The sequence below is a fragment of the Chiloscyllium plagiosum genome, unplaced genomic scaffold, assembly GCF_037043375.1.
Source record: "Chiloscyllium plagiosum isolate Xiang-an unplaced genomic scaffold, Cpla_swu_hap1 HiC_scaffold_34, whole genome shotgun sequence".
In the NCBI taxonomy this organism is placed as follows: domain Eukaryota; kingdom Metazoa; phylum Chordata; class Chondrichthyes; order Orectolobiformes; family Hemiscylliidae; genus Chiloscyllium; species Chiloscyllium plagiosum.
Genome location: NW_028270172.1, coordinates 5,565,487 through 5,818,074, shown reverse-complemented (window position 1 = coordinate 5,818,074; position 252,588 = coordinate 5,565,487). Strand labels below are relative to the sequence as shown.

General features: G+C 41.0%; 1 long non-coding RNA gene across 1 annotated transcript; it reads right to left on the bottom strand.

The window, feature by feature from the left end:
• Positions 1-17,267: 17,267 nt before the first annotated feature.
• Positions 17,268-168,347, bottom strand: LOC148141113 (uncharacterized). The gene is made up of 2 exons (XR_015752770.1): positions 168,308-168,347; positions 17,268-17,427 (listed from the first exon to the last, which is right to left on the bottom strand). It is a non-coding gene; the product is annotated as an uncharacterized LOC148141113 (long non-coding RNA).
• Between the last annotated feature and the right edge of the window lie 84,241 nt (positions 168,348-252,588).

The following is a 252,588-nucleotide window of genomic DNA, read 5'->3' as shown; positions in this document are numbered from 1 at the left end:
GGGCAGAGCTGAGACCGCAATCTCGGTGTTTGATTGGGATTATAGTGTTGAAGGTGGAGCTTTAGTCGATAATAGGAGTCTGATGTTGATATCCTTATTATCCAGATGTTCCAGAGATGAGTGTGGGGCCAGGGAAATAGCATCCACTGTGGACCTGTTTTGCCATTTTATTAATTATTAATAACATTTATTAATAATACATTAATAATAGCAGACATAGGATACAAGAGTACTGTGACACTATTTTGACCTCAACAGGAATATTGTGTCTACTTCTGGGCACCACACCTCAGGAAAGTCATAAGTCATTGGAGATAGTTTAAAAAGCTTTGGTAAAGAAGTGAGGAATATTTCCTTTTGAGACCAGAAAGACGAGAAGAGATTTGATTCAACGTCATACAGGATCTGATCAGAGTGAGTCGGAAGAAACCGGATACGCTTTTGTGGAGGCAGGTTGAATTGAAACATTCAAAAGGGTATTAGCCAGTTATCGATGAAGGAAATGTGCAGGGTTATGGAGGAAAAGCATGAGTATGGCACATTCAGAACCCAATGAGGGCACAATGGGCTGAATGGCCTCTTCTGTGCTGTAACAATTCTGTGATTCTGTTTGAGATGGGAGGCCATGTATTTTGGTCATGAAGTGGAAATTGTTATTGATCCTCACGAACATTAATTTTTCAAAGTTTGCCCATTATATTGCCTGTTTGGTATGGATAGGAATGGTATGCTTACTCACTGGTTCAACATCTCATTAAAGTGCACTGAGTGCAAGAACAAACAGAAGCAAATGATCCAATCATCAATTACTTCTTGCATATTTAAGCATTTCTAATCTCCTCTAAATAGTGACTGTGTCACTAGTTCTAAAAATGATGCAGTAGTTTGGATAAAGTTGCAATTCTTAATGAAGCTGGAAATAATTGGTGAAGGTATCACAGGTAATCCTCAAAAGGTTACAATACAGTTAATAGTGTGAATAAATTATTGGGGTGGCATGGTGCTAGCACTGCTGCCTCACAGCGCAAGAGACCTGGGTTTGATTCCAGCCTCAGGCGACTGTCTGTGTGAAGTTTGCATATTCTCACCATATCCGTATGGGTTTCCTTGAGGTGCTCTGTTTTCCTCCCACAGACCAAAGATGTGCAGGTCAGGTGAATTGGCCATGCTAAATTGCCGATAGTGTTAGGTACATTAGTCAGGATTAAATAGAGGGGAATGGGTCTGGGTGGGTTACTCTTCAATGGGTCAGTGTAGATTTGTTGGGTTGAAGGGCCTGTTTCCATACTGTAGAGAATCTAAACTAATTATATTGGCCAATGTGAACAAACCTCAACAGTGTATAAGCACCAGCTGTAGGTAATGTAAATGGACACAGAAATGCAGGGCTGAAAATGTGTTGCTGGAAAAGCGCAGCAGGTCAGGCAGCACCCAAGAAACAGGAGAATCGATGTTTCGGGCATAAGCCCTTCTTCAGAAATGAGGAAAGTGTGTCCAGCAGGCTAAGATAAAAGGTAGGGAGGAGGGACTTGGGGGAGGGACGTTGGAAATAGCAACACGACGGTTGGAGGAAGAGCGCCTCATCTTCCGCCTAGGAACCCTCCAATCACAAGGGATGAACTCAGATTTCTCCAGTTTCCTCATTTCCCCTCCCCCCACCTTGTCTCAGTCAAATCCCTCGAACTCAGCACCGCCTTCCTAACCTGCAATCTTCTTCCTGACCTCTCCGCCCCCACACCACTCCGGCCTATCACCCTCACCTTGACCTCCTTCCACCTATCGCATTTCCAACGCCCATCCCCCAAGTCCCTCCTCCCTACCTTTTATCTTAACCTGCTGGACACACTTTCCTCATTCCTGAAGAAGGGCTCATGCCCGAAACGTCGATTCTCCTGTTCCTTGGATGCTGCCTGACCTGCTGCGCTTTTCCAGCAACATATTTTCAGCTCTGATCTCCAGCATCTGCAGTCCTCACTTTCTCATAGAAATGCAGGATCAACAGGAAATCTGTTCAGAAACCACCAAAAAGGCTTTATGAGAGAATATTATACAAATTGTGACTGCTGTAAGACTGTGAACAGCCTATTCCTGCTCTTATTTCTTATAACTTCATAACACTGTTAATTTCTGAGGTACTGTGTTGGTTTAAAGTAATGTTTTATGATTTTGCTTTAGATAGCCTTTTAAATATTTTAGTGTGAATTTCTGTTACTGAAATAATTAACAGGGCAGCTGGTTCGAAAATCCAGTTTAAATTGATCTAAAAGTTGCAGAAGAGTTTGGGGTTATGTCCGCTTTAATGTCACCAGGTTCAACTTCAGATTTGTTTGTTAGCTTTGAAGAAATAAGTGACACTTTTAAATCTCACAGTCTGAACTGAGAATGGTAACTATCTTTAAAAGGGGTCTTGTACTTTGAGAAGGACTTTACATTGAAAACTGATCAATTGATAACATCTGTAGAAGATTTGAAAAATGTGTCCTGAAAACATTTGTTCTTAAGTGCTTAGTATTACAGCAAAAGTTAAGGTGAAGGGTTTTCATATAGTTGTCATCAGAGGAGGTAACATTGGTTGTACAACTTTTTTTTTAGATTAGATTACTTACAGTGTGGAAACAGGCCCTTCGGCCCAACGAGTCCACACCGACCCTGTGAAGAGCAATCCACTCAGACCCATTCCCCTACATTTACCCCTTCACCTAACATTACGGGCAATTTAGCATGGCCAGTTCACCTAACCTGCACATCTTTCGTCTGAGGGAGGAAAACAGAGCACCCAGAGGAAACCGGGAGGAAACTATAAGGATGCAGCATCTTTTACTATCAATAGATGTTAGTTTCCATGGCATAGGGAATGAGATAGGGTTAGGCATTTATTTAGTCTTTTTTAGCAAGAGGGAGGTGCAATACCTGGTGACTCTCATTTTACACTAATGAAAAGAGCTATTTTGGAAAAAAATATCATTTCGGTGAACAATTTTTGAGAAGCTTTTGGAAAATGTGTCTTGGTAATGTCCAATGCAATGAGTTGATTCAAACCACTTCCTTATTTGAATGAGAAGCTCACTGGATTAAGAACAAAAGTTGGAAATTCAGAGAATTTTGAGACACAGTTTTGCATTTGCTGCTGTAACATCGTTCCTCTGAGACACAGTTCAACACCATTTCAACATCAAAGAAAGAAAGCATTGCCAGTGTAGGCAACAAATGAGGAATCTTGGGCTTGGAAGGAAAATATCATGTTGTTTTCACTGATTGTTAAAAAATGATTTATTAAATCTTTCTTAATAAATTATACTTGATTCATGAGGACTGGCTATCCATACTTTATTAGGTCAATCACAACTGACAATTCAATTTTCATAAATTATGCACAAGTCAGGAGTGTGAAAGAATACTCCTCACTTGTCTAGATCAGGGCAGCTTCAATAATACTCAAAACCCCCCACCCAGGACAAAGCAGCCTGTTTGATTGGCACCGCATTCACCCCCTCCACCACCAATGCTCGATAGCAGCAGTGTGTAAAATCCACAAGATACAGAAATTCACTCAGGCTCCTTCCAAAACCATGTGCACTACCATTGAGAAGGACAAGGGCAGCAGTTACATGGAAACCTCATCACTGGAAAGTTTCCCCCCAAGCCACTCAACATCCTGGCTTGGAAATATATCACTGTTCCTTCAGTGTCACTGGGTCAAAATCCTAGAATTCCCTCCCTGATAGCGTTGTGGGTCTACCTACAGCAGGAGGATTGCAGTGGTTCAGGAAGAAAGCTCACTACCACCTTCCCAATGGGTCAATAAATGGCTTGTCAAGCAAATCGTGCCAACATCCTATAAAAGAACAAAAAAAAAGCCCCAAACCACAGGACATAACAAAGAAGGCTCAAAAATTGTTCCATTGTTCATAAGTGATCAGAAAATGAACAAAAATCAAAACCAACATGAACAGTGACACTTCAAAAATACAGTTAAATCTCTGAAGTACTTTAATTTAAGGAGATACAATAGAACTCCAGAGAAATCAGGAAGGTACCTAATACTGAGATTTTTCTTCATCGGAAATCAATGAGAAAATCAAAAGACAATTTTTCAAATCTGACTGAAAAGGAATTCAGGAAGATAACATGTAATACAGTAAGTTCTCACATCCCTATAGATGCTGACTAAAACTAGAGTTCCACCCACGTTGAAGAAATAGTGATTATGGTGTCGAGGTATAGAAGATATCATCTGTTCACCAGGACAGAGCATCAGTTTGGCAACGTGACCAGAAATCATTTAAGAGCATTATGGAAAAGTATAGACAACCTTGCAACAACAAAAAAATTGTCTTGTAGATAAAGCCAAGTGGCTGCACTCTCTACATTTCGGAACAGAAGTGATGTCAACATGAACTGACTATAGAAAATGATATTGAGCTCAGCTGTGAAAACATCATTATCCTGCTCAAAATGCACGCAGAGTATCTCAGCATGGTGGTATTCAAAGGAAAGGCCAGAGATTTAATAGCTGAGCAGGAACGCAGACATTCAGGAGGTTGGTACACCAGAACAAGGAGAAACACTGCTGTGATCAAACAGCTGAACCTCTGAAGCATTTGAACAAGTGTAATATAGCGAATTCCTAACACTCTCAGTTATTACTGGACAAATAAGCTCTTTCTACAAGAACAGATAATAGAGTTGCACATCCTTTTTGACCAGAATCCTTTTTATCGATGACACAAAGGTTGGTGGAGTGGTGGATAGTGTGGAGGGCTGTTGTAGGTTGCTATGGGACATTGACAGGATATGGAGCTGGGTTGATAAGTGGCTGATGGAGTTCAACCAAATGATTTACGTTGGTAGATCTAATTTAAATGCAGAATACAGAGTTAAAGGCAGGATTCTGGGCAGTGTGGAGGAACAGAGGGATCTTGGGGTCCATGTCCGTAGATCCCTCTAAGTTGCCACCCAAGTTGATAGAGTTTAGATTAGATTAGATTACTTACAGTGCGGAAACAGGCCCTTCGGCCCAACAAGTCCACTCCGCCCCGCCGAAGCACAACCCACCCATACCCCTACGTTTACACCTTACCTAACATCACGAGCAATTTAGCACGGCCAATTCACCTGACCTGCACATCTTTGGACTGTGGGAGGAAACCGGAGCACCCAGAGGAAACCCACGCAGACAGCGTGCAAACTCCACACAGTTAGTCGCCTGAGGCGGGAATTGAACCCGGGTCTCTGGCGCTGTGAGGCAGCAGTGCTAACCACTGTGCCACCGTGCCGCCCACACCCACGACCTTGGCGCTATCAGCACCAAATTGTTAAGAAGGCATATGATGTGTTGGCTTTCATTAGCAGGGAGATAGAGTTTAAGAGCCATGAGGTTATGCTGCAGCTCTATAGAACCCTGGTTAGATCACACTTGGAATATTGTGTTCAGTTCTGGTTGCCTCATTAGAGGAAAGATGTAGGAGCTTCAGAGAGAGAGTGCAGAGGAGATTTACCAGGATGCTACCTAGACTGGAGGGCATGTCTTAAGAAGAAAGGTTGAGGGAGGGGCTTTACTCATTGGAGCGAAGAAGGATGAGCGGTGACTTGATAGAGGTATACAAGATAGATAGAGTGGTTAGCCAGAGACTTTTTCCCAGGGCGGAAATGGCTATCACGAGGGGGCATAATTTTAAGGAGATTGCTGGAAGGTTTCAGGGAGATGTCAGAGGTAGGTTCTTTACACAGAGAGCAGTGGGTGTGTGGAAAGCACTGCCAGCAGTGGTAGTAGAGTCAGATACATTAGGGATGTTTAAGTGACTCTTGGATAGGCACAGCGGAGTTAGTACAATGAAGGGTATTTAGGTTAGTCTGATCTTGGTGTAGGATAAAAGATCAGCACAACAGTGAGGGATGAAGGGCCTGAACTGTGCTGTACTGATGTTCTATGTTCTAGAAAAGTTTCTGCAAAGATAATGTCCAGACAATTGAAAGATAATTGGTAAAATACCGAGACCACATGGAACCGAGAGGTGAAACTGAAGGCCAAGGAGGAATTAGGAAAACTGACACGTTGCAAATGACAACTGTCAGAGTGCAATACTAAAGGAAGAAATGAAGACACCAGTGACTATAATTTAAAACCTTTAAATGATCAGAGCAGCCAGAGAGATCCTAAATATGGATACATGTTAAAAACCAAATATCAGATTATCCATTTAATATTCTATTTTGCACTACATCTAAACGTACACATATCTTGCTTTGATGTCAAACATCCTTTTATTGAATTCTTGAATTTCTTTTAATTCATTCACAAGATGAGGGTGTCGCTGGCTAGGCCAGCATTTATTACCCAGCCTTAATTGCCCCAGAGAGCAGTTAAGAGACAAACACATTGCTATGGGCCTGGAATCACAAGTAGACCAGACCAGGTGAATAATGGCTATTTTCTTCCCTCAAGGACACTTGTGAAGCAAATATGTTTTTCCAACAATTGACAATAAATTCATAGTCATCATTCAACACTTAATTCCAAGGGTTTTTATTAAATTCTAATCCCAGCTGCCATTTGAACCTGGGTCCCCAGAATATTACACAAGCCTCTCAAATATCAATATACCACCAGGTATATTAATTAACAAAGGTATAGCATTTAACAAAAATACCACCAGGCCATCTCCTGCCCATTACTGATTAATGTATTTAAAGATGTTGTGTTTGCAACTATTTATAGGTAAAATATTCCAGACATTATATGTTTAACATGTGTTCCTGAAAGGAATGCTGAGGTGGCATTCCATTGTTACTGGAATTGTTCTACACCTCCTCCCATCCTGCCCCCTGTAATAACACCATCCCATATTCCCAATTCCTTTGCCTCTGCCGCATCTGCTCCCAGGAGGACCAATTCCAATACTGAACAACCCAGATGGCTTCCTTCTTCAAAGACCGCAATTTCCCCTCAGATGTGGTTGACAATGCTATCCACCGCATCTCCTCCACTTCCCTCTCCTCCGCCCTTGAACCCCGCCCCTCCAATCGCCACCAGGACAGAAACCCACTGGTCCTCACCTTCCACCCCACCAACCTCCAGATACATCGTATCATCCTTCGTCATTTCCGGCATCTCCAAACAGACCCCACCACCAGGGATATATTTCCCTCCCCTCCCCTATCAGCGTTCCGGAAAGACCACTCCCTCCGCGACTCCCTCGTCAGGTCCACACCCCCCACCAACCCAACCTTCACTCCCGGCACCTTCCCCTGCAACCACAAGAAATGCAAAACTTGCGCCCAGACCTCCCCCCTCACTTCCCTACAAGGCCACAAGGGATCCTTCCATATCCGTCACAAATTCACCTGCACCTTCACACACATTATTTACTGCATCCGGTGCACCCAATGTGGCCTCCTCTACATTGGGGAGACAGGCCGCCTACTTGCAGAATGTTTCAGAGAACACCTCTGGGACACCCGCACCAACCAACCCAACCGCCCCATGGCTGAACACTTTAACTCTCCCTCCCACTCCGCCAACGACACGCCTTGGCCTCCTCCATCGCCAGACCATGGCAACACGATGCCTGGAGGAAGAGCGCCTCATCGTCCGCCAAGGAACCCTCCAACCACAAGGGATGAATGCAGATTTTTCCACCTTCCTCATTTCCCCTCCTCCCACCTTTACTCAGTTCCAACCCTCGGACTTAGCACCGCTTTCTTGACCTGCAATCTTCTTCCCGACCTGTCTGCCCCCACCCCCTCTCCGGCCTATCACCCTCACCTTAACCTCCTTCCACCTATCGCATTCCCAACGCCCCTCCCCCAAGTCCCTCCTCCCTTCTTATCTTAGCCTGCTTGGCACACTTTCCTCATTCTTGAAGAAGGGCTTATGCCCGAAACCTCGATTCTCCTGCTCCTTTGATGCTACCTGACCTGCTGCGCTTTTCCAGCAACACATTTTTCAGCTCTGATCTCCAGCATCTGCAGTCCTCACTTTCTCCTTGTTCTAGTCAAACACAAGAAGAAAGATATAATGAATCTATCTGTCTGCCGTTGTGTTACATTACAAGATACAATACCATACAATATATTCTCAATAATAAACTGGTTCATTCTGTCTCTCTGAGCAATAACGTACCATAAAATTTAAAGTGAGAAATTTCCCTTGACCAGGTGCCACAAGCCTTTGTTTGCAAATTGCTGAAACCTTCAACCTTACAATTAGAGACGGGAAAGGCTTTGTGATATTACCATTGGACTAGTAATTTAGAGACCAAGGAATTGTCCTGGGTTTAAATCCAGATGGTGAAATGTGAATTCATATTTTTAAAAACCTGGAATTAAGGATTTAGTGATGAATGTGTCACCATGTTGATTGCTGTGAACAACCCACCTGGTTCACTAATGTCCTTTAGGGAAGGAAACTGCCATCCTTATCCCGTCTGGCCAACATGTGACTCTAGACCCATAGCAAAGTTTCGATTAGATTACTTACAGTGTGGAAACAGGCCCTTAAGCCCAACAAGTCCACACCGACCCTCCGAAGAGCCACCCACCCAGACCCCTACATTTACCCCTGCCCCTAACACTACGGGCAATTTAGCATGGCCAATTCACCTAACCTGCACATTTTTGGACTGTGGGAGGAAACCAGAGCACCCGGAGGAAACCCACACAGACACGGGGAGAATGTAGAAACTCCACACAGACAGATGCCTGAGGCGGGAATTGAACCCAGGTTCTCTGGCGCTGTGAGGCAGCAGTGCTAACCACTATGCCCCTGTGAGTTGTTGGCTCTTTACAGCCCCCTGGGAAATTAGGGAGAGCAGTAAGTACCGGCCTTGCCCATGATGTCCACATCCTGTGAATGAATAAAAGAAAAACATTTTTCTGGGTAGCATGCATATTTGTAAAAGAAAATGATGAGTGTGTTCAGATATAGGACTTTGCATTCGGTTTTCACACCATGCTGTTTTTCAATATGATCATACTTCAGAGAACATTCAAATCAGAAAATATTTAGATTCTAATGATTAAACCCTTGTGACATTTGGACACCGATGTTAAATCTCTCATCATGCTCCTCTCCATATTTAATCAACATCTGGCACCATCCCAGGAATCCCAAGAGATATGCTGCAGAACACAGGACAAGAACAAAAACTGAAGATGCTGTAAATCACAAACAAAAACATAAATTGCTGGAAAAGCTCAGCAGGTCGAGCAGCATCTGAAGAGAGAAATCAGAGTTAACATTTCAGATCGAGTGATGCTTCCTTCAGACAAACGATCATGGGTTCAAAACTTACCCTAAAAAATTGAACAGTGGAGGTGATCCAGGTAATATTTCAAAGGTATTCAAAGAATGCTCTTGTAGCAGAGAAGCAGTGTCCATACTTCTGAGCCAGGAGGCTTAGGGTTAAAGTCCCAGCTGCTTCAGAGGTGTGTAATAATGAAACAGGCTGATTAGAAAATATAACATGGGGGGAATGCATTATTTGATGAAAAAACAGCCACATTCAATATCAATGTTGCTGAAATGGGCTATAGTTTTTTTAAAACTGTTGTGCATGAAAATTGACTACTGCTTCTTACAGACCGAAAGTGGAGAAATCAATGACTGTAGAAAAATAGCAGACATGTTGAGTAATTACTTAGTCTCAGTTTTTACTCCAGCAAAGGAGGATAGCTTGCTGGAAGTCCCAAGGAAATTAATAATGAATTGGGGACTGGGATGGAATAAAATCCATTTATGCAAAACATTGATAATGAAGAAATTAATGGAACGAAAGAGTGACAAATCTCCAGGACCTAAAGATTTCCATCCAAAGGTATGAAAGCAATTAGTGGAGCACCTTATAGATGCCCGAATTATTATCTTTCAGAGTTCCCTAAATACAAGAGTCGACCCTCTGAACTGGAAAACTGCATCTCTCTCTGCTTTATAAGGGTGAAAGAAGAAAACCAGGGATTTACAGATTAGTTAGCCTAATATCTGTAGTGAGAAATTGTTGGAGTCTATCACCAAGAATGGGTTAACTGAATACCACAAAAACATTTCAGTTAATCAGTGAGAGCAAGCATGGATTCATGGCGGTTTCAAGTAGGTCAGACAGGTAGTTCTGCTATAACCCTATGGTTTAGTTCCAGTGAAACCTTGCTTAAAAGAAAATTGCTTTATATAAATAACAGGGCCTATGGGAAAAGTAGGGTTCGAGGCAGACCAACAGAAAGCATCCCTCATGATTGTTCAAAAATCACCCAAATGTCAAATGCAAAATATAGCGCAGCCTGAATGAAGGTTGAAATCATACTTATTAATGAAATAAAAGTTAATTTTACACGGTATATTTTAAACATGTAAGAAAGCTGTTCTCTGTACAATACCACTGACAGAAAGCTGCTCTGTCAGCAGCGGACATTGGTGCAAGCAGAGAGAAGCTCGTGGGTCAATCCCTGCTGGATTCGCGCTATGGCCAACAGAGGGAAGCCTTCTTAAAAATACTGTTCCCTAATTCTTGAGTGACATTCTAGTCAAATCACACTGTTGCAACATGCTTTATCCCAGAACTATCTGTACCTGATAAATCTCACTGAATTTTTTGAAGGGTGTGACTAAGTTAGTGGACAGGGGAATGTTTCTGGATGATATTTATGTGGACTTCTAGAATCATTTGTCAAAGTCCCTCATAAAGACTGTTAATTAAGGTAGAAACCCACCAAACTGAGGGCAAATTATTGATATGTCTGGGAAATTGATTGAGTGGCAGACAACAGAAAGTAGGGGTACTCAGAAAGTAGCTGAAAATGTGTTGCTGGAAAAGCGCAGCAGGTCAGGCAGCATCCAAGGAGCAGGAGAATCGACGTTTCGGGCATGAACCCTTCTTCAGGAATGAGGAAAGTGTGTCCAGCAGGCTAAGATAAAAGGTAGGGAGGAGGAACTTGGGGGAGGGGCATTGGAAATGCGATAGGTGGAAGGAGGTCAAGGTGAGGGTGATAGGCCGGAGTGGGGGTGGGGGCGGAGAGGTCAGGAAGAAGATTGTAGATTAGGAAGGCGGTGCTGAGTTCGAGGGATTTGACTGAGACAAGGTGGGGGGAGGGGAAATGAGGAAACTGGAGAAATCCGAGTTCATTCCTTGTGGTTGGAGGGTTCCTAGGCAGAAGATGAGGCGTTCTTCCTCCAACCGTCATGTTGCTATACTCAGAAAGTACTCAAATTGACAGGATGTGACCAATGGTGTCCCACAAGGATCTGTGTTAGGGACTCAATTATTCACATTATTTATTAACACCTTGGATAATGGCATAGAATGTCATATTTTCAAATGTGCTGTTGGCACATAGTCCGGTGGCATTGTAGACAGTGTAGTTTCTAGCATAAAATTCCAGAGAGATGATCATGCGTTAAGTGAATGGGAAAAACTGTGGCAGATGGAATTCAATGTAAATGAGTATGAGGTTATGTACTTTGCACCAAGAAAGATAGTTCAGGGTACCTTCTAGATGATATGAAGCTAACTACGATGCAAATCCAAACAGACCTGTTTTCTTCCAAACCCAATTAGACCCCACTTGAAGTACAGTAGCGGATCTGGGCACCAAACCTTAGGAGCAATAGATTGGCCTTAGAAGAATTACAATGTAGGTTTACGAGAATGATACCTGCACTTCAGGGGTATGAGGTGAAGTGATACAATTTAGGCCAGTTTTCTCTAGAATTTAGAAGGTTAAGGAGTGATCTAATCAAAGTTGTCAAAATGTTAACAAGAAAAGTCCTGGTAGATGAAGATAAATTATTTCCACTGGTTGCGGATTCTAGAACTTGGAAGAACTAAGAAGCCATTGTTTAAAAAACTGGGGCCAGACCATTCGAGAGAGATGTTTGGAGATTTCTATAAACACCAATTGAAACTTATCAGTTGTTAAATTAAAAACTGAAATAGATAAAGTTTTGTTGAACAAAGTTTTTTAAGTGATATGAGCAAAAGAAATGTATATGGAGTTAGACCACTGATCAGCCATAATCTCATTGAATGGTGGAAAAGGCTCAAGGAGCTGAATGGCCTACTCCTGTTCCTGTGTCGTATAAGCCCTTATCAAGAGTGTTTCTGTCTTTGCCTCTAGTATTGAAAAAAAACAGAAATAAGTAGCAGGTGATTACCAAGCTGTACAGGCAATTGAGAATAGAAGTGAATGTTGGAGTTGTGCTGACTTGTCAGACCCAGGAGATTGTGAGATGAGTTGATTCAAATCCTCGTAAGATATTTGAATGAACCTGTTCAGATGTGTCATGACACCTCTGGAGCAGGTGAAACTTAAACTCAGACCTTCTGCTCTTATAGGTAGGAACAATACCAGTACACCACAAGACCCACATTGAGCTCCTTGTAAAAGTTGTACTAGAGACATTCACAAGAGCATGCCAGTGTTTGGTTCACAACCAAGTCAAACAAAACAAAATTACACTCAATGATTTAAATCCTGTTAGATACAAATAGTCTTGCACAGTGTGCATTCATTAGCTAATGAAATGTGGAGGTGATTCTCATTTCTGATGCTAGTGGGTAGTCACAAGAATTGCGATTCATCATAAGGCCTGGATCTAATGTTTCACAGTCCAAATATCAAGTGTTTTTTAAAATAGAATTTTATTGCCTGACCTGTAATAACATTGCTTCAGAGTAGCTGATGTAAAGATGGGTACTTTGGTCGTTTGAGATGTGGTTTTTATAATATGCCATTTCTACGCTGCTTTGCTTTAATGGACAAATGCATTTGCCCTCTGTTCCAATGTCACCAGTACAATTAAATTGACTAAAGAGAATTTGTTGGCTTTTTGTACAGTGTTAATGCAGAATGCAGAGTAGCAATGTAACAAATAATACCTGTCATTTTTTGTTTGTTTGTGTTTTTGGCTGTTAGTTTGCAATATTCTTCAGTTCAGAAAAAACTTGGTTTGATATTTGAGGTGATGTTGAATGATTTGGAGATGCATGAATGTGGATGTAAAGTTTTGTTGACAAGTGCTCAGTATCACAGATGAAATGATTTCTAGGATTCATGATTTGGAGATGCCGGTGTTGGACTGGGGTGTACAAAGTTAAAAATCACACAACACCAGGTTATAGTCCAACAGGTTTAATTGGAAGCACATCAGCTTTCGAGTGACGCTCCTTCATCAGGTGGTTGTGGAGGGCTCAATCCTAACACAGAATTTATAGCAAAAATTTACAGTGTGATGTAACTGAAATTATACATTGAAAAATTGATTGTCTGTTAAGCCTTTCATCTGTTAGAATACAGTGATAGTTTCACTTCTTTCATGTGTAAATCACAAAAACTTTTTTTGAAGTTGCATTCTCGGGTTAGCTGTTAACAATGGTGATAGCTAGACAATATGTTGAAGGTGTTAGCCCCCTGTGTTCTCTGTCTATGACCTGATGTTTAGATTGATTCTAATCTAAAAAGTGAGATAACGGAGTTTTACATAAATTCATGCAGTTTTTGAGCTCAGAGTTCTACATGAATGCATGCAGTTTTTGAGCAAAGTGCAATGTAACTCTGAAAGTACAAATTCACCCCACAAAATATATGTGTGCATGTGGATCTTTGTCTGTCTGTGTGTGTATGCCTGTCTGGGTTGGGGGTTATGAGTGTGAGAAAGTGTATGTGTGTGTGTGTAGTGAGTGTAGAGTGTCTTAAGTCGGTGAGGGGGTGCATGTGTGAGTGTGGGAGTGTATGTGTCTGTAAGGGTGTGTGTGGGTGTCTGTGTGTGCATCTGTGTGTATGTGTGTCCATGTGTATGTGTGTACAGGAGTGCCTATGTGTGTGTGTGTGTGTGAGAGTGTGTGTGTGTAGGAGTTTCTGTGTGTGTGTGTATAGTGCAATGGTGGTCACCTGTAATGAGACATGAACCCAAGGTCCCGGTTGAGGCCCTCCCTATGGGTATCGAACTTAGCTATTAGCCTCTGCTCGACCACTTTTCTCTGCTGCCTGAACCAAAGTCCACCCTAGAGGATGGTCACCCGAAGGTCCGAGGCTGAATGTCCTGGACCATTGAAGTGTTCCCCAACTGGGAGGGAACCCTCCTGTCTGTTGATTGTTGTGCGGTGCTCATTCATCTGTTGTCGTAGCCTTTGCTCAGTTTCCCCAATGTGGGAGGTGTCCCCACGCGTAATGGTGGTATCTATGTCCACACTCTGACATGTCTTGCAGCGTCTACTGTGACAGGGTTGTATGGAGTTGTCCTGAGAGCCGGGCAGCTTGCTACGAACAACGATCTGTTTGAGGTTTGGCGGTTGTTTAAAGGCAAGTAGTGGAGGTGTGGGGAAGGTCTTGGTGAGATGTTCATCCTCATTGATAATGTGTTGCAGCTCACGAAGAACATGGTGTAATTTTTCAGCTCCTGGGAAATACTGAACAACGAAGGGTACCCCATCAGTTGCAGCACGTGTCTGTATGCATAGGGCTTGTCCATAGGGGATGGCTGTTTTAATATTGTGAGGTTGTCTGTGGGTTTGCGGTAGAGTGTGGTGCTGAGGTGTCCGTCCTTGATGGAGACGCATGTGTCCAAGAATGAGACAGATAGTCGAGATTAGTCCTTGGTGGTTTGATGGTGGGATGAAACTTGTTGATGTCACTGTGTAGTTTTATCCAGTTCATCAGTGGGCTCATTGGGATCACTGCTGGCACCTTGAAAGAATTCCTGGAACTGGAACAGTCATCACAGGGATCTGTAGAGGAGCGACCAAAGAAGGTGTCACCTTGGACCCCACCGGAGGGCTGCTGCCCTGGGCTTGACATGTATGCTCAAACCGTCAGGAAGTATATAAATACCAGATTCATCAGCCATAGCCACAAGGTAGAGCAAAACATCACCCGTTCACAGCACAATGCCATCCAGGCTCTCAAAACCAATCACAACATTGTCATCAAACCAGCGGATAAAGGAGGAGCCGTTGTCATTCAGAATAGAACAGATTACTGCAAGGAAGTGTACCGACAACCGAACAACCAGGAACACTACAGGCAACTACCAGCTGATCTGACCAAAGAACACACCTGAGAATTAAACACACTGATCAGAACTTTGGATCTAGTCCTTCAGAGCTCCCTACGCGCCCTCATCACATGTACTTCTCGTGTAGGCGACTTCTACTGCCTTCCAAAGGTACACAAAGCCACCAGACCGGGACGTCCCATCGTGTCTGGCAATGGGACCCTATTTGAGAATCTCTCTGGCTATGTGGAAGGCATCTTGAAACCTATTGTACAGGGGATCTCCAGCTTCTGTCGTGACACTACGGATTTCTTACAGAAACTCAGCACCCACGGACCAGTCGAACCGGGAACATTCCTCGTCACAATGGACGTTTCCGCACTCTACACCAGCATCCCCCACAATGATGGCATCGCAGCAACAGCCTCAGTACTCAACACCAACAACTGCCAGTCTCCAAACACCATCCTACAACTCATCCAATTTATCCTTGATCACAATGTCTTCACCTTTGACAACCAGTTCTTAATCCAGACACATGGAACAGCCATGGGGACCAAATGTGCACCCCAATATGCCAACATTTTTATGCACAGGTTTGAACAAGACTTCTTCTCTATGCAGGATCTCCAACCAACATTGTACATCAGGTACATTGATGACATTTTCTTCCTCTGGACCCATGGCGAGGAGTCACTGATAAAACTACACAGTGATATCAACAAGTTTCATCCCACCATCAAACCCACCATGGACTACTCTTGACTATCTGTCTCATTCTTGGACACGTGCGTCTCCATCAAGGATGGACACCTCAGCACCACACTCTACCGCAAACCCACAGGCAACCTCACAATGCTACACTTCTCCAGCTCCCACCCAAAACATATTAAAACAGCCATTCCCTATGGACAAGCCCTATGCATACACCGGATCTGCTCAGATGAGGAGAAACGTGACGGACACCTGGAAGTACTCAAGGATGCCCTCACAAGAACGGGGTACGATGCTCAACTCATCGACCACCAGTTCCAACGTGCCACAGTAAGGAACCGTAATTACCTCCTCAGGAGACAGACACGTGCTGCAACTGACAGGGTACCCTTTGTTGTTCAGTATTTCCCAGGAGCTGAAAAATTACGCCATGTTCTTCGTGACCTACAACACATTATCAATGAGGATGAGCACCTCACCAAGACCTTCCCCACACCTCCACTACTTGCCTTTAAACCTCAAACCTCAAACAGATCGTTGTTCGTAGCAAGCTGCCCGGCTCTCAGGACAACTCCATACAACCCTGTCACGGTAGACACTGCAAGACATGTCAGAGTGTGGACATAGATACCACCATTACGCGTGGGGACACCTCCCACCTTGTACATGGCAGGTACTCATGTGACTCAGCCAACGTTGTCTATCTTATACGTTGCAGGCAAGGATGCCCTGAGGCATGGTACATTGGGGAAACTGAGCAAAGGCTACGACAACAGATGAATGGGCACCGCATAACAATCAACAAACAGTGGGGTTCCCTCCCAGTTGGGGAACATTTCAATGGTCTAGGACATTCAGCCTCGGACCTTCGGGTGACCATCCTCTAGGGTGGACTTTGGTTCAGGCAGCAGAGAAAATGGTCGAGCAGAGGCTGATAGCTAAGTTCGGTACCATAGGGAGGGCCTCAACCGGGACCTTGGGTTCATGTCTCATTAGAGGTGACCACCATTGCACTATACACACACACAGATATTCCTACACACACACATACACGCACACACACACAGGCACTCCTATACAAACATACACACGGACACACATACACACAGACACGCACACAGACACCCACACACACCCTTACAGACACACACACTCCCACATGCACCCCCTCACAGACTTAAGACACTCTACACTCACTACACACACACACATACACTTTCTCACACTCATAACCCCCAACCCAGAAGGTACACGCACACAGACAGACAGACAAACACCCACATGCACACATATATTTTGTGGGGTGAATTTGTACTTTTAGGGTTACATTGTACTTTGCTCAAAAACTGCATGAATTTATGTAAAACTCCGTTATCTCACTTTTTAGATTAGAATCAATCTAAACATCATGGCATAGACAGAGAACACAGGGGGCCAACACCTTCAACATATTGTCTAGCTATCACCATTGTTAACAGCTAACCCGAGAATGCAACTTTTTTAAAAAAAGGTTTTGTGATTTACACATGAAAGAAGTGAAACTATCACTGTATTCTAACAGATGAAAGGCTTAACAGACAATCAGTTTTTTAATGTATAATTTCAGTTACATCACACTGTAAATTTTTGCTATAAATTCTGTGTTACAATCGAGCCCTCCACTATCACCTGATGAAGGAGCGTCGCTCCGAAAGCTAGTGTGCTTCCAATTAAACCTGTTGGACTATAACCTGGTGTTGTGTGATTTTTAACTTTGATTTCTAGGAGAAAGTGAGTACTGCAGATGCTGGAGATCAGAATCAAGAGTGTGGTGCTGGAAATGCCCTGCAGCTCATGCAGCATCCGAGGAGCAGGAGAATCGACGTGTCGGGCATAAGCCCTAATGAAATGATTTCTGTCAATCTCAGCCAGGTCTGGTGCTACACCAAAGTACACAATTGTAAACTCCGATGGTGACGTATGAATGAACTTTATCAATAGTATATCAGATAAGAAGCATATGGGACTTGCCTGCAAGACACACACACTATGAAGGAAATTTTTTGCTCTCTGGTGATGATATTGGAGGTGGGCAATGCTGGAGGTGGACAAAGTATGACTGTCCTTTGATAGGTAAAATCTTTCCGTGTTTTGTTTCTGGGGAAGGTGTACTGGTGGCCTTGCCATCGCCCAATTAGCTTGGGTTGCCCTACCTTTTGAAAAGAGGCATTATGGATCATTGGAGAAAATGAGGTCTGCAGATGCTGGAGATCAGAGCTGAAAATGTGTTGCTGGAAAAGTGCAGCAGGTCAGGCAGCATCCAAGGAGCAGAAGAATCGACGTTTCGGGCATGAGCCCTTCTTCAGGCCCCACAATAAGATTCCACACATCATATCCATCAAGTGAAACATAAGTCATTGTTGTAGCCTGTGTGTTTTTTTAAACATGAATTGTTTGCAACCAGTAAGTCTATAAAATAAGAAATCCTGGTGCACGAATTACCCAGTTTGCTGAAAATTAAGTTAAATCATCCTCACTTAGATGCAAGAAAGCTCATTGTGAAAGACACTTGAATGGGGGTGGGCGGGGTGCACTGTCCATGACTAAGAATTTTAATTGCAAATATTATTGATGGATGAAGTGAGTGGGCAAAGATTTAGCAAATGCAGAACAGTATGGGAAAATGTGAAACAAGACAGAAATTGGTGGAGAAACCCAGTGGGAGTGGCAACATCCATGGAAAGAGAAACTGAAACAAGAGCAGAAATTTCTGGTAAAGATCAACAGGTCTGGCAGCATCTGTGACAAGAAATCAGAGATAATGTTTTGGGTCAGGTGACCTTTCCTCTTGACCCAAAATGTGAACCCTGCTTTCTTTCCACAGATGCTGCCAGATCTGCTGAGCTTTTCCAGTAATTTCTGATTTTATTTCTGATTTACAGCATCCACAGGTCTTTTGGTTTTTATGAGATGTAAACAGGGTTGTCAGTTCGAATCCAGTGACACATCTTCAGAAGTTGGAGGTTTGGATTAGGAGTTGGCTGGCTGGAAGAAGACAGAGGGTAGTAGTTGATGGTAAAGGTTCATCTTGGAGTGCCGTCACTAGCGGTGTTCCGCAAGGATCTGTTTTGGGACCATTGCTGTTTGTCATTTTTATAAATGACCTGGAGGAGGGGCTAGAAGGTTGGGTGAGCAAGTTTGCGGATGATGCGAAAGTCGGAGGAGTTATAGACAGTGAGGAAGGATGTGGCAGGTTACAGCGGGATATAGATAAGCTGCAGAACTGGGCAGAAAGGTGGCAAATGGAGTTCAATGTAGCTAAGTGTGAGGTGATTCACTTTGGTAAGAGTAATAAAAAGATGGGGTACTGGGCTAACGGTCGGATACTTGGTAGTGTGGGTGAGCAGAGGGATCTTGGTGTCCATGTACACAAATCTTTGAAAGTTGCCACCCAGGTAAATAGTGCGGTGAAGAAGGCATATGGCGTACTGGCTTTTATTGGTAGAGGAATTGAGTTCCGGAGTACTGAGGTCATGTTGCAGTTGTATAAGACTCTGGTGCGGCCGCATCTGGAGTATTGTGTGCAGTTTTGGTCGCCATACTATAGGAAGGATGTGGAGGCACTGGAACGGGTGCAGAGGAGGTTTACCAGGATGTTGCCTGGTATGGAAGGAAGATCGTATGAGGAAAGGCTGAGGCACTTGTGGTTGTTTTCATTGGAGAAAAGAAGGTTTAGGGGTGACTTAATTGAGGTGTATAAGATGATTAGGGGTTTAGATAGGGTCGACAGTGAGAATCTTTTTCCACGTATGGAGTCAGCTATTACAAGGGGGCATAGCTTTAAATTAAGGGGGGGGTAGGTAAAGGACAGATGTTAGGGGTAGGTTCTTTACTCAGCGAGTCGTGAGTTCATGGAATGCCCTGCCAGTAGCAGTGGTGGACTCTCCCTCATTATGGGCATTTAAGCGGGCATTGGATAGGCATATGGAGGATAGTGGGCTAGTGTAGGTTAGGTGGGCTTGGATCGGTGCAACATCGAGGGCCGAAGGGCCTGTATGCGCTGTATTCTTCTATGTTCTATGTTCTAGAACTGATACTGGCGAGGAAAAGGTGGCATTGATGACTGGTGTGGGGTTGGGGGTGAGGGGTGTATTGATAAGTGGAGACGGACCTCAGAAAGAGAGAGAGAGAGACAGATAGAGACAGAGATAGAGAATGATACTCATGGAGACAAAGGAATAGCCGACGGTAAGCCAGGGAAGGAGAAAAGCTGATAATGGGGTAATGAATAGGTATAAATGGATTGGGCAGTAGTGAAAGCAGTCCATATTATGACCAGGTCTGGGGTGTGGAGGTGGATAAAGGACAGGAAGAAGATATTCAGACACTAAAGTTATTGAACTCAGTATTAAGGTGCAGAGTCCTTGGGGAACGATGAAGCATTCAGGAATTTGAGATCAAGGATTTAGAATATTAAACAACTTCATAGAAGCATTTTTTCTTAATTTTCTTCAAGAATTCTACATAAAGTTTACTTTTACTTTCTTTTCTCCTTATTTATGACTTCTGTCATTAATTAAGGTGCCATGGATATGGCGACTTATTAAACGTTTCACTGTATTTTTTGTAAATACTCATGACAATAAATTGCTAGTCTATTCTGAAATGAGAACATATCTTTCTCAATTCAGTGCTGACTCACCTGCTATGAATATGCAACCTTTTCTGTTTCCATTTCCCATTTCCAGAGGTTGTGATTTTCCTCTTGTGTGTCTATAATTTGGTAAATATACAGGCTGGAGAGTAAGCTTACAATGTAAGATAATTGGCTTATTGGCGTGGCCGCTTTCCTACAGGTGTAATCCATCCCATTAACACAGGAATAGAAACTAAATAGTGACTCTTTCTATCCAATTATAGAAGTGTGTTGGAGGCAATTACTGTATAGTCAGCAGCCTAGACCCCTCTGTGTGAATACAGAAATTTCTCTCAATAAGCAGCAGGTCTCTAAAGAAAACAAGAATTACCAGACTCTAGGGGATATGGATCATTAAATGAGGAGGTACAAGACAAGGAAGAGAGAGGAGGAGACTAACAGTTTGGAATTGGGATCTACCAACGAGGACACCTTTTATCATGAGGCATTGTACTGAAGACTGATTTTCTTTGAAAGTTTTACAGAGTGAAAACTGGCTCACACTATATGTGGATCACATCAGGCAGGCAGCTCCAAGAATTGAATAGTGGGAATAGACCCAAGGTAGTGGAAGGGTTGGACCTGCTTCAGTAGCTTTGACAAAGGAGTAACAATACTGGCTTTGTCTGCTGGGTGGGTTCCTACATGACCAGAGAATATCACAAAATATACCCATTCCCAGATCAGCCACTTCAAAATCTAAACAAGAAGGTGCTGGTGCTGTTGGAAATGTCACTGGAACAGTAGCCCGGAGTCCCAAATCAGTGTTCTGGAAATTGATTCCTGATGAAGGGCTTTTGCCCGAAATATCGATTTTACTGCTCCTCGGATGCTACCTGAACTGCTGTGCTTTTCCAGTACCACTAATCCAGAATCTGGTTTCCAGCGTCTGCAGTCATTGTTTTTACCTTGGAAATTGGTGTGTCTACTAACTGTGTGGTTGCTTATAATTTTTGCCTATGCTGTCTTACATGCTGATACATAGACTTCCAGTTTCAATTGGGGTGGCACGATGGCTCAGTGGTTAGCACTGCAGCCTCACAGCACCAGAGTCCTAGGTTCGATTCCAGCCTTGGGTGACTGTCTGTGTGAAGTTTGCACGTTCTCCCCGTGTCTGCGTGGGTTTCCTCCGGGTGCTCCAGTTTCCTCCCACAGTCCAAAGATGTGCAGGTCAGGTGAATTGGCCATGCTAAATTGTGCATAGTGTTAGGTGCATTAGTCAGAGGGAAATGAGTCTGGGTGGGTAACTCTTCAGAGGGTCAGTGTGGATTTGTTGGGCCGAAAGGCCTGTTTCCACACAGTAGGGAATCTAACCTAATCTAAATAGATGCCATTGTGCATGGACCAAGGCTCCTGAGGAAGAATTGCTGGAGACATTGGTTCAAATCCCCCCGTGGCAGATGGTGGAATGTAAATTCAATGAAAAATTTAAAAATAAAAGTTTGTTTAAAGCTGACCATGTGCTGTTTGTCATAAATATCTATATTGTTACACTGAAGTCCTTTTAAAGAAGGGAATCCCCTGTCATTATCTGATCTGACCTGTATATAACTCTAGACCCACAGCAATGTAGGTTGACTTTTAACAGGATATGGAGGTGCCGGTGTTGGACTGGGGTGGACAAAGTCAGAAGTCACATGACACCAGGTTATAGTCCAACAGATTTGTTTGAAATCACAAGCTTTCGGAGCATTGCCCCTTCGTCAGGTGTAGTGAGAGAGAAGTGCAGAGGTGCAGAATGTATAGACAGAGAGATCAGTGGGTAACAAGATCAAAAGATTACACAAATGGTATGAGTGGCGTGTTAACAGGCTGAATAATAAGACACTGCAGGTGATCAAAAGTGTGAATAAAGTGTGAACAGCTGAATAGCGACTGAAGGGGATGACCTTGGAAAATGGTTACCTGACGATCAGAGGCTGAATATCCTTGACAGCTGAGATGTTCCCAGACTAGGAGGGAACACTCCTGTCTTGTTCAGGTAAGCGTCCGACAAGGCAGCCACCATGATAAACAACAACACAGAATCGCCGAGCAGAAACTGATAGCCAAGTTCCTTACATATGGAGACGGCCTCAACCATAATCTTGGGTTCATGTCGTGTTACATGTGATCCCACCACACTCTAAAATCTTCCTTACTGTCATGTTTTGTCACCATCACCTTGATAACTTGTCATGATCTCTCTACTTTAATTAATTTGCACAGTTTGGGATTAGTTGTTACTTTGGTTAGACCCTTGGCATGCAACTTTTATACCTATCATGTTATTCCAGCCATTTGCTTTGTCTTCAGCATCACCTTATTTTAATTTTTTTGTAATTATTTCTCTGCCGCAATTAATTGGATGATAGGTCATTCCCTTCACTTCCTATCATCGATCTCTCTGCCTGAAACCTGCACACTTTCCTTCACTTCCCTTGACGAAGGGGCAGCGCTCCAAAAGCTTGTGATTTGAAATAAACCCATTGGACTATAACATTGTGTCGTGTGACTTCTGACCTTGATTTTAACAGGCCTCTGTAATGGCCTAGACAATCACTCAGTTCAACCTCAATTCAAGATGGTCAATAAATAGTGGCCTAGTCACTGAGGCCTGTATTCCAAAGAAAAATCCTCATCTGTGCGATCCAACTTTGAAAACTTTTACATATTAATTCTAAAATAATATCCGCAATTTATGAAAACAGGACTTTTGAATAAAACAGCATTGTTTGGAATGTGGACATTGCAAAGATGAAAAAAGACAAAAGTTCATTCTGCTCCCCTTTACTATCTTGGTAGTTACACTAAACAACAGCAATTAAATTGTTAACCAATTATACCAACTGATCTTTACAATAATGTTTACAAAGAGCTACGTTTCAGTGGGAAAATAGATAAAAGGCATTGCCAGATAACAGATACAATTTTAAAAATGGGTGAGAATTGAGACCACTAGGGATGAATGTACACACGCCTTTAAAGACTTCAGGACAATTTGAGACTGCTCTTTTAAACAAAAAAAGCATTTAACTTTCTGAATAAAGACAGAGTAGAAAAGCAAGAAGTTTTATAAAACACTGGCAAAGTCTTCAGCTAGAGTAGAGTGTTCAAATCTGAGCACTACACCTTTGGTAAGATGCCAAGGTTTTGAACAAAGTATAGAAGGGTAGCTGGGGTAAGGGACTCCAGGTGGAGAGATGGCAGACGCTTGGACTGGTCTCTTTAGAGCAGGGAAGGCAAAGAGGAAATTTGGTAGAGGTACTCAGAATCTAAACATTGTTGCTGAACAAAGAGACTTTGGAGTGCAGGTTCATAGCTCCTTGAAAGTGGAGTCGCAGGTAGATAGGATAGTGAAGAAGGCGTTTGGTATGTTTTCTTTTATTGGTCAGAATATTGAGTACAGGAGTTGGGAGGTCATGTTGCGGCTGTACAGGACATTGGTGAGACCAGTGTTGGAATATTGCGTGCAATTCTGGTCTCCTTCCTATTGGAAAGTTGTAAATAAACTTGAAAGGGTTCAGAAAAGATTTACAAGGATGTTGCCAGGGTTGGAGGATTTGAACTATAGGGATAGATTGAATAGGCAAGGGTTGTTTTCCCTGGAGTGTCGGAGGCTGAGAGGTGACCTTATAGAGGTTTATAAAATTATGAGGGACATTGACAGGATTAATAGACAAAGTCTTTTCCCTGGGGTCAGGGAGTCCAGAGCTAGAGGGCATTGTTTAGGGTGAGGGGGAAAGCTATAAATGAGACCAAAGGGGCAACGTTTTCACGCAGAGGGTGGTACATGTATGCAATGAGCTGCCAGAGAAAGTGGTGGAGGCTGGTATAATTGCAACATTTAAAAGGCATCTGGATGGGTATATGAACAGGAAGAGTTTGGAGGGATATGGGCCGGGTGCTGGCAGGTGTGACTAGATTGGGTTGGAATATCTGGTCGACATGGACAAGTTGGACTGAAGGGTCTGTTTCTGTGCTGGACATCTCTATGACTCTATGACTCTAATAAGTGGAGAATGGTTGATTTATTTCGTGGGAGGGTTAGTTGGATGGGAACACAGATTTAAGGTGAATGGCAGTAGAATCAGAGATTTGAGAAACCTATTTTACACTAGGCATTATTGACCAGTAAAGTACTATATGAAATCGTAATTGCAAAAAAAATGATTGAGCTAATACCTGGATGGAGAAATAAATATTGGGTGAGAGATAAGAACAGGAGAGTGGGATGATTGGAAAGCTTGACCAAGAGCTAGCACCACTATGCTGTGCACCTTTTCACACTTTATCTTCTAGAAGTCTGTAAGTAGACCGAGCCGAGGTGAGGAAAGTCCCCAGGGTAGGGCAGCTTTGAGAAACCATCAATTCAAATCTACCTATTCCTCCCAAACTTGATCCACTCCTCACAGGCCATGTCTTAAATTACTCTAACACAATATATTATTTTCTGAAATAAATTTAATCTGTTTTTGAATGAATCAATTTTAAACACATTTCATTATTCCTTCAAAGGCATAGAGTCAAAGCGCTATGCAGTATGGAAACAGACCTGTTGGTCCAACTTGTCCATGTCGACCAGATATCAATCAAGTCCTATTTGCCAGCACTTGGCCCGAATCTGTCTAAACCCTTCCTATTCATATACCTATCCAGATACTTTTTAAATGTTGTAATTGTACCATCCTCTACCACTTCCTCTGGCAGCTCGTTCCATGCACGCACCACCTTCTGTGTGAAAAAGTTGCCTCTTAGGTCTCTTTTAAGTCTTTCTACTCTCACCCTAAACCTATGCCGTCTAGTTTTGGACTCCCCCACTCCAGGGAAAAGACCTTGCCTATTTGCCATATCCATGCCCCTCATGATTTTATAAATCTCTATAACGTCATTCCTCAACCTCCAACACTTTATTGAGGACTTGTTTAATTTCATATTGCTTTAACTACTCCACGTTCTGTCATTAATTTTTTTTTTAGATGAGCTGTGGATGTAGAACATAATGTTTAAGACTTCTGTTATTGACTGAACTTGCTCTGATGTGTTTCAAATTTGCACTAACAATGACAGTGGCATTGGGTCACAACCACATGTGCCAAGATTCAGGGAGTGTGGAAATCCAGTCTGTGCTTTCGGCCTATTCTTTCTTTCTACCCTTTTAAGAGTTCCTACAGTGGCCAAAGACCTTGGTGACAATACAAGAAATTGGTGAGACCACACCTGGAGTATTGTGTGCAGCTTTGCTCTCTCTACTTAAGGTCGGATAGACCAGCCATAGAACAGAGATGGACCAGGCCCGTACTGGGGATGGCAGGATTGTCCGAATTCAAATAGATTGGTTCAACTGGATCTGTATTCACTAGGATTTAGAAGGATGAGAGGGGATCTGATTGAATTGTATAATGGTTGAACAGGATTGAATAGACTAGACACAAGCAGGTTATTTACCTGGGGAGTCCAGAACCACGGGAAACACTCTCAGGTTCTGGGCTAGTTCAACATAAGTCTGAACTGAGGAATTAGAATCCCTATTGTGTAGAAACAGGCCCTAACAACTCCACACCAACCCTCTGAAGAGTACCCTACCCAGACCCATTCCCCTACATTTACCCCTATCTCATGCACCTAACCTATACATCCCTGAACACTATGGGCAATTTAACATGGCCCATTCATCTAACCTGCACATCTTTCGATTGTGGGAAGCAACCCACACAGACACAGGGAGAACATGCAACCTTCACACAGACAGTCACCTGAGGTTGGAATTGAACCTGGGTCCCTGGTGCTGGGAGGCAGCAGTGCTAACCACAGAGCCATCGTGCCGCCCCCAAATTCTTTTCTTTGAACAGAAGGTGGTCAACCTGTGCATTCCCTACCAAGACCAAGTCTGTGAGTATATTCAAAAATGTGCTAGATCTTGTTTAGGTGATAAAGTTTGAAGGTCTATAGGGAAGAAACAGGGGTATGGAACATTGAGATAGAGGATCAGCCAAGAATTTAGTAAATAGTGGAGTAGGTTTGAAGAGATGAATGGACTGCTTGGTTTCTCTCTTTTCACTAACAATGGTGGAATTACCCAGTCGGTCAATCATCATTAATGAAGTCTTTGCAATGCTCTTCAGATTTAATCTAGTGTTCTGTGGAAGGATCCCAACAGAAACATCAACGTCTTTTCCTGCAGGTATGGACTCAGAAAAGATGCATTGCCTTCCACCATGAGAAAAGTTGGTAACAATCCAAGCCCAAACTGAACCAACAACAGTACATCTTGACTGATATTCATGGTAAACATTTTCTCCCAATCTCTTTCACAGCTCCATTGGCTTCCCCTCAGGACTCTCACGGCCTTTTAAATCCCTGAGAGAGAATGTACTTTGCTCTTGGATTTGCTGTTAATCATTTATTCTAGGACTTGCCACCCCACCCCATTAATTTTGTAATCTAATTATCTCTCAACAGTCAATGAAATCACTTTGAAATTAACTCTATTGTGCAGTCCCTGTAGAAATTAAAGATGAACAAAACAATGACATTTTCCTGATGTATCGAGAAGACAGTTCAATTATTGCTTAAGATTTACAAGAAGAATTATTTCATTTCAGTTTGTCTGATTGGTTTGAAGGTGTGTATTAACAAAGAGCTCCACCTTGTGGGAATATGAAATTATTACGCTAGAAAGATAAGCTGCTGTTTTGAATCGGCGAAAGTGTTTTGCTGCTTACACCATTTTACAGCCAATACCAACCCCGGGCTGTCTTTGAAAATGATTCTCACATCACAGTTTTTGATTGGAGCTGCAGTTTGCCCAACGCAGAGGCTTAGTCTCTCTCACATCTACTCAATGTGTACAGTGAGAAGTTTATCCATCGCCAGTTACAGCACTTACTTAGATACAAAGTTTCTAGGCACAACTTGGGCGGCACGGTGGCACAGTGGTCAGCACTGCTGCCTCACAACGCCAGAGACCCGGGTTCAATTCCCGACTCAGGCGACTGACTGTGTGGAGTTTGCACATTCTCCCCGTGTCTGCGTGGGTTTCCTCCGGGTGCTCCGGTTTCCTCCCACAGTCCAAAAAATATGCGGGTCAGGTGAATTGGCCATGCTAAATTGCCCGTAGTGTTAGGTTAAAGGGATAAATGTAGGGGTATGGGTGGGTTGCGCTTCGGCGGGTCGGTGTGGACTTGTTGGGCCGAAGGGCCTGTTTCCACACTGGAAGTAATCTAATAATCTAATCTAAAAAACTTCTTTAGTTACAAGAGTTTAGACAGTATAGAAGTGAACAAGAAATGCCAGCATCATGCTGTGGGGTCTGTTGTACATTTTCCAGAGACTTGGACTGTATTCTCTTCACATTAACTTTAAGCAAATGGTAGAAATTGAGCAAGTGACACCAATAGGATACCCTGACATATTTAACTTTGACCCAAAAATGTTACTCACAGAGTAACATGCATTAGTAAATGATGACCATAAAAAGTTCTATTTTATGATATTACATGAAGCAATGGTTGTGAAAAGGTTGATGTTGAAGACTGCATGAAGCTCCACCCAATCTGACAATGTGACAGTCTTCAATAAAAAAATGGGGAATCCAGCTGTCGATCCCAAGGGAGGTGGAGGACATTTCATTGCTGATACATAATTGCCTTTGTAATTATTCTAGTTAGCTAATGTAACTTGTACCAATTGCTGTCAGGAATAATTTGCATCTTGTGATTAAAACAAGTGCCTCTTCTTGCTCAGGTTCACTAGTGGATTATCCTTTACCACTTACAACTACACAGGCCTTTGGAGTCAAGATAACAATGAAAATTGGAAATCACACAACACCAAGTTATAGTCCAACAGGTTTAATTGGAAGCACACTTGCTTTCGGAGCAACGCTCCTTCATCAGGTGATTGTGGAGGGCTCGATCATAACAGATCGAGCCCTCCACAATCACCTGATGAAGGAGCGTCGCTCCGAAAGCTAATGCGCTTCCAATTAAACCTGTTGGACTATAAGCTGGTGTTGTGTGATTTTTAACTTTGTACACCCCAGTCCAACACCGGCATCTCCAAATAATGAAAATTGGGGTAGTCATTACCTAGTAGTGCTTGATTATGGTTTTGCGTTTGCTTCCAGCAAGATGTTTTACCTGATGAGGCAGTTCTTAGGTTATTCCTCATAACTTAAGAAACGTGGAAAGGATATTATAGGAATGCAAAAGCTAATAGACATTTATTACCATAAACTATTAGATAATAATATTAAAACCTCCAGATACAGATGTCCCTGCAACAGCCATTCACCAATACCGATCCAAACTAGAGACTCAGACAGACACCCGAAGACCATGGCAAGGACTGAATGACTTTACAGGTTCTACAAAGAGACAGTGCAAGATAGCAGACAATGACACATCCCACCCAGATCATTTCAACGCCTTCTATGCTCACTTTGGGCAGAATTTCGGCGGAGAGGTAACACCTATTACGACAAGTCCTGACGAACCTATCCCAACAGTCACTGCATCAGAGTCAGATCAGTTTTCCTTTGTGTGAATCCAAGGAAAGCAATGGTACCAGACGGAGTACCAGGTCGTGCGCTCAGAGCACGCGCAGATCAACTGACAGAGTCTTCTCAGGCATCCTCAACCTCTCCCTGTACTAGTCCACTGTCCCTGCCTGTTTAAAGAGGGCCAACATCATCCCTGTGCCTAAGAAGGCTCATGCAGCATGTCTCAATGACTACCGCCCAGTGGCTCTAACCTCAGTGGTCATGAAGAGCTTTGAAAAGCTGGTCAAGACATTAACCAACTGCAGCCTCCCCACTACTCTTGACCCACTCCAATTTGCCTATCGGACCAACAGATTCATGTCAGATGCCAGATCACTTGCCCTTCACTCTGCCCTAGTACAGCTTGACACCAAGAACAGCTACGTAAGAATCCTACTCATTGACTACAGTTCAGCCTTCAACACTAATATCCCCTCGAGACTGATTACTAAAGTTAGTGATCTCGGACTAAGCCCCACTCCCTGCAACTGGATCCTTAGTTTTCTCACCCACAGGCCACAATCAGTGAAGATTGAGGACAATGTTTCATCCTCACTTACACTTAACGTGGAGCCCCTGTGCATAATCAGCCCCCTACTGTACTCACTGTAAACCCATGACTGCGTCACCAAATACCAGACTAATGCCATTTACAAGTTCGCTGATCACACCACCATAGTTGGTTGAATCTCAGATGGTGACGAAACAGACTACAGACAGGAGGTGGAAGACATGGAAAAATGATGCACTGAGAACAACCTAGCTCTCAATGCCGGCAAAACCAAGGAACTCATTATTGACTTTTGGCAGGATGTTACTCATGACCCCCTGCACATTAACAGCACAGAGGTTGAAAGAGTGGAGAGTGTCAACTCATGGGAGTGGTCATCCATAACAGGCTTTCTTGGACTCTTCGTGTGGACACACTGGTTACAAAGGCCCAACAATGCCTCTTCTTCCTCAGGCAGCTGAGGAAATTTGGCATGACGGCGAATCCCGTTGCCAACTTTTATAGGTGCGCCATCGAGAGCATTCTGTTTGGATGTATCACTACCTGGTATGGCAACTGTACCATTCAAGATCGGAGACGGTTACAGAGAGTGGTGAACTCAGCCCGGACAATCACAAAGGCCAACCTCCCATCTACAGAATCCATCTACCAGGCCCGCCGTCAAGGAAAGGCCGCCAGCATTCTCAAAGATCCATCCCACACCGGCAATGTCTTTCTACAACCTCTACCATCGGGGAGAAGGTACAGAAGCCTGAACACATGCACCAGCCTGTATCGCAACAGTTTCTACCCTACTGTTGTTAGAATACTGAATGGACTCACAAAATCTTAACATTCGCCTGTACCTGTATTTTTGTTTTTGCTGCTGTTTACCTATTGCTTAGTATTTATGCTACTTAACTCTGTGATCTATCTGTGTTGCTTGCAAGACAAAGTTTTTCACTGTGCCCCGGTACACATGACAATAAATTCAATTCAATTCATTAAATAAGCTACAAGGTTACGAAAGAGTTAGGCTTCCAGTAGAGTGTCATGCTTCAAGATAAGATGAAGTGCGAGATCTTTCTGTCTTCACATACGTGCTATGATACAATCACAATATCATGACCATATCTGTTAAAGGCAACCTGGCAAAATGCCAATGAGATATAACTTGACAAGGCCTGTAAGCATGTGATGAGACTGTAATAGCTTCATGCAAGGTTACTCACAAGCTGTAAATAAGAATATCAGGAACAGAGGGAGCAGGAGTAAAGCAGACAGCCCCTTATGCTTGCACCGCCATTCAAAGTAGTCATGGCTGATCAGGAATCTGAGCTCCAATTCCTCACCCAATCCCATATCCCTGCATTCCCTTACAAATCAAAATAAACTATTGATCTTTGTCTTGAACGATAAAAGGTAAAGGCAGAGAGTTCCAAAGATTTGCAATTCTGAGTATGTAATTTCTCTTCATCTCAACCCTATCCTCTCATCTAAGACTGCACACCTGTGTTATGTAGATTCTCCAACCAAGAGAAGCCACCTTTTAAAATCCAACCTTTCCAAGGTTCTCAAAACTCATAAAGTTCACTGCAATGATCTCTCATTCTTCTGCTTTCCAGAGAGTTTATCCTCATTCTATTACAATTCTCCAAATAACATATACCGTCCATTCTGCAAATCAATCCAATGAAGGTTTGTAGCATGGTAATTTTGTCCTTCCTAAAGTAGTGACTGAATCTTTGCACAGTACATCAGATATGGTCTTACTAAAGTTCTACACATTTACAGCAGGACTGAAATAAGTGAGTGTCAAAAATTGTGGTACTGGAAAAGCACAACAGGTCGGGCAGCATCCAGGAGCAGGAATAATTCCTGATGAAGGGCTTAGGCCCGAAACATTAACTCTCCTGTTCCTCAGATTTGGAGGTGCCGGTGTTGGACTGGGGTGCACAAAGTTAAAAATCACACAACACCAGGTTATAGTCCAACAGGTTTAATTGGAAGCACTAGCTTTCGGAGCGACGCTCCTTCATCACCTCAACCACCTGATGAAGGAGCGGCGCTCCAAAACCTAGTGCTTCCAATTAAACCTGCTGGACTATAACCTAGTATTGTGTGATTTTTAACTCTGCTTCTCGGATACTGCCTGATCTGCTGTGCTTTTCCACTGTCACACTTTTCGATTCTGATCTCCAGCATTTGCAGTCCTCACTTTCTCTGAAATAAATGAGCATTTAATTGGGGAACTGCATACTCTCGCTGCTCTATATGTTTCACTACCTTTCAGGACTTACAGCCAATTAAGTTTTATTGTAAAGATTTATTTTAGCTAGTAGTTATAGTTGAAAAAAAAAATCCAAATACAACACTGCCCAATGAAAACACGGGAATGTACAAGGTAACATGTTTAGAACATTAAAGTAAATTAATTTGATGTCAATATTTTATTAGGTAGGCGATGCAGTATTTATATGTTCAACCGATTGTAAACATTCACTTATAGTTTGAGGCAGATGCAGAATTGAATAATTTAGTCCGTATAGTCAGCATAGACTGAAGTTACACATCGGGACCCTGCAGAATCCCTCACTGCAGCTGAAACCATGGGAATTACTCAGGAAATTGATACTGCCCCATAACTTGAGGCCTTGCTAAGTGACCTGGCGCCTTCACCCTTCTTATCTTGCTGACAACTGCACCCCCACCTACACCCTCCTGGCACAATGAGTGCACATTTGACCTTATACAGGAGCTACCAGATTGAGTATCTAGTTCTGTTGTTGGACATTTAAAATCACAGAACATAACAACTAGTGCCATAATAAAACAAAGAACAGCAGAGATCTGATATAAACACAGAAATTGCTGGAGAAACTCAGCAAGCACTATCTGTGAGAAGAAAGCAGAGGTAACATTTTGAGTCTAAAATATTAAAAGGGGAGTTGGGGCGGGAGTGACAAAGTCAGTGGATTAGTAAAAATCGAAAGAACTGCGAATGCTGTAAATCAGAGACACAAACAGACATTTTTGGAACCGCTCAGTAGGTTTGGCAGTACCTGGGGAGAGAAATCAGAGTTAACGTTTCAGGTCGAGTGAGCATTCCTCAGAACTGATGGTAATCGGTAGTTGGTAACTAATAGTAACCATCAGTTCTGAGGGAGGCTCACTCGACCCAAAACGTTAACTCTGATTTCTCTCCACAGGTACTGCCAGATATGCTGAGCTTTTCCAGCAATTTCTGTTTTTTGTCAGTGGGTTGGTAATCTGGAGTTCCAGTCCTTCTGCAGGTTTTGGGACATGAGCTCAAATGGCGAAATGTAGTTGCAAAAATGACTTGCGATTAAAAGCTATTCTAACAGCACCTATGTTGATTCTTGTAAAAACCCATCTGGTTCACTAATATTCATCAGGGAAGAAAATCTGCCATCCTTACCTAGCCTGGCCTACATGTGACACCAGATCCACAGTAATGTGGTTGATACTTGCTGCTTTCTGCAGCGATCCTAGCAATCCCTCAATGGGCAATTGGGAATGGGGGTTAAATGCTGGCCCAACCAGAGACATCCGCATCCCATGAATATATGATAACCTAAATGGGACTTGATTTTGATGTGACCTCTGGGTTTGAGGATTGCTGGACAGGTTCACAACAGATGGTCCCTGTCCAGGAATCTTCAGCACAGAAAAAGACAACTGAAGGTAGGTGGATAATTTTTAATCTGATCTAAGTCATAAATAGATCTGATCAAAGAATGGTTTGTTTGAGTCAAATGTCACAGAATCTTTAAAGTTCTTTTTAACATATTTATTGTTTCCTGGCATGTAGGACATCATTGGCTGTTTGTTGACCATCTCCAATTGCCCTTTGACAAGGGAGTGGTGAGCCACCTTCTTCAACCACTACAATGGATGTGGTGGAAGTCCACCTGTGGAATAAGGGAAGCTCAGTATTTCTTATATGTTAGTTCCCAGTGACCACAACTTCTCAAAGCATTGTAGTTCAAACTTGAAAACATTTAATGATTTATCTTGGAGTTAGTATCTTGGCATAAAACATGAAGGAAATAGATGGTGCAAACAAACTTCCCAAAAGAATTTGAAGTTACAACCATAAACTAATGTAAAACAGCTGTTTTTGCCTTCTCCCATTGTGTTCAAATATATTGCGGAGACCACACCTAGCACATGGTGTGCAGTTCTGGTCTCCTGAGTTGAGGAAGGATGTTTTAGAAGTGTAACAATAGTTTACCAGATTGATTCCTAAGATGGAGGAGAAAGTGAGGTCTGCAGATGCTGGAGATTAGAGCTGGAAATGTGTTGCTGGAAAAGCGCAGCAGGTCAGGCAGCATCCAGGGAACAGGAGAATCGACGTTTCGGGCATAAGCCCTTCTTCAGGAATGAGCCCTCATTCCTGAAGAAGGGCTTATGCCCGAAACGTCGATTCTCCTGTTCCCTGGATGCTGCCTGACCTGCTGCGCTTTTCCAGCAACACATTTCCAGCTGATTCCTAAGATGCCAGGACTGATATACAAGGAGGAGCTCAAAAGAATGAAAAGGGATATCACGGAGTTGCAAACATTTGTAAAGGACTAGACAGGATAGGTGCAGAAAATTTGATCCCAATAACCAGGAAGTCCAGAACTAGGGGGCACAGTCTAAGGATGTGTGTTAAACTATTTGGGACTGAGTAAAGGACAAATTTCTTCACCCAGAGAATCACGAGTCTGTGGAATTCTCTGATACAGAAAGTTGTTGAGGCCAAAATATTGTATGATTCAAGAAGGATTTGGATATAGCAAATGGGACTAAAGAGAGCAAAACATAAAGAGGAAAAGCAGGAACAGGCTATTGAGTTGAATAATCAGCCATGATCATAATGAATTGCAGAGCAGGCTCTTATTTTCTATGTTTCTATCCAAAGAGTTGTTTTCAGTAAACAAGTGTCAGTGTCACTCTGCAACAATCAGCAAGCCTTGTCCCATAACCAGACAGTCCTACATTGTTTGAGCCCCATTGTGCATCTCTCAGCTAGGCTTCCTCCTGTCACAGCAGTAGAGATCTCTTCCACAAGTAAGTGGAACACAAGTAACAAGAGAAAAGAACAGTAGGTTTGATCCATCTGACCCTCTATTAGAGAGCTAGTGTTTAGAAGTGAATGGGTAAGTCACACTCTTTCCTGAAAGACTTTGATTGGTGTTTGGCCAATCTCACTTAGTGATACCTTTATTTAAATTGCTGGTTATTGAACAGCCCTGTGGGGTTAGAGTTAGATTTGTTGGTTTGTGATTAAACTTCTTGGTTTGGAGTTAGATATGCTGATTGCACATTAGACATGTTAATTCTGATGAGACCTATTAGTTTATAATTAGACTTGCAGGTTAAACTTGTTGGCTTATAGTTAGACAAGCAGATTACAAATTAGATCTGTTAATTACAATTAGACTTGTTGGTTTATAATTCTTGTTGTTGGAATTATACAGACCATACAGATTAAATATTACACATGTCAATTATGATGAGGCTTGCTGGTTTATAATTGGATTTGCTGGTTAAACTTGTTGGTTTATAGTCAGATCCCCGATAGAAGAGGATAGTTTTTTATATATACACGGTACCAGGCAGGAATACTGAATGTTTTGAAAATTGAAGAGAATTTTGAAGCTAAACACAGCAACGTCATTCATTATCCAATGAAACGTACAGTACATTGACTGGTTATTCTGGTTAGCACCATGATAGCACAAACTGCCGTTCTCAGTTATGGGATCATTCACAAATACAGGCCACAAAACCTACAATATTCCAGCTAAAGAGTTCAGCAATGTTTCTGTCTGAATAATGAGTGAAGGCTAATTAGATTTTGCTTCAAATTGATTCTACCCTCTTTGCTGATTGCACAAAACTGACAGTTAGAATTTAGATTTATAAAAGCTGCATATTTTAAAACAAGTTTTCCATTTTGCTTTATAGAATGCTAGATAGGTGTCACTGATACTGGACAATTACTTGAATTGTTCTTCCGAACATCCACTAAAGCACATTTTAATACAGGCATCAGCTTCCTTGTTCACTGTCAGCTTTCAGCTCATTGAAAGGTTTGCGGGAGCTCATAAAACTCCCCTGTTGTGTAGATTAACCACCTTATGAACTGCTGTTGGACAGTTATAGCCATCTCCTGCAGACTCTTAATCAGACTGCAAATTCTTCAACTACTTCACGCTGACCTTCAAGACAGAAGCATAAAATCATGGAAACAAGAAGAATCCATTGCTTCTAAATTAATTAATGGTGTCATTGATATAATCCTGCAGGAAAAATGTTGCACAAACAGTAAACTTATCAAATTATAATTGGAATAAAGACTCTAAATCTCTGAAGGGATTTCCTCTGGTTTCCTGTACAGAGAGTTATAGAGGCCCCGCCAGAGTGCTTTTACTTATTCTTCAGTGGGATGTGGGCATTGCTGGCTGGGCCAGCATTAAGTTGGTGATGTGTTGCCTTCTTTAACAGTGTTGTCAGTAGACCATAATAGTTAGTGAGGGAGATACAGTATTTTGACCCTGAGACACTGAAAGAAATGCTTGTTGGTCCGATTACGAAAGAACTTGACCAAACAAAACAAAGAAATGCTTGCATTTGTGTAGCACCTTCCACAACTTTGCAACATCCCAAAAGCACTTTACAGGGAATGAAATATTGAAACAGTGTAAGCACTGTGGAAATGTAGGACACAATGGTCTTGATGGGCTGAATAGCCTAATGTTTGCTGCTATGTCCTATGGTCTTAACAAGGTAGCCAACATGTACATAGCAAGATCCCACAAACAGCAATGTTGGCTGAGAGACAAACGTTGGTCAGGACATTGGAAATAACACCTTTCCTATTCTTCAAGATAGTGACAGGGAATCTTTTTACATGAACCTGAGATGGCAGCCAGGAACTCATTTTGACATTTCATCCAACAAAAAGCCCCTCTGACTCAGCTGCATTCCCTTAGTGCTGCTCTGGAGAGTAGGCCCAGATTTATCCTGCTCACCGGCATCATTTTGACAATGTCTGACCCAATGAGAATTCCACAGGGTGATGGTGTTTAGTGGATGTGGGTGAGACAGGAAACTGCCTGGCCCAGGGGTGTTGGCTCTGTGTCATAGGAAAGGTCAGCACTGAGGAGAAAGAGCCAGTTGTTTTGCTAAATTCAGATTATGGAGGCTGAGGAGAGAAGCTGAGGCTCCTGAAAACTTTATTGCTTGTACACAACGTTTTTTTTCAAATTTTCAGATCACCTATCACCTGGGGCAGCAACACTTGTAGGTGCCAGGGCCAGCCAGAGGTAGGGTCTGCTAATGTTGGCACTGATGGAAAACATGATTCTTGATCACGTAGTCTCCTACAACCTTGCAGAGATTCCAGACACGGTAGATCGCACAATGCAGTTCCCTCTACCCAAATGATTCCCTCAAAATTTCACCAAGAACTCCTGGCTTTGGGGGTGAGGGTTTATTGGATGTGAAGTTGGATGACAGTATAAACCCATCCAGAGATTGATGCCCTGCTTACCCAGTCTTCCTCTCACTGTCCCCAAACATACCCAGTGCAAAGCATCAACAGCTGAAACAATACATGTCAGTGGAGCCTAGTCTTCAATTGTTGTGTCCTTGTTAATTAGCAAGAGGGGCACAATCCTAATGGGAGGAGTTGGGGCAGGAGCAAAGAGTCTTGGGCACATAGTGTGCATAGATCATTGAAGGTGGCAGGACAAGTGGAGAGAGCAGTGAATGAAACATACAGATCTTTTCAGTTGGACAGAGAGTCCAAGATGATGTTAAACTTGAAGAAGATGCTTACGAGACTTCAGTTGAAGCTTCAGTTCCATTAAGCCATGGATGGAAGATCAGATGGAGTCAAAGTCAGAGTTCCTGTCCAGGTTGTATCAGAGAGGTTGTGACAGGAAACAAACAGGTGTAGGCCATTTAGCCATCTGAGCTTGCTCTGCCTTCAGTATGATTGTGGCTGATCATCCAACTTCATACCCTGTTCTGAGGAAGGGTCTCTCAACCTAAAATGTTAACTCTGATTTCTTTCCATAGCAATTTCCATTTTTGTATGTGATTTACAGTTCTTGTGGTTTTGTACCCCGTTCTCACAACCCCCCACATTCTTTGGTCCCTTTAGCCCTGAGTACCAGACCTTTAGCCCTCTTGAAAATATTCAATGCTTTTTTGGAGTCAACTGATTTCTGTGTTAGTGAATTCCATTAATTCACCACTCACTGGCTGAAAATATTTCTCCTTATCTCAATCCCAAATGATCCCAAGACGGTAACCCCTGGTTCTGAAATCACCAGACTTTGGGAACATCTTTCCTGAATTTACTCTGTCTAGGCCTATGTGAACTTGGTAGGTTTCTATTAAATCCTCCCTTATTCTTCCAAATTCTAGTAAATATTGTTGTAACTAATGACCAGTCCTACTATCCCAGACATCAAACTAGTAAACCTTCCTTCAACTTCCACAATAGCAAGAACATCCTTCCCCAGATAAGGAGAGTAAAGCTGCACACAATATTTCTAGGTGTAGTCTCACTACCTTCGCTATTAGCACGTCAAATAACCAAAGCAGACGCTTAGGTTGAGGACAATGATTGATACTTGTATAAAACAATAAAACAACCAAAATACATGACAGGAGGATAAGCAAAACAATGGACACTGTGCCACAGAAGTCACATGACTGGATGAGGTTGGTTAAGGAGGAAAAAGTGTTAAAGATTTGAAAGTGAAATCTTTACTTCCCACTTGAAGAAAAGTACTTTTGTCACAATCCCCAGAAAATAGAAAGTAAATATTCTCCAAGCAGGGATTTATTTTTTGTTTTCTCTTTATTCGAGAATATCTGTCCTCGCTTCCCTGTAAATTGCCAATAAGATAATGTGACATTGAAATTTCCTCTGGTGTATTTCTGCCCTGGGGAAGTGATAGTAATCAGTAGTGGGAGGTCTGGCTTAGTGCATCCTCTTGGGAACACTGTGACGAATCACAGTGCTCAGATTCACTGTCCTTAATAACAACCTCAACCCGTTAATATAGTACAGACGAATTGAGATTTTCTTACTACAGCATCAGTCAGTCAGTCAGAGATTTGTGTCTGTGTGTGTGTGTGTGTAAAACTTGAGTCTTCAGAGCAAGAAAAGGCCATTTGGCCCTTCAATCCTGCTAAACATTCACTGACATCATGGTTGATCTGATGGTGAGCTCAACCCCAATTTCCCATCTTTTCCTTGACTCCCTTGTCTACTAACAATCAATGTCACAGCTGACACTTCCTTTGAGGCAAAATAATTAATTCCAGAGGATAAAGGGGCAGTGAGAGCTGAGATGTGTTTCTATTGAGTTTGTGCAGTCTGGCCTCTTCATGTCATATATCATTTTACAAAGCTGTTGTGGTTTTGTTAGCCGAGCTGGGAATTTGTGTTGCAGATGTTTCGTTCCCTGTCTAGGCGATATCCTCAGTGCTTGGGAGCCTCCTGTGAAGCGCTTCTGTGATCTTTCCTCCGGCATTTGTAGTGGTTTGAATCTGCCGCTTCCGGTTGTCAGTTCCAGCTGTCCATTGCAGTGGCCGGTATATTGGGTCCAGGTCGATGTGCTTGTTGATTGAATCAGTGGATGAGTGCCTGCCTCTAGGAATTTCCTGGCTGTTCTCTGTTTGGCTTGTCCTATAATAGTAGTGTTGTCCCAGTCAAATTCATGTTGCTCGTCATCTGCGTGTGTGGCTACTAAGGATAGCTGGTCATGTCGTTTCGTGGCTAGTTGGTGTTCATGGATGCAGATCGTTAGCTGTCTTCCTGTTTGTCCTATGTAGTGTTTTGTGCAGTCCTTGCATGGGATTTTGTACACTACATTAGTTTTGCTCATGCTGGGTATCGGGTCCTTTGTCCTGGTGAGTTGTTGTCTGAGAGTGGCTGTTAGTTTGTGTGCTGTTATGAGTCCTAGTGGTCACAGTAGTCTGGCTGTCAGTTCGGAAATGCTCTTGATGCTCTTGATTCAACCCAAACTCTGGGTCAGATATGTGGATGACACCTTTGTAATCATTAAAAACACAGAATTAGAGAACACACACTGGATCATCAACGCCACACTCACAGGAATCCGATTCACTAGAGAGGAAGAAAAGGACAACCAACTCCCATTCCTAGACGTGATAGTACAGAGAACACCGAACGGAGAAATCACCACAAAGGTATACAGGAAAGGCACTCACACAGACCAAGTCCTAAACTACGAAAGCAACCACCCCAACACACTAAAGAAGTTGCATCAAGACACTACTCAAAAGGGCCACAACACACTGCAGTACATCAGAACTGCAAAAAGAGGAAGAAGAACACCTCTACAATGTATTCGCCAAAAACGGATACCCGCGCAATTTCATCAACAGATGTCTAAGGGAAAGACAACAGAACGAGGACATGCCACAGCCCAAAGGACTAGCCACACTACCATACATCAAGAGCATTTCCGAACTGACAGCCAGACTACTGCGACCACTAGGACTCATAACAGCACACAAACCAACAGCCACTCTCAGACAACAACTCACCAAAACGAAGGACCCAGCATGAGCAAAACCAATGTAGTGTACAAAATCCCATGCAAGGACTGCACAAAACACTACATAGGACAAACAGGAAGACAGCTAATGATCCGCATCCATGAACACCAACTAGCCACGAAACGACATGACCAGCTATCCTTAGTAGCCACACACGCAGATGACAAGCAACATGAATTCGACTGGGACAACACTACTATTATAGGACAAGCCAAACAGAGAACAGCCAGGAAATTCCTAGAGGCAGGCACTCATCCACTGATTCAATCAACAAGCACATCGACCTGGACCCAATATACCGACCACTGCAATGGACAGTGGAACTGACAACCAGAAGTGGCAGGTACAAACCACTATAAATGCCGGAGGAAACACCATAGAAGTGCTTCACAGGAGGCTCCCAAGCACTGAGAATGTCACCTAGACAGGGGACGAAACTCTGCAACACAAATTCCCAGCTCGGCGAACAGAACCACAACAACGAGCACCCGAGCTACAAATCTTTTCACAAATTTTACAAAGCATTTGAGTCCCTAGATTACCCTTTTGTGTATAATATGTCACTTCCCTGCCAACCTCAATAGGTTGCCTCATTAAAACTATTGAATAATGTCTCTTAGAAAATAAACACATGGTTATCTTTTCATCTTACTGATCGAATAAATGCAAAGCAAATTTGCTTTGCCTGTCTTTTCAACAACTGTTTTTTTAAAAGCTTGCCAATTTGGTTCACATACAGTCTTTGTCATAGAGTCATGAAGTCATAGAGATGTACAGCACAGAAACAGTTCGGTTCAACTCGTCTCTGCCGACCAGATATCCTAAACTAACCCAATCCCTTTTGCCAGCACTTGGTCTATATCCCTCTAAACCCTTCCTATTCATATATCCATCCAGGTAACTCTTAAATGTTGTAATTGTACCAGCCTCCACCATGTGATCTGGGACCTCATTCCCCATACATGCACCACCCGCTGTGTGAAAAAGTTGGCCCTGAGGTAATCAAGGGACAGATCTCAATAAAACATATAATCAAAAAATAATCCACTCTACTCACTATTGTAGATTTACAACAATGTAACGTTTAAAATCTATGCACTTAGCTGCACTTAGTACAAGACTGGATGGTACTTGAGGTTACAACATTTTGCACCCTTCATTTGAGGAAGAATTTTCTCATCTGTATCATAACTTCACTTTTTTCTGGTTCAAAACTGCTTCTGTCCCCACAGTTTAAAGTAAAATTTATTGTTTGAGATTTGCCAACCTCAGAAATCTTGCCTAGCTCAGAATAATTATGTCACAATTACTTCCTGTAAAGAACTTTTAATATTTCCTCTTCCCCAATGTTTTCTGTAGCAGATTCTGGGGTATGGTAGAGTTGGGGTAAGGGGATAAAAGGGGCATGAACTGACTGCAGTGAGCCTAAATAGCCTTGAATAGATGGACCTAGAGATGTCTCTCTTTATGCATGATCCCAGAGATAGTGGGCACTATTTCATTTAGGGGCTGCATTTTCAGGACAGAGAAGAAGTTTTTTTGAAGATGGTGTGACTTTAGAACATTCTGCTACAGAATGCAGTGTAAGGAGAATCATTACATTTTTTAGTGTCAAAAGTAGATAGATTTTTATTAGGCAGGGAATTGAAGTGTATCAGGGAAGGTGGGAATGTGATATTTAAATCACTAACAGACCAGCCAAGATCTCATTGAATGGCAGAGCAGACTTCAAGGCTAAATAGTGTACTTCTGCTTCTATTTCAAATGTTTCTATTGCAATTTGTGTGATATATGTAAGTTTCATCATTCATTTTGGATTTTTGAATTCAGTCTGTCTACATATGAAGGAACTTAATGATTAACTTGTAAGTATTGCTGTAGCCATGGTGATGTCTTTGGAGAAGCAGTCCAAGAGAGGGAATTCATGTAGAGGTGAACAAGAACTCATTTACTTTGGAAGATATTACGTGTGAACAAAGTCAGCAGTACTCCATTTGGCTTTCAGGCAAATGAGTCTAATATTTTTTGGGAGGATGGTTCTTAGGATAACACCCATACCTTGTAAATGAAAAAAGCTTTCAGCCTGGGCAGCTTTGTAGATGTCTGGGCTAAAGTTGTATCTGTCAAACAGTGACAATTCTCCCCACACCCTGTGATATTTTGGAAGAGCCTACTCCTGAGAGCAGAGAGTGTTGACTGCCCTTGGATCATCTTCTCCAAACTGAGCAGTTTTAGTCCCACTCATAACTTGAAGGAGCACACAAATCATTGGATGGTCCCATCACAAGTTTAACACAAGAAACAGACAGAATCACAACCTCAACTCTGTCGAGGGAAAGTGAAGAGGTTCATCTGCATTTTATTAAATAAAAGAAGAATATTTCACCTACTTCAGGAATAAATCTTTTCGTAATTTGTTTTTTTTATATTGCAAACACAGTAAAGAATCAGGAAATCTATAAATTATGCAGTGTAAATAGCAGATCTGACTTCTCTTATTGCAGTGAACTGTACTTGTACTAGTTAATCTTACTTGGTATTACATTCTTCATGAATAATGCAAGTAAGGCTTTTTTGTCACCTGCTACCACTGGATCAGGAGTTTGAAGTGTTTATTCCATCTACACTCAATCGACTTTCATGGACTTTCCTTAGTAGGACTGAACGGACAAGTGACTAGCTTTAGACAAACTCAATGTAGACAATTAGGTAAAAACAATGACTGCAGATGCTGGAAACCAGATTCTGGATTAGTGGTGCTGGAAGAGCACAGCAGTTCAGGCAGCATCCGAGGAGCCTGAACTGCTGTGCTCTTCCAGCACCACTAATCCAGAATCAATGTAGACAATTGACAACTCACTGACATGTACAGGAAATAAAGATGGGCATGGATTTAAAAGGATTGGTGGAAAGGTTAGAGGGCCATGGAGGAATGATCTCTTCATCCAAAGGGAGGAAGGGAGGAGCCTGGAATTCACTGCCTGAAAGGGCAGGAAGAGTAACCCTCGACTCATTCATACATTGTCTGGAAATGCATCTCCAGTATCCTAATCCATAGGGTGATAGATTGAATGCTGGAAAATGGGAATAGGTTGTTTTAGTAAGTGTAGACACAGCATTCCTTCTGTGCTAAAAAACATTCTGTGTTTCTACTCCCTGAGTTTTGAATAGTTTGCAAAAATGGTTGCAGGAATGAGGAACTTCAGTTCTGAGGATTGATTGAACAAGTTGGGGCTTGTAGAGAAAAAGGCTGAGAGGAGATCTGATAATGGTTCTCAAGATCATGAATGGGATGAATAGAGTTGATAGCGAAGAAGTTGTTCCCACTCCTTAAAGGAATAAGAACAAGCCGACATAGATTTAAAGTGATCTGCAGGAAAGGCAAGAGTAAAATGAGGAAATCATTTTCACACATTGAGTAATTTGGGAATGAAATGTATTGCCTGCACAGGTTCAGTTAATTGAGCATTCAAGAGAGCATTGGGTGATTATTTAAGCAAAATAAAATCTGCAGGTTATGGGGATAAACCAGGAGATTAGGACTTGATAATGATGCCCACTTGAAGAACCGGCGCAGACATGATGCACTGAATAGCCTCCTGCAGTGTAACACTATCTATAATTCTGTGGTTTCTTAAATGAGGCTGGCATCATCACAGATAACAAACAGCATCAGAGAAATCTAAACTGCACAGCAAGATCTTGAGAATATGAAGTTCAAGACTCAGCAAAAATTGAAGGAAACTTGAGAACCAAGTTTCCCTCACCATGGAAAATATTCCTTTTATATATACTGGAAAGGACCACAATGACAGGAGCTGTTTTTGTACAGAATGCAATAGCAGAGCTGATAAATATTGAAACACTGTTGGGGACTACCTGAGTTGAAATAAATACAAAAGTTTCTGGAGAAACTCAGCAGGTCTGGCAGCAGCTTTGGAAAGAGAAACTAGTGTAATGTTTTGTGTCCAGTGACCCTTCTATTGAACATGAAGTCACTGCCACCTTCCAATTCGAACGTTGGATAGCCCAATCACTCATTCCTCCAATTATTACACGAGGACTGTCCTATTTACAAAAAAGATGGATCCCTTGAAGTGTTCATAAGATTGATTCTCTGCGATTGCATTTCAGATAAGGAGTATAATCCCAATGCACACTGGAAAACGTAAAGGTACAGCGACAATGAATTATAATTTTTATTGATTTTAACTGTTGAAAAGGTATGCATCAAAATCTATAATATTCGGGTGGGGAAGGCTCATCATGTTGGGACTAGATTAATTTAGGACAGCTGGTCGGCATGGACAAGTTGGGCCGAAGGGTCTCTGTCTGTGTTGTACATCTCTATATTGTATCATTGACTCAGAAAATCACCCTTTATATTTCACATGTAATCTCTTATTTTCTTAAATAGATTCCTATCTTCACCTATAGTCTTCTCTGCTTGACATTCCATTTTTCTGTCTTCCCAGGCAATCCGATAATCGCCAAACATTAGTATAGGAAAATGCTTAGGGAGCTGGGAGAGGAAATTTTCCAAGTTAAGGTTCATACTTGCCATGTGGAGAAGACAAAATTCATTTTATTCACTTGTCTTTGATCCTTGATCCATGAATCTGTGTTTCAGATCCTTGACAAACTTAACATTTAGAAAATCCTAATTTAATTCAACCATTTGAGTGGGAGCAGCGGCCGAGTTGAGGTGAACCCGGGAGACTACAGCTAAGGTAAGAGTTTTTTTCAAAATTACTTACCTGTAGCGGGCATCGGTGTTTTGTTTTCTCTCTCCTTCACAGAAAGAGCGGGAGCAGCAGAGGAAGTGACGGCAAGCAGAGGGGCAGCCGAGACCCGGAAGCAGTTAGTGTAAGCTTAGCTGGGTTAGTTTTTTCCCCCTTTAAAAGCGCGAAGGAGAGGAGTTATAGGGAAGTAGTAACTCCAAAGATGGCAGATAGATGGGTTACAGTGAGGGGGACTGGGAGGAAGCAGCCAGTGCAGGGACCCCCTGCGGCCATTCCCCTCAAGAACAAGTATACCGTTTTGGATACTTGTGGGGGGGATGACTTACCAGGGGTAAGTAACGGGGCTCAGGTCTCTGGCACGGAGCCTGTCCCCGTTACTCAGAAGGGAAGGGTGAAGAAGAGCAGAGCAGTAGTAATTGGGGACTCGATAGTTCGTGGCACAGATAGGCGGTTTTGTGGGAACGAGAGAGACTCACGTTTGGTATGTTGCCTCCCAGGTGCAAGGGTACGTGATGTCTCTGATCGTGTTTTCCGGGTCCTGGAGGGGGAGGGGGAGCAACCCGAAGTCGTGGTCCACATTGGCACCAACGACATAGGTAGGAGGAGTGCTGAGGATGTTAGACAGGCTTTCAGGGAGCTAGGTTGGAAGCTTGGAGTTAGAACAAACAGAGTTGTTGTCTCTGGTTTGTTACCCGTGCCACGTGATAGAGATTCGAGGAATAGGGAGAGAGAACAATTAAATGCGTGGCTTCAGGGATGGTGCAGGAGGGAGGGGTTCCAGTTTTTGGATAACTGGGGTTCTTTCTGGGGACGGTGGGACCTCTATAAACAGGATGGTCTACACCTGAACCTGAGGGGAACCAGTATCCTTGGGGGGAGGTTTGCTAGTGCTCTTGGGGGGGGTTTAAACTAACTCGGCAGGGGCATGGGAACCCAGATTGTAGCTTCAGGGTGCAGGGCCTGGAGTGTAGGGAGGTGAGGAACATGGCATCAATTTCCAAGGAGGGTGCCTGTAAACAGGGAAGTTGTTTGAAGTGTGTATACTTCAATGCAAGAAGTATACGAAATAAGGTAGGTGAACTTGCAGCGTGGGTTGGTACCTGGGACTTCGATGTTGTGGCTATTACGGAGACATGGCTAGAACAGGGACAGGATTGGCTGTTGCAGGTTCCGGGATTTAAATGTTTTAGTAGGTTTAGAGGTGGGGGTAAAAGAGGGGGAGGTGTGGCATTGCTTGTCAAAGACAGTATTACAGCGGTGGAAAGGACGATGGATGAGGACTTGCCATCTGAGGTAGTTTGGGCTGAGGTTAGGAATAGGAAAGGTGAGGTCACCCTGTTAGGAGTCTTTTACAGGCCTCCTAATAGTCCTAGAATCATTGAAGAAAGGATTGGGAAGGTGATTCAGGAGATGAGTGACAGTAATAGGGTGGTTGTTATGGGGGACTTTAACTTTCCTGATATTGATTGGGAAAGCTATAGCTCAAGTTCGTTAGATGGGTCAGTGTTTGTTCAATGTGTGCAGGAGAGTTTCCTGACACAATATGTAGACAGGCCAACAAGAGGTGAGGCCATACTGGATTTGGTTCTGGGTAACGAACCAGGCCAGGTGTTAGAATTAGAGGTAGGTGAGCACTTTGGGGATAGTGACCATAATTCGGTGATTTTTACACTCGTGATGGAGAGGGATAAGTGTGTACTACAGGGCAAGAATTATAGCTGGGGTAAGGGAAATTATGATGCGGTGAGGCATGACTTAGGATGTGTGGCTTGGAAAAGTAGACTCCAAGGCAAGAGTGTAAATGATATGTGGAACTTGTTCAAGGGGCAACTATTGAGTGTCCTTGATAATTATGTACCTGTCAGGCAGGTAGGAAAGGGTCGTGCGAGGGAGCCGTGGTTTAATAAGGAATTGGAATCCCTTGTTAAATGGAAGAGGGCGGCCTATCTCAAGATGAGACGTGAAGGTTCAATTGGGGCGATTGAGAGTTATAGGGTAGCCAGGAAGGACCTGAAGAGAGAGCTAAAAGCAGCAAGGAGGGGACACGAAAGGTCCTTAGTAGATAGGATTAGGGAAAACCCTAAGGCTTTCTATAGGTATGTTAGGAATAAAAGAATGACTAGGGTAGGAATAGGTCCAGTCAAGGATAGTAGGGGGAAGTTGCGTGTGGAGGCGGAAGAGATTGGGGAGACACTGAATGAATACTTTTCTTCAGTATTCACTCAGGAACAGGGCATTGTTGTCGATGAGAATACTGAGGCACAAATAAGTAGAATGGATGGCTTTGAGGTATGTAGAGAAGAGGTGTTGGAAATCCTGGAAAAGGTGAAAATAGATAAGTCCCCTGGGCCTGATGGCATTTATCCTAGGATTCTCTGGGAAGCAAGGGAGGAGATTGCAGAGCCATTGGCCTTGATTTTTATGTCCTCTTTGTCTACAGGAGTAGTCCCAGAAGACTGGAGGATAGCAAATGTGGTTCCCTTGTTCAAAAAGGGGAGTAGGGATAGCCCTAGTAACTATAGGCCGGTGAGTCTCACTTCTGTTGTGGGCAAAGTCTTAGAGAGAATTGTAAGGGATAGGATTTATGCACATCTAGATAGGAATAATGTGATCAAGGATAGTCAGCATGGTTTTGTGAAGGGCAAGTCGTGCCTCACAAACCTTATTGAATTCTTTGAAAAGGTGACGAAGGAGGTTGATGAGGGGAAAGCGGTAGATGTGGTATATATGGATTTTAGTAAGGCGTTCGATAAGGTTCCCCATGGTAGGCTACTGCAGAAAATACGGAGATATGGCATTGAGGGTGAGTTGGAGGTTTGGATTAGGAATTGGCTGGATGGAAGAAGACAGAGGGTAGTAGTTGATGGCAAAGTTTCTTCATGGAGTGCCGTCACTAGCGGTGTTCCGCAAGGATCTGTTTTGGGACCATTGCTGTTTGTCATTTTTATAAATGACCTGGAAGAGGGGTTAGAAGGTTGGGTGAGCAAGTTTGCGGATGACACGAAAGTCGGAGGAGTTGTTGACAGTGAGGAAGCATGTGGCAGGTTACAGCAGGATATAGAGAAGCTGCAGAGCTGGGCAGAAAGGTGGCAGATGGAATTCAATGTAGCTAAGTGCGAGGTGATTCACTTTGGGAAGAATAACAAAAAGATGGGGTACTGAGCTAATGGTCGGATACTTGGTAGTGTGGATGAGCAGAGGGATCTTGGTGTCCATGTACACAGATCTCTGAAAGTTGCCACCCAGGTAAATAGTGCGGTGAGGAAGGCATATGGCGTACTGGCTTTTATTGGTAGAGGAATTGAGTTCCGGAGTCCTGAGGTCATGATGCAGTTGTATAAGACTCTGGTACGGCCGCATCTGGAATATTGTGTGCAGTTTTGGTCGCCATACTATAGGAAGGATGTGGAGGCATTGGAACGGGTGCAGAGGAGGTTTACCAGGATGTTGCCTGGTATGAAAGGAAAATCGTATGAGGAAAGACTGAGGCACTTGGGGCTGTTTTCACTAGAGAAAAGAAGGTTTAGGGGTGACTTGATTGAGGTGTACAAGATGATTAGGGGGTTAGATAGGGTCGACAGTATGAACCTTTTCCCGCGTATTGAGTCGGGTATTACAAGGGGGCATAGCTTTAAATTAAGGGGGGGTAGATATAGGACTGATGTTAGGGGTAGGTTCTTCACTCAGCGAGTCGTTAGTTCATGGAATGCCCTGCCAGTAACAGTGGTGGACTCTCCCTCTTTATGGGCATTTAAGAGGGCATTGGATAGGTATATGGAGGATAGTGGGTTAGTGTAGTTTAGGTGGGCTTGGATCGGCGCAACATCGAGGGCCCAAGGGCCTGTACTGCGCTGTATTCTTCTATGTTCTATGTTCTATGTTAAAGCTAACTGCATTGTCACTCTCACAGGTTGGAAAGGATGTTACATCTCTCAATATCAAACTAGCATCAGAGGAAGATTAGAGGCCATTCAGCCCCTCAGTCCCTGTTTGCCATTCCATGACAATTGGTGGATCTCTATTTTAACTCCAACAACCCTATTGTGGATCCACATCCCTGAACATTCTTGTCCAAAGCACATCCATCAACCTTTAAAATGATGAATGGAGCCAGTATCTGTCATTTTGCACAAGGTTGTGTTTGATGACTTGTCTCCTAAAAGACTCTGCAGCTTCAGGTTAGATCTCCTAATCCTAGACTGCCCCATTAGTGACACAACAATTTAACAAATTCCTTTCAAGCATCAAAAAAATCCTCAATCAAATTATTCCACAACTTTCCATGCTCCAGCAAATACAACAGCAGTGTATACCATCTCAGTCAGTCTTCAGAACTCCTTGCCACTGAGAGCTGTGGGGGCAGAGTCCTCATGTGTAATTAAAGCTGACATTCTTGATCACGCTGGGAATCAAAGGGTTGGAAAGTGGATGTGAGGAACATCAGCTCAACCATGATCCTATAAAATGGCAGAACAGGCTTGAGGGGCCGAATGGCCTGTTCCTGCTATCCCTATTTCTTATGGTCTTGCAATTTATCACCTAACCCTTGAAAATGTGACAAGCATCTGTGAATGACTGGATTAGAAAGACAGCACAGAAACATGAAACCAGCATTGAGTACAACTTAATTCTTTGCAAATCCATAAACTTTTGGATAACTTTTCATTCTGTACAATGACGATAGGAACAGCACACAACTGAGTGACAGCAAAGTAATTGAACTATATTTCCACCAGTATGCAGTCCATAAATAATTTTTCATACAACAAGCAGTGTTGTCTTACCTCATTATTCCATATTCAATCGGATTCGATTAAGAAGCTTATTTTACTGAGAGTTGCCTTGCTCCTGCTGAGCTTAATGCTCTCATTCAGGGCCTTAAGTTTGTGTTTTCAGTCATAATCACCAGCAAATCGAATCTTTTGGCAGACTTCAGCATATTTACATAATGGGATTTTGTAATAATTATTAGAACTGGCCAATCTCCAGCCTTATACCGAAGAGGAAAAGAGGACAGGAATGAAGGATATATTAGCACCTAAAGTAAATCATTATTGGACTTAATTTAAACTTTTTTGTTGAAGTGTCCAATCGAATAAATGATAATCCATAGACTCAGAAGATTGACTGCAGCAGGAGGATTCTGAAATTGTTGGGATGGGGTACAATTATCAAAGAGTAAGCTCCGTCAGAATTTGGGAGAGTGGTGACATATTTTCTGATGAACAAAAAAGCAACACAACAATAAAACCATATTACTTTTAATAGGGTTTTTTTTTTAAACAATTGCATATCTCTGTTTCAAGCTCAATGTTTTGTCTTGTTTAATTGTCAAACAAAACTAAATTGTGTCCCAATTCAAGAAAGCTCCAGTTATCTCTGCTCAAATGCCTCCATTTCTAATGGTATCCCAGTTTCTCCAGAAAGGAAAAATGCCATAAAACGAAGCAACATGCCAGTTCAGAATTATTTTGGAGCATGGATCATTGATTAATACCAATGGATAAATATTTAAACTGAGAAGTGAAAAAATAAACTTCTAATGGATTAAATTGTTTCAGAAGATTGAACATCAGTATCAGATCTCCACTTCAAACTTTGCAAGATGCCTAACTATTGTATTAGAATAATTTTCCTGCATGCATCCATATCTATGCATTATAAGTTTATTTCATTGTTGTATTTTTTAACAAAATGGCTTAAGCAAATTTGAATTACATTTGTATTTCAAGCACATACTTTTCATTTCAGTAGTCTGTTGTTTACTTAGTGTCATCAAAGAAAATGAAACAGGAGTGAAACACTGGAGGGCATAGGTTTAAGGTGAGAAGAGAAAGATTAAAAAGGGAACTAAGGGCAACCTTTTTCACACAGAGGGTGATGTGTGTATGGAATGAGCTGCCAGAGGAAGTGATGGAGGCTGGTACAATGACAACATTGAAAAGGCATCTGGATGTGTATATGAATAGGAAGGGTTTAGAGGGATATGGGCCAAATGCTGGCAAATTGGACTAGATTTATTTAGGATATCTGGTCGGCATGGCTAAGTTGGACTGAAGGGCCTGTTTCTGTGCTGTACATTTCTATGACTTTATGACTCTGAGTGGACCTCTCTTTTTTAACAATTGACATGATGTTTTGTGAAATTGGCTGGGCCAACATTTATTGTACAATTCTAATTAACATTAGAAGGTGTTGGTGAGATGCCATGTTAAACTGCTACAGTTTATTTACTGTGGAAGCACCAACAATGCTGTTAAGGAGGGACTTTTAGGAATTTGATCCAGCGAGGCAATGTGTTAGATTTTCAAGGCAGGATGGTGAGTGAATCAGAGGGGAACTTGGAGGTGGCAGTGTTCTCTTGTGCCTGTTGCTCTTATCTTTCTTTGTGGTAAAGGTCATGGTAATAGAGATGCTGTCTAAGCAGAGTTGGTGAATTGTTATTGTGCATCTTATAGATGGGACACACTTATTACTACGCATTGGTGGTGGAGGGAGTGAGGATGTGGTGCTGATCAAGTGGGCTGCTTTGTCCTGGATGATGTCAAACTTCTTGAGAGTGTTGTTGGAGCTGCATCCATCCAGGCAAGAGGGGAGTATTCTGTTACACTCCTGACTTGTGTCTTATAGGTAATGAACAGGCTTTGGGGAGTGAATTATTGCAGGATTCCCGATTGCTGATTTGTACTGGTAGTGACAGTATGCATATGGCCAGTCCAGTTCAGTTTAATGGCTAATGGTGATCCCCAGGATGTAGATAATGGGGGATTCGGTGATGGTGATGCCATTGATTATGAGGGTTAGATTGTTTGATTCTTTCCTATTTGAGATGGCCATTGCCTGACATGTCTGTGGCCTGAATGTCTTTCTTACCACTTAGAGATGAAGCCTGATTATTGTCCAAATCCTGCTGCATGTTGAAAGGGATATTCTTCATATCTGAGGGAAACTGAGCACTACATAATCATCAGAGAATATCTCTACTCCTTATGTTATGAGATGTGTTATCATTGATGGAACAGCTAAAGATTGTTGGATCCTGAATATGACCTGAGCAGGACACTACAGGGACACTACAAGTCCATTTCACTTTTCATTTTGCTGGTGAATTCCAAAGATTCACAACCGTCTGACTGAAAGGGATTCTCTTTAACTTAGTCCTGAATATTCGTATCCAAAAATGACTGTGTCTCTCCAGGCCAGGGCACATAACCACAACATCTCACCACTGCAAAGCCCCCAAAAACCTTGTATATTTCGATGAGATCACAATCATTCTTTGAAATTTTATAGAATAAAAGCATTTATACAGCATTTCTCCACCTTGGGCAAACGACTCGTTCCAGAGTATGTATGTTGCACTACTACTCATGTAAGTACATATCCCTTTTTAATTAAGGAATCTGGCACACCACAAAGAATTCCTGATTTGATCTCACTAAAGTCCTAAATAATTTAAAAAGATCTTTTTAACTCTCAAATTTTAACTCTCGAACGATATCATTTAACTTCTCAAGTACCTGCAGATTTCTCTAATACACAGACGAGGAAATCCTAACATTTACACATCTCTTAATTTTATTAAAATAATTCTACTTTCCTATTCCACTGAATAAAGCGATAATTTCAGATTTTTGTGATATAACGTTAAATTTCACAGGCAGCGCCAATAAAATTTTAAAGTGCAGAGGAATCTCGAATACCTGAATATCACTTGTCCGAATTTCGGATTATCTGAAGAAGATCTCAAGGTCCCAATTGAAATGTTACATCAAAGACGTGTTTCCAACACTAATCACATCTTTTGTTTACGGTGATTAAAAGTGCCTTGGCTGACTGAAATGTTACTGAGAACAGTCCTGGATATCGATGGGAGCGCAGACACCATCTCCAAATGATTGACCGCCTGCCCTCTCTCTCTCCCTCTCTCTCCCCCCACTTTCCCTGGAATTCTACACAGGGGTGTACCCTACACCCCCCTTCCCCAGATAATCTATCCAACATTGTCCTGTTCAGGGCAAAGGTGGAACCTATCAAAACGTTGCAGTAAACAGGTGTGTGTGTGTGTGTGTGTGTGTGTGTGTGTGTGTACTATATTGGGACGTACCCCCCGAAGGCAGCAGCGGTCTTGCTGCTGGTGTCCGGTCCGGCTGCCCCAGGGTACGCAAACCGGGGTGGGGTGGAGGGGTGGGGGATGGTGATGGACAGGGGGTGGGCAGAGTTGGGGAGGCTGAATGGGGGCAGGGTTGGGGACAGACGCCGTCTGGGGGCTTCATCAATGCTGCAGGTCCCTTACACACAGTGTGTGTCTGTTCAGAAACAAACCCTGAGACAGAGAGAGGGAGTAAGGCAGGCAGAGTGAGGAAAAAGGAAACTTCAGAGAACTCCGAGCCCCAGAGGAGAGACATTGAATCAATTAACCAAATAACAATTATCTGAACAAAATACTGCCCGCCCATCTCATTCGGATAATCAAGGTTCCTCTGCATACAGTATCTCAGAGCCCTCAGTACACATTGCTACAAACATTAGAAATCATACAAATGTTTTTGGGAGCAACAAATAACTTTAAGTTCAATTTACATTTTGCATTTTTGCCTGTAAAGAAGAGACTCATAGTTTTCCTTTCATTTCAGATTTTTCTGTGGGATTGGTGTTGAGAAGATTGAACTCATATTTGTTCACATGCATTTTAATGAGGTTTTACAGCACTTAATGTATAAAGATGGAGCTTAGTATGTTAATGTATTTAAAAACAGCTGGGGAAGCTGTGCAGTTGTCTCTTCACAGGGGGCCAGAGACACACAGAAATGCAGATCACTCTGGAGGGGAATCAGTCTGTGAGTGAGTACATGTCAGGGTGTGGAGACAAAGTGTTAAAATCCCTTGTAAGAAATCCTGCAAAAAATTCTAGAAATTGAGCATGGAAAACCTTTGTGCTTGTATTGAAGTTAAAATATTAGTGAGCTTGAAGGATACTGATTGTGCAGTGCAAGGCTGAGCAAGGAGCTTAAAAAGAAGGTATGGGGATGATGGAAATTCATCCTGGATTATGCATATTTCTTGGATGAAAGGAATGGGGGAGTTTGAAAATTCCAACCTTTTCATCTGATGTAATATAGTTTATGGTTTTCTTGTTTGATACATATTTTATTCTTTGTGTTAACAGTACACTTGCGGACTGTTATGAATATATTGAGTGATTGAATTCTATAATTAAAAACGGACATAAGGTAGGGTCCGTGAAGACAGGTTTCACTCTGAAATCTGACTTGTCCAGAGTTATCTTCATTGGGACTTATAATAAATGCTTTCACAAACATTTGGAGGTGAAGTTTGTTTGAACAGGCATGTTGGAGACATAATGGGAATAAGATCTATTTACAAGAGAGTTACTATATTGACGGGTTAATTGATGTTACTGATAAGCTCCATCCTTCAGGGTATAAAGGACTGTTCCTATGAGGAACCCCAATCGTCACATCTCCAGTTGTTCACTTGCCTCAGTGTTGTGTACCTGAATGTTTCAGACTGTGACTTAAAAGAGTTTCTGGGATTTGCATATTAATGAACTGAAACCTGCAATCCATTCTTAAAGATGAAAGACTTAACAGCAATCTAGATTTGTTCAATATATCATTTCAGCTGCATGACACTGTAATCTTTTGCTATAAGTTCTGTGTCTTGTGATCTTCTTCCAAAGCTACTCAATGAAGGATCAGCACTCTAAAAGCTAGTGCTTCCAAATAAACCTGTTGGACTATAAGCTGGTCTTGTGTGATTTTTAACTTTGTTCATCCCAGTCCAATACTGATTCCTTCACATTATATCTTTAAAAAGGCTGCAGTGTATAAAGAAATATTTCATTGTTGAAAGTGATGGACATACAGGATAGGAGTAATTGATCCAGCAGCAGTCTGAACAAGGGAAGCAAGAGGAAAGACTCCCAGATTCTTAGACACATGATGGGAATGCTGCTTGTTCAACTCAGAGATCCACTGTTAAGCATTGAATGTAGGAAACTACATTAAAGGGTGAGGCAACTCCTTGAATTTATGTGTTTAAAGCTATTGCCACATTCTTCACTGTTTCAGTCATTAAATATTGCAAGAAGAGCTCCAATGGCCTTTTCAAGTTCTGCCTTAGAGAGCCCCAGGCTTTGCTGCTAATCTATGTTTACTAAAACAGACAATATTTGTCCCCATAACAGTTTCATCTTTGAATATCATAACTACAAGGCAACCTCTGCAAACATTTAAACCCCATCAAAAAGCTATAATGTGAACTGAAACTTGGAGCTAAACAATAAGGAAAATAGACGTCAAGATGATTTCAAGTGAATGAAATGGACGGCTATTCAACAGGTGAGATGCAGAAAAAGCATGAGGTAACACAGTTTGACAAAAAGAAAAAGAAGAAACAAAAGAAGTCAAATGGCACAAATTATGGCATTGCAAGAAAAAGAAGATCTGGGGTTATTTGAACATAAAGCTTTGAACGTAGTAGGACAGGCTGACAAGTAAACGATAAAGTATGTACGGTTCTGAACTTCATAAGTAGTGGTTTAGGGTACAATATCTAGAAAGGTATTCTGAATCTACATAAATCTGAGACTTGACTCATGCTTTGTGTCTAATTCGGGACACTACCCTTTCGAATATATAAAAGATTTTGCAAATAAGTTGGGGCAGGGTAGTTTGAGATCTAAAGTTGGTGGGAGAGAGTGGAGACTTTGGATTTTCTTAACCTTTTGAAGTGAGCATGTGGGGCTAGAAGGTAAATCATTCATATCATGAAGGGTTTCTAAAGGAAGGAAAACACAGTCAAATTGCTGAATGACTCAGATTGGTCCAAACTGTCATGTAAATAATTTAAAGGACCTGTTCAAACAATGCTGTGGTACAGACCTCTGGGACGGGTGGGATTTAAATCTGAAATAAAACAAAAAAACTGCAGATGCTGGAAATCTGAAACAAAAACAGAAATTGCTGAATAAACTCAGCAAGTAGGATATTATTAAATTGGAGAGGGTGCAGAAAAGATGTTCAAGGATGTTACTCAGACTAGAAAGTTTGAGTTATAACGAAATGCTGTATAGGCTTTGTCTTTTTTTGCTGAAGCGTAAAACGTTGAGGGGTGATCTCAGAGGGTTTATAAAATCATGAGGGGTACAGGTAAGGTGAATAACAAAGGTCATTGTCTTCGGGTTGGGAAGTTCAAAACTAGGGGGTATAATTTTACAGTGAGAGGAGAACGATTTAAAAGTGACCTCAGGGGCAATGTTTTCACATGGAGGGTGGTTCGCATGTGGAATGAACTGCCAGAGGAAGTGGTTATTACACATACAGTTACACATCCAGGAGATATTTGGACAGGTGCATGAATATGAAAGGGACATGGGCCAAGTCCAGGTAAATGGGACTAATTTAGTTTGGGAAACTTGGTTATCAAGTACGAGTTGGATTGAAGGATCTGTTTCCATGCTGTATGACTCTATGACACCATTACTCTAGGTCTGGCAGCATCTGTGGAGACAAAGCAGAGTTAATGTTTTGAGTCCAGTTGCCCTTCACAAATACTTTCCAAAGATTCTGAAGAAAGGTCACTGTACTCGATATGTTAACTCTGCTCTCCCTCCACAGATGTTACCAGACTAGCTGAGTTTCTCCAGCAACTCTGGGATTTGAATCTGGACCTTCTGGCTCAAGGGTAAGGTAATTAGCCCAGCACTACAAGAGCCCTTCTGAATGGTCCCGTACAATTCAAAATGGGACTCTAGTATGACCAATACATTAATTTCCAAATACAATATTTTCTTCTAATTTGCTCTTTTTTGAGTTTGTATGGATTAAATGAGGAGAAATGGTGTTTGAAAGGCTGTCTAAGCAGAGAACACTGATTTATAATAATTGGCGAACAAACACAAGGTGATAAAGTGAGAATACACATATCACACGCAGTTAGCATTTGGAATGTCAAATCTGATGGACTTGTTGAAAGCATAATACAACTTCCAAAAATACATTTGACAAATACTTGAATGTACAATGAATTGCAGGTCTAGTGTCAAGGTGTGAAACTAATCCCATTGGTCTCTGAAAGAGCTGGTGCAGACTTTAAGGGCTGAGTGGTCTTCTTCTGTCTTGTGCTGTTTTGTAGTTTTAAGATTTTCTCAAGCTTGAGAAAGATCTCAACTACCGGTCAGAAAACCAACAGGAAACCCTTTGTGATATGGATCAGGCCAGACCCTAACTTTGCTAGTCATTTTAAACAGGTACAGAGTGAATATTCCGGGACTGATGCAGCTGGTTAAACACTTAGTTTTAAACAAAACAGAATTTATTTACAAGATTAGCAAATTAAACACAAACAAAAGAAAACAAAATATAGAATAACTTGATTTATCCGACAACCCAACAGATTATATCAACTTAATGATGCTGTTCCAAATATTTGCACCAATCCCCATAAACAATCCTTTGCGCAAAAGGTAAAATCAAACACAGGGTCTTACATGAGAGATGTCAGAGAGAAGGAGGATCAGCCTGGAGCTGCTTCTTTGGGTCCAACAGCTTCAAACAATAGATAAGTTGAGCTGGGAGAACTGGCCACCTTCCCCTCCTCCCCCCCGCCCCCCCACCCCCCCCCCCCCCCCCCCCCCCCCCACACACACACACACACACACTTCATTGTACAATTTTATTTTAACTTGAAAGCTTTTTTTTTCTCTGAGGCAGTGTCTGTTAGCTAAAATCAAATTGGCTCTAAAATCCATCCAAGTCAGACTTTTCAGAGTCGCTGCTTTTACAACCTCTCTGAAAGAAAGCCAAGAACAGCGTAATCTTGTCACAGGAGCTCATCATCACACTTTTCAGTTCTGCTTCCAATAGAATCAAGAGGCCCCTCGTCATTGAACCAACTGCTGACCAGAGACCTCAAAGACAGAGGTTCCACCCACTGAGCGCTAACTGCCACTTTACAGCAGCTCATCATTGTGTCCACATCTTCAAAATCTATTTGATAAATGCTCACTTGCTCTTTGGCCTGAATGTTCTGATATTCTGATATTGTCTCTATGACTGTGACTTTTTCTTATAGAACCACAACCTGCTCCTATATATTTTAAACCATCCTTTCATTGTTTTAAATAGTTTCAGAAATGAGAAACTTCAGCCATGATGCTGGATTGGAGATGAGATGAGATGAGATAAGATGTAGGTACTTTGTTCTTGGACAGATGAAGGTTGAGAAGAGATTTGATGGACATGTTCAAAATCGTGATCGGGCTAGATAGAGTAGAGAGGGAGAAACCGTTCCCACACGTAAAAGGAACAAGAACGAGTGGGCAGGGGTTTAAAGTTTTGTGCAAATGAAGCAAGAGTGATGTGAGAGAAAAAAAACATTTTCAGCCAGCAAGTAGGCAGGGTCTGGAATGCACTGATGAGAGCAGGTTCAACTGAGGCCTTCATGAGGGCATTATGAGGATGGCTATTTGGTTTGAAATGCAGGGATATGGGGCAAGATATTGGCATGAGGGAATCGAACAGTACAGGCACAATGGCCGAATGGCCTCTTCCAATGCCATAACGAATCTGTGATTCGCAAGTATTAATTGTATAACCCATTATCTGCTATGTTTTAACAATAAAAATCTCCAAGTCTGTCTTCACATTAATAATTTATCTTCATGTCAAGAAATATCTGACTGAATATGGCCTGTACCCTTTCCACAGACTCAAGTTGGCTAGTCTGGAAACCACATGCATGCATGGTGTTCTTACTGATCTCTCATTAATATATTGTCCAGTATGTTCATCATATTTTTTACTTTTACATTTTAATATCTTATGCTATTCACTTCCTTGAAGAAGCTCTCTGCCTCTTTCTACAAAGATTTCAGTGACGCCCCTCCTCCAAGTCCCTCCTCCCTACCTTTTATCTTCTCCTGCTGAACACTCTCTGCTCATTCCTGAAGAAGGGCCTGTGCCCGAAACGTCGAATCTCCTGTTCCCTGGATGCTGCCTGACCTGCTGTGCTGTTCCAGCAATAAAGTTTCAACTTTGATCTCCAGTATCTGCAGACCTCACTTGCTCCTCGAAGATTTCAACCTACTGCGAATCCTCTTACAAGGATGCCTTCCTTGAAGAAGCTCTCTGCCTCTCTCTACAAAGATTTCAGTGATGCCCCTCCTCCAAGTCCCTCCTCCCTACCTTTTATCTTCTCCTGCTGAACACTCTCTGCTCATTCCTGAAGAAGGGTCTGTGCCCGAAACGTCGAATCTTCTGTTCCCTGGATGCTGCCTGACCTGCTGTGCTGTTCCAGCAATAAAGTTTCAACTTTGATCTCCAGCATCTGCAGACCTCACTTTCTCCTAAAAGAATGAAAATGTCTACCAGCTTGTTTGATAGGTTGACCAACTTTGTTAACTGATAGTCAGACAAGTCCATGTGAGTTAATGAGTAACTCACAATGTTACTCCATTAACAGAAGAGAATTAACAGGCTGAATCAAACCTCAGGTGGTGCCCTAGAGTTCAGCAATGTATATCGCAAAGTATTAAAGCACCATTGGTCATTCAAATAATTCTCCTGTCTGATAGAAAATAATGAATCTAACAGCAAATTGCAGAAAGTTATGTCACATGCAGAAAATTTTAGTCTTTGTTTTATTTTTAGAAGCCTTGTTTGAGTTTAACTGCCAAGTCAGCATGGCTGGAAATTTTGAGAGTATCTGGAGATGCCAAGTATCTGTGTCTAAGAAATTAGTTGAGATGTCTCTGTGTAGGAGCAAGTTGTGGCAGTACTAAAGGTAAAGTCACCATTTGGCTGTCTCTCATTAGAGAAAGAGAGAGTGAGAGATTTGGTTATGGTTTAACCAAAGGGTCACCACACCTCAGATGAGGGGAAAGGTTGGAAGGGGAGTCCTTCATGGTAACCTCAGCTGGTGCGGGACTTGAACCTACACTGTTGGCATCACAAACTGGCTAACTGAGCTAACTGACCCCTTATGGTAACACTACTGTCCAATGAAAAGAGGGAATATACCTACAGCTCCCACCTCCTCCGAATTGGAAAGATATCTACAGCCAGGTCAACTGAAGTGACAGGTGAACTGAAAAAAATGTTCCAATTTAGATTCCAATTCTCTATGATTGCTGGAATTGACCTTATATTCCATATCCCTGAGGTTTCCTTATCCCTTAGCCTTCTATCATTGGTCCATTTAGCATCTATACTCATTGTTTGTGAAATCATGCAACTTCTAGCCCCAATCTTTTAAGGTGTACTCATAATGGTTCAGACATCTACCTGATTTATTTAAGTTACCGGATCTTCCCCAAAACTCAGAACTTTCCTGTTGGAAATATATCAGGTATTTCCATCATGGATCCAAGTTGACTATGTAATCTCTCATGGCTCTTCTCAACTTGCCCTGGAACGGATGATTTCTGATTGAGATTTGTATGGCCTTAACAATAAATAGAGATTTAGGAGTCTGCAATGCTAGTCAATGAGAAACCACTGCTGCAAGGTACAACAGATTTATCATTGATTGCAGAAGTTAATATTTGTGAATTCCCAATATGCTGAAGGTCAGTTATCATTATTTATTTTGTTTCTATGGTGTCGTGAGAGTTAAATGCTTTGCACAATTCAATTGACTTGTGGTTTTCTAGCTCAGAAAAACAGAATTTTTAGGCAGCAAAAATGTTGTGGCCAATTTAAACTTACTTTTTGTTATATTGACAGTTAACGTTTAAACTCAAATCTTCGTTGACAGGCAGTGCGAGAAATTTTGTCATCCCTCATTTAAACAGACACATTAATAAACTCTCAATCCACTGAGGCATGATTGCTCTTACCAAAATATTTAAATGTGTGCCAGTCGAATGTTGTGCATTGCAGAGATTATTGGAGTGTAAATGTGACATTTTGAATTGTCAAGCTGTGTCAGAAAATTTGAATAAATTGATTGACCTTTAGCATTTCCCCAGTGTTTAATGAAAGTGGATGTTGATCTGTTCATAAATTATTGTTGTGTTAATAATATTGAATTCTCTGAAATATGTTTTCATTATAATTCAAAATTATGAACTCAAAGTTGTTTAGAATCATGTCCTGGATATTAGAAGCATCCATGCACTTCAAAAGCTTTGAATCCTATTTTTCCAAAACTTCTTGATGCTGACGTAAATTTGTTCTCAATGGTGATTAGCAAAATTTCATACCATGCCCATATTTTAGCAGTGATGGTTTGTGCTTGATGTATTCCCTTGGATTCTACACATACCCAACTCTTAAAAATTACAATGTGCAATTTCAACTTTAATTGCTAAGGTTTCTTGAAACCTAATAGGACCAATAGTAAAACTGGAATAAATCACTCAGTCCATTGCAACTTTTCAGCCAATTATATGAACATCAGGACGAGGAGCAAGGTTAGATTATTCAGCATCTTGCATCTGCTCTGCCATTCAATAGCTGATCAACTGCCTCAACTACACCTTCCCACTCGGTCTTGGATGTATTCAAGGATGAAGTATACACAGCCCTCTAGGGCAGGCTAGTCCCAAATGTGAAGACATTTCTCACTCAAAAATGGCAAGCTCCTTACCCAGAGACTGGGCCCCCATGTTTTAAATGCCCTTTGTCAGAGGAAACAAGCCCTCAGTGCTAACCCTATCAGAGATCAGGCATGAACTTATTTCAATCCACCCGTCTTAACTCCAAATCCTTTTACAGCATTTTCTAGCAAAAGTCTATTGATCTCAGATTTAATGGGGTTATTCAAATAACAGGATAGAAATGCTGCTCCCATTTTATTTGGCTTCATGGACTTTTGTAGACTAATCATAAAACATAGGTAAAATGATTCTAGTAGATTTCATTCTCTCTGAGACATTAAACAGATAAAATATAAAACACTACAGTACAGGAATAGGCCCTTCAGCACATCATGTCTGTGTGACATGTTGTCATTCTAAGATACTTTCACTTGCCTGCATGTGGTCTGTGTCCCACTCTTCCCTGTCTCCATCTAAATGCCTCTTAAATGTTGCTATCATATCTGTTTCTATCACTTCCCCTGGCAGCAAGTTCTGTGCACCTACTACCCTCTGTGTTAAAAAACTTGCCTCACGCATCTCCTTTAAGCATTCCCCTCTCACCTTAAACTAATGTTCCCCAGTATACCCTGAGAAAAAGACTGTGATTAGCCACCCCATCGAAGATTTTCTAAACTTCTATTGGATCGCCCCTCAGCCTCCAACCATCTAGTGAAAATAATCCAAGTTTGTCCACCCTTTCTTTATAGCTAATGCACTCTGATCTAAGCAATATCCTGGCAAACCTCTTCTGTACCTTCTTCAAAACCTCTGTATTCCTCCTACAGAGTGGTGACCAGAACTGCATACTCCAAACGTGGCCTAACTAAAGTTGTATACAGCAGCAACATGATTTGCCAACTTCTGTACTCAATGCCCCGACTGATGAAGGCAAACATGCTTTACTCCTCCTTTACCACCTTATCCACTTATGTTGCCACTTTCAGGGAGCTATGGACTTGCAACTTCAGATATCTCTGTACATTAATGTTCCTATGGATCTTACCATTTATTGTACACTTTACGCTTGTGTTTGTCCTCCCATAATGCATCACCTCACATTTGTCTGGATTAAACTCCTCAAGAAGTAATCATTAAGAAGTAACATCAACAACAGGTTATACAACATTACAGCAACATACTAAAGTAAAAGTGAAGCACTAGCCACATAAGGAAGTGAAGGGTCAATGGATATGAGATTCGCGAGTTTTGAGAAGATTTGTAGCTCAGGTTGTGGTTCTGACTGTAGGTTTGCTCGCTGAGGTGGAAGATTCTTTTTCAAACATTTCTTCATCATACTAGGTAACATCAACAGTGAGCCACAGTGAAGCACATGTTAGTGACCTGCTTTCTATTTATGTGTTGAAGTTTCCCTCGGTTGGTGATGCCATTTCCTGTGGTGTTGTCATTTCCTGTTCTTTCTCTCAGGGGGTGATAAATGGGGTCCAAGTCAATATGTTTATTGACAGAGATATGGTTAGAATGCCATTCTTCTAGGACTTCTCATGCATGTCTCTGTTTGACTTGTCCTAGGATGAATGTGTTGTCCCAGTCAAAGTGGTGTCCTTCCTCATCCGTATGTAAGGATACTAGTGAGAGAGGGCCATGTCTTTTTGTGGCTAGTTGATGTTCATGTATCCTGGTGGCTAGTTTTCTGCCTGTTTGTCCAATGTAGTATTTTTTGCAGTTCTTTCAAGGCATGATTGCTTCTGTAGTTTAGCATATGGTCCGTAAGTCTTGTTTTGTAGTCCGTAAGTCTTGTAGACGCTGGTTTGAAGTTCCCCATTGGCTGTTCGCTCTACTGTGACATCTAGGAATAGCAGTTTGTTATTGTTTTCCTCCTCTTTAGTGAATTTTATGCCAGTGTGGGTATTATTGATGGTCTTGAAGGTTTCCTCTAATTTGTTTCGTTGAGTGATGACAAAGGTGTCATCCACGTAGCGGACCCAAAGTTTGGGTTGGATGGTTAGCAGAGCTGTTTGTTTGAGTCTCTGTATTACTGCCTCTGCTAAGAACCCTGACATCGGAGATTCCATGAGTGTTCTTTTAGATTGTCTATAGGTTTTGTTGTTGAAGGTGAAGTAGATGGTAAGGCATAGGTCCACTAGCTTGATGATACTGTCCTTGCTGATGAAGTTAGTGGTGTTTGGTGTATGTGTCTTTGGTTCTTCTAATAGTGTAGTCAGTGTTTCCTTGGCCAGGTTGATGTTGATGGATGTGAACTGGGCTGTTACATCAAATGAGACCATGATTTCAAGCTCTTCCATCTTGAAAAGTGTTCAGGAATTTTTGAGTGGATCAAAATAATCAAGATAGAAGAGGATGAAATAACAGTCTCCTTTGATGTAATAGCTCTGCTCATATCCATCAACATCAACCTGGCCAAGGAAACACTAACTACACTATTAGAATAACCTAAGATACATATGTCAAACACCACCAACTTCATCAGCAAGGACAACATTGTTGTCTCACTGTTTCTACACTGTAGGGATTCTAAATTCTAAACATCGATCCTAGGGCAAGCTAAACAGTGACACACATGAGAATTCCATCCAGAATTCTTTCAACAAACACATTGACTTAGACCTCGTTTACCACCCTCTGAGAGAAAGAACAGGAAATGACATCACCAACCCAAGGAAACCAAAACAGATGAAGGAGTATTTGAAATGTAATGATAGCAGTCATCATTGACAGTCATTTGGTAATGCGTATGATTGTACGCTGAGAACATTGACAGCAGTATAGTCCAGGCTAAACTGGCTACATTGACATAATTACTAAGGACATCAGGAGTCAGCCATTGGGATCTTGAGTTAGAATAATCTTTTTCCCTACTAAGAATGTATGACATCATCAGATTGGGAGCAACCTACTTCAGTCTCCAACATTAACCCTTTCAGAACCATTATCTTGTATAGCAGAAGATAAAGTGTTGGGATGTCAATTAGGAGTGTCTTTAAATAGTCAAATCTATAGGTAAGAAAGACTCTAATGTATTAAAAAAAAAGTGAAGGATGATAATGAGATGAGATGTTGGAAAGGGTTTTATCAGCTCTGCAGTTACACCCACTCCCCTGCTTCCCCAACAAGCAGATCCAATGTGCTTGATAATATCAATTAAAAATTGTCAGGCAAAAATGTACAGAAGGAGGAATATATTGATAGTTTAAGAAAGTGGCTGCTGACGCCAATCATCTGATTGCAAATTCCATCTGCATGCTTGCCTCTGATTTGACTTTTGACATGTATGTGCATAATATACAGCCAATTTATTAAAAATAAAATAAATCTTCTTGAATTAATATTTTTTTCTCTTCACTACTTTTTAAATTAATTTTTAAGGGCTTGTTAGGTTATTATCGCTCTTCCTTTTTAATTGAATGTATTTCACAGAGTTCACTGCTGCAACACATGTTTCTGGGCATCAGCAAATCAGAGGCAAGGTTGAAATCTTCCATGACTAAGCATATGCTTGCAATGTACTCATAGAGCTCATGTAAAGGCTAGTAATTTGAAGATGTTAGGTCCTGCTGTGAAAATGATTCAGCAAGCATTCCAATAATTTTCCTGTTCTGCCTACAGTAAATTGTATTTTCTGCAAAATGTGAGCAACCCTATTACTCAGTTCTACTGATAAAGCAGTTTACCATTTATTTGTTTCTTAGCTAAGTAACAGATTTTGCTTGAGATTTCTGCTTTGCTGTCAGTATCAGGTTAAGACATATGCATTTTTGCACAACATGAAAACTGAATGAACTAATGCATTCCTGAAATCTATGGGATCCAATGCTTGCAGTTCCATTATGATAGTTCCTCCTGACTCCCCAGAGCCAAAGCACCATTTATAATGCACTAGTCAGGAGAGTGATGGAATAAGTCCCACTTGCCTGGATGGTGCAGCTCCAACAACACTCAAGAAGCTTAACATCATCTAGGATAAAGCATTCTGCTTGATTGGCACCACATCCAGAAACATGCACTCTCTCTACCACCAACACTCAAAAGCAACAGTATGTACCATCTACAAAGAGCCTCAGAGAGCACCTTCTAAACCCACAACCACTTCCATCTAGAAGCATAAAGGCAGCAAATATTTGGGAAAACCACTATCTGCAGTTTCACCTCCAAGCCAGCCACCATCCTGACTTGGAAATATATTGCTATTCCTTCAGTGTTGTTGGATCAAAATGCTGTAACTCCCTCCCTAGCAACATTTTGGGTCTACCTACAGAACATGGACAACAGTGGTTCAAAAAGACAGCTCACCACCACCTTCTCAAGGGGCAACTAGGGATGGGTAATAAATGCTGGCCATCCAGCGATGGCCTAGCCAGGGGACGAAACGTTTGCAACAAAAACTTCCAGCTCGGCGAACAGAACCACAACAACGAGCACCCGAGCTACAAATCTTCGCACAAACTATGCCCATATCTCATGAAGGGATTTTTAAAAATCAAATTCACTGGAGGTTTTAGAATTTTTGGGGGAATTGGTAAATTGTGTAGAGGGAAACTCTTTTCTGGTCATGGGTTTAGACTGGAACAGTTTGATATAACTTCAAAATTAACAGCAAAACCTTCAGGAAGAAACTTTGGAAATATTTGGTGAAAAGTATGCTAACATACCAGGGTATTTGTGATTTTAAGCGATTCAAAAAAAAATTAAAATTTTGCCCAGTCACACTGGTTGACTGCTGGTTTTTCATTTAGAGATATGCCAATGAGTTTAAGTTGAAATTTCAGGGTGTGGGAGAAAAGGACTATTTTTCAAATGGGTTCCAATTTGCAGCAGAATCTCCAAAGATGTCCAAAGTGGAAACTCACCCCATTATTTCTGACCTTATCTTCCAGCAGGAGACACACTTGAAATAAAAGTAACATCTTGCAAGTGTGAGAAATCTAAAAATAAAAACACAAAGAGCTGGAAATAGTCAGTGGGTCTCACAGTGTTAATTTATGTTAAATATAACCCTTCTTTGTAACTTGGAAATTCTAAAGAAAAATGAAACATTATTCAAGTTTAAGCCTTTTGAGATCATGCCTAGCATTTGTACAACTGGCCTGATAGGACTATCGGGAGGAGACAGTGAGGTCTGCAGATGTTGGAGATCAGAGTTGAGAGTGTGTGGCTGGAAAAGCACAGCAGGTCAGGCAGCATCCAAGGAGCAGGGAAATCAACATTTCAGGTTGGAGTCCTTCATCAGGAAGGGCTCTGGCCCAAAACGTAAATTTTGCTGCTCCTCAGATGCTGCCTGACCTACTGTGCTTTACCAGCAACACACTCTCAACTCTAATAGTCCTATCAGCCAAGACTAGAATACAAAAGCAAGGATGTACTGCTCAGACTGAATAAGGCTTAGTCAGAGCACATTTTGTGAGCAGTTTTGAACTCCATTTCTAGGGAAGGATATGCTGTTCTTGGCAGTGGTCCAAAGGACATTCACTAGAATGATCCTGGAAATGAAAGGCTTATCAAATGAAAAGTGGTTGAGGACTCTGGGTCTATTCTCATTGAATAAAGAAGGATGAGGAGAGATTTCTTTAAAACTTACAGGATACTGCAAAGCCTGGAAAGAGTAGACATGGAGAAGCTATTTCCACCAACAGGAGAGACTAGGACCTGAGGGCACAAGCTCAGAGTGAAGGGACGACCCTTTCAAACTGAGATGAGGTGGAATTTCTTCAGCCAGAGAATGGGGAATCTGTGGGAGTTCCTGCAGATAGCTGTGGAGACCAAGACAAAGATAGATAGATTCTTAATTCATAAGGGGATTATAGGTTATGCAAAGAAGGCAAGAGAATGAAGTAGAGAACGATGTCAGCTATGATTGAATAGCAGAGCATGATAGATGGGCCAAATGGCTTAATTCCGCTCCTAGATCTTGTGATCTTATGGTCAATACATTGAATATTTTCGAGGTTAAGAATATGGGAACAATCAACAGTGAGGGTCCTGATTCTGACCCACCTCAGCTCTTACTGATCAGCCTTCTTTCAAATGGAGGGGTTAGGGGAAACTCTCTACAAATTGCAAATCCTCAGTGTGAGATTGGCGTCTGGTATATCCAGGTTTCAGCTTAACCTGTGGTATTCAGCTGAACTCTTGCCAAATTCTAAATTTCAGGAAATGCATCAGATCTTCACTCTCCAGGTGATGCTGCAGGTTAAGACGGTTGAGAAAGCATGAATCATTGCAGCTTAAATTGAAACCTCCTCAGTCTCGGTAAGAACCTGGAATCCACTTAAGTCCTCTGAAGGAGTAGGAATGGATGAATTATCTGACAACAATGAGACAACTGTTGGTCTGATTTTCTCAATGTTTAAAATTCTTTCACAGAATGTGGGGCTTCACAGAACGTTTATAGCCCATTCCTAATTGCCCTGGAGAAGAAAGCCACCTTTTTGATTCATATGGTATAAGGCACACACTCTCTGTCAGGGAATAATTTCCTGGATTTTGACTCAGTGGCAGTGAAAGAAAGGCGATACATTTTCAAGTCAGTTTACTGATGTGTGCACTTTTTATTGCAGTATACACAATATTTTTGCTTGTTGCATCCTATTAATGTTGCAAATAGTAGATTGTAATTTATTTTGTTGTTGAAGATCACAGAAAATGGTTCATTGAGTCAATTTTACAAAGAGTTGGAAAGACAGGTATTTAATTTGTACAAATTAAGGATGACAATTTTCTTCTGTACTCCATCAGAACTGATGTGTGAAAGGCACAAGTTCACCTGTGAATCATCATGTTACATGGATGACAAGGTGCAATCTGCCATACTCCACTGCTGACTGGTGTAACATCGTGAAAGAGGGTCTGTCTGTGGAGGGCAAAGGCCATGAATAAGTTTTATTCAGCTCGCTTATTACACATGAAAAATGGAAGAGAGCACAGAGCTTGATATTGGCTCGTCCTGGCTTCTCTGTGTTTTTCATTTTAGCATTTCTGTACAATAACGACAAGAAAAACCACTTACCAGTTCACATTCTTAAAGAGAAAAAATAATTGACTTTTATTCCCCAGTGTTAAAACATTCTTAGAACTAGTTCACAGGTTTTTGTCCCATATTTTTGATAACATTAATTTTGAAACAAAGTATTGAAAGGGATTATCATCCTCTTTCACTACACCTTATTTCTAAAGAAAAATGTTCATATACAACAGGAGAGAAATTCTACAATGATATAAACAAATTACAACTGTAGTGGACTTTATTCACTGTATTCATGCATTCCTATACTTGAATACATGTGACAATAAAATCTAATTCTGATTCTAAACAAAACATTCTGTGGTGGTCATTTTATTTTTTCCTTGTCTAATTTTGGTATTTCACAGTTGAGGGGTGTAGTGTTTCAGTGACGTGACATGAACAGAGGAATTCAGCATTGGAATGGAGATTTAATAATTGTTTTAATTATAAAAAGTATGTAGCTGTCATTCAGATTTATCAGATGCATGTAGCTCGCTCAATTCACTGCAGCTTAACCAGCCATTTGCTTGTGCGTGTAATGAAGAATGTATTTATACCAAGCAGAGGACAAAGTACAGCAACATTGCAGCGAAACAAATCCATCTCTCTATTCAAATCTTTTCCACTTTTCTTTCCCCTGCTCCGGAGACACTAATGTTGCAGAAGGATATTCAACAAAGGCGATGGAGACTGAGTGTGGGAGAAAACATGGAGATATTCTATTTCCTCCCTCAAATGTTTTAACCTGTTTGGATAAATGATGATGTACCTCTGAGGAAGGTGGGTTTTGAATCTGAGACATCTGGTCCAGAGGTTGAGACATTACTGCCATGCCACAGGGCCCACTCAAATCATAAACTTCCTAGTTTATCTACAAGCATGTACACCCTGAAGTGATCAATTGATAACGATCCACATGGGGACACGGAGTCTCCTGTTGTGTTCCTTTATCAACCTGAGTTCGCACAGACCTGAAATTAAACCTGAGATCACAGGGACACTTCTTGATGGAGAAAGCCTTTTAATTTATCTGTTCAGCACAATCCTGTATTGGCGTAACTTGTTAAATGATTGCAAGGTTCTTCTTTGAAGATAATTTCAAATATTGACAACTTTCTGTTCAGATAACAACACACCCATTCACATTGGGTTTAATGTTATCAGTTAATCATTTGGATTTATGTACTCTTGTCTGATTTCCATAATTTAATTGTGGGGAGTAATTAGTGTTAACCCTTTATATACCATTTACTCTCCGAGATCAACTCTCAACTGCCTTTTCCAAGGTGGGACGTCACAAGTTCAGATAAAACAAAGAACTGCAGATGCTGGAGATCTGAAACTAAAACAGAAATTACTGGAGAAACTCGGCAGGTCTAGCAGCATCCTGGAGAGAAAAGGTAGTCATTATCTTGGGTTCATATAAGGAGTCACTGGATTAGAAACATAAACTCAACTTTCTTCTCAAAGAAGCTGCCAGACCTATTGAGTTTCATCATCACAAGTTCAAATGGTGGTTTAGGTGAGTTGACAACTGACATTTAATAAGGAAGAGATAAAGACAGCTTAAAATCAGCGATACAATAAAAAATAGAATCTAAAATTGGGAACAACTTGCTCAAGATAAGAACACGTGGTGAATATGTGAACATACGAAACAGAAGCAAAAGAAATCCATTGAGTCAGCTTTGCTATCCAACTAATAGCCGGTTGCAATGCCATTACTTCCACGCTTTTGCATTATATTTCTGCAGAACCATTAGGGTGGCACAGTGGCTCAGTGGTCAGCACCACTGTCACACAGCACCAGGAAACTGGGTTCAATTCCACCCTCAGATGAGTATGTGAGTTTCCTCCCATAGTTCAAACATGTGGATCGGCCATACTAAATGGTGTGTTGTGTCGAGGGATGTGCAGGCTAGGTGGACTGGTCATGGGAAATGCAGGGTTACAGGAATGGGCCTGGATGGGTTGCTCATAGGAATGTTCAGTGTGGACTCGATGGGCCAAATGGCTTGCTTCCATGCTGTACAATTCTATGATTCTTTAACCAATCATGAAAATGCATCTTGCCAGAAAGTTCATTGGATTGATGATGCTGAATACAAGCATCTTATAGTCCAAACTCCCCAATCTGGTGAATCTGTCATTCACTTTGTGACTGAACATTCACTGCAGAAATATGTCTTGTTAGCCAAAGCATGAATCCATAAAAATAAAATGGCATTCTGAATGCCTTCTTTGATGTGAAGGACAAATGCTGATATTGTCTTCTTTTGACATCATTTAGCACATTTAATGCAGCAGAGGACCATAAAATTGATGTCAACTACAATTGGATCAGTAAATAATACCTTCCAGATGGAAAGGAATCAACATTTGGTTCAGTCCCAATTGTGTACTTTAAGAAATGCCAGAAACCTGCTAGAAACAAATAAATACTTTCCTATAATTGACATCTGCCAGTATGAACACAAAGTCATTAGCCCCCCAGGTATGACAGGAAATCCAACTGTTTATGGAGACATAAGTTGACATATCATAATGCTTAAACTAACCTTTTTGTTAAAAAAATCATTGTGAAGTGAATATTTCAGTTAATGTAAGCTGTCAATTGAAGACATCAGCAATGAAAACAAAAACAGAAGTTGCTGGGAAAGCTCAGCAGGTCTGGCAGCACCTGTGGAGAGAAAGAGGGGTCACTGGATGCAAAACATGAACTCTATTTCCCCTCTACATATGCTGCCTGTCTCACTGTGTTTCTCCAGCAACTTGCATTATTCTTCCCTTTTCAGTTGTTCTCCAATTGTCTGACAGTGAATGCTCCATGTGTAGAGGAACAGTTCCCATGTTACTTTGCAAAAAACAACCAGAAGTGGTGAGCAGAATTGCATGATCAGTGAAGGAAAGATCAAATAGGATAGCCGACAGTCAATACTGGAAGGAGGTGAGACTTTATTATTCGAGGAATCCATGAGGAATGGGTTCAATAGACTTTTTTGTTTGCACGGTAAGAACATTTTCTAAGCCGTAATGTTAATCATTTGCAAGTTGTATCAAAATGTAAACCTTTGTCCATCCTGGTTCTGATAATGATGCACCTTGTTCCCTCACTCCAATGATTAACCAGTAAATTTAAATAGCTGTTTTGGCTGAATGACCTGTTTCATATTCAATGGATCATCATTGATACAGACAGAATAACACAAATGCTTAGCAATTATAAAATAGTCACTTGACACTAACAGAGAGATACATACTTGGAGATGAAAGACCTAAATTATAGAATACATATAAGCCCATAAAACCCCTCACAAGAGAAAAATGAAATTGATGTAAAGTATATTGGAATGTTTTAAGTATCCATTAGTATAACATTCAGAGCATCTTATTGCTCATTAAACCAATTTGTCATTTTGAAGAATACTCAAGTACAAGACTATTGATCAGTCCATCACAATTATTTGGAAGAGTACAGTACATTCAGTTATTTCATTAGTTAATATTTAACTGCAGACATTGTTAAGCATTTAAAGAAGAACATGGCTAAAGAAATATTGACAGTAAGAAAATGTGCAGAATATTCAAACAAATGAAACTCATAAAATACTAAACGAATGCCCATTATCAAGTTAATATTTAAAATTCCAATTGAGAACTTGTGAGTCGGTCCAATGAGTGCCACTTTACTGAAGCATAGAGGTTCAGATACAAGATGTGTCTCTTTGGTATCTACTGTCAGGAAAACACATTTCAAAGGCTTTGGCAGCTATCTCCAACATCAGATCTCATTCCCACAATTTGGCATGTGTTTATTGTAGGCAATAAGATATAGGAGCAGAATTGTGCCATTCAGTCTATTGGGTCTGCTCCACCATTTGATCATGATTGATATGTTTTCAATCCCATTCTTCCACTTTCTCCCCTTAACCCTTCATTCTCTTACCAACCAAGAGGCTATCTATCGCTGTCCTAAATACACTCAATGACTCAATAGCCTCTATGGCAATGAGTTCCACAGATTTCTCACTTACTGGCTGAAGAAATTCCTCCTCATCTCAATTCTAAAGGGTGTCCTTTCACTCTGAGGCTGCGGCCTTCAGTTCCTATTCTCTCCTACTAGTGGAAACATCTTCTCCACACTCACTCTATCTAGGCCTTTCAGCATTCTGTCAGTTTCAATCAGATTACTCATCCTCATCCTTCTAAACTCTATCAAGTTACAGACCCAGAGTACTCAACCAATCCTCATATAGCAAACACTTCATCCCTGGGATCATTCTAGTAAACCTCTTCTGGACACCCTCCATGTTTATCACATTCCTCCTTTACACAGGGCCCAAAAATGTTCACAATATTCTAAATGAGGCCACACTACAGTCTCATACAGCTTAAGCAGTACATCTCTACTCTCGCATTCTAGCTCTCTTGAAGTGAATGCTAGCATTGCATTTGACTTCCTAACTGTGAACTGGAGCTGCATGTTAACATTAAGAGAATCCTGAATCAGGACTCCTAAGTCCATTTATGGTTCAGATTTCCAAAACCTTTCCCCATTTAGAGAACAGTCAGTGTCTCTTTTCTTCCTACCAAAGGGCATAACCTCAGACTTTCCCACATTGTATTCCATCTGTTACTTTCATCACTGCTCTCTCAGCCTGTCTAACTCCTTCTGGAGCCTCCCCATTTCCTCAACACTACCTGTCCCTCCACCTATCTTTGTGTCATCTGCAAATTTAGCAACAATGTCTTCAGTGCCTTCATCCAAATTGTTAATAGGTAATGTGATTACTTGTGGTTCCAAGATTGGCCTATGTGGAAATCCACTCATCATCAGTTGCCATCCTGAAAAAAAGACCCCTTTAACCCCACTCTCTTCCTTCTGCCAGTCAGCCAATCCCCCATCCATGCCATTGCCTAGCCCCCAACACAATGGGATATGGTCTTATTGTACAGCCTCCTGTGCAGCATCTTGTCCAAGGCCTTAATGAATTTCAGATAGATCACGTCCACTGGCTCTCCTTTGTCTAAGAGCAAATTATTGCAGGTGCTGGAATCTGTATTGAGAGCAACAAATGCTGGAGATCATAGCGGGTCAGACAGCATCCATGGAGAGAGGCCAAGCTAATGTTTTGAGTCTCGATAAATCTTCATCAGAGCTGAAGTGAAATGTGGAGGGCACAGCATTTATACTCTAGTTACGGTGGGGGTTGGTTCGGGGTAGTGGGCTGTAGAGTGCTGGGGAGAAAGGACACTTACAGTGCAAAGTAAGTGATTGGAATGTGAGAATGGCAGAACAATGGTGTGTCTACCTGCCAGATTGGAAAAAGAAAACAATCCCCCTGGGATTGGGGGAAGGGGAGTGAGGACATGGTGAGAGAGATGTAACAAGTAAAGCTAAAATAAAGGAAAGGAATGGGAGTGAATTCACAATCTGAAGGTGTTGAACTCAATATTGAATCCAGAGGCTGTAAAGTGCCCGGTCTGAAGATGAGGTGTTGTCCCTCCAGTTTGCGCTGGGATTCACTGGAACACTGCAGCATGTTGAGGACAGAAGTAAGGGGCATGTGATCAGGACACTGTGTTAAAATGACCGGCTATGGCAAGTTTGGGGTTATGCTTGCGCACAGACTGGAGAGGTTCTGCAAAGCAGTCACTCAGTCTGCGTTTGGTTTCTCCAATGTAGACTAGGCCACATTGGGCGCAGCAAACACAATACACAAATTTGGAGGAGGTACAGGTGAAATGCTGCTTCACCTGGAAAGACTGTTTAGGCCCTTGGATGGGGAGAAGGGAGGAGGGGAAGGGGTAGGTGTTGCACTTTCTGCGGTTATATGGGAACGTGTCATGGGAAGGGGGCTGTGGTGTTAGTGGTCGATGAATAGACTAGGGTGTCCTCGGGGGAAGAATCCCTGCATAACGCAGATGGGGGAGTGAGGGGAAGATGTGTTTGGTGGTGGCATTCTGCTGAAGTTGTCTGAAATGGTGAAGAATGATCTTTTGAATGAGGAGGCTGTTGGGATGCAAAGAGAGGACAAGAGGAACCCAATCACACTGTTGAGAGTGATGGGAAAGGGAAAGGGTGAAAGCATGGGTGATAGGTCAGATGCTGTTGAGGGCTTTGTCAGCCACAAGAAACCATAGTTAAGGAAGAAGCAAGCCATGTCAGCAATGTTGCTTTGGAAGGTGTCTAACTTGCTCATTAGTTCCTCAAAGAATTCACTTTATTTTCACTTTCTCGTGTATTTTGCAGCATTGTAGCTGGTATCTTCCAAAGTGGCAAATGTGTCTGCCATGAGGCTAAAAGCCCTTTGAGGTAGAGAATACCGAACACCAGATAGGTGCAGGAATGTATCATGTCATGGGATCACTTAGCGACCAATCACCCAGCTGTGAAGGATTCCTCAAAGATAGCTTGTAATGTCAGTGGGCATAGGACAGACGAAAGAGATTTCCCCACCATTAATAACTTCCTCAATGTGTCTTCTGCCACCCAATGTCCAGGACACCAGGAAGAGCCCAGGGAACAAAGTCATTGAGATCAGAAGACTGCAGGAGCTCAGGGATTTTGCTGTCCATCTGCCCTCCCTTTAAGCATTTTGAGTCAAGCAGCAGCTTCCAATATTACTCCCCCATGATATTTCCTACCTGCTCTGCAAAGACCTGCCTTCAAAGGCATGTGTCCCAGACCAATAAAGAGTTGGTCCCAGCTGGACCCAACACTCCAGACCAACAAAGCGGTCCACAGATTGGCATAGATGATTTTTGAGATCTGAGTCCATTGGAAAACATGAACTATCACAGGCTTGAGAGAGAGAGAAGCTAATCAATTTAGTTTCAGTTTGTTATGCATTGAATTGTCATGTGGTGTGTGGGAAATTTTATTGATTTGAAAACATGATCCAATTCCAATTCCTTTCCTAGTTTATCATTGAGTGGGTGACAGTGGATAGAATATTTACTACTCTTCAAATAAGTTGGTGGGATCATTTGATAATCTACACTCTTTACTTGGAGGCAGAATGCTTTCTCGTGTTATCTTATGCAAGGTAGCCTCCTAATGGGCCACTTCCTTCTCAATCAGCCAACTAAGAATAGTGAGTGGATTCCTCAGGTGGTGGGTCCAATCAGAAAAGCTCTGGAAGTAGGGAAGCTCCAGTGACAGAGGATTCCTGGCATGGGATCCTCTAATAGATACCTCTTCCAAAGAGCTTTGCGCTACCAAAAGGAGAAATGAATTGTGTTTATAGCTGCCAGCTAAACACAGTGGGAAGAAAACATCTTGGCAGAAGAAACAGAGGTAAGCTGGATCTGAAAGGATCACAGGAATAGTTTAATTTAAGAAGGATTTTCTACCATGATTGTGGATCTATAACAGACAAGAGTAAGTGCCACTGGTTCCCTAAATTATATGACAGAAAGTAATTGGAATAATTTGAGAACCCAGCCCAGCATTCATAATGAGACAGTCTGGGAGCTGTATGAACAGAAACACATGGCCATACATTTCTTTCTCCTATTGGCCTTGATATGAATGCTTGGCTGATTTCCAAATCTTACTCATAGTTTAGCTCAGCAGGAGCTTGTTTTGACACACTGAGTAGAATGTTTGATTTGATGGATTATATGGGGTTATAATACATTATCCTTACTTTGATATGTTTTTATTCAATTTTATTTCTTTGGTCAAGGTAAAGAGATGTGAAATGAGGAAAAGCTTCTGTTGTTGAGACGATAATAAATCTTTATGATTGACACTGTAATATGGTCATAAGAGCAGCAGACCTTTTTCAGTTTTTTTTTGACTAGGTGTTTCCATTGTAATAACAAGGCTCATTTGTTCTATGTTTAGTTCATACCGTGTCAGTGGACACAAAGCTGGTATGGGAATATAAAGAAGGCACTGCTGGTGGAATTAATGCTGAGGTGAAAGAAAATACTTTTTTTAACGTTGAAATATGCTCCTCAAAAGGTTCCTAAATGGAGATTACCCGGAGCAAAGTCTACAAATCCTCGAGAAACTGCCGGATCCACAAAAAATTGGAAGGTGGGTGGGAAAGTTAGGAGGTGCTGATCTCGCAATGGAATGTGCCAGATTCGGGTGCAGGCTGCACTCTTATCACATTCCAAAAAAACAAAATCCCTGGCATCAATATTGAGGATAGGGCTATTGAAATCAGATCCTGTTTCTAATTTGACAGATATTCAGAGTTGGCCTGTCTCTGAGCAAATCTGGCTCAGTTTGTGTCGGGTGAACTTATAGCATAATACAGAAAAATGCACTCTCTAGCCTCAATAAGCAAAGTGACCTGCATGCCTTTATCTCAGTCTTTTTGATCTGTACATCCTCGCTTACTATGATCTGCCTGTACTACTCATAAACAAAGTTTCTCGCTGTACTTCAGTGCACGTGACAAAAAATCAAGCAATCAATCAAAATGAGGTTTTGTATCACATTGAACCTGTGATACCCACAGGTGATTGGTAAATAAATAGAGGGTTATAGAGATGATAGGATAATATGGAAAGTTGTTATTTTAAAATCTATCTATTCCCTAATTCCATTGAGGGAAGAGTATCTGCTTTTCAAATGCATTTGTGACTGCAGATCCACAGGGATTTAATTGATTCTGAACAAACGGAGAAAACCAGTTTCTCGTGCAAAGAGTGTCAGGTAAGAAAGGCTGACCTTGTCTGGGGTGGCACGTTCTGTGGCTGAATAAAACTGGAAAATCAACTCGAGTATGTATCCTTTCTGCTCCCAAAACCGTTGTGAGCTGTAACTCTAAATAATGACTTTTTTGGACTATTATCATTTTGTAATGATCCTTCAAAGATTCATTGCGAGCTCAATTTCATTAAAATACATTGCATTGACTCACCCATTAGCCAGTCATAGGACAGAGTAAAGAGATGAGTTATTGGTTTATTTCCATAAAATAAACAGTTAACATTATTTCCAAGTTTCTCAATTGCTCCAATGTGAAGATTGAAATGAGCATCTAAAAGATGGTTGTGTATTAGGTCATAATTAACAAATAAAGAAATGCTCCATTGGTTGCTTAATGTTTTATCAGTACAAGACAGCAACAATAATAATGTAATGACAGAAAAAATAAACATCAGTGGCTCATTCCAAATGAATCCACCACTCAATATGATAAGTGGTCCATTCGCACCACACAGATGCCAGGCAATGACTGTCTCCAACCAGAGATAACCTAACCATTCCCCTCAACATTCAATAGCATTACCATCACTGGGTCCACCATTCTGGGGTACAATTGATTAGAAACTGAACTGGACTAATCATATAAGCACAGTGGCAACAGGAGCACGTTAGAGGCTAGGAATGTTGCAATGAGTTATTCACTTCCTGATCCCAAAAACTTGCCACCATCCACAAGGCACAAGTCAGACCTGTGATGGAATAGCCCTGACAAGTGTGGATGAACACAGGTCCAACAATACTTCAGAAGAAGGACAAACAGCCTACTTGATTAACGCCACATTCAGTCCCTACCCTACTGATGTCTAGAGCCTGCAGTGTGCACCATCTACAAGATATATTATAAAAGTTTACCAACGCACTTTAGACCACAACTCTCAAACACACAAACACTTCCATCTAGGAGGGCAAGGGCAGTACAAACATGGGAAACTCACCTCCTGTAAGTTCCCCTCCAAACCACTCACCATCCTCACCTGCAAATATATCACACTTCCTTCAGAGTCACTCGGTCAAAATCCTGAACTTACCTCTCTGTCAATGTTATGGGTCTACTTACAGCACATGGACTGTAGTTTACTACCACCTTCACAAGGGTAAGTAGAGATAGGCAACAAACACTGACCCAGCCTGCAATGCCCACATCCCAGTAAAAAGAGTGAAGTTGGCTCATCTTTTATCTCAATCCACATTCCTAACCTATCCTTCGATTCTCTTCACTTTTCAAAAATCATGCTTATCACACTCTTGAATGGACTGAAGAGCAGAACATCCACAGATTTCTGGAAAAAGGAAGTGCCAAGATTCAAAATTTTCTGGGTCACAGTCCCTTTTTTTTCTTGTGTGCAGGTCTCTAAGATCTTTGAATGGCAGTGATTTCTGGATCTAGAGGTTAACACCATGATCCATTTCAGTACTCCGATGTCCATGCACAGTGACACAAAACGAGTCTTTTTTTTTCTAAAAGCTGTTCCTTGGCTCAAGAATACTCTGTTCTTGAATTTTGCAGAGAAGTAATAAACCAGGCGGAGCTCCGATTAGTCTGGGTTGGGACAGAGATGAAATGGATTTTGAGAGGCCTTTTGTTTATATGTAAACGAATGAAACTTAAGGCCAAAGTGGTCATGTTTTAGAAGTGACCTGTATAAATAAAGGGGAGTGCTCAGCTCTCTAGCTGGGCAGTTTTAGTTCAGTCTTGAACTGGTTGGAAGTTTAACAGAGAGCTGTGTGGTAACTCTCTCTCTCTCTCTCTCTCTCTCTCTTTGCCCTTCAACTTCAACCTGTAAGCATGTGTTCCATTTATATTGGTTTTTAAAGGGAGTTTGCTTATTGGGACTGTTGTGTATATTCAGAACAGCATAATTAAGTATAGCTGGATAGGTTGGGTTCTGTCGGAGTTCTTTATTCTGTCTTTGTGTTTCATTGTGTAATTTTGTGAACAAAGTTTTGTCTGCTTTAAAATATATTAGTCAACTGAGCTAACTTCATCTGGGCAATTTTCACCGCACACTTCCCTAAACAAATTACAAAGTTATGGTCAGAGCTGCCTACTTAATAATGTTTTGCGTAGTCTGGCTTACACCATAACAGACTGGGGGCTGTTTGTAGGATTTTAAACAGTGAGTGGTAGGTGCTAGTCTTTATTTCGGGTGTTGGTTTGATTGGTTAGGCAATACTCAATCAGCTTAAAAGGCTGGGGATAAAAGCTGATGGCAGGCTTAGTGAGGAAGAGAGTGAGGGGGAGCAAGCCCTCGTGGTCAGGAGCCCAGTGAGAAACTGTTTAAGTATGATCAAGCATTGCCTACATTTGATGAGAAGGATGTGGAAGCCTTTTCCATCTCATTTGAAAAGGTGGTTAAACAAATGCAGTGGCCAGTGTCAATATGAATTTTGTTGATCCAAACAAAATTTGGAGGTAGGGCCAGTGAGGTATACACATCCATATCAGAGGAGGTATCTGGGGATTAGGAGGAGGTGAAAAAAGTCATCTTAAGTGAGTATGAGTTTGTACCAGCAGCCTAGAGACAATGCTTCAGGAATCTAAAGAGTGACCCAGGTCAAACCTATATTGAGTTTGAAAGGATCAAACAGAGTAATTTTGACAGATGGGTAAGGGCTTTAAAAATTGAGCAAAGCTATGATGCCCTTAGAGATGTAATTATTTTGGAGGAATTTAAAAATTCACTGCCTGCAGTAATGCAAACCCATGTGGAAGAGCAGAGAGTTAAAATAGCAAGGTTAGCAGCTGAAGGGGCTGATGGTTATGAGCTGGTCCATAAAACACGGTTTGGCTTCTAGAATCAATTTCAGTCCATGGGGGATAGAAACGGGGGCAAAGAGAAATCCTCACGTGGAAAGGGAAAGGTAGATCTCAGTGAAGATTATAAGGATAACTTCCCACAGGGTAAAAAAGAAACCCTTGACGGGGACAAAGAAGGCAAAAAGCTCTGGTGTTTTCATTGTAATAAAGTGGGCCACACAAAATCACAGTGTTAGTGGGCTAGGAGAAAGGCAGATGTCAGAAAACCAGACAAGTCTGGGAGTTTTGGACTAATAACAAAAAGCACAAGGGAAGTTAGACAACTACCTCAGAGTGTACAAGATGTTCAGAGTTTGATGAAGGAGGAACTGCCAGATCTGCTTAAAAAATATACATGCAAGGGTAAAGTTTATTCACATAGGTCAGGAGGTTACAATATTATGGGATACAGAATCCTCTCAGTCAGTAACGTTGAAGGATGAGGAGACATGCACTCCTCAGAGACTATTGCCAGAAAAGTTATTGGTAACAGGAATTCATGGTGAGACAAAAAGTGCTCAATTATGTAAAGTGAGGGTGGAGAGTCCAGAGAAGAATGGAGAATTTGTGGTAGGAGTACGAGACAAACTCACAGCTCCAGGATTACAATTTGTCCTTGCAAATGATATAGCTGATTCACCGGTAGTCGTGCTGCCTACCCTAATCAAAAAGCCAACGGAAACACAGGCAACTGAAGACATGGAGAATGCTTATCCAGGAATTTTCCCTGATTGTGTGATCAAAAGATTACAGAGGCACAAGCTGAAGCAAGAGAGATCAAAAGGCACAGACAAGGAATCTGACATAGTTTTATCTGAAACTTACTTTGATCCAATAAGTGGAACAGAGAAGGAACAATCAGGTAAACATGCCAGTATCTTTAGCTCTGCTAAGCTGATTGAATTACAGCAGAAAGATGGGAACTTAAAACATTCGACGTGACGGCACTGTTCACTTCAATTGACAAAACCCTAGCCAGAGAAACAATAGCCAACCTGCTGGACATACAGAACAGAAAACAGGACGCTGAAACTATCAACAAAGACGGCATACTTAAACTACTGGACTTGTGCCTCACAACACACTTCACATTCAACAACCAGATATACGAACAAATCAACGCATCACCCATGGGATCACCAATCTCGGGACTCATAGCAGAGGCAGTTATGCAAAGGTTAGAACAAACAGTCCTACCACAAATTCAACCCAAACTCTGGGTCAGATATGTCGATGACACGTTTGTAATCATTAAAAACATGGAAATAGAAAAAAAAACACACCGGATCATCAACGCCACACTCACAGGAATCCGATTCACGAGAGAATCCCAGGGTACTGAAGGAGGTGGCTCGGGAAATCGTGGATGCGTTGGTGATTATTTTCCAGAGTTCAATAGATTCGGGGTCGGTTCCTGAGGATTGGAGGGTGGCTAATGTTATACCACTTTTTAAGAAAGGTGGGCGAGAGAAAGCAGGTAATTATAGACCAGTTAGTCTGACCTCAGTGGTGGGAAAGATGCTGGAGTCTATTATAAAGGATGAAATTACTGCACATCTGGATAGTAGTAACAGGATAGGACAGAGTCAGCATGGATTTATGAAGGGGAAATCATGTTTGACTAATCTTCTTGAATTTTTTGAGGATGTAACTATGAAGTTGGACGAGGGAAATCCAGTAGATGTAGTGTACCTGGACTTTCAAAAAGCTTTTGATAAAGTCCCACACAGGAGGTTAGTGAGTAAAATTAAGGTGCATGGTATTGGGGGCAAAGTACTAGATTGGATTGAAAATTGGTTGGCTAATAGGAAACAAAGGGTAGTGATAAACGGCTCCATTTCGGAATGGCAGGCAGTGACCAGTGGGGTATCGCAGGGATCCGTGCTGGGGCCGCAGCTTTTTACAATATATGTTAATGATATAGAAGATGGTATCAGCAATAACATTAGCAAATTTGCTGATGATACAAAGCTGGGTGGCAGGGTGAAAAGTGATGAGGATGTTAAGAGATTACAGGGTGACCTGGACAAGTTAGGGGAGTGGGCAGATGCATGGAAGATGCAGTTTAATGTGGATAAATGTATGGTTATCCACTTTGGTAGCAAGAACAGGAAGGCAGACTACTACCTCAATGGAATCAATTTATGTAAAGGGGCAGTACAGAGAGATCTGGGTGTTCTTGTACACCAGTCAATGAAGGTAAGCATGCAGGTACAGCAGGTAGTGAAGAAGGCTAACAGCATGCTGGCCTTCATAACAAGAGGAATTGAGTATAGAAGCAAAGAGGTGCTTCTGCAGCTGTACAGGGCCCAGGTGAGACCACACCTGGAGTACTGTGTGCAGTTCTGGTCTCCAAATTTGAGAAAAGACATTCTGGCTATTGAGGGAGTGCAGTGTGGGTTCACGAGGTCAATTCCTGGAATGGCAGGATTACCTTATGCCGAAAGACTGGAGCGACTGGGCTTGTATACCCTTGAGTTTCGAAGACTGAGAGGGGATCTGATTGAGACGTACAAGATTATGAAAGGATTGGACACTCTGGCAGTAGGAAACATATCTCCACTGATGGGTGAGTGCCGAACCAGAGGACACAGCTTAAAAATACGGGGTAGACCATTTAGGACAGAGCTCAGCAGAAACTTCTTCACCCAGAGAGTGGTGGCTGTGTGGAATGCTCTGCCACAGGGGGCAGTGGAGGCCCACTCACTGGATTCATTTAAGAAGGAGTTGGATAGAGCTCTCAAAGATAGTGGAATCAAGGTTTATGGAGATAAGGCAGGAACAGGATACTGATTAGGAATGATCAGCCATGATTATATTGAATGGCGGTGCAGGCTTGAAGGGCTGAATGGCCTACTCCTGCATCTATTGTCTATTGTCTATTGTCTAGAAGAAGAAAAGGATAGCCAACTCCCATTCCTAGACATGATGGTACAGAGAACACCGAACGGAGAATTCACTACAAGGGTATACAGGAAAGCCACACACGCAGACCAAGTCCTAAACTATGAAAGTAACCACCCCAACACACACAAACGAAGCTGCATCAGGACACTATTCAAAAGGGCCACAACACACTGCAGTACACCAGAACTGCAAAAAGAAGAAGAGGAACACCTATACAAGGTATTCGCCAAAAACGGATACCCGCGCAACTTCATCAACAGATGCCTAAGAGAAAGACCACGGAACGAGGACATACCACAACCAAAAGGACTAGCCACACTACCATACATCAGGAGCATCTCAGAACTGACAGCCAGATCCCTAGGACTCATAACGGCACACAAACCAACAGCACGCTCAGACAACAACTCACCAGAACGAAGGATCCGATACCCAACATGAGCAAGACGAATGTAGTGTACAAAATACCATGCAAGGACTGCACCAAACACTATATAGGACAAACAGGAAGACAGCTAACAATCCGCATACATGAACATCAACTAGCCACGAAACGACACGACCAGCTATCCTTAGTAGCCACACACGCAGACAACAAGCAACATGAATTCGACTGGGACAACACTACTATCATAGGGCAAGCCAGACAGAGAACAGCCAGGGAATTCCTAGAGGCATGGCATTCATCCACAAACTCCATCAACAAACACATCGACCTGGACCCAATATACCAACCACTACAGCGGACAGCTGAAACTGACAACTGGAAGCGGCAGGGACAGACCACTATAAACACCGGAGGAAACATTAAAGAAGCGCTTCGCAGGAGGCTCCCAAGCACTGATGATATCGCCTAGCCAGGGGACGAAACGTTTGCAACAAACACTTCCAGCTCGGCGAACAGAACCACAGCAACGAGCACCCGAGCTACAAATCTTCGCACAAACTTTGAACTTAAAACAGTTATATCAAAGGGCATTTACTGAGAAGCAGAGTGAAGGTATCCCTGTGTGTTATTACTTAACAAATGATGTCTTAATGAAGAAATGGAGACCATCACATATTCAAGCAGATGAAAAATGGGCAGAGATTCATCAAATTGCTTTCCCAGTACAGTATAGATAAATGGTGCTGCAAGTGGCGCATGAGCTACTACTTGGAGGTCATTTAGGGGTGAGAAAAACACAGGCTAAAATACAAAGACATTTTTACTGGCCTGGACTATACAAAGATGTAGTTAGATTTGCCAGATGTGTCAGAAAACCACAGGCATTACTAAAACCTGAACCTTTAATACCTATTCTAGCATTTAAGGAACCTTTCACAAGAATCTTGATTGATTGCATAGGTCCCCTACCTGAAACAAAATTGGGAATAAGTATTTATTAACAATAATGGATGTGTCAATCCCATTACGCAACACCACAGCTAAGAGGGTTGTAAAAGAATTATTTAATTTTTTAATGAGATATGGACAACCAATAGAGATCCAGTCAGATCAAGGATCAAACTTTACATACTATCTTTTCAAGGTGGTGATGGATAACATGGGAATAAAGCAATTCAAATCTATTACATACCATCCGGAATCGCAGGGAGCACCAGAGAGATGGCATCAAACACAGAAGACCATGTTGAGGGCTTATGGTCAGGATTATCCAGATAGTTTCGAGAAGAGAGTTCCATTTGTAATTTTTGCAATCAGAGACGCATCAAATGAATCAACCAAATTCAGTCGATTTGAATTATTTTTTGGGCATGAAGTAAGAGGACCGTTAAAATGGATTAAGGAGAAATTAATAAGTCAGAATTCAGAGACCACCCATTTGGACTATGTGTCAAATTTTAGAGAATAATTAAATAGAGCTGCAGAGTTGGCTAGACAGCATTTAAATGAATAACAGAATACAATGAAATTGGAAGCGGGTAAGAAATCACAAATATGCAATTTTGCAATTGGGGATAAGGTATTTGTGTTACATCCAGTGACAGGTGAGCCTTTAAAGGCCAGGTTTAGTGGACCTTATTAAATTAAGAAGAAATTGAGTGAGGTAAACTACATGATGAGGACTCCAGACAGGAAACAAAAATTACAAAGTGTGTCATGTGAATATGCTCAGAAGGTTTTTTTGATAGGAAAGGAAAGCAAGAGGAGAAGGTGTTAATGATTACAGCACAGAAGGAAGAACCAAGTTCAGAGGATTCTGAATCGGACATTCCTCAAATCAGATTGGACAATGAGGAAGTTGACAAAAATTGAGCTAAATTATTGAGTTACCTTCCACAAGAAAATCAAAATGACCTGAAAGAGTTATTGTTATCACATGGGGAGATATGTGGAAATAAACTGGGAAGTACTAACCTAATTGTGCATGATGTAGATGTAGGAGATGGTGTTCTGATTAAGCAACATCCTTATAGGCATAACCCACTAAAGCAGGCACAGGTTCAGAAGGAGATAGAGCGCATGCCCCAAGATGGCATAATCAAAGTTAACTACAGTGACTGGAGGTCACCCATTGTCATGGTGCCAAAGCCAGATGGTACCCAACGGTTATGTGTGGACTATTGCAAAGTCAACACCATTACATATCCAATTCCATGGTTGGAGGACTGTGTCAAAAATGTGGGGCAATCATCTTACATTTCTAAGTTGGCCTTGCTCAGAGGCTATTGGCAAGTACCTCTATCAGAGAGAGCAAACGTAATTTCGGCTTTCGTAATGCCAAATGGACTATATTCGTTCAAAGTCATGCCATTTGGCATGAAAAATGCTCCATCCACATTTCAGAGACTGACTAATAAGGTCATTGCCAGATTAGGGGAGAAAGTGAGGTCTGCAGACGCTGGAGATCAAAGCTGAACCTTTATTGCTGGAACAGCACAGCAGGTCAGGCAGCATCTAGGGAACAGAAGATTCGACGTTTCGGGCACATGCCCTTCTTCAGGAATGAGCAGAGAGTGTTCAGCAGGAGAAGATAAAAGGTAGGGAGGAGGGACTTGGAGGAGGGGCGTTGGAAATGTGATAGGTGGAAAGAGGTCAAGGTGAAGGTGATAGGTCGGAGTAGGGTGGAGGCGGAGAGGTCAAGAAGAAGACTGCAGGTCAGGAAGGCGGTGCCGGGCTGGAGGGATTCGGCTGAGACAAGGTGGGGGGAGGGGGGATGAAGAAACTGGTGAAGTCCAAGTTCATCCCCTGTGGTTGGAGGGTTCCCAGTCGGAAGATAAGATGCTCCTCCTCCGACCGTCGCGTTGTTGTGGTTTGGCGGTGGATGAGTCCAATGACCTGCATATCCTCGGTGGAGTGGGAGGGGGAGTTGAAATGCTGTGCTACAGGGTGATTGGGTTGGTTCGTCCGGGTGGCCCAGAGGTGCTCTCTGAATCGCTCCGCAAGTAGGCGGCCTGTCTCCCCAATATAGAGGAGGCCACACCGGCTGCAGCGGGTGCACCTCCACCCACATTATCTACTGCATCCGCTGCAGCCGGTGTGGCCTCCTCGATATTGGGGAGACAGGCCGCCTACTTGCGGAGCGATTCAGAGAGCACCTCTGGGCCACCCGGACGAACCAACCCAATCACCCTGTAGCACAGCATTTCAACTCCCCCTCCCACTCCACCGAGGATATGCAGGTCATTGGACTCATCCACCGCCAAACCACAACAACGCGACGGTCGGAGGAGGAGCGTCTTATCTTCCGACTGGGAACCCTCCAACCACAGGGGATGAACTTGGACTTCACCAGTTTCTTCATCCCCCCTCCCCCCACCTTGTCTCAGCCGAACCCTCCAGCCCGGCACCGCCTTCCTGACCTGCAGTCTTCTTCTTGACCTCTCCGCCTCCACCCTACTCCGACCTATCACCTTCACCTTGACCTCTTTCCACCTATCACATTTCCAACGCCCCTCCTCCAAGTCCCTCCTCCCTACCTTTTATCTTCTCCTGCTGAACACTCTCTGCTCATTCCTGAAGAAGGGCATGTGCCCGAAACGTCGAATCTTCTGTTCCCTAGATGCTGCCTGACCTGCTGTGCTGTTCCAGCAATAAAGTTTCATTGCCAGATTACCCAACTGTGTGATGTATATTGATAATCTGGTGATTTTTAATCACTCGTTTTCAGCATTTATCGGACTTGTTCAATTGAATTCTGAAGGCAGACTTCTGGTGGTAAACAGAGCTAAAAATGACTTTGCCAAAGCTGAAGTAACCTTCTTGGGCCAATGTTATTGGACATGGACAAATGGCCCCATGAGATGCAAAACTGAAAGTAACTGGAGAATTTCCCACACCATCGACAAAAACGCAGTACTACGCTTCCTGGGTTGAGTGGACTTTACCAAAAGATTGTGCCAAACTTTAACAGTATGTCTGCTCTACTCACTGAATTGTTAAAAATTGGCGGTATGGTGGTTCAGAGGCTAGCACTGCTGCCTCACAGCACCAGGACCCGGGTTCATTTCCAGCCTTGGGAGACTGTCTGTATGGAGTCTGCACATTCTCCCTGTGTCTGCGTGGGTTTCCTCCCACAATCAAAGATGTTCAAGCCAGGTGAATTGGCCATGCTAAATTGCCCATAGTGTTAGGCGCAGTAGTCAGGGGTAAATATAGGGTATGAGAATGGGTCTGAGTGGGTTGCTCTTCGGAGGGTCGGTGTGGACTTGTTTCCTGTATCCATACTGTCGAGTATCTAATCTAAAAATGGCAAGAAGTTTCAGTGGTCAACGGTCTATCAAAAGGCATTTTACAGCCTGAGGACTGTGTTCACCACTGCCCCAGTATTAGCCACACCAGATTACACAAAGCCTTTCAAGGTGGCTATCGATGTCAGTGATGTGGGGGTCGGTGTGGTCCCACTGCAGGAGGATGATAAAGGAATAGAAAGACCCATCGGGTATTTTCCCAGGAAGATGAACGTTCATCAATAGAAATATTCAATGGTGGAGAAAGAGACTTTGAGCTTGGTGTTGGCATTGCAATATATCAGTGTCTATATTATCAGCAACACATCTAAGACAATCGTATACACTGATCACACCCATTGACATTTGTATAAAAATTTAAGGACAAAAACACCAGTCTGTTTAGATAGAGCTTGTTGTTGCAGCCATTCAATGTGACAATTGTGCAGGTGGCAGGTCACAGAAACGTGATTGCTGATGTGTTTTTGAGACTCGAATGAGATTTGGAGGCATTCGGTGGTGGATGTACTGTGGCTTGACTTTGCATGCAATTGTGCATGTTTATAGTTAATATAGTGTACATGTGTGTTTAGACTACTAACTGGGTTTTGAAGGGTAAAGAATGAAGCCATCTTTTGGTATTGATTGTTCTTTTTTTTTTAAGGGGGGTGGTGTCACAAAGCTAGTCCCTTTTTTTTCTAAAAGCTGTTCCTTGGCTCAAGAATACTCTGCCCTTGATTTTGTTCAGAGGGGTAATAAACCAGGCCGGGTTCCAGTCAGTCTGGTTTGGTACAGTGATGAACGAGGATGTTGAGAGGCCTTTTGTTTATATGTAAACAGATGAGACTTCAGGCCAAAGTGGTCATGTTTTAGAAGTGACCTGTATAATGAAAGGGGAGTGGTCAGCTCTCTAGCTGGGCAGTTTAGTTCAGTCTTGAACTGGATGGAAGTTCAACAGGGAGCTGTGTGGAAAATCTCTCTCTCTCTCTCTCTCTCTCTCTCTCTCTCTTTCTCTCTCTCTCTCTCTCTCTCTTTCTCTCTCTCTCTCTCTCTCTCTTCTACCCTTCAACTTCAGCCTATAAGCATGCGTTCCATTTATATTGGTTTTTAAAGGGAGTTTGCTTATTGGGACTGTTGTGTATATTCGGAACAGCAAAATTAAATCTAGTTGGATAGGCTGAGTTCTTAGGGGTTCTTTATTCTGTTCTTTATTTTCCATTGTGTAATTTTGTGAATAAACTTTTATCTGCTTTAAAATCCAGCAGTCAACCTAGCTAACTTAATGTGGATAATTTTCACCATACACTTACTGAAACAAATTGCAAACTTATGGTCAGAGCTGCCTACTTAAGAATGTTTTGAGTGATCTGGCATAATCCATAACAACAGAACATCAGAGTGGCTGCATATTGACATGCAGCTGAGGTAAAGAAGAGAGAGAGAGAGAGAGAGAAAGAAAGTGTGTGTGAGAGAGAGAGAGAGAGAGAGAGAGAGATTTTCCACACAGCTCCCTGTTGAACTTCCATCCAGTTCAAGACTGAACTAAACTGCCCAGCTAGAGAGCTGACCACTCCCCTTTCATTATACAGGTCGCTTCTAAAACATGACCACTTTGGCCTGAAGTCTCATCTGTTTACATATAAACAAAAGGCCTCTCAACATCCTCTGAGTAAGGAAATCTTCCCTCATCTCACTGACTGACCCCATATCTTGAGGCAGTCTCTTCGTTCTAGATTCTGCATTATGGGATTTCAGCATCGCTGTATCTACCCTATCAAGTTGTTAAAGAATTCTGTCAGGTTAAATGCAAATATCCCACATCCTTCAAAATGTGCAATTTTGTTGCAAAAGTCTGGCGCTTTGCAGTGGACCCTTACCTAGATTGGCTTAGGATTCTAATCTTGTTTTAAAACAGTTTCATTTTAAAAAATGATTTGTGATTAATTCATTGATAAAACCAAAATGTGTCTCAATAAATCATATATTCATAATCCTACACCTGTACCATCCAGCAGAGACCCCTTGGAGAGTCTCGGGAAGCTCAGTTAAAATCAGAGCACCTTCTCTTGGCCCTGGTTAAATATGGGAGTGATGATGGTGACAGCAAGGATACTTCAGATGGAGAAAAGAAAGATGCACTCATCTAATTGTCCCATTTAAGTTTAATTACTTAAAAAAATCTTAAATATTTGTAACAAATTGGGAATAAATGCAGATAATGATGCTATTACTTGCTATTACTAAATATAATTTTCCATAAAATTGGGATATCATGTTGTACTTAATATACCTTTTGACATAATTTTATAAATTATTGCCGGTGGTATTAGCAGACAAATAATTAACACATTCATAGGATTTTCCTGTTTTCACTATTTTAATGATGGTATTAAGCTGATTATTTGAAAAGAGTTAGCACTGCAATTAAAATAGTGGTTAAAGACATGGCATATGAACCCATTAAGCACTTGTCTGCTGTTACTGTCAATGGTAATTTTTAGCCTCCAGTGATGGAATTTATGCAGCAGTATCAATTATAAATATTTACTAAAACAACACAATAATGTTGGCATGAACTACACATTTAATTCTGCACTCATCCGGCTAACTCCCTTTGTATTTCAATTGCAACACTGGCAAAAATTCAGCCTTTGGGAAGCAACTCCAAATCTGAAAATACATCTCCCTGATATATCCATTAAACTGCAACTGCTCCACTGAAAATATGAATTTGTTCAAAATCTGAGCAATTTTCATTTAATTTAAATTTTTGACTTTCTTTGCAAAATCTATTAGTATTGTTTGAGGCTTTATCTAGCACAGCAGATAATGGAGAACCAGGCGGTACAATATCTTTAGATTCATAAAAGTCATTTGATAAAGTGTCACATGAAAGGTTGGCACACAAGATAAGGGCTCATGAGATTACTGTCTTTGCTAAGGAGAATACAGAAAATTGAATATGTGTTGAGCTGTGGGAAACTATTAAATGCTTTTACTCAGAGATTTATGGGGCCTTGTACAAAAATATAGAAAGGTAATGTTATGGACCAGACCAGACTACCTCAAAATATTTTAAGAAGGTAGCCAGACCCTAACTCTTTTTTGTTTTAAAGATAGATGTGAAGTGCATGTTCCAGATCTGATGCGACTGGTCAAACTACTCAATGTTAAGCAAAACACAATTTATGTAAACAGGACAGTTAAAATGCAAACACAAGAAAAAGCAGTTCCTTTTGATAAAAAACATGAAGACATCATTAGATGTAGAATGGATGCTTTCCTGGCTGAGGAGTATAAAACCAGGGAGCACAATCTCGGAATGAGGGACCACGTTGGGCTGAGAGGAGGAAAACCTTTGTCACTCAAACTGGTGAATATTTGGAATTCTTTACCCTCTCTGTGGAGGTTCAATCATTGAGTTAGTTCAAGACAGAGATTGATAGATTTCTAGTAACGAATGAAATAGAGGATCAGAATGGCAGAACAGGCTCAAGGTGACAACTTCTTAGTCTTCAATTTTAACTGTATGCATGTGCATTCTGGAAGTTATCCATTGCCGCAGCAGTGAGGCCGATAACGTTTTCACAATTCTTCCTGTAAAGTTTTATTCATTCATGGAATGAAGCTGTCACTGGCTGGGCCAACATTTATTGCCCATTCCTAATTGCCGAGAAGGCAGTTTAGAGTCAACCACATTGTTCTGTTTCAGGAGTTACATGTAGGGCCAGACCAGGTAAAGTTGACAGTTTCCTTCCATGAAGGACAAGAGTGAACCAAATTTTTTTTTCAACAATTAACAATGGCTCCATTGTCATCATCAGACATTAATTCCAGGCTTTTCTTTACTGAATTGAAATTCTACCTCTTACCATAGTGGGATTTGAACCCAGGTCCCGGAACATTACCTGGACCTTGCCATTCCCTCTTCAGCACTGAGTTGGGTCTTTGTATCCTTTGAAAGAATGAATATCAAAGGGTGAAGGGGATACAGATGGAGAGCTGAAGGCAACATGGTCAAGCTTGTGGGAGAGATAGTCTTGGAAAAAGAGTCTATGGTCAAAGAGTTTCTGGTCACATGAGGAAGATGGGCAGTTTAGAATTACTTGTAATCTTTGCCCATGTTGACCATCTAACTTCAACCTGACAGCACTTTAGAAATGGGTTTGTTTGTTCACTCTAATTGCTCCTGTGTTGTGTTGGAAATGTAGTGAACTTACAGTGAGAAGTTAAAAAATCACTATTTCCAATTGTCTCGTTAGAGAGAAACAGTTGATGGCAAGTTGAACCTGAGGGTCATACTACCTCAAGCAACGCTGACATGACAGAGACTTCATAGTAACCTTAGCCAGTCCAAATGAGCTGCCTACCTGACTGTGCTAACTGTCCAGTCTGCCTATTTAATGGTTTTTTCCTTACATTTCACATTCAGTCAACAGCAGACATTGCATGGTATATCTTCTATAACATTGAATATTTCTCAACAATTTAGAATGATCTGCTTCTTCTAATCCTCCAAAACAAAATCCAATAGAATGAAGCAGCATTGCTGTTTTTAATCATACTGCATGAGGCTAATCTATATAAAACACTACACAATTGGAATAGCTAATGGGCCCCTGTAGATAACGTAGAGAATAAGAGATTTGGATTTAGCTGTCAATCATTCTCTGAAAATATTCATTCACTGTGAAAACTGTTATCAACAAGACTAATCCAAGCACAATAGCAGGAATAATATCAAAGCCATTTTATTATCACTTGTAACTGATTATTATAATCCTGTATAACTTGTTGATAAAGCTTCATTTGGAACATTGTGTGCAATTATAGCAACCCTACTTTCAAAGTGACATTGATGTATTGGGAGCTGAGAAATGAATAACAAAGGCTGTTGCAGAATTCAAATCGAATTATCAGGAGAAGATGACAAAGGTTAAATTATGATTTTTTTTCTGCAACAAAGATTGAGAGGTGATATAATTCACGTCTTGCAAAATTAAAAAGGCAGCGATAGTGTACATATAAGCAGTTTATTTATGTATATACATTATTATCTAAATAGATGATATGGGTAAAAAGCCAAACTTCAAATGAAAGAATCATTTACAATATTATCTCCCCTGAATAGAATGGTCATGTGAAGTACACTTTCAGAAGAGAATAGTTCTCGTCATTATATGTTTTTAAAGGAAAACCAAATGAATAATTGGAAAACTGCCATTGAAGATTATAAAAGTAAATATCCAAATTAATAAGGAAACACACATAGACAATCTATAGTATATTCATCATTACGGGAATCAAGTCAGTTGCATTGAGTAATTTCAGCTGAGTTGCTGAAACAGATTAGTTGAACTTGATTACAAAGAAAGGTGTTATCTTCTTTGTTGTTTTGCTCACAGTTTTTCAGTACCCTAAGGAGTTTTCATTCGCTTGACTAGGTCTGATGCTCATTAAGGCCATCATCAAATCCATTGAGAAATTCACACTTAGCCAGTTGCCCACATGACACTTTGTGACTTTCCATATTGACCCCAGCTCTGAGAATGTTAATGCAGATGGTTTTATCAAAGGATTAGGATGACCACTGGAGAAACACAGCATCAATGAAGAGAGAAACAGAGTTAACATTTTGAGTTCAGGAAAAGAGTCACATCAAACTTGAAACCTTAACTCTGTTTCTCTCTCTATGGATGCTGCCAGAATGATTGAGTTTCTCCTGCAATTTCTGTGTTTGTTTCAGATTTTCATCATCCACAGTATTTTGCTTTTATTAGGGAATCTGCCTCCCTAACAATTGTGTACCGAGTCACTCTTGGAGTTTAACCATTTCCCTGGCTTGCTGATTGAGCCACTATGATGCAGGGTTTACTGCAAGCCAATTGTACAGTTTGGAGTGAGTGATCCCAGAGTGGCTGGGAGCTAATGGAGCAAAGCCACCGCCTGATCATTCATCATTTTCAATGGCTCAGTGAGGAGATGGGTGAACAATACCTGCCTGAGGAAAGCTTATCCTAGTTTTGGTATTAACTGGAAAGTGAAAGTCAGGGGGCAAAGTGATTGATGTTGAAGGGACCAGTGCTTGTGTACTGTTCACAGAATCAGGTCTGCCAAGGTAAGACTTTGCTAATCTCTCTCTCTGTATTAGTCTGATTACAGCTCTTGCAATACATCACCTTCCTGTACTCTATTCCCCCATATAAAGCACTGTTCTTTCCTTACTGGATTATGCAATTCTTCTCTGGGAAATAACATTATCCGTCACCTCATTCTGCTTGGGCCCATGCACTCTACCAAGGAATATTGATATTGGAGACACAGTGGTGCTGGCCTAGACAAATGCAGGCCAAATATACAGCTGCTGTATATTCCAATCAGTGTACATCTCTGTATTAAACTGCCCGGGTTGGCCTCACAACCCACAACAGGCTGCATACTGATCAGTTCCCACAGTAACCCTGTGAACAACAAGAGGGTGACTGAGAAAACTGGGAGAAGGTGTAGCCATGTTTCAAATTCTAATTAGTATGAATGAATTATAAAATTGCACAGATCCCAGACCAGATGGACAGTATACCTTGAAGACCTTATGGTCTTCATGGTATCTGCTACAAGGGCTGACCTATAAAGAAAACACAGCAATATTATCAGACTGGCAATTGTGTTTTAATTAGAAACATACCAGATGATGACACTTGCTGAAAAGATTGTACAATTTTGGATCTTTAAGTTCCCGTTAGAGTTTGCAGCTAACGTGTAGAATGCACACTTTTAAACACATGCACATACACAAAACTTACTCTTGCTAACACATTTTAACGCTTACCCCTTTACATTTCTTCTGGCTCCATATATCTATGATTGCTGTTAATCATCATGTCAATGCTGTACCTTTATTCATTCTTAACTTCCTGACCATCAACCACAGAGAAAAGCACCCAGGCTGGTTTCAAAAGCAGATTCCTTTCTCTAAAGAGCCTTACTGAATCAGATCCATTTTTATGACAAACACCAGTAGACTAGTTTTTAATTCCAGATTTTTCTTCAATTCAAATTTAACCATTTGTCATCGTAGGATTCAAAACCATGATCCAAGAGCATTAGCCTGGGGCTCTGGTTACTAGTTCAGGAAATTACCAGATTATCACATTCCACTATGTCACCCCTTATTGGTGAATAAGCAATAGCTTCATTGTGATATGTAATTACTGATTTGAATGTTCACATTTAAATAAATAATGCAGTATTTCTGCTCCATATCTGATTAAAAAACAGTCACACTTACAAATGCTGACTTTACTGATTGTTTTCACACCTAAAATGAATGAAATAATTACTGGCCATAAATGAGGACATGACAAAAAAAGAGTATCAAATGCAGTAGTGAAGTCTTTGAATGGTAACATTGCTTTAGGGTGTTAACAGGTCCTGTTTCTTCCAATTTGATTCCTTCTGAACAGATTATATTAAGTCCCATGTACCTAAAATATTATTCAAGAAATTGCTATGAAGACAGAGAGATGTATATCTGATTTAAATATATATCCCCAGCTATAATTGTTATAATTTCAACTTCAAAGCCATAATGAAGCCTTTTGTGAGCTGTAATTCTCAGTGGACCATTTAGTGCCATCTATCTAATTATAGTTGCAACTTAACAAAGGGTTTAAGAGCTCTCAAGTTTGTAGTGAAGGTTACCAGAATGAATCTATCCATTTTGCACTTGGCTTTTAAGGGATTACAAATATGTATTTCCCTCCTGGACATCCTGAAAACTTGAGGCAGTGTGCTGAGCTGATTGGAATTTTCATTTTCACATGTGAAAAAGTTTGACAACAGAAATAAGAAAATACACTGCTCTGGCATCTTCCTTGACTCTGGGATGATTCAAAACATTTCACAGCCAATGGAGCACTTCTGAAGTTTGAGCAAAGCGATAAGACAGGAAATGTATGAAGTAATTTGCATAAAACAAAGTATCACAATCAACATAGTGTTAATTACCAGATAATCTGCAATCATGATTGAGGATAAATATTGGCCAAGACACTGGATAGAATCTCCCTTCTTCTTTATCCGACTAATGATGTTGGGAGGTATACGTCCACCTGAGACAGGAAAGGAGACTGTTCAATTTCAGTCACAAAGTCAGAAGTCAGAAGTCACATGACACCAGGTTATAGTCCGATAGGTTTGTTTGAAATCACAAAATACTGCTTTCGAATCTGGAATGTCAGTTGATGAAGGAACAAGGCTCTGAAAGCTTGTTGGACTATAACCCAGTATCATGTGACTTCTGACTCTGTCCATTCCAGTCCAACACCGGCTCCTCCACATTATGATTTCATTCACATTACTGTACTTATAAACAGCTTTCTGTATGTAAATTTCAGGATCAGTATGGTTGTGGAGTCTCCAGAAATTCTAACAAAGCCTGGCTAAACAAGCATTGCAATAGAGATAGGAAAAAGTGAGGACTGCTCCAGATGCTGGCGATCAGAGTTGAAGAGTGTGGTGCTGGAAAGACACAGCAGGTCAGGCAGCATCCAAGGAGCTGGAGAATCGACGTTCTGGGCATAAGCCCTTTATCAGGAACGAAAAATTCCTGATGAAGGGCTTATGCCCAAAACGTCAATTCTCATGCTCTTCAGATGCTGCCTGATCTGCGATGTCTTTCTAGCACTACACCCTCAACTTCCTATAGAAATGCAAAGTTTCTGCAACTGGATACACAAGGGTTAATTCTTTAAAAAAAAATGTCACTAGCAAAGAGGCAGATGAGACATGATGGAGAGATTTCACTGAGTTCCTAATACTCCCTTGTGCATTAATTCAAATTCCAAAGATATGCAGCTGAAATGATGAGTCAATCTTTCAGAAAACAATGAAGAATATTTTACGAGCAGTGGATGTCACTTGGGGTGTGCTTTTTGGAAATCTGCATTGATAATCCACTAAGGATGACAAGTTAGATGGACAATTCCATTTGAAGCATCATTCACTTTGAACTGGAAAGCTTTTGAGTCCTTTGTTAAACTGCAACTATAATTAGATGAAAGTGCGTAAGTGGTCCACTGAGATTTACAGCTCACAAAGAGGTTTCGTTAGTGCTTTGAAGTTAAAATTATTACCATTATAACAAGGGATTTTATTTTTCAATCAAATATTCATCTTCCTGCCTTTGTGGCAGTTTCCTGAAAAATATTTCAGGTGGATTGCACTTAGTATAATCAGTTCAAATGAAATTACCTCGGAAAAACTGAAACTGTACCCACTAAATAATTTGATCCTCCAAAGAATTACTCTACTTCTGATCTTGGTCTGCAATTTTTTTTAAATTTGGTCTTCATTCATGGAAAGTAATTATTTAATGAATCTAAAGTGTGAACACACATTCTGTTAATGTGCATTTAACATAGGTGTGAATATATCATTGGCACATTTACTTTTTGATAACATGGCAGAAAGTATGGTGTGAATCATAGCTGAGGTCAAAATCTGATATCCTAATTTTTTTTTCTTACTGGTTTAGTGTGAGTAAATCATCTAGGAACATTTTCGTTACTTATAGATAATTTGCTAAGGGGTGCTGTTGTGGTGCAGTGATAATACCCCTTCCTATGAGCTAGGAGGCCCAGGTTCAAGTTCCACCTGCTCCAGAGGTGTGTTATAACACCTCTGAACAGCTTTATGAGAGAACATCTATCAAGTTGATAGGCTAAAATTCTTACATTGTTTTGTTGAATTATTTCTCATCATGCTTTGTCAACTTTGAATTTGGCCTCAGCTAGCATATTGTGTATATTTCTTGTGCTTTTGTTTAAACTGAAGGGAAACACCCACATGCGAAAAAGAGTAACTTTTAGTTTCACTTTTGACTTTGAATAGGACGGTATTGTGAAGTCTTTGTAAACAGATAGCAGTGTAGAAAAGTGCTTCTGATAAGGGAAAGATGTATCCCATGTTAGTGTATCTTTTATTGAGGAGTTCATGCAAGTCCAAGACCAGAAGTGTTAGGACAAAACCATGAATAGATTACTTAAAGATCAATGCGTTTAATCAGGTCCTGTGATAGTTCAGGAAGAAACTATCTGCAGTTCCAATATAAAACCTGAAGTTGCAACTAAATTAAGCCTACTGAGGTGTTAGATAGAGTAACTGCAGAGGAGGATTACACAAGTAATATTTGGATACTGTATGGCAGCTGTTTTGTTTATTTGCAATTTATAAATGAGTGTATTGGGATTAATAGAATTAAACTCCTAGATTAATAGAATGAGGGAGGCAATGGCCCCGTGGTATTATTGCTAGACTGTTAATTCAGAGACACAGGTTACATTCTGTGAACATGGCCTTGAATCCCACCACAGTATTTGAAATCAATATTTTAAAAAAACTGGAAAAGAGAAGCTAACAATGACCATGAATCCATTGTCAGAAAAAAAAAAATCTGATTCACTAATATCCTTTTGGGAAGGAAACTGCTATCCTGACCTGGTCTGGCTTACATGTGACTCTTATCTCAATTAGGGATAGGTAATAAATGCTTGTCTAGCAGTTTCGCCTAAATCCTATGAATGAGTTTTTTAAAAAAAATTGTGTGTTTAACAATCTTTGAATTTATATGAAATGGAGATATTTTGGATTATTCTATTTTCTGCTCATTTCTGTTTTTGTTATTAAATTTCTGTTTTATTGAAAAAAATCAAGATCTGTAGCATTGTCTGCTTAAGTTTCCACAAGATATCAGTTGGTTAAAAACAAAATAAAATGAAATATGATCCAACAAGCCAGGTTTCTGAAATCTGACTTGTCCTGTAATCATATCAACTGGGATCATGTCAATGTTACATCTGCACATTTTTGCCCACTCATTTAAACCTGTCTACATCCCTCTGCAGACTCTTTATGTCATCCTCACCCCTTGTCTTTCCACCTATTTTCTGTGTCAATTCCAAACTTGATGACAGTATATTCACTTCCCTGGTTGACATCTTTATTGTATATTGTAAGTAATTGTGGCCCCAACACTGATCTATGTGGCATTCCACTAATTACAGTGTGCCAATCTGAAAATACCACACGTCCTTGACCCAACATTGCCTTCTTTAGCTATTCAGTCCCGTATCCTTGTCAATATGCTACCCCCAACATCATGGTCTACTATCCTATAAAATAATCTGATCGGTGGTTCCTTATTGAACAACTTTTAAACGCAGATGTTTTACATCAATCTTCGTTATAGTGAATAGAAGTAACGTCCCAGAAATAACTGTAAAGTGGAAAATGGAAGTGAGGGAGGAATTTAACAAACTACAATCACCAGGGAAGTGGTACTGAGAAGTTTGATGCAGTTGTTGGCTGACAATCCCCAAGGTCTGAATGGACATCATCCGAGGATTTTAAAGAAGTGGCTGGGAGATATTTGATGTGTTATTTCAAACATTCCCAAACCCCTTTATTCAGGGAATATTCCAATAGCTTGGTAACTGGCAAATAGAACTCTTTTATTGACAAAGGAACAGAGAGAGAAAATGGGAAACGATAGGCCAGTTATGATTTGGAGATGCCGGTGTTGGACTGGGGTGTACAAAGTTAAAAATCACACAACACCAGGTTATAGTCCAACAGGTTTAATTGGAAGCACACTAGCTTTCGGAGCGATGCTCCTTCATCAGGTGATAGTGGAGGGCTCAATCGTAACACAGAATTTATAGCAAAAATTTACAGTGTGATGTAACTGAAATTATACATTGAAAAATTGATTGTCAATTGATTTTTAACTTTGTACAGGCCAGTTAGTTTGACATCTGTTGCAGGTAGAGTTTTAGAAACTATGATGAAAAATGTCACGGTGGGGCTTATAAAACTTCAAGGTAATCAGGCAGAGTCAAAATGGTTTTGTGAAAAGAATATCATATTTAACCAAGTTATTGGAGTTCTTTGTGTTGTGCTATGTCTCAGAATCAATGTGTCAACATAACTTTAGGAATCATGCAAATGATATGATCACTGTCTCATAATGTATGTAACCTGTAGGCATAAAGGTCTCATATTCCATCTTATTTGGACATTACTTGAAGCATGGCACTCAATTAAAACAATGCTAGTCTTCTGTAATGTGATCATTTAATAGTAGTCAATCACTATGTGGTTCTGAATATCATGTTTGTGTATGGCCAATACACCCACCCATCCACCAAAGATCCCTTCTCCCGCCTCCAACATACCACATCCACCTGGACACCCCGTGCTGGCCTCTTACCTGACCTTGACCTCTTCGTTTTAAACTGCTGCTGTAACACCGACCGCCTCAACCTGTCCACCACCCCCCCCACCCACCCCAACCTCCTGCCCTCACAACACGCAGCCCTCCGCTCTCTTTGCTCCAACCCCAACCTCACCATCAAACCCGCAGACAAGGGGGGCACAGTTGTAGTGTGGTGCACCGACCTCTACACCACTGAAGCCAGGAGCCAACTCACAGACACCTCCTCCTACTGCCCCCTTGATCATGACATCACCTCCCATCACCAAACCATCATCTCCCAGACCACCCACAACCTCATCACCTCTGGGATCTCCCATCCACAGCCTCCAACCTCATTGTCCATGAACCCAGCACTGCCCGATTCTGCCTCCTACTCAAGATTCACAAACCTGACTGCCCCAGTTGACCTGTTGTCTCTGCCAGCACCTGTTCCACCAAACCCATCTCTTCCTACCTCAACACCATCCTGTCCACCTTAGTCCAGGAACTCCCTACCTGCATTCACAACACCACCCACGCCCTTCACCTCCTCCAAGATTTTCATTTCCCCGGCCCCCAAAGCCTCATCTTCAACATGGACATCCAGTTCCTGTACACAGTGATCTGCCATGACGAAGGTCTCCAAGCCCTCCATTTCTTCCTCTCATGGCGTCCCAACTGGTACCCTTCCACCGACGCCCTCATCCGCCTGGCTGAACTGGTCTGCACCCTCAACAACTTCTCCTTCAAACCTCCCATTTCCTCCAAACCAAAGGGGCACCTGCATGGGACCCAGCTATGCCTGTCTCTTTGTCAGATACATGGATCAGTCCATCTTCTACTGCTACACCGGCATCACTCCCCACCTTTTCCTCCCCTACATTGATGACTGTATCGGTGCCGCCTCGTGCTCTCACAAGGAGGTTGAACAATTAATCAACTTTATCAACACCTTCTATCCCAACCTCAAATTCACTTGAATCATCTTGGACACCTCCCTCCCCTTCCTGGATCTCTCCATCACAATCTCTGGTGACTGACTAATCACAGACATCTACTACAAGCCCACCGACTCCCACAGCTACTTAGACTACACCTCCTCCCACCCTGCCTCCTGTAAAAACACTATCCCTTATTCCCAATTTCTCCACCTCCACCGCATCTGTTCCCAGGATGACCAGTTCCACCTCAGAAAGTCCCAGATGGCCTCCTTCTTCCATGATCACAACTTCCCTTCCCATGTGGTTGACGATGCCCTCCAGTGTATCTCCTCCACTTCACACACCACTGCCCTTGAACCCCACCTCTCCCAATGCAACAAGGACAGAACACCCCTGGTCCTCACATTCCACCCCATCAACTTCCACATACATCACATCATCCTCTGCCACTTTCGCCAACTCCAAACGGACACCACCATCAAAGATATATTTCCCTCACCACCCCTATCAGCATTCCAGAAAGACCATTCCCTCCGCGACTCCCTCGTCAGGTCCACACACCTCACCAGCCCATACCCCACTCCTGGCACCTTTCCCTGCCACCACAGGAAGTGCAAAACCTGCGCCCATACCACTCCCCTCATCTCCGTCCAAGCCCTGAGGGATCCTTCCACATCTGTCAGAAATTTACCTGCTCCTCTACCAATGTCATCTACTGCATCCGTTGCACCCGGTGTGGTCTCCTCTACATCGGGGAGACTTCTTGAGGATTGTTTCAGAGAACACCTCTGGGACACCCATACCCACCAACCCCACCGCCCCGTGGCTGAACATTTCAACTTCCCCCTCCCACTCCATCAAGGACATGTAGTTCCTGGGCTTCCTCCATCGCCAAACCATTATCATCTGACGCCTGGAGGAAGAACGCCTCATATTCCACCTTGGGAGTCTACAACCACATGGGATAAATGTGATTTCACTAGCTTCCTCAATTCCCCTCCCCTCCTCTGAAAAGTTGAAAACATCCAGAATGAAGTGTCTGTGAAATATAAAGGGTCATAATGAAGACATGCTCCTCAGGTGCCTTATGAACCATCGACTAGGATTTCTCTAAATGATCTAACAGAGGTTCCGCAAGGCAGCATCCCCAAGACATATTCTATATAAAGCAGTAAGATTACATTTATGTAACACAGAATGCTAGCTGGGGACATAGGAACAGGAGTAGGCAATTCAGCCCCTCAAGTTTGCTCTGCCATTCAATGAGATCATTGCTGATGCATGGCCTAACTCCATATACCTGCCTTTGGCCATCTTCCTTAATACCCTTACTTAAAAAAAATCTGTCTCAGATTTAAAATTAACAAGTGACCCAGCATCCACTGTCATTTGTGGAAGAGAGTTCCAAACCTCTCCCACCCTTTGTGTGTAGAAGTGCTCCCTAACGTCCTTCCTGGATGGTCTGGCCCTATTTTTTGGACAATGTCTCCTTTATCTAGAATCTCCAACTAGTGGACAAGTCTAATTTGTATAGTTTCTCCTCATAACTTAGCCCCGAAGTCCAGTTTTCATTCTTGTAAACCTACTTTGTACTCCTTCCAAGGCCAATGAATCCTCCCTCAGGTGTGATGCCCAGAACTGTTCACATTACTTCAAGTGGGATCTAACTAGGGTTGTAATAATAAATATAGCTTATTATCTAAATTGAGAAAAACATAAATAGTAGATTAGCTTCATTGCAACATTAATGTATGTTGAACATGCAATCTTGTGATTTGGAGTGAGGGGTGCTCTAATTGCACCACATGCTGTAACATTAAGTTGCATGAAGGGTTTCAAATACTTTTTCACAGTGCTGTGCCACTCACATTGTTAGTCACAGGCTAACTGTACTCCTCAGCTAGTTAATTCCATGTAGCCAGATTGGAAACCAGGACTACAGTTTTGTGAAGTAACAATAAATGCAGCAAAGACTGCAGCGTAATTTTGTTATTTTTTTCACATCTTTCACTTGATTGCTAGCTGGGTCAGTGAGAGGTTATATTGTATTATTTTGTTGGCAGCAGTTCCTTTGGGAGATTAAATAAATTGATTAAAAACCATGAGATAGCACAGATTATGGATGGCGTTCGGAAGAGGAAAGCTCAGTAGTGCAAACGACCTTTTCCTATTTCATGGCATTTAATATTGTGTGACAAAAATGACATTGAGGTCATCACCACAACATTAAAGACCTGCATTTATATAGCAACTTGCACAGATCCTAGGCACCCCACAGTGCTTTTTATCGCTATATGTCACATTGTCTGTCACTGAGGATTACCAATTATGTCTTCAAGTCAAATGGAGGAAATTAGTCCTAATAACCATCTCAGCTGTTACAAGGACATTACTGAGCAAACGCACTAATCAATTCAACTAAGAAACCCTCTCAGTGTTTTGTAGCTACTACTATACTGTTGGAGTGTCGTCACTGTTGTTATTATAGGAAACCAGGCAGACAATTTGTTCATGGCTCACTCTGCAAGTGGAAACATGATATTGATCCAGATAATCTGTTTTTAATTACCCTTGTTTATTAATTCATGGGATGTGAGTTTCTCTGGCTGGGCCAGCATTTATTGCCCATTTCTAATTGCAGTTAGGAAGATGTGAGCTGCCTTCATGAATCACTGCAGTCCATGCGCTGCAGATTAACCCACAATACCTTTAGGGAGGGAGTTCCAGGAGTTTTACCCAGTAAATGTGAGGGAATAGCAATATATTTCCAAGTCGGGATAGTGAGTGGCTGGAAGATGACAATAAGTCAGTGTATCTCCTGCAGTTATACTTCTAGATTGGGAGAAATTGCAGGTTTGGAAGTTTTCATTGAAAGTGTTTTGGTAAATCTCTGCAGTGCATCATGTAGATAGCACACACTGCTGTTACTAGGTGTTGGTGGTGGAGGGAGGGGATGTTTATAGATATTATTCCAGGATGATTCAAGCTTGTTGAATATGTTGAAGTTCCACTCAGTTAAGCAAGTCGGGTGTATTCCATCATTCTCTTTATTTGTGACTTGTCAATGGTGGACAGGGTATGGGAGTCAGGAAGATGTGGAATTCCTAGCTTCTGACCCGCTCTGGCAGCCATTGTATAAGCATGGTGAGTACAGTTGAGTTCCTGGTCAATGGTAACTCTAGCATGTTGATAGTTGGGGAATTCAATAATAGTAATGCCATTGTTTTGATGGGCTGAATGGCCTCACCTGTGCTGCATGATTCTACAATTATGAATGTCAAGCAGTGTCACGATTGAAGAATAGTTTTGGGTCAAGACCATCAGGGTGCGGTGGAGTGAGCTCATCCTACCCAAACAGTGACAAATCATCTTTTTAAGCCCAGGGTAGATGAGATTTTATCCAGATAAATATCTCAATCACTCTGCCAGTTCTGCTCTGAAGTGGCAGCCAAAAGTTCACATTAATTTATGAAGAACTAACGTTGCCATGAGTTCTGGCATTCTGGCTATTGAGGGAGTGCAGCGTAGGTTCACGAGGTCAATTCCTGGAATGGCGGGACTACCTTACATGGAAAGACTGAAGCGACTGGGCTTGTATACCCTTGAGTTTAGAAGACTGAGAGGGGATCTGATTGAGACACATAAGATTATGAAAGGATTGGACACTCTGGCAGCAGGAAACATGTTTCCGCTGATGGGTGAGTGCCGAACCAGAGGATACAGCTTAAAAATATGGGGTAGACCATTTAGGACAGAGATGAGGAGAAACTTCTTCACCCAGAGAGTGGTGGCTGTGTGGAATGCTCTGCCCCAGAGGGCAGTGGAGGCCCAGTCTCTGGATTCATTTAAAAAAAGAGTTGGATAGAGCTCTCAAAGATAGTGGAATCAAGGGTTATGGAGATAAGGCAGGAAGAGGATACTGATTAGGAATGATCAGCCATGATCATATTGAATGGTGGTGCAGGCTCGAAGGGCAGAATGACCTCCTCCTGCACCTATTGTCTATTGTCTATTGTCTATTCTGAGTCCCTGCAAGTTTGAATATTGCTTTCATAATTACCTAATGTTTATGTTACGTTGTGAATTGTGTTTTCTTCTGTGTTAAAATGATAAGGAAATAAATATAATATTCCTGAGAGGAAATACATATATTTTACCAATACAGAACAAGAAATGTTTATAAATACGGTTATAAAGGATAATTATCCATAAAGTTTTAGACACTCTGCATTAAATTCTTTTGAAGTCAGAATTTCTCCAGATTAGCATTTGAAACTAAAGTCTTGCTGAATCTTAAGAAGTAAAATCCATGGATGAATTATTACTTTCGATTATACTTAATCCTGAATTATGATCAGCCTGTCAATAAAAAAGTAATTTATCGCGTTGTTCTTATCATCTCTTTCTATTCCACCGCACTAATGTTTGCAATATCTTTCTCTAAAATAGTATTCTCTTTTCGATGTCAGTCACAAATTTAATAAATGATCTAAAATTGGTTTAAGCAAGAATATTTTCAGACATTTGTTCGGCATTTCCATTTTGGTAATAATTATCAGGTCTCTGGCTGGTGATAATGGATTATATTTGTTTGAGCATGAGAAGGTCACTGACTATATTTAACACTGGTTCAGAGGGTAAATTCAGCTTCTGATGATTTAACAGGGACTTAAAGAGGAAGCAAAAACAGAAGTTGCTGGAAAAGCTCAGCAGGTCTGGCAGCATCTGTGAAAAAAAAATTAAAGTTAAAATTTCATGTCCGCTGACCCTTCCACGGGTCACTGAACTCTAAAGATTAGCTTTGCTTTCTCTGCATAGATGCTGCTAGATCTGCTGAGCTTTTCCAGCAACTTCTATTTTTATTTCTGATTTACAGCATCAATTGTTCTTTCACTTTTTGCTTAAAGAGGAAGCCTTGTTTTCTGTCCAAATCAGTCTCTTTTTAAAGATGTAGTTTGAAAGCATCCCCGCGGTAACACACTAACCAAAAAGAGTGTATTAATTAGTCTGAGGGAATCAAGATTGACAGCTAACTCTTCTTGCTGCATCTCCATGTTAATGATAGTCAAGAATGTGGAGCTGGAAAAGCACAGCCAGTCAGGCAGCATCCCAGGAGCAGGAGAATCGATGTTTTTGGCCAAGAACCCTTCATCAGGAATGAGGTTTGTTCCTGATGAAGCCACATTCCTGATGAAGAGCTCTTGCCCAAAATGACAATTCTCCAGCTCCTTGGATGCTGCCAGACCTGCTGTGCTTTCCCAGCATCACACTCACGATTTTGACCTCCAGCATCTGCAGTCCTCACTTTCTCCCAGTCAATCAGCACTACCTTCTTGTTGTGTATAAAGAGTGCCTTTCTTTCAAGCCTGTTTATTTATTAACTCTTAGTTCTGATGATTGCAAGAGAAAAAGTTTTAATTTCTTAGCTTCTTTTAGCAATGTTTAAACATGTGTTTGTTAAAGAAGCTGATAAATTCCACAGTACTACACAAATGTATAAAGGTTAAACTAGGAGTCAGATTTAGTTATACATTTGATGAAACAGAGATATAGTGAGAAACTAAACAATGACAGTAACAAAAAAAAAGACAGAACTAATCCATCAGAATTTAGAAATAGTCTTTTATAAATATGTATTCTCTCTCGCTCCAATAATCTGTGAATATTACATGGACAATTGAGTTTGCTTATTTGCTTAATCCAAATTAGGTAATCTGTTAAGAAATGAACGAAAGATAGAAATTAACTTCCAAATGATATTTTAGAGTCCTCTCACCGGGACTAATCTGTCAATCAACATTAACTGAAGGAGTTTACAAGAGCAACTAGAACTAGAACATCAAGAATATTTTAAGTCATGTAAATTTTGCACTTCGATAAAGGAATGCTCTAATTGTCTAGCTATTCAATCTAATCTGCCACGTTCCCTCCATTGGCATTTTGATGCTTTTCTTTATATCTCCCTTACTGATGGATTGTCTGACTTCTGAAGTTCAGTTGAGAACTTTGTTCACAGATAAGACCTTTTTTAGTCATTTAACAATCAATTGGGGATTAGGATCATAACCAACAACCACAGAAATAACTGTTTAACCTGGCTCCTGGTGAATTGATTGAGGGTTGATTGGCTGCAAAGCGGGAAAGAAGTCTATTTTTCTTCAAACATAGTCAGAGGGTGTTTCAAACATTCACCTGTATGATACTCAGCTCAAGCCCAAGTTACAAGCCCAAGAATAGTGTCTCTAGCAACTTTAGATCCCCTCAGCACTGTACTAAACTTCTAGCCTTATATGCACTGAAGCAGAAATTGAACTCTTCAACTTTCTAACATAGAGAGAAGAGTGATAGTAAATGAAAAAAGCTCATACTTGAACTTGTCAAAATGATGAGTATAATGAAGGAGGGAAACATTGCATTTATACATTACCTTCAAGAAAAAGAGATAATTGTCAACATTTATCTCCTGAACCCTTATAAATAAAATGAAATTATGGTTTTGGTCTTGGAGATATTTGCTTGTGATTAGCAAGTTCTGTTAAAACAAAATACCATGTGTAAAAGATTGGTTCCAGTTGTCTGCTTCAACTTTTGGTGTTCTGTACAAAAACATAGTCAATAAAATATTATTGAAGGGCAATTACTATGGTTGTGTGAAAAACAGAACAGCCAGCTCGTATACAAGAATGCACAGACACAATATGATTTATCTGCAGGTTGATGTTGGTTATGGAATCAGTATTGTTCACATTTCCAATGAGAACACTGAAACAAATCCTTACAAAGCATTATCAATCTGAGAGTAACAGAACCATTGAAGTGCATGAGGTAGAAGGATACCATTCATCTCATTATAATTATGCTCTTTCCTCCCTTGACCAATCCTTCTGTCCTGTTCATTGTTCTTGAAGTTTGAAGATCATGGATAAACTTTATGAGAACATAAAGTGAAGGACTCAGTGTATTTTCTCTCAAAGTGTTTGCCATCCATTATGGCAACGTTAGAATGAGCTTCTCAGCAATATAAATTTCAGCCCAAGAGTGAAAGGAAGCAACAGAACCTTTCCTTGTATCCCACTGAGGTCAGAGGTCTAAAGGTAACACTATAGCTCAGTGGGCAGAATTTAACTCATGATAGAAGATTTTACAAGTCATCAGTTCTTCATAGGATGTGCTTGATTTTCATTGTTTGAGTGGTCTCAGTCCCAATTCTGGTTTTCACATTCTTTTTTCCAAAGTCCCAACATTGTTGGAGCTCCACAGAAATTCACCTTTGTCTATTGGAACACCTTCCAATACTATTTCTTCAAGTATTGAACAACTTAGGCCTGATTTTCTTGGTCCATACATCCAGCCAACTAAATGACTGAATGCAGAAGCAATACTTCAGTAAGAGTCATCCATTCTAGCCTTTTACCTGATTTAATTCTCATGTTTGCGCCTGTTGATTTATATCATGGTGAGATTATTGTAACATTCAACAAGCTTCAACTGGGCAGTGGCTGAGATGTTTGTGACACTTGTTTGATATCCTCACTGTGAGCTCCACATCATCTCAATGGTTACTTCAAGTTATTTCAAAACACATTTGTACAGTATTGATGCACTATGAACAGTGAACCAGCATTTACCAAGAAATTATTAATCTGAGGGACTGATCTACAAACAGAGAAACCAATAAAATTTAAGAAAATTATTGGCAGCTGAGACTTTCATATTAATAAGTCACATTTTAAAACATTCTTCATTTCACAAAAGAATTGATTCATTCAACTAGAATTTGTGTTCAGTGTTACCTTGGTAATAAATCTAACAGAGAACTCAAGAAAACCTTCCTCATTGATAGAATAGTAAGAATGTAGAACTCATGACCGCAGTGAAGAGTCGAAGAAATTAGCATTGTGGGTCTACTGAAGGATATAGACTGCAGCGGTTCAAGAAGCAGCTCACCACCACATTCTCAAGGGCAACTAGGGAGGGACAAAAATGAAAGTGAGAAGTCAGAGGTTGAAGGGATAGGAGTTGGCAATTGCAAGGGAGCTGTTTCTGAAATCAGGAGGAATATTTCACAATTTTGTGGTTTCGCTCCCAAGTGACTAGAATACCGTCAAGAATCATTTCAACATCAGTGGACCCTGAGTTGTATGTTTTATAACCAGACAGCAAGAGTAGGTCATTCAACCCCTAGAGCCTGATCCACCATTAACTAAGGTCATAGTTGATTTGATTCGCACTTCACATTTCTGTCGCTTCCTAATAACCTTTTTGCCCTTTTTATCAAAAACCTAATTTCTTCTGCCTTAAAAATATTCAAGGACTGTGCTTCCAGCATCTTTTCAGGAAGGGAGCTCCAAACACTTGCAACAGTCTGTGAGGTAAACAACTCTTAAATTTTAGACAGTGACACCGACTTCTAGATTGTTCCATAAGAGGAAACATCTTCTCCATATCCTTCTTGTCATGACTCTTCTGGATCCTATATGTTTCATTCAAGCCATCTCCTACACTTATAACCACACGTTCCTCAAAAACGGCTGCTCACTCTGTATTAAGCTGGCAAAGTGTCTCTGAACTGGCTCCAATGTATTTGTATCTTTCATAAGTAACGAGGTTACCAGTCTAAATTGATAGTTGCTTTGTCCAGTTGTTTCTATGACTGCGTTGTAAATCATAGAATCCCTACATTTTGACCAATCGAGTCCACACTGACCCTCTGAAAAGCATCCCACCCAGACCCACCCCATTCCTGTAACCCAGCATTTCCCATGCCAAATCCACCTAACTGCACATTCCAGGATGCTATTAGCGATTTAATATGGCCACTCCAATGAACCTGCACACCTTTGGATGGTGGGAGGAAACCAGAGCTCCCAGTGGAAACCCATGCAGACACGGAGAGAATGTACCAACTCCAAACATACAGTTGCTTGAGGCTGGAATCAAACACAGATCCATGCCCTGTGAGGCAGTGTTGCTGACCAGTGTACCACTATATCAGCAGGTTGTCAGAAGCAGGAAAGGGGAATCAATTTTGAGACTTAATAGCAACACTCATTACTCAAATAATGTTTAAAGACAAATCATTCTCACCTTTATGTTCTATGGAATCTTCTGTCATCACTCTTTATCACACACTCATCCATACATCCCATCTTTCTTCTCTTCCATCTATTTTTGCATTTTCCTCCAATGCACTTGTTAAGATTTTATCTTTGGGATGTGTACATCACTGGCTGAACTAGTAATTATTGACCATCATTTGTTGCTCTTTCGAAGGTAATGGTGAGCTGCGTACTTGAGTCACTGCAGTCCATACGTTTTAGATAGAGAGCCACAACACTAACTGCCACAACTCCTCACTGTGGCTGTGAGTTCTGCATTCTAACTATTCTCTCAATGAGAAAGTTTTTGAGTTTCCTGTTATATTTATTATGGAAGTGACATTGAACCCAAATGCCGGTTGAATGAATCAATGCTTTTATTAAATAGTGAATGTTTTAAAATGTGACTGTTGGGAAGTGTCGAAAGAAAGTTCCAGCTGCCAATAATTTTCCAAGTTATTCTACTGAGCATTTCAAAGAGAGAAAACAAAGATTCATGGGGCAAACAAATCTCAGCTTATCGTGTTCAAGATTCACAAAAGGAATGGAATAGTGTCGTTTTGAAGTCCTTTCCGTATTTTCATAAAAGAAATTGCTAAATGCCCAGCTTATAATAAAAAAGCCTAAAGCAGACAAATATATTTGACTCAAAATGTATGCAGTTTCTTCAGAAGAGTTTGGCCCAGATCATTATATCCTTAAAGGAATCTGGAAAAAATGGTTACTATGGCTACACTTGACTTTAGCTCTGGCTCACAATAACATACATTTTAATGTGCTAAGATTGGAGAGTAGCAGCAACAGTGAAGACCCATCACAAAATGGATAGTGAGATCACCAAAGTAGTGCTCAGCAATGTTACTGAATTATAATTACTCAGCATTATGTGCCTGTCTAATTTATCTTTATTTCATTCGAGTTATGTTACAGGAAGGATTGATTTAAAGTAATATAATTTATGGACTAATGGAAAATGGTCTGGATGAAGATAATGGCTACATATTTCATATTTAAAGAACTGAGGACAGTGAGAGATTTACCCCATAAGCTGCAGACATTAGCCATTTTATTATTGAAGCACAGATGTACTGTCCCCAAAAAACACCTGGATTCCTGGTTTGACATTTTGAACTAAAAAGCACGGATGAGAGGGAGAATTTGAGTAAGTAATTGATATGCAGATGCATGTATAACCTTACTCCAGAGTGACTGCCCCACTTTGAGTAAACTAGCAGCTACTACTTGAGTACTTAAAAAAATAAGAAAATTATTTTGTTTCACATAAAATGTCACAACTTGCTCATTCGACTCACCCTCATTACAACAGGCATGTGTAAAATATGATACAGATAAAGATAAAATGATAATTGTAAGGATGGGATTTAACTCAGTATGTATTACAATGCAGACTTTGAGGTTTCTTAGCTGAGCTGATGCCTTGACCTGAGTGAAGGACATGAAAAATGAGAGATTTGTCAGTCCCCATGAAAGTTCTCACAGTTGATTTGCGAAAAGATTAACCTCTCAGGTTAATTTGAAGTTGGAAGAAGTTAAAGGAAGGAGTCCTTCCTCAGTCTCGTTTGAGTTATTACAAATGGCTATTTCTGGGAATAGTCTGTGGATTTTACTTGCTGATGCTCTCTCTCTAAGATGGAATTCCATTGAGTAGTGGTTTGAATTCGATCTTCTCAATGTTAAATCATTGTCCAAATGAGCTGCTTGGTATATCACTGAGCAGTCTGGGTTATGGTTTTCTATTCACTGTGATGTCAGTCAGCCAAATGGCTTTGTGTTTGAATGCCAAATGAACATGATTAAATTAAAGTGCCAAATGGATTTTATTTGCCTTTTGGCCTAACCCACAATGAATCACATCAGAATGAATATCGACTTTGGTCTCTCTTGAGGCAAGGTAGTTTCTTAATCCAAAAAGGTGTCTGATGACTCTTGGAAACCCAGCTTGATTTTCAATCATTTACGATGTAGATTTTAGAATACATCTTTAAAGCTATGCAATATTGTTTCACTGATATTTTGCATGACATGGAGCATGAAATGTCCTTTGTGTTTTTCTGTTGAAAGTTCGCATTCTCATGTGTTTTTTTTGTGCATTTTCTCTTTATATGTCAAACATGAACACCTCACTAAAATGAAGAAGGAATAAAAGTGCAACCATTGTCCTTCCTCATGAAGCATTGGTACTGTTCAGTGTTGGAATGACACTGTCATCTCAATTGGGAAACTTGATTTGTGTTGACTATAATCACATGTCTAAATTACAGAAGACCTTTGGAAGAAAAGGTTTTGTTAATAATTTAAATTGAGAAATCCTGCAAAATCTACTAAACAAAGGAATTTGTGAATCCTTTTCCATGAATCACAAAAAAGCGAGCATTCAAGTTCGGTGGGTAGTAGAGAAGGCAAATACAATATTGGGCCTTTTATATCAAAGGGAATGGAATATAAAAGTGGAGAGTGGTTATGTGGAATCTATACAAGGCCACTGCTGGAATACTGTAAATGGTTTTGGAGCCCTAAAAGAATATTGGCATTGGAGACAGTCCAGAGAAGATTCATTCAGCTAATATCAGGTAGGGAAAGACTGTCTTATAAGGAGTGATTGAATAGGCCATGCCCGTGCTCATTAGAGTTTAGAAGAATGAGAGATGACTTTATTGAAACATATGACATCCTTAGGGAGTTTCTCAAGGCAGCTGTAAAGAACTTTTTTATCCACATGGGAGAGTCTTGGACCATAGGTCATAATCTCAGAGTAAGACACTGCATATTTCAGACAGAGATAAGAAGAACATTTCTTCTCTCCTATGATCTGTGGAATTCTTTATTGCAGAGGGCTGTCAAGGTTGGGTCTTTATGTACCACGGGTTTATCTTCCCTGGGCAAGAGGCACATTGTGATTCTTACTGTTCTACACAGCGTAAGATTGGCCTTAATAGCAACCCTCTCAAGTAAGGTCTAAGGCATTAGTTTGCTGTTTAAGGGTGATGTGATGCATGCTGCATCTGAACCAAGTTGCCAGATAATAATTACCCTTTTTAAACCACTTTTGTTTTCTTTATTGGGATCTGGGTGTCACCAGCAGGGCCCTAATTTGTTGCCAACTCCAATACCCCTTAAACTGTTGCAAATCTCACAACATAGCATGAAATATTAGTTTAGATTCTGTGATTGAACAGCATTTGCTAAATATTTCTGGCTATGTGAAGAATTAAGCTGACAACAAATGTATGAATCTACGTATATTAATATACAGCGTCCTGTTCTTTCGAGTCAGAGTGAGTGTGTAAACATATTATGTCAACATAACAAAATAGGTGACAATGATTCACTGGTTCATTCCCAGGTAATTCCCTGATGATTCATAATCAACCTGCCTGGTTAATATTTAATCAAAGCTTGGCAGTTAACTGTCAGTCGTCATTCAACTATGCACTCTAAATAGGACACATTGGAGAGAGTGCAGAAAAAAAATTACAAGATTATTCTGGTGATATTAAACTTCAGGTTTGAAAATAGATTGAATGTTGATGCCGGTTGCTTTGAAGGGCAAATCACTAAGAGGAGATTTAATAGAAGTTTTCAAAATAATGAGAAGTCTGAACAGAATAAATAGAGTCATAGAGCCATAGAGTCATAGAAATGTACAGCACACTAACAGACACTTCAGTCCAACTCATCCATGCCAAAAAGATATCTAACAAAATCTAATCCCATTTGCTAGCACTTGGCCCATATCCCTCTAAACCCTTCCTATCCATATATCCATCCAGATGCCTTTTAAATGTTGCAATTGTACTAGCCTCCACTACTTCCACTGGCAGCTGATTCCATATACATACCACCCTCTGCGTGAAAGCATTGCTCCTTAGGTCCATGATCATATTGAATGGTGGTGCAGGCTCAAAGGGCAGCATGGCCTACTCCTGCATCTATTGTCTATTGTCTATTGTCCCTTTTAACTCTTTCCCCTCTCACCCTAAACCTATGCCCTCTAGTTTTGGACTCCCTCAACCCAGAGAAAATAAATTGCCTATTTATCCTGTCCATGCCTCTCATGATTTTATCATATTCTATAAGGTGTCCCCTCAAGCTCCGATGCTCCAGGGAAAACAGCCCCAGCCTTTTCAGCCTCTCCCTGTAGCTCAAATCCTCCAACCCTGGCAATATCCTTGTAAATCTTTTCTGAACCCTTTCAAGTTTCATAGCATCATTCCGATTCCAAAAGTGGGCTAACCAATGTCCTGTACAGCCAAAACATGACCTCCCAACTCCTAAACTCAATGCTTTGAGCAATAAAGGAAAGCATACAACGTACCTTCTTCACTATCCTATCTACCTGCGACTCCACTTTCAAGGAGCTATGAGCCTACAATTCAAGGTCACTCCAAGATAGGGAGAAAGTTTCTTTCTTCTTGTTGTTTTCTCCCCTCACTTGGTTAACACTTCCTAATTTATTTACTCACAGGGTGTGGGCATTGCTGGCGGGGTCAGTATTTATCACCTATCCCTCGCTGCCTTTGAGAAGATGATGAGATCCCTTCTTGCACTGTGGAAATCTATGTTCTGTAGTTACTTAAACTGCTTAAACTCCCCTGATGTTTAACTTTACTTTGTTAAACATGCAATAAAGCATTTTTAACTTAGGTTTATAATCCATCTTTCAAACTTAAAATGTCCGATTAGCATGATCAAATAAAATTTGACATTGAGCCACAGGAAGGGACGTTAGGACAGATGACCGAACAATTGATCAACAAAGAGATTTTTATGAAGCACTTTGAAGAATTAAGGTCCGGAGAGCAAATAGAATTAAGGAGAATCCAAAGGGTTTTTACAAATATTTTAAGGACAAAAGGGTAACTAGGGAGAGAATAGGGCCCCTCAAAGATCAGCAAGGTGGCCTTTGTGTGGAGCTACAGAAAATGGGGGAGATACTAAATGAATATTTTGCATCAGTATTTACTGTGGAAAAGGATATGGAAGATATAGACTGTAAGGAAATATGTTGGTCACATCTTGCAAAATGTCCAGATTACAGAGGAGGAAGTTCTGGATGTCTTGAAACGGTTAAAAGTGGATAAATCCCCAAGACCTGATCAGGTGTACCCGAGAACTCTGTGGGAAGCTAGAGAAGTGATTGCTGAGCCCCTTGCTGAGATATTTGTATTATCGATAGTCACAGGTGAGGTGCCAGAAGACTGGAGGTTGGCAAACGTGGTGCCACTGTTTAAGGTGGGCAGTAAAGATAAGCCAGGGAACTATAGACCGGTGAGCCTGACCTCAGTGGTGGGCAAGTTGTTGGAGGGAATCCTGAGGGACAGGATGTCCATGTATTTGAAAAGACAAGGACTGATTCGGAATAGTCAGCATGGCGTTGTGCGTGGGAAATCATGTCTCACAAACTTGATTGAGTTTTTTGAAGAAGTAACAAAGAAGATTGATGAGGGCAGAGCAGTAGATGTGATCTATATGGACTTCAATAAGGTGTTCGACAAGGTTCCCCATGGGAGACTGATTAGCAAGATTAAATCTCACGGAATACAGGGAGAACTAGCCATTTGGATGCAGAACTAGCTCAAAAATAGAAGACAGAGGGTGGTGGTGGAGGGTTGTTTATCAGACTGGAGGCCTGTGACCAGTGGAGTGCCACAAGGATCGGTGCTGGGCCCTCTACTTTTTGTCATTTACATAAATGATTTGGATGCGAGCATAAGAGATACAGTTAGTAAGTTTACAGATGACATCAAAATTGGAGGTGCAGTGGACAGCAAAGAGGGTTACCTCAGATTACAACAGGATCTGAACCAGATGGGCCAATTGGCTGAGAAGTTGCAGATGGAGTTTAATTCAGATAAATGCGACGTACTGCATTTTGGGAAAGCAAATCTTAGCAGGACTTACACACTTAATGGTAGTGTCCTAGGGAGTGTTGCTGAACAAAGAGACCTTGGAGTGCAGGTTCATAGCTCCTTGAAACTGGAGTCGCAGGTAGATAGGATAGTGAAGAAGGCGTTTAGTATGCGTTCCTTTATTGGTCAGAGTACTGAGTACAAGAGTTGGGAGGTCATGTTGCGGCTGTACAGGACATTGGTTAGGCCACTGTTGAATATTGCGTGCAATTCTGGTCTCCTTCCTATCGGAAAGATATTGTGCAACTTGAAAGGGTTCAGAAAAGATTTACAAGGCTGTTGTCAGGGTTGGAGGAGCTGAGCTACAGGGAGAGGCTGAACAGCCTGGGGCTGTTTTCCCTGGAGCGTAGGAGGCTGAGAGGTGACCTTATAGAGGTTTACAAAATTATGAGGGGCATGGATAGGATAAATAGACAAAGTCTTTTCCCTGGGGTCGGGGAGTCCAGAACTAGAGGGCATAGGTTTAGGGTGAGAGGGGAAAGATATAAAAGAGACCTAAGGGGCAACTTTTTCACACAGAGGATGGTACGTGTATGGAATGAACTGCCAGAGGATGTGGTGGAGGCTGGTACAATTGCCACATTTAAGAGGCATTTGGATGGGTGTATGAATAGGAAGGGGGTAATTAGAATAGGTAATTGCAGGGATATGGGCCAGGTGCTGGCAGGTGGTATTAGATTGGGTTGGGATATCTGGTCGGCATGGACGGGTTGGACCGAAGGGTCTGTTTCCATGCTGTACATCTCTATGACTCTATGAGAGAAGAGGAGAGGTTTAGGAAGTAGATTTGAGAGCTTAGCACTCACACAGCTGAAGGGTAAAATCAGGAATTGCAGACTGATTAAATTCAAAGGTATGCAAGAAAGTAGAATTGGAGGAGCACAGCAGGTTTTCAGATTTGGTGAGGTTACAGAGGTAGAGAAGGGAAAATCTGGATGAGAATTCATTGATGCAAGATGTTATTGTTTGTTGTCAATTTCTCCTGAGGTAGCAACAACGTAGAGAAATAACTGCATCATCTTTTGAAAGAGTACCTGTGACAAACATGGAGCACAGCACTGGCTCAGCTAGCAGCAATAATAGTCAGCTTTGCCCTTAAAGCAAGCATGATACATCACTGCTCTCTAGTGAATGACATTGAGGATCTGCCTCCCAGCAACCCCCAGCAGCACAACTTCAAATTCTTTAAGCAAGGTGTTGGTCTCAATGCTATGATCCATTGTCACTCGTCTGCAACTGAAACTTTGTTTCATTTATACCCATAAGTGACTACTCTTCCAAACTACGTGATTGGTTGTGAAGTGCTTTGGGATTTCTGAATAATCAGTTAAGCTCTGTGACTGGATGTCTCAACTCAAACCCTTGAAGGCAGCAAAATGAAGTTTAAGCTTTCCTAAAGACTTGCTGAATCGTCTCTAATTACCCCCATGCCTTTATAATTCTACTACCATACCATTTCCAAACCCACCATCAGAATGTTGCCAGACCTGGCAATTTTGCATAAATCACTGTTGGAACAAACTCACTGAAGCAAATCAGGGGCTGATGATAAATGTCCATTGGAATGTTTCAGAAGATAATCAACAGCTACTTTAGCATATGTTACACCCCATGAGATCACCCAAATATACTGTAGCACTGATTTGCGCTGTGCATTTAGATATTGCATAAGCCTTGTCAGCATTCCCACTAATTTTTGTTGTGCCCAGCCTATAGATTTCAATGCGTATGATTCATTTACAATTAGCTCAGGACTGTAATAAACTACAGAGAGCTGTGAACACAGCCCAGTCCATTACACTAAGCCAACCTTCCATTCATTGGCTCCATCTTCACTTCCCACTGCTGTTGAAAGGCAGCCAACATCATCAAAGACCAATCCCACCCCAGTTATACTCTCTTCCAAACTTTTCTATTGGGTAGAAGATGCAAAAGCTGAAACACATGTACCAACAGGTTCAAGAACAGTTTCTTCCTCACTGTTATTTGACTTCTGAATGGATCTCTCAAATTTTATATTTAATGTTGATGTAGCTGTCTGTGCACCTTCTCTACAACCATAACATTGTATTCCTCAATCTGTTCTATTACACTTACTTTTTATGGTATGATCGGCCTGCACTGCACACAAAACAAAACTTTTCACTGTACCCAGGTGATGTAACAATAATAAATCAAAAGAAAATCAAATCAATTTTTATTTGCGTGGCTCAATACAGATCATTCTGCTATATTGCATGTTTTGTTAATGTGTATATGCTGTAATGCGATTGATGAATTGGGGACACTGTAGCAAAAGCTATAAAAAAAACACTTCCACATATATTTCAATAAAGCATGTGTTGGCTGTAATGTGATGACATCGCCAACACTTTAAGTATTGTTTCTAAAGTGCAATTTTTCTACAATTCGGGGTTGCACAAGAACGCAATTATCGCTTTATGGAAGAACTACCAGTAGTGCTTTAAACTGTGGTGTCATTTGAAGACTGAGATGAGGAGGAATTTCTTTCCTCAGAGGGTTGAGAGTTTTTGGAACTCCTTGCCACAGAGAGCTGTGTGGGCAGAGTCCTAGCGTATATTTAAAGCTAGCTAGGTAGATTCTTCATCCCTTGGGGAGTCAAGGACTATGGGGAAATGGCAGGAAGGTAAGAAATGTTGGAGCAGCCATGATCCTATTGGATGGTGGAGCAGGCTCGAGGGGCTGAATGGCCTACCCCTGCTCCTATTGCTTATTGTCTCATGGTGTAAAGGAGGAAATCTTGTGATCAACCTGTGTGGTGTTTTGCAGGCTACTTGGGAGCCTGGGAGAATCATTGCTGCTAACATAAACACTGATAGCTCATTAGTTAGTATTGCACCTAAAGGAGAGATATAGTCTGATCAATGGGCCAGCTATTGCCATCTCCAGTGTTGTGTTCTGCACAGCTGTTTTGGGAGCTGAACACACTTTAACTAAGGTAGTTAAAGCACAACAAAGGTGCATGAGAGTCCTTATGTTGATTAATAATTTGTTTGTAAGTAAAGTGCCCAGTAAAGTTAATTTATCACCGTGCAGAGGGAATGGACTGTGTACAAAATCGAGCTGGCAGCTGCTAATTGCCTTCTAATTAGTGACAACTCCAGGAGTGGGAAAATCGACTCAACTGGGCTTCAGAAAGTTGTCACGATAGGAGTCAGCACAAGTTCATTGTAATTGGCCAATAATGTAAAGCTGATTTTTAGTGTATTTCCTAACCACCCTGTTCAGAGATTTTTTTGAGACACCTTTGGAGCAGGTGGTATCCAGTGTCCTGTGTCAGAAGTATGTGTTAATCTGATTGACTATGGAAAAGCAGAAAGCAGTGTGTGTGCAGGTCGTTCTGCTACAACGCACATTTCACTAACAAATTCACTATAACATGATTGACAATTTGGGGACACTGTTTCTAATGCATAAAGTTTTAAAGCATGTATTGGTTATAATGCAATTCTGGTCCCATTAGTTTAAATAGTTCTGCTATTACGCATATTATAAAACGGATTGCACAGGAATGGAACTACTGTGTTACAGCAGAACTGACTGCAATTTCTTAAATGCTAAAGTAATTATGTTATAATGCTAGTCCCTACTACTGGAAAACCAAAAAAAAAGAAACTGAAGATGCTGGAAATCAGAAGCAAAATCAAAAATTGCTGGAAAAACTCAGCATGTCAGGCAGCATCTGTAGAGAGAAAACAGAGTTAATGTTGTGGGTCTAGTGACCCATCTTCAGAACAGAACTTCTCCAGTTCTGTAAAGGGTCACTAGACCTGAAAAATTAATCCTGCTTTGTCTCCACGGATACTGCCCGACTTGCTGAAAGTTTTCAGCGGTTTCTGATTTTGCGTCTGGGCCAGAAACTTTGAGCTCAAGTCCTGTCTGCTCTCTGGTGTGTCATAACCTGTTTGCAATTTAGAACTAAGAAAACGCAATAAAGAACAGCAGACGCTGGGGATCTGAAACAAAAACAGAAATTGTCAGTGAAACTCAGCAAGTCTGTCAGCTTTCATGGGACGAAAGCAGAGATTGTAGTCCTGATGAAGAACCACCAGACTCGAAACATTAATGCTGTTTTCTGTTCAAAGATGCTGCCAAACCTGCTGAGTTTCACTGGCAATTTCTATTATGGATTAGGATAGTATCTGTAACTCCCTAAATAGCACGAGTGGGAAAAAAAAAGTTAAGCAGAGTGTGTTTAACTAAGAACTACTTAACATTCGGGGAACTTCAGACTGAGGGAATGTAAACTTGTGTGGTGTGGTGTTCATCAATAAAGTTACTGTATATAAATTTAAATATTAAAAAAAACTTCCACATATATTTCAATTAAGATGGCATTCATGGCTGAGTGTGAGACACATGAAATGATTCTGAAAATATCCAGATTGAGAATACATGCCCAAGATAGTCAATTAATTGAGTCCCTTGAGAAAATAATGCAGGCTTGGGGACCAATTAGCTGTACTCCGCGCTATATGCAAATACCAAATATATCCTCAACACATCCTCTGTAAAGTTTGCAGCTCCAAGGAGAAAATGATTGTGTAGAAGATGGGGGTTGGGAGGGGTGGTGGTGCTGTGGTGGGAGAATTGGTGGCTTTTAAGACCTGAAGATAAAACTGCCAAATAGCAACAGAATGAATTATTTTAAAACTAGAATTATCCAAGAAATTTTCAATATCAATTGTCAACAGGAAATCGCATCTACAAGTACAAGGGCAAGCGACAACTCAGGAGAAATGATACAGATTGGATGTCAGATTACGCATTCCACAATAACAATGTGATTGTTAATTACCTTTTGCGAACACAGTCAGCAGTGCTGTGCGGTAAATTTCTTGCTGTTTGCCACAATGTCAGTTTTCCACTGAATACGGATAAGATCATTCAATGAAGGGGAGAAAACCAGGCATTCTTACTTACATAGTCATCACAAACAAGCTAAGCAGGCATTGGGTTAATCTCCTTCTAAAGAAATTTCAAGAACTGGTTGAAAATAACATAAAAGTTACTCCAAATTGATAAATAAAACATCTATTGGAGAGAGACAGATGAAGGAACTCACAGTATGGCATATGCACAGTGCAGGAAATAGCTCCTTGATGGATCTTCACTGCTGATACATCCAGGCCATTGCAAGTATTGTAGCCTCAGGCGACTGATTGTGTGGAGTTTGCACGTTCTCCCCGTGTCTGCGTGGGTTTCCTCCAGGTGCTCCGGTTTCCTCCCACCATCCAAAGATGTGCAGGGTCAGGTGAATTGGCCATACTAAATTGTCCGTAGTGTTAGGTAAGGGGTAATTGTAGGGGTATGGGTGGGTTTCGCTTTGGCGGGTCGGTGTGGACTTGTTGGGCCGAAGGGCCTGTTTCCACACTGTAATCTAATCTAATCTAAATCTAATCTAAAAATGATATCCTGGTAAGTTTCTGGAGGAAGAGATACTATCACCTTTGAGCTGACCTTCACCTAATTTGAAGACACATATTTATCTGAGTTAATAGGTGAATAAAATATCTCAGAAGGATTTACCTGATAACACAGTCGAGTCTAGCCCATCAATTAGGAAGGAGCCAGGAAAGAAATAGAAAATCTAAGATGTAGCTGTAAGAAATTAAATGGATAAAACAGTACAAGCAGCAAAGTAGTAGATGAGTGTTCTCAAATCCAAATGTTTAATTCAGGAACACCATGCAATTATAAATGAATAGAGGGATATTTGGTGCAAAGTGAGTTTATCCTTCACACAAAACATTGTACAAATTCTCTGTTCACATATCTTTTCATTAGCTTTTTTTTTCCTTCAGCCTAACTAATGTAGCCTTAAATGAAGACATGGTCCCTTCTTTAATCTCTAATTCAGGAAGCCAATTGCACTGCTGTAGGAAGAGTACCCAGTGAAATGCCTAAAATTAATTTCAGGACTTGCAGTGGAATGTAATAATGTATCTAGTGTTTCCACTTAAAACTGGATGAAAAGCCCACTTAAAATCAAACTTAAAAGCCACTTCACTTTCCTCCCCACCAACAGTCTCTTGTCATTGTTCTCAGATGTCTTTGAGGGTGTACAGGACGGATATGCTGTATTGTCATTTCCTTGGAAACTAAACACATGACTAAATGTAATGGCAGCTTGGGGTAATGGCTTGTTCTTGGGCTACAATACTTGCAATGGCCGGAAGTATCAGCAGTGAAGATCCATCAAGGAGAAACAGATTCAAAAGACAATGATCCAGGATTCAGATGGTCACAGTTTCGTGAAAGCAAAGAGAAGACATTGAAATTCTGACCATCCTTTTACTCTGTGTTCCTGTCTTATTCAGCATCGGAAATCCTGAAGGCAAGGAAGTAAAACAATTCTCCTGACTTCCAGGAGAGGGATTCATCTGCTGCATGTGTGACATCACTTCAACACCTGCTGTCGAGTGAGGTTGCTGGGGGGCAGATCATGATGTCTCAGGGACCCCATAAGATAGAAGAGCTGCATCATTAAAAACAATACAGTGAAGTATCTGAGCAGGATCAATGGAGACCTCTGTGTACGACTGTGGTCTACAAATGTTTTTGAAAGATCATCCTCATTGTGTGGATGATCTGTCTTTTTTTGGAAGGAACAATCATCACTCATTTACTATCGAAAAATATTTTCATTAACTAATCATTCATCGTGATCTTTAAATTCTGAACATTTCTACAACAGAGAGACTTTATTCCACTCCTCCACCATGATACATCTCTGTTGTGCCAACTTCATGAAACCATTGTTTGCCTGTGTACAGGATTCTAGTAAATATTTTAAAAGATGTTTTTGTCAGTACACAACGGTTGATTATGTTATGTGACTGCTGATAGATAGACTTTGAATTCAGTAGCTGGCATTGAGCCAAATAGACTGTGCCAGATCTTGCTGAGTTTGATTTGTTTCTGCACCTTGAGAAGCTCAACACTTTTGGCTTTAGCTAAAAAAAATCTCTCATGTTTCCATGCTCATGGTTTTCCATTGCAGTGTCCTGTTGCCACGTACACAGATTGACAATTTCTGAATGTCCTCTGGAGGTACAACCCAGTTTGAACTAAAGGATTTGGGTGGAACGGTGGCTCCGTGGTTAGTACTGCTGCTTCACAGTGCTAGGGACCCAGGTTCAATTACAGCCTCAGGCATCTTTCTGTGTGGAGTTTGCACATTCTTCCCTGTCTGCATGGGTTTCCTCTGGGTGCTGCAGTTTCCTCCCACAATTCAAAGATGTGTAGGCTAGATTACTTGACCATGCTAAATTGCCTAGAGTATTTAGGGATGTATAGGTTAGGTGCCTTATTCAGGGGTAAATGTAGAGTAATAGGGAATGGGTTTGCGTGCAATATTCTTTGGAGGGTCGGTGTGGACTTGTTGGGCCAAAGGGCCTGTCTCCACATTGTTGAGATTCTATGATCTCTTTTTCTCTGGAGAGCTTTTTCTTTATTATTTACTTGCAATTGTTGCATAGCTTCTTGGTGAACCTTTTCCGAATATTTACATTTTTCTCTAAATGTGTCAATCACATGTTGATGTCCTCTGTGCAAGCTTATTAAGCTATGTTGCATATAGTTGGATTCTGCCAATGCAGCTCTCTCATTATCCAACCTGAATTAAAAGAAAACTTGGAATTAAGAGTTTACTGATGACCATGAATCCATTGTCAATTGTCAAAAAGCTCATTTGGTCACTAGTGACTCCAGACTCACAGCAATATGGTTGACTCTGCATAGCCCTCTGGGCAATTAGGAATGGTTAACAAATGCTGCCTAGCCAGTGATGCCCTCATCCCATTAATGTATATGAAAAAAAATGTTTCATTGATCATGTTGGAGCTCTGAAATTATTTTCCCACATAACTGAAGACTTCCTTCTAATTTGATAATTGGAGTGATGTCAGATTTTGTGGTTACTTTGTCGAAACTTCATCCGCTTTGATGTTGGAATGAGTAAAAGTCTTTATTCTTGCTTCCTAAGTGTGATCTGGCTTTGTACACTGGGAGGAGTTTCTTCATTTGACTGAGCTTGCATTTGGTGTTTGTGCACCTCCGTGGTGTGTTCGGGGAAATAATGCAATAACATTACATCGTCTTTATTTCTTTCAATAGAAAAAACAATTTCCTCAAAAAAGACAGTGTCATGGAATCCAAAGCTACAGGATGGTTCAGAGTCTCAGACTCCACTAAGCAAATTACCTGTATGGTCATGATTTGGAGATGCCAGTGTTGGACGGGGGTGTACAAAGTTAAACCTGTTGGACTATAACCTGGTGTTGTGTGATTTTTAACTTTGTACCTGTATGGTGTTTCCCTTCTCTGTGACCATATGCTGAATGAGCAAAACAATGCCTAGAATGCCCTTTATTGACAGATCACCACTTTCTTGCAATTGAACAAATAATGGGCTTCTTTTAACATAACTGTGCGCAGAGGACTGTCAGTTGGGACATTTTTTTGGAGCTCTCCAGACCCAGGATCCATGTGATCTGATTCCACTATGACCTAATGTCTTTCTCACATGTTCAGTAGCTACCTTTAAGATATAATTCTTTTTACTTGACAGTGCTTAGAGCATTCCAAAATCAAAAAAAAGAGGAAGATTTGATTCTCCAGGGAAGGATGATTTCTCAAGGTTGTGTTATGGGGTGTCGTATCAGGAATGAGAAACAATTAGAATTCCTGTTCTCCTTCCTTATTGTATTTGTTGAAAGAACAATTATGAAGGTGTTTCTTAATCCCTGAGACTGTGGACATGCACACACTGTCACACACGTATATACATCCGCAGACACTTTCACATGCACCTATACGTATATGCACACTCACAGATGCACATATGTGTACGTGCACACTCACAGGCACACAAGAAAAAGTCATTTAAAAGATGGTGTGCTTTTGTAAGTTATAAAAGCTAGCTGATAATTCACATGATTTGACTCATACTGAAGCCAAGATATGCATCTCAGGCCTGGTGAAGAAGACATTTTCAGTCCTAAAATATAGTTTTGTTTGATTCAATAGCGAGATTTATATGTCAGCATTATAGAAGGATTCTTTCAAACAGGTGAATTTTCAGCAGATCACAAAATTCATTGTTTGCATTTTTGTTCTCAGGAGCCAGATACCTGCACTGATGAACTTGCAAAGGAACAAGCTTGGGGTGTTGTAGTGTCTGGTTGTAAGGCAAAGCTGTTGCTGCCTTTATCCCAAATGCTGATGCTTGCTGTGCAGATTGGGCATGATCTGATTGAATGATGGGTAAGATTGGAAGGGCTGAACAGCCTACTACTACTGTTCCGAATTCTTACCTAATATTCACAAGCAGAATGCAGGTGAAGCTTAGAATAAGAGAGGATCACAACAAGGTGGGCTCTTAATGTCCAGCTGACCAAATCGATTTTGTAAGCCATATACAGTTGATCAGTCTTGTAAGTGATTCCAGATGATGGGCTTTTGCCCGAAACGTTGACTTTCCTGCTCCTCGGATGCTGCCTGACCTGCTGTGCTTTTCCAGGACTACTCTAATCTGGACTCTAATCACCAGCATCTGCAGTACCCACTTCCTCCTAGTCTTATAAGTGGTCAGCACATGTTGGAACATCACACAGAGTATATATCTCTCATTTTCTCCTGACAGAGTGGTTGTTCATAACATGTATTCCCTAGGGAAACAATGCAGGAATTCTAAAGGGAAGCAGGAGATTGAACCTGAACTTTGAATTTTAAACTAGTCTCTCAAAATTCTGGATTCACTCACATGAGGAGACATGCTTTCCATGATGCCAAAAACAAGTCCATTTAAGAACTACTTCACTTCAATTATCAGTCCTTACTTTTCTAAATTCGAGTGACAATAACTAATCTTTCCTCATGAAAGCGATTCATTTGTCCTCACCTAAAATATCATTGTAATAGTTGAAACATACTTAATACATTCATTTCTTATCAAATTCATCTCCTTGCGATTTTAATGCCACAGACTTTGAGTTCAATATCTCTAACGCTATTTATAGATGGTCTGTATGTGCCCAAGGATCAGAGAAGCATTTTTACACCCAACTATCCAGACAAATGTTATTTGAAATAGAGGTCATACCAATAAATGTCTGTGCTATGAAGAATGTGGTCCTTTCTATAATCCTTTTACTAACTTTTCAAAGAGTGAATTAGTATTATCTCTCATCTTGCCAATGTACGTCAAAATGCTGGATCAAATTAATCCAGATCCTGGAATGTCAACTGAAAACAATAAATGCTGGAGATCACAATGAGTCAGACAGCATCCATGAGGAGAGGGCAAGCTAATGTTACATCAAAATACTGTGTTTTTTTTATGAGAGACATAGATAGGAATAGAATTTGATTTGCAAAAGCAAACCTTAATTTTGTTTAAATTTGTTTGGAAGATTAAATATAAATTTGCATAATACAAAAGGTCTCCATCCTCCTATTAAAATATTTTATTTACTGTTTGAGGAGAAGCACTGCCGACTCGCTTTTTATGCAGCTCAGGCTGTGGCAGAAAAATGATCAACAAAGCACAACATGTTCACTTAATGGGCATTAGTACATAAAAGTGTTTAATCCTTGCAATTGTAGGAAAATTTAAATGATCAATTCGATATTAAAATGCATTTAGACCCAAACTAAATCAGCAGTAAATTCATTAACGACCATGCAAAGAAAATTTCTCCTGCTTTTATCAATTTACACAGTGTTTCTTGTCAGTATTTTCAAATGAAATAGTCATAAGCCTCCACATCCTAAACATAGAAACATTTTTTAAAAGCGATTGCTGCTGAACATGTCACTGGAGTTGTGTTATGTGTATATCATCACAAATTACTATAATGTTGTAGCTACACAAATCCTTTCAAGTTGTGATTAGTCAAAAAGTCAATTCATTGCAATTTCCTTTGTGACCAAAATACCTTTCCTGCGGTTCAATAGTTACTGTTCACTAATAGGAATGCATTACATCTTAGCTTGCTCACAACACACTTGTACAAGAGTTGACACTGAGATGTACCATAACAGATGTAAGTGAAATGTTTGCCTTTACAGGGCATATACTTTAGATGCTAGCTCAGTAACTGCATGAATAATTGATACCTGGAAATGGATAAGCAGCAAGTTAGCTCAAAACAGCAGGGTGGAAAAAGTTGTATGTTCCCATGCGAACAAATTCTGAGAAGGAAAGAATTTCTGACTCAGTGTTCCAGAACATTTTTTTGATGCAGCTGAAAGCTGAAAATAAAACAGTAATTTTGAAACTTACAATTTATGCCATCACTTTAGGGGGTGTTATATCTGATTAATGTGAAGCTCTTGAAAAATTAGCCTGAAGTCAGCATTATGGTTTGTGGGGTATTTTCTATTCTCCTCCTTCCACGTTCATTCTTTCTATATTTTAGTGATTCTCCTGGGCAAATACCAACACGAAATGACTTTCAGAGTACTGTCATTGGCCTTGATATCTAGGTAAACCAATAGATTAATCTATGCCTTTAAGGGATTCTTCTAAAGTGTTCAATAAGGGGTCAAAGATCACATTGAATCTCATTTTAAGTTTTAAAAAAATCAAGTAAATGTATTGAACTATTAGAGATCAAGGTCATGAGCTAGTAAAATAATCCATTTTATATTAAGCTCTGCTGTCCAAAGCCTTTAACAACCAGTTTGCAGTTTGGATGATTAGTAGTACTTGTACACATTTTAAATAATGTGTATTCATTCATAGGACGTAGGCATTGCTGGCAAGGCCAATACTTGCTGCCCATTCCTAATTGCCCTTGAGAAGGTGATGGGTGGTGAACTGCCTTCTCGAATTGCTGTAGTCCATGTAGAGAAGTTAGTCTCATGCTGGTGTTAGGGAGCAAGTGATGTGGGGCTTAGAGAGGAATTTAGAGCTATTTCCTGTGCTAATCCTATATGTCAGAAGTCATGGATTTGGATGGTGCTGTCAAACACACCACAGATTCTGGCCCCTGGTGGAGGAGGAAGTGAATGGAGTGCCAATCAAGTGATTTACTTTTTTCTGGATAGTCAAGTTAATCCAATATTCTTGGCACAGTACTTATCCAGACAAATTAATGTCTTGAGTTTTAAATAATCAATTGAGAATTGTTTTTTGCAATGATTTTATTTGACTGATGCAAGAGAGATCTGCTTCAGTTATTCGACCAATGCAAGACTTTAAAGATTACCTTCATACTTTTAACATATTATCATCCACATTCCATTCTTTATCCATACACAGCAAATAACATACATGTTATTCTATGTGATAGATTAATCTATTAAGGTCTCCTTCACTCAGCCAGCAAATAAACAATCAATCTCACCCTTGATGTTGCTGTTACTTCCTTTATCATTGTCTGTACCACACTGTCTTCTCCCACAGCCATTATTGGAATGTTTTTATTAACACTTTCTCCTGAATACACAAATAACCATAGCAATCCTCTGATCCTAGTATCTAAATCAAATATGGTTCACTTCATATAAAGCCTTCTACTTCTTATTTGGAAATGACATTTACTTCCTAAGAAACAAAAAATCCAAATCTTCTCCCATAAAGTGGAACATATTCCATCACTTTGTGCCCTGTACATGGTAGACAGGGAGTCCAATATCTGGGGAGGCAGGATATAAGTGACTTACTTCTGAAAATCCAGATTTGACCTGCCTTGGGCCACAGTAGTTACTTGGCTGATGCAGTTATGTTTTGGTCAATGATAACACCCAGAATATTGAAAGTTGAGATTCAAGGATTTTAACGGTGTTATGACGTACGTTACAAACAATCCGCCCTGGAGTTCAGGTTCCACATCATTTATTGTTAGAGGCTAACGTATCTGTAAATTACCATAATCCTACAATCTATAATTTATTAATATTAAATACAGCTTGCCAGCTCTGGGAACATGTAGATTATAAAGGAAGTCTTGGCTGATTTGTTTTTTAGGGAGTATGCAATATCAAGATGAGGATTGGTGTAAGCTGCTTTCATGTGTCTAAGGTTCATAGAGTGCAGGATACAGTAAGATTAATGTGGGTGAAAGGTTGTAAATAGGGTAAAACAAATGCCATTTATTTAAAAAGTTAAAGACAAAGGAGAGAAAACTAAGCTTAACTGACCAAAGTGGAAAAGTGTTAATCTTGATTAGAAATGTGAGGCTATCTTTGATCAACTAATTCTTAACAAATACACCTATTAACATTATGTTTCGAATCTCGCTTATTTCTGTTAAGGATTGCAACCATCTCTATTATTTCATAAACACATTAAAGGACAAACAAAATGAAACTGTAATGAAGTACACAAATATATATTTTAAAACAGAAAATACCAGATATGCTCCTCTAAAAAATGAGTTTTTGGGACCATATTTTTCAGACAAAAGTTGTTGACTTTTAAAAGGTATAACTTTGATGGGTTGAAATCTGTGCTAGGCCTTTGGAAAGGCAGGTAATGAAACTGACAGATATTGCTGGCCATATCCTGAATTCAACAGAAAATGGCTGTTCCAGACGATCCATCTCCTTTTCTTACAAGTAAATGAGAAAACAAAAAATGGTGAAATAGATTAACCAGTCACATTTCAAAAACTAGCTCCAGGTTTATGAAAAAAATGAAAGATTTTGTTTCCAAAGTCAGGGGCCAACTCTTACGAAAGGTGCCACATTATTCAAGTGTGTAGTTTATGCTATTTGCTGACTCCAAACGAAGTCATGAAAGTTATGAATACCTATGTCAAATTAACATTTTCCAAAGTTATTCCTTTGTTCCACAAACTGGCTTAATTTCAACATCATTGCTCTTGTATTGCAACTGTATTGAAATATAGTCACTATTGCATTGTAGAAACATAGCAACCAATCTGCACATACAAGATTCTACAGCACTAATTTGTTGCTTAGTTAATCTGTTTTCTAAGTGCTGCACATTCAGGAATAAAACATGGCCAGGTTGTTGCTGGGACCTTCTCTGTTCTTCTTCAAATTGCACAATGTGGTGTTTGTTTTGTTCCACCTCTGAGGGGAAGTCTTTCCATTCAACATTTCACCTGAAGGGTGACATTTTCACAGTGTAGTTTTTGCTTAGTACAGCACTGTCTATCACCCTGCATTTTGATGCAATCCCTTCATATAGAGTTTGATCCCACCACCTTATGGCTTATGTGGGAGCAAGAGTAAACCACCAATAATGACAGAGAGCAAAATATCTATCCAAGCGTTTTAGAAGAGAAGTGTATTAGCGAAAGGCCGATAACATATTGAGGACAAAACAAAGAGGGAATTTATTGATTTGAGTGAGATTGGGGCAATTGGAAAAACGAAAATAAAATATAACTTCCATTGTATTGCATAAATCATGTAATTAGGTCATCTCAAACAAATGCACAAACAATTCATCATTTTGAAATGCAACAATCTTTGATAGCTAGACACTGGTTTTGCTCAAAGTTTTCTCCTTCTGCATTTTGTGATAGTTGCAATCCTTGTTAATCATCTTTCATATTAAGCATCATTATTTCTTAGGTTTGACTGGTGGTTTTACAGCAAGGTATTGAAATTAGCCACAATAATTAAAGCAGAAATGGATAACTGAGGAAGCTGCAGGGGAGAACAAAGCAACTGGGCAGTTGATGTAAATTAGTTAAGGTGTACTGGAGATTCAGAAAAACATGAATTAAACCAAATCAGAAAAAGCTTGGTACATTGGGTACACAATACAAAATTAAGGTTCACCACCATGACTGAAGTATAGTTCTTCATTGAAAGAGAATAATGTAAAATAATGAAGCAAAAGCACATCAAATTCAAGATACTCTGCCTGACACAATTGTCTTAATTGGGTATCAAAATGTTAGGGTATTAAATGAAGAGACTGATTTTTAAATAACTCTTACAAGCTAAATAATAAACTTACAAATAATAACTGTAATAATTTACATGTGACAAATGGTTAAAGAAATTACTTGTTTTTTCTGAGAAAATTGATGCCAAGATTTCTCCTTTCTCAGCTGGTTCGAATGGTCAGCAAACGTGCATTGACTCAGAGCATGTTTGAACTGAAAAGCAGATTCATTTTAAATGCTTGTTGAGAAAGCTTTTTGATCAGTGTTGAATCAGATTCTATCTGTGATGAACGGTATTTACTTCTGACATGGATTTGCTGTCTGAATTGAGAAAGCATGTCAGCAATGACAGGGAATTATGACTGTCACAATGACATTCTCGGAAGCATACTTGATTTACACAATAGCACATCCATCTGCCAAAGTAATGTGTTTGCAGCATCTGTGACAGAATGTTATCACACTTCTATGGAATATGAAAGGACCCAAAAGAAAACATTGAATTCTTGCTGGAACTTTGCTCTTTAAGAAAAAAGCTACATGTTTGTCAGTGTATCTCCCACAGGTGTTTTGTAAGAGCCAGCACAAACATCTGTCAAACTCTTACATGATGCACATGAACCACTGACTTAGATTGTATCTGACAATTTCCTTACAGAAGGAAACTCAATCAAGGATAGGGGTAAAAGTGTTCTAGGGTAGGATTACTGAGACACATGGTTTAGGTTTTAGAAGACATAATAGTTCACAGATTTCAGAATAATTTGTCTTTTCTGTTCTCTATGAAACAGAACAAAATGCTGATTTTGATGACACTCAATTCCAACTCAATGCCATTGGTCTTGGTGATTTGTCTGATATTAATTACTAAAAGAGTTAAAGTTCCATCCAATAAAATATTGGGGAAGTTCATCTTCAGTTCTCATGAAGGAGTCTGTTTTCCTGCTTCTATTTTCCATCCCTCTCCCCACCAAATGTCGAAGGATGTTTTGGACTGTTCACATTCATAGTGAAACAATTTGATGACCTCAAATAATATTCCAACTGTGTATCTATTCAAAGACTTTCTGAAACATCTGACACACAATATTCCAGAGTGTTAACTGAGTCTCAATCCTGAATTGCTCATTTCCATGTGAACAGAGGACAACTGAGTATGTTTTTTATTTGGACATGGAAAGCGGGTGTCGTTGGTTGGGGTTAGTATTTATTCCCATTTCTAATGGACTTGGTGACGTTGACTGCCTTCTTGAACCTATACATTCCATTGGGCTGCAGAAACACTCACAATGATGTGTGAAGAGGAGTTCTAGGGTTTTTTAGGAGATTTCCAACATACTTTTAGATTAATTAAAGTTAGCTTCAAAATCAAATCTTCTGATTCAGGGGAGCAGCCAGAATACCTTAAGCTTCTAACAAAGTCAGGACAACACATAGGTGGCATGGTGGCTCAGTGGTTAGCACTGCTGCCTCACAGAGCCAGGGACACAGGTTCAATTCCAGCCTCAGGTGACTGTCTGTGTGGAGTTTGCACATTCCACCAGTGTCTGCGTGGGTTTCCTCTGGGTGCTCCGATGTCCTCCTACACTCCAAAGATGTGCAGGTCAGGTGAATTGGCCATGTTAATTGCCCATAGTGTTCGGTGCATTAGTCAGAGGGACATGGGTCTGGATGGGTTACTCTTCGGAGGGTAGGTGCAGATGTTGAACATAGAAAAGTACAGCACAGAACAGGCCCTTCAGTCTATGAAGTTGTGCCAAGGAGTATTCCTAATCTAAAACAAAATAACCTAACCTACACACCCCACAATTCACTGCTATCCATATGCATGTCCAGCAGTTACTTAAATGTCCCTAGTGACTCTACTTCCACCACCATCGCTGGCAACGCATTCCATGCATTCACAACTCTCTGCATAAAGAACCTACCTCTGGCATCTCCTCTATATCTTCCTCCTAATATCTGAAACAGTTGGCCCCTCATACCCATCAATCCTGTCCTGGGGAAAAGTCTCTGGCTATTGACTCTATCCATACCTCTCGTTACCTTGTATACCTCAATCAGGTCACCTCTCTTCCTCCTTCTCTCCAGTGAGAAAAGTCCAAACTTGGTCAATCTCTCTTTATAAGGCAAGTCCTCCAGTCCAGGCAGCATCCAGTAAACCTCCTTTGCATCCTTTCCAAAGCCTCTGTATCTTTCCTATAGCAGGGCGACCAGAACTGGATACAATATTCCAAGTGTGGTCTCACCATGGACTTGTAGAGCTGCAGCAAAACTTCACGGCTCTTAAACTCAATCCCCCTGTTAATGAAGGCCAAAACACCATATTCTTTCTTAACAATCCTATCCAATTGAGTGGCAACTTTGAGGGATCTACCGCTTGAACATCAAGATCCCTCTGTTCCTCCACACTGCCAAGAATCCTGTCTTTAATCCTATATTCAGCCCTTCCAAAATGCATCACTTCACATTTATCCAGGTTGAACTCCATCTGCCATTTCTCAACCCAGCTCTGCATCCTGTCTACTCATGCTGCAGCCTGCAACAGCCCTCGATACTATCAACGATGCCTTCAACCTTTGAGTCATCTGCAAATTTACTAACACACCCCATAACCTCCTCATCCAAGTCATTTATAAAAACTACAAAGAGCAGAGGCCCAAGAACAGAGCCCTATGGGACCCCACTCAACACTGACCTCCTGGCAGAATACTTGCCATCTACAACCACTCTCTGCCTTCTGTCAGTCAACCAATTCTGAATCCAGATAGCCAAATCTCCCTGTATCCCATACCTCCTGACTTTATGAATGAGCCTACTATGGGGAACCTTATCAAATGCCTTGCTGAAGTCCATATACACCACATCCACTGCTTGACCTTCGTTGCCCTGTCTCGTCACCTCCTCAAAGAACTCAATAAGATTTGTGAGGCACAACCTGCCCATCACAAAGCCATGCTGACTGCCTTTAATCACTCTATGCTTTTCCAAATACTCATCAATCCTATCTCTCAGAATTCTTTCCAAAGCCTTCCTGACCACAGACGTAAGACTGACTGGTCTGTAATTGCCAGGGATTTCCCTATTCCGCTTCTTGAAAAGAGGAACAACATTCACCTCCCTCCAATCCTCCGGTAGGACTCCCGTGGAGAGTGAGGAAGCAAAGATCCTCGTCAACGGCTTAGCAGCCTCCTTTCTCGCTTCCTTGAACAACCCAGGATTAATCTGGTCCACTCCTGGGGACTTAACAATCTTAATTTTTGCTAATGTTTGACTTGTTGGGCTGAATGGCCTGTTTTCCTTCAATAGTCCTTGGTTTGTGCCACTCTCCCACCGAACGCCACGAAGCCCCAGGTACCTTCCCCAATAATGGGAAAAGATACATAATGTGCTGGTACACCACTCCACCTCACCTCCATCCAGGGCCCCAAACAGGCCTTCCAGGTGAGACAGAGGTCAACCTGCTTCTCTTCCAACCTAGTTTACTGCATCAGGTGCTCCCGATGTGGTCTTCTCTGCACCAGGGAGACCGAATGTAAACTTAGGAAACGGCTCACTGAGCATCTCAGCTGGGCCCGCAGGAGCCGATCCGACCTCCCAGTCACTGCCCATTTTAATTCCGCTTCCCACTCCCCTTCCGACATGACCATCCTTGGCCTCCTCCATTGCCACAATGAAACACAGCGCATATTGGAGGAACAGCACCTAATCTTCCACCTGGTTAACCTGCAGCCTGGAGGACTCAATATTGAGGAGAAAGTGAGGTCTGCAGATGCTGGAGATCAGAGCTGGAAATGTGTTGCTGGAAAAGCGCAGCAGGTCAGGCAGCATCCAGGGAACAGGAGAATCGACGTTTCGGGCATAAGCCTGAAGAAGGGCTTATGCCCGAAACGTCGATTCTCCTGTTCCCTGGATGCTGCCTGACCTGCTGCGCTTTTCCAGCAACACATTTCCAGGACTCAATATTGAGTTCTCCAATTTCAAATAGCCTATTTTCCCATCCTTTGACTTCCTTCCCAGCCCCTCGCCCTCCTTTCCACTCATCCCAGCCACCAACCGGAATCATTCCTCCCTTTGACCAAACAGGGGAAGGTACCTGGGGGCTCATGGGATTCGGTGGGGAGAGTAGTAGAATTAGCAAGCAATTAAGGAAGTTAATCAAAAGTCATGGGGACAATGCAGGAAAGTAGAGATGAATATTACTAAGTGATCCCTGATCCATGACCATCAGTTGAAGGTCTCCTTCTGCTCCGATGTCTTTTGGTCTTACGGTTATCATTTACTGAAAGGAGAATGGAATACAAAATTGGCAGATTCTCCTTCAGTTTTGGTGACATGATGGCCTGGTGCTGTTACGATTGGATTGTTAATCCAGAAATCTAGGTAATGTTCTGGGAACTTGGGTTAAAATCCCAGCATGGCAAATGGTAGAATTTGAGTTTTAAAAACAAAATTGGAATTTAGTGTCTAATGATAACCATGAATCTATCTTCTATAGTCAGAGAAACCAATCAGGTTTACTGAAATCATGTTGAGGTTGTACAGGACATTGGTGAGGCCTCTTCTGGAATATTGTGTCCAGCTCTTGTCACCCTGTTATACAAATATTATTATTAAGCTGGAGAGGGTTCAAAGAGATTTACCAGGATGGTTCCGGTAGAGAAGGTTAGAGTTGTAAAGAAATGCGGGATAGGCTTGGACTTTTTTCACGGGAGCATAGGAGGTTGAGAGGCAACCTAATAGAGGTTTGTAAAATAATGAGAGGTATAGATAAGGCTAATGGTAGTTTCTTTTTTCTCTCTAGGATTGGGGATTTGAAGACGAGAGGGCATATTTTTAAGGTGAGAGGACAGAGGCTTGAAAAAGACCTAAGAGGCAATTTTTTTACATAGAGGTAGTTCGTATGTGGAATGAAACTTCTGAGGAAGTGGTGGATGAAGGTACAATTACAGCATTTAAAATACATTTGGATAGGTACTTGAATGGGAAAGGTTTGGAGGGATATGGGCCAGGACCAGGCAGATAGGGCTAGTTTCGTTTGGGATTATGTTCAGGATGGACTGATTGGAATGGAGGGGTTTGTTTCCATGCTGTATGATTATATGACTCTGTAACATTCTGTAGGGAAGGAAATTTCCATCCTTACCTGGTCTGGCCTACACGTGCCTCCAGACCCACAGCAATGTGATTGGCTCTTACCTGTACACTGGGCATTAAGGGATTGGCAATGAATGCTGGCCTAACCAGTGATGCCCTCAGCCCTTGAAAAAGTTTTTTTTAAAATTATATAAAGTGCTAGTGAGGACACATCTGGGGTATTGTGTACCGTACTGGTCTCCCTATTTAAGAAAGAATGTAAATTTGTTGGAAGCAGTTAAGAGGTTTACTAGACTAATATCCGAAATGTGTGGCACTGGAAAAGCATAGCAGGTCAGGCAGCATTCCTGATGAAGGGCTTATACTCGAAATATCAACTCTCCTGCTCCTCAGATGCTGCCTAATCCGCTGCGCTTTTCCAGCTCCACACTTTTCGACTCTGACTCTCCAGTATCTGCAGTTCTCACTTTCTCCTAATACCTGGAATGAATGGTTACCTTATGAGGGAAAGTTGAACAGGGTAGGCTTGTATCTCTGGAATTTAAAAAAGTAAGACCCAACTTGGTTGAAACAAGTAAAAACCCAAAAAGGTTAGGTGTGGAGAGAGGATGTTTGCTCTTGATGGAAAAAGTAGAACTAAGGATCACTGTTTAAGACAGAGAAGAAGCAACTTTTTTTCGCACAGAGGTTTGTGAGTTGATTAAACCCTCTTCAGGAAATGACTGAGGGAACAGAGTTACTGAATATTTTCAAGGCAAATACTGAGAGATTCTAGCAGCAAGGGGGATGAAAGATTATCGGTTATGGGTGAAAATGGAGTTTCATGGGGTTTCATGACCTCACTGAATCAGGGAGTATGCTTGAGCAGCTGTTGGTCTCTTCCTGTCCCCATGGATGTAACTTTTATAATGTGTTTTTTTTTAATTCAACAATGCTGCGGTATTAATGATTATAATATCAACTAATCAGCAGTGGCAATTAATTTACAGCTAACTCAATGAAAAATAGCCAGTCAGCATTACTTTGTCCATAAATGATAATGATTCTAAAAACCCTCCTCACTCTCTCCCAACATCTAATAATATAATATAATAGTAGATTATAAGTGATATATATCCCCAGAAAGCACCTTCAAAGCCCACAACCATTTCCATCTACTAGAGCAAGAGCAGAAGAGACATAGGAACACCACACTCGGTAAGAACCCCACCAATCATTCCTGACTTGGAAACATATCATCGTTCCTTCACTGTCACTGCGTCAAAATCCTGAATTCCCACTCTGTGGACATAGTGGGTCAACCTACTGCACATTGACTGCAACAGTTTGAAAAGGAAGCTCATCTCCGTCTCCTTAAGGGTAACTAGGGATGGCAATAGATGCTGGAAAGCCAGTGATGTCCATGTTCCACAAGTGAATAAAAATAGTGCAGATTTGATAGGATAAGTAGCTTTAACTAACCACCCAGTTTATGTTCATGTGCAATTTTCATTCTTCTTCCTTCCCCTCCTCCAGATATGAAAACAATATGAGCACTATACTTTGGAAGGTAAAACCATTTTGATACCCATAATCTGTTTCTACTTTCAATAAAAAGAAACACTACAGGGTTTGAGTTTCAGCAGAGATTCTCCAGGTCATCAACTGTAATTTCAGCAGAAGATCCACTGAAATCCCAGAGAGGTTTAATAAGCTTCGGACAATTGAGAGCACGCCCTTTGGAAATTACTGATGGATGGTTCCAAATTGGTGGCATCTATATAATACAGCAGTCACAGCTGAGTGACAGTCAGGAATTGTTGTTTAATTGCAATTGTGAAGAAATCTTTCCTTTTCTGTAAAGTTTAACTCTTGCTATTAATCGCCCTTGGAAAATAAATTGCATTATTTAATAGCTTGTGACAGCACAGAATGTACATGATCTGTTAGGATTAAACTAAGTGCTTTATTCTAAAATGCTCGCGACTCAGTTACAGTCTGTCCAGTTTGTGGCAGCTTTAATCACATTTTATGAATTAATTGATTAAGCACCTCAGTTTAATGCTGCAGTCTGAAACCGTTAGCTGCTCCAACTAAGTTTAACTAGGGAATAGAACACTCAAAATAAAAGCAGGATGCTGCAGGTGCTGGGATTCTGAAACAAATGCAAAAAACTTTAGAAACAACCAATCTGGCAGAATCTGTGAATCAATGTCTTAGTCTCAGTTGATGTTTAAATGTGCAGTTTAATCCCTTCCTGGTCCAACATTACTTTATTTACCAACCAGCTGTGTAATTTCATTTACATCCTCATTACAATAAAGGTTGCTGAAGCTGATCATTCAGTACTGCTTGCCAGTCAGGCACACATCCAGACGAAATACCCTGGACAAAGGGGTTTGACTCATAGAAACCAAACATATCATGGGTACTTTCTAACATTGCCAGTGAAGTGAGGTCACAGAAGCACAGAGTTATTCCAGAATGAGTCCAGTTGATCCATTATGTCTGGAACATCTGCAACCCATTTATATTACATGGGTGGCATGGTGGCTCAATGGTTAACCCTGCAGAATCCCAGTGGCAGGGATCTGGGTTCAATTTCCACCTCTAATGACTGTCTGTGTGGAGTTTGCACATTCTCCCTGTGTCTGCGTGGGTTCCCTCCAGGTGCACTGATTTCCTCCCACAATCCTTAATGTGCAGGTTAGGTGAATTGGCCATGCTAAATTGCCCATAGTGTTAGTTGCATTCGTCAGGGGTATGTGTAGGGGAATGGGTCTGGGTGAGTTACTCTTTGGAGGGTCAGTGTGGACTTGTTGGGCTGATGGGCCTGTTTCCATACTGTAGGGAATCTAACCTAATTACAGTTCTCCAATTCAATGCTGTACTTTGGAGTGCCCTGATACATTTCATCACAATATTGCTGCCCTTTGACATCAGGGAAAGCACCCATCTTTTGGATTAGACCAGGCTGCACCTCAAGGCTCCCCTAATGCTCACTCACTCTGCACCTAACTGGATACTCCCAGCATCTCTGCATTTAATAGAGTAAAGGTTTCAAGTCCGATATGATTCTATTACAGAACTTAAGAGTTCTAAAGTAAAGTCTTTCTTTTAATGACTCATGGGATGTGGCTGGCCAAGAATTTATTGCCTTCCCCAATTACTCTTGAGAAAGATGGTGGTGAGTTAATGTTTTGAACCACTGCAGTCCATCTGCTGTAGACAGAGTTTCCGAATTTTCAGTAACAGTGAGGGAACGGCAATATGTTCCAAGTCAGGATGGTGAGTGGCTTGGAGGGAAAATTGTAAGTGGTGGTATTCTCATGTATTTGCTGCTCTTGTCCTTCTGGATGGAACTGTTTGTGAGTTTGGAAGGTATTAGCGAAGGAGATTGGATTGATTTATGTCATGCATCTTGTAGATGGTACACACTGCTACTATCAAACATCAGTGGTGGAGGGAGTGGATGTTTGTAGATGTGATGCTAGTCAAGCAGGCTGTTTTGTCATACTGGACAAGAGATGTTAACTCAGGTTCTCTCTGCAGATGCTGGCAGGCCTGCTGTGTTTCTCCAGCAATCCCTGTGTGGGTTAAATGCCACCTGATTGGGCCAGTCAATCTGCAGTCCATGGTGACAGAGCTCTCTCTCTCTCTGGATTTGTCTTTCATTTGTTTAGTCTGCAGTAGTTCAGATTCATGCAATTAGGAGTCCAGGTCTCCCGATACTGAAAGCTTTGAAGTTAAGTACAAGTTGTTTGAAAATGCCCAAGTAGCATGTTTGATACTGCTCTGGAATTGTATTCACAGTTTGGATCATAAAGAACGTTTCTGCAGAGTTGTTGGACATTTGGTTTTTACTTCAGTCATATTGCAAAGTGCAATGATGGCAAAATGTTTTTCTACATTTTGCCTTGGAATTCTCTTCTGCTCAAACTGTGTTGATGCTGTTGTACACTTTATATCCTGGGACAATGTGGAGAAGGTTTTGGTTTGGATGTGTGTAATAACTTTTCTTCATATTGCCTTTGTAGTAGTAAAATTAATAAAACTCAAATTTAGAAGCATGTTAATCAAATCTATTAAATCAAAAGCTTTTGGGGGGGGCAGTGTGATTTTTTTAAATTTCAAAAATATACTTTATTCATAAAATTATTTGGATCTCTACACAATTGGTCATGCCATTCTTGTGTACACATTACATTACTTTACATACAGACATCAAAATTTATTTTTCCTATATACAAATCTGTACATTTACTATCCAGCTCTTCTGCTGAGGCGTCAGTGGAGCCCAAATGATTGCGCGGGCCCCCTGTTCTTCTTAGGCAGGCAGATGTTACACGTTGGTCTTTCCCCACCGCGCCTTGGCAGCAGCTGTCCCAAGCTTCAACACGTTGCTCAACACGTAGTCCTGGACCTTGGAATGTGCCAGTCCGCAACACTCAGTTGGGGTCAAGTCCTTCAGCTGGAAGATCAATAGGTTTCAGGCAGACCAAAGAGCGTCCTTCACCGAGTTGATGATCCTCCAGGCACAGTTAGTGTTCGTCTCGGTGTGCGTCCCGGGGAACAGGCCGTAGAGCACAGAGTCCCGCATCACGGCGCTGCTCGGGACGAACCTCGACATACACTATTGCATTCCTCTCCAGACTTCTTCTGCATAGGCACATTCCAGAAGGAGGTGTGTGACAGTCTCGTCCCCCATGCAGCCGCTTCGAGGGCAGTGTGCGGTGCGGCTGAGAGTCCGGGCGTGCATAAAGGATCTCACAGGCAGAGCCCTTCTCACCACCAGCCAAGCCATGTCTTAGTGCTTGTTGGAAGGTTCTGGTGATGAGGCATTCTGTCAAATGGCTTTGACAGTCTGCTCAGGGAACCGCTCGATAGGATCCACCCTCTCCTTTTCCCGAAGGGTCTCAAGGCTGACCACTTCCTGATGGACTTGTGGTCAAAGGTGTTTTTCTTCACAATCTTCTCCATGAAGGACAGGTGATACGGAACGGTCCAACTACTCGGAGCGTTTTGCGGCAGCGAGGCCAGGCCCATCCTTCGCAACACCGGGGACAGGTAGAACCTCGGTATGTAGTGACACTTGGTGTTTGCGTACTGGGGATCCACCTACAGCTTGATGCAGCCACACACAAACGTGGCCATCAGGGTGAGGGTGGCATTGGCTGTGTTTTTTCCCCATTGCACAGATCTTTATACATCGAGTCCCTTCGGATCTGGTCCATCTTTGATCTCCATATAAAATGGAAGATAGCCCGGGTGACTGCAGCGGCACAGGTTCTGGGAATAGGCCAGACCTGTGCCACATATAACAGCAATGACAGTGCCTCACACCTGATGCCCAGGTCTTTTTCCCATGATGGAGAGCGACTGTAGCTTCCATCTGTCCAGTTTCTGCCTCACTTTGCTGATACGCTCCTCCCAAGACTTGGCGCACGCCCCAGCCCCCCCGAACCAAATACCCAGCACCTTCAGGTGGTCAGTTCTGATGGTGAAGGGGATCGAGGATTGGTCGAAAGTGAGGACTGCAGATATTGGGGATCAGAGCTTAAAAATGTGTTGCTGGAAAAGCGCAGCAGGTCAGGCAGCATCAAAGGAGAAGGAGAATCGACGTTTTGGGCATAAGCCCTTCTTTATGAAGAAGGGCTTTTGCCCGAAACGTCGATTCTCCTTCTCCTTTGATGCTGCCTGACCAATCGATGATTGGTCGGCCCAGTTCCCAAAGAGCATGGCCTCACTCTTGCCTTGGTTTACCTTGGCCCCCGAGTCCCATTCGAACTGGTCACTTATGCACATCAGTCTGAGCACGGACAGCGGATCCGAGCAGAAAACGGCGACATCACCCATGTACAGGGAGGCCATAACCTGCATGCCCCGCAGCCTGGAATAGTCACCCCTCTCAGGCTCGCATCCTTCCTGATGGACTTGGCAAATGGCTCTATGCAGCACACAAACAAGGCAGGAGAGAGAGGGCAGCCCTGCCTGACTCCAGATCTGATCGGGAAGCTATCTGATTCCCATCCATTGATTGAGGGGGGAGCAATGTGATTTTGACCCTAACAGTGGGACTTGACCAGGCCATCTCTCCAGAACAACAGTAACAGCAGTTTCTATAGTCTGGATGACGTGTACAAAAAAGCCCACGAAAGACAGTTCCTTGTGTTCTGTGCATGCGCCACAGAGATCACTGTTTCCGAGAATGGTATACCACAACGTTGTGTTCTGCAAGTATTTCTTCTTTACTTAGTTTCTGTTTTCAGCTGAGTAATGTCTGCTCCGTGCTTACAGCTCATTTTCTTTCCAGATTCTACTGATGTTTTAATTTCTTTCCTTCATTCATTCCCAAGCTGAACCAATCAAGCATCGCATCGCGGGTATACAGACACACATAATCAAACACTGAACAATTGAGCAGTATAATTGGTATTCCTGCAGTTACAGAATGCAGCTTCAGGGGCAATTGTAACTCGGCCTGAGAGGTGGGAAGCTCTTGCAGTTGGATAATATGTTGATTTTAGATCAGCTCAATGGCAGTAATTAACATGGAGACATGGAAATTAGGAGCAGGAGTGGACTATTCAGCCCATTGAGCCTGCTCCATCATTCAAGATGATAATGATTAGTCCCCTGTATGCCACATCCTCTGAAGATCTTAGAATCTACAAATCTATATGTTTCTTTCTCAATTATACTCAGTGACATGGCCTCCACAACATTCTCTTGAAGCATATTCAACAGATTTACCACTCTCTGAGTGAAAGAATTTCTTCTCAAATCATGAAATGGTTTTAGTGAGTTTTGAGAAAATTTGTAGCTCAGGTTGAGATTCTTGTTGTAAGATTGTTCGCTGAGCTGGAAAGTCGTTTTTAGATGTTTCGTCATCATACTAAGTAGCATCATCTGTGAGCCTCCAGATGAAGCACTGGTGGCATGGCCTGCTTTCTGTTTATGTTTTTTGGCTTCCTTGGGTAGGTGATGTCATTTCCTGTGCTGATATCATTTCCTGTGGTGATGTCATTTCCTAGTCTTTTTCTCAGGGGGTGGTAAATGGGATCCAAGTCAATGTGTTTGTTGACAGAGTTACGGTTAGGATGCCATGCCTCTCGGAATTCTCACATGAGTCTCTATTTGGCTTGTCTTAGGATGGATGTGTTGCCCCAGTCGAAGTGATGTCCTTCCTCACCTGTATGTGAGGATACTAGTAAGAGTGGGTCATGTCTTTTTGTAGCTAGTTCATGTTCATGTATCCTGATGGCTAGTTTTCTGCCAGTTTGTCCAATGTCGTGTTTGTTACAGTTCTTCCAAGATATTTTGTAAATGACATTAGTTTTGCTTGTTGTCTGTTTAGGGTCGTTCAAGTTCATTAGCTGCTGTTTTAGTGTGTTGGTGGGTTTGTGGGCTACCATGATGCCAAGAGATCTGAGTGGTCTGGTAGTCATTTCCAAGATGTCTTTGATGTAGAGGAGAGTGACTCGGGTTTCAGGATGTGTTTTGTCTGCTTGTTTGGGTTTGTTGTTGAGAAATTGGCGGACTGTGTTCATTGGGTACCCGTTTGTTTTGAATACACTGTATAGGTGATTTTCCTCTGCTCTGCGTAATTCCTCTGTGCTGCTGTGTGTGGTAGCTTGTTGAAATAATGTTCTAATGCGGCTTCATTTGTGGGTGTTGAGTTGATTTCTTCTGTAGTTCAATATTTGGTCCGTATGTGTTGTTTTCCTGTAGATGCTGGTTTGAAGTTCCCCATTGGCTGTTCGCTCTACTGTGACATCTGGGAATGGCAGTTTGTTGTTATTTTCCTCCTCTTATGTGAATTTTATGCCAGTAAGTGTATTATTGATGGTCTTGAAGGTTTCCTCTAATTTGTTTCATTTAGTGATGTTAAAGGTGTCTTCCATGTAGCGGATCCAAAACTTGAGTTGGATGGTTGGAAGATCTGTTTGTTCGAGTCTCTACACTACTGCCTCTGCTAAGAACCCTGATATCGGAGATCCCATTGGTGTTCTGTTGGTTTGTCTGTAGGCTTTGCTGTTGAAGGTGAAGTGGATGGTAAGGCATAACTCCACTAGCTTGATGACATTGTGCTTATTAATGAAGTTGGTGGTGTTTGGTGCTTCAGTGCCTTACTACCCACTTCACCTTCACCAAACCACCAAGCACCACAAACTACAGGTTTCTGGGGAGGGGTGCCCTTCTTTCAAATGCACTTGGTGCCTGAGCAAGGGTCCAGGCATTGGGAATGGTGAGGGTTCTGCTGAGAATCTTCCCCTCTGTCCTATCAGTGAGTCCTTGTAGCTCCCTTCCCTTTGAGCCCAGCGCATGAACCCTGTCCCACCAGCCTTCAGCTTTGCCTGTCTCCAGCTGGGATATGGGCCAAGTGGCAAATGGGACTAGATTAATTTGGGATATCTGGTTGGCATGGACAAATTGGACTGAAGAGTCTGTTTTCATGCTATACATCTCTACGATGCTATGGCTCTATATACAAAGCAAATTTATCTTTTAATTTTTTCCTATCATTTAGAATGCATTGTGCATAACTTAATAACCTGATACAGTGAACATTCCTATGACCTTGTTCAATTTCTGCAGAGACATGATATTGAATCCAAGACAACATCAACAGCAATTACTGTTCCCTTCCCTGCAGCCCAGAGCAGTTAGCTAAACAGGAAGCATGTCACTGCAAGCTATGGATTAGATTTATGAGCACAAAGCACAGATGGTGGTTGAGAATTACTTTCAAGGCAGAGATATACAGCAGATATTTACAAAGCAAGCATCTGACTGATAACTACAGCATACTCAGGGCACTCCAATTGAAATTAATGCCCCACATGAAGTATTGACTGGTTTAAGAGAAAGCAGCAAATTGGTTATAGATGCACAACAGCACTTTCCCTCTGTACAGAGTTACAGCAACTGAGGTTTTGGCCCAGTAGGAAATCTACTGTCAGCAATATGATTGCTTTAATTCTCTTCCAAAGGTGCAAATAGTCTTCCACTCAAGTACATTCAAGTACTCAAATTCTGAAGTCATGCCTTAGGATGATCAGGTGCAGATATTCCATATAGTCATTTAAAATTTCCCATTCTATGATTTCAGTGATCACTTGTTTTTGTTCATATTTGTGTGAGTAACTACATTTTAGAGTGTAGGTTTGCTCGCTGAGCTGTAGGTTTGATATTCAGATGTTTCATTACCTGGCGAGGTAACATCATCAGTGGTGACCTCCAACTGAAGCAAAGCTGTTATCTCCTGCTTTCTATTTATATCTTTCTCTTGGATGGGGTTCTGGGGGTTTGTGGTGATGTCATTTCCTGTTCTTTTTCTGGGGGTTTGATAGATGGTATCTAGATCTATGTGTTTGTTTATGGCATTGTGGTTGGAGTGCCAGGCCTCTAGGAATTTTCTGGCATGTCTTTGCTTAGCCTGTCCCGGGATAGATGTGTTGCCCCAGTCGAAATGGTGGTTTTTTTCATCCGTGTGTAGTGCTGCGAGGGAGAGAGGGTCGTGTCTTTTTGTGGCTAGCTGGTGTTCGTGTATCCTGGTGGCTAACTTTCTTCCTGTTTGTCCTACGTAATGTTTGTGGCTGTCCTTGCATGGAATTTTGTAGATGACATTGGTTTTGTCCATGGGTTAAACTGGGTCTCTTTAGTTTGTTAGTTTTTGTTTGAGAGTGTTGGTGGGTTTGTGTGCTATCAGGATTCCGAGGGGTCTCAGTAGTCTGGCTGTCATTTCTGAAACTTCTTTGATGTATGGTAAGGTGGTTAGGGTTTCTGGCTGTGTTTGGTCTGCTTGTCGTGGTTTGTTCTTGAGGAATCTGTGGACTGTATTTTTTGAGTATCCGTTCTTCTTGAATATGTTGTATATGAGGAGACTCTGTTTTACAAAGTTCATCTGTGCTGCAGTGTGTGGTGGCTCGTTGGAATAGTGTTCTGATACAGCTTCGTTTGTGTGTGTTGGGATGGTTGCTGGTGTAGTTAAGTATTTGGTCAGTGTTTGTCGGTTTTCTGTATACGCAGGTTTGTAGTTCTCCGTTGTCCTTTCTTTCGACTGTGACGTCCAGGAATGTAAGTTTGTTGTCGGTTCCTTCCTCCTTGGTGAACTTTATGCCTGTGAGGGTGTCGTTGATGATGTTAAAGTCTCTTCTATCTTGTTTCCTTTTTTGATGACAAAGGTGTCATCTACGTAGCAGACCCAGATTTTTGGTTTGATGGTTGGTAGGACTGTTTTTTCTAGTCTTTGCATTACCGCTTCTGCTATGAATCCTGATAGTGAAGATCCCATGGGTGTGCCATTGGTTTATTTGTAGATTATGTTGTTGAAGGTGAAATGGGTGGTGAGGCACAGGTCCACTAGCTTCATGATGTTTTTGTTGGTAATGTGATTGATGGTGGTTGGGGTGTGTGTGATGGTCTCTTCTAAAAGTGTGGTAAGTGTTTCCTTTGCCAGGTCGATGTTGATGGAGGTGAACAGTTCTGTTATGTCGAATGAGATCATTGTTTCGTCTTCCTCTATTTTGGTGTTTTTGATGATTTTAGGAATTCCTTGGGGGAGTGGATGGAGTGCTGTGACTCTTCTACTAGGTATTTCAGTCTTGCGTGTAGTTCTTTGGCCAGTCTGTAAGTTGGTGTTCCGGGCAGTGAGACTATGGGTCTGAGGGGGGCTCCTGGTTTATGGATGTTTGGTAGTCCGTAGAATCGTGGGGCGTTGGTCCCGTCGGGTTTCATTTTCTGGAACTCCGTCTTGTTTAATTGTCCGGAATTGTGTAATTTTTTTTCGGAGATATGTAATTTTGTTTCTTAGTTGTGGGGGTGGGTCTAGTGTCAACTTTTGGTAGGTGTTGGTGTCTGCGAGTAGTGCTTTGGCTTTCTCGATGTAGTCCCTTCTGTTCAGGATGACTGTGAGCCGACCTTTGTCTGCAGGTAATAGAACGATGGTTTTGTCTTTTTTGAGGTTTTCTAGGGCTTTCTTTTCTTGTGTGTTCAGTTTGTTTCCTTCCCTCTTTCGGCTCAGAGTAGGTGCAACTGTCTGTCTGATCGTTTGTTGTGTTTCTTCCATGAGATTGTTGTCCTTCAATGTGGTTTCTAATGCCACTAGGAAATCCTTCTTGTCAGCGACTCGGTAATTGAAATTTAATCCTTTTACTAGTACCGCTTCTTCTGTGTCTGATAGGGTCCGGTCTGATAAGTTCTTTATCCATGCCCCTGTGTTATCGCTTTTGTCTTTGTTTGTGAGTTTGTCAAGTTTTTTCTTCAGGTCCCATGTTGCAGTTGTTGGGCATCAGCAATTCCATTTTCCCAGATGGTTCCTGATATAATTTCCAGAAGAGTCATTATGAAGCATTCAAATCCTTACGAAAATATAAGCTGGAAAGACATTATATTGTAGTATATCACACTCAATATCTTTTACTCTGATTGATCCATTACAGATTTGTACTGGTTTGCATTATTTCTGATGAATTGTTGCACAACTTCACCATAACACAAATCTCCTGTGGTCCTTCTGTTGGTTGGTCTATTGTTGGAAGTTTTCAGCTCTTTTTTTCTGTCTTTTGTTTTGGCTTCTTGCTACTTCTTTCCTCAGATTGCTGTCCCCTTGTTAGAGAATGAATTCTCTGGAGGTTTTAACAACTGTTAAATGTATTTGAACCATTAATAATGAAGATTGGAATGTTGCTTGAATACCAGAAGTTCCAACTGAAGCCAGACTCTATTATCACTCAATCTCTAGGACTGATTTTGTTATAAGTAATAAGGGGACAGCACAGCGACAATGTCACTAGGTTAGTAATCCAGAGACACAGGTTAATGCTCTGGGGATCGGATTTCAAAACCCACCATGAAATTTTGAACTCAATAAAAATCTGTAAGCTAAAAAAAGCCTGGCATTAGGTTTGCCAATGTCCTTAGAGAAGGGAATCTGCCATCTTTAGCTGGTCTGGCCTACATGTGATTCCAGCTACACAGCAATGTGGTTGACTCTTAACTGCCCTCTGGGCAATCAGAGATGGGTCATAAATATTGGCTGAGCCACAGTGATGCTGGTATCCTGTGAATGAATAAACAAATTCAAAGCTCGAGCTCCCAGCACATTTATACCTTTCTGTTCATGTGGAAGTGATAACACCAGCTGTAATCCCTCTATTTATAAACCAGCTAAGGCTTTCTCACAGAACAAAGATGTACGATTGACAATCAATCACTCAACAATTGGGAGAGGCACCTTTCACCTAAGGGTTTACTTTGTTTGAACTCAATTCAAAAGCAAACAATTTACCTCAACAACTATAGGAAAGAAACAGGAATAGGAATGGGCCATTTAGCTCCTTGAGCCTGCTCTGCCAATCAGTAGGATTATGGCTGATCCAATATTCTTCATGGCGAAAGTAAGGACTGCAGATGCTAGAGATGAGCATCAAGAGTGTGGTGCTGGAAAAGCACAGCAGGTCAGATAGCATCCAAGGAGCAGGAAAATCGACGTTTCGGGCAAAAACCCTTCATCAGGACATCTGTCTCAGTGACCTCGTCTTAGATAAGTGCATGAGTTCAGTCAGCTGTAAATCAAAGTCAATTGCTGGTTTTTGTGAATTTATCTCATTAAAAGTAATTAGCTAAGTATTTTATTATCTTAGATGTGCCATGCATTTCACAAGCTGTGAACTATGCGTAATGCAAGTTCCTCCTGCAGAAATTTGATTTGTCGTAGTTTAGTCTCAGAATAAAGGGGTATCAATTTAAGACTGAGACAAGGGTGCATTTCTTCTCTCAGAGAGAGTTAAGTCTTTGGAACTTCCTCTTCATGTCCACTTTTCTGCCCTTCCCCACGTAATCCTTGATTACCTGACTGATTAAGAATCTATCCATCTCAGCCTTAAATATACACAAGGTCTCTGTCCCAATAGCTCCCTGTGGCAAGCAGTTCCAAAAACTCGCATCTCTCTGAGAGAGGAAATGCACCCTTGGCTCAGTCTTAAATTGATACCCCTTTATTCTACGACAAAATCGGGAAGAACTTGCATTATGCATAGTTCACTGCTTGTGAAATTCATGGTATATCTAAGATAATAAAATATTTATCTAATTACTTTTAATGAGATAAATTCACGAAAACAGACAATTGACTTTGATTGACAAATGACTGAGCTTGTACACTGATCTAAGACAAGGTCACTGAGGCAAATGGGCTGTAACGTGAGGCCCAACAAGCAGTTTTGTGATAGTTCTTGTGATCAGATGAGTCATTCATGCTGGCAGCAAGATTGAAACAACAACCATTACACTAAACAACTGCATGTACAACAAATCTAGATGATAAGTGACTTTCCAAGTTGGAGTTCAACAACAACTTAAAACGCTGCATGTTAGTACCCTCTTATTTTCATTTTAAGGCTATTGCAGCTTTTGCAATCCTTACACATACTGACCTTAACCTACGTGCACTAAAAGCTTTCTGAGAGCACTAGTGGGTGGGGGGCATAGTCTATTTCTGTGGGATTGACATTCACTTAGCCAAAAGAACGATCAAATAGGATGCCACAGGGAACATGCCCTTTCATCTCATCACTCTACTTAAGTGCCTATGTGGTATATTTCATAATGTCTGCTTCACTAACCTCTAGCAATCATTTAATGTTTTGTAAAACAATGTATTACTTGCACAAGGAAATGGTTTTGAAGGAGTTAATGTTCAAGTTGTATTAGCACCACCTGCTCTGATATAACAGTGAACAATCAGTCAGTCATAAACCACATCCTGATTGAAACAAATGTGTCTTGCCTGGGTCCTCATTCCAGTATTTATGTCTAACTAGTTACTATTAATTGCACTTATTGCTTGCCTGCAGTAAAGTACACCTTGGAAAGAGAATGATTTGGAGATACCGGTGTTGGACTGGGGTGTACAAAGTTAAAAATCACACAACACCAGGTTATAGTCCAACCTGTTGGACTATAACCTGGTGTTGTGTGATTTTTAACTTGGTAAGAGAAGTATTTCTTCTTGTTAAGTGACTCCAGAGTTTTATTTTTTACCATTTATAATGAAGCAGACCTTTCGACTCGTCTGAGAAAGGAGAAAGTGTGACAGTGAACAAACTTAACCACAAGCCCCCAGTGATTTATATCCAATCCAAGAGCACAATATGACATGGTGATTAACAACAGGCATCCTTGCTGAAATTCAGGATGATAACAATCACGGAGAGAATCCATTTGATCCAGAGGGGAAAAAATAAAATGAAGACAAGTGAGTTAACCTCTTTAAAAGCTGTACCAGTTTAAGAAGACACAGATTGACACTCAGCAGTTGAACTTCAAAATCTGACTGTCATAGAAGCAGCAACAATGTGTTTGGAAATGCAGGGGTAACTGTGAAGGCTAGGAAAAGAATAAATGCTATCCTTTCAGAGAAGAGGAAGAGACCTTAAAGGACAATACTCGGTGGATATGGTTCAGAGCCCAAGAAAGAATGTTTTTCCAACTGATTTCATCACCAGGTGATATTTTTGAGAAGGGATAAAACAGGGAGATAGTGAGAAGGAATCTTCCTGGTATGCCATTACCAATCTGCATTTGTCTTGCTCTGCAAAAGCTGGTATCTAAAGATACAGTTCCATTGTGTATTCTTGTGTCTGACTTCATTTTAGATTTATAGTATATATTTCAAACTGAAATAATCTGCAGATGACATCTCATCCAATATGTGAAACTTCCAGAAATGTGCAAATTTTTAAAAAACATGAATCTGAGTCTCAGGTTTCAGTCATTTTGATGACGCGTTAATTTCAATTCACCAAGTTTCTTGTTTCTTGTTCCTTTTCAAGAAGTTGGCTCAATCAGGCTTGGTGATCATTCTGGCCACTTAAAGATAGTATTTGTTCATTTTTAAAATCACAACTTAATTCCATGCAAGGCCCCAGGAATGAAAATGAGTTGAAGGAAATTGAGAATTCATATTCCGATTTTACCATTATCATGTCAAATGTGAAAAGTGAGAAAACGCCAATCTTACTGAAGGTGAAGCAAAAAATAAAACCTCCTGTATTGGCTACAGAAAGAGCAAAAACCCTCCAGAGAGCAGAAACCAGCATTTTCATCACTAAATGTGCGAAAATGTAGGGTGCTGTACTGAGTTACAGTATTGTGGTCAGTCTTGGACTCCTTGTCTAAGAAAATATATTATTTCACTGGAAGTAATTCAGAGAAGTTTCACTAGGATGATCCCTTGTATGGAGAGATTGTCTTGTGAGCAAATATTCAACAGTATGGGACTGTGCTCATTGTTATTTAGAAGAATGAGAGGTAATTTCATTGATACATATCAAATTCTCAAGGGGCTTGATAGGGCAAATGCTGCGAGGATGTTTCCCCTTATCGGAGAGTCTAGGACCAGAGGACACAGTGTCAGATAAGACACCAGGATAAGACTGTGATGAGGAGGAATTTCTTCTCTCAGAGGGTTGTGAGTCTTCAGAACTCCATGCCACAGATGCTTATGGGGAAGAGTCCTTATGTATATTTAAGGCTGAGACAGAGAGATTCTTGATCCGTTGGGGAATCAAGGGATACGGGAAAGAACAGGAAAGTGGATGCGAGGAATGTTGGATCAACCATTTGAATGGTGGAACAGTCTTGAGAGGCCTGTCCCTATTTCTTATGGTCTTGTTGTTATTTAGCAGAATTATTTAGCAACAGAAGACATTACTATTAGTTAACAGATTATAACATTTTCTAGACAGAGTATCATAGCCACATATATATATATAATTGCACAATCTGGATTCAAAATACAAACACTGAACAAAATTTTAAAATACTAACTAATTAAAATAACATTGATTTAATGCTGAAATGAAAGTTTGAAGACAGCTTACACACAGCATTAGGATGCTGAAGATTTAATTCACCTTCAAAAGAACACAAAGATCGGAAATCTTGGGCAAAACAATACTTAAGATTAAACATTTCTTCAATATTAAAGCCTGATTCTGGTGCTGCACAAGTTGAGTTCAATATCCTCCAGCTGAAGTTCTGACAAATTACCAGAATATCAAGGAAGAAACAAATATTTTTGACAACATTTTAAAGAGCCTTCAAAATTTCTTCAATTTAAAAATAATTCAATTTTTTGAATCAGCAAGATGTAAAAAATTAGTTCAATGTTCAGGGAAAACCAACTAATTTCAGAAACAACCCCTGCATCTTTGATAAAGCATAAAATGCTGAATGTTTGTTCAAGTTATTGATGTGTCTTTGTCAGATTTCTTGCAGTCAAAAAAAGAAATCTAACTTTGGAGAAAACTACTTAATAACTTGCTGGAAACAAAAGCTAGAAAGACTCACAAACAGATTCTGGGAGAAGAAGAACAAATTTAATTGAAAAGCAACAAAGACTCCTCAGACAATCACTCCAAATTCACCAAAGATCCCCAGACAGCAACTTCCAAACCCACGACCACTTCCATCTAGAGGACAAGGACAGCAGGTACTTGGAAACACCACCCCCTGCAAGTTCCTCTCAGCACCCTGACTTGGAAATATGCCACTGTCCCTTCACAGTCATTGGGTCAAAATCCTGGAATTCCCTCCCTATCGGCATTGTGAGTCAACCCACAGCAAGTGGACTGCAGTGATTCAAGAAGTCAGCTCGCCACGACCTTCTCATGGGTAAATAGGGATGGGCTATCAATGCTGGCCAGCCAGCGATGCCTAAGTCTCTCAAATGAATAAGAACAGCATGGACAACTGAAAAAGGATCAGACAAGCCAAACCAGAGAGTAAATGAAACAATAGATATGAAGAGTCCGAGTCAGTGTTATGAAACAACAAAACCTCACTGGCACAGGCAATGAGCCACCATAACAAAACAATGAACAGATGCAAAGTTGTAACTCACTTCCAGCAAGTATGCAGAAGCAGGTCACATTATCAAATTAGCAATGAGCCAAATACCTACTCCTACTTATAGATCAGTACAGTCAGAACATTAGACAAACTACCTTCATCAAATGATTGATCTCCATTAGGAAAGCTACATGAGGCATTTGCAGGGGAAATTTGTCATTCCACTGAAAGTAGTATTTCATCTTACTTGAATTTCACAAGCTTTATTTAAATCAATGGACATCCCATTAACCTTAACCAAAAGAGAAAATGCTGGAAAATCTCAGCAGGTCTGGCAGCATCTGTAAAGAGAGAAAAGAGCTGACGTTTCGAGTCTTACTGACCCTTTGTCAAAGCTCAACTTTAACTTTAAGCTTGATACAGAAATCACTATCTTGTCAGATCAGATACCATAGCTGAAGAAATAAAGGTAGAGCTTAAAAGATAAGTGATGGGGGTGTGGGGGTTTCCTGATGAAGGGCTTTTGCCCAAAACATTGATTTTCCGGCTCCTTGGTTGCTCCCGGACCTGCTGTGCTTTCGAGCACCACTGTAATATAGACTCTGATTTCCAGCATCTGCAGTCCTCACTTTTGCCTGAAAAGATAAAGGTCCAGATGGAATAACTCCTCAGATTAAAAGCATGTTACTTGTAACACAGCAACACACACATGAGAGTTGCTGAATCCTTAACGGAAGGAGTTGAACTTGTTTAGAGAGAACGAGTGCTTCCAATACAAACAGTAGTCAAACAATTGGTCAGTGGAACATTTTTATTGAGCTTCCAAGACACATAATCTAATAATATCTGTTTAGAAACATTAGTTTCATTCAGAAGTAAGTATAACTAATTAGGTAGGACATACAGACATTAACAATATTCATGTAAGATTTAGCCATCATCAAAGACAGCTAGCAGAAAAAGCCAGAAAGGTTACTTTGAAATTAGGGTATGAATAGAAAAGAGTGTGAGGGTTCACAGAGACAACACACATCTGCTACTCATTAAGTCAGTACCCAGCACAGAGAGCAAAATGTATAAGTAATAGATTAATTACTGAAAAGGCCAGGAAAGAGGCATGGCAATATTACACATAGGTATGAAAATAAAATGTTAATTACAGGAAAAATCCTAAAGCCATTCAACTGATATGATAAGATCCTTATCACAACAATGTCATTAGACACCAGGATCAAACTACACTTAGATAGACAGAGAAAAAATAAAACATCTTTGATAAATCTTCAATGGAACATTCTTTTAAGATTGAAAGAAGGGAGAGATCAAAGGAAAATCCATGTTAGAGTATAAAACATCACAAACAAATTGACTTGAGACAAAAGCTCACAACTTCACAGCAGAATCTTCACTGAATAATTAAGAAATAATGCTAAATGATACAACATTACATGAAAGTAAAAGGCTAAGTGAAAAGGCAACATTTTTACAAAAAATTCTGATATATTCAGAACTTTCCGATAATACTTTTCAAAGGATATTTTTGGCAACAGGAGAAGATATCTTTCCCTGCTTGGAATTTTAAACTAAAATTTTACTTTAAAAGCTGATGGATTTTCTAGTCTGGGGTATTATTAGATATTCCATTTTTAGCTATCCTGAACTATTCCTAGACACTCTTCGATATTCTTACATAATTACAAATAACATCAAACTGATGTCTATTACATTTGGTAAAATTTAAAAATCACTCAACACCAGGTTATAGTCAAACAGGTTTATTTGGAAGCACTAGCTTTCGGAGCACTGCTCCTTCATCAGGTGGTTGTGGAGCATATGATCGTAAGACAGAGTTTACAGCAAAAGATTACAGTGTCATACATATTGGACAAACTGGGATTGTTAAATCTTTCATCTTTTACAATGCAGGTTTCGGTTCATCAATATGTAAATCCCAGAACTTACTTTAAGTCACATTCTTGAGATAACTTAAGGTTTTATAACAAAAGGTGACATCTCAGCTCAGACAATGCATCAAAGGTGTGAGGTTAGAGTCTGTCTGTAGTCAAACTGGTTCTATTTCCAAAGTAGAATTTACAAAATATTACATGGATTGACTGCCTGCATTGACTTCCTGCAGATTGTGCATTTTTGAACAAAATAGAATGTATCTGCAAATATAATTTTGCAAATACAAATTCACCCCATAGACTTATGTGTGCATGTGTGTGCGTGTGAGTGTGAGTGCACATGAGACAGTATGTGCTTGCACGTGTGAGAGCTTGGTAAAGTGTGTGTGTGGGTGTGATGGAATAGAAGACTGTGAGAGGGTGTGAGTGTGGTGGGGGATGTATGTGTGTGTGTATGAGGGAGAGTGTGTGTGTGTGTGTATATATATCGGGGTCACCTGTAGTGTGACATGAACCCAAAATCCCAGTTAAGGCCATCCTCATGTGTGCCAGACTTGTCTACCAGCCCCTGGTCAGCCACTTCATGTAGTTCCGACCCCAAAGTCTGTCTTGAAGGACGTTCACCTGAAGATCAGAGGCTGAATGTCTCTGACTGCTGAAGTGCTCTCCAACTGGGAGGGAACAGCCCTGTCTGTTTATTGTTGTGTCATGTCCATTGATCTGTTGTCGTAACGTCTGTTTGGTCTTGGGAATGTACAATGCCTCAGGGCATCCTTGTCTGCAGCGTATAAAAGAGACAACATAGACCAAGTCACATGCGTACCTGCCACGTACATGGTGGGTGGTGTCCCCACTTGTAATGGTGGTATTCATGTCGACACTCTGACAGTCTTGCAGTGATTGACATGAAAGGGTTGTATGGAGTTGTGATTTAGTTTTCCTGAAGGCTGGGTAGGTTGCTGCGAACAATCGTCTGTTTAATGTTTGGCAGTTGTTTAAAGGTGAGGAATGGAGGAGTCGGGAAGATCTTGGTGAGATGCTCATCCTCATTGATAATGTGTTGCAGGCTGCGAAGAACATACATAGATTTTCGGTTCCTGGGAAGTACTGGACAACAAAGGGTACCCTATTGGTTGCAACCCATGTCTGTCTCCTGAGGAGATCATTACAGTTTCTCACTGTGGCACATCGGAACTGACGATTGATGAGTTGAGCATCGTACCCTGTTCTTATGAGGACATGCTTGAGCACCTTCCTCCTCATCTGAACACATCCTGTGGATCTGTAGGGCTTGTCCGTAGAGGATGGCTGGTTTAATATGTTTTGAATGGAAGCTCCGAAAGCTCGTGCTTCCAAATAAACCTGTTGGACTATAACCTGGTGTTGTGCGATTTTTAACTTTGTCCACCCCAGTCTAACGCTGGCTCCTTCACATCATTAGATTTGGTGTTACTCCTTTTGAAAGCATTTGGCATAAGAAAATACTTATCTATTCAAAGTTATTGCTTATTAAATTCTATTCATTAATATAAATGTAAAATGAGTAAATCAACTCATTTAAGAGTTTCTGTCACAATTAGAATTAACCCTATTCTCTACATAGTGACAACATATATATGTTCTACAGAGAGAAATCCTCGACCCTTAAAATATGGAAGAAATGTATCACATAGGTATAGCTTATTAAAATTAAGTAAGCTATTTAGAGGAAGGTAACATTCTTGGGTTGTCTGAAACCTGAGGGATGGTTACAGACCTAAACTAAATGGTTGTGGGCTTGATTGGCTAGAATTCAGTGTACAGAAATAATCAGAACCATGCACTTGATATAAAGTAGCTCTAAATAATTGTTAAAAACTATAAATCACTTCAACTTTGGAAACCAAAACGATAAATGACTTTATTGAGATTACTGATGTTGTCATAAGAGAATTGTTTCATGCTGTGAATTGGAAGGAGGTTACACATTTTCCAGGACTGGTGTAAATCTATTTCATGTCCATCATCACAGAGGAATCTTTTGGCCCACTGTTTCCCAAAGCAGAGTTCTAAGTGCAAAAATGGAATTCTGCATCAGCAGCAACCCTCCGGTAACATGAGTGAAGATTTGAAAATGTCTAGTTCATCAGAAAGATATCCAGAGAGGATGAGCAAAGTTGTCGAACCTAACTAATAAGTTGAATTAGAGAGCTTCAACTCAGATGCATTAACAGATTGTGGGTAACAATTTATTTGAACAAAATGTTGCTGAGCTGCGTACCACTCCAGAGAAGCCGAAATGGCTACAGATTTTCATGCACTGTCAAAATAAAGAAATTGCCTAGTCTGAACATCCAGGATATTGCCAAAAAAAGCTCAGAATACCTGCCCCAATCAAAAGACAATTTTGCTGTTCAGAAATTCTCAACACTTCGAGGAAGAACGTGTTGGTTCAAAAAGTGCAGAGGTTTTCCATCATGGGCATTCAAGAAATTAAAGGCATCCCAGATGATGTTATGAAACAATTAATCAGCGAGGATGTGTTCCCTCACTAAAGAAGTTGAGGAGATTCTGTTAAAATGTTGGACCAACTGTTGAGTCTTGCAGCAACGGCATCTTCCTTTGAAGGACATCCAAAAGATAAATGATCTTTCAGCAGAGAACTGACTTACACAAGTTCAGAATCATGGCCAATAATCCCTGAGTCATACAGTTATGAATCTTTGAAGTCAGAAGGAAATATGTACTTGAAAATAATTGTGCAACTCCCAAGCAACTTCAGCTACTTTATCAATGCCCTTACCTCTATCACAAGCTCAGGAATAGGATGTTTGCTAGTAGTGTTCAGCACCATTTGCAACTCCTCATGTACTGAAGCAATCCATGTCTAAGTGTACAAGATATGGATACTATCCAGGGATAACAACTGAAAAGTAACATTCATGGCATACAAGTACCAAACAATTGCTATCTCTAACAAAAGAGAATCGAACCAATGCTCCTTGATAGACAACTATGTTGTTGTAACTGAATCCCCCATTGTCAACAGCCTGCAGGCTAACTTTGATTAGAATTAGTAAGAGGCTGGCCATATAAGTACTGTGGCAGGTCAGAGGCTAAGAATCCTGCAGAAAGTAACTCACCTCTTGACTTGCCAAAGCTTGTCCACCATCTGCAAGGACAAGTCAGGAGTGTGATGGAATACTTCCCATTTGCCTGATGGATGCAGCTCCAACAACACGCAAGAAGATTGACGCCATCCAGACCAAAGCAACCTGTTTAGTTGGCATCACATCCACAAACATCCATTACCTCCACCATTGATTCTCAGGAACAGCAGTGTGTATTATCTACAAAGTGCATTGCAGAAAATTACAAAGGCTCCCAAGAGTAAATTTTTAAAAAACCTCCACATGCCTCTTTTGTGTTGGGTACACATGGAGTTATGGGAAATGATTAAGTATATACATGAATTTATAAAAGTTAACTGTGGGGAAAAGAGCTTCAGGGGAGATGTTGTGTGACGTAATGATTCTAAACAAGTTAACGTTGAAGATTCATTACTTTCACCCAAACTGCTGATGTGACTTAGCCTTTGGGTAGAGAATCAGACAACTTTTCGCAAGATCCCACTGGAGACTGAATGATCGTAACAAAGGCAGCCAGATGGACAGCATAGAGTATGAGTTCCCAGATTAGCAGATATATCAAAAGGGGAATGTCAGAGATACTGATACTCTGGGACCTGACTCTGAATGAGGCAGTACTAAAGTCAAGGACTGGTCATGTGTAAATAAAGATGACTTGATACTGGATACCAGTATCGGTGGAACTATCTCAGTGCTGACAAAAACTCTGGATATTTATACTTATGCCTAACATGTTAATTGTACCTATTGCTATATGGAATAAAGTACACTTTTGTCAGATGAGACATGTGCCTTTTCTTGTTAAGACTCTAGACATTTATTCTCAACAATTGATAATGTGGGGCTTTGGTGGTACAGCAGCAATGCCCCATTGTCTGTGTCAGCAGAACTGGGTTCAAACCCGATCAGCCCCAGAGGTATGTCATAACATCCTTGAGCAAGTTGGTTTGGAAAATATTTGCCAATAACAGTTAGCCAGGGCCTTAAGCTAAAGATGATCAGTCACTGAAGCAGTTCAGAAAAAGCTTACTGGACTAATACCTGGAATTATTGGATTAATGTGGAAAGCTGAGACAGGCTAGTCCTGTAACCTCTGGAGCTTAGAAGAGTCAAAGGTAACTTCATTGAAACATTTAATATCCTGAGGGAGCTTCACTGGGTGAATGTCCAAAGGATGTTCTCACTTGTGAGAGAATGTAGAACTAGGGTTTAAAAGTAAAGGGTCTCCTTATTGCCACTCAACATGCCTATCCCCACAATTACAGCTTTGAGTATGACATCACAGCCATTGGTTTAGGTCTGAATCATATGAGACAGCAAGGTAATTCCCACTGAAACTGCAGTCTTGTGAAATTGCTGAAATAATCAATGTTAGCTTCCTTGACCATGTCAGCTCACTGTCTGATGGCCACTGACTTTTGCGAGAGTTGGTTTGATGAAGCTGTCAGCCAACATAGCACTCACTGAAATCTAAACCTGGAGAGTGAATATGACAAATTCTAATTCCTGTTCAAGGATGTTGTTCAATGCCCTCATGCACTTTCCACTAATGCTATGTGAACAGTCATAACGAGCATGATCTTTCATTGACTTTGTCACTTTTTGAGTTCAGGAGTTTAATCAAATGGCTACCAAAAACAGAAAAGGCAGCAGAACACAGACCCAGCATTGTACCTGAGCGCAGCCTTTCTGACAATGCACTGAATCAGAACCACAGAAATGTCAGTTGAGCCATTGTTCGCATTTATACTTACTGGGAATTCCCTATTTTCAATTCCTTTTCTTAATTTACTTCAGTTTTAACTGGAAATAGATTTAATATGTGTTGAAGACTTACTTATGTTGCCCTCTGTTGTAATAACTGGCTGTTTAAAACCCAAATACTCTCTTCTTGTTTTGTAGAAACCTTACAGACTGTTCAATAGATGCCATGGAATGGGTTGCTTGTTGCTTTTCATTAATCACATGACCATCTACATTGGCCCATTCTGATGTTTGATCTTTAAATGTGATGCAGAGTCAGTACATAAGGTATTCACAGCTAAGATGAGGAATTTTTTTTAACTTTAGTGATAGTGGAATTTTGTATCATAGGAGGCTGTGGAGATGAAGTCACTCAATATAATTCAAGAATGAGATAGATAATTTTCTAGATTTTACAGGTATTAAAGTTATGGGGAGAAAGTGGGAATATAGTGTTGAGATAGAGGAGTCGTCATGATCTTAACAGGATGATGCTGCATCTTTAAGAGGTTATTTTGTCCTTTTTTTTTGAAGAGAGGTTGTAAGACTGAGGAGAAGAGCAATCTACTGAAACTCTTAGAATAAACAGCTTGCGAGGCTTTTTTTTTAAAGTTGGAACAATAGAAGCAGCATGACTGAGTGTGGCCAGCTCTCACAGACCAGGATTTCTAAATTATTTTTTCGCTTTTAGGTTTAGATTTAAGCAGTTTCTGTTGTAGGCTTGAAGAAGTGGAAGCTATTTTCCCCTTTCTTGATTATAGCTGAAAGCTGGGGCTTATCTTCCTTGGCTGTTAGCTTGCATGTGAAGCACATTCTGTTTTTCTGAATTTGCCTTTCTTCCAAAGGGTGTGTTTATGGGAATAGACAATGCATCTATTATTCGAAAGTCCTTTTTCTTTGGCTTCTATTTTAACTGTAGTTTTAATTAAATTGCTTTTTTGCTCAACATTGAATAGTTTGACCAATCACATTGCATCTGAAACATGGCACTTTACATTTGCTTTAAAAATAAGAAAAAGTTTGAATCTAGGCTACCTTCTCAGAACATTTTGAGGGGCTCTGATCTTGTTTATAACAATACTGACTGGTGGAGACAGTGAGGACTGCAGATGCTGCAAGTCAGAGTCAATAGATGTGAAGCTGGAAGAGCCAGCAGATTAGACAGCATCCATCCCAACAAAGGGTTTTCACCCAAACCATTTACTTTCCTGCTCTTCGGATGCTGTCTGACCTGCTGTGCTCTTCCAGTATCACATCTATTGAATGATGGAACAGGTTCAAAGGGCCAAACGATGTACCCCTGCTCCTACACTCTATGTTACTGAATAGTGGTAAACAAAGGGCTATAAATTTGTTGAAGGCATGCCTTTTTCCAGCCATAAAACTGGTTTCTGTGCCCACAACATGTAGCATGCACTGTGCTCTTTCCTGGCAGGAGTGCTCTACCTCTTATCTTGGTAGAGCCTGAGGTCTGTACATAAATCAGGCATCCATTCCTTTGCAAATGCAAAAACATGGTCTGATCCCTGTTTTAGATTATCAAGATCACTAGTCCACACTGGGGATATTCTCCATGTAGTGAAACTAACCATTGCAAACAACTGTACTTAAAGAGTGTTAATGAGTTTAAAAATAAAATCCCTGACTCTAATACCAGGACCAGTCGTCAGCTTCCTCTCAGCTCCACCAAACATTCCAGAAAAGTTCCACACTTACCTCAACCAGCTCCTCCCAGTTCCTCCCAGCTCTGCCCCCTTTCAATCACCTCCTTCCTCATTTCAAGCATCATATTCAATTGCACAGTTGTCCAGTGTTTGATAATATATGCCTGCTGATGCTCCTCTGTTCTGTCTGTGTAACTATTAGTCAAGACTCATGTTACAAAGAAAGAGAAATCAAACTGAAGTGGCAAGTGGAAATAGTTTTGTGTGCTTTTTTATTATCTGTGAGTAAAGTTTTTTTGTATGAATTCAATGTATTTTCTTACGCTCAGGGCTTCTTTTCTCCCCAATTTAAATTTATTCAGCAGCAAGTTCATGTGAATTTAAAAATAAGCATGTCAATTCTTTATTACCAAAATCTTGTGGGAAGAAAGGGATCTTCAAATTTCACAAGTGACTGTCATTGTTCATCCTTCATTTTGGTATTTAATTGACTTTCATTCCTGTGTAGAGCTAAGATTGGCAAAGCAACATGATGTGTCATTAGCTGGCTTAAAATCTGATGTATCCATTTTAAGAATATAGTTTTAAAAACCTGCAGTAATTTTAAAACATGCGACAGCAGATAGTTCAAAAGCATTGTGAATAATATTCTTATTCTATGTGTGTATATCTCAGAGGCACAACATTTGTATTGAAATGGAGAATAGTTTAAATGTCCAACTGCAGCACGTTTCTTGGTTGGTAATCCATTCATAGTATTGAGGGGTCTAAGGGCTTGAAACCTATTTGATATTTACTGGGATGGCTAGATAGATGGAATAGCCATACATGAGAAAGCAACACTCGTCCATTTTCCTCAAGTGGAAATCCAGCTAATATTTAAGCTGCCCATAAAAGACAAATGTGATATTGCACCAAGTTCTCCAAAATACATTTAAAGCCAAAGAGCAGTATAAGGCATTGCTCATTTATAACTGAGGTGGCGAGAAATGATTCCCCTGAAAAGGCTGTGAGTCTGGACAATCAGCATGCTCCACCCAGAGAGCTGTGAATGGTCCTTTGATGCCTAAAGACTGGGAATTGATTGATTTTAGAATACTGAGGTAAATAAAGGATCTGGGGTTCAGAAGGGAATGCAGACTTCAAATCGAAGATCAATCATGGGCTTGTTGAATGATTTGAGCAAATTGTTGCATCAGATTTCCTTCTTCTGCTCTATCCACATGTTTTACGTTCATGAGCAAAACAAAACTTGAAGCGGAAACAAATTTCCTTGAAGTAAAGATGTTAATAGGGAGTTCCCAACCCCTTACTTTACAACTAAATATTTTTGATCATTGTAGTGAATCATTCATTCAGAATGTGGAAGTGACTGACTTGTGGGGAAGATGGTAACATTGTCCAAGGGAGTTTTGACAAAAGCTTGTTCGAACTTTCAACATGATGATTGGACTTTATAATATCTGAAGGTGGCTTACTTTTGTTGTCTTACTCAGCATTCCTCTTTTAACTATTCTGAGAAAAACTAGGCGCCTGTATTTCTAAAAATGGCCTAGAGGAACAAAATTGATTTGAACGAGAAGGAAACATGCAGAAAAAAAAACAGAGCTAAGAGAGAAAAAAAAACATTCTGCCACGCTGAGCATTCATTTTATAACCACTTGAGCAGAAAGAAAGTTTAAAGTGCATACTATGTTTAGAATATAGTACAAGCATTGAGCAGCTGAAACTTGTACCTGCCTGTGTAACTGTGATCAATGCCATCATTTACTGTATATTGCTGCTGCTGGAAATGGAATTTTATCTCTAACAAGGCAATCCTGGGCATGTGGTCATTCTAACATTTCCAAATTGGGCTCAGTTTCAAAATAATCGTGTTTTCTGCGATGTTGCTATGTTATAGATAGATTTATTGCAAAATTCAAAATGTTCATTGTTGAAAAGTGGCTCAAATCAGAACAAAATAAGTTTACTGACATGTAGCTATTTCTTGATGTTCCAGACATGAAAGAAGAAAGAAAGGCAGTAATAACACAACACTTCTGTCTTGAACCTTCTTGATATCTATTGAGATTGCCTGTTCTGGCTGTCAGATGCATTATCTTCCATGCAACTCTTGTGATCAGAGAGTTTGTTATCAAACAAAATGCAAATAATGTTAGTCTGAAATAAAACAAAACATAGAAACATTCTGTCTTGTACAAGCAAGTCAGACAGTATTTATAAAGAGGAAAGATATGTTTCTATATCTGAAGTTCACATGTTTTGATCAGTCACATAATGTATAAATACAACTTCAAACATTTGTAAATACAGAAACCAAAAATAATGGAAATCAGAAACAATCAGATTGCTGGAAAAACTCAGCAGGTCTGGGAGCATCTGTGGAGTAGAAGGGTCACTGAGCCAGAAACATTAACTCAGCTTCATCTCCATAAATGCTACTTAACCTGCTGAGATTTTCCAGCAGTTTCTAATTTTATTTTTAATAATTGTGAACTGTTATCTAGTATTGATTTTCTGACATGCTTGTGGGATAAACAGATTTATTTTTTCCATTCAATAACTTATTGAGAAATGTCATTACATTCCTTTGGATCATGGACTGAGAAGATCTTGGATATTTTAACGGCTTAAAGATGGCCAAACCCCCAGTCTGGATGGGTTGTATACCAAACTGCTATGGAAAGGATGGAGGGAATTCAGAAGCTCCGAACCAATTTTCTAATTCCTCTCTGGCCATACAAGAGGTGTTAGCGGACTACAGACAGTTAACATGGTACCAATTTTCACAAAGAATGGTTAAGATAAGCCAGATAATTTGAGATCAGTGAGTCTTGCATGACTGGTAGGTCTGATCAGGGATAGTCAGCATGACTTTGTCAAAGGGAGGTCATGTCATACAAACTTGATTTAATTTTTTGAGGAGGTGACCAGGTGTGTCAATGAGGGCTGTGCAATTGATAAAGTCTATGTGGATTTCAGCTAAGCCTTTGATAAAGTCCCACATGGGAGACTGAGAAAGAAGAGAAGAGTCATGGGATCCAGTGCAACTTGGCAAATTGGATCAAAACTGGCTTTGGGATAGGAGACAGGGGGCTATGGTAGAAGACTGAATATGTAACTGGAGGCTAATATCCAGTCGTGTGCAACAAGCATGAGTGCTCTGTAAATTATTGTTTGTGATATAGATAAATGTAGATGAGAATATGGGGGGATGATAAGCACGTTTGCAGTTAACACAAAGATTGGCAGGGTAGTTCATGAATGAGGAACAAGGTGTTAGTTTATAGGAGGATATAGATGGGTTGGTCAGATGGACAGATCAGTGGCAGATGGAACTTACCCAGGCAAGTGTGAGGTGATGCACTGTGAAAGAAGAAACAAGACGAGGGAGTACTCAATGAATGGTAAGACACGAGGAAGCTCAGAAGAACAGAGGGATCTTCGGGAGTGTGTCCATACACCCTGGAAGGTGCCAGGATAGTTTAATAGGATAGTTAAAAAGACTTTTGCCTTTATCAGTGGAGGCACAGATTATAAGAGTGGGAAGGTCATGTTGGAGCTGTGCAGTACTTTGGTCAGGCCACAACTGGAGCACTCAAAGGGGTGCAGAAGAGATGTATTTGTTGCCTGGGTGGTATATTTTAGCAATGATGAGGAGCTGAATGCGTTTGGGTAGTTTGCTTTGAAGCAGAGAGGGTGAAGAGGACCTGATCAATATCAACAAGATGATAAGGGACATAGATATGGTGAATAAAAAGCAGCTGTTCCCATTACTTGAAGGGATAAGAAAAAGCAGGAATGATTTTAAAGTGAAAGGCGGATGGTTTAAAGGCTATTTGAAGGAAACCTTTTTCAACCAGAGAGTGATGGGAATCTCTAATGCATTGCACAGATGGGAACCGTTACAACCTTTAAAAAGTTAAAAATCACACAACACCAGGTCATAGTCCAACAGGTTTATTTGGAAGCACTACTTTACAAAACACTGCTCCTTCATCAGGTGGTTGTGAAGCAGGACCATAAGACAGAATTTATAGCAAAAGGTTACCTTAAACCAACCTGTTCCGAGATGTTATTACAGACTTCTGGAGCAGGTGGGATTTGAACCAAGGCCTCTTAGTTCAGGAGTAGCGACATTGCCACTCATCATTGCTAAAATATACCATCCCAGGCAACAAGTAAATCCCTTCTGCACCCCTTTCAGTGCTCCACAGGAACTCTATCAGATAGGGAGAGTTAGTTTCAGGTTTCAATTCAGACCAACTACATTTTGAACACTCCTATCAGAGCCCAAGAACTAATCCAAAAACTCAGATGAATATTTGAGAACAAAATAATTGGAATTCTGAATGAATGTGAAACAAAGACTCTTTTTTTCTTTCACTATTCTATCTCTTTATGCTCTTGATAGCTATTCCAAAAGGTTTTCAGTTCCACCAGCCCCACCTTAAACATTAATTAATGCATATATAATCCTGACTAAATAATTCATCATTCACATTAAATATAAACTGTAGTATCTCAACAGCTATTAGTCCTCATTTTGCAAAGATAAATAAATTAGAAAGATGTAATAATCAAAATTAGACTTTAGATTGATGAAAGAGCAATTATTTTAACATGTCTGATTGGCAATTTTCACTTGAGTATAATTACATAGAACATAGAACTAAGAAGAATACAGCGCAGTACAGGCCCTTCGGCCCTCGATGTTGCGCCGACCCAAGCCCACCTAACCTACACTAGCCCACTATCCTCCATATGCCTATCCAATGCCCGCTTAAATGCCCATAATGAGGGAGAGTCCACCACTGCTACTGGCAGGGCATTCCATGAACTCACGACTCGCTGAGTAAAGAAACTACCCCTAACATCTGTCCTATACCTACCCCCCCTTAATGTAAAGCTATGCCCCCTTGTAATAGCTGACTCCATACGTGGAAAAAGATTCTCACTGTTGACCCTATCTAAACCCCTAATCATCTTGTACACCTCTATCAAGTCACCCCTAAACCTTCTTTTCTCCAATGAAAACAACCCCAAGTGCCTCAGCCTTTCCTCATACGATCTTTCTACCATACCAGGCAACATCCTGGTAAACCTCCTCTGCACCCGTTCCAGTGCCTCCACATCCTTCCTATAGTACGGCGACCAAAACTGCACACAATATTCCAGATGCGGCCGCACCAGAAAAAAATTACAATTCTGGCTGAGATGAACTTGGCACATTATTGACAGAGATAGGGCTTACTGTCTCTACATTACTGATATTGCTTTCTGAATTGTCTTCCTGCATGTAAATTCCAGAGAGTAAAATATACTTCATAAACATTATGGATCAGTTTTCTGTAACCAAAAACCAAAACTATTGAAAACACAAGTACATAGATAGTAAAGGTCTAGAGGGATAAAGGCCAAACAAAGGTAAATGGGACAAGTTCAGTTTAGGAAAGCTGGCCAGCATGGATGAGTTGGGATGAAGGGCCTGTTTCTGTGCTGTATGACTGAGTATTTATTGGGGGGAGATGGGGTCTTTTAAGTTCACAGCTGAATTAACAGCTATAAGTTTTGGATACGGAGTTAAGAATACAGGTGTGTGTTTTTTGTAAAGTATTGTGTAGAAAAATGAAGTGTTTGTTTCCATGAGCAATCAGGCACTTGTTGGAAGTTAAATTAATTCAATGGGTTGGTTTCATTAGGATGTGTTCTTTTAAGCATTAACTCTGCAGTGGTCACTTTGATATTCAATGGATTTGGAGGGCTATCCAGATGAAAAATGGATGGGTTGGCATTGGGAGTGGAAGTCTAGATTAGAGCGGTGCTGGAAAAACACAGCAGGTCAGGCAGCATCCAAGGAGTAGAAAAATAGATGTTTTTCTTTCTAATTCTAGTCCTGATGAAAGGCTTTTGCTCGAAACATTGATTTTCCTACTCCTCGGATGCAGCCTGACCTGCTGTGCTTTTCCAGCACCACTCTAATCTAGACTCTGATTTGCAGCATCTGCAGTCCCCACTTTTGCCATTGGGAGTGGAAGGGTGAAGGTTGGAAAGTGGGTCATAGATTGGTATTGATTGACACTAAGTTGAGATGGGAGCCGTAAAGGCTCTTACAGATTTGCTTAAAGAGCCATGAGTACGAGGTGGTATGGGGCATTAGTTGACATAGAGAATATGAAGGGGCATGGAAGCGAGTGTTGGGCATAGATTGGCATCACAGCGAGTGGGGAGTGGATGATGTCATGAGGCAGTAGGTGTTGGTCCATATGAGGCTATGGGGAGCATGAGTGAGGGGAAGGGTGTTGGTTGCCCATCTAACATCCACCTCTGCAGGTGCCAAACCCTCTGGCTCTCCTCTCACAATTTTCATGAGCAATGCATTCAGCCCATGAGAACAGATGCATAAAGATCAGAAGCACATCCTTCAAACATTGGGCCACACTCCCAGCTTAGAGTGGAAGTTTAACCAATGAGAATAAAAAAGCCCTGACTTCCAAGCGAGTGGCTTGAATGACCTCCAACATCCCAAAGTGCTTTACAACTAATCAGGTACTCTTAAAGTTGTAGTTCCTGTTGACTTGTAGGAAATGAGGCAATAAAATCATGTCCAGAATGCTCCCAGAATTTAGCTGACCCTACCATCTGGGCATAGTAGTGAGGAATTCAGGGAGAATCTGGTTTCCAGTGTCCCCAGTTAAAGTGAGGCATGCAAAAGCCAAACACGGGATCCCAGACAACTGGTGGTAAGTGAAGAATCAGACTCATTAATGAGCCACTTAACATTAATCATTCTTGAGCCCATAGGAATTTAGTGGTGACTCAAGGATAGAATGGTACCTATTCAGCTCTTTCCCAGCCCCTGGGTTTGCCAATGATTTCCCTTGGGTGGTGCTCGGTTGATGCTTGAGATCAAGTACTGAGAAATTGGAGGAGGGGGGAGGGTAGGGGGTCACTCCCTTGCCCTTGCCTCCAAACCCCACCAGGTCCTCTCTACTGACCCTCATCATTTTGAGTGCCACCGAACCTTACTCTCTCATCTCCAGGGAGCCAGTGCATTTCTGTGGTTGGGTATTACAGTATTATCAATAGCAGCTGTCATTCCCAAGAACAGTGAATGTATTGGAGAGATACTGACCACTGATTGAATTTCCACCCCTCGGTGTCCTCAATCCCATTGATGCTTTGGATTAGATCAAAATTGCTCCTGAACCTTTATTGAAATTATGGAGAGATCATGGCAATTGATGTTAAAAATCACACAATACTAGGTTATAGTCCAACAGGTTTAATTGGAAACACTAGCTTTCGGAGCGCTGCTCCTTCATCAGGTAGCAGAGCTCTGAAAGCTAGTGCTTCCAATTAAACCTGTTGGACTATAACCTGGTGTTGTGTGATTTTTAACTTTGTACACCCCAGTCCAACACCGGCATCTCCAAATCATGGCAATTGAAGACATTATTCACATTCTCATCTCAATCAATGTCCAAGCCCTTGCTCATAAACCATAGAAGACTTAGTTTTAAGGATGTCCTAGCCCTGGAGCATGTTCAGAGGAGGTTTGCAAGAATGGTCCCAGGAATGAAAAGCTTAACGTATGAGGAATGTTTGAGGACTCCAGGTTTTTTACTCGATGGAGTTAAGAAGGATTAGTGGGGTTCTAACTAAAACATAAAGAATGCTGAATGGCCTGGATAGAGTAAATATTGGGAAGATGTTTCCATTGGAAAGAGAGATTAGGACTTGAGGGCATATCGTTAGAGTAAAGGGAAGACCTTTTAGAACTTTTCAAGAGACCAAAGGAAAAACTTCTTCAGCTGGACAGTGATGAATCTATTGAATTTATTGCCAAAGAAGGCTGCAGAGGCCACATTATTGAGTATATTTAGGACTGAGATAGATAGGTTCTTGAGTATCAAGGGATCATGAGTTACAGGGAGAAAGCGGAGGAATGGGGTTGAGAAACTTATCAACCATGATTGAATAGTGGAGCAGATTCAATGGGCTGAATGGCCTAATTTCTCTTCCTATGTCTTATGGGCTTATGGTCTTTTGCACACTGTTTACATCGATTCTGTTTGAGATTTATCCATTTGTAATTTTCACAGGTAAATCATAAAATGAATTTCTTAAAGCTTCTAGCTAAAAAGAAAATCTTAATCCCATGTGATAAAAATGAATTTTACTCTGTCAGCCATTGAGTTTGATTATTTTATCTTTTGTTTTCTAAGAATAAAATCCACATGGGTTATTTAAGCAACATATTTTCATAATCTGATCAAGGGTACAGGACATAAAATTACATTAGGGCTTTCCACAATATGGCCACTACCACTGATGATGTCAACTGTAAGTTAAGAATAAATTTTGGAGAAAACTCTAATGAGAAATCTTTGTGGAGAACATGGGCCACTTTCATGTCTGCAAGCGATGGAGGGAGAAGCAAATTTTAGCTTAATCTTTGACTCAAAATAGTACAGTATGAATTTATTCTTGAATGGTTTGCTTGATCAAGTCTGTGCATTTATGATGCCATATGTAGGTATGCTGCCACTTGTGGCTCCCTTGTCTCTGAATCAAAAAGCTAAGGCATCAAATCTCAATTCAGAACTGAAACACAAACTTCTTTACTGCTGCTCTGACATTTTGTTGAGGAAATGCTGCACTAGCCGAGATACAGTGTTTTGAAAGAGACGTTAAACAGATCTTTTAGCCTTCAGGTGAAAGATGATTTTCGGGTGTGCAAGAAAATACTGCTTCTGGAAACAGTGAGGAAACCTTGAGAGACAATGAAATACTTTGAAACAGACTTGCACCCACAGCCTTTGTGTTAAGGAGATTCTGCCTGACATCAGCCCTTTACTTGATTGAGCTCCAGTTGTTACAAAGTTGTTCGTGCCAGGAAAGCTAGACATGCAACATCTGTGAGCTATAAACGTCTCTCTATCCTCATCTCTCTACATCTGGGTGCAAAGGCAATAAAGCAAAAAACGCTTAAGAGAAAGAATTCTAAGTCTCCTGGATCATGTATCCAAGTGAAAAATGGCTAATGCTTTACAGACAATACTGAAATCAAAAGGAACTGTGGGAGATAATTTAACCCAACTCGTGAGATTTGGAATTTTGATCTTTGTAATTGTCTTTCCTCTATTAATATTTTCTTTATCATTACATAATTTGTCAATCTATCCTTCCTTTATCTTTCTTAGTTGGGAATATTTGTGTGCATGCTCACTGATATTAAAGGGACATAGATTAATTTGTTTTGTATCCTTTATTTTCTTTGCAGGTTTTTCAGCTAAATGTGCTTACAATAAATAGGGTAATTTTCTCATTGTGACAAAACCTGGCATATTACTTTGCTGCTTATTATCCTGAATGGCAGTCAGTCAAGAAAATTGATTATTTTAGTGGTCAGATTGGGAGCTTATACAATTTGTGACATTGCAGAGCAGTGGGACACAATTACTGATGCCCTCTTACCAGTTAAAGTTGTGACAAGAATGTGAAGGTCAGGTGAATTGGCCATGCTAAATTGCCCGTAGTGTTAGGTAAGGGGTAAATGTAGGGGCATGGGTGGGTTGCGCTTCGGCGGTTCGGTGTGGACTTGTTGGGCCGAAGGGCCTGTTTCCACGCTGTAATGTAATCTAATCTAAGAAGGATTATCCCCAGTCCCCTGACCCATATCTACCCCCAGTCAATATCACTGTGACAGATTACTGGTCATTATCACATTACTATTGGTAGGAACTTGCTCTATAGAATTTGTCTGCTGCATTTCCTCCAGCAGTGAACACACTTCAAAAGCAGTTCACTGGTTTAACCGCACTTTGGAATAGCCGGTGGTCGTGAAAGATGCTATACAAATGCAAGTGCTCACTTCTGTTAACGTGTGTGATAAAGCCAAAGTTATTAACTGCAGTTTAGGAAAGTTAATAAAAATTAGATTTATTGATTAATACCTGACAATATAACTAGATGGCTTTCATTATTATTTATAAATTTCATCATTGATTATTCATAATTCTAAATATCTCTTCCTTTAAATTATTGATACTTGCAATTTAAAATATTAATAGGAAAGATTTTTATATATTAATATTTAAAAATTTATTATTTTGCTTGAAAATAATTGATCTGGAGCTGTAAGGGATCTCTCGGCTTTGAGGGGATGATCTATAATTTAGTATCAGGTCACAAAAATATTCAATCATCCAATCATTAATCTAGAGACCAGATGATGATGCCTTTTCACCTCGGATACCAGGGAAAGGTTGAAAACATGGGAAAATATGCAGTAGTCAACTTACAACCGAAAGATTAAAACTCATGAGCAAGAGCTTTTCTCATTAGAAATAAATGGTCCTTTGTCTTACAGCATTTTATTGATTTTAAAAAGATAAACCTGAGTTTGAGGTGTCCAGTTGGCAGCAAAACTGTTCTTCAAGTACACAGTGGGTCCTCCAGTCTTGCTTGGAGCTTTAAGAAGTGTGGGCAGCTGAGGATCTGAATTCCCCACTATCACATCCTGGGGGGTTATCATTGACCAGAAACTCAACTGGACTCACCATAAAAACATAACGGCTACACGAGCAGATCAGAAGCTAGGAATAGTGAGGAGTAACTCAACTCCTGACTCCTCAAAGTCTGTCCATCATGGACAAGGCACAAGTTAGGAGTGTGATGGAATACTCCCCGCTTGCCCGGATGGATGCAGCCCCAACAACACTCAAGTAACTTGACACCTCCCAGGACAAAACAGCCCCCTTGATTGGCTACATCCACAAGCATCCACTCTCTTCACCACCAATGCTCAATAGCAGCAGTGTTTACCATCTACACAAGCAAGATAATCAACATTCCGGGCATAAGGCCTCATTGCTGATGAAGAGCTTATGCCTGAAACATGGATTCTGCTGCTCTTTGGCTGCTGCCTGATCTGTTGTGCTTTTCCAGCACCACAGCCTCGACTATGTCAAGATCTTCAGTGGAAAAGAAACATCTAATTCCAAAAGATCAGGACTTCTATGCCAGATGTTTGACCAATGTAACCCAGTAGTTATATTTGCATTGCTGAGCTTAGGATCAAGAAGGTACAGAGTGCTCCAAATGTGAACAAACAAGCAGGACTTGCTAAGAAAGAAGTAGAGTCTGAAGTACCATTGAGCAGTGTACCAGGATAGGGCATTCAGAAAGCATTTGTTACAGACTAGACTAAACCTCCTCAAAATAATCAGCAAGGTAGTCTAGACCGTAACTTTTTAGTTTATTTAAAGACAAATGTAAGGTACTATGCTCCAGATGTGAACTACTTTAAGCAGAACACTTCTTACAGAACAGTTAAAGTAACAAACAAAAAGCAAGAAGAATTAGAATAACTTTAACTCTATTGAACTACTTAAATAAAATAATATATTAGTCAACTACTAATCACTAACTGTATTAATACATCAGCATCTCATAACCACACCCTTGGCAAAGGCACATTCAGCAAAACAGACTTTCCTCATGTGCTATCTCCCTTCCAGTCTGGGAGAAAGGAACACTGAAAGAAACAATCTAGCAGCAGAGAAAGAGCTGGATCTATCAGCTTCAACAGCCAACTCCAAACACCAATTGAAAGCAAAACTAAAACCTTGGGACTGTGTGTGACTGTCTCTTTACCCACTCATGCTTCTTTTATCGGATTTAGTGACAAAACAATCAGGGTTCGGGTTAGGGAACTCCAAGCTGTTTACCCACTGCTACTAAAGCAGATATTCTGGTACCACTGTGGCAACATCTCTCTGCAAGAGAAACAGTACAGAACACATCCCTATTAAAGGAACAGTACCATCGCACATCACAGATGCCTTCCAATTAATGTAAAACAGCATTAAAGAGGTTCATAAGTTCAGAAGACACAGGAATAGAATTAGGCTATTCATCCCATCAAGCCTTCTCCACCATTTGATAATGGCTAATATGCTCCTCACCAGCTCCCCCCCCCCCCCCCCCCCCGCCTTTCCTACCTTCTCTATATATCCCTTCAACCCCCTACCAAGTAAAAATCTGACTCCTCTTTAAATTTACTCACTGCCGCAGCATCCATTGCACTTTGGGGTAGCGAATTCCACAGATTGACAACCCTTTGAGAGTAGTTTCTCCTCAACTCTGTTTTAAATTTGCTACCGCTTATCCCAGAATGCCCCACAAGAGGTAGTAACCTAGTGATACTGTCACCTATATTGCCAAAAGAAAACACCACTTCTTCAAAATTGTTCCTATTGCACTCATAGAGTCATAGAGTCCTACAGCACGGAGACAGACCCTTCAGCCTAAATTGGTCCATGCTGACCAAAATGTCCATCCACCATTTCCCTGCACTTGGCCCTTATCCTTCTAATTCTTTCGGTCCATGTATTTGTCCAAATGCCTTTTAAATTTTGTTAATGTACCCACCTCAACACTGGCAGCTCACTTCATATCCATGCCACCCTCTGCGTAAAAAGGTTGCCCTTCAGGTTCCCTTTTATTCTTTTCCCTCTAAACTGATGCCTTCTAGTCCTCTATTCCCCAACCCTGGGAAAAAGACTGAGTGCATTCACCCCATCCATGCCTCTCATGATCTTATACACTTCTATAAGATCACCCCTCAATCTCCCAAGCTCTAAAGAAAAATGTCCTAACTTGTCCAACCTCTCCTTGTAACTCAGACCATTGAGTCCAGGCAACATCCTTGTAAATTTCTTCTGCACTCTTTCCAGTTTAAGAACACTCATCAGGACAATTTGCAAGGAAGACAATAGTTAAGACAAACCAACATTTCGATTGTACGAGGGGAAGAGGCCTGGTTGGTTGCCAAGTATATTCTGATTGTTGGAGGTTTTGCTGTGGAGAATGCACCAACTAAAAAATGACTAACAGTTAACTGTCAGACTTTGATGGTAGGTTGACTGTAATTGGTTAAGGAATTGTATTTTGAGAATCTTGAATTGGAACAGGTGAAGTATGTGCACATGTTCCTTCTGTCTGCAGGAACTGGATCCTCCATAGTAATAAATGAAACTTCCAGAACATGCAAGTATATCATATTGTGAGCCCAAATGATAATCCCAACTTTTCCTGTTACTCAGCTCATAGAAATATCTTACCCTTCCAGGCAGTCAGAGGTAAACTGGGTACTTTCCACGGCCAAATGGTCATATGACTTTTGCATGATATACATTAATAAATTATAGAATCAGGGCAGTTACTATCTCATGGGAGGCACCCTATTTCAACATCAAGTTCATTTCACAGGACAATGACTTGATGAGTTAGAGCATAGTTTCAAAATTAAATATGACTGGCAATTGCCTGTCAGTCATCACCAAACTGGCTAATACTCTATGGCAATGCCGTACTAGTCCATTTGCCAAACAATCACACTCTCCTCTAATACAGTATAAATTTAGTTTTCCCTTTTACATTTGTATTTCTTGCAAAGTTTCCTAATAAGTGCAAATTGAGAAGTTTTGACAAAATGTTTCTTTTTTTCTAGCCAATACTCAAGTTTGTAAAGCAGTGTGTGATGTGTTTGCCTGAGATACCTCTGAGCTACTCATTGCCAAATATTCATTTCTGATGGTCTCCTTGTTCTAAGCAAGTCTTTGATGAACTCAAATGTCTACGTTGTCCTAATTGTGATGAGAAGCGAGTGAACTGCTCACTATTATAGCTCCTTTATGTTTTAAATGTGAACACTGGCAGATGGGCTGGAGGCAGTACCACTACAGTGCAACAGTGCTACATTGGGAACTGTAGATATGTCTTATTCAATCTGTTGAAAGATGTTATTGCATACCTCTGGAGCAGGTAGGACTTGAGCCCCAGGCCTCCGATCTAGGTAAGGGACATTACCACTGCACCACAGAAGTCCTCAACATTGGGAGCCTCAATGATGTGACAGATATTGACCGTACATGAGCCATCAGAAAGATGCAAGAGAAGCACCTAATTCATTAGCGGGTCCTCCACAGTGGTGACTTTTTTCATGGAATCCCTACAGTGTGGAAACAGATCATTTGGCCTAACACGTCCATACTTACCCTCAGAATAGTAACCCACCCAGACCCATTCTCCTACCCTATTACTCTACACTTAGATAAAAACAATGACTGCCGATGCTGGAAACCAGAGTCTAGATTAGAGTGGTGCTGGAAAAGCACAGCAGTTCAGACAGCATCTGAGGAGCAGTAAAATCGACGTTTTGGGCAAAAGCCCTTCATCAGGAATACAGGCAGAGAGCCTGAAGGATGGAGAGATAAATGAGAGGAGGGTGGGGGTGGGGAGAAAGTAGCATAGAGTACAATAGGTGAGTGGGGGAGGGAATGAAAGTGATAGATCAGGGGGGAGGATGGAGTGGATAGGTGGAAAAGAAGATAGGCAGGTAGGACAAGTCATGGGTACAGTGCTGAGCTGGAAGTTTGGAACTGGGGTGAGGTGGGAGAAGGGGAAATGAGGAAACTGTTGAAGTTCACATTGATGCCCTGAGGTTGAAGTGTTCCAAGGCGGAAGATGAGGCGTTCTTCCTCCAGGCAACTGGTGGTGAGGGAGCGGCGGTGAAGAAGGCCCAGGACCTCCATGTCCTCGGCAGAGTGGGAGGGGGAGTTGAAATGTTGGGCCACGGGGCGGTGTGGTTGATTGGTGCGGGTGTCTCAGAGATGTTCCCTAAAGCACTCTGTGAGGAGGCATCCAGTCTCCCCAATGTAGAGGAGACCGCATCGGGAGCAACGGATACAATAAATGATATTAATGGATGTGCAAGTAAAACTTTGATGGATTTGGAAGGCTCCTTTAGGGCCTTGGATGGAGAAGAGGGAGGAGGTGTGGGCGCAGGTTTTGCAATTCCCTGGTGCCAGGATGGGAGGGTGGGTTGTAGGGGGGGGGCATGGACCTGACCAGGTAGTCATGGAGGGAACGGTCTTTGTGGAAGGTGGAAAGGGGTGGGGAGGGAAATATATCCCTGGTGGTGGGGTCCGTTTGGAGGTGGCGGAAATGTTGGCGGATGATTTGGTTTATGCGAAGGTTGGTAGGGTGGAAGGTGAGCACCAGGGACGTTCTGTCCTTGATGCGGTTGGAGGGGTGGGGTCTGAGGGTGGAGGTGCGGGATGTGGACAAGATGCATTGGAGGGCATCTTTAACCACATGGGAAGGAAAATTGCGGTCTCTAAAGAAGGAGGCCATCTGGTGTGTTCTGTGGTGGAACTGGTCCTCCTGGGAGCAGATACAGTGGAGGCGGAGGAATTGGGAATACGGGATGGCATTTTTGCAGGAGGTAGGGTGGGAAGCGGTGTAATCCAGGTAGCTGTGGGAGTTGGTGGGTTTGTAAAAAATGTGTGTCAAGTCGGTTGTCATTAATGGAGATGGAGAGGTCCAGGAAGGGGAGGGAGGTGTCAGAGATGGTCCAGGTAAATTTAAGATCAGGGTGGAATGTGTTGGTAAAGTTAATGAATGCTCAACCTCCTCGTGGGAGCACGAGGTGGCGCCAATGCAGTCATCAATGTAGCAGAGGAAGAGGTGGGGAGTGGTGCCGGTGTGATGACCTCTGACTAATGCACCTAACCTACACATCCCTGAACACTATGGGTAACTTAGCATAGCCAATTCACTTAACCTGCACATCTTTGGATTGTGGGAGGAAACCCGAGCATCTGGAGTAAATCCACACAGACACAAAGAAAATGTGCAAACACCACACATACTGAGCCACTTGTACCCAAGACTGAAATTGAACCTTGGTCCCTGGTGCGGTGAGGCAGCAGTGCTAACCACTGAGCCACTGTGCCACCTCATTACAATGCTAATTCACACTTGCACGAGTGTGAAGCATTGTGTAGTCAGTGATACATATTCTGGCAAAGCCAAGATCATTTGTCTTCTTGCGACACTGAAGTCTCATGCTCATTGGTCATGATTCTCTACAGTTTCCCCTGTCCAAGCCAGTCTTGCTGTGCCTTTGGGAGGCCTCTTCTTGCCCTCCCTGTAGAAAAGAACTTCCTATCTTTGACTGCCTAAGGACAGCTCTCACGGGAGAAATTGCTAGAGGGCAGTGCAGCCTTTTTGGTAGGTTTCTGATGTCTCTAGAGGTGGCTGGCTGAGAAGAGCCGTGAGTGAGTGATGCTGCTGGGTTGAGGAGACCGAAGGACAGTCTTGTTGTCTTTCAAATGTGGGCATCCAGGTGTTGGAGTCAGGGGGTAGAATTCCTGACCAGAGAATGTGCCATTTGACCCATGTACGCCAACATAGTAAGCCGAGATGAAGGTAATGATACAGAAACGCAAGCCACAGATAAGAGGAAATATCTGCTGTTTCTGAGCTCACTTCCACACTGAATTTTAAAATTTCCACCCAAAATGAACTAAAAGTACTTGTAAATTTAAACAAACTTATTTGCATTACAGAATTTCTGTCCATTTTTAAAAAATGTCATAGATACTTTTAACTAGCTTGTTCAGAGATGTTATGACACACCTTTGGAGCAGTTGGAGCATGAGTGAAGGTGTATCTTTAAAGCAAAGGATCTTTATTTAATACTGAATCTGTGGAGTTCTTTACCTCAGCAGCTTGTAGAGGTTTGGTCATTAAGCATTTTCTAGACAGAGGTAGATTTTTAATCAGTTAGTGACTTGAGAATTATGGGGGGAAGGCAGGAAAGTGGAGTTAAAGGTTATCAGATCAGCCATGATCCCACTGAATAACAAAGCAGACTTGATGGGCTGAATGGCCTACTTCTGCTCCTGTATCCTTTGGTCTTGTTTGAATATTTGGTGCAGATGAGTTTGAAACATTGCTATGGATGAGAGCTTGTATCGGAATAACAATCAACTTCACAAAATGTACTCTTTTACAAAATGAAATGTTCACAAGTATTGGCAGTGCTCAAAGTGAGAAAAGTAATGTGATTTTCAACACTCATCTTCATTTACAGCAAATTGAATATAATGGAAAATGATAATCGTATATCAAACTTTGTAAGTGATACAGTCGAGAAGTTTTCATCTAAGTGTAAAAGATTTTTGTGGTTGTGTCTATAGTGTGAAAGAGAAAGTGCCTTTGTAGCAAGGAGTGTTGGATACCGCAATTACTGGCATTGCCTATCACGTAATCCTACACAGCTTCAGAAGGCTGTGACAGGATGTCTAACACAGTGACAAACATTGCGTGAAATGGCAAGTGTTAAATATTCATTGCATATGCTGCCTATTTAGCTCGATCTTGACAAGCAGGTATGGCATACAAATGACATTACATTTATTATTTACTCAGAGGGTATGGTCATTAACAGATCCTCCAGCTGGCTGTCTTTGTACCTCATGCTGAAAATCCTAAGTAAATTCTCCAAAGCAAAACTACTTACTGTGAAGTGTACGTTTGGGTAAATACATCAAAGAGGCAGAACATTACACTGTGTTTGCTTATAAAAATTATATTTTGTTTTTCTTGTGAGAACAGCTGACATAATTCAATTCTTCCACCTGTGGGTTTTTTTTCACAGCACATTGCAAATATCATTTACCAAAAGCACCTTCAGAGCTTTCCAACAACTCTCCCTTCCTTTTCTTAGCAAAGTCAACTTTGGCAGCTTCGCAGAAGACTTCTAGGTTGAGCCAAAAACACGAATCCTTTAGATGCAATTGGGATGTCTGCATGATCCCACAGAAAGGAATATTTTCATCAAAAGGTAATTCTGTGATTATATCCAATATTAAATATTGTCCCTATAGTGTTTACTGTAATTCCTACCTTCTCTGCATTGATATGTCCTCTATTCCTGTGCTCTTTTCTATTGCCAATATACTTTGCAGTGACATTCTCAATTCATTATCACATCTTAATCATCATTAATTTTCTTTGCTCATTCATGGGATGAAGGCATTGCTGGTTCGGCCAGTATGTATTGTCCTAATTTCCCAGATGTCAGTTAAGAGTCAACCACATTGGTGTGGGTCTGTAGGCAAAACCAGGTAAAGATGGCAGTTTCCTTCCCTAAAGAACATTAATGAATCAGATGGGTTTTCCCCAAAAATCAATAATGGATTTGTGCTGGAATTAGACTCTTCATTCCAGATTTTGTTTTATTGAATTCAAATTTGACCATCTATCATGGCAGGATTCAAACCCGGGTCCCTGGGACATTAGTCTATTAATCTAGAGACCCATATAATGATAGTACCACTAACCCATCATCTTGCCTAAGTCACATTTCTCCAATGTTACCAAACTCCAGTCGTCCTGAGGAATTGCACTACCTGAATCCCTGTGGTCAGATTTCTTCCATTGAGGAACTAGAATCTCACTTGTCTCATTTCTTCCAACACAAAACCTTCACAAATTCAGTCAACAACACCCCAATGCTATAATTTTGCTGTTTAACTTTAACTTCCCATCACTTGTCAACATTCTTGATCTAATTTTTGTTTCTTACATGAATGGAATTCCCACATTTCTTATATTGCTCCTCAGAAGCGTGCCGGGGAGATCCGAGATCTCTTTGTCTGTCAAAAGACAAGCAAAAAAGAAGTTCTAATCAAACATTCCTCTACTTCCCACTGCTCTTCCAGAGTTAGTTCCTTCATGGAGATGCATATTTCATTAATGTGAGCTAATCTCCTCGCGAGAACTCCAAGTGAAATTTTATAGACAATAGGTGCAGGAGTAGGCCATTCTGCCCTTCAAGCCTGCACCACCATTCAATATGATCATGGCTGATCCTCCTTAATCAGTATCCTCATTGAGTCATTTGCCATGTTCAATTAGATTTTGATATTGAAAGGTAAATTTGGCAAAGGTGCTGTTTTCTAGGACTAAGAGCAGCATCTATATTTCTCTGACTTCCAGGATGAGATTCTATTGCTCCATGCCTAGATTTCCCTTTCCATCTGAAACAGGAACCTTGTCAAATGCCTCCTTTGCTCTGCCAAACTCCTGTGATACTCTGTCAAACCTTCTTTCTGCCCTGTCAAACCCTCTCTGTACATAAATCCTTGCTATACATAGTCACCTCCTACCCACTAAAACTCCAATAAAAGGGAGAAAGTGAGGACTGCAGATGCTGGAGAGTCAGACTTCGAAAGTGTGGTTCTGGAAAAGCACAGTGGGTCAGGCAGAATCATTATTCCTGATGAAGGGCTCATGTCCAAAATGTCAACTCTCCTGCTCCTCGGATGCTGCCTGACCTGCTGTTCTTTTCCAGCAATACACTTTTCAACTCAAACTCTAGCAATAACCTTCCAACCACCTCCTATTTCCTTTCAGTTGCTTCCTAAACCTTAACAAACTCCTCTTAAACTCTTTCATTCCCCTCGATTCACTGTCTAATGCCTCTCATCCCCGTCAGTCTCCTACTCAATCTTTTCAAACCTCTGCTTTTCCCTGTCAAGCCCCTCCTATACTCACCAACTGCCCATCCTACTGAGTTGGGACATACCTGAAGCTGACAGGTCAAGCTTTGATCACCAGCGGGTAGCCTGGTCATTTTTCCTCCTCATTCATTTGTGCAACTGACAGTTTGGTGGATTACACTACTCGGGAGGTTTGGTAGCGAGTCTTAAAATTCACAAACAGAAACAGAAGTTGCTGGAAAAGCTCAGCAGGTCTAGCAGAATCTGCATAGAGAAATCAGACTTAACGTTTCGGGTCCATAAGACCATATGACATAGGAGTGGAAGCAAGGCCATTTGGTCTATCGAGTCCAATCTGCCATTTACTCATGGCTGACGGGCATTTCAATTCCACTTGCCCGCAGTCTCCCCATCGCCCTTAGTACCTCACGAGATCAAGAATTTATCAATCTCTGCCTTGAAGACACCCAACGTTCCGGCCTCCGCTCTATGGCAATGAATTCCACAGGCTCATCACTCTCTGGCTGAAAAAATGTCTCCTCATTTCCGTTCTAAATTGACCGCCTCTAATTTTAAGGCTGTGCCCACGGGTCCTAGTCTCCCCGCCTAACGGTAACAACTCCCCAGCATCCATACTTTCTAAGCCATGCATTACCTTGTAAGTTTCTATTAAATCTCCCCTCAATCTTCCAAACTCTAATATAATCCCAGGATCCTCAGCCGATCATAATATGTCATAATATGGGTCAAGTGTTAAGGACCAAGGGTCAAGTGACCGTTCCTTAGAATCATCAAAATTCACATTTTGGTTTCTTTTCAACACATTTTTTCACCTCAAACTTCTGCTAACAATCCACAAGCATGGACTCATTGAATTGAGCATTCCCAGTGGAAGAAAGGCCTGTAATTTCTCTTTCATGGAGTGGTGTATCTGACATCTCAACAGCAAGAACAAAGCCTATTGCAGGCTGAAAGTCAGATATTGAAAAATCTTACATTGCATTGGCTTACAATTTGATTCAAAGGGCCTTTTCCTGTGCTTTCGATCTCTATGACTGTATGACTTTGGTTCACCCTTGGTATCGGCATGTTAACACTTTTGGGTTACTCTATTCTCTGGGATATGTTCACCTGTCCAGGCCATTATTTCTCTAATGTGATTACCTCACCAGGTGTGTGATTCCAAAAGCTGGTGATTAATTAAACATTCTTTTATCCTACCTGTTAACATCAGCCCAACTCTTTCAAAGGTCTCTGCTTTATACATTTTATTTTCACAGATGTTTTCATAGAAATATATTCATTATATCTCTGGGACACCCGGACCAACCAATCCAACCACCCCATGGCTCAATACTTCAACTCCCCCTCCCACTCCACCAAAGAATTGCAGGTCCTTGGACTCCTCCATCGCCAGACCATAGCAACATGATGGCTGGAGGAAGAGCGCCTCATCTTCCGCCTACGAACCCTCCAACCACAAGGGATGAACTCAGGTTTCTCCAGTTTCCTAATTTCCCCTCCCCCCACCTTGTCTCAGTCCCAACCCTCAAACTCAGCACCACCTTCCTAACCTGCAATCTTCTTCCTGACCTCTCCGCCTCCACCCCCACTCCAGCCTATCACCCTCACCTTAACCTCCTTCCACCTATCGCATTTCTAACGCCCCTCCCCCAAGTCCCTCCTCCCTACCTTTTATCTTAGCCTGCTGGACACACTTTCCTCATTCCTGAAGAAGGGCTCATGCCCGAAACGTTGATTCTCCTGCTCCTTGGATGCTGCCTGACCTGCTGCGCTTTTCCAACAAGACATTTTCAGCTCTCCTTCCATTTTCCCATCATTTAGGTTTGCTTAACGGTAGTGGAACCACAACTGCCAATTCCAACTTCTCAGATGTCCATGCATTATTAATTTGAATTATTATTTGTCTTACAGTTTCCACAGGCCTGGTGATGTCTCAGTGTCCTTGTGGGTCATGATTGCATGGCCAATGAATGTTTAGGGATTGTGTAGTTTGAACTTTATTGCTGGAACAGCACAGCAGGTCAGGCAGCATCCAGGGAACAGGAGATTCGACGTTTCGGGCACAGGCCCTTCTTCAGGAATGAGCAGAGAGTGTTCAGCAGGAGAAGATAAAGGGTAGGGAAGAAGGACTTGGAGGAGGGGCGTTGGAAATGTGATAGGTGGAAAGAGGTCAAGGTGAGGGTGATAGGTCGGAGTAGGATGGAGGCGGAGAGGTCAAGAAGAAGACTGCAGGTCAGGAAGGCGGTGCCGGGCTGGAGGGATTCGGCTGAGACAAGGTGGGGGGAGGGGGGATGAAGAAACTGGTGAAGTCCAAGTTCATCCCCTGTGGTTGGAGGGTTCCCAGTCGGAAGATAAGACGCTCCTCCTCCGACCGTCGCGTTGTTGTGGTTTGGCGGTGGATGAGTCCAATGACCTGCATATCCTCGGTGGAGTGGGAGGGGGAGTTGAAATGCTGTGCTACAGGGTGGTTGGGTTGGTTCGTCCGGGTGGCCCAGAGGTGCTCTCTGAATCGCTCCGCAAGTAGGCGGCCTGTCTCCCCAATATAGAGGAGGCCACACCGGCTGCAGCGGATGCAGTAGATGATGTGGGTGGAGGTGCAGGTGAATCTGTGGCGGATATGGAAGTTTCCTTTGGGGCCTTGGAGAGAAGTGAGGGGGGAGGTGTGGGCGCAAGTGTTGCACCTCCTGCGGTTGCAAGGGAAGGTGCCGGGAGTGGAGGTTGGGTCGGTGGGGGGTGTGGATCTGACAAGGGAGTCGCGGAGGGAGTGGTCTCTACGGAAAGCTGATAGGGGAGGGGAGGGAAATATATCCTTGGTGCTGGGGTCTGTTTGGAGGTGGCGGAAGTGACGGCGGATGATGCGCTGTACATGGAGATTGGTGGGGTGGTAGGTGAGGACCAGTGGGGTTCTGTCCTGGTGGCGGTTGGAGGGGCGGGGCTCAAGGGCGGAGGAGCGGGAAGTGGAGGAGATGCGATGGAGGGCACCGTCGACCACGTCGGGGGGGAAATTGCGGTCCTTGAAGAAGGAGGCCATCTGTGTTGTACGTATTTTGAACTGGTCCTCCTGGGAGCAGATGCGGCGGAGACGAAGGAATTGGGAGAATGGGATGGCGTTTTTACAGGGGGCAGGATGGGAGGAGGTGTAGTCCAGGTAGCTGTGGGAGTCGGTTGGTTTGTAGTAGATGTCCGTGTTGATTCGGTCGCCTGAGATAGAAACAGAAAGGTCGGGATTGTGTAGTTTGCCATACAGCAAAATACAGTTTGCCAGAACTTGTTGATCAAAGTCCTGTACAGTACTGATTTTGAGAGGGTTATAATTGTTAAAACTGAAAGAGCTGCAGATGCTGTGAATGAGAAACAAAAGCAGGAATTGCTGGAAAAGCTCAGCAGGTCTGGCATGTCTTATAGATGCTGAGTTTAGATTAGAGTGGTGCTGGAAAAGCACAGCAGGTCAGGCAGCATCCAAGGAGCAGGAAAATCGATGTTTCAGGCAAAAGCCCTTTATCACAGATGCTGCCAGACCAGCTGAGCTTTTCCAGCAATTTCTGGTTTTGTTTATAATTGTTGTTATTGTTAATTCTTTGTTTTCAAAGAGTAGTTTTTCACTTCCAACAATTTCTTGCTGTAGAATCTGATAAATGCTTTATGATTGCTACAGTAACAATCGGAAAGTATAGTTTCCTTCATTATCATGTAACTGGACAACCAACAGACTAGCTGCTAAGAATTCAAGGACAGATCTGCTTTGCACATTAGAAAAACTTCAAGGACAGTCAGAGATAAGCTCTGCTTTTAGATTGACGAAAATAAGATTAGTACGACATTAGAACTCAGATCATTGATGCATTCCCTGCTGAGATAGGCGACATTGATCTCAGCACTTTCAAACAAATTTAATACAAGGTGCCACACTTTCTACTTTTCTGCCATGCTTCTCAAAGGATTTCCAAATGTTTGAAAGGGAGCATGTGTGTGGAGAAAGAAGATTGGCACTCAGTAATGCTGCTCATTTGAACAACCGGTGCAAACATGAGTTAAAAATAACACAACACCAGGTTATAGTCCAACAGGTTTAATTGGAAGCAGACTAGCTTTCGGAGCGTCACTCCTTCATCAGGTGGTTGCAGCGCTCTGAAAGCTAGTGTGCTTTCAATTAAACCTGTCGGACTATAACCTGGTGTTGTGTGATTTTTAACTTTGTACGCCCCAGTCCAACACTGGCATCTCCAAATCAGTGCAAACATGGTGGACTGAATGGACTCTTTTTGCATCATACCACTCTGGTGATTCTGTGGAGGGATATCTTAGAACACCGTTTCATATTGTAAAAACATCAAATTAATATATTATTTCTGGTCACCAGGTTTCATATATTCATGTGATTATGTTATGTTTTCCCTCTCAGAATTTCCGCATTTCAGGTAAGAGACACATTGATAATATCATCACAATATAACCTGATAGCAAAAGGTATCGGACTCCATCTTCACTTGGGACACTTGAAGCATGACACTCTTTTGTAAGTGTTTGGCTAGTTCGGTGAGTTAGATGGCTAGTTTACCTTGCAGAGTGACACCAACAACATTTCAATTTCTATGCAAGCTGAGGTCACTGTAGCCTTCTCACCCTCACCTGGAAAATCATAACGGAGAACCACCAGTTATCTCTCTCTAATGCAAGAACAACCAATGTTCTTCAGGGCCTTTGGCAGCTTTCAATCATCGTACAAGGTAAATATTTCCGGTATAGACTGAACTCAGTGCGGTAGCCTTCCATGAGATTGAAACCAAACCCTCTGTGAGAGAACAGAGCATGCATGACGCCATTGAATCAGTCACCAATCACAAAAAATAAATCTGCACCCAGGCTAATTCAACGTTATAATTATTTTTAAGGCCATTATTGCATCTTAAGATGTAAACCCATTTATTACTCCTTCAAGGAAGATTACTGTGAACATTTAAGAGCAGCTTCAATGAAACCACCACAAACTGGTATAATTCAGAAGATCAAGCTCCATACAGTCTGGTGTGGCTCCAACACTTACATTTCACCGTAACATTGCCGCAGGTTAACAATCCCAATTGGGATCTCACACTCAATGAGTTCTATCTGGCCTTTGTTCCAATCACTACAACTTTGAAATGAGATATGAGCCCTGAAGAAGGGCCTGTGCCCGAAACGTCGAATCTCCTGTTCCCTGGATGCTGCCTGACCTGCTGTGCTGTTCCAGCAATAAAGTTTCAACTATGAGCCCAGGGTGATCTCACTTGTCACACTAAGCGCATTTCCCAACCTATGTAAAGTCTAAGATAATACTCTGGATCTACACATTGATGCTTTTCATCACAAAGATGAAACTGCTCTCAAGGTTGATCTGTTACACTTTGATTATAGCCGATGTGGACAGTTGTGATGTATAACTGTCAACAATGAGAAACCTCAAAAGTTGTGAAAGACCAATATCCAGGCTTGACAGTATGGAAAATGCACCTGAGACAGACAGATACATTTGATCTACCATGTGCTAATGTTAAAAGCAAGATGGCCAGATATTATGTCTATGTTTCAACATGAAAACCTAGATATTGAGAGGTCACCAGGCAAATGAAGTTATGTCACTGGTCAGCCATGATCTTATTGAATAGAGGAAAAGGTTCGGGGCCAAATGGCCTGAATCCTGTTCCTATAATTCTATATTAAACACAAAATGACTATCAGGTGAATCTGTGTCAGGGATGGATCTAGATATTCAATAATTCAAATGCAAAATATATCAACCCAACAGTGGTGCGAGATTTTACATCCCCTCAATGTTCTATCCACTCTTTGAATGAAAGTAGCAACAGCGCCTATAAATAATTTAAAGAGAAGAGGTTAACCAGGGAAAGAGTGGGGCCCATTAGGGACCAAGAGGGTAACCTGTGTGTGTAGCTGCAAGATACTTCAGTCTTCACTTTGGAAAAGAGAACATAGGTACAGAATTCAGGAAAAGGGACTGTGAGGAACTTAAACAATTTGACAACGGAAAGGGGGACATATTGGAGGCTTTGTCAACATCAGGGATCTGTGATTAATTACCCCAAGATCCCTTTGCTCCTATCCAGTGTCCTGCCATTCATTAAATATTCCCTCACCTTGTTATTTTCTCCAAAATGCATCCGCTGGCCTGGATGAATTTTTTCCCAGCCAATGTGGGAGGTGAGGCAGAAAATTACACGGGTCCTGAAAGGGGAATTGCCAGAGGATTGGAGAATGACTAATGTGGCTCCACTTTTCAAGATTTGGAGATACCAGTGTTAGACTGGGGTGTACAAAGTTAAAAATCACACAACACCAGGTTATAGTCCAACAGGTTTAATTATAAAACCTTACATTATTCTATTAAGTTAAAAATCACACAACACCAGGTTATAGTCCAACAGGTTTAATTGGAAGCACACTAGCTTTCGGAGCAACGCTCCTTCATCAGGTGATAGTGGAGGGCTCGATCGTAACACAGAATTTATAGCAAAAATTTGCAGTGTGATGTAACTGAAATTATACATTGAAGAATTGATTGTCTGTTAAGCCTTTCATCTGTTAGAATACAATGATAGTTTCACTTCTTTCATGTGTAAATCACAAAACCCTTTTTTTTAAAGTTGCATTCTCGGGTTAGCTGTTAACAATGGTGATAACTAGACAATATGTTGAAGGTGTTAGCCCCCTGTGTTCTCTGTCTATGACCTGATGTTTAGATTGATTCTAATCTAAAAAGTGAGAAAACAGAGTTTTACATAAATCCATGCAGTTTTTGAGCTCAGAGTTCTACATGAATGTATGCAGCTTTTGAGAAACGTGCAATGTAACTCTGCAAGTACAAATTCACCCCACAAAATATATGTGTGCATGTGGGTCTTTGTCTGTCTGTGTGTCTGTCTGTCTGTCTGGGGTAGGGGTTGTGAGTGTGAGAAAGTGTGTGTGTGTGTGTGTGTAGTGAGTGCAGAGTGTCTTAAGTCTGTGATGGGGTGCATGTGTGGGAGTGTGTGTGTCTATAAGGGTGTGTGTACCTGTGTCCGTGTGTATGTGAGAGTGTGTGTGTGTAGGAATATTTGTGTGTGTGTGTAGTGCAATGGTGATCACCTGTAATGTGACATGAACCCAAGGTCCCGGTTGAGGCCCTCCCCATGGGTACCGAACTTAGCTATCAGCCTGTGCTCGGCCACTTTCCTCTGCTGCCTTACCCGAAGTCCACCTTGGAGGATGGTCACCCAAAGGTTGGAGGCTGAATGTCCTGGACCATTGAAGTGTTCCCCAACTGGGAGGAACCCTCCTGTCTGTTGATTGTTGTGTGGTGCCCATTCATCCATAGTCATAGCCTTTGCTCGGTTTCCCCAATGTACCATGCCTCCAGGTATCCTTGCCTGCAATGTATAAGATAGACAACGTTGGCTGAGTCACATGAGTACCTGTCATGTACAAGGTGGGAGGTGTTCCCACGCTTATGGACAGGGTGAATAGAGAGCAGCTGTTCCATTTTTTTTGAGGGGTCAATAGTTTCAGTGTAAGGGGTAGGATATTCAGGTGGGATTTTCGAAAAATGTTTTCACTCAGCAAGTGGTGGGAATCTGGACTGTACTGCCTGGGAAAGTAGTGGAGGCTGGAAACCTTACAATCTTTAAGAAATATTTGGATAAGCACTTCAAATATCATAACATTCCAGGATTTGGGACAAGTGCAGGAAGTTGGGATGGGCACACTTTTAGTGTGGGTTATTGTCGATGCAGACTCAATGGGCTGAAGGGCCTTTTCTGCACTGTATGAATCTATGACTATTTACAGTGAATGGGACAGATTAGATCCTACTAACAGATCCTACTAGTTCTCCAAATTTCCCTTTGTCTGATGACTTTGCAACACAATGAGAGTGACTGTTGCTGACATGATAACATTTTTATTTTATTTGGTATCTTAGATCAGATTGTGTCTGACAATGAAACACAGTACACTGGCAATTTAAGAAAAAAAGTTCGATAAGTGGGAAGTGACACACCTTCTAATCTTTGGGAAAAGGGGGATGTTATGTTCTGTCTCAAATTATGTCAGTATGCCTTTAAGAAACACACTCAGGAAGTCATCACTGTGTCATAGTATATGAACTGAAGGTTTAAGTTTCTCAAACTGAACTGAAGTCAGGCTATTTAAGGTTGAAATATACTACTCTTTATGAACAAATAATTTAATAACAACCCAGGCAACAATTTGCATATTAATATATTATTTGTAAAAGTTTGCAAATGGTAATAAATATATGTTGGATCTGTCACTACAACTCTATCCACTTCTTAGTTTCCTATATTATGAAGGATAACATAAACATTGCCATATCAGATAAAGATACCATTCAGGAGACAAAATAAACTTCAGTTAGTGATGTAAAAGGCTAAGAAGGTAGATCTATGTCAGCACAATAATCAAACAGGGAAAGAAAGACAACTCCTGGAAAGCAAGACCATCTGATCCATGATACCAAATAAAATAAAATATTCCTCATCATATCAGCAACAGTCACTCTCATTGTGTTGCTAAATCATCAAACAATGAAAACATTGTAGAAATAATCTGTCACAGGGATTTAATCTTCCCCAATAATAAGGGATTGTTCTGACAGCCAATTGCCGCTGCATTACCATGGCAACACCCTGATTAATCAAAGTCTACTTGCCTGATCTGAGACTCAATATTGTCAACTAATTGTCCTTGCTACAGCTTCATGACAATCAGCCCCTTCTTCTCAAACTGTCGAAATTAGTGTTCTTTTTTCTAGTCTATTTATTGCATTCTGGTCCTGATGAATGCAAGATGAAAACCTTTGACTTCCTGATTCCTATTAGAAAGGTGCTACTTTAAAACAATCTTTTTGGCCAAGTTTTTAATCTTAAGGTGTTTTCCAGTTAGGTTGCACTCCAACAAAGAGTCTTGTCACCCACTAACAAACAGAAATTAAGTTTCTCTCATTTGAACCATGGATGACGAGTTCCTGGATTACTTCCATTAATTCATAAATGCTGCAATGGTTTTCAAGCACTTTAAAAGTCAGACATATTTCTAACTGAAAGGGTTATTTAAATGCTTAACATGACACTCTTGAAGACATGATTGGACCAGCAAGAATGCTAGCTCAAAGGGCTGAATGGCCTACTCCTGCTCGCAATTCTCGTAGTCTTATTTTCCTGGCACTGTCGACCAGACAGTACATTATGTTAGCTCTAAATATTAAAGCTGTAAAGCAATGATATATTTGTTAACTTGCTATTTATCCGAAGCACCATTAAACAATGTTTTATTTGGGTTATTTACTAATGCTTGACATCTACATGTGCTGCAACAACAAGACTGAACCATTTGAACCAGAGCTGTTAAACATAAATTAGTACTCGTCATTACAGTGAACAAATTACTCAAATAGCTCCAATGTTAGAAAAAGCCATTTTCTCCAGAACAGCAGAAGAAAGCAATATAAATAAAAGATTATGGTGCCATTAAGACAAAACTCATTGCCCAGCAGAAATTGACAAAACATTTTTAACTTCTATTTATATCTTAATTCTTGCTAGTGCAACACAGTTAGAGAACCTCTGCTGTTGTATAATTTCAGAGATCAGACTAAGATATTCACCTTGCAGTTTCATTGTGGGGGGGGGGTGGGGGGGGGGTAGATCTTTTTGTGATCAGTTCCAGATTAGTCTATGCCAGACCCTGCACAGACTCTGATGGACAGTGATCCTCCTGTTTGTCTACAGTAGAACCATGAAGCTTAAGAGAAGATTAAGTTGGCATCCTGCAATGTGAAAAATGACATTTCTAATTTCACTCATTAGAAATCTTATGATTTCTATCTCTCATTCTTGTCACCCACTTGCATATCCTTCACTCAAAATGAATTTTCCAGGTTTTGAGAAGATAGGCACTAGTAACAAAGTTGTGGAAAGTGGTAAAAAATGTAAAAATTATATTCCAGTTGTTGAGGAAAAGGTTTTCTATTTTTCTTTTATGGTTTAAGCAGCAATTTCTAGATTTTGCTTATGAGTGTTATTTGCACTGTGTTAATTACAAACCTCACCTCATATCTCTTCAGGTCCTCATGTTCCCCTCCTTCACTGGGAAACTAGTTCATGCCAGTTCCCACCAATTGGGGAAACATAGCAGCTTAGTGGTTAGCATTGCTGTGTCACAGCACCAGGGACCCAAGTTGGATTCCACCCTCGAGCGATGTCTGTGTGGAGATTCTTCCTGTTTCTGTGTGAGTTTCCTCTAGGTGCTCTGATTTCATCGCACAGTCCAAAGATGTGCAGATAAGGTGGGTAGCCAGATAAATTGTCCAAGGATTCAGGAATGTGTAGGATAGATGGGTTGGCCATGGATCATGGTGTAGCACCTGCCTTCAATCTTCCTTTAAAGTTGGGAGAATTCAGCCTGAAATATTTTTCTGCTGATCAGAGGGATACATATTTCCTTAAGAGGGTTCTAAGAAGTTGAATCCAAAAGTTACAGAATTGAATATTTTGCTTTCCTGAGGTAATCGTGAATATTTTTTGAGTGGGGGTAAACACAATATAGGAAGTTCAGAATCTTTTTGCATACTGGGAGATGTATTTCCACTTGGTTTATTTCAGGACACATGCTCAAAGCCTTAAGAATGGGATTTCTAATGGGAAACCCATTATTTTGAGATTTAATGTTAGAGACAAAGGATCGAGATGAGTTTGAAGGAGTCAAGGAAGTCAAGTCCATTGGAAAAGGCTAGACCCTGACAGTTGACTTAACACCACATCTTGCACACCAGGTTACTCATTTGCTGACAGCTCTTTACATGGATGTCTTTGGAAGACCTACAAGTGGATCGCTTGATCCTTCCAAATGACTGTCCCAGAAATAAAATAGTTTACAGGATAGGAAAAAGCTGACAACATCACTTTTGTTTTCCCCACAAACTCAATGTGAAAACATACTATTAAATTCCACAGGCAGGTCAATTTTAAGCGCAGTCTTATTTTACAGAGGTTAAAAATAGTTTAAATTTTAAGTTTAAATCTTTTGACTCTGGAACAGGAAGGTGGTTGAGCAAGCAATTAATTTTCACTCAGTTCCATGCTTAATGTCTGCCCAGCAGTGTCAACACTCACCTTTTCATTAACCTAAGGGGTTTCATTGACAGATTTATCAAATGAAAATGGCACAAAGTCCATCTTTTACCATCCTATACTCACACAAGGTTGATTCTGGTCTAATCGCAGAACTCAATTAGATTCACTCAGACTTGGAGACTTTCCTTTGTTGTGCAATACATGGAGCAGACAAAGTCAATGTGTAACTTTATTTCTGTGATTAGTTCATCTTGGAACAGGTCACTGACTTTTTGCCAGAGGCAATAGCTTGACGAGTATCACTTCACACCTTCCTAATTTTACTGCCTGTCTTTAAGTGGATTTTCAGGTTAGTAATTAACATGGTTGGCCATACTAAGGATGTTGCCATCCAGTCCAAAATTACAACTCGAACCTGGAGTTTCCCACCTCATGGTACAGATACTACTCACTGCTTCACAAGATTCCCTCAACACACTCCAGCAAATTAAAAAATAACAGCCCCTCTGTTTCAGCCCTTCTGTTTGTCGCCCTCTGTTTCCTGCCCTCTGTATCAGCTCCTCTATTTCAGCCCCTCTTAGTGATGGCTGATTTGAGTAACATACAAACATATTTTCATTTTTCCTTCTAAATTGTTAAATTTAAAAAATACTGGGTTTCAAATTAGTTCATCTCATTCACATTTGCATGAATCAATGCAGAAACTGTAGCCATTGACTCCCTGTTCCTTAGATTAATAACCTGATTTTTTTTTTGTTTTGCAGATTAGACTTGAATTTAAGCCTTTCATAGGCAAGCTGTATTTTAAAGTTCTACAAGTTGAAATAATTATTTTTTGATGTGCTTTGGAGGTTTCTGTATGTTTATTCACATAACATTTACAACAACTAGTTAGGTTCTTATTGAAACATACGTCATGAAGTTTATTAGTACAAATTATTTACATGGCTACAATATCCGGTTCTGTGCTTAGTAAGGTTACTTTGCATTACATGCACATAGCTGACTGACTGGAGACAATACACTGACTCTATTTTATACACACACACACGAAGGTAATATGTAGGATGTCATATCTTAAAGATATAGTGCTGGTGTCATCTAGTTTTTCTGCTGTGATGTAACAACCATGATCTGCATTATCTAGCTCCTTTAGAATTCCTTGAATGTCCCAACTAATTTGTGATGCCAGTCTCAGCCTCCTTCACTGTCACATCAAGTTTCCTGAAGCTGTCAAAACTCATTTTATCCTGAGACAGTTTGATGTCCTTGCACTCTCTTATGATCATGGCCAATCCCAAATGGTAATGTAGAGAGAAAATGGTCCTAGCTTATGATTTCACAGCACTAGGCCATCAGTACAATTGTTATGAAGTTTATAATGATGCTTGTATCTGCACTAGAACAGACTCATAATGGAGTAAGACTTTCACTTGCTGAAAAGCTGGTTTATTTATCTTGACAGGCCAAGAGGCATCTTGTGGTAAGCACCATGCATGGTGCCCAGGAAAGTGTAAGCCCGCTGCTTGCTCCATTATTTTGATCTGCAAAAGATCTCAAAATAGACATCATGAAAAGCAAGCAGAGGAAGAGGATGGAAACATCATAGATATTAAGTCAGCTCTTGCTGCATGTCACACAGCAGCAGTGGGGAGCCACAGAAACTACTCATTACAGGAAACCTTCCATCCTGACTGCTCAATTCTCTTTCCGTTATGCCTCAAGCATTAAGACACATTGCTTTCCCATTCCTCCAATCATCACTTCGCTCTTGCCCTCCTGCTGGTGAATAGTACAACCCAAAATAAATGGAAACCATCCCAGAACTCTTGAATTTTAAGTTTCAGTGGTTAACAGCTGATATATGTTTAAGCTCTGATAAATAAAACATGGGTGACCTGCTTGGAGCTGTGACCCAGCCTGAATAATGCCAGGATTGTATCCCCTAAAATGCCTCAGGTAGAAAGCTGGAGGTGAAGTTGAAAACTTACAGCCACCTGCTGCTGATTACACAAGCTGGATGGCTCACTGCCAGTCTTTCTGATGAAATGCAGACCCTAATCAGGTGTCCTTGCCATCATACCCGCAAACTGACCATCTGTAGCCCCTGGGGTAGGATCTACATTGAGCAGAATATGGCTCGATTCTGCCTGTCTCTGGTATTTAACTGCTGCTGTTCCTCTTTAGTCAACTGTCCTGCCACCCAAGGCACAAAGCCAAGCATGTCGCCTGAGACAATTTGTGAGGGTTTATTCAAGGTGACACACAAAATATCAGAAAAGCAGCTTTCAAGCTCAACAGATTCTGAAAATCCACAGAGAGCAATGATCCCTATAACCAAAGTGAGCCTCTAAGTAGAACTTCTCATTGAGTGATCAATGTTTGAAGACAGGCAGATGAGATTCGAGCCACATTGGGGTCTCCGAATGACCTACTGCAATCCTGATTTTCCTGCGCAGTCTTGTCTGTGCAAACATCTCCTCGATCTAAACAAGGTCATTTGTTTAAAGGGTGGAAATGGAACAGGAATTCACATGGATCCATTTTAATTGTGTCCTCAGCCTTGCATTCCTGCCTCCTGGAATCAAGCATACATGATTTTCATAAACAGTGGTGGGCAAGGTGTTGATGAATTCCCATGTCCTCATGGTTCAGAAATGAAGCTGCTTTCTTGGATTCCAGGATAAAAATGAGAACTTATCTCCCCGGAGGTGAGAGAGCCCAGCCACAACGAGAAGCTGTGGTGTATGGAAGGACCTGTTGGGATGTGGCTTATGCAATAGATACTGTGAGTGAATGTTCTTGGTCTTGAATAGTACACAACAGGACTGACAGCAGAAACTCACACATGTGAGGTGATGCACTTTGGTAGAAGGAACATGACAAGGGAGCACTCAATGAATGGTAGGACTTTAGGAAGCTCAGAGGAATGAAGAGATTTAGGAGAGCTTATCACAATTCCATGAAGATGGAAGGACAGGTTAATAAAGTGGTTAAGAAGGCCTCATCTCAGTCCTAAATATGCTCCCCTGCTGTAGCCTTCCCCAACTAGGAGGAAGTATCATATGGGATACTTTCCTTCATCAGCCAAGGCATAGATTTGAGAATTAGGAATGTTATGTTGGAGCTGTACAGGACTTTGGTCAGGTTACAACTGGAGTCCTATGTGCAGTTCTGGTCCCCACACTATAGGAAGGATTTGATTGCACTGAAGGGGTGCAGAGGAGATTCACCAGGATGTTGCCTGGGATGGAGCATTTCAGAGATGAAGAAAGGCTAGATAAGCTGGGATTGTTTTCTTTGGAACAGAGAAGGTTGAATGAGGCCCTGATAGAGGTGGAAAGACTATGAACGTCATGGACAGGAAGAGTAGAAAGCAGACATTCCCCTTAGGCAAAGGGTCAATAACAAGGGAGCATAACTTTAAAGTGAAAGGCAAGATTGGAGGGAATTTCAGGAAAACAATGGAGAGGGTAGTAAGCATTTAGAATGCATTGCCTTGATGGAAGCTGAGGCAAGAAATCTCACAATCTTTAAAAAACATTTGGATGAGCAGTCGAAGTGTCGTAATATTCGAGGCTAAGGGCCAAATCGGGAAAAGAGGGGCTAGTGTAAACAGTCGTGTATTTTAGGTGGTATGAAATTGATGGGCCAAAGGGTCTTTTCGTATTGTATAATTCTATGATGCTATGGTAGGAGCTCACCATATCCCATTGAAGAGGTTTGCCTGAAGTAAGTGAAGTGAGGAGATAAAGATTGGGAGAATATAAAGGAACAAGAATGAAAATAATCAACAGGAAAATGTCTCCTTTTTATTAACTTTATAACTTGTGTGTGGAATGAGAAAAAGCATGACACATTAATGGTGTAGTTTTATTGTTTGTTAACTTAGCTGCTTCAGTGTTATACACTTAACTCTCTTTGAAAGATACTGTTGGACATGTTTGAAATATGACAGTTCATTAAGAATTATTAATGAAGAAAATGAGTTGTTTTCTGACAGTTTCATTACAGCCCTTCATTAATATCAAAAATGATAGTCTTCAAGGGAAATCAATTTTTCAGACTGTTCAACATCTGATGAGACTGCAAATGAATGTCATGCTTTTCATTTATAATCAACTAAACATTGACAACATTAGGACAGTTTTCAAATTATCTTTCTCCACCCAGCCTTCAGACAATCAACCAATACAGCTTTCTAATGAAACCAATGTCTCCATATATGGACTCTGATAAGAATCAGATTGATGGATATGCTTCTCACTAAAATAAAAGATTACATTTTGCTCTTTTGTTTGTTGAAGTACATGACTTTCTGTGCAAATTTTTGACACACCATCCAAATCTGCAATTCTGCTCTGCATGGGGCAGATCAAATTTGTGTTCCTGCGTTGTCTCACTATGTAAATATATGTAAATCTCCTGTGAATTGTGTGCTGAAAATTGCAGCTACATTCAGAATCTAATCGAAAGCTGGATGCTGGCACTTGCTGCTCATGCTGTTAATTATGTTCCCATTGAGCGAGCGAGAGGAATTAGATAGCGCCTGCAAAAAGATGGCATTTGTATGATAGGCCAAGTGGCCTCCTTCTATACTGTCCCAAACATAGAAACATAGAAACAAGAAGCAGGAGTTGGTCATTTGGCATTATGAGCCTGTTCTGTTATTTAATATAAACATGGTTGATCTTTTGTCTCTACAATATTTCCACTTACTCTCCATACCTCTTGGTCTTTAAAATCTAAAAAAATGTATCAATGTCCTTCAAGAATATATTCAGTGACTCGGCTTCCATAGCCATCTGTAGAAAATTCCATAGGTTCTTTACCTTCTGCTTGAAGAATTACTTCCTCATCTCAGTCCTAAATATTGTCCCCCTGCTGTAGCCTTCTCCAACTAGGGGGAAGCACTTTCCCTGAAGTATATCTGTCCAGCCCTGTTAGAATTTTGTATGTTTCAATTAGATCCCCTCTCATCCTCCTAAACTAGAGCAAACACAGGCCCAGTTGAACCAATCTCTCCTGTACAGCAATCTTCCCCACTATCAGTCTGCTGAACCTCTGCTGCACTCCCTCTATGGACTGTATATCCTTTCTTAGGCAGGGAGACCAAAACTGCACACAATAATCCAGGTGTGATCTCACAAAGCTCTATAAAGCAGCAGTAGGTATCCCTACTTTTGATATCCAAATACAGCAAGTCTTATTCGATATCTTCTTGGAAAGAACTTTGCTCTCAGCATAAAAGGCGACATGTTCTGCATATTAGAAGAAAGTGAGGACTGCAGATGCTGGAGATCAGAGCTGAAAATGTGTTGCTGAAAAAGCGCAGCAGGTCAGGCAGCATCCAAGGAGCAGGAGAATCGACGTTTCGGGCATGAGCCCTTCTTCAGGAAGGGTATGATGAAGGGCCCATGCCCGAAACGTCGGTTCTCCTGCTCCTTGGATGCTGCCTGACCTGCTGCGCTTTTTCAGCAACACATTTTCATGTTCTGCACATTAGTCAGGATTATAGTAACGTTTTAGTCAGTAATTTGGCACTCATTATCAGTCATGCCTTTTGAAAGAGAGTTGTCTTTCAAATTTTTGTGTTTTTGCAAGTATCCCAGCAACATTGTCAGTGACAGGCTTTTCAATAATTTAAATTTCACGCTGAATACTATGTCACTTACCTTTCCCTTACCTAACTCCGCAAAGCATCACTCACACACTGCTCCTTGTGAGAAGTGTTGGATGAGATTTTAAATGGTTAAGCTTCAATAATAATACACAGATGCATGCTGAGGTTTCTTTTGAGCTGACAGCCATTAAAGTGAACATCCAACATAGTTGAAGAAAATAATTTGCCTTTATGCAGTACTCAGGGGTTTTGTTAGCTCAGTTGGCTGGATGGTTGGTTTGTAATGCAACATAATACCAACAGCAGGGGTTCAGTTCCAGCACTAGCTAAGGTTGTTATGTAAGATTATCCTTCTCAATCTCTCCCCTCACCTAAGCAGTGGTGATCTTGTGAATAAGCAAGTTAATTTCTCTCTTTCTAATGAGAAGGCAGACCAATGGTCTATTAAGATTATGATGACAGTTGACATCATGTTGCTTTACAAGGTCACACAGAGTAATAAAATAATAATCTGAGATTCTATTTCTATCTTGGTACCAGACCACCAACGATTGCTCAGTCCCAAGAAGACTGAAAGCATCAACTCTGTTTCTCTTCCCACAGATGCTGCCAGACCTGCTGAGTTTCACCAGTATTCTTATTTCTTATTTCAGGTTTCCAGCATCTGCAATACTTTGCTTTTATCCCATTGTACAGGAGGCAGTCTGTAGGAGAACACTTGAAACCCCGAGGGAAGTGATCACAGTGTAGGCAGTTACCATCAGAGCTTCACAAAGATGCCATTGATTTCTTCCAAAATAATCATGACGCAAACAATGACAAATTGCAAAAGTATAGCTGCCAATTCTGTCAAATGAATCTATAATGTATTGTAAGGCTGTGAATTATTGTTGATATAGGTAGCAGACAGATGCTTTGTGTGGTCACCTGACAATCCTCTGTCTACTATTTTCCAAGAAAGCATTAATGATAAAGTGATAAGCAAATGCCTCTGTTAAAGCTTGCCTCTAAACATTATCGATAGGGGTTTAGCCAGTGCAATGCAGACACACATGACCTTAAAACTAAACGCTGCGTTGTTCCATGGAGACTTAGTGTCACGACTTAGCTCCCAACATAGAAAGCTGCTCAGTTACAATGTGGTTAACTGTATGTGTTAACTATTCAGCATCCTGTCACACTGGAGCCGAACAGCATCTGTTTATGACTTGTGGAATAAGCACAGCATGATCCAATCTCGAGGCAATTAACTCTGATTGATATCCTCCGGTGAATAGGCATTAGTGAACATTACTACTGTACACAAGTTATTGCAAAATCAGAAATACACACCCTTTAGAAACCGTTTCACAGCTTGTCTATACGTATGATTTATTTATAATCTTTTGCTAGATTTTTTTCAGAGATGCTGCTCAACCGCAATGTTAACAAAACTATGGCAGAATCCTGATTTATGTATGTCCCTTGGAACTAATCAGCTCAGGACTGCATTGGTGAACAGTTCTTGTAGCTCATGGATACCAACCTCTTTATCTGAAGAGATGTGAATGGAACTGAGCACTGTGCCCTCAACAGTGAGCATCCTCACTTCTGGTTAGATGTGTTTCAGTTCAGTGCAGTCTGAAACAGAAACAGAAGATTGTGCATTGAAGACTCCACTCCAGGATAGCATTCAGATGCAACAATCTAGCATGCCATTCTCTCTGCCATAATGAGGTGGTGCTGCAAAGCTGGAGGTGCTATATTTTAGATGACATGTTTGACAGACACACAGGAGTACACAGAAGATTTCACGTCCTCTATTTGATAGACGTTCCCACAATTTCCTGCCAACATGATAGTCATGATCAATTCACTGTTTGTGAGAGCTTGACTTCTGTGTTTCCTACATCACAACAGTGAGGACACTCCACAAGTACTTAATTGCCAGTCAGATCTGTCTAAAATGTTTCCAGTAGTTATACAATACACTATAGAAATGATTTTATGATCAAAGCCAGTTTGTTGATGGAACTGAAAATTATTGGTGGACCTCAGACACTGTCCTAAGGGACTCCTGTCGCATTGTCCTGAGTTGGAGGTAATTATCTTCCAAAGACCACCCTCCTTTGAACCATATCCCAAAGAGTTTTCCCTTGCTCTCCTTTCACCAGTGGATTCCTTGATGCCTCACTAAGAGTATATCAGTGATATCTTTGAGGAGTTTGGAACTGAACTCAAGACTATTGCAAACTTTTAATTTAATCACCAAGAAAATAGATACAGAAACATGGCAGAACAGGGCTTCACTATAGCCTTCTCAGCACTACAACATCACCTCCTCTCTGGATTTCATTTCTTGTCCTTGCTTAGACCAAAGGTTTAATAAAATCTGGACTTGAATCCAACTGGGTGAAATAATTCCACAAAGATTGGTATCCCATCACCGAATCACCCTTTATTTACACATGCAAGTATATGACACTAACCTAGCAAGCACATAGCCAGTTCCTAAAGTGAGCAGAAACTCTGACACTCCTATTTATATCTGTCAGCCAGGGCTCCCTGATCGGAGCAGATTAAAAGCCCCAGTCAGGGAACTCATATCTATGATGACCACCCGGCTGACCTTGTTTCAATGACTATATTGAGCATGAATGATAATATAAAATTGTTAGTGAGTACAAAAGTGCTATTATTTTTATTTAATTAATTTGGGGATGTGGGTGTTGCTGGATAGGCCAGTATTTATTGCCCATTCCTTATTGCCCATTGTTGTTGATCTGGAATCACGTATAGGCCAGACCAGGTGAGGCTGGCAGATTCCCTTCCCTGAAGGTCATCAGTAAACCAAAGAGGCTTTTCTGATGATTGACAACAATTTCATGATCATCATTAAAATCTTTAATCCATATTTGTTTTGAATCCAAATTCCACCATCTATTATGGCAGCATTTGGACCCTGGTCCCAGAATATTACCTGGGTGTCTGGATTAATAATACCAATAGCAATGATACCACTAGCCTAACATCTCCCCATTTAATGGTATCAATTGTGACTGCTTCCAATTTTTTGTTTTCAGGATATGATAATAGTGTCTGAAAGCAATCAGGACTTCCCACTAAAATAGTCAGCCCATCACAGACCAAAATAAGGAAGGAGGAATTCAGTTGAAAGGAATGCATTTGATATTAACATTAACTCAGTGCATGACCTGATAGCCTATTTGCAAAATGTTTTATTCTCAATTGTATAGTAGGCAATTTGCCAAAGGGATAACTCAGTCCACAGACAAAAACCCCTTGGCATTTGCAATTGTGGGAATGCACATGCCATGTACATTTATCATGAAGGAAATGCAAACAATTGAGATTCAAGCTGCATATCTCCCAGAGAGAGACAAATTTCCAGACAACCTGAACCACCTTGGAGAAGGACAAGCACAGGATTGGACTTATCATTACCTAATTATGCATTGTTAAGTCACTTCAAGTTAATTTAATACTTCTCAGAGTATAGGATTATTTTGGTAATTTCTTAGGCAGCCAGTCAAGAATATGTAAAGTCAGATATAAATGTAGGCAAGTAATTCTTCCCTGACTTAGCTTTAATGAGCTGTGTAAAATCATTTCCCAAGAGATGAAATGCTTGATTAATGTCTATGATAGTGTGCAACATACTTAGCCTATGGGGTGAATGGCTATTTTGTCAATGTATTTCAACTGATTCTGTTACTTTTCTTGATTTCAGTTCAGCTCTTGCTTTAATTTGAGTAGATATTTGCATTTATTTAGTTTTCATTCATTGTTTAAAAACATATTGCAATACTTGACCTATAAATAACATGCAATTAAATTTGTATAGCACCTTTCTAGATCTCACGATGTCCTAAAAAGTTTCACTGCCATTTAAGTGTTTTTGAAGTGTAGCCACAATGGTAATGTTGGAAAAGCAGTGTTGTAGGTTTGGGGGATAGTGAGGACAAGTAAACAAACTGCAGGACATGGTTCACAGTAAGCGAGTCTTGAACTCAATGCTGAATCCAGAAATCTGTGAAATGCACATTAGTCTTTATTAGTGCCAACATAGCTCCTGATATGTCTGTCAAGTTTTGGAGTTTGTGAAATCTTCCTTGTTCCACTCCTAATCAGGATCCCCTCCTCCAACTCTTTTTATGACATGTTGATGATTGTATTGCTGTCAAGTGCTGCTTTTGTTCAGAACTGGAATAATTCAATTTTCACCCTTCCCTCATATTAACCTGTTCCATTCCTGACTCTTCCCCTCTATCCTTTGTCAATATTTCCAAGGATAGTTTATCCACCACATTCATTATAAACCCACTGATTCTCACACCTACCTTGACCACACTTCCACACCACTTGCTTCCTGTACAGAATCCAGCTATTCTTTTCGTTTCAGTTTCTTTGTCCCTGGTGCATCTATTCTACCACGATGTTTTTGATATGTCTGTATTTTTCACCAAACCAAGGATTCACCGTCAATGTGGTGGACAGGACCCTTGACAATCTTCCCCACAACCATCACCACTCCCTTTTGTTCTTGCCCTCGAAACTTCCCCGACCTTCTCTTCTGCTCCAATTTCTTCTTCGCACCTTTTCTCTACAATACAGAACCTATTACTTTTCAACTCCCTCTTCAGTTTTGACGAAGAGTCTTATCAAATTCTTATTAACTTGTTATCCTCTTTCTTTCTGTTACTGTTTCAGATTATTATCACCCTCTGTTTTTACGCAGAGTGGTTACAATGCAGAAAATGGTTTGTCAATGTGCACGATGACAAACTGCCATTGTCCTGTCCTTTTCCATAATCCTGAATATTGTTTTGATTCATAGAATCATTTTCAAATCATTAATTGAGCCTCCCTTCACTACATTTCCAGGCAGTGTGTTCCAAGACTTCAATGTGGAAAAAGTTATTTTTTCCCTTATATCACAATTGCTTATTTTGCAAATTACCTTAGGTGTACACCCTCAGATACTTGATTAATGCATTAAAGGGAAATTTATTTCTGTCTGTTCCATCCAGATCTCTCCAGAATTTGAAAACCTCGATCACATCTCCTCATAGTCTTCTCTTAGAGTATCTACTTCTCTAATATTTCCTCAGAACTGAAGTTTCTCATCCGAGGAACCATTCTCATATATCTCTTCCACAATCTTCCTGTAGCATTTTTCTTTATTCATTCCCTTGTCGAATGTGAGGGTCACTGGCTGGTCAGCATTACTGCCCATCCCGAGTTACCCTTGACCTGCTGCCGTCCAGTGCTGCAGGTAGACCCACAATGCCCTTAGGGAGGTAAGCAAACTTTTGATTTAATTGGCAAGTTATGAACTAGCACACTTGATAAACTGACAAAAAAAATGTACCTGAAGCACTGAAAGTTTATTGTATTGTCATGATCTCCACAATGTCCAAGTAGTCAGTTGAGGGTATGAATGAGAAGGCTTTCTGCTGGTCAGTTTTATTTAAGACAAAGTTCATCCTTCTTTGGCCAGAATATTGGTAATAGGAATTGGAACGCCATGTTGCAGCTATACAGGACATTGGTGAGGCCACTTTTAGAATATGGTGTACAATTCTGGTTGTCCTTCTATAGAAAGGATGGTGTTGTGGTTCTGTTCGCCGAGCTGGAAGTTTTTGTTGCAAACGTTTCGTCCCCTGGCTAGGCGACATCATCAGTGCTTGGGAGCCTCCTGCGAAGCGCTTCTTTGATGTTTCCTCCGGTGTTTATAGTGGTCTGTCCCTGCCGCTTCCGGTTGTCAGTTTCAGCTGTCCGCTGTAGTGGTTGGTATATTGGGTCCAGGTCGATGTGTTTGTTGATGGAGTTTGTGGATGAATGCCATGCCTCTAGGAATTCCCTGGCTGTGACTGCACAAAACACTATATAGGACAAACAGGAAGACAGCTAACAATCCGCATACATGAACATCAACTAGCCACGAAACGACACGACCAGCTATTCTTAGTAGCCACACACACAGACAACAAGCAACATGAATTCGACTGGGACAACACTACTATCATAGGGCAAGCCAGCAGAGAACAGCCAGGGAATTCTTAGAGGCATGGCATTCATCCACAAACTCCATCAACAAACACATCGACCTGGACCCAATATACCAACCACTACAGCGGACAGCTGAAACTGACAACCGGAAGCGGCAGGGACAGACCACTATAAACACCGGAGGAAACATCAAACAAGCGCTTCGCAGGAGGCTCCCAAGCACTGATGATATCGCCTAGCCAGGGGACAAAACGTTTGCAACAAAAACTTCCAGCTCGGCGAACAGAACCACAACAACGAGCTACAAATCTTCGCACAAACGTAGAAAGGATGGTGTTAAACTTGAGAAGATGCAGAGCAGATTTATAAAGATGTTGCCAGAACTGGAGGGTTTGAGCTATAGGTAGAGGCTGAATAGGCTGGGGCTTTTTTTCCATGGAGAGTCAGAGGCTAAGGGGTAACTTTATAAATGTTTATAAAATTATGAAGGACATGGGTAGGGTGAATACCCAAGGTCTTTTCCCTCAAGTGATGATGGGTAGGGGGGAAGGGGGAGTGACCAAAACTAGAGGGCATAGGTTTAAGGTGAGAGAGTAAGATTAAAGAAGTACCTGAGGGATAGCTTTTTCACACACCCAACAAAATCCACCTCCCCACCCCAAACCCAAGTTCCTGGACCTAAGCGAGATCTAGTCATCATCATAGAAGAAGTTAAAATCACCTACCATAACAATCATATTGCCTTTACAATTTCCCATAATCTGTCCACATTTCTGTTCCTGCATCACCCTTCAGCTGTTGTACAATCAGGTGTTGCCAGTAGGACAATCCTATTCAAGTGATTGCACCTTTCCTATTCCAGAGCCCTACCCATATGGCCTCACTGGATGAACCCTCCAAGGTTTATTACCTCAGTATGACTCTGATATGCTCCTTGATCAATATCACAACTTCCCTACCTTTTACATTTCTCTCTATCTCACCTGAAACATCTAAATCCTGGAATGTTAAGCTGCCTGTCTTGTCCTTCTCTCAAGCAAGTCTCTGTCATAGCTACAGAATCATGCTTTGGTGTACTATTCCAAGCTCTAAGTTCATCTGCCTGACTTGTCATACTCCTCACATTAAGACAAATATGCCTCAGACTGCCGGCTCTTCTGTGTTCAATAATCTCTCCTTGTCTATTCTTTCTCTTAGCATTACTGGTTTTCATCTCTGACTTCTTCTCGATCATTTTACTTGCTGACCTACTGCTTTGGTTCCCATCCCCCTGCCACACTAGTTTAAACCTACCTGAGTGCCACTATCAAACCTCCCTGCCAGGATATTGGTGCCCCTCCAGTTTAGGTGTAACCTGTCCTTCTTGTTCAGGCCCCACCTCTCCTGGAAGATATCCCAATGATCCACACAGCTGATGCCCTCCCTCCTACACAGGTTCTTTAGCCAGGTAGTTAGCTGCTCTATCTTCCTAATCCTAGTCTCACTGGCAGGTGGGTCAGGAGGTAATCACAACATTATAACCCTTGAAGTCCTGTCTTTCAAATTCCTTCCTAATTCCCAGATTCCTTTTGTTCTCTTTTCCTTTGTTGTTAATTACAACATGGACCATGACCTCTGGCTGCTCACCCTCCCCTTTCACAATATCTTGTAACCACTCAGAGACATCCTTGACCCTGGTTCCAGGGAGGCAACACATCATCCTGGGGTCTCACTCATGGCCACAGAAATATCCCTGACTATAAGAGTTCCCTATCACCACTCCTCACCTACACTTCAACCCTCCCAGCTGTACAACAAAGCCAGTCATAGTGCCACTGATGTAGCTGCAGTTGTAACTTTCTCCTGAGAAGTCATCCTTCCCAAATGTATCCAAATGGTATAGCTGTTAGCCTTAACTGCCCTCGACTCGTTCAGCGTAACCACCTGCTGCTGTGCCCCATGGTTCTCTACAAAGCCTAGAATATTTGACCTGTCCTGCCACTTTTGATGACTTTGGTACATATACACCCAGATCTCTATGCTCTTACCGTTTAGGGTGGCATCTTTTATTTTTATTGTCTCCTCTATGTTGTTTCTACCAAAATGTATGACATCATATTTACTTGTATTCTACATCTGCTGCCACGTACTTGCCCACTCCACTAACTTGTCAATGTCCTTTTGTTGGCCTCTTCCCAGTTCACAATTTATCCACACTTTGAAATTTGGAAACTGTCCCCTATTATACCATTGATAGATATATAAACATATCAGCAAAAGTAATGGTATTGAATCCAACACCTGAGGATCTCAACTACAATCCAAAAATATCCAGTGACTATTACTCCTTAATTAAAGTAAAGCGCTGTGGATGCTGGAAATCTGAAGCAAACACAGAAGCAAAGTTAATGTTTTGTGTTCTCTCGGAATTAAATAAGAGTTACACTGGACTCAAAATGTTAACTGTTTCTCTTGACACTGATGCTGCCAAACCTGCTGTGATTCTCAGCCATTGATCCCTGTTCCCAATCTCAGTCAGTTTTGATTCCAAGTCACTAATTTCTTATTTATTCTACATGCGATACATTTACTTTGTAACAAATGCCTTGTGGAAGTCCGTGTACACCACACCAACAGCATTACCCTCATAAACCCTTTCTGTTCCCTCTTCAATAAACTCCAGCAAGTTAGCAAAACATGACTTTTGCCTAACATAACAGTGCTAATGTTTGTGTTGTCTTTATTAAAGCTGGAAATACTTTTACTACTTTGTAACAATGAGGAAATAAGCTGCTTGCAACTGCTTTGCAGTCGCAAGTTTGTTTTGTAAATGAGGCCTGAACATATAGCTGGAAGGAAGCTTGATGTATAGTTTGAGTTAGACCTTTTGTCTTTCAAATGAAAATGGGTGCCACACTACAAACAAACCTGCTTCTTGTAGAATTCAGGTGATTTTCACTGTAGGCATTTTCTAACCAACCTGTTCAGAGATGTTATGACATGTGTGTGGAGTGGGTGGGACCTGAATGCAGCTCTCCTGGCTCAGAGGTTGGGGCACTAGCTTTTCATTCTATTGAAACAAATAGAATGAAAAGCAAGGGGGTTCTATTAAGTGTCGCTGGGTGATATTATACGTCACTTTTCACGGTGACAGTGCCTCTCATTACTTTCTGGAACTGAGAATCCCTACAGTGTGGAAACAAGTCATTTGGTCCAACAAGTCCACACTATCCCTCCGAAGAGTATCCCACCCAAAACCATTCCCCTACGCTATTACTTTACATTTTTCCTGACTAATGCACCTCAGCTGCACATCTCTGAACATCATGGGCAACTTAGCATGGCCAATTCACCTAACCTGGACATCTTTGGACTGTGGGAGGAAAACGGAGCACCCGGAGGAAACCCACACAGATGCAGGAGAATGTGTAAACTCCGCACAATCAGTCGCTCGAGGCTGGAATCTAACCGAGGGCTCAGGCATTGTGAAGCAGCAGTGCGAACCACTGAGCCACCATGCCACCTCAAGATTTAGATTTAGATTTTATTATCACATGTAGTCAAGTGCAGGAGTCCAGCGAGAAGTGTATAACTTGGTGCCATCTTAGGTATAAAGGTAGCTAGGTACAAAAAACTTCTGTACAAAGTAGTAAAATAAGAAAGTTTAAAAATTAAGTTCGACCTTCAAAGAATAAGTAGAAAAATTTAAAAAAAGCAGCTTTCTGATCTATCTAATCCCTATGCATTTAATTAAGTTGTTTCATGTTATTTCAACCACTCCATTCACTCAGTTAACTTTGTTCCTTTTGCCATTTTCACATTGTGAGCTGATATTCTAAGCACAAACATTAGTTTCTGAACCACTTCACTGGTTGACCACTTCTGCTATGTCATTGCTATTCGTGTTTTCTTTGATTCTGATTAAAAGCTAACCCTTTCTAGATTTTTCCTCGTTTCCCCTGCCCCTCCCCATTCAGCTGATTATTTCCTTCTATACTCAGTTTAATTCAGTCAAGAAGGAAAAAAAATAGTCTTGGAATCAAGAGCTGTTTTGTTTCAAATTAGTTTCATTTTCTTTTGTCGTAGTGTTCTTTTGAGGAAATGATAGTTAATGAAAGTTTTCCTTTGCTGTGATACAAGATGAAGATACAAAGTGAAGATTGTTAGAGTGATGGGATGCAACCTGACTTAAACACAAAGCTGCAGAAAAGATGGGCATGGTTTTGAGAGGTAAGAGTGTATAAATAAGAAATGAATATCGTGACTCGTTATTATTAAACTCCAGAAAATCACAAACTAATCTGTGTTGAAAGCATCTTCATGGTTTGCAAAACACATATGGTTAAGTCACGCAATGTACCTGAGTCATAAAGTTAAAAATCACACAACACCAGGTTATGGTCCAACAGGTCTGATTGGAAGCACTAGCTTTCGGAGCGCTGCTCCTTCATCAGGCGCGGCCCTCTGAAAGCTAGTGCTTCCAATTAAACCTGTTGGACTACAACCTGGTATTGTGTGATGTTTAACATTGTACATCCCAGTCCAACACTGGCATCTCCGAATCATACCTGAGTCATGGCTTTATTTTACAGAAGTGTAATAAATAACGTTTCTAACCATGTATAATATTTAACTACCAGACTGTAAACTATAAAAAGTTTTTTTTTTAACTGATATCTTATTTAAGTTAGTCATATTTTACATACTTGATTCATTTTACAACAATGTTTTTGACTTGCAAAACAGTCAGACCAGGGGTAAGATCAAACATGTTGTTATGTGTTGCTGACTGAACATAGCTTCAAAACAGCAGGTGACCCGCAGGTGGACAGAGGAAACACTTCAGGGATACCCTCAAGACCTCACTGGCATAGGGCAGTATTCCCACAGATACCTGGGAATCCCTGACCAAAGACCATCCAAAGTAGAGGAAAAGCATCCGGGAAGGTGTCAAGCACCCTGCGACTTGCCATTTGGAAAAAGCAGAAGCCGGGGGAACAGCGAAGGGAGAACACTGCCACACCAACGGCCCACCCACCCCCTTCCTATGACCACCTTCTGCCCCAGGTGTAACAGAACCTGTGGTAGTCACATCAGTCTGTACAGCTACCTACAGACTTACCCTGAGAGTGGAAGAGAATCATCCTCATCTGCGAGAGACTGCCGATGAATGAATGAGATCTCCAATTTAACATAATCGTTAATTAATTGTGATTCAATTATAACATTATTCCTGCAGAGATGAGTGAGGAATTATTCATTGCAAAGAGCAGAAAGGTGAGCTTATCTTTAGCTCCCACATGTTTACATTCAAACAAAACAACCCATTCCTTAATGGCTTCAAAATGATTTTGCAAAGTAGACAATCAATTGAATCAAATTGAAATTGGGTATTTTAATCTAAGTTTGAAGTGAAGAATAATTTTTTAGTTATCAAGAAACTTTGAGGTGTTTCTTTCTTGCTTTTATTAAAGATAAATAATAGGATGTAACTGAAGCTATAAATTCATTCTTGACCTTACTATACTCAGCCACAGTAAATTGTGAAGTGTTGTACTCAGAGTTCCTGAGCATTTCAAAATTAAAATGTCATTTGCCCAAAGTTTAGGGAGACCTGTTTCAATTCTATTGCAAAACTCTGCCAGGCGCATGATAAAAGTTCTTTCTGCAGACATAAAAAGTATTTCCATCACACTTTCAGTAATTAAAGCAAGGCCAGGTTTTCTTGTACATGTTTTCATGAAGAAATCATTGGTTGAGCCAAGAGTAGAATGTTGACAGTGGTGATAAAGAAAAGGACGGCTGCTGAGAATGGATGTGATCCCAACAGAAAATACAAAAGTCTGAATGATGCTGCACACTAGGAAACCTGCACACTTTTGTTTCATTAGGTCCTTGACATAAAAGGTAGCCTTAAAATGACTCACTCGGCTGCCAGTCAGACAAGGAGGAGTTTGGACAAGGCTACTGGAACAAGAGAGAAAAATAACCTGCTGTTAATGAGAGCCTGAAGCAGCCTGATGGGGAATTGGGAAGGCAAAGGAACTGGGCTCTGTGATTTGAGAGTGGAGTTCTGTCTCTCACCTAGCAGACATCCCCATCCCAGGAAATGAGAACAGCTATTTCAGACTGAAATGAGGAGAAATTTCTCTGTGCGATCGGGCTATGCGTCTTTGCAATTATGTACTTAATTCTCAATTCCTGTTGCATTTGGCCCAGGACTAATTTGCAAATAAGGAAAGCTTTTTTTAAAAATTTTGTTTACTTTTCCCCAATGTCCTGTCCAATATGTTTTCTTCTACCAACATTTTGGAGAATTCCCCAGTCTATCAAACCCCTATCACATTGCTGTTTGTGAGAGCTCACTGATCTAATTGTTAAAGATTGTTGATGCTGTGATAATAATTGTACGTGCCTGATTTGCAGGTGTTTTTGCCACAAGTGCCTTCATCAGGGGTTAAAGCACCAAAGTCCGATATTAAACACCTTGCAAGTGTTAATGGAAATGAAATAACCATTGAAATAATTCTTGGCGAGAATAGTCAGTGTTAAGTGACATTGCCCAGCAACAAACTGTTTTTCAATGTAATTTATTTTTTAAAGTTTATTTTAATGTGCATCAGCATAACATGCCCGTGGGCTGCTGGATTCCCAAGATTCTCTTCCATGTTTCCCTATTCTCTCTCCAACCAGTTAACTCAGAGCTGCTGCTAAGAAGACAAATGGCCCAAGTTTCATCTGGTCACATGGGTGAGCTCCTGCAGAGTTGCAACATGTTCAGCTCTTGTTATTACTTACAGAGAGACTGCCATCCCTGCACTGACTGTCATTGGGTCAACATCCTTGAACTCCTCACTAACAGCTCTCCTGTTGTATAAATGCCACATATGATCATAGTGATTTAAGAAAGCAGTTCTTCATCAGCTTCTCAAGGGCAATAAAAGCTGTCCTTGGCAGTGACACCCACATCCCATGAATGAATTAAAAGTAAATTTAGTTCATTATATCTGTTATTTGTAATTTGCCATCTTTCTTGTATTTGATCAGCAAACATTCTTTGGCATCGATTCATATCTGTAATGTATATCATTTCAGCTGCTGAGTTCCTGGAATTAAGAGGCAAGGATTCCTTGTCAGTCCCTCTGCCTCCATTGCCCATTTCCCAATACTCTTCCCCCAGCAATGCAAATTCATCAAACTAACATAATTCAGTCGAAGGTATGTTTAGGAACATCAAAACCAAAGAGAACTTTCAGCCTTTTGTGGTTAGCCTGTATCTTCAAGTCCAGCTGCACTCATTCGTTCCAGAAACATTAATCCCTTCTCCCTGAAGAAACTGTAGTTTTGAAATATACAAGTGACTCCCAACCTCAGTGTATTTGTTTGGTGATGATGGTGATGATGATGGTGGTCGGAGGGGGGAAGAGGGGTGGGGGTGGGGACGAGGGTGTGGTTGGAGGTTAATACCTAGTTTCAGTAAGTGCTTCCTAAGCTAACACTGAAAGCCCTCACTGAAACTTTAAGAATAAGCTCTGATGTTCTGGACCCTACTTGCTAGAAGATGTAGTTTCTCTCTATCTACACTATCAATTCCTTTATCTACCTTAACAATGTCACCTTTATCTACCTTAACAATGTCAGTTTGATATGTAGAAAATGAGAGAGTACTTTAACATCTGCAGTTAACAATCTCAATTTCCTCTTACTCAGCAAGAATCACAATTCCTTGAGTGCTTTGCACATGGGAATGTTCTGAGGTGTGAACGGATGCCTTATAAATACAAATCCACTTCATAGCTCCCTAAGTTGTAACTATAACATTCTATTAAGATGGAATACTGAGCAGCAAAGTACAATTCTTTTTGCTTGAAGTGACTGTGCCTAATTGCACATTTTCATTGTGCATGCATTTCTAGGATGGGGGACTGACACACGAAGAGAAACTGGATTGATTGGAACTCTATTCATTGGAGTTTAGAAAGATGAGCAGGTGATCTCATAGAAACCTCTAAAATTTGAACAGGACTTGGCGAGGTAAATGCAGGTAGGATGTTCCTGATAACAAGGGAGTCCAGGACCGTGGATCACCATGTGAGGATAAGGGTTAGGCTATTCAGGACTGAGATGAGGAAAGATGTCTTCATCCAGAGAGTGGGAAGCTTGTGGAATTCTTTGCCACAGAGACCAGTTGAGGCCAAAACATTGAATGTTTTTAAGAAAGAATTAGATATAGTCATTGGTATTGAAAGGGTTTAGTGAGAAAGTGGAAAGAGGATTCTGAGTTGGATGATCAGCCATGATAGATATTGAATGGTGGAGCAGACAAAGTGTTGAATGTTGTACTTTTGCTCCTGTATTTTGTGTCTCTGTATTTATTGATTTTTGAACATTAGTCTTATCTTGCTTCACGCTTTGCACAGTCCGGAAGGAGCGATCACATTGAATGTGAGTCACAGCCAAGTGAGTTTATAGTTCCGGGAATTTGGAAGAATATGGGAATTTGGTGCAGCGGGGGTAAGGTGTTTTTTGTTTGCTTTTCTTTTGGCTCATAGTTTGAAGGATGTTTTTTAACAGGATAAATTAAAACCAAGGATCAGGGACCCAGCTTAGAAAAGTGACATTGCAAGAAAACTTTAAGTTCATTGTTTGATGATAGCTACTAATTTGACCGCTTATTATAGGTTATCCTCACATTAAAGGTGATGAAGGGAAATATGTATAGTTTATGAACTGTTTTAAAAATCAATGCAAGAACTATTAAAATAGAAATACTGGGAAAGACAATGTGTTATACCTGCAAGATATGGGAGTTACCTGGATGTTGTGTTTTAGGAGGCAGTCACAGTCCTCAGATGAAGTACCTTGAATTTAGCCAGTGGTCAGGGACAGGAGGATGTGACTATGAGCAAGGCAGGTAGAGTGATCCAGGAGGTAGTGCTGAAGGATCCTCAGATCTTGAGCTTGTCTAAGAGGTTTGAGATTTTTGCTCCCTGTGTGGATTACAGTGGGAGCTGTAAGGAGGTTGAGCAAACTGACCATAACACTGTGGCCCAGGGAGCTATTCAAGAATGGGTGAAAAGAGAAATGCAGTTGTAATGGGAGGTATTACAGACAGGGGAATAGACTCTGAGGCCAGGATTGAGCGTCCCAAAGGCAATGTTGCCTGTCTGATGCCCAGGGTCAGGATAGCTCATCTGGGCTGCAGAGGAACTTGGACTGGGAGGGGAAAGATCCAGTTTCGTGGTCCATGTAGGTACCAATGATATAGGTAGAAAGACAAAAGAGGTTCTGCTGAGGGCATTTGAGGAGCTCAAGTTGAAATTTAAAAACAGAATGGTAAACGAATGGCTCCAAGATCGGTGTGGAAGAAATGGGTTTGAATTCCATGGCATTGGCCCCAATACTGGGGACGGAGCGAACTATTTTGATGGGACAGGCTCCACCTGAATCCTGCTGGGATCAGAGTCCTGGTGAATCGCATCATTTAAACTAAATAGTGGGATCAGGATTTAAACTAAATAGTGGGAGGGATAGTTTTAGTTGCATGGATAATTATAGATAAAGTTAAGGAGGAGGAGGGCTCAGCAGAGATTATTAAAATCCTCCTGACAAGTATTAGATTGGAGAGTATGGAAAGGGTCACAAATCTAACTTCGGACATAGCAGGTAAGGGGACAACAATGGGAAGGGGACAGTCAATGCAGGACTGAGGGTGTTGTACTTAAACAAACATTGTCTACAGAACAAGGTAAATGAGCTTGTAGTGCTGATTGAAATTGACAGGTATGGTGTTGGGGGTATCAAAGAGATGTGGCTGTAAGGGGATCAGGGCTGGGGATTAAATATCCAAGGACACACATCCTATCAAAAGGACAGACAGATAGTCGTGACTCTGTGTGGAACTCAGTGCTGCAGAAGGCTGTGGAGTCCAACTGATTTAGTGCACTTCAGACAGAGAGACAGAAGTTCCTGATTAGTGAGGGAAGCAAAGAAAGAAAAGGGAGGAGGCAAGAGAATGGGACTGAGAAACACATCACCCATGGTCAAATGGCAGAGCAGACTAGATGGGCTGAATGACCTAATTCTGCTCTTATAACTTATGGTCTTATCGTACTGATGTGTTCACAGCATCTCTTGTGAATCGAGGCCAGTTCTTTGTTCCATTTTAAACCTTCAGTCTGTGTGTATTCATCTTGGACATGATCCATCCTGCTTATTTGGGTAAACAAGCTTAACAAGAAAATAACTGTTGCAATTCACCTTGCTGCTTCCAGCCCTCAATATAGATGTAAATTACAGTTGCAGAGAGGAGCTGTGATATCGTCAGTGGATGTCACCTTCACAGGCTAAACAAAAAATTGCCAGTAGCCTAGAGGTTTCTTCTATCTCTCCATAAACTAAATGAATCGTAGGACACCAGAATATTTATCTCTATTATATTCCACTGAAATGTGTTCTTGCTTTTACAGATTAGCTCAACATTTGTGAAGATTCCAGACAATATTATTGATCTTATCATGAAGGCAATGATCTGGTGTCCTGACTCTTTCCACATCAACACTGAGCTCTGTTTCAGATGGTCAATTACAATGCTAAGGAAATTCATTCGATTTTTATAGATTTCTCTCGAGTCAGATACTATATTGACCTGTCCACATTAGGAATGTTTTTTTCAGTGCAAAGTGAAATGTAAATAAAACCTCAATTTTTACACTGGAGAAATTTCTTTCTCTCTCCACATACCTCCTGCTGTTGTGACCAAGAGATATTAACCCAAACTTACGAAGAATTTCTATTATTGGCAAAGGAAATATCACACAGCGTATTTTCTGATGTTCTGATCTCAGGAGCCCTGTGCGAGGGGAAAGTGTGAGACAGAGAATTGGGAACGAAGGTCATTACACCCAATTCGTAATGCTCCAAATGTAATTACTTAGCTTAATTAATTTTAATTAATGGAAAATCAAGTGTGCCACAAATCAAGCGTGATGACCTCAGCTGTACAATTTTCTGATTCTGGAACCACTCTGCAATGATTTAATCACCTTTCAAATTTATTCTAAACTTGTCTGTTAACCAATCCAATTGCTCTTTCACACCATTCGTCCTTCATATAGATTTGGCTAAAAGAGACAACCTTAAGAATTGGATGAGGGTATTTAATTTGAGTCATTTTTTTTCCAGACCCATGGTGGATCCAGCAGATAAGAGGAGGGAATGGTGCCACTGAAAGGCAGAATTGGCTCAAGGAGTACAATGGCCTATTCCTATCCCTATGATCTTAGAGCAGATTTACAACATGGGACAGCATAGGTCAGCCTTGATTTTCTGGATGGCTTTACTTTAATCCAGTCAGCAAGCCATTTGAAGTGAGTGAGTAAGATATTAAAATAATATTTATTAATAGATTGCAGAGAGAGAAAATAATGTTAATTACCTTTTCTCTTATTGTTTTGTCACTTGGAAAATAAAATACTATCTATACTTGTGAAAGTGTTGAATACCAGAAATATGATAAAGGTAACATAGGGTACATTGATAATGTGTTTCGTGTAAATGATCAGCTTGCTTGGTAATGATAAATATTAGAGAAATGAATTTAAAAAGAAGCATTTGCATTGACTTCTGACTACTCCTTCTGTGTCTTCACATTCAAATGCTGCAGAAATATGGGAGAATACAAGCTACAAGCTTACACCAGAACACCCAAATGGTGAATCCCTTATTTGAACTGATATCAGATGTGAGCAGAGATCAAATTTCTTTAGCAAATCATTATAGCAAAGATAGGAGCAAGAGTGACAGGGTAGTTGTTATGGGGGCTTTAACTTTCCAAACATTGCCTGGAAATACTATAGTTCAAGTACTTTAGAGGGTCAGTTTTTGTCCAATGTGTGCAGGAGGATTTCCTGACACATTATATGCACCGTCCAACAAGGGGCAAGGTCACACTGGATTTGGTACTGGGTAATGAACCCGGACAGGTGTTAAGTATGGAGGTAGGTGAGCACTTTGGTGATAGTGACCACAATTCAGTTATATTTACTTTAGTGATAGAAAGGGATAGATATATACCACAGGGCAAGAGTTATAGATGGGAGCAAGGCAATTATGATGCAAGATTTAGAATGCATAGGATGGGGAAGGAAACAGCCCAGAGAATGGGCTCAATTGAAATGTGGAGCTTATTCAAAGGAACAGCTACTGCATGTCCTTGATAATTTTGTACCTGTCAGGCAGGGATGAAATGTTCGAGCAAGAGAGCCATGGCTTACTAAAGAAGTTGAATCTCTTGTCAAGAGGAAGAAGAAGATTTATGTTTGGATGAGACGTGAAGGCTCAGTTTGAGCGCTTGAGAGTTACAGGTTAGCCAGGAAAGACCGAAAGAAAGAGCTAAGAAGAGCCAGAAGGGGACATGAGAAGCCGTTGCCAGACAGGATCAAGCAAAACCCTAAAGCTTTCTATACATATATCAGGAACAAAAGAATGACGAGAGTAAGATTACGGCCAGTCAAGGACAGTAGTGGGAAATTGTGCTTGGTGTCCAAGGAAATAGGGGAAGCGTGAAATGAATATTTTTTGTCAGTATTCACATTGGAAAAAGACAATGTTGTTGAGGAGAATACAGAAATACAGGCTACTAGACTAGATGGGATTGATGTTCACAAAGAGGAGATGTTAGCAATTCTGGAAAGTGTGAAAACAGATAAGTCTCCTGGGCCAGATAGGAGTTATCCTGGGATTCTCTGGGAAGCCAGGGAAGAGATTGAAGAGCCTTTGATTTTGATCTTTATGTTGTCATTATCTACAGGAATAGTGCCAGAAGACTGGAGGATAGTAAATGTTGTCCCCTTGTTCAAGAGAGGAGTAGAGACAACCCTGGTAATTATAGAACAGTAAGCTTTACTTCAGTTGTGGGTGAAGTGTTGGAAAAGAATATAAGAGATAAGATTTATAATCATTTGGAAAGGAATAAGTTGATTAGGAATAGTCAGCACGGTTTCGTGAAGGGTAGGTCATGCCTCACGAACCTTATTGCATTCTTTGAGAAGGTGACCAAATGGATGGATGAGGGTAAAGCATTTGATGTTGGGTATAGGGATTTCATTAAGGCATTTGATAAGGTTCCCCATGGTAGGCTATTGCACAAAATACAGAGGCATGGGATTGAGGGTGATTTAATGGTTTGGATCAGGAATTGGCTAGCTGAAAAAAGATGGTGATTGGTGGGAAATGTTCATCCTGGAATTCAGTTATTAGTGGTTTAGTGCAAGGATCTGAACTGGGGCCACTGCTGTTTGTCATTTTTATGAATGACCTGGATGAGGGTCTAGAAGGATGGGTTAGTAAATTTGTGATTGATACTAAAGTCAGTAGTGTTGTGGATAGTGCCAAAGGATATTGAGAGGTGGCAAATGAGTTTAATGCTGACAAGTGTGAGGTGATTCACTTTGGAAGGAGTAACAGGAATAAAGATTTCAGGGCTAATGATAAGATTCTTGGTAGTGTAGATGATCAGAGAGATCTCGGTGTCCATGTACATAGATCCCAGATGGCTGCCACCATGGTTGATAGGGTTGTTAAGAAAGCATACAGTGTGTTAGCTTTTAATTGTAGAGGGATTGAGTTTCTGAGCCAAGAGGTAATATTGCCATTGTACAAACCTCTGGTGAGGCCGCACTTGCAGTATTGCTTACATTTCTGGTCACCACATTATAGGAAGGACATGGAAGCTTTGGAAAAGGTTCAGAGGAGATTTACTAGGATGCCTGGTATGGAAGGAATGTTTTACGAGGAAAGGCTGAGGGACTTGAGGCTGTTTTCATTCGAGAGAAGAAGGTTGAGAGGTGACTTAATTGAAACATATAAGATAATTAGAGGGTTAGATTGGGTGGACAATGAGAGCGTTTTTCCTCAGATGGTAATGGTGAGCATGAGGAGACATAGCTTTAACTTGAGGGGTGATAGATGTAGGACAAATGTCAGAGGTAGTTTCTTTACTCAGAGAGTAGTAGGGGTGTGGAACGCACTGCCTGCAAAAGCAGTAGACTCACCAACTTTAAGGGCATTTAAACGGTGATTGGATGAAAATGAAATAGTGTAGTTTAGATGGGCTTCAGATTGGTTTCACAGGTTGGCGCAACATTAAGGACCAAAGAGCCTGTGCTGCACTGTAATGTTCTATGTTCTACCTGAACAGGAGAATCCACCCATCAACTTGCTTCCATTTATTGCTGATTCTTTACTCATTTGCAGGGTGCAGACATTGCTGGCAAGTTTTAGTTGCCTGACTCTAACTATCCTTGAGAGCATGGTGGTGAGCCATGACTAACTGGCTGGCTAGATCACATTGAAAGATCAATTAATAGTCAGTCATGTTGTTGTTAATCTGGAGTCACAAGCTTGACTTAGTGAAGAGGTAAATATCCCTCCCTAAACAACATCAGTGAATCAATGGGTCTTCATGATCATGTTTTAGATTAGATTAGATTCCCTACAGTATGGAAACAGGTCCAACAAATCCACACCGATCCACCCAGATCCATTCCCCTACATTTACCCCTGACTAACACTATGGGGAAATTTGCATGACCAATTCACCTGACCTGCACATCTTTGGACTGTGGGAGGAAACCGGAGCACCCGGAGGAAACCCACGCAGACACGGGGAGAATGTGCAAACATCACAGAGAGGCCAGAGGCCAGAATCGAACCTGGGTCCCTGGTGCTGTGAGGCTAACAACTGAGTCACCGTGCCACCCGTGCCATAAATTATCTGATCACTATTGTTGAAATTGGTCTTTTTTCTTTAGTAGCTCACTTGGAACACACTTACCTTTGAATCAAAAGGCTTTATATTCTGGTCACACTCTATTCTGTGATCACAAAAACCAAGGATGAGGTGTTAACCCAAAACCCCATTTGTCTGCTCAAACCAATGGAAAAATCCTATGTTGTTATGTCAGCAAAGTGTTAGGGGTCTTATCTCCAGAGATCTGGTTAATACTTACCCTTCAGTTAACACCACGGGAAAACAATTTATCTGGTCACCAACATACTGCTGTTTGTTGCAAATTTCTGTCTGCAAATTGACTTCCATGTTTTCTACATTTCAAAAGCAACTGTTTTAAAAAAAATACTTCAATGTTTTGAGTATGACATAAATGCAAATCTTTTTTATTTTAATTAACTGAATTTAAACGCCCCAGCTGAAATGGTAGGGTTTGAAATCATGTGTCTTACATCGTTAGTCCTCTCCTTTCAAAACTAATCCAGTAAAACAACCACTGAACTGCTTTGGTAATACTTTCACTTATCCTTGCGACCTGAATATGGTAGAACTCAAGCATGAATCAAACGGTGATGGAATTAAAAGACAATCCAAAATTTTGAACACACCAATTAGGCTGCCACTTCAATGCGGTGCTGAAAGAGTGTGATGTTGTTCAAATTATTATTGTTGTAAGGGTCATAAGAGTGGTTATTCATCCTTAAGATCTGGCTAGTAAAAATTACAGAGTCTCCCGTACATTAATAGAAGCAAGTTTATTTTATTTCTGTTGATGTATCTAAGGTCTTTAATCTGTGTAACACATAACAGGGAGTGTTAGATTTGTATTGAATCAGACATTGGAAATTTATTAACAACTAATATGACATGTCAGACTTGTGTATACAATCTGGGTTTTATAGATATTTTCTAATCAGCTTGTTCAGGTAAGCTATTGTATACTTTTGGAGCAGATGGAATTTCTGCCTCCTAATCCAGAGCTAGGGACACTACCTCCATGCCAGAAGACCATCTCAGTCTGGATCATGTGTTTATTGGGGGATTTCTATTATATTACAAAGGCTTGCTGCAGTGAATGATGAAACCAGAGAACAGTTACAGCAAAGAAGGTAATCACTCATCTCATCACATCAGTGCCAGTGACTTTGATGAATAGACTGATCAGAAAAGTGGTTGTCTTTACAGCTGAGGTGTGGGCGCAAGTTTTGCATTTCTTGCAGTTGCAAGGGAAGGTGCCGGGAGTGGAGGTTGGGTTGGTGGGGGGTGTGGACCTGATGAGGGAGTCACGGAGGGAGTGGTCTTTTCGGAACGCTGATAGGGGAGGGGAGGGGAGGGAAATATATCCTTGGTGGTGGGGTCCGTTTGGAGGTGGCGGAAATGGCGGCGGATGATACGCTGTACATGGAGGTTGGTGGGGTGGTAGGTGAGGACCAGTGGGGTTCTGTCCTGGTGGCGGTTGGAGGGGCGGGGCTCAAGGGCGGAGGAGCGGGAAGTGGAAGAGATGCGGTGGAAGGCATCGTCGACCACGTCTGGGGGGAAATTGCGGTCCTTGACGAAGGAGGCCATCTGGGTTGTACGGATCTGGAACTGGTCCTCCTGGGAGCAGATGCGGCGGAGACGAAGGAATTGGGAATATGGGATGGCATTTTACAGGGGGCAGGGTGGGAGGAGGTGTAGTCTAGGTAGCTGTGGGAGTCGGTCGGTTTATAGTAAATGTCCGTGTTGATTCGGTCACCCGAGATAGAAATGGAAAGGTCTTGGAAGGGGAGGGAGGAGCCTGAGACGGTCCAGGTGAATTTGAGGTCAGGGTGGAAGGTGTTGGTAAAGTGGATGAACTGTTCAACCTCCTCGTGGGAGCACGAGGCAGCGCCGATACAGTCATCGATGTAGCGGAGGAAAAGGTGGGGGGTGGTGCCAGTGTAGCTGCAGAAGATGGACTGTTCCACATATCCGACAAAGAGGCAGGCATAGCTGGGGCCCATGCGGGTGCCCATGGCTACTCCTTTGGTTTGGAGGAAGTGGGAGGATTGGAAAGAGAAGTTGTTCAGGGTGAGGACCAGTTCAGTCAGTCGAAGGAGGGTGTCAGTGGAAGACGCCATCCCTTCGTCTCCAGAAGATTAGTCAAGCATGATTTCCCCTTCATAAATCCATGCTGACTCTGTCTTATCCTGTTACTACTATCCAGATGTGCCATAATTTCCTTTATAATAGACTCCAGCATCTTTCCCACCACTGAGGTCAGACTAACTGGTCTATTATTTCCTGCTTTCTCTCTCCAACCTTTCTTAAAAAGTGGTATAACATTAGCCACCCTCCAATCCTCAGGAACCGACCCCAGATCTATCGAACTCTGGAAAATAATCACCAACGCATCTACGATTTCCCGAGCCACCTCCTTCAGTACCCTGGGATGTAGACCATCAGGCCCCGGAGACTTATCAACCTTCAGACCTAACAGTCTCTCCAACACCAAATCCTGGCAAATATAAATTCCCTTAAGTTCAGGTCCTTCAGCCACCATTACCTCAGGGAGATTGCTTGTGTCTTCCCCAGTGAACACAGATCTGAAGTACCCATATAATTCTTCTGCTATTTCTTTGTTTCCCATAATATATTCCCCTGTTTAAGTCTTCAAGGGCCCAATTTTAGTCCTTACCATTTTTTTGCCTTGCACATACTTTAAAAAGCTTTTACTATCTTCCTTTATATTATTAGCCAGTTTACCTTCGTACCTCATTTTTCCTCTGCATATTTCCTTCTTAGTAATCCTCTGTTGCTCTTTAAAAGCTTCCCAGTCCTCAGTTTTCCCACTTATCTTTGCTATGTTATACTTTTTCTCTTTTAACTTTATATGTTTCTTCACTTCCCTCGTCAGCCACGGCCGCCCATGTCTCCTCCTGGGATCTTTCTTCCTTTTAGGAATGAACTGATCCTGCATCTTCTGCATTATACACAGAAATATCTGCCATTGTTCCTCCACTGTCATCCCTGCTAAGATATTGCACCATTGAACTTTGGCCAGCTCCTCCCTCATAGCTCCATAGTTCCCTTTATTCAACAGAAGTACTGTCACTTCCGATTGTACCCTCTCCCTCTCAAATTGCAGATTGAAGCTTAATGTATTATGGTCACTACTTCCCAATGGCTCCTTCACTTCGAGGTCTCTGACCAATTCTGGTTCGTTACACAATACCAGATCCAGAATTGCCTTCTCCCTGGTCGGCTCCAGCACCAGCTGCTCTAAGAATCCATCTCTGAGGCACTCCACAAAGTCTCTTTCTTGAGGTCCAATACCATCCTGATTCTCCCAGTCTACCTGCATGTTAAAATCCCCCATAACAACTGTAGTAACATCTTTGCGACAGGCCAATTTCAGCTCCTGATTCAACTTACATCCAACATCCAGACTACTGTTTGGGAGCCTGCAGATGACTCCCAAGAGGGTCTTTTTACCCTTAGTATTTCGAAGCTCTATCCACAGTGACTCTACATCTCCTGACTAGGTCCCCCCCGCGCAAGGGACTGAATATCATCCCTTACCAACAAGGCCACCCCACCCCCTCTGCCCGTCAGTCTGTCCTTACGATAGCACGTGTAGCCTTGAGTATTCATTTCCCAGGCCCTGTCCACTTGAAGCCACGTCTCCGTTATCCCCACAATATCGCATCTGCCAATTTCCAAAAGAGCCTCAAGCTCATCCATCTTATGTCAAATGCTTCGTGCATTCATGTGTGGCATTTTTAATGTTGGTGCTCTCACCCTTCCCATCAAACCCTATTTCACTCAACTTTACAGCATGATCCCTTTCCGAGTTTTCTGCCTCATTGATACAGTTGTCTTTCTTGACTTCTCTTGTTCTAACTTTCCCTTCAATTTCCTTTTTAAACATCCAGTTTGTCCCCTCCCCCCCGCTAGTTAGTTTAAATGTAGCAGTGTTGCAGTAGAAAACCTGCCTGCCAGAATGCTGGTCCCTAACCTATTAAGGTGCAAACCGTCTCTCTTGTAGAATTTATGCTTACCACAAAATATACCCCAGTGATCCAAGAACTTAAATCCTTGCTTCCTGCACCAGTTCCCCAACCACACGTTCAATTGTTCTACCTTTCAATCTTTCTGCCCAAGCCACTAGGACCAAATCTGTCGTCGAGTCATAGAGGCACAGAGATGTCGAGCATGGAAACAGACCCTTCGGTCCAACCTGTCCATGCCGACCAGATATCCCAACCCAATCTAATCCCACCTGCCAACACCCAGCCCATATTCCTCCAAATCCTTCCTATTCATATACCCATCCAAATGCCTCTTAAATGTTGAATTGTACCAGCCTCCACCACATCCTCTGGCAGCTCATTCCATACACGTACCATCCTCTGTGTGAAAAGGTTGCCCCTTAGGTCTTTTTTGTATCTTTCCCCTCTCACCCTAAACCTATGCCCTCTAGTTCTGGACTCCCCGACCACAGGGAAAAGACTTTGTCTATTTATCCTATCCATGCCCCTCATAATTTTGTAAACCTCTATAGGGTCACCCCTCAGCCTCCAACTCTCCAGGGAAAACAGCTCCAGCCTGCACAGCCTCTCCCTGTAGCTCAGATCCTCCAACCCTGGCAACATCCTTGTAAATCTTTTCTGAACCCTTTCAAGTTTCACAACATCTTTCCGATAGGAAGGAGAGCAGAATTGCGTGCAATATTCCAACAGTGGCCTAACCAATGTCCTGTACAGCCGCAACATGACCTCCCAACTCCTGTACTCAATACTCTGACCAATAAAGGAAAGCATACCAAACGCCTTCTTCACTATCCTATCTACCTGTGACTCCACTTTCAAGGAGCTATGAACCTGTACTCCAAGGTCTCTTTGTTCAGCAACACTCCCTAGGACCTTACCATTAAGTGTATAAGTCCTGCTAAGATTTGCTTTCCCAAAATGCAGCACCTTGCATTTATCTGAATTAAACTCCATCTGCAACTTCTCAGTCCATTGGCCCATCTGGTTCAGATCCTGTTGTAATCTGAGGTAACCCTCTTCGCTGTCCACTACACCTCCAATTTTGGTGTCATCTACAAACTTACTAACTCTACCTCTTATGCTCGCATCCAAATCATTTATGTAAATGACAAAAAGTAGAGGACCCAGCACCGATCCTTGTGGCACTCCACTGGTCACAGGCCTCCAGTCTGATAAACAACCGTCCATCACCACCCTCTGTCTTCTACTTTTGAGTCAGTTCTGTATCCAAATGGCTAGTTCTCCCTATATTCCGTGAGATCTAACCTTGTTAATCAGTCTCCCATGGGGATCCTTGTCGAACGCCTTACTGAAGTCCATATAGATCACATCTACTGCTCTGCCCTCATCAATCTTCTTTGTTACTTCTTCAAAAAACTCAATCAAGTTTGCGATTAGATTAGATTACAGTGTGGAAACAGGCCCTTCGGCCCAACAAGTCCACACCGACCCGCCGAAGCGAAACCCACCCATACCCCTACATTTACCCCTTACCTAACACTATGGGCAATTTAGTATGGCCAATTCACCTGACCCTGCACATCTTTGGATGGTGGGAGGAAACCGGAGCACCCGGAGGTAACCAACGCAGACACGGGGAGAACGTGCAAACTCCACACAGTCAGTCACCTGAGGCGAGAATTGAACCCGGGTCTCTGGCGCTGTGAGGCAGCAGTGCTAACCACTGTGCCACCGTGCCGCCCATGGTGAGACATGATTTACCACGCACAAAGCCATGTTGACTATCCCGAATCAGTCCTTGCCTTTCCAAGTACATGTACATCCTATCCCTCAGGATTCCCTCCAACAACTTGCCCATCACTGAGGTTAGGCTCACCGGTCTATAGTTCCCTGGCTTGTCTTTACCGCCCTTCTTAAACAGTGGCACCACGTTTGCCAACCTCCAGTCTTCCGGCACCTCACCTGTGACTATCGATGATACAAATATCTCAGCAAGAGGCCCAGCAATCACTTCTCTTATCTTCCCACAGAGTTCTCGGGTACACCTGATCAGGTCCTGGGGATTTATCCACCTTTAACCATTTCAAGACATCCAGCACTTCCTCCTCTGTAATCTAGACATTTTGCAAGATGTGACCATCTATTTCCTTACAGTCTATATCTTCCATATCCTTTGCCATAGTAAAAACTGATGCAAAATATTCATTTAGTATCTCCCCCATTTTCTGTGGCTCCACACAAAGGCTGCCTTGCTGATCTTTGAGGGGCTCTATTCTCTCCCTAGTTACCCTTTTGTCCTTAATATATTTGTAAAAACCCTTTGAATTCTCCTTAATTCTATTTGCTAAAGCTATCTCATGTCCCCGTTTTGCCCACCTGATTTCCCTCTTAAGTATACTCCTACTTTCTTTATACTCTTCTAAGGATTCACTTGATCCATCCTGTCTATACCTGACATATGTTTCCTTCTTTTTCTTAACCAAACCCTCAATTTCTTTAGTCATCCAGCATTCCCTATACCTACCAGCCTTCCCTTTCACCCTGACAGGACTGTACTTTCTCTAGATTCTCATTATCCCATTTCTGAAGGGTTCCCATTTTCCAGACGTCCCTTTACCTGCGAACATCAGCCTCCAATCAGCTTTCAAAAGTTCTTGCCTAGTACTGTCAAAATTGGCCTTTCTCCAATTTAGAACTTCAACTTTTAGATCTGGTCTATCCTTTTCCATCACTATTTTAAAACGAATAGAATTATGGTCGCTGGCCCCAAAGTGCTCCCCCATTGACACCTCAGTCACCTGCCCTGCCTTATTTCCCAAGAGTAGGTCAAGTTTTGCACCTTCTCTAGTAGGTACATCCACATACTGAATCAGAAAATTGTCTTGTATGCACTTAAGAAATTCCTCTCCATCTAAACCTTTAACATTATGGCAGTCCCAGTCGATGTTTGGAAAGTTAAAATCCCCTACCATAACCACCATATTATTCTTACAGATAGCTGAGATCTCCTTACAAGTTTGTTTCTCATTTTCCCTCTGACTATTGGGGGGTCTATAATACAATCCCAATAAGGCGAGCATCCCTTTCTTATTTGTCAGTTCCATCAAAATAACTTCCCTGGATGTATTTCCAGGAATATCTTCCCTCAGCACAGCTGTAATGCTATTCCTTATCAAAAATGCCACTCCCCCTCCTCTCTTGCCTCCCTTTCTATCCTTCCTGTAGCATTTGTATCCTGGAACATTAAGCTGCCAGTCCTGCCCATCCCTGAGCCATGTTTCCGTAATTGCTATGATATCTCACTCCCATGTTCCTAACCATGCCCTGAGTTCATCTGCCTTCCCTGTTGGGCCCCTTGCATTGAAATAAATGCAGTTTAATTTATTAGTCCTACCTTGTCCCTGCCTGCCCTGACCGTTAGACTCACTTCTGTTCTCAGCTGTACCCGTCTCAGATCGATCTCTTTCCTCTCTATCTCCCTGGGTCCCAACGCCAACATCCCTCCCCCCCCCGCCCGCCACCCCATATCTTACTAGTTTAAGTCCTCCCAAGCAGTTCTAGCAAATTTCCCTGCCAGTATATTAGTCCCCTTCCAATTCAGGTGCAATCCGTCCTTCTTGTACAGTCACTTCAACCCCAAAAGAGATTCCAATGATCCAAAAATGTGAATCCTTTTCTCATACACCAGCTCCTCAGCCATGCATTCATCTGCTCGATCCTCCTATTCCTGCCCTCACTAACTCATAGCACTGGGAATAATCCAGATCTTACTACGCTTGAGGACGTCCTTTTTAAATTTCTGCCTAACTCTCTGTAATCTCCCTTCAGAATCTCAATCTTTTCCCTTCCTATATCGTTGGTTCCAATGTGGACAATGACCTCCTGCTGGCCCCTCTCCCCCATGAGAACATTCTGCACCGTCTCTGAGACATCCTTGATCCTGGCACCAGGGAAAAAACACACCATTCTGCTTTTTCTCTGCTGGCCACAAAAACGTCTGTCTGTACCTCTGACTACAGAATCCCCTAACATAATTGATCTCTTGGAACCCGATGTACCCCTCATTGCATTAGAGCCAGTCTCAATACCAGAAACTTGGCTGTTTGTGATACGTTCCCCTGAGAATCCATCACCCCCTACATTTTCCAAAACAGCATACCTGTTTGAAATGGGTATATCCACAAAAGACTCCTGCACTAGCTGCCGACCTCTCTCACCCTTCCTGGAGTTAACCCATCTATGTGACTGTATCTGAGACTTTCCCCTCCTTCCTATAACTGCCATCCATCACATACTGTTGCTGTTGCAAATTCCTCATCGCTTCTATCTGTCTCTCCAACCGATCCACTCGATCTGATAAGATTCGCATCCAACAGCATTTATGGCAGATATAGTCCGCAGTAACCCTTAAACTCTCTTTAAACTCCCACATCTGACAAGAAGTACATATCATTGCAAAGGCCATTTTTGCTCCTTCACAATCTACAGACCCAGAAAATAACACCGTCTTATTCCTGTACAAACACTGCCCCACCTCTTGCCTTTATAATTATCTTTGTTTAATTTGAAAAAACTGATGTGAGTCTCATTTTTGTTATCTTCATACTGGCTTTGAAATTCCAGAATGCCATGATTACTCTCCCATAGTAAATCCTTTACTGTGAGATCATTATTTATTCCCCACCATTACAAATTAAGAAAATGATTCTGCAGCATTCCAACCAAAGCACCATGACGGCCAATGAAGGAAATACATGGGACATCTCAATTATTCTACATAGAGATATTTTCTAAATAATCTGTTCAGGGATGTCATCACATACTGCTGGAGCTAGTGGGACTTTAACCAAGGATTCCTGGTCCAGAAGTAGACACTGTGCCACAAGGCCCCTCAACCTATTATTCTACTTATAAAAAACAACAAGAGACCGACACAAATGATTGGCAGCATCAAAATGCATTTACAAATACTGTAAATTAGTTATTAATCATTTAGTAATAGAATCAGTTTTTGCTTCTTTACTTTGCACAGGATAGGAAACTCTGAAGGAAATGTTGATTTAGCTCATTCTGATCCAATCACGTATTTCCTTTTAATTTGTTATGAGTTGTTCCCTCTAATAGAAAGACAGGAAATGGGTTATTTCCTGCAGAATTTGGAGCTTCTGATCTCCTCTTGTGGCATAGTACTTAGAAGGCTGCTTCAGTTCAACCTCTGGTCAATAGTAGTCCCTGGGGTTTGTTGGTGTCATGGGGCATGCAGCAATGACAATGACATTGAATGTCAAAGGAAGATGTAAGATACTCTCTTGTCATAAATGGTCATTGCCTGGTGCTTGTGTGGTGTGAGTGTTACTTGCCACTTATCAGCCCAAGCCTGGATGTTGCTCAGGTCTTACTGCATGTGGACAGTATCTGATGAATCGTGAATGTTGCTGAATATTGTGCAATCATCGATATTACCATTTCTGAGATTATATTGAAGGAAAGTCATTGATGAAGCAGCTGAAGTCTTAAACACTATCCTGAGGAACATCTGTAGAGATGTCCTTGGACTGAGTTGATTGCGTACGTGTGAATTTGAAAGCAGTTAGACAATAAGTGGGATTGCTGCTGAATGAATAACAGTTGGGAACAAGAGCTTGGTTCAAAAGTTGAGCAGATATTTGTCTTTGCTTGCAGGTTGTCAAAAAGTTTAATTTTGCATGTACAACATAGAAAATGAAATCCATTGTTGCTTACACATTGCAAGAAGATCTAGGCTTTTTAAGATTCTTTCAAAACAGACAAAGGACCAAGGACAGGTTTTAGTTTATCCCTGTTTATTACTGAACTAAAATTGCTGAAGTTACAATAAATATTCTCAATTCTCACAGAACTGTGAAAATGGAGGAAAGACACAAATTCTCCTTAGAAAGGGATCAAAATCTCAATCTGGACCAGTGAGCTTAAACTCTTAAAACAGGGAGTTACTGGAGAGCATCATTAGAGTTTTGTTTGTTGACTACATAAGTCCAGCTTGCGGGGAGATGTCGTTAACATAGCTACAGAAAACTGAGGATTGTCAAACCTGATATAAATTATTTGAAAAAAAGACATGCTAGAATTATGAATCTAGAAATCTGGTAAATTGTTGTTTAAAAAATATGAAATGGAGCGGAAATGTGTTTTTCTTCACAAAGTCTGCAAGATTGATGGAGAGTGTTAGTAGAAAGTAAAGATAGTGAATTGGCAATTTGTTTCTCATTTGTCAGATATTTTTTCTCTTTTCTTCATTCTCTCTTTTTTCATATGTGTAGATAAATAATTGTGTTCCTCGCACAAAGTGAACTTTATCCCCATGGTGTCTCAAGCAATTTTACAGCTCTCTTCCTTCCTCTTGGCTGAAAAATGTTCCCATTTCCAAGCACAACATTTAGCATTTCTTTGGTTCAGAAACAATTTGTCAACTTAATCAGTTTACAAATTAACAGTTTGAAAAAAAAACTTATTTCCATTTCGCAGAAATTTTTCTAGGACAATGATCTTCTGTGGCAATGCAGGAAGATATTTTTAGTTTTGAGTGGAATAACAAAATGAAGTTCAATGAGCCATGGCTGTAAAAGAGCAGCATTTATTATAAGGCAGGTGAAATTATATGGTGCATTGCAAGGACTAGCCACAGTTAAACTTTCTTTGAAATGTTTATTAGTTGGTTAAAATGTTCCCTGACCACAACAATTGTTTCAGGAAATATCGAGCTCTTTAGTTAACTGTGGCTGAGAAATAAATTCTGCTTTTATACATGTTACCTTTTTAAAAGAAATACAACAGGCAGTCTCATTATTAAATTGATATCAGTATCTAATGTTGTCCGGAAAATTTCAACAGGGCAAAAATTCAATTGTTGGATTAATTTGAACAATGTGGAAATGTCAGACACTGCAACCAATTACTAAACTTAAAATATTCCAAAATTACAAGACTCGGAGCATTTAGGGATTTCACTTCCTAAGCATTATTTATAACTAGAGTAATGGAATTCACAGGTATAATTCAAAAATACACTTATTAATCTTGCATTTGAACACAGAACTACAGTACATTGTGATAAAGTTTCTTTGTTCTTTGAAAATAAGGGCATCATAAAGTCATATAAATGATTCTTATACAGGCATAAATTATTGTATTATAGGTAGTCCAGCAGAAGTGAGGCAAGGAAAATGTTTCCATAAGCTACTGACGGTACTGACCACCATTGCATAAATGGAAAGTTGTTTTAGCATGTAACAACTAGGCCGGCACAGTGGCTAGCACTGCTGCCTCACAGCGCCGGGGAGCCAGTTTGATTCCAGCCTTGGGCGACTGTCTGTGTGGAGTTTGCATATTCTCCCTGTGTCTGCATGGGTTTCCTCCAACAGTCCAAAGATGTATAGGTTAGGTGAATTGGCTGTGCTAAATTACCCATGGTGTTCAGGGATGGGTAGAGAGAGAGAGATAGAGAGAAAAACAGAGTTAACATTTTGGGTCCAATGACACTTCCTTGGAACTCAGAACTTGTGGAACATTTTCAGCTCCTTGACTTTGCAACAACTATTGCAGCTTATTTTGCAAATACTTATATTAGAAAGTAGAGCTTCCCATTGATTGCTACAGCTCCATTATGTGCCTTTTGAAGAAAGATGGCCCTATAAATGTAAACTTAGACCCAGGGTATAATCAGAAATTGCATAGAAATGTTGAAAATAGGAGCAGGATGAGGACATTTGGCTTTTCAAGCCTGCCCCACAACTTAACATGATCATGGTTAATCATCCAGCTCAGTATCCTGTTCCTGCATTCTCACCTTACTGTTTGATCCCTTAAGTCCTAAGAACTATATCTAACTCTTTCTTGAATACTTTCAACATTTTTCCCAAACTTCTTTCTGTGGTAGAGAATTCCACAAGCTCCCCACTCTCTGGGTGAAGGCATTTCTCCTCATCTCTGTCATAAGGGGCCTACCCTTACCCTTCGGCTGTGATCCCTGGTTCCAGACTCCTCGTCATCAGGAATATCCTTTCTGCATTTGTCCTGTCTAGTCCTGTTCAAATATTACAGGTTTCTATGAGGTCCCCACTCGTTTTTCTGAACTATGGTGAATACAGTCCTAGCCGATCCAATCCAATCTAATCTACATGTCAGTTCTGCCATCCAGGAATCAGTCTGGTAAACCTTCCTCAGTTGAAGAGAACAACTGCAGATGTGGTTTTGGACTGAACCCACATAATTTGAGGAATATCTGAAAATTGCCTTGAAGTAGAACCATAGGACATTAGCTTATTAATGCTGAATTTTCACACATGATTCCTTTGTTTACAATGATGGAAGCAATGTTTAATATATTTGCATTTAGTAGAGAAGGAAAAAAAACTCAAATGACTCTGCAAACTGTTCACATGATGGTCTTCCATGATATAATCTCAGGAATGATGTATTTTGTAAATTGCATTTCATAATTTGCCTTTATTGTGCAAATATTGGTTTATAAGAAGGAACTTGGAATTGTGTTCTAGACATTTGGGTTGAGTGAATCAGCTTACCCAGTGTGTGGGTCACCACCAAGCCACATTCATTCACATTCTCTACAATCTTTGTTTGTTTTCTATTCTGAACCAAATCCGTGCCTGTATGCTATTTCTCTAAAATCTGTGCCTGTAATGTTCAATTCTTTAAAAACTGAAAGAACTGCGAATGCTGTGAATCAGAAACAAAAACATAAGTTGCTGGAGAAGTTCAGTAGGTCTGGCAGCATCTGTGAAGAGACATCAAAGTTTTCACAAGCTAGAAACTTCTGCTGCAACTAATTAATGGAAAACCCTTAGTAAATCACCTCCTCTCGCACTGAAGCCTGCTGTGTGACACCTCTGCAGATCTTTGAGGCAGAAAACAGAGGCGTTTCCACAAAATTGTAGAATGTACAGTGGAAATTGCAAGATTCAGCAAGTTACACTTGTTTGAAAAAGCTCATTAAACTATATGTATGTTCTGATGCAGGCAAGTATGAATCAATGCATTTTAAAAGCCTTTCTATTAAAAACTAGTTAATTTGCTAAGAAGCAGACTGAACAGCAACAGAAGTTGTAAATGATTCAGTATAGATTTTCTGAAGTAATCTGTAGATGTGTTAAATATATGGTTATATGATTAGTCACTTTAATTAAAAATGTCTATTTTTAGGAAAAAAACATATTCACTCATTGTATAAACAATTCCATGGATTGTCCTGAAGAGTACGTTATTGTTGTGATGAGCATCCTTTGTCTGGCTAATAGCGATAGTTCCTGAATACAAACATAATGCCTATAAGTGAACAAAGGAAAATCCAGTTGCCTGTCACTGGCAATTCTGGGATGAATTCAAAGAGCAAATTGAATTCCTGTGTGATGTTTTAAAGCAGTTACAACAATTTAGCAATTTATTTTTCTCAAGTATTTCTGGTTGAATATATTTACAATCATTTAAAAGCTTTTTATTTGTTTTTTCTCGATGTTCTGTAACTTTGATTGGCATGATGTTGTCATTGCTCATGTTAACTGTTCCTGTGGGCTGTGTCCCTGAACCTGCCAAATTGTGCCTATAATTTTGTTGCTTCCTGCTGTGAACTCCACTCTGTGTAAACTTTATTGAAAGTGTGATGTTGACCATTATCATTAGAAGAAAGATGGGACTTTCTCTGCCACAAATAACTATCAGGCAACACTTTTACATTAAGCGCACAGCAAAATAACCACCTCCTTGGTATTTTTCAATTTATTGACCATAGCTGGATACTAAAAGGTACAGATAAGTGGCCTGGTGCAATTTACCTGCTGTTTTTTCCATTTCCCCCTCAGTAGGGAAGCACTTAACCTTTAGAACATGTTTCTCTTAGATGGCCTGGGCACAGTCTGGAATGTCCCATAGAGGAACATTCCTGGACTTCTGGCTTAAAGATTAATATTTGAGGACAAAGATCATTTATACCTTTAACTCTTATACTACCAACCAGAAGTCACTCGACACCAGGTTATAGTCTGAACAGGATTATTTGAAATCACAAGCTTTCAGAGCACTGCTCCTTCATCAGGTGAAGTGCTAACAAAAGCAGCTGTCTCATCCAGGTACCACATTAGAAAACGGCTTTGCTTTGAGACAAGATTAAGCATCAGAGATTGGCCTGGCTATGTTACATAGATTAACAGGCAACATGTTCTGCGGTTCCCCCACACAATGCTAAACCTGCTGCTTTCTGAACTGAATTGGGATTATAAAAAGCTCCAAGAGGTGTAAGCAACATAACTCTCAACTGAAGAAAGGGAATCTACTGAACCCATTCTGTAAAAGTGGGTGAAAGACTCCCTTGACTATTTGATGACGTCTTGATAGCTTTGACAATGGGAGATTAATACTTCTTCCTAAATATGGATTGATCCCATTGTGTGCCAATAACCAGCTATTGAAGGACAGAAACACTCCTTTATGAAAATAACTATGATTATAAATTTGTCTGTTTGTTATAGAGGGTATAAGAGATATTATGCTGCCCAATGAAGTGGCTATTAGCAATACTGGTTTCTCAAATTTCAGTTTTATCGATCACCTCTTTAAGTTAAATACAACAAAATGTAGATACAGTCATTCGATATTTAAGTTCTGATATATTTACTTTTAATTTTTTACTGAAGTAAACATAGTTTTTCTGTCAATTAGTGTGAGCACATGTTTTTTTTTTCGGTATTGCTCAGTTGTGATCAAGCACAATCATAGAATCATAAAGTATGAAAAAGGCCCTTTGGCCCATCAAATCTGCACCAACATAAATTGCTCTAAATCGACACTGGTCCTACTTTCCACACATGGGCCATAGCATTAAATGTTATCACATTTCAAGTGCTCATCCAAATAATTTTTTTAAGATTGTGAGGTGACCCACATCAACTACTCTCCGATGTACTGTATTCCAGATTCCCACCAAACTCCACATGAAAGCTGTTTTCCTCATGTCATCTCAAAATCTCCTGCTTTTTGCCTAAAATTTCTGCCCATTTTATTGTTGACCTTTCAACCAAGGGGAACAGCTGATATCTATTCACCCGGTCCATGCCCCTCATGATCTAATATACCTCTATCCAATCCCTTCTGAACCTTTTCTGCTTGAAAGAAAACAGTCCTGTCTCTCTTCATAATAATGTGTGAAGCAAACCTCCCTCAAGAATACCTAGGCAGTTTGTTTAATGAATAATAATTGAACAGGTTTCCTTCAGCCTTTCTAAGATAAAGGTGGTGCATTGGGAAGTCAATCCTATCATGCCTGTAGCACTGATTCTTGTAGTACAGTTCACAACCACCATGGTGTATACTGGCACAAAGCTGTAGTCCTTGGTGATAAAATGGTAAGATTATCTATTATTGGTTTTGACAAATTGTCAAGATCACACACAGTGCAGAATGTTCTGTAATATTCTAAGAGGCAGTTGCTGCATCAGATCAACGTACTTATCAATTTGATGCACATATTAAACAGACAGCAATCATCTTCTTGATTGGTCATGATTGATGTTTCTCATACCATTCATAGAAACAGCTAGAGTCTTTCTGGGGAAATATCATTAGGACATCACTGTGATTAATGAGTTGCTACATTATCCTGCTCTCACAACACTCTCTACAGCTTTGTTAGCTATGGAGCAGCAGGAAGAACACTCTTGGCTTGAGTTATAGTTTCAAGTTTGGTTGTATGAACTTGAACATAAGAAAACTAGTCTGACACTCCCAGCATGGCACTGGGGGAATGTTGCACTGTCAGTACTGCCATTTCTTAGATGAGATATTCACCTGGACTCTGTTGACCAAGTGGACATAAACAACCCGTGATAGTATTTGGAAGAAAGCAGGTGAGATCACCCCAGGACCTTACCAATAATTATCCTTCAAATAAAATCACCAGAGCAGATGATCTGGTGATTATCACGTTGTTGTTAGTGAGGTCTCGCTGAGTGCAAATTGGCTGTTGTATTTCCTTTCCACTTCAATAGTTGTACAGCACTGTTCCGAGTTTGTGCAAAGTGCTATATGATGTGTGATGCCCAAAGTTCAATATATAACAAGCATAATGTGTTCGTACATAAAAATACAGGTAGTTATTGTCAAATGCTTGTATCATTCTGCACCACTTGCAATGTTTTTTTTAAAACCTCCTGGGAGCATAAAATTGCACGTTGAATTACATGTGAAGTAAGGAACAAAATTTCATGTATCTTAATAAATATCAAATCAGGCATAGTTGCATCAGATGCTTTAATTTTAGAGAGATTGTTCGTATAATTGTTTTGTATCTTTCTTGATGCACTAATTTGTAGTGATTTTGTTAGCATTAATAAAATTGCTGTTCCTCACATTCTGAAAATTAATCCAAAAAATAAATAGGTGCAAGACATCTTCATCATTTTTTACTTGCTTGTTAATTGCTTGTTAACAGGATTATGACACCTCTGTGGCATCTCCAGACTCCTTGAGAAAGGATTTATAATAACACAAAATTATGAGCTTGGAATGGAATTTGTCAGGCTTTATAAAATAATGTTACAAAAGACGTGTGAAGTGATACATTTTGGAAGGAAGAATTTGACAAGGTTAAATTTAACTATAGTACAATTTTAAAGGGAATGCATGAACAAGGACCTAGAGTGTATGTATGCTGATTCCTAAAAGTGACAAATTTATTATACTATATGAGTTCTTTGAAATTAACAGTTAAAAAAATGCTTGATAAATGTGTCTAAAATGGCTATGGGAAGGAAGTGGAAAATTTAAATTGATGTGGATCTGCTATAACCTTATTCAGTGCTGGACTCGGCTCAAGGGGTGAATTGACTACTTGTGCTCCTCTAACCTCTATTTCAATGGGGTGGATATGGATAAACTTGTCACCGCGGCAGAATGGATGGCAGGCAAAGATCATCGATTTAAGGAGATTGATAATGGCACCATCAGTGACATGAAAGGTAATTGGTTTATGCAGTGAGACATTGTCATCTGGAGCTTGCAGTTTGAAAGGGAGGTGGACGTCATTTTAACGGTAACTTCCAAAAGGGAAGCAGAACAATACTGCAAGGCAATAGACAAAAAAAAATCACAAAAACAGGACCAGAGAGGAACGGCAGCAAAGTGAGGATAAGTTGGATATCTCTACCAAGGAACTGGCATAATGGATTGAATGGCTTCCTACTGTGCATTCTCATTTATGGACTGATATCGACAGATTTTTAATCAGTAAAGAAATCCAGGATTATGGGGAAATCATGGAAGTGGTGAGGAGTATCAGATCAGCCATGATTTTATTGAATGACAAAGCTGACTCGATGGGCTGAATGGCCTACCTATGTCTTATGGTCTTACCTTACTCTGAATAACCTTATAGAATAATTGTTGTTTGTCACAACTCATTTTTTGAAGGATACAAATACTTGTGAAAGAGACGAGGGACAAAGCAGTGACCAAGCACACAGTGAGGAAGACCGGACCCAACAGGACTCAATGCTCACTCCCGAAATTGCTAAAATGTAAACGACGCACATCAAAAAAAAACTTCACTACGCCAAATATGTGATATTATTCATAAAAGATCACACTGGTATGACAAGTATAATGAGATGTATCGCTGAACTTGTGTTCTGAATGTCAGTGATGCATGTCCTTTCTCCTGCGCGATTTTCAATACTTTTTCTGTCACTTCGTTAGAGACAGATCTTGGGGAAAAGATTGAAAGATTGGCAGTGACCTGAGAGACATTTGAATGTTCTTGTTGTGCTTCAACAATTGTGTCAGTATGTGAAGCAGAGTCCTGATGTCAACTTCTGATCTCTGATTGCGGAGAATGCTGTACAATTACAAGACCTTTCTGACCTCCCTCCAGGTTTTCTATTGGAGTTTCTAAGCATGTTCCTGTAAGATGTCTTGAACTGGTAACCTCAACACTGCCAGATCATTAATGAGGATATTGTTGCACTAATCACTTTCCTTCCGGAGGCCTCCTCTGGATATGTAACAGATGTTGTGCATTATTCAATGGGAGGAAGATTGACCTTTGCTTCTGAGATTCAACTTGATGCTAGATTTTACAAATTTATCAGGATCACCTTGTGGCAAGTTGTGCAACAAAAAAAGCAAAACCCTGTCCCATCATTCTGTCCTCCACTTTGTTTGTAGCCAGGTGTGATCACAAATCATGACATTTTCAGCAATGGCTCTGCTCTGCTATTCCATCTCCTGAAAATCAATCATTCTCATGCTTCCTCCATTGGCTAGCTGGGCTGTCATTGATTCAAATACTTTGAATTGGTTTATTTGTCCAAGTTAAATTATAATTGTATTTTGTTAGAATTTGCCCAGAATTTACATCAATTGCCTTTCCTTTAATAATTCCAATTTAACTATTGCAGAACTCAAAGTCGCTGTTTCAAAGCAACTGTTTGTTTTGATTAAGTATTAATGGTTTCAATGTTTCTGTACTGAATTGAAACTTAGATCGATGTGCACATTCTGGTCTGGCTATTTGACTGAGTGTGACATCAAGGCGTTCAATCACAACAGGAGTGAATGGGAATCAGATTTGGGAGGAGACTCAATGTTGGCTGGAGCATAGGAAGTTGTTTGTGGTTATTGAAGGTCAGTCACCTCAGCTCCAGGACATTTCTGCAGGAGTTCCTTAGGGTAGTGTCCTAGGCCCAACTATCTTCAGCTGCTTTATCAATGACCTTCCCTCTTCTGAAAGGGCAGTAGTGGGGATGTTCAGTGATGATTGCACAATGTTCAGCACAAGTTATAGAACATAGAACATAGAACAGATCAGCACAGAACAGGCCCCTCAGCCCACGATGTTGTGCCGACCACTGATCCTCATGTATGCACCCTCAAATTTCTGTGACCATATGTATGTTGAGGAGTCTCTTAAATGTCCCCAATGACCCTGTCTCCACAACTGCTACTGGCAACGCATTCCATGCTCTCACAACTCTCTGTGTAAAGAACCCGCCTCTGACATCCCCTCTATACTTTCCTCCAACCAGCTTAAAACTATGACCCCTCGTGTTAGTCATTTCTGCCCTGGGAAATAGTCTCTGGCTATTGACTCTATCTATGCCTCTCATTATCTTGTATACCTCAATTAGGTCCCCTCTTCTCCTCCTTTTCTCCAATGATAAAAGTCTGAGCTCAGTCAACCTCTCCTTATAAGATAAGCCCTCCAGTCCAGGCAGCATCCTGGTAAACCTCCTCTGAACCCCTCCAAAGCATCCACATCTTTCTTATAATAGGGTGACCAGAACAGGACACAGTATTCCAAGTACGGTCTAACCAAAGTTTTATAGAGCTGCAACAAGATCTCACGACTCTTAAACTCAATACCCCTGTTAATGAAAGCCAAAACACCATATGCTTTCTTAACAACCCTGTCCAATTGGGTGGCCATTTTAAAGGAGCTATGTACCTGCACCCCAAGATCCCTCTGTTCCTCCACACTACCAAGAATCCTATCCTTAATCCTGTACTCAGCTTTCAAATTCGACCTTCCAAAATGCATCACCTCGCATTTATCCAGGTTGAACTCCATCTGCCACCTCTCAGCCCATCTCTGCATCCTGTCAATGTCCCACTGCAGTCTACACTGTCAACGACACCTCCAACCTTTGTGTCATCTGCAAACTTGCTGACCCATCCTTCAATCCCCTCATCCAAGTCATTAATAAAAATTACAAACAATAGAGGCCCAAGACAGAGCCCTGTGGAACACCACTCACCACAGACTTCCAGGCAGAATATTTTCCTTCTACTACCACTCGCTGTCTTCTGTTGGCCAGCCAATTCTGTATCCAGACAGCTATGTGCCCCTGAATCCTATTCCTCCTGACCTTCTGAATGAGCCTACCATGGGGAACCTTATCAAATGCCTTGCTGAAGTCCATGTACACCACATCCACAGCTCAACTTTTCTAGTCACATCCTCAAAGAACTCGATAAGGTTTGTGAGGCATGACCTGCCCCTCACAAAGCTGTGTTGACTGCATTTAATCAAGCCATGCACTTCCAGATGGTCATACATTCTATCCCTCAAAATCCTTTCTAACACCTTGCAGACGACAGACGTGAGACTTACTGGTCTGTAATTGCCAGATTTTTCCCTATTTCCTTTCTTGAAGAGAGGAATTACATTTGCCTCTCTCCAGTCCTCAGGTACAACTCCAGTGGTAAGCGAGGATGAAAAGATCTTCACATAAGTGAGGAATAAGTGAATCCTCAGGTACTGAAGCAATCTATGTTCAAATGCAACAAGATCTGGATCATATCTGGGCTTGGGCTTACAAGTGATAAGTAACATTCACACCATGCACATGTCAGGTAATGAGCATCTCCAATAAGAGACAATCTAACCACAGCATCCTGTTATTCAATGGTGTTACCATCACTGAATCCCCCATTCTGGGTTACCATTAATTAGAAACTGAATTGAACTAGCCATATAAATACCACGGTGACAAGTGCAGATCAGAGGCTAGACATCCTGTAGTGAGCAAGATACTTCCTGATTCCCCCAAACGGGACAAGCATCTGCAAGGCACAAGTCAGGAGTGTGATTGGATATTCCTCATTTGCCTGGCAAAGTGCAGCTCAAAAGCTGTCAAGAAGCTTGACAACTTCCAAGACAAAACAGCTCAATTGACTTGCACAATATCCACAAGCATTTATTTCCTCCACCATTGACACTCAGTAACAGCTGCTTGCACTAGCTACAAGATGTGCTGCAGAAATTCATCAAGATCTTTCGAAAACATCTTACAAACCCACAACCACTTCCATTTTGAAGGACAGGGGCAGCAGATACATAGGGATTGTACTTCCTGCAAGTTCCCTTCCAAGTCTCTCACTATCCTAACTTGGAAATATATCACTGTTCCTTCATTGTCATTGGGTCAAATCATAGAATTCCTTCCCTAGCAACATTGTGGGTCTGCCTCCACCATGTGGACTCCAACAGTTCAAGAAGGCAGCTCACTACCACCCTCTCAAGGAACTGGAGATGAGCAACAAGTGCTAGCCTAGCCAGTGATGCCCCCATCCCATAAAAGAATTTTAAAAAATATGACATGTTCTATTTTCTACATCTGGTCAAATGTCATAGAGTCATAGAGACATAGAGATGTACAGCATGGAAACAGACCCTTCGGTCAAACTCATCCATGCCGACCAGATATTCCAACACAATCTAGTCCCACTTACTAGCACCTGGCCCATATCCCACCAAACCCTTCCAATTCATATACCCATCCAAATGCCTTTTAAATGCTATTATTGTACCATCCTCCACTACTTCCTCTGGCAGCTCATTTCAGACATGCACCACCCTCTGTGTGAAAAAGTTGCCTCTCGGGTCCCTTTTATACCTGTCCCCTCTAACTCTAAACCTATGCCCTCTAGTTCTGGACTCCCCACCCCAGGGATAAGTCTATTTATCATATCCATGCCCTTCATAATTTTGTAAACCTCTATAAGGTCACCCATCAGCCTCTGACGCTCCAGGGAAAACAGCCCCAGCCTGTTCAGCCTCTCCCTGTAGCTCAAATCTTCCAACCCTGGCAACATCCTAGTAAATGCTTTCTGAACCCTTTCAAGTTTCTCAACATCCTTTCTACAGGAAAGAGACCAGAAGTGCACACAATATTCCAAAAGTGGCCTAACCAATGTCCTGTACAGCCGCAACATGACCTTCCAACTCCTGTACTCAATGCTCTGATCAATAAAGAAAAGCATACCAAATGCCTTCTTCACTATCCTATGTACCTGAGACTCTACTTTCAAGGAGCTATCAACCTGCATTCCAAGGTCTCTTTGTTTAGCAACACTCCCCAGAACCGTACTATTAAGTGTATAAGTCCTGTTCTGATTCGCTTTTCCAAAGTGCAGCACCTCACATTTATCTAAATTAAACTCTATCTGCTACTCCTCAGCTCACTGGCCCATCTGATCAAGATCCCATTGTAATATATTCTGAATGTTTTATGCTGTATATGTGGCTGAGGATTTCTACGTGCTTTTAAAAAATTGTTAATAAAGAGAAAATTACTGCAATATATTCATGTTTGTCATAGAAATCATTGGGGAAGATTTCCTACCTGAAATCAGATCCTAACAGGTTGTACGCAGATGAGGAATTCATTGAGAAGTAAGCAATCTCTACATGGGTCAGTCTTCCTACTTGAATCCTGATATGATGCTGATGTTTGCCCATCTCCATTCTAACACTGTCACTGTTAGCTTTCCACTGTTAGTCTCAGTTTTTTTTCCTGTAATCCCACCAGTAATGTAAATGGGAGACTCGGCACTGTTTGAAATTTGAGTTCCTTTCTGCTATATCAAGGAAGTGGGTATAGAGCCAAATCAAGCATTGGGTTGGGTATGGGATCCTTAGTTTTAATTCCAGCCTGGGATGTCATTCAAAGGCACTCTCTGCCTTAACATCAAGCTGACTGCCTCAGCAAACTCATCGACCACTTTCAGAATTCATGAAAATATTCATCATTAGTATAAAATCTATTAATATCACAAAAAAAATGAGAATATGGAAAAAATGCGGAGTACACTTGGATTAATGGGAACAGCTTTGGTCTCAACAGTATAAGGAGATTATAGGAACACTGGAGAAGGACATTTACCAGAATAATACCAGAACTGAAATTATATTTCCTGGGGCAGTTTGAACTCAATGGGACCCTTTTATTGAGAAAAGTGAAGACTGAAATGTGACCTTGGAAAGGGATTTTAAGATTGTGAAAAGGTTTGACAGGGTTAATATAAACAAAGAATTTCTATTTCTGAGTGATAAGATAAATAATCATGAATCAGTCCAATCAGAAATTCAGGAGAATATCCTTTAACTGGGAGGTTGTTCGAGTGTGAATCTTGCTCCTGCAGTGGCTGAAGTGAATTAGTTGGGTGTATTTTAAGGCGAAGTTGGATAAACCCATGAGAAATCAAAGGATATGCTGATAATACAGGAGTATTATGGAGCATAAACACCATCTCGGACCATTTCTGTATCATAGAATCCTACAATGTGAAAGGCGGTATTCACCCCATCAGATTCATATCAACCCTCCAAAGAACAGCCTACCCAGAGGCTCCCCCTTCTCCCATCCCTGTAACCCTGTGTGCCAATGCACCTAACCTGCACGTCTTTGGATTGTGGGAGGAAACCAGAACATTTGGAGGAAACCCACACAGACACAGGGAGAATGCGCAAACGCCACACAGACAGTTGTCCAAAGGTGGAACCAAACCTTGGTCCCTGGTGCTGTGAGGCAGCAATGCTAAAACACTGAGCTACTGTGCCAATCCTGATTTGGGGCTGAATGGCCTTTTTTTGTACTATTAACAATGTAGACTGAACATCATTTGATGACTCCTGCCAAAACACATTCACGCCAGTCAATGGAAGCTGTGCAGGGAGAAAGAGAATATTCCACTTTAGAATAAGGATGTCACTAGAGATAAGAATAGTATTCTCTGGGGTTCGGCCTGCATTGATTAGGCATAAGCTTTCCAGAGACCACGTCATAAAGAAAACTTCATCTGTTTTCATCAAGTTTTGTTATATATGTATTTTTTAAAAATGAGGCTTTCTCCAGCAAATGTGGCAGCAACTGACAGCTCAGAGATAAGCTCTTTTTGTGAAAAGACAAACGCTCTTTTTTTTGCAGCTTCTTAACCATGCTGAGCTCAATTTGAATTTTTTCCTGTTTCCATAGTAACAATTGGCAGGGAAGATGATATACAATAAGATGACTTTGTGGTAATGGCAGTGGTGAAGAGCCATGTATCAGGAGGTATTTTCCCTTTAATTTCTGTGATTAGCATAACATCATCCAACTTGTAAGTTGCAAATCTGTACTAGGGATTAAATTGTTACTTGTAGTATATTTGTAATAAATTCTTTTTAGGATTAACTATCTGAATAATATCCTTATGCTTGGAACTTATTTGAATTTCATAGGCTTGTTCAACAACCATCTGCTCCTTTTACTTAAATATTCCAGCTCATAAAGCAGCAAAGCACCACTGGCAGTATTGGCTTCAGACTGTTCTAATTTTCTGGTATTTGCATCCCTAATCTGTCTTTCTTTCATTTCTCTTCTAGCTTTCCCTCAAAACCCATTGTCCATTAATAACTCCAAATCATGACTGTTCACTTTCCCCCTCCTACTTACCTCTAGGCTTCTGGACTCTTCCTGCCTGGCTTCTCTCTTATAGAATATCTCAGTAGTTCCTCCACTTTCACCACATCTCTCATAACTCCACCTGGTTTGTGTTTTCTTCACTGTCCTCTTCTTGCTACATTTGCTATCCATCTCCCAATCAGAGGGTCCATCACTCTGAAGGTTGTCAGGTTCACGTTCCATCCAGAAAATGAAGCATAAAATCTCAGCGGACACTCCAGTATAGTACTGAGTGGACGCTGCACAGCAAGAGGTGCTGTCCTTTGTGTGAAATGCTTACCTGGGTTCCTGTCTTCACTGTCAGAATGGCTTGAAAGACTCTTATTGTTATTTGGATGAAGAATATGGTGCTTCTTCCCAACGTCCAGCTCCATATTCATCACTCAATTCATGTCATTTAATAAAAACCCTGATCATTATCACGGTGCAGTATGTGGGAGTTCCCAGTGCACAAATTAGTTGATGTGCTTTTAACAGGTATTCTTCAAAAAGTTCTTCACTGGCGGGAACCTAATTTGGAATATCTTTAGTTAGTGAAAGCAATTTAAATGGAAGCCTTTTGCTCTTCCATTCATTCTTTTCACTAATTTTAACATCTACCTTCAACACAATCAAGATCCTACCTTTGGGATAAATTCATGTTTCGGATTCTTCAGATAGGTACTTCTGTTAAGACTAGGTGAGGAGGATCAAGAGCTCCCTTCCTTCCAACTCTTCCAGTTGGTCACAACCAAAGTTTAAGCTCTTTTCACATGAAGTTATACTTCCTTCTAATTAACATGTAGTTAATTGTTAGCTTTTTTTGAATGAATGAATGAAGAAGCAAGTTTATTATCCAGTAACCTCTAGGATGAACAACATTCATTGTCTACTATCCAACATACACATAGCTTCACTTGGAGGTCGCCACTGATGATGTTACCTCACCAGGTAATGAAACGTCTGGATATCAAACCTACAGCTTAGCGAGCAAACCTACACCCTAAACCTCAACCTGAGCTACAAACCTTCACAAACCTTGCGTACACATAACTATAAGTTTAAAAAGGGATAATTTCCAGTGCAAAATGAAGGTGCCAGCAACACGCAAATTTAAATCCTTAGGCTGTGTTTAAGGAGTAGGGTTTTACCTTGAGATCATGGTTATTTAGTTTTGCCTTAAATCATCAACAGAAATGAACTCCTTTTGTGTTCTCCATGTTCCAACATTTCTTTCCAATCAGTGTTGTCAGTGGGTGCTTTTCATTCTTCAGCGACAAAAAACATTTTCTCCAGCTCATTTTAGTTCTGCAGTAAAAAAAAACAATCTCCTCTCTTCTAACTCAAGCAGCTCCTTGAAAGATAAGCTCATTCCAATAGCAGAATTTATTTATTTCTAAGTTTGTTAGTAACATGTGAGGCTCCATCTCTGATATTTGAAAATTCTCACAAATGTGTAACTCAGAATAGCTAAGAACCTTTCCATGCCTGAATAAGTTGACTAATTTTAGTACTTATTAAATTCAGTGTTACTTTCAGAAAGGTCAGTTTTATTTATTCCAATTTGATTCCATGAAGTTTGATAAGCCTGTATGATCTGGTGATTTTCACGGCCATTTTAAATAAGTACTTGGTTCCTTTTTAATACCATTTCAGTCCATGAAAGAGTATTAAAATCAGACACTGCTATTTGAAAATCAATAGTCCATATTTTATCACCATCATAACACCTACAAGATCTCAATCTCCTTTCTCCCTAGATGTCTCTGAAATTCTGCTTCTCCTCCTTCCTCCCAATCCATTATCAGTCACCTTACCAGTGGCTGTAACTCTGATCTTACTGTCTCCCGGTATTTCTCTAGCTACTTTCTGTCTCTGTCTCAAGAATGTCTTCCACCAAATTCTGTCCTGTTATTCTGTGGGGTTAAGAATGTTATACTGTTTGGAAAAGTACAGTGGCACAAAAAAAAGCATTAAAACATTGTCTTCAATTTTATAGCAATGTTATTAAATATCATGACTTTAATTGAAAACCAGAGCTGAAAATGTATTGCTGGAAAAGCGCAGCAGGTCAGGCAGCATCCAAGGAACAGGAGAATCAACGTTTCGGGCATAAGCCCTTCTTCAGGAGGGCTCATGCCCGAAACATCGATTCTCCTGCTCCTTGGATGCTGCCTGACCTGCTGCGCCTTTCCAGCAACACATTTTCAGCTCTGATCTCCAGCATCTGCAATCCTCACTTTCTCCTTTAATTGAAAACCAGTTTGTTTCAAAAATGTTTTGCAATTTTTTCAAATGTGCTGGACAATATAAGATTAATAGCTTGTTAAAAATGAAATCTCAAGAGAAATAGGTATCTTTTTGCCTACTTTCTTTCCCCTCCATAAACTTGAGTTTTATCTGCATGTGGAACATTGTAATCTGCCAAGATATGAACCAATAATGATCAGTGGAATTAGAATAGGTGGCAAGTTCATTCAGCCAATGCAGGCATGATGGACTGAATGGCCTCTTTCTGGGTTTTAACCTTTCTATAATTTGGTTGAGCTCATCCAAAATTCATTTCCTAGCTCACAACAAGTCACTTCTCGCATCATCTCACACACTTGCTAACCTACCATGTGTGGAGGTGATGAAGAAGGACAAGTTCTGAGCTCACACAACACCAGGTTATAGTCCAACAGTGTTACCTGAAATCACAAGCTTTTGGAGCTCTGCTCATTTGTCAGATGGACTTTTTTGTGTTGTATTCAGTTACAGGCACCTTATTTAAGAAAGGATATTAAAGACCAGGTGAGAGTGTAAAGGACATTTTCTGGAATGATACCAGAAATGAGGGATTTCAGATACAAGGAAAGATCAGAGAAATTGGGCTTATTCTCCTGGAAACAGAGAGATTTAAGAGGTGACTTTATTGAGGTGTTAAAAACTATGTACAGTTTTGACAGGGTACAGATGGATATTCTTTTTCCACTAGTTGATATATCAAGTAACTAAGGACCACAATTTCAAGATTGTCAGCAAGAGAGCTCAGGGTGAGATAGGATAAACTTCTTTACTCAGAGAATTTTTAGGATTTGCAATGTGCTGCCTGGGAGAGTGGTGGAGATAGACTCCATAGGAGGTTTGAAAAGATATATATTTGAAAATGATAGAGTTAGAGGACTACAGAGATAGCGCTCAAGAATGGGACTAGTTGAGTAACTCTTTCGGAAGCCAGTACAGTCATGATGGGTTAAAGTCATCTTTAAATACTGTAAATTCTATTCTATGAATCTATGATGTCATGACTCTCTGAAATTTCTTCTCTAAATTCTACAAATCTTTACTTTGGTCTCGTTCTTAAAGCGGCTCTTTAAAACCTGACCAAGTCTCTGATCACCTGTTTCACTGTCTTTTGTAGCTCAATGTTTGATAATTCAATTGAAAAGCACTTTGAAATGCTAAAGATTCTATATAAATGCAGATAGTTGGTTCCTTATTGTTACCTTACACATAATTTTCATTCTGACATCTTCTCTGAAACAATCGTTCTTGATTAATTTTTCCTTGAATACATGCCAGCTCTGAGATTGGCTGAAACAAGGACATATCAGGGTGAAGTTTGCAATATTTCACATCTGTACACATTGCAAAACAATGTTATTTGACAGTGAATACCACAAACATTCTCCGAATTAAGGAACGACAGTCACAGATAGGATGTGACAGACTGGAAAAATACTGCACTGCACAAAGCTCAGATGCTGCCATTTGAAAATTGAAACATAAAAGACAACATCCATGGAAAAATATATCCTAAATTTATTTTACTCTCAGCTCAGACAAATATTGCAATGTATCAAAGTGACACAGTTCTGTGACATTCATGGCAATATGTCACAGCATGTCGAATTGACTTTAATAGAAAATATACAAATTTGGGATGCTATCCATATTTTGACAACTGTGTTTTGCACTCATTTAAATTTCTAATAAGTTAGCACCCTACCTTATTCATTTTTTTGTTGCTGTAGCTCCTTATAGCACATTGCACTTTCAAACTGACACAATGAGAGACAGCACAGATTTCCAATTCCAATTCTAGAAAGTCAGAGTTAAAGCTTTCAATCCATGAAATGGTCACAGACATGGTATCAACTTCACCTCATCTTTCCATGCATCAGACAATCTCCGAAAGGCACAGTGCAAACTCAGGTAAACGGACATTTGCTGAACGAGCCATTCCTTACATTTTCATTTGTTACAGTATTAAACTAAAAACTTGTTTAAAAGTTGCTTGACTATTAGACCATTAGAAATAGGAGCAGGAGTAGGCCCTTTGGCCCTTAAGCCTGGTCAGCCATTTAATAAGATCATCGCAAACCAGGCAACATCAGGAGGTGGAGAAGTCAACATTTTGGGTGTAACCCTTCTTCAGGATGCTGACTTCACCTCCTGACGGTGCCTGGCTTGCTGTGCTCTTCCAGCCTCCTGCTTATCTGTCTTGGATTCCAGCATCTGCAGTTTTTTTGTCTCTACTCAATAGAATCATGGCTGATCCAACATGCCTCATGCTCACTTTGCTACCTTGACCCTTGATTGCCCTCCTAATTGTGAATCTATCTTTGCATGTTCTGAGATGTGAAAGCTTGAGTCCGAACTTGCTGTCGTCTTGCCTCTCAATAATGGGGTTTCTGCCGCCACCTATCAAAAGTTGCAGGAAATAATGATGGTAAATAACTCACACCATGAGGTTATCTGGAACATTTCTTTTCTGGCACCTTTATGTTGCTCATACTTTAGTTTTACCAAAGCAGATAAAAGTCAATTTCTCTCTCGTCAGTGCCCATTTCCTCCTCTTCTGTTGTGCTCAATGGCGATCCCAAATTTACATCATTCTCAATCTTACAGCCTGTTGCTGAAACAGTAATGGTTTGGGTGAAGTGCTAATGGCATTTGAAATAACTTCATACAGGCCAGTATCCTGTCACCAAGCAACCCTATCCTTGACACTGATCCAGCTCGCTCAGAGCCAGCTCTCAGAGTGAACAGAATTTCTGACACTCCTGTTTATATCCTGCGTACCTTATCAACTGTTATCGGACAGTTATAGCCATCTCCTGCAGACTCTTAATCAGACTGTAAATTCTGTATCTGTCGGGTTAAAAGCCTCAATCAGGAATTCATATTCCGTTACCAGATTACAATCACTACAGCATTTAACCCTCATGTTAGAAGGCTCTTAAGAAAATAAGAACATTAGAACTAGGACCAGCAGGAGGCCATTCAGCCCCTCAAGCCTGCTCTGTCATTTAATGCAAGCATGGTTGATCTCATCTTGGCTTCAACTCCACTTTACTGCCCACTCTCCATAACCCTTTAACCCATCACTAACTAAAAATCTGTCTATCTCCTCCTTAAATTTACTCAGTGTCCCAACATCCACCACACTCTACAGTCATAAATTCCACCGATTAATGACTCTTTGAGAAAAGTCATTTCCCCTCATCTCTGTTTTAAATCTGCCACCCCTTATCCTAAAGCTATGACCTTTCATTCTAGATTGTCCTACATGGGAACACATTTTTTCTGTGTCTACTTTGTCAATCCCCTTTTGCACTCCATACACTTTAATTGTAGTCCCATTCATTCTACCAAACTCGAGAGAGTATAGGCCCAAATCCCTCTTCAAAAGACAAATCCCTAATCTCTAGAATCAATACAGCGACCTTCCTCTGAATTACCTCCAATACAACTACATCCCTCCTTAAATAAGGGGACCACAATGGTATGTTATATTCCAGGTGGCATTTCACTAGTGCTTTATGCAGCAACGTTTCCCTACATTTAAATTCTATTCCTTTAGCAATAAATGCCAAAATTCCATTTGCCTTTCAAATAACCTGCTGTTCCTGCATACTAGTTTCCTACGATCCATACATGAGGATACCCAGATCCATTCTAGAGAGAGGTTAGGGTACGGAATACACCACCTGGAAGTGTGGGGGAGGCAGGTTCAAGAAGGCATTTACATAGAAAGAAAATGTGATGGTTCATAGAGAAAAGGCAGATTGGCACTAAATCAAAATACTGAAGAAAGTGCAGACACAATGAGCCAAATGGTCTTCTGCATTGCATTAATTCTGTGGTATAAGTTGTTCGAAAGCATGTCTTTCTAAATTTGTCAATCTTTGGCTGTTTAGTGTTGCCAGCATTGCCATCCAGACAGCTGTCGATGTCTGAAGCAAGTTACTTCCAGTGATGCCAAATCTGTCAATCCATAAGGTAGACGCAAGCATTTTAATGTTCCTTCCATGGTTCCTGATAATGCCCAATGACCCATAGGAGGGCTAAGTGACCAGGCACATTACCTGAAGCACCAAGTTTTCTTTTACAAGAATGGTTCCAGAAATTAGGGACACCAGTTATGGGGACAGTTTGGAAAAGTTGGTGTTCCTGGTGAGTGAACTTTAAAAAGAGATTACATAGCATTGTTGAAAAATCAACATGGAGAGTCGAGGTAGATTAGATCAGATAAACCTGGAACATATTGGCAGAATATTTTGGCACCAATGGACATTGATCTAAGTTGGAGAAACTAGGAGTGACATGAGATAAATGTGGATTCACACAGCGAGTGGTTAGGATCTGGAGTGCACTTCCTGAGATAATGGCAGAGGCAAATTCAATCAAGACTTTTAAAAGGCAATTGGACAAATATCTGAATCAAAAAGATCTTCAGAGCTGTGGGAATATAGCTGAGAAGAGAGACTAGTCAGACTTTCAGAGAGCAAACATAGGCTGTATGACCTCTTCTGTGATGTAACCATTCTCTAATTCTATTTCCTCCCACAGTCCAAAGGTGTGCAGGTTAGGTGGATTGGCCCTGCTAAATTCCTCCACGGTGTCCAGGAATGTGCAGGTTAGGTTGATTGGTCATGCTGAATTGCCCTGTAGTGTCCAGGGATGTGCAGGTTAGGTGGATTTGCTATGCTAAATTGCCCCATGGTATCCAGGGATGTGCAGGTTAGGTGGATTTGCCTTGCTGAATTGCCCCATGATATCCAGGGATGTGCAGGTTAGGTGGATTTGCCATGCTGAATTGCCCCATAGTATTCAGTGATGTGCAGGTTAGGTGGATTTGTCATGCTGAATTGCCCCATAGTATTCAGTGATGTGCAGGTTAGGTGGATTTGCCATGCTGAATTGCCCCATACTATTCAGTGATGTGCAGGTTAGGTGGATTTGTCATGCTGAATTGCCCCATGGTATCCAGTGATGTGCAGGTTCGGTGGCTTGGCCGTGCTGAATTGCCCCATGGTGTCCAGGGATATGCAAGTTAGGTGGGCTAGCTGTGGGAAATGCAGAGTTACAGGAATGGGATGAGTCAGATTGGGCTGTTCTTCAAAGGGTCGGTGTGGACTCAATGAGCCAAGTGGCCTGTTGCCACACTGTACGGATTCTATGATTGAATTGATTTCATGCTTTACATGTCTATGATATGTCTCAAAGCACATTACAGACAATTAAACAAGGCAATACAAGAAATAGGAAGATGCATTAGGCAAAAAGGAGAGACTAATTGATAAACCTCTCATCTCGGAATCAGAATTTATAAGTTCAAATCCCTCAGCAACGAGACTGCCCTTGAGGGAATGCTGTACCCAGAGAGTAAAGACATATATAGATGTAAAATTACCTGAGGCCACATGCCATCGCAGGTGAGGATAAAAAAAAATCCCATGGCACAATGCAGAGAAAGGCAGGGAATTTTCCCATCATCCTGGTCAACATCACTACAGAATCAAAGAATTGCTAAATGGCCATTATGTCCTTAGTATCAGCATGCAGAAGTGTTAAAGAACGAGACAGTGGGAATGGCACATCCTACAATGATGATATGAAGGGACTCGTGACTGAGCGACTTGAGGAGAACTATCATGGGTTCAATATAATTAGACATACTTCTGCAAAGCTGTGTACAGGTCCTTCATATGTAATAAACTACTTAATGTTTGAACCTACCAAAGGCTCAGTAATCTTTCTTAAGAAAGAACAGCCAAATATGCAACATGTGGCAGCTGTGAAAGACTCAGAAATGCAACTTTGTAGAAGTTTGGAAAGTACGACCTTAAAAAAGTGTTGCCAATAATTGCACAAAGTAAGGGGAGCTGACAACTAACTCTGAAGGTGCTCTGTAGATGAATTGGAGATGAAAAGAAACAGGAAATCAATTTCTGAAGGCATTGAGGTTGCACCACAGAAACACAATTGTCTTGGAAGAAAAAGTTGGAAAACCAAACAAAGCTAAAGTTCCCAAATTTACACTCCCAGAGAGATATGGATACATAGAAAGAACAAATCAAACCCAACAGTGGACACTTTGGAGAAAAAAGGTTCTTGAGGTACAGAATTGTTTGAGGTTTGCATCAAATCTGAAGCTGAACAAGTCAACAAATTGCTCACCGTCACAGGAACAGTAGTGGATGATGTTATTACAAGACAAGGCATTAATGAGACATTGGGTAGACTTGAAGAAGTCTTAAAATGTTCAACATTTATGTCAAAATAAGGAGCAACAATATTTTCAGAAGACCAAATTCAACAGAAGTGTTTAAAAACCAGGTGAGCAAGTGAGTGGATTTATAACAGACTTTATAGGCTAGTTTTCAGATGGGAACACGGATATCTAAGAACAAAATTTAAACCAGAACACTTTGCAGTAGATATTGCTGATGAACCTCGATCAGACTTATTGCAGTCTAAAAAAGATTTCACCCAGTTGAAAGCGATAGAGCTGTTGAGATAAATTGAGATCTATAAACAGAAAGGATCCATTTTGAAACATGAACAAGAACTTTGGTTTAGGAAATCTCCAGTGACCATACAGTTCTTTTAAAAAAAGACTCTGAAAGAAATGCCAGAAAAAAGAAATATATATTTCGGAAGTATAGTGCAAGCACTTTCATACCAATAAAAAATACCAGCCCATACAAATATCCTATGCACAAAATGGAATGTTTCACTTTTTAGGGCTGATGAAAGGAGAAATTTCTTACTCAAGAGACATTCAAGAAGGCATTGGATGATTATTGGAATAGAATAGGGAAATCGAGAAAAGACAGGAGAAATTGCACGATGCAGTAGAACCAGTACCGACACAATGGGCTGAATGATCTTTTTGTGCACCCTGACAATTCAGTAACTCCATAAGAAAATTGTGACCTTTAGTATTCTCTATCTCAGCCAGCTGCACATGCTCAGTTATTGAGTATACTCACAGCTGAATGTGATTGACTTTGATGCAAGAGGAATTAAGTAACTGAAGAATCTGGAAACTGGACAGAAAAGTACAGTTGGTGTAAATGTTCACCCATGTTTTGTTTTGAATGGTGAGACTGGTTCATTGGGCCCTCTGACTAACCCCCTGATCCTTTCTCTTCTTTCTTGCCCTTCCCTTGATACAGACAAGCCCAATACATGTTTTTTTTAAAATTATGACTGACTTAGACAGAGTGGATGAATAGAAACAGTTTCCGATGGCAGGGGGGTTGATAATCAGTGGACGTAGATTTAAGGTGAAAAACTATAGGTGTCACATGAGTAAGACCATTTGATGCTGTCACTGGGTATGTTTTGAGAAGGCCAGCTCAATGCTGTGGTAGATACAGGTTTATTAGCTTTCAAAAGGGAAGGGGAGGAATGTATGAATGAGAAAGATTTGCAGGAATAGTTACGGTAGAGAAGGAAGCCATTCAGCCTTGTGCCTGTTCTGTTCTTCAAAAAGGCATCATTCCTTAGGGCCAATCTGCCATCTTTTCCCCATATCTTATACATCATTTCCAACCAAATAACCATCCAGTACCCCTCTTAAATGCCTCAATAAATGTATTTCCAGCCATACATTCCATACACTAGCTTCCCGCTGAGTGAGAAAGATTTATATATATATATATATATAATTTATTTTTTCTTCTTTCTTTCATGAGCAGGAACTTTTTTTTTACCTACTACAATATCTAGACTGCCAATGATTTTGATAACCTCTATCAAATCTCCTCTAGCCTTCACTTCTCCATCTACATTCTTTAAGCTACAGTCATCTCTGAAATTTCTTGGTCCTGGAGTCATTTTTTGTAAATCACTTCTACACTCTGTCCAATGTTTCCATAACTTTTGCATAATCTGATGCCCACAACTGTACACAATACTCCAGCTGAGGTCCAATAAGTGTCTCTTACCAGTTCAACGTCACCTCCTTGCTCTCGTATTCAATGCCTCATTAATAAAGTTGAGGATACTGAATGCTTTATGAATGGTTTCTCTCCAATTAGCCTTCAATGATCTGTGCACATATATGTCCAGGTCCCTCTGCTCCTGCATGTTTAGAATTGCACTCCATATTTGGACTCACTCCATTGAGCATAACTAATTGAGTCAGTCTTTGAAAGAGCTGATGGCATGATTAGCAATGTTTCTAATGGGGAATGGATTGCACACTTGTTGAATTAAATTGTCTTTGGGAGGGAGATCACTTTCCTGATTT